We start from the raw sequence: 284,535 nt of genomic DNA on the forward strand, positions 1-284,535 counted from the left end.
AATGTAGAAGGCAGAGGACAGGTCCAGGAGGAGGAGAACAGAGTAATGTAGGAGGCAGAGGACAGGTCTAAGAGGAGGAACACAGAGTAATGTAGAAAACAGTGGACAGGTCTAGGAGGAGCACAGAGTAATGTAGAACACAGAGGATAGGACTAGGAGGAGGAGAAAAGTAATGTAGAACATGGAGGATAGGACTAGGAGGAGGAGCACAGAGTAATGTAGAAGGTAGAGGACAAGTCTAGGAGGAGCACAGAGTAATGTAGATGGTAGAGGACAGGTCTAGGAGGAGGAGTACAGAGTAATGTAGATGGTAGAGGACAGGTCTAGGAGGAGGAGTACAGAGTAATGTAGATGGTAGAGGACAGGTCTAGGAGGAGCAGAGTAATGTAGAACACAGAGGACAGGTCTAGGAGGAGGAGCACACAGTAATGTAGAAGGTAGAGGACAAGTCCAGGAGGAAGAGCACAGAGTAATGTAGAAGGAAGAGGATAGGTCTAGGAGGAGCACAGTGTAATGTAGAAGGCAGAGGATAGGACTAGGAGGAGGAGCACGGAGTAATGTAGAAGGCAGAGGATAGGACTAGGAGGAGGAGCACGGAGTAATGTAGATGGTAGAGGACAGGTCTAGGAGGAGCACAGAGTAATGTAGATGGTAGAGGACAGGTCTAGGAGGAGCACAGAGTAATGTAGATGGTAGAGGACAGGTCTAGGAGGAGGAGCACGGAGTAATGTAGATGGTAGAGGACAGGTCTAGGAGGAGGAGTACAGAGTAATGTAGATGGTAGAGGACAGGTCTAGGAGGAGCACAGAGTAATGTAGAAAGTAGAGGACAGGTCCAGGAGGAGGAGCACAGAGTAATGTAGAAGGCAGAGGACAGGTCCAGGAGGAGGAGAACAGAGTAATGTAGGAGGCAGAGGACAGGTCTAAGAGGAGGAACACAGAGTAATGTAGAAAACAGTGGACAGGTCTAGGAGGAGCACAGAGTAATGTAGAACACAGAGGACAGATCTAGGAGGAGGAGCAGAGTAATGTAGAACATGGAGGATAGGACTAGGAGGAGGAGCACAGAGTAATGTAGAAGGTAGAGGACAAGTCTAGGAGGAGCACAGAGTAATGTAGATGGTAGAGGACAGGTCTAGGAGGAGGAGTACAGAGTAATGTAGATGGTAGAGGACAGGTCTAGGAGGAGGAGTACAGAGTAATGTAGATGGTAGAGGACAGGTCTAGGAGGAGCAGAGTAATGTAGAACACAGAGGACAGGTCTAGGAGGAGGAGCACACAGTAATGTAGAAGGTAGAGGACAGGTCCAGGAAAAAGAGCACAGAGTAATGTAGAAGGAAGAGGATAGGTCTAGGAGGAGCACAGTGTAATGTAGAAGGCAGAGGATAGGACTAGGAGGAGGAGCACGGAGTAATGTAGAAGGCAGAGGATAGGACTAGGAGGAGGAGCACGGAGTAATGTAGATGGTAGAGGACAGGTCTAGGAGGAGCACAGAGTAATGTAGATGGTAGAGGACAGGTCTAGGAGGAGGAGCACGGAGTAATGTAGATGGTAGAGGACAGGTCTAGGAGGAGGAGTACAGAGTAATGTAGATGGTAGAGGACAGGTCTAGGAGGAGGAGCAGAGTAATGTAGAACACAGAGGACAGGTCTAGGAGGAGCACAGAGTAATGTAGATGGTAGAGGACAGGTCTAGGAGGAGCACAGAGTAATGTAGATGGTAGAGGACAGGTCTAGGAGGAGCACAGAGTAATGTAGATGGTAGAGGACAGGTCTAGGAGGAGGAGCACGGAGTAATGTAGATGGTAGAGGACAGGTCTAGGAGGAGGAGCACAGAGTAATGTAGATAGCAGAGGACAGATCTAGGAGGAGGAGGAGCACAGAGTAATGTAGAAGGTAGAGGACAGGTCTAGGAAGAGGAGCACAGAGTAATGTAGAAGGCAGACAACAGGTCTAGGAGGAGCACAGTGTAATGTAAAAATAAAGGACAGGTCTAGGAGGAAGAGCACAGAGTAATGTAGAAGGTAGAGGACAGGTCTAGGAGGAGCACAGATAATGTAAAAATAAAGGACAGGTCTAGGAGGAAGAGCACAGAGTAATGTAGAAGGTAGAGGACAGGTCTAGGAGGAGCACAGATAATGTAAAAATAAAGGACAGGTCTAGGAGGAGAAGCCATCTGCTGTGGCAGATAGCATATCATTATTTACTTTGGTTGTGGAGGTTTCAGTAGAGTTTAGTGGGTTGGAAGCCGGATCGTGGCCAACATAAACGTGAGTTGGATGAGAGATGGGATTGTAGCTGCCATGGAGGACGGCTCTGATGGTTGCATATATAAAGTAAGAAGAGATGATGCCAGAGTTTGGTGATACTTGGAAGGAATAAGGTTATATAAGAGCACATGTGTGCACATATATCTGTATATGATACATTAATGGAGGATGCAATTAAGTAAATGCAGCCGGAGATAATCTGCAATCACGAGGAGACGTAAACAGATTTTTTCTAGTTAAAAGAAAAAAAATCAATGTGTTCTCCAGATAAAGCCGATTAGATCTCGCGCTCCGCTTCCTGCTCTGCGGGTGAAGTGATGATAAACTGGTGGAGGCCACACGACTCACAGCGAAAGCAGAAGATTCCATAAAGTTTATTACAATCTACAGTAAAAAAAGTACAAAGTAAAGAAAGTACAAGGAGACAAAATATGGCGAAAATGGCAATAAGCCCGGCGACAGGCGGGACAGCACCGATTATCTGGAGTGATGGCCGATGAGATGAACGGCCAGATATCGGGATTATGGGGGCCATCTAGCTACGCTCTGACCCCCTGACCCCCGCGCGCGCTCTTAGCTAATGCCGATACTTATTGACAGAACTTGACATCAGGATCTAAATCCTCGGGGGCATTCTGAGTCTCCAAGTGAACAGTCGCTTTTCTTAAAGTTTGGCAGTAATAAGATGGACGAATCTTGTGATTTCGGGAGGGATCGGCTTCAGGATCTTCTGACCCTCGCAGTTTTTTTCTACTTTCAAGTAAAAGCCGATCTGCCGCGCTCCGGACGGTTTCCTATAACTCATAATACCGTCATTCCCAGAACTGGTTTCCTTAAGAATAAACCTGGTTTAGTGCAGGAGACGGGTTTACAGTGATTTTCAGATTACACCATTGATGCAATGTAATTGTGATCAGATCCTGTGCGGCCCGATCCTCCGCTGGCACCGCCTGGTCCTCCGCCGACACCACCGATCCTCCGCCGACACCACCGATCCTCCGACGACACCACCGATCCTCCAATGACACCACCAATCCTGCGCCGACATCGCCCGATCCTCCGCCGGCACCACCGATCCTCCGCCGACACCACCGATCCTCCGCCGGCACCACTGATTCTTCGCCGGCACCACTGATTCTTCGCCGACATCGCCCGATCCTCGCAGGCACCACCCGATCCTCCGCCGACACCACCGATCACTCCTCATCTCACCCCCGGCCCTGCACTGGATCTCTGCTGGGAGGTGACAACTCGCTGATGAATCTGTCGTATGGTGGAGCACAGGTGATGGGAAGTCACTGGTGGCTAGAGCCTATGGATGACAGTGACACAAGGGTTAATGGCGGCATAAACCACAAACATCTCACACCTAGCACGCCAGGCGTCCGCGGATGGTAAAGGAATCCTATTATACCGCCACAGCACTGTGCCCACGTCACAGCTCCATGCTGCTTTATACAACTTGTCAAGTGAATAAAACGTATATGATAAAATGTAGTAGCAGAATTGTGAATGCAGCTCTGGAAGTGACTGATGTGTAATATCTAATGTAGCAGCAGAATTGTGAATGCAGCTCTGGAAGTGACTGATGTGTACGATCTAATGTAACAGCAGGATTGTGAATGCAGCTCTGGAAGTGACTGATGTGTAATATCTAATGTAACAGCAGGATTGTGAATGCAGCTCTGGAAGTGACTGATGTGTACGATCTAATGTAACAGCAGGATTGTGAATGCAGCTCTAGAAGTGACTGATGTGTACGATCTAATGTAACAGCAGGATTGTGAATGCAGCTCTGGAAGTGACTGATGTGTACGATCTAATGTAACAGCAGGATTGTGAATGCAGCTCTGGAAGTGACTGATGTGTATGATCTAATGTAACAGCAGGATTGTGAATGCAGCTCTGGAAGTGACTGATGTGTAATATCTAATGTAACAGCAGGATTGCGAATGCAGCTCTGGAAGTGACTGATGTGTACGATCTAATGTAACAGCAGGATTGTGAATGCAGCTCTAGAAGTGACTGATGTGTATGATCTAATGTAACAGCAGGATTGTGAATGCAGCTCTGGAAGTGACTGATGTGTACGATCTAATGTAACAGCAGGATTGTGAATGCAGCTCTGGAAGTGACTGATGTGTAATATCTAATGTAACAGCAGGATTGTGAATGCAGCTCTGGAAGTGACTGATGTGTAATATCTAATGTAACAGCAGGATTGTGAATGCAGCTCTGGAAGTGACTGATGTGTACGATCTAATGTGACAGAAGGATTGTGAATGCAGCTCTGGAAGTGACTGATGTGTATGATCTAAAGTAACAGCAGAATTGTGAATGCAGCTCTGGAAGTGACTGATGTGTAATATCTAATGTAACAGCAGGATTGTGAATGCAGCTCTGGAAGTGACTGATGTGTACGATCTAATGTAACAGCAAGATTGTGAATGCAGCTCTGGAAGTGACAGATGTGTACGATCTAATGTAACAGCAGAATTGTGAATGCAGCTCTGGAAGTGACTGATGTGCCATATCTAATGTAACAGCAGAATTGTGAATGCAGCTCTGGAAGTGACTGATGTGCCATATCTAATGTAACAGCAGAATTGTGAATGCAGCTCTGGAAGTGACTGATGTGCCATATCTAATGTAACAGTGACAGATGTGTACGATTTAATGTGACTGCAGATTTGTGAATGCAGCTCTGGAAGTGATTTGACACAATACAACTGCAGGATTATAATACAACTATGGAGATGATTTGAGTATAAAAAAAACATACAGTAACAGAACGGTTATGAATGCAGCTCTGGATGTGACTGTAGTATAGCACAAAGTAACCATGTGATTGTAGCTGCAGCTCTGGATGTGACTGGCATCTGAGACCTAATGTAATGGCCGGATTGTGTGATGTGTTTTCCTATGAGCAGTGGAAAAACACTTTGCATGGGTCAGCGGGATGAGCGGAGCCTTCAGAATAATCAGCGGCACAATGATAAATGCGCGGTATTAAGGAGGGGAACGAGTCAGTGTGATCAGAGTAATGAGCCGGAGAGCGCAGGTGGCGGCTTTACCACCGGCCGCTGTCATCTCCTCCGCTGGACATAATGTGTCAGCCACACTGTGACCACAAGCGTTCAGCACAACCAAGCCACCAGGGGGCACTGCTCTAAAATAGTTTATGTGTACTAAGCTTTCAGGCCACCAGGGGGCGCTGCTTCAATGTAATGCTTCACATACAGACATAGGGTACAGGGATGTGCATGATGAAGAATCATGGCCGTATTGTACAGTAACCTGGCGATTCCTGACGGTGGAGTTCGCCCCGGTCACATGACCGCGCAGCGGTATTATTATGACGGATAAGGGGGGCCTGAGTGCCCCCCATACTTACCTGCCCCTCTCTGTGTTTACATGATAAGCTGTGACATAATCCGATGCCCGGACACCATATGCTGCCCGCGGCCATGGAAAGATCGGAGGAGGAGAGCCTGGTAAGTGTTTACTGCAGATGACGAATCTTCCACGAAAATAAGGCGGCTCCTCGTGAGCGCAATATCGGCAGCAGCGGTTTAGAGAACGCTCAGTCCTCCCAAATACAGATCTACCCAACCATGGCACAACCTGCGAGTCTAGGGCGAGGCCAGTAATGGCGCCATGTCATGACTTACTGGTATGCAAATGAGCCCTCTGGTATATACCTAATTTACATAAATCTCCCAGGAAGCATTGCCTGTGAGACACCACACGAGTTGATCCCCCCACCGTCCCCCCGCTGATGGACCTGCTCTGTCACTGGTCCTAAACCCGTCACCTCCATACACCTGATCAGGGCACGTAGGGGCGAGGGCGACCTCAATATCGCCATCACCTGTTCTGTTCAGCAGGTTCTGCCGCGCTCTGACAAAGGCTAAAATATCAGCATCCACCTGGCTGTCGCCTGTGAGAGGGATGGGAGCGTCTGCGCCTCGGGAAGCTCTGGAATGACACGCAATGGAAGAAGGGTTCATTTACACATGGAAAATGTTACACTTACATGTATCTTCTATGGTAATCTCACATTGCAACATGTGAGAGAGCCAGAGCCAAAGCACTACACAGAATAAATAGTTACTTTATGGCAGCTGAAATTCTATTATTCTGACGATTGGTGACTGTATTAATCTGTATGTAGTGAGCTCCCTCTAGTGGTGGCTGTATAAATCTGTAAGTAGTGAGCTCCCTCTAGTGGTGGCTGTATAAATCTGTATGTAGTGAGCTCCCCCTAGTGGTGGCTGTATAAATCTGTATGTAGTGAGCTCCCTCTAGTGGTGGCTGTATAAATCTGTATGTAGTGAGCTCCCTCTAGTGGTGGCTGTATAAATCTGTATGCAGTGAGCTCCTCCTAGTGGTGACTATATAAATCTGTATGTAGTGAGCTCCCCCTAGTGGTGGCTGTATAAATCTGTATGTAGTGAGCTCCCCCTAGTGGTGGCTGTATAAATCTGTATGCAGTGAGCTCCTCCTAGTGGTGACTATATAAATCTGTATGTAGTGAGCTCCTCCTAGTGGTGACTATATAAATCTGTATGTAGTGAGCTCCTCCTAGTGGTGACTATATAAATCTGTATGTAGTGAGCTCCCTCTAGTGGTGACTATATAAATCTGTATGTAGTGAGCTCCTCCTAGTGGTGACTGTATAAATCTGTATGTAGTGAGCTCCTCCTAGTGGTGACTATATAAATCTGTATGTAGTGAGCTCCCCTGTTGTGAATTCCGCTCTTGGGCTCCCTCCGGTGGTTGTAAGTGGCACTTTTGTGAGTTCTGCTCTTGGGCTCCCTCTTGTGGTTTCTAGTGGTATGGCTGCTCCTTGGAGTTAGCTGTATTCAGCTGCCTCCACTTATCTCTTCTGCTCGGCTATTTAGGCCTGGCTGTTCCTTCAGCCAGTGCCACTTGTATATGGTTCCTGGTTGGATTCACATCTCTTTGGATTTCCCTGTTATCCTGACCAGTTCAGCAAAGCTAAGTTTTTGCCTGCGCTTTTCTGTTCACAGATTGTGGACTTATCCGTTCAATGCTTTCTATTTTTGTCCAGCGTTATCAGTATGAATTAATTCTGTCTTGCTGGAAGCTCTGGGAAGCAGATTTACTCTCCACACCTTTAGTCAGGTGTGGAGATTTTTATTTGTAAACTCTGCGTGGATTTTTGTAGTGTTTTATACTGACCGCACAGTATTCCATCCTGTCCTATCTATCAAGCTAGACTGGCCTCCTGTTCTCATCCTGGTTTCATTCTGTGTATGTCTTTTCCCTCTCCACTCACAGTCATTATTTTTGGGGGGCTAATCTATCCTTTGGGGATTTTCTCTGAGGCAAGATAGTTTTCCTGCTTCTGTCTTTAGGGGTAGTTAGCTCTTAGGCTGTGACGAGATGCCTAGGGAGAGTTAGGAGCATTCCACGGCTACTTCTAGTGTGGTGTTGAGCTTAGGGACTGCGGTCAGTACAGTTACCACTTCCCTCAGAGCTCGTTCCATGTTGCTCCTAGACCACCGAATCATAACACTCCCCCTAGTGGTGGCTGTATAAATCTGTATGTAGTGAGCTCCCTCTAGTGGTGGCTGTATAAATCTGTATGTAGTGAGCTCCCCCTAGTGGTGGCTGTATAAATCTGTATGTAGTGAGCTCCCCCTAGTGGTGGCTGTATAAATCTGTATGTAGTGAGCTCCCTCTAGTAATGTCTGTATAAATCTGTATATAGTGAGCTCCCTCTAGTGGTGACTATATAAATCTGTATGCAGTGAGCTCCTCCTAGTGGTGACTATATAAATCTGTACATAGTGAGCTCCCCCTAGTGGTGGCTGTATAAATCTGTATGCAGTGAGCTCCCCCTAGTGGAGGATGCATAAATCTATATGTAGTGAGCTTTCCCTAGTAATGTCTGTATAAATCTGTATGTAGTGAGCTCCCTCTAGTGGTGGCTGTATAAATCTGTATGCAGTGAGCTCCCTCTAGTGGTGGCTGTATAAATCTGTATGCAGTAACATAGTAACATAGTAACATAGTTAGTAAGGCCGAAAAAAGACATTTGTCCATCCAGTTCAGCCTATATTCCATCATAATAAATCCCCAGATCTACGTCCTTCTACAGAACCTAATAATTGTATGATACAATATTGTTCTGCTCCAGGAAGACATCCAGGCCTCTCTTGAACCCCTCGACTGAGTTCGCCATCACCACCTCCTCAGGCAAGCAATTCCAGATTCTCACTGCCCTAACAGTAAAGAATCCTCTTCTATGTTGGTGGAAAAACCTTCTCTCCTCCAGACGCAAAGAATGCCCCCTTGTGCCCGTCACCTTCCTTGGTATAAACAGATCCTCAGCGAGATATTTGTATTGTCCCCTTATATACTTATACATGGTTATTAGATCGCCCCTCAGTCGTCTTTTTTCTAGACTAAATAATCCTAATTTCGCTAATCTATCTGGGTATTGTAGTTCTCCCATCCCCTTTATTAATTTTGTTGCCCTCCTTTGTACTCTCTCTAGTTCCATTATATCCTTCCTGAGCACCGGTGCCCAAAACTGGACACAGTACTCCATGTGCGGTCTAACTAGGGATTTGTACAGAGGCAGTATAATGCTCTCATCATGTGTATCCAGACCTCTTTTAATGCACCCCATGATCCTGTTTGCCTTGGCAGCTGCTGCCTGGCACTGGCTGCTCCAGGTAAGTTTATCATTAACTAGGATCCCCAAGTCCTTCTCCCTGTCAGATTTACCCAGTGGTTTCCCATTCAGTGTGTAATGGTGACATTGATTCCTTCTTCCCATGTGTATAACCTTACATTTATCATTGTTAAACCTCATCTGCCACCTTTCAGCCCAAGTTTCCAACTTATCCAGATCCATCTGTAGCAGAATACTATCTTCTCTTGTATTAACTGCTTTACATAGTTTTGTATCATCTGCAAATATCGATATTTTACTGTGTAAACCTTCTACCAGATCATTAATGAATATGTTGAAGAGAACAGGTCCCAATACTGACCCCTGCGGTACCCCACTGGTCACAGCGACCCAGTTAGAGACTATACCATTTATAACCACCCTCTGCTTTCTATCACTAAGCCAGTTACTAACCCATTTACACACATTTTCCCCCAGACCAAGCATTCTCATTTTCTGTACCAACCTCTTGTGCGGCACGGTATCAAACGCTTTGGAAAAATCGAGATATACCACGTCCAATGACTCACCGTGGTCCAGTCTATAGCTTACCTCTTCATAAAAACTGATTAGATTGGTTTGACAGGAGCGATTTCTCATAAACCCATGCTGATATGGAGTTAAACAGTTCTCATTGAGATAATCCAGTGATTATCTCCCTCTAGTGGTGGCTGTATAAATCTGAATGTAGTGAGCTCCCTCTAGTGGTGACTATAAATCTGTATGCAGTGAGCTCCCCCTAGTGGAGGATGCATAAATCTATATGTAGTGAGCTTTCCCTAGTAATGTCTGTATAAATCTGTATGTAGTGAGCTCCCTCTAGTGGTGGCTGTATAAATCTGTATGCAGTGAGCTCCCTCTAGTGGCGGCTGTATAAATCTGTATGTAGTGAGCTCCCTCTAGTGGTGACTATAAATCTGTATGTAGTGAGCTCCCTCTAGTGGTGACTGTATAAATCTGTATGTAGTGAGCTCCACCTAGTGGTGGCTGTATAAATCTGTATGTAGTGAGCTCCCTCTAGTAATGTCTGTATAAATCTGTATATAGTGAGCTCCCTCTAGTGGTGACTATATAAATCTGTATGCAGTGAGCTCCTCCTAGTGGTGGCTGTATAAATCTGAATGTAGTGAGCTCCCTCTAGTGGTGACTATATAAATCTGTATGCAGTGAGCTCCTCCTAGTGGTGACTATATAAATCTGTACATAGTGAGCTCCCCCTAGTGGTGGCTGTATAAATCTGTATGCAGTGAGCTCCCAATAGTGGAGGATGCATAAATCTATATGTAGTGAGCTTTCCCTAGTAATGTCTGTATAAATCTGTATGTAGTGAGCTCCCTCTAGTGGTGGCTGTATAAATCTGTATGCAGTGAGCTCCCTCTAGTGGCGGCTGTATAAATCTGAATGTAGTGAGCTCCCTCTAGTGGTGACTATAAATCTGTATGTAGTGAGCTCCCTCTAGTGGTGACTGTATAAATCTGTATGTAGTGAGCTCCACCTAGTGGTGGCTGTATAAATCTGTATGTAGTGAGCTCCACCTAGTGGTGGCTGTATAAATCTGTATGTAGTGAGCTCCACCTAGTGGTGGCTGTATAAATCCATAAACCTGCACAGTGACAGAGCCGCAGTGCAGTCTGTTGTTACCTGTGACTGGATGTTGGCCTCTGTAATCCTCTCTGGTGGCTGCTGTCGGCTGGATCTGCGTTATCTGGGAAACTACAGAACAGAATTCAGAGGAGTCGGAGAAGTGTTAAAATCAATGTCTAACCCATGGAAATAATAAGGTGTCACTCTTCACTAGGGCTTCCCCCTAATATACCCAGTGATCATCAATAGACTTCAGTTCAGCAGGACCTGCATTACTGCTGTAATCCACAAGGTGGCAGGGGAGATCCATTCTGGTGTATGGCTGGTTACAGGGCCGGAGGGTTTTCTGTTCTGGAAATGATCATTATTCTTCATTGTTGTATCTCATCTGTCTGCAGATCTAGGATGGGGCAGAGCTGTGGGTCTGGGGATCTTTTACTATATATTTTTACTTAGTTCTGACATTTTATTTTCCAGCAGCTCCAGCTCGTTTAGATCTTACATCAGTGCACTGCAGTGCTCCTCTGCCAAGCTGCTAAATACAAATGTCTGCAAACTTCACCAGGCAGAACTGAGAATGCAGCTCTGGATGTGACTGAAATAAATTATAAAAGCAGCTCTGGATGTGGCTGGAGAATAAGAATTATTATTGCAGTTCTAATTGTGAGGAATATACGACATGATGCAACACAGGATCAGCAATGTAACGGGGTTTACCAAGCTGGGGTACCTCTTTCAGTACCACCCCGTGTTTCAGGAGGTCCACTCTGCTTTGGCTGGAGTCTGAATGAAGGACGCTGGCTGGAATTCCTTGGTTACATGGACGCATATAAAAGATCACTGCTTCTCCACGTATTTCCAGTCTGACAACACTTTACTCACAGGACACAGAATATATCACACAGATACAGAGGGCAGGCCAATAGAAAAGCGGCAGGCCAGACATACATTACAATAGCTGCAGTTGGCCGGAGCCTGCCGATATTTACTGTGGGAATTACAAAGGTGGGGGAGGACAAAAGGGGAATATCGTGTCCCCTCTGCCCAGGGGCGCAGCCTGTGGGCTGATGCATTAGGGACATGCTTCCCACATGGAACCTATTATACATACATATAACTGACAAGGTGTGCTATAAAAAATTGACTTATAATCCCTTGTCTACATTTAGAACACAGTTGCAATTGATCATAGATCGGGCAGCAGAGATGGAGGTGATCACAAAAGAATTGGCTACCGCTTTGGTGGTTAACGAACCTACCATCCCCACCCTCTACCTGGTGCCCAAAGTTCATAAGAACAGCACTGTACCACCCGGACGTCCTATTATCTCTGGACGGGGGAACTTCTTGGAGCATGTCGGTCGATGGATTGATTCTATCTTGCAACCTTGCGTGGAGAGTCTTCCATCATTCATTAAAGATACAGGTGCTTTCCTCAAATTAATTGATGGTATTGAGCTTGACCCTGGGTCCGTCATGGTGGTTGCTGATGTTGAATCACTCTATACCAGCATCAGGCACCATGACGGCCTCAGGGCGACCAAATATTTTCTCAATATGTCCAATTTTTCTATTTCTTTTCAAAATTTTGTTTTGGAGTTACTTGAATTTGCTTTGACTCATAATATTTTTTCCGTTCAAGGGGTGCTTCTTCCTACAGCTCCAAGGAACGGCTATGGGGGCGGCCTTTGCGCCGTCCTATGCCAACTTGTTCCTTGGACTGTGGGAGAGGGACCTCTCCCTGTCAGATCCTGCCTCGTCTGTTGACCGTGTCCTTCTTTGGACGGGGTACATAGACGATGTTTTCATGATCTGGCAGGGTTTTACATTTTCTTTACAGGAGTTTATGAGTTCCCTTAACGACAATTCAATCAATATACGCATTACTTACCATCATGATAGTCACAGTGTCGAATTTCTGGATGTCTTAATTAAGCGTGATAACGCTAATTTATTACAAACTGACATTTATAGGAAATCCACTTCCACCAATTCCCTTCTGCACGCCTCCTCTGCCCATCCAAGACATGTTGTTCAATCCGTACCCACCGGACAGTTCCTCCGCCTTCGGAGGATCTGTTCTGACACCAAGGACTTTGAAAGGCAAGCTGACGATTTCAAAAAGAGATTTTTCCAAAGGGGGTACAGCCATCGTATGGTCAAAAAGGCATATAATCGGGCTAGGTATTCCTCCCGCCATGATTTGATGTATAAATCTAACGCTAAATTATCTGATGGGAAGATTAGATTTGTTACAGATTATCACAATCAATTCCCAGCTGTTCGAGCAGTCCTTACCAAATCATGGCCTATCCTACGTATGGATCCTATCCTGTCTAAATATTTACCAAGTAGACCTGCTATTACTACAAGAAGGTCCAGAAATTTACGTGATCTTTTGGTACATAGCCACTATGCTGGTAATACTAAAACTACTTTTTTGGACCAATATCCACGTAAATTAGGTTGTACCCCGTGCGGACATTGCGTGGCCTGCCCTAATGTGGAGAAATGCAATTCCTTTTTCAGCTCTGAGAGATCTAGGAATTTTGATATCAGGAAATCCATTAATTGCACGTCACGCAACGTCATCTATTTTGCCACATGTCCCTGCGGGCTAATATATATTGGATTGACTACTCGCCCCTTCAAGATCCGGATTAGGGAACATGTTCTGGGGATAACAGCTGCAGTTGGGATCTCGGACCCCTCTGGATTAAAAACCATTCCCTGGCATTTTTTCCTTCATCATAATTGTGATGCTACTCTTTTAAAGATTAGGGGTATCGATACAATAGAAACCAATATCCGCGGTGGTAAAATATCGCAACGTCTTGCTCAGCTCGAGTCCCGCTGGATATGGAGGCTGGGTACTCTACATCCTAAAGGACTTAATGAACAAATTAGTTTTGTCCCATTTTTGTGATACCGTCCTGCTGCATTGTCGGTCTTTTCCATCTGTGCTGTAACAATATGTGTGCTTTTATTTTTATTTTTGTGTATTGTCATGTTTTTAACTTGTTGTTATTTTTCCACTCTTAGTCTGTGGTCCCGCCTTCCCATTTCGTTGCTTGACTCATCATCCGATTCATCCGTTGGAACATTTATCTGAAAATTATTCGATGTCTACATCATCCACTACTGTTCTCAAATATATAATACATGTAACTGCTTTATTCAGCATTGGTTTTGTTATTGTTTATACTGTTCCTTATAGTTTCTCTATATACAATATATGTAATTGTTTCATCTAGTATAGGTATCGGTTCCGTGGTGTGTCTATGGTATATTGACGTATGTGCCACACTTAATGTTTTCTTGAGTCAGGTTTGGCTCACTTACTTTTTTGCTGGGCTGTGTGTGTGCGCATGCTCGCTCTGCCCGCCTCGTTCCTCGGCTTTCTGTGTCTCCATAGTGACGCGGTCCCTGCCGTGCTACCCGCACTGCAGCTCCGCCTCCCTTTGACGTGGACGCCGACGTGCGAGGTTCGGGACTTGAGTGCGCATGCGCCGCCTTGATTACAGCCCGCTCCGCTTATTTCTTATTTCGTCAATACCGTTCATATTAGTCCTTAGGATATCTATTCTATTATTAAGAATTAGTATCATTATATTACGTTTTTATATCCTTCCGGTACTAACACACCGCATCACTTCCGGTTTTGGGTGATTGGTCGAGTTCCCCTTTTTAAACTACACACTTTGTAGCATTACCACGCCCCCTGACGAAGGCTCCGCCGAAACGCGCGTCGGGGTGATGTGGTGATCACTGACTCTCTCCTGCACCCCTTCATAGCCACTCCTGGTGACCGCTCTTTGGTCCAATTTAGGTATGCGTTATTAGGCTACTACTACTCTGCCTGCACCTTTATTTTAGGTATTGTTTGTGGCTGTTATCCATCTTTTCATCATACCATTTGTTGGGGTAATTGAGATAATGTCAATATTGGATTACGTGTATAGAGCATGACTGCTATGTAAAATATATATCATCATTTCAGTTAATATATGTCATGTTCTATATAAATAATATGCATGATTCCTAGCCGCTGATCACTCATCCCATCCATCTTTGTTTACATGCACTTTGGTCTCATCTACCATTCCACTCTTGTTTTTAATAAATAAAAAATATTATGTATTCTAATAAAGTTATATTTTTTATCTAATTGCTGGCCCTTTGATCATCCTTTGTTCTTTTGGGTTTTTGTTTGATAATTGATGATTGGCCATCTACTCGTCCCATTGGTAGTGACAATATGACATATTATTACCTTCTCACTTTCTGATTTACATTATGTCACTCAGATTTTTGTTGGTTATTGCTTATACATATAACTGCGCAACATATTCTGGGTGCTGAGTGGTTCCGTAACACGTAACAAGTAAGTACCAGTGAAGATCAGATGTACAGCTCTGGATGTGAATGTAGTTAATGATTTAAAAATGCAGCTCTGGGTGTGACTGTAGTTCATGATTTATGAATGCAGCTCTGGATGTGACTGTAGTTAATATAAGATTGAATATAAGATTGATGAATGCAGCTCTGGAGGTGACTGGAATATAAGATTGATGAATGCAGCTCTGGAGGTGACTGGAATATAAGATTGATGAATGCAGCTCTGGAGGTGACTGGAATATAAGATTGATGAATGCAGCTCTGGAGGTGACTGGAATATAAGATTGATGAATGCAGCTCTGGAGGTGAGGAGTACATGACATGATGTAACCGAGTGCAGCTCTGCATCCAGCAGCACAGGGGTCAGGCCCAGGAGTCTATTACTGAGGCCGATACAGAGGTCTGCGCACAGCAGATCGGCCGCAGACGGATTATACGGATGAGGCCGCGGCGCGGAGCGAGCAGTAACACGTCCCTGGCTCCGCTGAGGGCCCCACATCTGCTCATCCGCTGCAGTGAGGCTGGAGGTGGAGGCCGCTCTGTGAGAAGCAGCAGATTAGTGAGGCCTGATCCATGTGGGAAGCGCAGGATGCAGCGCGCCAGATCTTGTCCCTGGGCAGGACGAATAAATGACGTCTACGATTCTGTATATACCGGGGAGGATGAATGAAGTGTGAAGATGTTCTGCAGAGTTTACTGTTTTAGGCAACTGCTTATAGAATCCTAGAGTCCTACAATTTTAGAGATGGAAGGGACCTCCAGGGTCATCCTGTCCAACCCTCTGCTCAAGGCAGGAGTCACTAAACCATCTCAGGCAGATGTCTGTCCAGCCTCTGAAGACTTCCATGGAAGGAGAACTCACCACCTCTCGTGGCCGCCTGTTCCTCTCATTGATCACCCTCACTGTCAAAATTTTTTCTAATCTCTAATCTGTATCTTCTCCCTTTCAGTTTCCTCCCATTGCTTCTGGTCTTTCCTTGTGCAAATGAGAATAATGATGATCCTTCTACACTGTGACAGCCCTGCAGATATTTGTAGACAGCTATAAAGTCTCCTCTCAGTCTTCTTTTTTTGCAGCTAAACATTCCCAGATCCTGTAACCGTGCTTCATAGGACATGTTATGCAGACCGATCTCACCATCCTGGTCGCTCTTCTCTGAACTTGCTCCAGTTGATGTCTTATTTAAAATGTGCCCAAAACTGGACACAGTATTCCAGATGAGGTCTGACCAAAGAGGAGTAGAGGGGGATAATGACTTCACGTGATCTAGACTGTATGCTTCTCTTATACATCCTACAACTGTGTTTGCTGTTTTTTTGCTGCTGCATCACACTGTTGACTCCTGTGCTTTCTGTGATCTATTAGTATATCCAAGTCTTTTTCACACGTGCTGTAGCTTAGGTCTATTTGTCCCATTCTGTAGATGAAATTTTAGTTTTTCTTGCATTTCTCCCTATTAAATACCATTCTACTAGTCGCTGCCCATTGTTCAAGCTTATCTGGATTTCTTTCTCTGTCTTGTCTGGTATTAGCTATTTATCTTAGCTTTGCATCTGCAAAATTGATTCAATTACCTTCAGTTCCCTTATCTAGATCATTTATAAAAATGTCGAACAACACTGTGGCCGGGACACAGCCTTGTGGTCCCCACTTGAAATGCTGTGGCCAGGACAGAGCCTTGTGGTCCCCACTTGTAACACTGGGGCCCGGACAGATCCTTGTGGTCCTCACTTGTAACACTGGGGCCAGGACAGAGCCTTGTGGTACCCAATTGGAACACTGGGGCCAGGGCAGAGCCTTGTGGTCCCCACTTGGAACACTGGGGCCAGGACAGAGCCTTGTGGTACCCACTTGTAACACTGAGGCCAGAGCAGAGCCTTGTGGTCCCCACTTGTAACACTGGGGCCAGGACAGAGCCTAGTGGTACCCACTTGGTACACTGGGGCCAGGACAGAGCCTTGTGGTCCCCACTTGTAACACTGGGGCCAGGACAGAGCCTTGTGGTCCCCACCTGTAACACTGGGGCCAGGACAGAGCCTTGTGGTCCCCACCTGTAACACTGGGGCCAGGACAGAGCCTTGTGGTCCCCACTTGTAACACTGGGGCCAGGACAGAGCCTAGTGGTACCCACTTGGAACACTGGGGCCAGGACAGAGCCTTGTGGTCCCCACTTGTAACACTGGGACCAGGACAGAGCCTTGTGGTCCTCACTTGTAACACTGGGGCCAGGACAGAGCCTTGTGGTCCCCACCTGTAACACTGGGGCCAGGACAGAGCCTTATGGTCCCCACTTGTAACACTGGGGTCAAGACAGAGCTTTGTGGTCCCCACTTGTAACACTGGGGCCAGGACAGAGCCTTATGGTCCCCACTTGTAACACTGGGGCCAGGACAGAGCCTTGTGGTCCCCACTTCTAACACTGGGGCCAGGACAGTGCCTTGTGGTCCCCACTTCTAACACTGGGGCCAGGACGGAGCCTTATGGTCCCCACTTGTAATGCTGTGGCTAGGACAGAGCCTTGTGGTCCCCACTTGTAACACTGGGGCCAGGACAGAGCCTTGTGGTCCCCACTTCTAACACTGGGGCCAGGACAGAGCCTTGTGGTCCCCACTTCTAACACTGGGGCCAGGACGGAGCCTTATGGTCCCCACTTGTAATGCTGTGGCTAGGACAGAGCCTTGTGGTCCCCACTTGTAACACTGGGGCCAGGACAGAGCCTTGTGGTCCCCACTTGTAAAACTGGGGCCAGGACAGAGCCTTGTGGTCCCCACTTGTAACACTGGGGCCAGGACAGAGCCTTGTGGTCCACACTTGTAACACTGGGGCCATGACAGAGCCTTGTGGTCCATACTTGTAACACTGGGGCCAGGACAGAGCCTTATGCTCCCCACTTGTAACACTGGGGCCAGGACAGAACCTTATGGTCCCCACTTGGAACACTGGGGCCAGGACAAAGCCTTGTGGTCCACACTTGTAACACTGGGGCCAGGACAGAGCCTTATGCTCCCCACTTGTAACACTGGGGCCAGGACAGAGCCTTGTGGTCCCCACCTGTAACACTGGGGCCAGGACAGAGCCTTGTGGTCCACACTTGTAACACTGGGGCCAGGACAGAGCCTTATGCTCCCCACTTGTAACACTGGGGCCAGGACTGAGCCTTGTGGTCCCCACCTGTAACACTGGGGCCAGGACATAGCCTTATGGTCCCCACTTGTAACACTGGGGCCAGGGCAGAGCCTTATGGTCCCCACTTGTAACACTGGGGCCAGGACAGAGCCTTGTAGTCACCACTTGTAACACTGGGGCCAGGACAGAGCCTTATGGTCCCCACTTGTAACACTGGGGCCAGGGCAGAGCCTTATGGTCTCCACTTGTAACACTCCTCCAAATGGATGAGCAACCAATAATTATCACTCTTTGAGTATGGTCACTGAACCGTACTGAATCCATGTAACCGTAGCTTTAACCGTATTTTTATTGCCCTTCATTCTTAGCTGATTTTTATGTTTTTTTCATTTTCATTATTTGTTGTGATTTGCTGGTTCCAGCTTACTGACAAGTATGTGGTTCTTCCTGGCACTAGTTGGATACATCATAAACATCTTGAATAACAACTTGAACGCCTGCAGAAAAAAGCAGCGTGGATCTATATTATGATAATTTTTGGAATTGCTATTTTCTTTTTCTTACTCACTGGATGCTTGATCATGCTTTGGTATTTCTGTCTGAATTTGTATACAAATCCCTTCATTCCCCATAGGGATCGATGTGCAGTTGCGCACCTCGCCGACGCTATTCTTGCTGCATCTCCGTGGCTTCTGCGCATGTCTGTGAGCCTTGCCAACAGCCACGCTCCCGGGCATGCGTGACTTTGACTTGACCGCCAGGAGACTTTGGTGTGATGTAGGCAAATCGTGCAGGCGCGGCCCCAGATCCCATTGGATGGCCGTGGATCACGTGGTACTCACATGACCATTGCCGTGGACACATAAAGGTCCTATCAGATACCATAAATACTAATTCCCCTTGAGAAAGCTAAGTGAAATACACGCAAAACGCGCGTCGGGGAATTTTCTGCTCCTCTTTGGTAACAATCCTGGTTTTTCTGACCTGTGTGTAAGATGGCCTCTCAGTATTATTGTCTCACTTTCATTGATGACGTGGATATACTTTTATCATTGTGACATCAATGTTCACGGATTCATGATTTGCCCGTAGCCTAAGCTTACATAACTTTTCTATATATAAATCTGTTTCTACAATGTATTTAAATATGACTGTCATTTTCATATTCATAAAACATACAGTACTTTTTAACCATTTAAACTCCAACCATCCTCCTTTTCTAATAATCCTACAGTATAATGTGAAATCTAGTGAGAATATTAAAATAGAGAAATACCTTCACATGAATTCACTTAACACAATAAGAACAAAAACGGTGACTGACGTCCTGCAAGATACACGGGGCTGTACCTGAGCGGCCGCTGCGAGAGCGATGGCGGAGAACCACGCACATCCGACTCTGGGCGATCCTGCAAGAGAAAGGAAACGGGACTTACTGTAGGAAATCACTGAGAATGCCTCCTATCCATCACCAGAGATCAGAGGTGACATCACTGAGAATGCCTCCTATCCATCACCAGAGATCAGCGGTGACATCACTGAGAATGCCTCCTATCCATCACCAGAGATCAGAGGTGACATCACTGAGAATGCCTCCTATCCATCACCAGAGATCAGAGGTGACATCACTGAGAATGCCTCCTATCCATCACCAGAGATCAGAGGTGACATCACTGAGAATGCCTCCTATCCATCACCAGAGATCAGAGGTGACATCACTGAGAATGTCTCCTATCCATCACCAGAGATCAGAGGTGACATCACTGAGAATGTCTCCTATCCATCACCAGAGATCAGAGGTGACATCACTGAGAATGTCTCCTATCCATCACCAGAGATCAGCGGTGACATCACTGAGAATGCCTCCTATCCATCACCAGAGATCAGCGGTGACATCACTGAGAATGCCTCCTATCCATCACCAGAGATCAGCGGTGACATCACTGAGAATGCCTCCTATCCATCACCAGAGATCAGAGGTGACATCACTGAGAATGTCTCCTATCCATCACCAGAGATCAGCGGTGACATCACTGAGAATGCCTCCTATCCATCACCAGAGATCAGAGGTGACATCACTGAGAATGTCTCCTATCCATCACCAGAGATCAGCGGTGACCTCACTGAGAATGCCTCCTATCCATCACCAGAGATCAGCGGTGACCTCACTGAGAATGCCTCCTATCCATCACTAGAGATCAGCGGTGACATCACTGAGAATGCCTCCTATCCATCACCAGAGATCAGAGGTGACATCACTGAGAATGCCTCCTATCCATCACCAGAGATCAGAGGTGACATCACTGAGAATGTCTCCTATCCATCACCAGAGATCAGCGGTGACATCACTGAGAATGCCTCCTATCCATCACCAGAGATCAGCGGTGACATCACTGAGAATGTCTCCTATCCATCACCAGAGATCAGCGGTGACATCACTGAGAATGCCTCCTATCCATCACCAGAGATCAGCGATGACATCACTGAGAATGCCTCCTATCCATCACCAGAGATCAGCGGTGACATCACTGAGAATGTCTCCTATCCATCACTGGAGATCAGCGGTGACATCACTGAGAATGTCTCCTATCCATCACTGGAGATCAGCGGTGACATCACTGAGAATGCCTCCTATCCATCACCAGAGATCAGCGGTGACATCACTGAGAATGTCTCCTATCCATCACCAGAGATCAGAGGTGACATCACTGAGAATGCCTCCTATCCATCACTAGAGATCAGCGGTGACATCAATGAGAATGCCTCCTATCCATCACCAGAGATCAGAGGTGACATCACTGAGAATGCCTCCTATCTATCACCAGAGATCAGCGGTGACATCACTGAGAATGTCTCCTATCCATCACCAGAGATCAGAGGTGACATCACTGAGAATGCCTCCTATCCATTCTCCGAGTTCAGCGGTGACATCACTGAGAATGCCTCCTATCCATCACCAGAGATCCGAGGTGACATCACTGAGAATGCCTCCTATCTATCACCAGAGATCAGCGGTGACATCACTGAGAATGCCTCCTATCCATCACCAGAGATCAGCGGTGACATCACTGAGAATGCCTCCTATCCATCACCAGAGATCAGAGGTGACATCACGGAGAATGCCTCCTATCCATCACCAGAGATCAGAGGTGACATCACTGAGAATGCCTCCTATCCATCACCAGAGATCAGAGGTGACATCACTGAGAATGCCTCCTATCCATCACCAGAGATCAGAGGTGACATCACTGAGAATGCCTCCTATCCATCACCAGAGATCAGCGGTGACATCACTGAGAATGCCTCCTATCCATCACCAGAGATCAGAGGTGACATCACTGAGAATGCCTCCTATCCATCACCAGAGATCAGCGGTGACATCACTGAGAATGCCTCCTATCCATCACCAGAGATCAGAGGTGACATCACTGAGAATGCCTCCTATCCATCACCAGAGATCAGTGGTGACCTCACTGAGAATGCCTCCTATCCATCACCAGAGATCAGAGGTGACATCACTGAGAATGCCTCCTATCCATCACCAGAGATCAGAGGTGACATCACTGAGAATGCCTCCTATACATCACCAGAGATCAGCGGTGACATCACTGAGAATGCCTCCTGTCCATCACCAGAGGTGACATCACTGAGAATGCCTCCTATCCATCACCAGAGATCAGAGGTGACATCACTGAGAATGCCTCCTATCCATCACCAGAGATCAGAGGTGACATCACTGAGAATGCCTCCTATCCATCACCAGAGATCAGAGGTGACATCACTGAGAATGCCTCCTATCCATCACCAGAGATCAGAGGTGACATCACTGAGAATGCCTCCTATCCATCACCAGAGATCAGCGGTGACATCACTGAGAATGCCTCCTATCCATCACCAGAGATCAGAGGTGACATCACTGAGAATGCCTCCTATCCATCACCAGAGATCAGTGGTGACCTCACTGAGAATGCCTCCTATCCATCACCAGAGATCAGAGGTGACATCACTGAGAATGCCTCCTATCCATCACCAGAGATCAGAGGTGACATCACTGAGAATGCCTCCTATACATCACCAGAGATCAGCGGTGACATCACTGAGAATGCCTCCTGTCCATCACCAGAGGTGACATCACTGAGAATGCCTCCTATCCATCACCAGAGATCAGCGGTGACATCACTGAGAATGCCTCCTATCCATCACCAGAGATCAGCGGTGACATCACTGAGAATGTCTCCTATCCATCACTAGAGATCAGCGGTGACATCACTGAGAATGTCTCCTATCCATCACCAGAGATCAGGGGTGACATCACTGAGAATGCCTCCTATCCATCACCAGAGATCAGCGGTGACATCACTGAGAATGCCTCCTATCCATCACCAGAGATCAGCGGTGACATCACTGAGAATGCTTCCTATCCATCACCAGAGATGAGCGGTGACATCACTGAGAATGTCTCCTATCCATCACTAGAGATCAGCGGTGACATCACTGAGAATGGTGATGGATAGGAGGCAGAGATCAGCGGTGACATCACTGAGAATGCCTCCTATCCATCACTAGAGATCAGAGGTGACATCACTGAGAATGCCTCCTATCCATCACTAGAGATCAGCGGTGACATCACTGAGAATGTCTCCTATCCATCACTAGAGATCAGCGGTGACATCACTGAGAATGCCTCCTATCCATCACCAGAGATCAGCGGTGACATCACTGAGAATGCCTCCTATCCATCACCAGAGATCAGCGGTGACATTACTGAGAATGCCTCCTATCCATCACCAGAGATCAGCGGTGACATCACTGAGAATGCCGTGTATCCCCCTGATGGTGCAGGTGAGGTTGTACCTGTAGATCTGCGGTCTCCTGACACCACCAATCCTCGAATTCTTTCTGCAGTCGGACTTTCGCCTTCTCCAGTAGAAGCTGCAGATGTTCGATCTCCGTCTTGAGACTTTTCAGCTGATGGAAGAGCGTCTTATACCTGGATATCATGGAGACATTTAGTATCACAGCTCTGTCAGATCACTGAGCTGTATACAGTGATGATGGGGGTTGTAGTGCTGGGGCAGCAGGCGTATTATGTTTTCCTTGTTCTTATTGGAATGTGCACATTGTAGATTCAGACTGAAGGTAGGAAAACCACGAAGGAAAGAAGAAGTAAATAAACAGGTGCAAAACAACCCAGAGGATATGTTCCTCCTCAGATTACCCCTGGTGCCGGCTTTACACCCCTCCTTTTCTCTACGCAGCTTCATCAGGTGGTCAGCTGGAGGCTTCCAGCAGTCTTGATGGATTTCCCAGTGGTCTGAGCTCTTGTCGCTGCTTTGCCTTCACTCTGTGTTGATCTCATCCCAAACCATCTCCATTGGGTTGAGGTTGGTGATTGTGGCGGGTGGTCCTCTGACGCAGCCTCCACCACCCTTTTTGCTTGGTCACACCATCCTTACATCTCTTGGAGGTTCTGGGTCACCATGCCGTTGTTACACAAATGATGGTCCCACTAATTGCAGACGTGATGGGGCTGGGTTGCTGCAGAACAGTGTGGAGAAGTGCTGGATAATGTGCCAAAAATGTGGACTAAATGACCACCAGTAAAGATTCTCCCACCATCATAGCTTCCTCCCATGCTTCACGGTGGGCACCACTCACGGAGAAACCATCCACACACACCTTCTGCGTCTTACAAAGACATGGTGTTTTGTACCAAAATCAGATCTCCACTGATCTCATGTCTGGTCCTTATGTTCCTCAGTCCATACAAGTCTCTTCTTGTCTGCGGTCCTCAGTAGTTCCATTACTAAGTCCTGCTGATGTCTGTGCACCATTTATGAGGGTTGTAACCCGAGGTGATATCAGTTTCTGATTCCTGAGGCTGGTGACTCTAGTGAACTTATCCTCTGCAGCAGAGGTCATTCTTGGTCTTCCTTTTCAGTTTCACCATAGCGATTATCATGACTGCATATCTTCAAGGTTTCAGCAATTTTCCAGATGACTGACCGTCAGGTCTTACAGACTGGATGGAATTTGGCTTATCTTATTTCAGTGCTTCTTGCCATATTCCAGGTTAGATCAGTTGTGCAATAGCCATGTACAGAGCAGCACCGACACTGCAAAGCACCCCTGATGGTCTCAGACATTTCTGGCCGGTGACAAGGCGACCTGCTCATTAGAAGCCATTGCAGGTGAGTACTGATGAAGCTGCATAGAGAAGATGAGGGGTGTAAAGCCGTCATGGTAGTAACAGGGGGGGTACCAGGAGGAATCTGAGGAGTAACGCGTACTCTGGTTTATGTCACTCGTCTTTCTTTGCTCTTGGTTTTCCTATCTGTTCATTCTTTCTGTGATTTTGCCGCCTTCAGTCTGAATCTACAATGTGCACATTCTAATAAGGAAAACCAGTGCACAATCAGGTGGTCCGAGGATGTGAGCGGTACTGTACATAGAGTAGTTGGCTGTGCATGCTACCCCCATCCCCAGCTCCCATAGGTCCTATATCACTCCCCACTTATTCCGCAGCCAGTGTCTTGTTTTGGCCCCCGTCTCCCCTCTTGCCCTACACCGGCGTACCGCTTCTTTTCTGCTTCCATCTGATCCCGGAGCTCTTCTTCTGCTGGATCCATCTTATCTGCTTCATCGTAGCTGCTGGAAACACCTAGGGGACGTTTAGGAGATGAGAAACGTTTGGCGCGAGAATTTCCATCTTGGCAGAAGGACATAATCTAGTAAGAGTGCGGTGACTGCAGAGGGCAGCCAGAATAAGAGAGCGGCCATGCGAGGGCAGGGGAATGGGCCGTGCGAGAGAGGTGTGGGCCGTGCGAGAGAGGTGTGGGCCGTGCGAGAGAGGTGTGGGCCGTGCGAGAGAGGTGTGGGCCGTGCGAGAGAGGTGTGGGCCGTGCGAGAGAGGTGTGGGCCGTGCGAGAGAGGTGTGGGCCGTGCGAGAGAGGTGTGGGCCGTGCGAGACAGGTGTGGGCCGTGCGAGACAGGTGTGGGCCGTGCGAGACAGGTGTGGGCCGTGCGAGAGAGGTGTGGGCCGTGCGAGAGAGGTGTGGGCCGTGCGAGAGCAGCAGCACATAATGCAGCGGGGTCCTCCCTTGGGTAGAAGGGTCGGACAATATAGAGAACATACACTGTAGACCGACCCTTATACTATGGGGGGCATCGCTCTTTCCACAGACAATGGAATCCAACTTGCTACTTGTGTGTCCTATTATATGGGGGCTCTGTGACTGTGGGGGGAATCTATGGAGACAATGTGACTGACTGCTGTGTGGACACTGTGGCCGTTTCCTTAGGGATCACTGAGCCTTTTCCAGGGGTGGGCACTGTGGCCATTCTTTTGAGGGCACTGTGGCTGCTCTATTAGGGGGCATTATGGCCATTCTATTAGGGGGGGCACTGTGACTGGTCTACTAAGGGGCATTATGGCCATTCTATTAGGGGGCATTATGGCCATTCTATTAGGGGGCACTGTGACTGGTCTACTAGGGGGCATTATGGTCATTCTATTAGGGGGCACTCTGGCCATTCTATTAGGGGGCGTTATGGCCATTCTATTAGGGGGCACTGAGGCTGGTCTATTAGGGGACATTGTGGCCATTCTATTAGGGGGCACTGTGGCTCGTCTATTAGGGGGCTCTGTCCATCGCTATAGATTTTAGGTCAATATTACAGCTGCAGCGGTGGAAACTGTAAACCTCCTCACAACCTACAATGTGATTATTGCGCCTCCTGCAGGTGGAGGAAGGTACTGATTCTCCTGGCTGGCATATGTTGTCTTATCGACAAAGTTCCCTGGGAATAAAAGTATATACATTAACTCTCCTTAAGAAGAAAAACATACCCTGTCTCCCTAGTTGTATGGGTTGGATATTGTCTTTAGGGTATCTGTCTATAGGGGGCACTAGCGAGGCAGTTTCTTCCTTCAGGATGAGCGATAATTTACATGCTGCAGAATAGGCGGCTGCTCATGGCGCGCGCGGTGTCTTGGTTGGCGGCGCTTACCTTGTGCCGCCTGCTGCATCCTCCGCTGCTCCACGGCCGCCTTCAGATGATCTGTCGGGGAGACACAGGTAAGAGATCAGTTTCGGCTGTCAGTGAGACGCCCCCCGGTCTCCACTCACAAGCTGACATGTGGCATTTAGACATTTCTTAGTTCTATGTAATGCTGGAAAGAGGCTGACAACCAGCAGAGCAGACGCACCGGTGCCCCGGGTTGTCATCCACTGCATCATCTAAGTATATAGTGACCACCTCAGAGCAGCGATCACAGTGATTGTCCCCCACTTGTTACAGGAGCCAACACAACAATGTAATGAATAAAAATGCCAGCTTAGTCCCATTCACTCCAATGGAGCGGGGCTGCAGTGCCAGGCACAGCCATGTACACGGGTGGCGCTGTCTTTGCTTGAACTTCTACAACCCTATATATTCCTCTACTATAAAGAGAGATTACAAGGTGGGGCCCGAATGGACATATCCATAAGCCACTGGCAATAATGTGACGGGACAGGAAAGGGCAAAACCCCAGGTGTCAGCTGCAGGTGACGAGGCTTCTGGACAGCAGTGATTGGGTCTTCATCCGAATTAATATTCAGAAAAGTAGAAACGAGAAGCAGCGGCTGCGAGATGAGAGAATACAGGTCTGTAACACCGCAAGAAAGGACCCGGAGAATATAAGTAGAGACTTCTAAGACCTCGGCCTGAAAGTGAAGGGACTGGAAGCGCAGGAGAACAGGATCTACAGGTGAACAACTGGCTACGTCGAGGGTGCCGTGAGCAACGTTTTGGGATTCTTGACCATGGAGTGAATTATCCGTATGATGGACTCCTTGCTAGAGATGGGTTGCATCTTACAAAAAATGGGAAAACAGATTTTGGTAGACGCCTTGCTACACTCATCAGGAGAGCTTTAAACTAGAGCAATATGGGATGGGAAATATATACGGCCAGGAAGACATATGCAGCTAATGAATTCTTTTGAGAACCTGTTATTAGAAGTGGAAACAAAGAACAAAAAAAAAAAATTCTGAATGAAAATAGAGGAGCAAGAGAAGGTGACTACAAACTAAAATGTGTCCATACAAATGCACAGAGCATGGGAAACAAACAAGGAGAATTGCAGCTGCTAACAGGAAGAGATATATGATGTCATAGGCATCACTGAAACTTGGTGGGATGATACACGTGATTGGAATACAAAGCTTGAAGGCTATAACTTATTTATTAGAAACAGGATTAACAAGAAGGGAGGAGGTGTCGCATTGTATATTACGAAAAAGTATATATCCACAGAGATCCAAGCTTCAGAGAATGGTAGCTCTGCAGAAACTGTTTGGGTAAGAAGAACAGAACGGACAATATTGTAGGTGTTTACTATAGGCCACCTGCACAGACTGAAGAAATGGATAACCTCTTTTTACAGCAGATGTCTTTGATATCTTTTGTCCATGATAGTGGGATATTTTAACTATTGAGATATTTGTTGGGAATCTCTTTCAGGCAAAAGTACTGGGTCCAGAAAATTCTTATCTTCGCTTGCTGACAACTTTATTTTTCATAAGTTAGAACAGAGAACAAGAGGATCTGCAATCTTGACATAGAAGCAAAAAATAGAAAAAAATACCAGCTCACCTACAGCAGCATACGCCTTGTTGATGCACGGAACTTGTGTGGTCACACGTGTAATGATGATGAGGAGAAAAAACAGTTGTTCCAGCTTGTGTAAATCCAAAAAATTATTAGAAAAGTTTTAAAACCATGGTAACACCAGATTGACATGGTGAGGAATGCAGTAAGGCGTTTCAAACGCTCAAGGCATTCTTTCCCAAACTAGTTAAAAAGGAAAAAACAAATGTATATCAAATGGAAAGAGGCGGGCATATCTAAAGAAAAATATAATGCTGTCTGCAGGGAATGCAGGGCACGAGTTAGAAGAGCTAAAGCCAGTAATGAAGTGAGGCTTGCAAGAGACTAAATGCAGCAAGAAAAGAATGTGGGGGGTATGTCAAAAACAAAAGAAAAGTCAAAGATGCTATAAGATTTTTACAGGATGAATAGGGTGAAGTGGTCAAAAATGATGTGGAGAAGGCCGAACTCTTACATTCCTATTTTGCATCTATGTTCTCTCAGAAAGCAAATGTAACATCAACTGATCTTCACGGTGTCATCGAAGGAAGAAAAGAATCCACACTATCCATAAACAGAGAGATGGTGAGGGGACACGTAGCTAATTTACATGTGTTTACATCTCCTGGTCCAGATGAATTACATCCTAGGGAACCCACAGAGTTAGCAGAGGAAATTGCTGAACCACTAGCCAGAATCTTTGAAAAATCCTGGAGAACAGAAGTCCCAGAAGACTGAAGAAGGGCAAATGTTGTACCTATCTTCAAAAAAGGAAAAAAGATTGAGCCAGGAAATTACAGGCCAGTGAGCCTTACTTCTATACCAGCAAAGATCTTTCAACAAATTATTAAACAGCATGTATGTAAGTACTTGGATAAGAATACAGTATTTAACCAGATCCAGCATGGGTTTGTAGCAAACAAGTCATGCCAGACTAATTTCCTTCTATGATGGAATCATTGACTGGGTGGATCAGGGAAATGCGGTAGATATAGTGTATCTCGACTTCAGCAAAGCATTTGATAAAGTATCTCATACTATCCTTAATGAAAAAATGACCAAGTATGGGATTGAAAAGGCTACGGTTAGGTGGATTCATAACTGGCTCAGTGATAGTACTCAAAGAGCGGTAATAAATGTTTGCAAATCCAATTGGAAGAGTGTTTCAAGTGGGGTACCACAAGGCTCTGTCCTGGCACCAATGTTGTTCAACATTTTTTATAAATGATCAAGATAAGGGAACTGAAGGTATATTGATCAAATTTGCAGACAATGCAAAGCTAGGAGGGATAGCAAACACTAGAGAAGACAGGGAAAGGATTCAGAAGGATCTAGATAAGCTTGAACAATGGGCAGCGACTAATAGAAAGGTATTTACCAGGGAGAAAAGCAAGATTCTACATCTGGGCAAGAAAAACGCAAATTACATCTACAGAATAGGAGGAATAGAACTAAGCAACAGCACGTGTGAAAAAGACTTGGGTATACTAATACATCACAGACCGCACATGAGTCAACAGTGTGATGCAGCAGCAAAAAAGGCAAACACAGCTTTAGGATGTATTAAGAGAAGCATACAGTCTAGATCACGTGAAGTAATTATCCTCCTCTACTCCTCCTTGGTCAGACCTCATCTGGAATACTGTGTCCAGTTCTGGGCACCACATATTGAAAAACTGGATCAAGTTCAGAGAAGAGCTACGAGCACGGTGAGCGAACTACAAAGTATGTCATACGAGGAAGGTTTAAAGGATCTGGGAATGTTTAGCTTGCAAAAACGAAGGCTAAGAGGAGATTTAATAGCTGTCTATAAATATCTGAAGGGCTGTTACAGTGTAGCGGGATCATCATTATTCTCATTTGCACACGGAAACACGAGAAGCAATGGGATGAAACTGAAAGGGAGAAGATACAGATTATGTAGTGGAAAAAACTTTTTGACAGTGAAGGTGATCAATGAGTGGAACAGGCGGCCACGAGAGGCGGTGAGTTCTCCTCCAATGGAAGTCTTCACACAGAGGCTGGACAGACATCTGTCTGAGATGGTTTAGTGAATCCTGCATTGAGCCGGGGGTTGGACCCGATGACCCCGGAGGTCCCTTCCAACTCTAACATTCTATGAATTATACAGATGCAATAGTGTGGAGACAGCGCGGAGCAATGATGGGGGTGGTAGTGACGTGGTATTCATACAGGATCTGGACAAGAGATGGAGAATCACACACCCAGAGCACGACAGGAACAGGAATCTGCTCATCCAGATCTGCTGATACACAGATTAACCCAAAGTAAGTGATATTAATAGAGGCGCTGCTGGGGGCAAGGTCCCTTCATACACACAGTATCAGCTTTATACGCACAGTATCAGCTTTATACGCACAGTATCAGCTTTATACGCACAGTATCGGCTTTATACACACAGTATCGGCTTTATACACACAGTATCAGCTTTATACGCACAGTATCGGCTTTATACGCACAGTATCGGTTCTATACACAAAGTATCGGCTTTATACGCACAGTATCAGCTTTATACGCACAGTATCGGCTTTATACGCACAGTATCGGCTTTATACGCACAGTATCAGCTTTATACGCACAGTATCAGCTTTATACGCACAGTATCGGTTCTATACGCACAGTATCGGTTCTATACACACAGTATCAGCTTTATACGCACAGTATCGGCTTTATACGCACAGTATCGGCTTTATACGCACAGTATCGGCGTTATACGCACAGTATCGGCGTTATACGCACAGTATCGGCGTTATACGCACAGTATCGGTTCTATACACACAGTATCGGCTTTATACGCACAGTATCGGCTTTATACGCACAGTATCGGCTTTATACGCACAGTATCGGCTTTATACGCACAGTATCGGCGTTATACGCACAGTATCGGCGTTATACGCACAGTATCGGCTTTATACGCACAGTATCGGCTTTATACGCACAGTATCGGCTTTATACGCACAGTATCGGCTTTATACACACAGTATCGGCGTTATACGCACAGTATCGGCTTTATACGCACAGTATCGGCTTTATACGCACAGTATCAGCTTTATACGCACAGTATCGGCTTTATACGCACAGTATCAGCATTATACGCACAGTATCGGCTTTATACACACAGTATTGGCGTTATACGCACAGTATCGGTTCTATACACACAGTATCAGCTTTATACGCACAGTATCGGCTTTATACGCACAGTATCAGCTTTATACGCACAGTATCGGCTTTATACGCACAGTATCGGCTTTATACGCACAGTATCGGTTCTATACGCACAGTATCAGCTTTATACGCACAGTATCGGCTTTATACGCACAGTATCGGCTTTATACGCACAGTATCGGCTTTATACGCACAGTATCGGTTCTATACGCACAGTATCGGCTTTATACGCACAGTATCGGCTTTATACGCACAATATCAGCTTTATACGCACAGTATCAGCTTTATACGCACAGTATCGGCTTTATACGCACAGTATCGGGTTTATACGCACAGTATCGGCTTTATACGCACAGTATCGGCGTTATACGCACAGTATCGGCGTTATACGCACAGTATCGGCGTTATACGCACAGTATCGGCTTTATACGCACAGTATCGGCGTTATACGCACAGTATCGGCTTTATACGCAAAGTATCGGCTTTATACGCACAGTATCGGTTCTATACGCACAGTATCGGCGTTATACGCACAGTATCGGCTTTATACGCAAAGTATCGGCTTTATACGCACAGTATCGGCTTTATACGCACAGTATCGGTTCTATACACACAGTATCGGCTTTATACGCACAGTATCGGCTTTATACGCACAGTATCGGCTTTATACGCACAGTATCAGCTTTATACGCACAGTATCGGCGTTATACGCACAGTATCTGCTTTATACGCACAGTATCGGCGTTATACGCACAGTATCGGTTCTATACACACAGTATCAGCTTTATACGCACAGTATCGGCTTTATACGCACAGTATCAGCTTTATACGCACAGTATCAGCTTTATACGCACAGTATCGGTTCTATACGCACAGTATCAGCTTTATACGCACAGTATCGGCTTTATACGCACAGTATCGGCTTTATACGCACAGTATCGGCTTTATACGCACAGTATCGGCTTTATACGCACAGTATCTGCTTTATACGCACAGTATCGGCGTTATACGCACAGTATCGGTTCTATACGCACAGTATCGGCTTTATACGCACAGTATCGGCTTTATACGCACAGTATCAGCTTTATACGCACAGTATCGGCGTTATACGCACAGTATCGGCTTTATACGCACAGTATCGGCTTTATACGCACAGTATCGGCTTTATACGCACAGTATCGGTTCTATACGCACAGTATCAGCTTTATACGCACAGTATCGGCTTTATACGCACAGTATCGGCGTTATACGCACAGTATCGGCGTTATACGCACAGTATCGGCGTTATACGCACAGTATCGGCTTTATACGCATAGTATCGGCGTTATACGCACAGTATCGGCTTTATACGCACAGTATCGGCTTTATACGCACAGTATCAGCTTTATACGCACAGTATCGGCTTTATACGCACAGTATCGGCTTTATACGCACAGTATCGGTTCTATACGCACAGTATCAGCTTTATACGCACAGTATCGGCTTTATACGCACAGTATCGGCTTTATACGCACAGTATCAGCGTTATACGCACAGTATCGGTTCTATACGCACAGTATCGGCGTTATACGCACAGTATCGGCTTTATACGCACAGTATCGGCGTTATACGCACAGTATCGGCGTTATACGCACAGTATCGGCTTTATACGCACAGTATCGGCGTTATACGCACAGTATCGGCTTTATACGCACAGTATCGGCTTTATACGCACAGTATCGGCTTTATACGCACAGTATCGGCTTTATACGCACAATATCGGCTTTATACGCACAGTATCGGCTTTATACGCACAGTATCGGCTTTATACGCACAGTATCGGTTCTATACGCACAGTATCGGCTTTATACGCACAGTATCGGCTTTATACGCACAGTATCGGCGTTATACGCACAGTATCGGCGTTATACGCACAGTATCGGCGTTATACGCACAGTATCGGCTTTATACGCACAGTATCGGCTTTATACGCACAGTATCGGCGTTATACGCACAGTATCGGCTTTATACGCACAGTATCGGCTTTATACGCACAGTATCGGCTTTATACGCACAGTATCGGCTTTATACGCACAGTATCGGCGTTATACGCACAGTATCGGCGTTATACGCACAGTATCGGCTTTATACGCACAGTATCGGCTTTATACGCACAGTATCGGCTTTATACGCACAGTATCGGCTTTATACGCACAGTATCGGCTTTATACGCACAGTATCGGCTTTATACGCACAGTATCGGCTTTATACGCACAGTATCGGCGTTATACGCACAGTATCGGCTTTATACGCACAGTATGAGTTTTATGCTGCCGTCACACTATCAGTATTTGGTCAGTATTTTACATCAGTATTTGTAGCCAAAACCAGGATTGGGTGATAAATGCAGAAGTGGTGACGAGTTTCTATTAGACTCTGATTGTTCCTCTCCTGGTTTTGGCTTATAAATACGGATGTGAAATACTGACCAAATACTGAATGTGGCCTTATACACATAGTATCAGGTTTTGCACTCTGACCGCCTCTCCCCCTTCTCACTTTTTGCCGTCCTCCTAAATTATTCGCTTTTCTACTTTTAGTAACTTTCGCACTGTAATTTTATAGTAAGATAATATTTTTCCATGATTCTCTGCAGCCGCAGCGCTGAGCGGATGATTGATGGGAGTGTTTGATGAGTGAACCACGGCCAAGTACTGAGTGTGCCAGCAGGTCCTCCTTACACCCGCCGGCCCCGGCGCGCGGCTTCCACAGTCCTCACTTATCATTTGGATCACATCCAAGGCAAAAAATTACTCTACATCTTTAGATGTCCATTATTAATACAATTATACAAACACAAGTGCCCTGGTCAGCTGTAGGCATTAGGACATCTCCCTATAATCCCATCTGTCCTCCTCCTCCAGACCTATCTGTGCTCCTCCTCCAGACTCCTGTCCTTCTCGTCCCTCCAGACTCCTCTGTCCTTCTCCTCTCTCCAGACCCCCTGTCCTCATTGCTCCAGACCTCTATGTGGGTATGTGCACACGTATTCTGGAGGACTGCGGATTTTTCAGCAGCGGATTTTGAAAAACCGCAGTTCAAAACCGCTGTGGTTTTTACTGCGGATTTATCGCGGTTTCTACTGCGGATTCTGCTGCGGTTTTACACCTGCAGTTTTCTATTGGAGCAGGTATAAAACCGCTGCGGAATCCGCAGAAAGAATTGACATGCTGTGGATTGTAAACCGCAGCGTTTCCACGCATTTTTTTCCGCAGCATGTGCACTGCGGATTTCGTTTCCCATAGGTTTCATTATACTGTAAACTCATGGGAAACCGCTGCGGACCCTTAGTTGCGGAAACACTGCGGATCCGCAGCAAAATCCGCAGCGTGTGCACATACCCTGTCTCTCCTCCCTCCACATCCCTCCTACAGACTCTTCTGTCTTCCTCCAAATCCCTCTAACCCTCCTCCAATCTCTCCTCTCCCCTCCAGACCTTGCTATCCCTCCTCTAGACCCCTGTAATTCTCCATCCCCTCTGTCCTTTTCCACCTGTCCTTCTCCCTCCAAAGCCCTCTGTCCTCCATCCTGCAGATTCTTTATCACTCAGGGGTCTGGAGGGAGAAGAAGAGGAGTCTGGAGGGAGAGGGAGAGAGGAGTCTGGAGGGAGAAGGAGAGAGGGTTCTGGTGCGAGCAGACCCCTCTTTCCTTCTCCCTCCAGACCCCTCTCTCCTCCTCCAGACCCTTCTCCTCCTCCAGACCCCTCTCTCCTCCCCCTCCCTCCTGATCCCTCTCTCCTACTCCCCCCTGACCCCTCTCCTCCTCCCACCAGACACCTCTCTCCTCCTCCTCCCTCCAGACCCCTCTCCTCCTCCTTCCAGACCCCTCTCTCCTCCTCCTCTCTCCAGACCCTTCTCTCCTCCTGCCTCCTCTCTCCTCCTCCCTCCAGACCCCTCTCTCCTCCTTCTCCCTCCTACATATTATCCTGGTGGCAGATTTTTTTCCTAAAGAACAAAAGTATTGGCAATGGGAAATCCGACATAGCAGATCCATGTCACGATTCACACCGTGACTGTCACCCCTACGTCACGGATCGGGGTGACCTTAGGCCAACAGACGGCTATCACATGTGCAGGGGGGCTTATCTTAGTTATCCCTCCACTGCTACAATGTGATGAAAACACACACAAGGCTATTGACCTTTTAGTTTACAGCAGGGGCTTATTTTAGTTATCCCACTGCTCTGCAATATAACACGAACTGCAGGAATTTATGTATATCCCGCTTTATAGTTCCACTTGAAAACTTGCAGCTCTCTGGCGCCCCCCTTACCCTCAGGTCAGATTAGGTACTGCACCTAGGGTAATCAGTCGCCAGAAAAGCTTCCTGCTATGTACTGGCTATTGGGCATGCTGCAGCGAGGCGATAAAACTACTCCCACTCAGGCAGGAACAATAATTATCAACGCCGCAGACGCTACAACGACTCCCAAAAGCACAGTACAAGGTATGCTGCCACCAGCTTTGATTAAACGGGTCCGAAGCTAACCCAAAACAGTAGCGTAATTCCCTTCAGAAGAGTTAGGGTACGTTTTAGAGCAGGAGAAAAAATCTAGTATTTTAGATATTTTTCTCGTAAAATTTAAGGCAGTGTTTATAAAAAAGGTATATAAAGATGTTACAAAATGAGACAATTGGAAATATGTACAAAGATAATTATAACATAAGGGTATTAAATGAGAAAAGGTAAAACTCACATGTTTTCAGGTCATTTCAGGCAAAACCATGCTGGCAGGCAGAACCCCAAATGTCCCAGTGCATCAGGAGGTCTGGATAGGAACAGCTCCTCAGGTAAGACTCTAGGCTGGGCTAAGTGCAGAGACTTAAAAACTACAGCCTCGTGACATCACTAAAGGGGTTGAGTTAACATCCCCCTCCTCTTTCCTCAGCTGTACAGTTTTCTCCAACAATTCTTATAATTCTTGTATTTTCGTTCCCAAACATGTCAGAATCATAACACACCCAGCATTCCTCTTATTTTAAAATTGGCTTTCTAATGAGACCTAGTTGTGACACACAGTTCCGGAGAAATCCATACTTTTTACCTGTTTCAATTAGAAGCTCGTGCTTACAGTGGCTGACAGATACGCCGATGGAGATTCGCAACATGGACTTATTATTTTCCTAGCCCAAATCGGTGGCTCAGCATCTCACTATAACAGGACAAAGAACCGCATGTCTTGAGAGGGATATCAGACCAGTTCTAGCTGGAACAACTGTCCACTGCAGCTATAGCGGTCGTAAAAATTCTTCTGGGAGGGGCATGAGGGGTTTGGGATCTACACATACACATCTCCGCAAACAGAAACACACAGAGGAGGGGGCAGGGTTTAGCCCACAGTATGGTGCTAAAAGGCAAAGCTACAAAATCATATTACATTTTGTACATTATCGTGACAAGCCTTATCTCCCAAAGCACTTTCTGTGGACCGGCCATTACTGCAGGGAAACACTCGGCCGTGGACCGGCCATTACTGCAGGGAAACACTCGGCCACGGACCGACCATTACTGCAGGGAAACAATCGACTGGAAATGTTCAGCATTAAAACTAACGATCTGATATAAAAACACCACAAGCTCGTAAAATGCTTGCATCCTGGCCAGGACTTTTCCTGGACTCACTGCAGGAATGCGGAGCGGCCACCGACACTTCCAATCTTCACATGATCACAGGAGCACCGGCCATGAATCTAGAAGCATGGCTCCTTAGTCAGAACACACCGATGTAGCAGAGCCATTACATCGCTGTAACATTACCTGGTGCTACCTGTGATTAACGGCCACAGGGGTTGAACACACCATGTATCCGGCTCTGAAATACTACTACTGCCCTGACAACATACGAGCAGAGTCCAGAAATGGCCACGAGTACCGTCACTGCGTCCAAAACGCCAGATCTACAATACAAGCACAGTGGACGGGTTTATAGAAATGCTGTGCCCATTGTGCTTCTACGTAAACTCCCCACGGTGCCGGTGTACGAGCCGAGCATTATAATATCTGTAGCGGAGACGCTCGTCTCTTGTGCATATTCTCCCCAATACACGGTCATTACATGCGGTAAATCCACAGCGTTCAAAAAGACAAGTGCGTAATGTAGAAAAATGCGCTGCGTCCACAATGCTCCTACCGGGGGGCACGGACCCTTATAGGGGATCTCTGCTGCTCGTAAATGAGGAGTCCACAATGGAAAACCACAAATACATGGAACATGGAATAACAAACATCCGACTTACATACGACCCCTAATAGCTCAGCGATGAGCTCTCCGGACGCTCCACTTTTTCCCATATAACGTGTACGGACATCAAAGAGCGTCACAAGGCCGCACTGTCATCACAACATTATGGTGTGCAATAAGCTCCTGCATGGAGGCGGCCATAAATCCGGACCCATAGTGAGGGGCCGGAGATACAAAAACAAAAAGAAGAGGATCATACAGAGAGGTATTACTATAGCTAACACAAAACAAAAACCTAAAGCTCCCCCTAGTGGTGGCTGCAGGCAGGATGTAATCATGTATCTCTGTATACAGGGAGCTCCCCCTAGTGGTGACTGCAGACAGGATCTTATCATGTATCTCTGTATACAGGGAGCTCCCCCTAGTGGTGACTGCAGACAGGATCTTATCATGTATCTCTGTATACAGGGAGCTCCCCCTAGTGGTGGCTGCAGACAGGATCTTATCATGTATCTCTGTATACAGGGAGCTCCCCCTAGTGGTAACTGCAGACAGGATCTTATCATGTATCTCTGTATACAGGGAGCTCCCCCTAGTGGTGGCTGCAGACAGGATCTTATCATGTATCTCTGTATACAGGGAGCTCCCCCTAGTGGTGGCTGCAGGCAGGATCTTATCATGTATCTCTGTATACAGGGAGCTCCCCCTAGTGGTGGCTGCAGGCAGGATCTTATCATGTATCTCTGTATACAGGGAGCTCCCCCTAGTGGAGGCTGCAGGCAGGATCTTATCATGTATCTCTGTATACAGGGAGCTCCCCCTAGTGGTGGCTGCAGACAGGATCTTATGTATTTCTATATACAGGGAGCTCCCCCTAGTGGTGGCTGCAGACAGGATCTTATCATGTATCTCTATATTCAGGGAGCTCCCCCTAGTGGTGGCTGCAGACAGGATCTTATCATGTATCTCTGTATACAGGGAGCTCCCCCTAGTGGTGGCTGCAGACAGGATCTTATCATGTATCTCTGTATACAGGTGGCTGCAAGTGGTGGCTGCAGACAGAATCTTATCATGTATCTCTGTATATAGGGAGCTCCCCCTAGTGGTGGCTGCAGACAGAATATTATCATGTATCTCTGTATACAGGGAGCTCCCCCTAGTGGAGGCTGCAGGCAGGATCTTATCATGTATCTCTGTATACAGGGAGCTCCCCCTAGTGGTGGCTGCAGACAGGATCTTATGTATTTCTATATACAGGGAGCTCCCCCTAGTGGTGGCTGCAGACAGGATCTTATCATGTATCGCTATATACAGGGAGCTCCCCCTAGTGGTGGCTGCAGACAGGATCTTATCATGTATCTCTATATTCAGGGAGCTCCCCCTAGTGGTGGCTGCAGACAGGATCTTATCATGTATCTCTGTATACAGGGAGCTCCCCCTAGTGGTGGCTGCAGACAGGATCTTATCATGTATCTCTGTATACAGGTGGCTGCAAGTGGTGGCTGCAGACAGAATATTATCATGTATCTCTGTATACAGGGAGCTCCCCCTAGTGGTGGCTGCAGACAGGATCTTATCATGTATCTCTGTATACAGGTGGCTGCAAGTGGTGGCTGCAGACAGAATATTATCATGTATCTCTGTATACAGGGAGCTCCCCCTAGTGGTGGCTGCAGACAGAATCTTATGTATCTCTGTATACAGGGAGCTCCTCCTAGTGGTGGCTGCAGACAGGATCTTATCATGTATCTCTGTATACAGGGTGCTCCCCCTAGTGGTGGCTGCAGACAGAATATTATCATGTATCTCTGTATACAGGGTGCTCCCCCTAGTGGTGGCTGCAGACAGAATATTATCATGTATCTCTGTATACAGGGAGCTCCTCCTAGTGGTGGCTGCAGACAGGATCTTATCATGCATCTCTGTATACAGGGAGCTCCCCCTAGTGGTGGCTGCAGACAGGATCTTATCATGTATCTCTGTATACAGGGAGCTCCCCCTAGTGGTGGCTGCAGACAGGATCTTATGTATCTCTGTATACAGGGAGCTCCTCCTAGTGGTGGCTGCAGACAGAATATTATCATGTATCTCTGTATACAGGGAGCTCCCCCTAGTGGTGGCTGCAGACAGGATCTTATCATGTATCTCTGTATACAGGGAGCTCCCCCTAGTGGTGGCTGCAGACAGAATCTTACGTATCTCTGTATACAGGGAGCTCCCCGTAGTGGTGGCTGCAGACAGGATCTTATCATGTATCTCTGTATACAGGGCGCTCTCCCTAGTGGTGACTGCAGACAGGATCTTATCATGTATCTCTGTATACAGGGAGCTCCCCCTAGTGGTGACTGCAGACAGGATCTTATCATGTATCTCTGTATACAGGGCGCTCCCCCTAGTGGTAGTTGAAGACACGATCTTATCATGCATCTCTGATTTACCCTATATAAATCTAAAATAGATGCTAACACGGATAATGGTCAGAATAATAAAGTTGACGGTGCTCTCAATATGCATGCCTATGGTGTTACATAGGAATGAAGGTGACATCTTTGGTGTTACATAGGACTGCTGGTTACATCTCCATTCTCTGTACGTTATCTGTGTTGGAGGGGTCTGGGGGCCGGGCGAGACACGGCTGTTGTGAATTCTGTGGCAGAGCTCCCTCCTGTGGTCACAAGTGGTACTTCGGCTGGTTCTCTCTGTGAGCTTCCGTTGGTGGAGGAAAGTGGTACTGCGGCCTCTGAGTTTCCTTCCTCAGGTGATGTGGTGAAGTCGTTAGGTGCTGCTCTATTTAACTCCACCTAGTGCTTTGATCCTGGCCTCCAGTCAATGTTCTAGTATTGGACCTGTTTCCTCCTGGATCGTTCCTGTGGCCTGCTGCTCTGCATAGCTAAGTTCCTCTTTGCTATTTGTTTGCTGTTTTTTCCTGTCCAGCTTGTCAATTTGTTTTTTTCTGCTTGCTGGAAGCTCTGGGACGCAGAGGGTGTACCTCCGTGCCGTTAGTTCGGTACGGAGGGTCTTTTTGCCCCCTTTGCGTGGTTTTTGTAGGGTTTTGTGTTGACCGCAAAGTTACCTTTCCTATCCTCGCTCTGTTCAGAAAGTTGGGCCTCACTTTGCTAAATCTATTTCATCTCTACGTTTGTCTTTTCATCTTAACTGACAGTCATTATATGTGGGGGCTGCCTTTTCCTTTGGGGTATTTCTCTGAGTCAAGGTAGGCTTATTTTCTATCTTCAGGCTAGCTAGTTTCTCAGGCCGTGCCGAGTTGCATAGGGAGCGTTAGGCGCAATCCACGGCTGCCTTTAGTGTGGTTGGAGAGGATTAGGGATTGCGGTCAACAGAGTTCCCACGTCTCAGAGCTCGTTCTTGTTTTTTGGGTTATTGCCAGGTCACTGTATGTGCGCTGACCTCTATGTCCATTGTGGTACTGAATTACCTTTCATAACAACGGCGCATCGCTGCCTCCTGACGGATGGTTCTCATCAATACATAGCTATTCCAGGAATGGATTCTCTATGATGAATCGGTTACAATTTCCATTCGTGATTATGATGTGTCTGGCGGGACGAGCGGACGTTGGCCTCCTGATGCGGGCACCGCGTCCAAGTAACTCTGCATGAGATAAATGATTCCAGGTCCCTGGGGAATGAAATCTGCGAGGCGCTATTTCCTAGCGGAACTTCTAGGAGCTCTGGCCTGTAGATGAGCAAGGTACGGACGAGCCTCGGCTGCTGCAGAACCTCGCTGTATCATGTCGTAGTCATGGCTGCCTTTCAGGTCTGTCATGTCTGAGGTTATTGTGGGGTCTTTTTGTCTTTGTACTCCTGGACTGTTCCTAAATAACACCTGATCATCACCTGCTTGTGTGCGGCTTTCTGGCTCTTGTAGTTCGCCACTCTTCATCATTTTCTCCTTTTTTTTGTCTTGTTTTTATGAAAGATTTTTTTTGGTTTGAATAAAATGTAATACTTTATAAATCTGTATGAAGATGCAATTGCTTCCATTTTGGGGGATATCTGACTCATTTGGAGGGGCGTAGACTGGTTGTTTCTGGGTACTTACAATTAAAAAGGAGATCAACGGAGAAGAGCTGCTTAAAGGGATGGTCCAAGATTAGGAAAACATGGCCGCCTTCTGAAACAGCACCATTACGACCACAGGTTGTGCGCGGTATAGCGGCTCCATTCACGTCACCAGCCGCGGTCACGGTAGGAATTACGGCTGAATTATGACTTCAACATTTGGCTTCATAGAAGTGCAGTGATGTGAGACCCGGGGGCAGCAGCAGTGGTGGTGGGCAATAGGGAGAACGAGGCCCTGCCCTCAGCCTAACGTTTAGATACCATGTTCTCTACGTAACCCAGCATCTAAGGGGTTAAGCAGGTGTGATCCGAGCGAGGACGCCGGCAGTATACCACAGTCGGTACTGGCACTATATGGCGGAGCCTGGGCCAGAGCCTCGGCACTAGAGACCTGACGTACCAGGCGGGTGGTGCGAATCTCAGCCTCCATGTGTCGCGGCACTGGTGCCTATGCCTCCTATTCATGCCGCGGCTCCGCATGCGCTCATGCGTGTCATTCCCTGTTATATTCTGTTTTTTTCCGCCTCTCTGCAGCTATTTCGGGCGCAGAACACAGTTATTCCAAAACAAACACATCTGAAATCTATTTTCGACCTCTGATTGCCAAATTAGAGAGCCAAGGAATTAATGGCAGCGGGTGGAAGAATTTCCAGCCATCTTGGAATGAGGAGGCCAGAATTCACGGCGTTGGCCCTTTAAAGCCGCTCTGCGTTATTATAGAGACGCACCAGTGGGTCAGGAGATTGGTCGTCCCCCCGGACTGAGGGCAAGAGGGGCCGCGCACTCACTGCTCATACCAGAGGGTGAGAGGACGGACAGCGGAGCACAGAGAAAGACAAGGCCCCAACTCCTGCGCTCCCACCACACACAGCGCCCCCCGCCAAAACCCAGACCGGGGTCCTGCACCACTGCAGGGGCGGCACAGGTACGAAACAGTCACAACAGGGAAAACGGGCCGGACAGTATCAGGTCTCATACTCCAGTCACACCCAAAGCTTCACTCCTATCCTGGAAAGAAACCACAGCTTTATGGCAATCACCTGCCTTACCCGCAAAGGATTCTGGCAGAATCCAGCTCTGAAGCTGAAAAACGGAGTGCAGCTCTGGAGTATAATACAGGATGTAACTCAGGATCAGTAATGTAATGTATGTACACAGTGACTGCACCAGCAGAATAGTGAGTGCAGCTCTGAAGTATAATACAGAGTAACTCAGGATCAGTAATGTAATGTATGTACACAGTGACTGCACCAGCAGAATAGTGAGTGCAGCTCTGAAGTATAATACAGAGTAACTCAGGATCAGTAATGTAATGTATGTACACAGTGACTGCACCAGCAGAATAGTGAGTGCAGCTCTGGAGTATAATACAGGATGTAACTCAGGATCAGTAATGTAATGTATGTACACAGTGACTGCACCAGCAGAATAGTGAGTGCAGCTCTGATGTATAATACAGAGTAACTCAGGATCAGTAATGTAATGTATGTACACAGTGACTGCACCAGCAGAATAGTGAGTGCAGCTCTGAAGTATAATACAGAGTAACTCAGGATCAGTAATGTAATGTATGTACACAGTGACTGCACCAGCAGAATAGTGAGTGCAGCTCTGAAGTATAATACAGAGTAACTCAGGATCAGTAATGTAATGTATGTACACAGTGACTGCACCAGCAGAATAGTGAGTGCAGCTCTGGAGTATAATACAGGATGTAACTCAGGGTCAGTAATGTAATGTATGTACACAGTGACTGCACCAGCAGAATAGTGAGTGCAGCTCTGGGGTATAATACAGGATGTAACTCAGGATCAGTAATGTAATGTATGTACACAGTGACTGCACCAGCAGAATAGTGAGAGCAGCTCTGGGGTATAATACAGGATGTAACTCAGGATCAGTAATGTAATGTATGTACACAGTGACTGCTCCAGCAGAATAGTGAGTGCAGCTCTGGGGTATAATACAGGACGTAACTCAGGATAAGTAATGTAATGTATGTACACAGTGACTGCACCAGCAGAATAGTGAGAGCAGCTCTGGAGTATAATACAGGATGTAACACAGGATCAGTAATGTAAAGTATGTACACAGTGACTGCACCAGCAGAATAGTGAGTGCAGCTCTGGAGTATAATACAGGATGTAACTCAGGATCAGTAATGTAATGTATGTACACAGTGACTGCACCAGCAGAATAGTGAGTGCAGCTCTGAAGTATAATACAGAGTAACTCAGGATCAGTAATGTAATGTATGTACACAGTGACTGCACCAGCAGAATAGTGAGTGCAGCTCTGGAGTATAATACAGGATGTAACTCAGGGTCAGTAATGTAATGTATGTACACAGTGACTGCACCAGCAGAATAGTGAGTGCAGCTCTGGGGTATAATACAGGAGGTAACTCAGGATCAGTAATATAATGTATGTACACAGTGACTGCACCAGCAGAATAGTGAGTGCAGCTCTGGAGTATAATACAGGATGTAACTCAGGATCAGTAATGTAATGTATGTACACAGTGACTGCACCAGCAGAATAGTGAGTGCAGCTCTGAAGTATAATACAGAGTAACTCAGGATCAGTAATGTAATGTATGTACACAGTGACTGCACCAGCAGAATAGTGAGTGCAGCTCTGGAGTATAATACAGGATGTAACTCAGGGTCAGTAATGTAATGTATGTACACAGTGACTGCACCAGCAGAATAGTGAGTGCAGCTCTGGGGTATAATACAGGAGGTAACTCAGGATCAGTAATATAATGTATGTACACAGTGACTGCACCAGCAGAATAGTGAGTGCAGCTCTGGGGTATAATACAAGATGTAACTCAGGATCAGTAATGTAATGTATGTACACAGTGACTGCACCAGCAGAATAGTGAGTGCAGCTCTGGGGTATAATACAGGATGTAACTCAGGATCAGTAATGTAATGTATGTACACAGTGACTGCACCAGCAGAATAGTGAGAGCAGCTCTGGGGTATAATACAGGATGTAACTCAGGATCAGTAATGTAATGTATGTACACAGTGACTGCTCCAGCAGAATAGTGAGTGCAGCTCTGGGGTATAATACAGGACGTAACTCAGGATAAGTAATGTAATGTATGTACACAGTGACTGCACCAGCAGAATAGTGAGAGCAGCTCTGGAGTATAATACAGGATGTAACACAGGATCAGTAATGTAAAGTATGTACACAGTGACTGCACCAGCAGAATAGTGAGTGCAGCTCTGGAGTATAATACAGGATGTAACTCAGGATCAGTAATGTAATGTATGTACACAGTGACTGCTCCAGCAGAATAGTGAGTGCAGCTCTGGGGTATAATACAGGAGGTAACTCAGGATCAGTAATGTAATGTATGTACACAGTGATTGCACCAGCAGAATAGTGAGTGCAGCTCTGCGGTATAATACAGGATGTAACTCAGGATCAGTAATGTAATGTATGTACACAGTGACTGCACCAGCAGAATAGTGAGTGCAGCTCTGGGGTATAATACAGGATGTAACTCAGGATCAGTAATGTATGTACACAGTGACTGCACCAGCAGAATAGTGAGTGCAGCTCTGGGGTATAATACAGGATGTAACTCAGGATCAGTAATGTAATGTATGTACACAGTGACTGCACCAGCTGAATAGTGAGTGCAGCTCTGGGGTATAATACAGGATGTAACTCAGGATCAGTAATGTAATGTATGTACACAGTGACTGCACCAGCTGAATAGTGAGTGCAGCTCTGGAGGATAATACAGGATGTAACTCAGGATCAGTAATGTAACTAATCGGAAGTGTATTTTCAGCTACATATACAGTATGGACCAAAAGTTTGGACACACCTTCTCATTTAAAGATTTTTCTGTATTTTCATGACTGAAAATTGTACATTCACACTGAAGGCATCAAAACTATGAATTAACACATGTGGAATTATATACTTAACAAAAAAGCGTGAAACAACTGAAAATAGGTCTTATATTCTAGGTTCTTCAAAGTAGCCACCTTTTGCTTTGATGACTGCTTTGCACACTCTTGGCATTCTCTTGATGAGAAATCTAGGGAGACATGAGGCTAATATCAGGACTTCAAAAAATCTGCTTAGTTGCGAGTACAACAACCCCCATCATGGAACGCGGCTCCTCTGCATCCCACCATCATAGTCCTCCGTAAGAGAGCAGATGATGGCGGCGGGACTGGTAGAAGGAGGCATGGAGGGCGAGGGTCCCCTGTAGGGGGCGGACGGTGCCCCCTATCTGCTACAGCACTACAGGGTCAATATGGAAACGCCGACTTGTTAAAGGGAATTTTCTATTATAATATAAGGTTCCTTTTGCTGCCAATGAGTTCTGTCATTGTCATCGCCTCCTTATACTTCTCTGTATCAGTCTTAGTTTGCTACAATGTATCACTCGGATCCATACTCTATCGCACAGGAACGTCCAGACTGGATACATCAGACATACTCAGCTGCTGGAATATATATATTAGAATATGTATCTATAACAAGCAGAGGTCCTGATAAAAAAATAAGGAATTAAAAAACAAAAGGGGGCGAGGAGTAAAATGCAGCAGATCTGCGACACTTTATGGGTTTTAGCCACTTTTCAGTCTCTCCAGAGTTTTCACGAGTCTCAAAGATGGAGCCACCAAAAAGAAGTGTCAGAAGATGCTCCGGGGAGAAGATCTGGGGTCAGGTTCTAAGATTAGGGCACAAAATATTGGTGTAAGGAGGAGTAAAAAGACCGATCTCATCTTCCCCCTGATAGTTATTCCCGAGGTGTAGGAGAAAATACTTTAGAAAGTTTCAGAAGTTTTTCTCATACGATGTGTGATTTATTATAAATCCATAAATGGGGGTGAAATCCTGAAGTTTTACATTGCAAAAAAATCAATCATCCTCGATTGGGACATTTGATGTAACTGAGAAGTAATGTGAAACCAGTGAAAATATTCAGTAATGTTCGTGGGCGGCTTGTGCACTGACACATCACAGAATCCAACCAATGTGTGCGCTTGTTTCATCCTTCTAAAGGGGAAATGTCTGAGAATCCCCTGTACCCCTATAATAACCCCCCAGAGATATGGAGACATGCGCCTGGACCCAGGATGGAAGCAGCTACCCGGAGTGGAGCTTACAGGGATTGTCCCATGAAGATTACTCTATTTATGGGGTCCTATCACAGGGGCCACAACAATCCCTAGAGGGGAGAAGCCCTAAGTTGGTGGAGAGCGCGGGCCGTGATGGGGGGCACTGCATACTCAGCTCTGCTGTTACAAGCTGCCAGTCTACATTCTCTATGGGTCCACAAGCGCAGTTCAGTGCTTCCAAGGTGCCAGTCTGCATTCTCGGCTCCGCTGTTCCAAAGTGTCTGTATACTCTGCTCCGCTGTTCCAAGCTGCCAGTCTGCATACTCTGCTCTTCGGTAACAAGAAGCTGCTGTTCCAAGGTGCCAGCCATCATATTTATCTCTGCTGTTCCAAGGTGCTAGCCATCATATTTATCTCTGCTGTTCCAAGGTGCTAGCCATCATATTTAGCTCTGCTGTTCCAAGGTGCCAGCCATCATATTTATCTCTGCTGTTCCAAGGTGCTAGCCATCATATTTAGCTCTGCTGTTCCAAGGTGCCAGCCATCATATTTATCTCTGCTGTTCCAAGGTGCCAGCCATCATATTTATCTCTGCTGTTCCAAGGTGCTAGCCATCATATTTAGCTCTGCTGTTCCAAGGTGCCAGCCATCATATTTAGCTCTGCTGTTCCAAGGTGCCAGCCATCATATTTAGCTCTGCTGTTACAAGGTGCCAGTCATCATATTTAGCACTGCTGTTACAAGGTGCCAGCCATCATATTTAGCTCTGCTGTTCCAAGGTGCCAGCCATCATATTTAGCACTGCTGTTCCAAGGTGTCAGCCATCATATTTAGCACTGCTGTTACAAGGTGCCAGCCATCATATTTAGCTCTGCTGTTCCAAGGTGTCAGCCATCATATTTAGCACTGCTGTTCCAAGGTGTCAGCCATCATATTTAGCTCTGCTGTTCCAAGGTGTCAGCCATCATATTTAGCACTGCTGTTCCAAGGTGTCAGCCATCATATTTAGCTCTGCTGTTCCAAGGTGCTAGCCATCATATTTAGCTCTGCTGTTCCAAGGTGTCAGCCATCATATTTAGCACTGCTGTTACAAGGTGTCAGCCATCATATTTAGCACTGCTGTTCCAAGGTGTCAGCCATCATATTTATCTCTGCTGTTCCAAGGTGCTAGCCATCATATTTAGCTCTGCTGTTCCAAGGTGTCAGCCATCATATTTAGCACTGCTGTTACAAGGTGTCAGCCATCATATTTAGCACTGCTGTTCCAAGGTGTCAGCCATCATATTTAGCACTGCTGTTACAAGGTGCCAGCCATCATATTTAGCTCTGCTGTTCCAAGGTGTCAGCCATCATATTTAGCACTGCTGTTCCAAGGTGTCAGCCATCATATTTAGCACTGCTGTTACAAGGTGCCAGCCATCATATTTAGCTCTGCTGTTCCAAGGTGTCAGCCATCATATTTAGCACTACTGTTCCAAGGTGTCAGCCATCATATTTAGCACTGCTGTTCCAAGGTGTCAGCCATCATATTTAGCACTGCTGTTCCAAGGTGTCAGCCATCATATTTAGCACTGCTGTTCCAAGGTGCCAGCCATCATATTTAGCACTGCTGTTACAAGGTGTCAGCCATCATATTTAGCTCTGCTGTTCCAAGGTGTCAGCCATCATATTTAGCACTGCTGTTCCAAGGTGTCAGCCATCATATTTAGCACTGCTGTTACAAGGTGTCAGCCATCATATTTAGCACTGCTGTTACAAGGTGTCAGCCATCATATTTAGCTCTGCTGTTCCAAGGTGTCAGCCATCATATTTAGCACTGCTGTTCCAAGGTGCCAGCCATCATATTTAACACTGCTCTTCCAAGAAGCCAGTCCACACACTTAGCTCCGCTGTCCTACGGTGCCAGTCTGAATCCTCAGCTCTGCTGTTCTGTTTTTTATCTTTTCCATTAAGACCTGCATTACTGGATTTGCTTTCAATACTCCACTAACAAAGTTTTCATTATATCCAACCTTCAGGAGGTTCAGGATGAACACTACCACTTCACAAAAAACACTGCGCCCAAAGTGCATATACTGACCGCCTAAGCGTCCACTGAGAAATGACGGCAGGGCTTCTTGGTTGTGGGGGTCTTCCCGGGGTGGGACGTCCTGCTTGGTAACCTCCGGACCACCCTGGATCCCTCCCAGGCTCAGTGATGTGACGTTTGGTGCTGCTGTGCACACAGAGAAAACATCATATATTTCTTTCCTAATGTTTCTCAATACCAGAGCTCTCGTATTTTTCTCTGAAATCATCAGACCAAAAAGAGCAGGAATCCTCCCAAGAGAAACAGCGCAGACACGTCACTGAGAAGAGCCACCGCCTGCGCCTCACAGAACACCGGAACGCGCGGTGATGGCTGCACAAGGTTTATCGCCTGCGTCCACACTGCTGACGAGGGCCGAAGAGAAAAAAAGAGCGAACGCCAAACAAATAATTATCATCACAGAAAATAACGGGAAGCCGGACATTGCTGAGAAGCGTGCGCCATAACTGGAGGAGCAGCGGTGCAGCACGCAGATATCTAATATTAATCCTATACAAATTACAGCAAAGGGAGTATGGTCCAGATAAGGCGGAGAGAAGATGTATAACCAACCGCAGAGATTCTGTACATAGATGAGGAGGACACCAGGAATACAAACCAGGACAGAGAATAAAGCACTGCACCATCCAGACTGTCCGCTACATATCAAGAGAAAGCTACTGGCTCCTGTTATCTGTATTCAGAGATACACAAGAATGTCTGCAGTCACCACTAGGGGGAGCTCCCTGTATACAGAGATACATGATAAGATCCTGTCTGCAGCCACCACTAGGGGGAGCTCCCTGTATACAGAGATACATGATAAGATCCTGTCTGCAGCCACCACTAGGGGGAGCTCCCTGTATACAGAGATACATGATAAGATCCTGTCTGCAGCCACCACTAGGGGGAGCTCCCTGTATACAGAGATACATGATAAGATCCTGTCTGCAGTCACCACTAGGGGGAGCTCCCTGTATACAGAGATACATGATAAGATCCTGTCTGCAGCCACCACTAGGGGGAGCTCCCTGTATACAGAGATACATGATAAGATCCTGTCTGCAGCCACCACTAGGGGGAGCTCCCTGTATACAGAGATACATAATAAGATCATGTCTGCAGTCACCACTAGGGGGAGCTCCCTGTATACAGAGATACATGATAAGATCCTGTCTGCAGCCACCACTAGGGGGAGATCCCTGTATACAGAGATACATGATAAGATCCTGTCTGCAGCCACAACAAGGGGGAGCTCCCTGTATACAGAGATACATAAGATCCTGTCTTCAGCCACCACTAGGGGGAGCTCCCTGTATACAGAGATACATGATAAGATCCTGTCTGCAGTCACCACTAGGGGGAGCTCCCTGTATACAGAGATACATGATAAGATCCTGTCTGCAGTCACCTCTAGGGGGAGCTCCCTGTATACAGAGATACATGATAAGATCCTGTCTGCAGTCACCACTAGGGGGAGCTCCCTGTATACAGAGATACATAAGATCCTGTCTGCAGTCACCACTAGGGGGAGCTCCCTGTATACAGAGATACATGATAAGATCCTGTCTGCAGTCACCACTAGGGGGAGATCCCTGTATACAGAGATACATGATAAGATCCTGTCTGCAGCCACCACTAGGGGGAGCTCCCTGTATACAGAGATACATGATAAGATCCTGTCTGCAGTCACCACTAGGGGGAGCTCCCTGTATACAGAGATACATAAGATCCTGTCTGCAGTCACCACTAGGGGGAGCTCCCTGTATACAGAGATACGTTATAAGATCCTGTCTGCAGTCACCAATAGGGGGAGCTCCCTGTATACAGAGATACATAAGATCCTGTCTTCAGCCACCACTAGGGGGAGCTCCCTGTATACAGAGATACATGATAAGATCCTGTCTGCAGTCACCACTAGGGGGAGCTCCCTGTATACAGAGATACATGATAAGATCCTGTCTGCAGTCACCTCTAGGGGGAGCTCCCTGTATACAGAGATACATGATAAGATCCTGTCTGCAGTCACCACTAGGGGGAGCTCCCTGTATACAGAGATACATAAGATCCTGTCTGCAGTCACCACTAGGGGGAGCTCCCTGTATACAGAGATACGTTATAAGATCCTGTCTGCAGTCACCACTAGGGGGAGCTCCCTGTATACAGAGATACGTTATAAGATCCTGTCTGCAGTCACCACTAGGGGGAGCTCCCTGTAAACAGAGATACATGATAAGATTCTGTCTGCAGCCACCACTAGGGGGAGCTCCCTGTATACAGAGATACATGATAAGATCCTGTCTGCAGCCACCACTAGGGGGAGCTCCCTGTATACAGAGATTCATGATAAGATTCTGTCTGCAGTCACCACTAGGGGGAGCACCCTGTATACAGAGATACATGATAAGATTCTGTCTGCAGCCACCACTAGGGGGAGCTCCCTGTATACAGAGATACATGATAAGATTCTGTCTGCAGCCACCACTAGGGGGAGCTCCCTGTATACAGAGATACATGATAAGATTCTGTCTGCAGTCACCACTAGGGGGAGCTCCCTGTATACAGATATACATGATAAGATTCTGTCTGCAGCCACCACTAGGGGGAGCTCCCTGTATACAGAGATACATGATAAGATTCTGTCTGCAGCCACCACTAGGGGGAGCTCCCTGTATACAGAGATACATGATAAGATTCTGTCTGCAGCCACCACTAGGTGGAGCTCCCTGTATACAGAGATACATGATAAGATTCTGTCTGCAGCCACCACTAGGGGGAGCTCCCTGTATACAGAGATACATGATAAGATCCTGTCTGCAGCCACCACTAGGAGGAGCTCTCTGTGTACAGATACATGATCATATCCTGTCTGCAGTCACCACTAGGGGGAGCTCCCTGTATACAGAGATACATGATAAGATCCTGTCTGCAGCCACCACTAGGGGGAGCTCCCTGTATACAGAGATACATGATAAGATCCTGTCTGCAGCCACCACTAGGGGGAGCTCCCTGTATACAGAGATTCATGATAAGATTCTGTCTACAGTCACCACTAGGGGGAGCACCCTGTATACAGAGATACATGATAAGATTCTGTCTGCAGCCACCACTAGGGGGAGCTCCCTGTATACAGAGATACATGATAAGATCCTGTCTGCAGCCACCACTAGGAGGAGCTCTCTGTGTACAGATACATGATCATATCCTGTCTGCAGTCACCACTAGGGGGAGCTCCCTGTATACAGAGATACATGATAAGATCCTGTCTGCAGCCACCACTAGGGGGAGCTCCCTGTATACAGAGATACATGATAAGATCCTGTCTGCAGCCACCACTAGGAGGAGCTCTCTGTGTACAGATACATGATCATATCCTGTCTGCAGTCACCACTAGGGGGAGCTCCCTGTATACAGAGATACATGATAAGATCCTGTCTGCAGCCACCACTAGGGGGAGCTCCCTGTATACAGAGATACATGATAAGATCCTGTCTGCAGCCACCACTAGGGGGAGCTCCCTGTATACAGAGATACATGATAAGATCCTGTCTGCAGCCACCACTAGGGGGAGCACCCTGTATACAGAGATACATGATAAGATTCTGTCTGCAGCCACCACTAGGGGGAGCTCCCTGTATACAGAGATACATGATAAGATTCTGTCTGCAGCCACCACTAGGGGGAGCTCCCTGTATACAGAGATTCATGATAAGATTCTGTCTACAGTCACCACTAGGGGGAGCACCCTGTATACAGAGATACATGATAAGATCCTGTCTGCAGTCACCACTAGGGGGAGCACCCTGTATACAGAGATACATGATAAGATTCTGTCTGCAGCCACCACTAGGGGGAGCTCCCTGTATACAGAGATACATGATAAGATTCTGTCTGCAGCCACCACTAGGGGGAGCTCCCTGTATACAGAGATACATGATAAGATTCTGTCTGCAGTCACCACTAGGGGGAGCTCCCTGTATACAGAGATACATGATAAGATTCTGTCTGCAGCCACCACTAGGGGGAGCTCCCTGTATACAGAGATACATGATAAGATCCTGTCTGCAGCCACCACTAGGGGGAGCTCCCTGTATACAGAGATACATGATAAGATTCTGTCTGCAGCCACCACTAGGGGGAGCTCCCTGTATACAGAGATACATGATAAGATTCTGTCTGCAGCCACCACTAGGGGGAGCTCCCTGTATACAGAGATACATGATAAGATTCTGTCTGCAGCCACCACTAGGGGGAGCTCCCTGTATATAGAGATACATGATAAGATTCTGTCTGCAATCACCAGTAGGAGGAGCTCCCTGTATACAGAGATACATGATAAGATCCTGTCTGCAGCCACCACTAGGGGGAGCACCCTGTATACAGAGATACATGATAAGATCCTGTCTGCAGCCACCACTAGGGGGAGCTCCCTGTATACAGAGATACATGATAAGATCCTGTCTGCAGTCACCACTAGGGGGAGCTCCCTGTATACAGAGATACATGATAAGATCCTGTCTGCAGCCACCACTAGGAGGAGCTCTCTGTGTACAGATACATGATTATATCCTGTCTGCAGTCACCACTAGGGGGAGCTCCCTGTATACAGAGATACATGATAAGATCCTGTCTGCAGCCACCACTAGGGGGAGCTCCCTGTATACAGAGATACATGATAAGATCCTGTCTGCAGCCACCACTAGAGGGAGCTCCCTGTATACAGAGATACATGATAAGATCCTGTCTGCAGCCACCACTAGGGGGAGCTCCCTGTATACAGAGATACATGATAAGATCCTGTCTGCAGCCACCACTAGGGGGAGCTCTCCGTGTACAGATATAAGGTACTATGCTGTCTACAGCCACCACTAGGGGGAGCTCCCTGTATATGTTTTGATCAGTGAGATCCGGCACAGTCAGGACATTGTAGCAGAATATAAAGCCCCTGGGTTTTGCTGGGAGTCACCGACTTATTGGGAAACAGATCTTTAATGTGGAGGAATGATTTACAGATAAGGAGGGAAATATTAATTAAAGCTGCCGTAATGTTATCAGCGATAATGATGGACGTCCTACGAGGTACGTAGCGGGATAGAAGAGTCCGGAGAAGGATGTGGAGAGGGGTGGCAGAAGAGTCTGGAGGAGGAGGAGATGGAAGAGCGGGACAGTTAAGCCTGGGGACAGAACAATGTTGCTATCATACATAAGTGATACATGAAGTTGATGAGCGCCCCTCCAGCCCCTCAGGGCAGCGCTGCCCAGTATCCCCCCCGACATCTGCACCCACTTTACTTACTCACTGTCTACAAATGATGATGCTGCTCAGAGATCAGGGAATGACCTTACACAAACCCCACATGTCAGAGCGTGCTGAAGCCCCCATGAGAGGATGCAGGGGTGGTCCCTCACTCCATATAATGAGGGCACACCGGGGAGCACCATCCCCTGGATCAGAGCATAGACAAGGCAGATCTGACTGCCTGGACTCTAGGACAGCTGGGTGATCTCCTCTACTGGGCTGGACTGGTGGTCACATCAGGGGTCACCCAGCTTTCCCAGGATCACAGGTAACACGAGGGCAAGTCCTGTGCAGACACCATCCTGCACCGCCAGATACATGTTATCTGCTCCACACACTAAACATCTGCAGAACTGAAGGATTCCAACCAGCTGCCAGCCGAATTGTGGATGCAGCTCCGGCTGTGACTACTGCAGAAGAAGACGACAGTGACCTCTGCCCTAGAAATGAATACAGTTTAAGAATTGTGACTGCAGCTCTGGATGTGACTGGAGTATAAGAATTGTGACTGTAGCTCTGGATGTTACTGGAGCACAAGAATTGTGACTGCAGCTCTGGATGTGACTGGAGTATAAGAATTGTGACTGCAGCTCTGGATGTGACTGGAGTATAACAATTGTGACTGCAGCTCTGGATGTGACTAGAATATATGGCATGACATAGCTCAGATTTAGGACAGGTGCAGATGGCCGTCAATTCTCTTAAGCCGGTGTCACATTTGCGGTTGTGTCCGCAGCGTTTCTGGCGCATACATCCGCATGCGTCTTGATTTCATATCTTTTACATTGTAGACGCAGGTGCATTCGCGGTGTGCTGCAGGGTGCGGGTAATGCACCATGTTAGAATTTTTATAGCGGCAAATTTCCGCCGCCATACGCATCCAGACACTTGCAGAAGGCGTGTGTCAAATAAACGCATTACAGTCTACGGGAACGCATTCGTTCGCTTACGTTTGCACAAGGGTCTATATACAGAAATCCCATGAGACACGGAGATTGGGGGAAATTGTCCTTGAAACATTTTTTCCTATGAAACGCATGCGCATAAAAACCGCGAACGCATGCAAAAACGAGCGCAATCGTTGCGTTTTTTTATCCATCATGCGTAAGTTGATGCAAATAAAAAAATGCAGCGTTATAATGCGATTGCGAATGAGACGCTGCAAACTCAACCGCAAATGTGAACTTAGTCTTATCTAAGAGAATCCGATTGATTATGCAAATGACACACTGATCAGCATCACCATAGATGAGAAGAGGGAGAACTACATTCCTCCGTCTTCTTCATTGTGTTATTTCATGGTTATCAGCCGCACTCAGATGTCATTCGATTGCAGCTGAAGGTTTCCACGCACTCAGTGATTTCCCCGGCCGAATGTGATCTGATAATCTGATCCAACTCAAGTGAGCAGCAGTTTTTGTTCTTTGAATAATCTTGGCCGGAGGAAGAAATGGACGTGTGCGCAGCCCCATAGAATAACAGGTGCGAGTGCGATCTGATGCTTTGTCTGACCCCATTGAGACAGAATATCCGGTGGTTTGAGTGATCCCCGATGCTGAGCGATCCCCGGTACTGAGCGATCCCCGATGCTGAGCGATCCCCGATGTTGAGCGATCCCCCATGCTGAGCGATCCCCGATATTGAGCGATCCCCGATGTGGAGCGATCCCCTATGCTGAGCGATCCCCGATATTGAGCGATCCCCGATGTTGAATGATCTCCGCTGAGCGATCCCCGATGCTGAGCGATCGCCGATGTTGAATGATCCCCGATGTTGAGTGATCCCCGATGTTGAGTGATCCCTGATACTGACCGATCCCCGATATTGAGCGATCCCCGATGTTGAATGATCCCCGATGTTGAGCGATCCCCAATGTTGAACGATCCCGATGTATGTAGAGCGATCCCCGATACTGAGCGAACACCGATGCTGAGCGATCCCCGATGTTGAATGATCCCCGATGTTGAGCGATCCCCGATGTTGAGCGATGCACGATGTTGAGAGATCCCCGATGTTGAGAGATCCCCGATGTTGAATGATCCCCGATGTTGAGCGATCCCCGATGTTGAATGATCCCCAATGTTGAATGATCCCCGATGTTGAGCGATGCCCGATGTTGAGTGTAATGGGGTCTAACAAGCTGGGGTACCTCTTTCAGTACCACCTTGTGTTTCAGGAGGTCCACTCTGCTTTTGCTGGATTCTGAATGAAGGACGCTGGCTGGAATTCCTTGGTTACGTGAGAGCATATAAAAGCTGACTGCTACCCCACGTATTTCCAGTCTAAAAGAACACACTTTACTCACCGCACACAGAATATATAACACAGATACACAGGGCAAGCCAATAGAAAAAACAGGCCAGACATACATTACAATAGCCGCAGGGGGCCGGAGCCTGCTGATATTTACTGGGGGAATTACAAAGGTGGGGGAGGACAGAAGGGGGATATCTTGTCCTCTCTGTCCAGGGGCGCAGCCTGTGGACTGATGCATTTCACAAGTTCTTGGGAACTACCAGCTGTCGTTTTATAGTGGGGCTAGTCCCTGTGTGGTGCTGCTCTGTGATCCGGTAGAGGAGTCCCTGCTTCCATATCAAATGTTCCCCTTCCAGTACCCCTCTCACCTCCTGTGCCTTCCCACGATATCCCTCCAATGAAGGATCCTCAAGTAACTCCCTCTTAAATTCATCTGGGGTGGCCCAAGAAATGTGTCTGGCTATAGGAATACGTGTAGGGCTGTGATGTCTTACCTGGGCCTCCTCTGAGTGTGATTCCGCCTCCGCAGCTCGAGCTGGTCTCCGGGTGGTCATAGGATATGTCTCAGCCAGAGGGGCAACCGAGAAGGCAGACAACATGGGCCCCAAGTCATTTCCCAGCAAAACGTCTGAGCAAATCCTCCATCAAGCCGACCTCAACAAGGCCATCCCCAACTCCACAGTTCAGGTGAATCCTGGCAGTGGGCAGTCGATGTATGGCTCCCCCTGCTACACGGACTGCCACTGTCCGGTCCGTCTTCTCTTGGTCCCGGACGAGATGAGGCTTCACAAGGGTCAAAGTTGCTCCGGAATCTCTTAGTCCCTGCATGCGTTTCCCATTAACCCACACAACCTGTCGATGCTGTTGTCGATTATCTGCCCGGGCTGCCTGCACGGGGTCTACTTCATGCAGCACTTCCTCCATGTCTTCCACCCCTTGGTTAGTTGTAGCCCCCAATGCCGGGTCAGCTTCGCCTTGGTAGCAGTGTACAGCGGCCCGGCGGAAGGTAGCTGTTCCCGCCTTTGGCCACTGGGTATGCTGAGTCCAGTTGGGACATTGTCTTTGCAGGTGGCCCAGCTGACGGCAGTTGTGGCATCGCGCCCCAGGGGAACTGTGGTAGGCCGGGTTTCTAGCTGGTCCCCCTACAATCTTCGGTGGTTTGGGGCCTTCCAGGTCCATGGGCGGACCCCTAGTGACCATCTTTGATCCGGACAACTGAGGCCTCCTGGCGTCATGATGTTCATCGGCCAGACGAGCGGATTCCTCAAGAGTCATTGGCCGCCTGTCCCGAAGCCATTCCTGTGTCTCGGGGTTTAGTCCATTAAAGAATCGTTCTAACAAGGAGAGCTGGAGGATGTCCTCCTTAGTGGTTGCTTGGCTCCCTTGTACCCACTGTAGCAGTGACCGCCGTAATTTACAGGCCCATTCAGCGTGGGTATCGGTTACTCGTTTTATAAGTCCGCGGAACTTTTGGCGGTATGCCTCTGGTGTCAGCGCATACCGGGCCAAGATCACTTCTTTGATCCGCTCATAGTCCATACAGTCCTCATCAGGTACCGTGCGATAGGCGTCCGCTGCCCGGCCTGTCAACTTGCTGGCCGGAATCTGAACCCGTTCCTCCAGCTTCACTTGATGAAGGGCACACTGCCTCTCAAAGTCCTGCAGAAAGCCATCAATGTGTTCCTCTGCCTCCCCCAACTGTCGGAAGGCATTATACTGGATCTTTTTGTGGCTTACTGTTGAAGGTACCTGGGCGGAGGCCAGAGCTCCCCCTGCTCGCTGACTCTCCTCTCTCCGCTCTGCCATCTCCATCTTGGCCAGCTCCACTTTGGTCCGCTCTGCCATCTCCATCTTGGCTAGCTCTATCCTGGTCCGCTCGGCCATCTCTTCCTTCAGATCAGTACGCACATCAGCCATCACCTCTCGTATGATCTCTACTGCATGGTTTGGGCCATAGAATGCCAGTCTGTTCTTTACCTCCCTCTGGAATTCAGTCTCCTCCACGTTCACATTGGGGGGCGCTGCACTGTCGTGTTCCATGATGGCTGCTATCAAATCCGCTTTTGTTTTGTTGCTGGCGATTAACCCTCGGGCTTCCACCAGATCTTTTAATGTAGTCCTCTTTAACTTCTGGTAGTTGTCTTCCATTCATTCCTTTCCTCCTGTAGAAGGGGTATCAGATCCCGCTGTCTGCCTCCAGTGTAACGGGATCTAACAAGCTGGGGTACCTCTTTCAGTACCACCCCGTGTTTCAGGAGGTCCACTCTGCTTTTGCTGGATTCTGAATGAAGGACGCTGACTGGAATTCCTTGGTTACGTGAGAGCATATAAAAGCTGACTGCTACCCCACGTATTTCCAGTCTAGAAGAACACACTTTATTTACAGCACACAGAATATATAACACAGATACACAGGGCAGGCCAATAGAAAAAACAGGCCAGACATACATTACAATAGCCGCAGGGGGCCAGAGCCTGCTGATATTTACTGGGGGAATTACAAAGGTGGGGGAGGACAGAAAGGGGATATCTTGTCTTCTCTGTCCAGGGGCGCAGCCTGTGGACTGATGCATTTCACATGGAACCTATTATACATAATATATACTGCATAACATATTCTTGGTGCTGGTGGGTTCTGTAACATTGAGCGATCCCCGATGTTGAGCGATCCCCGATGTTGAATGATCCCCGATGCTGAGCGATCCCCGATACTGAGCGATCCCCGATGTTGAGCGATCCCCGATGTTGAATGATCTCCGATGTTAAGCGATCCCCGATGTTGAATGATATCTAATGCTGAGTGGTCCCTAATGCGGAGCCAGTAAGCAGAGGGATAGTCCAGGAGGATCGGATAGAGATGCTGGAAACGCACTGTACTAAGGAAACAAAGGATAAGAAGTGCGGTGCCCGATACCAAGTGTCACAATCTGATGAACACGGACTGTCCAGTAAACGTCTGCTTGTTACAATGAACAGCATGTTCCCTGAAGATGGAGGCCTGGAGACAGTGGTGGCCCGGAGACAGCGGATACCTGGAGACAGCGGAGGCCCAGAGGCAACAGAGGCCCAGAGACAGTGGAGGCCCGGCTGTCCGATGATTTACACACACTCATCAAGACTTGTGCTCCACATTACACTGCGGACTCCTGGTGCACTAGTTGTCAGGTTGTCGGTGGATGAGCGGCGCCCGCTGATGTCCTCTGTCTACATTCACATGATGACGTCTCCTGTTTCCCATTAGCAGACGCTCGCAGCCTCAGACATGGAGCTGACACTGATTATCCCACGTGGCTCCTTGTGGTTTGTCCTTATGCGGCATGTTAATGGATAAACTCGCCGGGTTCTCGTCACTCAGGGGAGACGTCCCCGGCTCATTATAACATGTAATACTCACATCGCAGGTCTGCCCCAGTGTAAAACGGTGGAACCTGAGGAATGTGCAACAATGGCCGGACTGCGGCTGATGCCGATGTATGCGGCTCATGGCAGAGATCACAGCGGCTCATGATGAAGGACACGGCTGCTCCTGATGGAGGACATGGCGGCTCATGACGGAGGACACTGTGGTTCATGACGAAGGACACGGTGGCTCCTGACGGAGGACACTGCGGATCATGAAGGAGGTCAAGGCGGCTCATGATGGAGGACACGGCGGCGGTCACGGAGGCTCCTGACGGAGGACACTGCGGATCATGAAGGAGGACACTGCGGCTCCTGACGGAGGACACGGCGGCTCCTGACGGAGGACACGGCGGCTCACGACGGAGGACACGGCGGCTCACGACGGAGGACACGGCGGCTCACGACGGAGGACACGGCGGCTCACGACGGAGGACACGGCGGCGGCTCCTGACTGAGAACAAGGCGGCTCCTGAAGGAGGTCACGGCGGCTCATGATAGAGGTCGCGGCGTCTCATGAAGGAGGACACGACGGCTGCAGAAGGAGGTCATGGCGGCTCATGATGGAGGACACGGAGGCTCCTGACGGAGGACACGGCGGCTCCTGACGGAGGACACGGCGGCTCATGACGGAGGACACGGCGGCTCATGACGGAGGACACTGCGGCTCTTGACGGAGGTTGCGGCGGCTCATGAAGGAGGACACTGCGACTCCTGACGGAGGACACGGCGGCTCATGGCGGAGGTCACGGCGGCTCCTGCTGGAGGTCATGAATGCTGAATATCACACACAACCTGTGGACAGGAGTGGCGCTGGTACAGAAGGTGTCGTGCTCCTCTGATTTCGCGGCCCACCCTGCTGTGATGAGATTGCACTCCCGTGTGCCCGGCTGCGGACCATCCATCCCATGAATGGCAGAAAAACCGTCTGGACTGAATTTACACTGAATAAATCAGCAAAAATGTTAACGAGGAGAAGAATGTGCTGCACATAATCCCGCTCCAACTGTCCTGCTGATTTTCCCAGAATAGATACAGAATTCTCTGCTCGTGTGTAAAGACGTCTGACGGCGCTGACACAAACCGCGGTCACAGCGGACGCCGTGAATCACCCGATCAGATTATGGAGATATGCCCTGAGATGAGGCGGACGCTCGCGGGGGTCATGCATAACACGGGGTCCTGTACAGGAAGAAAGGAGATCACATGTCCGTTAAATCTCTCCCAATAGGAGATCCTGCGCTGTCCTTAAAGGAGACCTGTCATTTTAGGCCACTGCTGAATCCACAGAGGGGGCTGACGGACTCCTCACACAAGGCTGGGGGCGACGATCGCTCTCTGATGAGTTGCTCTATCGGGAGGTCTTACATCTTCACTGCTCAGAATTTTACTGATTTTATGCAAAATCTTAGGCGATCACTTGAGAAACAAGAATGGGTTGTCCTGCACTGGTCAGTAGGGGGCGCTGCTCATATGGAGGCCTGCAGGCACTTGCTAGATCGTGTGATCTGTCCCATTAATTCAGATAAGAAGCTGCTCATCCCAAACATGCAAGTGAACGATACTGAATAAACCCATTAAAACCTGTACAGACGGGGTCCTTGACCGCTGCAAAAGAATAAGCACCAAAAACCTGCACAGACGAGGTCCGGGACCGCTGCAAAGAATAAGCACCAAAAACTGCACAGACGGGGTCTGGGACCGCTGCAGAGAATAAGCACCAAAAACCTACACAGACGGGGTCCGGGACCGCTGCAAAATTATAAGCACCAAAAACCTGCACAGACAGGGTCCGGGACCATTGCAAAAGAATAAGCACCAAAAACCTGTACAGACGGGGTCCAGGACCGCTGCAAAAGAATAAGCACCAAACACCTGCACAGATGGGGTCCGGGACCGCTGCAAAAGAATAAGCACCAAAAACCTGCACAGACGGGGTCCGGGACCACTACAAAGAATAAGCACCAAAAACCTGCACAGACGGGGTCCCGGACCGCTGCAAAGAATAAGCACCAAAAACTGCACAGACGGGGTCTGGGACCGCTGCAGAGAATAAGCACCAAAAACCTACACAGACGGGGTCCGGGACCGCTGCAAAATTATAAGCACCAAAAACCTGCACAGACAGGGTCCGGGACCATTGCAAAAGAATAAGCACCAAAAACCTGTACAGACGGGGTCCAGGACCGCTGCAAAAGAATAAGCACCAAAAACCTGCACAGACGAGGTCCGGGACCGCTGCAAAGAATAAGCACCAAAAACTGCACAGACGGGGTCTGGGACCGCTGCAGAGAATAAGCACCAAAAACCTACACAGACGGGGTCCGGGACCGCTGCAAAATTATAAGCACCAAAAACCTGCACAGACAGGGTCCGGGACCATTGCAAAAGAATAAGCACCAAAAACCTGTACAGACGGGGTCCAGGACCGCTGCAAAAGAATAAGCACCAAACACCTGCACAGATGGGGTCCGGGACCGCTGCAAAAGAATAAGCACCAAAAACCTGCACAGACGGGGTCCAGGACCACTACAAAGAATAAGCACCAAAAACCTGCACAGACGGGGTCCCGGACCGCTGCAAAGAATAAGCACCAAAAACCTGCACAGACGAGGTCCGGGACCGCTGCAAAGAATAAGCACCAAAAACTGCACAGACGGGGTCTGGGACCGCTGCAGAGAATAAGCACCAAAAACCTACACAGACGGGGTCCGGGACCGCTGCAAAATTATAAGCACCAAAAACCTGCACAGACAGGGTCCGGGACCATTGCAAAAGAATAAGCACCAAAAACCTGTACAGACGGGGTCCAGGACCGCTGCAAAAGAATAAGCACCAAACACCTGCACAGATGGGGTCCGGGACCGCTGCAAAAGAATAAGCACCAAAAACCTGCACAGACGGGGTCCGGGACCGCTGCAAATGAATAAGCACCAAAAACCTACACAGACGGGGTCCGGGACCGCTGTAATGGAATAAGCACCAAAAACCTACACAGACGGGGTCTGGGACCACTGCAGCAAAAGAATAAGCACCAAAAACCTGTACAGACGGGGTCCGGGACCGCTGCAAAAGAATTAGCACCAAAAACCTGCACAGACGGGGTCCGGGACCGCTGCAGCAAAAGAATAAGCACCGAAAACCCGTGCAAAAATTCCAATGCCTGTGTTATTTGCCTCTTCTAGTGGGGACTACAGGCAGCCATAATATTATCACACAAATCTACATGCAAAGAGGAGATCAGGAGATCTGGGCAGGAACACTGAGCTCCAATCACTAGAAAAGCAGAGAGAAATTAATCAGCTGAGAGTTTATAGTCTATAAGGAAAAATGGTGTTCAGGAAAAAATATTCACCCCATGGCTCCAATCCACGTGATAAACAAATAAATAAGAAGCCACTGCCAGACCACTCTGTCCCCTCTCTAATCAGGCTTCTCTGCCCTCCTCCTCCTCCACACTCCCCAGTCCCTCCTCCTCCACCACACTCCCCAGTCCCTCCTCCTCCTCCACACTCCCTTGTCCTCCACACTCCCCTGTCCCTCCACCCTCCCCTGTCCCTCCTCTTGCTCAATCACGCTCACTGTGCCTCCTCTTGCTCAAGCACGCTTCCGTTCCTCCTCTTGCACCACCACGCTCCCCTGTCCCTCCTCTTGCACCTCCACTCCCGTCACTCCTCTTGCTCCACCACATTCCCTTGTCCCTCCTCCACGCTCCGCTGTCCCTCCCCTTGCTCCACCAAGCTCCCCATCCCTCCTCTTGCTTCACCACGCTCCTGTCCCTCCTCTTGCCCCATCACCCTTCCCTGTCCCTCCACTTGCCCCACCACACTCCCCTGTCCCTCCTCTTGCTCCACCATGCTCCCTTGTCCCTCCTCCTGCTCCTCCATGCTCCTGTCCCTCCTCCACGCTCCCCTGTCCCTCCTCCTCCACGCTCCGCTGCCCCTCCTCCTGCTCTTCCACGCTCCGCTGTCCCTCCTCCTGCTCTTCCACGCTCCCCTGTCCCTCCTCCTGCTCCTCCACGCTCCCCTGCTCCTCCTCCATGCTCCCCTGTCCCTCCTCCTCCACGCTCCGCTGTCCCTCCTCCTGCTCCTCCACGCTCCCCAGTCCCTACTCCTGTTCCTCCACGCTCCCCTGCTCCTCCTCCACGCTCCGCTGTCCCTCCTCCTGCTCCTCCACGCTCCACTGTCCCTCCTCCTGCTCCTCCACGCTCCCCTGTCCCTCCTCCTGCTCCTCCACACTACCCTGTCCCTCCTCTTGCTCCGTCACGCTCCCCGTCCCTCCTCTTGCTCCACCATGCTCCCCTGTCCCTCCTCTTGCTCCACCACGCTCCCCTGTCCCTCCTCTAGCTCCACCACACTCCCCGGTCCCTCCTCTTGCTCCACCACACTCCCGCCCTGCCTCTTGCTCCACCACACTCCCCTCTCCCTCCTCTTGCTCCACCACACTCCCGCCCTGCCTCTTGCTCCACCACACTCCCCTCTCACTCCTCTTGACCACCACACTCCCCTGCCCCTCCTCTTGCTCCACCACACTCCCCTCTCTGTCCCTCCTCTTGCTCCACCACACTCCCCTCTCTGTCCCTCCTCTTGCTCCACCACACTCCCGTCTGTCCCTCCTCTTGCTCCACCACACCCCCATCCCTCCTTTTGCTTTACCACGCTCCGTCCCTCCTCTTGCTTCACCACGCTCCCCGTCCCTCCTCTTGCTCCACCACGCTCCCCTGTCCCTCCTCCTCCACGCTCCGCTGCCCCTCCTCCTGCTCTTCCACGCTCCCCTGTCCCTCCTCCTGCTCCTCTACGCTCCCCTGCTCCTCCTCCATGCTCCCCTGTCCCTCCTCCACGCTCCGCTGTCCCTCCTCCTGCTCCTCCACGCTCCCCAGTCCCTACTCCTGTTCCTCCACGCTCCCCTGCTCCTCCTCCACGCTCCGCTGTCCCTCCTCCTGCTCCTCCACGCTCCACTGTCCCTCCTCCTGCTCCTCCACGCTCCCCTGTCCCTCCTCCTGCTCCTCCACACTACCCTGTCCCTCCTCTTGCTCCGTCACGCTCCCCGTCCCTCCTCTTGCTCCACCATGCTCCCCTGTCCCTCCTCTTGCTCCACCACGCTCCCCTGTCCCTCCTCTAGCTCCACCACACTCCCCGGTCCCTCCTCTTGCTCCACCACACTCCCGCCCTGCCTCTTGCTCCACCACACTCCCCTCTCCCTCCTCTTGCTCCACCACACTCCCGCCCTGCCTCTTGCTCCACCACACTCCCCTCTCCCTCCTCTTGCTCCACCACACTCCCCTGCCCCTCCTCTTGCTCCACCACACTCCCCTCTCTGTCCCTCTTCTTGCTCCACCACACTCCCGTCTGTCCCTCCTCTTGCTCCACCACACCCCCATCCCTCCTCTTGCTTTACCACGCTCCGTCCCTCCTCTTGCTTCACCACGCTCCCCGTCCCTTCTCTTGCTCCACCACGCTCCCCTGTCCCTCCTCTTGCACCTCCACTCCCGTCACTCCTCTTGCTCCACCACATTCCCTTGTCCCTCCTCCACGCTCCGCTGTCCCTCCCCTTGCTCCACCAAGCTCCCCATCCCTCCTCTTGCTTCACCACGCTCCTGTCCCTCCTCTTGCCCCATCACCCTTCCCTGTCCCTCCACTTGCCCCACCACACTCCCCTGTCCCTCCTCTTGCTCCACCATGCTCCCTTGTCCCTCCTCCTGCTCCTCCATGCTCCTGTCCCTCCTCCACGCTCCCCTGTCCCTCCTCCTCCACGCTCCGCTGCCCCTCCTCCTGCTCTTCCACGCTCCGCTGTCCCTCCTCCTGCTCTTCCACGCTCCCCTGTCCCTCCTCCTGCTCCTCCACGCTCCCCTGCTCCTCCTCCATGCTCCCCTGTCCCTCCTCCTCCACGCTCCGCTGTCCCTCCTCCTGCTCCTCCACGCTCCCCAGTCCCTACTCCTGTTCCTCCACGCTCCCCTGCTCCTCCTCCACGCTCCGCTGTCCCTCCTCCATGCTCCCCTGTCCCTCCTCCTCCACACTCCCCTGCCCCTCCTCTTGCTCCACCACACTCCCCTCTCTGTCCCTCCTCTTGCTCCACCACACCCCCATCCCTCCTCTTGCTTTACCACGCTCCGTCCCTCTTCTTGCTTCACCACGCTCCCCGTCCCTCCTCTTGCTCCACCACGCTCCCCTGTCCCTCCTCTTGCTCCACCACGCTTCCCATCCCTCCTCTTCCTCCACCATGCTCCCCTGTCCCTCCTCTTGCTCCACCACACTCCCCTGTCCCTCCTCTTGCTCCACCATGCTCCCTTGTCCCTCCTCCTGCTCCTCCATGCTCCTGTCCCTCCTCCACGCTCACCTGTCCCTCCTCCTCCACGCTCCGCTGCCCCTCCTCCTGCTCTTCCACGCTCCGCTGTCCCTCCTCCTGCTCTTCCACGCTCCCCTGTCCCTCCTCCTGCTCCTCCACGCTCCCCTGCTCCTCCTCCATGCTCCCCTGTCCCTCCTCCTCCACGCTCCGCTGTCCCTCCTCCTGCTCCTCCACGCTCCCCAGTCCCTACTCCTGTTCCTCCACGCTCCCCTGCTCCTCCTCCACGCTCCGCTGTCCCTCCTCCTGCTCCTCCACGCTCCACTGTCCCTCCTCCTGCTCCTCCACGCTCCCCTGTCCCTCCTCCTGCTCCTCCACACTACCCTGTCCCTCCTCTTGCTCAGTCACGCTCCCCGTCCCTCCTCTTGCTCCACCACGCTCCCCTGTCCCTCCTCTTGCTCCACCACGCTCCCCTGTCCCTCCTCTAGCTCCACCACACTCCTCGGTCCCTCCTCTTGCTCCACCACACTCCCGCCCTGCCTCTTGCTCCACCACACTCCCCTCTCCCTCCTCTTGCTCCACCACACTCCCGCCCTGCCTCTTGCTCCACCACACTCCCCTCTCCCTCCTCTTGCTCCACCACACTCCCCTGCCCCTCCTCTTGCTCCACCACACTCCCCTCTCTGTCCCTCCTCTTGCTCCACCACACTCCCGTCTGTCCCTCCTCTTGCTCCACCACACCCCCATCCCTCCTCTTGCTTTACCACGCTCCGTCCCTCCTCTTGCTTCACCACGCTCCCCGTCCCTTCTCTTGCTCCACCACGCTCCCCTGTCCCTCCTCTTGCACCTCCACTCCCGTCACTCCTCTTGCTCCACCACATTCCCTTGTCCCTCCTCCACGCTCCGCTGTCCCTCCCCTTGCTCCACCAAGCTCCCCATCCCTCCTCTTGCTTCACCACGCTCCTGTCCCTCCTCTTGCCCCATCACCCTTCCCTGTCCCTCCACTTGCCCCACCACACTCCCCTGTCCCTCCTCTTGCTCCACCATGCTCCCTTGTCCCTCCTCCTGCTCCTCCATGCTCCTGTCCCTCCTCCACGCTCCCCTGTCCCTCCTCCTCCACGCTCCGCTGCCCCTCCTCCTGCTCTTCCACGCTCCGCTGTCCCTCCTCCTGCTCTTTCACGCTCCCCTGTCCCTCCTCCTGCTCCTCCACGCTCCCCTGCTCCTCCTCCATGCTCCCCTGTCCCTCCTCCTCCACGCTCCGCTGTCCCTCCTCCTGCTCCTCCACGCTCCCCAGTCCCTACTCCTGTTCCTCCACGCTCCCCTGCTCCTCCTCCACGCTCCGCTGTCCCTCCTCCTGCTCCTCCACGCTCCACTGTCCCTCCTCCTGCTCCTCCACGCTCCCCTGTCCCTCCTCCTGCTCCTCCACACTACCCTGTCCCTCCTCTTGCTTTACCACGCTCCGTCCCTCCTCTTGCTTCACCACGCTCCCCGTCCCTCCTCTTGCTCCACCACGCTCCCCTGTCCCTCCTCTAGCTCCACCACACTCCCCGGTCCCTCCTCTTGCTCCACCACACTCCCGCCCTGCCTCTTGCTCCACCACACTCCCCTCTCCCTCCTCTTGCTCCACCATACTCCCGCCCTGCCTCTTGCTCCACCACACTCCCCTCTCCCTCCTCTTGCTCCACCACACTCCCCTGCCCCTCCTCTTGCTCCACCACACTCCCCTCTCTGTCCCTCCTCTTGCTCCACCACACTCCCGTCTGTCCCTCCTCTTGCTCCACCACACCCCCATCCCTCCTCTTGCTTTACCACGCTCCGTCCCTCCTCTTGCTTCACCACGCTCCCCGTCCCTCCTCTTGCTCCACCACGCTCCCCTGTCCCTCCTCTAGCTCCACCACACTCCCCAGTCCCTCCTCTTGCTCCACCACACTCCCGCCCTGCCTCTTGCTCCACCACACTCCCCTCTCCCTCCTCTTGCTCCACCACACTCCCGCCCTGCCTCTTGCTCCACCACACTCCCCTCTCCCTCCTCTTGCTCCACCACACTCCCCTGCCCCTCCTCTTGCTCCACCACACTCCCCTCTCTGTCCCTCCTCTTGCTCCACCACACTCCCGTCTGTCCCTCCTCTTGCTCCACCACACCCCCATCCCTCCTCTTGCTTTACCACGCTCCGTCCCTCCTCTTGCTTCACCACGCTCCCCGTCCCTCCTCTTGCTCCACCACGCTCCCGTGTCCCTCCTCTTGCTCCACCACGCTTCCCATCCCTCCTCTTCCTCCACCATGCTCCCCTGTCCCTCCTCTTGCTCCACTACACTCCCCTGTCCCTCCTCTTGCTCCACCACGCTCCCTATCCCTCCTCTTCCTCCACCATGCTCCCCTGTCCCTCCTCTTGCTCCACCACACTCCCCTGTCCCTCCTCTTGCTCCACCACGCTCCCCATCCCTCCTCTTGCTCCACCACGCTCCCCTGTCCCTCCTCTTGCTCCACCATGCTCCCTTGTCCCTCCTCCTGCTCCTCCATGCTCCTGTCCCTCCTCCACGCTCCCCTGTCCCTCCTCCTCCACGCTCCGCTGCCCCTCCTCCTGCTCTTCCACGCTCCACTGTCCCTCCTCCTGCTCCTCCACGCTCCCCTGTCCCTCCTCCTGCTCCTCCACGCTCTCCTGTCCCTCCTCTTGCTCCACCACGCTCCCCTGTCCCTCCTCTTGCTCCACCACGCTCCCCGTCCCTCCTCTTGCTCCACCACGCTCCCCATCCCTCCACTTGCTTTACCACGCTCCCCTGTCCCTCCTCTTGCTCCATCCCCCTCTTGTCCCTCCTCTTGCCCCACCACACTCCCCTGTCCCTCCTCTTGCTCCACCACGCTCCCTTGACCCTCCTCCTGCTCCTCCACGCTCCCCTGTCCCTCTTCCTGCTCTTCCACGCTCCCCTGTCCCTCCACGCTCCTGTCCCTCCTCCACGCTCCCTTGTCCCTCCTCCTCCACACTCCGCTGCCCCTCCTCCTGCTCCTCCACGCTTCGCTGTCCCTCCTCCTGCTCCTCCACGCTCCCCTGTCCCTCCTCCTACTCCTCCGTGCTCCCCTGTCCCTCCTCCTGCTCCTGCACGCTCCCCTGTCTTCTCCTGCTCCTCCACGCTCCCCTGTCCCTCCTCCTGCTCCTCCACGCTCCCCTGTCCCTCCTCCTGCTCCTCCACGCTCCCCTGTCCTTCCTCCTGCTCCTCCACGCTCCCCTGTCCCTCCTCCTGCTCCTCCACGCTCCCCTGTCCCTCCTCCTGCTCCTCCACGCTCCCCTGTCCCTCCTCTTGCTCCACCACGCTCCCCGTCCCTCCTCTTGCTCCACCACACTCCCCATCCCTCCTCTTGCTCCACCACGCTAACCCTGTCCCTCCTCTTGCTCCACCACACTCCCCATCCCTCCTCTTGCTCTACCACGCTCCCGTCCCTCCTCTTTCTCCATCACCCTCCCCTGTCCCTCCTCTTGCCCCACCACACTCCCCTGTCCCTCCTCTTGCTCCACCACGCTCCCTTGTCCCTCCTCCTGCTCCTCCACGCTCCCCTGTCCCTCCTCCTCCACACTCCCCAGTCCCTACTCCTGTTCCTCCACGCTCCCCTGCTCCTCCTCCAGGCTCCCCTGTCCCTCCTCCTCCACGCTCCGCTGTCCCTCCTCCTGCTCCTCCACGCTCCGCTGTCCCTCCTCCTGCTCCTCCACGCTACCCTGTCCCTCCTCCTGCTCCTCCACACTCCCGTCGCTCCTCTTGCTCCATCACGCTCCCCGTCCCTCCTGTTGCTCCACCACGCTCCCCTGTCCCTCCTCTTGCTCCACCACGCTCCCCTGTCCCTCCTCTAGCTCCACCACACACTCCCCGGTCCCTCCTCTTGCTCCACCACGCTCCCCTGTTCCTCCTCTTGCTCCACCACACTCCCGCCCTGCCTCTTGCTCCACCACACTCCCCTCTCCCTCCTCTTGCTTCACCACACTCCCCTGCCCCTCCTCTTGCTCCACCACACTCCCCTCTCTGTCCCTCCTCTTGCTCCACCACACTCCCGTCTGTCCCTCCTCTTGCTCCACCACACTCCCGTCTGTCCCTCATCTTGCTCCACCACACCCCATCCCTCCTCTTGCTTTACCACGCTCCGTCCCTCCTCTTGCTTCACCACGCTCCCCGTCCCTCCTCTTGCTCCACCACGCTCCCCTGTCCCTCCTCTTGCTCCACCACGCTCCCCTGTCTCTCCTCTTGCTCCACCACGCTTCCCATCCCTCCTCTTCCTCCACCATGCTCCCCTGTCCCTCCTCTTGCTCCACCACACTCCCCTGTCCCTCCTCTTGCTCCACCACGCTCCCCATCCCTCCTCTTCCTCCACCATGCTCCCCTGTCCCTCCTCTTGCTCCACCACACTCCCCTGTCCCTCCTCTTGCTCCACCACGCTCCCCATCCCTCCTCTTGCTTTACCACGCTCCCCTGTCCCTCCCCTTGCTCCATCACGCTCCCCGGTCCCTCCTCTTGCTCCACCACGCTCCCCTGTCCCTCCTCCACCACGCCCCCCAGTTCCTCCTCCTCCACGCTCACCTGTCCCTCCTCCTGCTCCACAATGCTCCCCTGTCCCTTCTCTTGCTCCACCACGCTCCCCTGTCCCTCCTCTTGCTTCACCACAATCCCCTGTCCCTCCTCTTGCTCCACCACACTCCCCTGTCCCTCCTCTTGCTCCACCACACTCTTGTCCCTCCTCTTGCTCCACCACACTCCTGTCCCTCCTCTTGCTCCACCACACTCCTGTCCCTCCTCTTGCTCCACCACACTCCCCTGTCCCTCCCCTTGCTCTACCACGCTCCTCATCCCTCCTCTTGCTTTACCACTCTCCCCTGTCCCTCCTCCTGCTCCTCCACACTCCCATCCCGCCTCCTCCTTCACACACCCCTGTCCTCCTCTGCCACATTGCCTTCCCCCTCTTCCACATTCCCCTGTCCCCCCACCTCCACACATCCGTCTCCCCTCCTCCATTCATTTGTTGCTCCTCTTCCTGCAGAATCCTGTCGCTCCTCCTCCACACTCCCCTGTTGCAGCTCCTCCACTCTCCACTGTCTCTTCTCCTCCACACTCCCGTTGATTATCCTCCTCCAGACCCCTCACTCCTCCTCCTCCACGCTCCCACCGCTCCTCCTCCTCCAGACTCCTCTGTCCCCCTCCTCCAGACTCCTCTGTCCCTCCTCCTCCAGGCTCCTCTGTCCTCCTCCTCCAGACTCCTCTGTTCCCGCCATCCCCCTCCTCAGACTCCTGTCCTCCTCTGTCACTCCTCCTCCTTCTCCAGGCTCCTCTGTCCCCCTTCTGCAGACTCCTCTGTCCCTCCTCCTCCAGGCTCCTCTGTCCCCCGCCATCCTCCTTCTCCAGGCTCCTCTGTCCTCCTCCTCCAGGCTCCTCTGTCCCCCTTCTCCAGACTCCTCTGTCCCTCCTCCAGGCTCCTCTGTCCCTCCTCCAGGATCCTCCTCAAGGATCCTCTGTCCTCCTCCTCCAGGCTCCTCTGTTCGCCACCATCCCCTTCATCAGACTCCTTTCCCCCTCTGTCACTCCTCCTCGAGAAGTTGGCGACTTCCTGCCTCTTTGATGGCGCACTGGACTACACGTCTCATCATCCCGTCTTTATAACACTCTGAAGCCCAGTAACCTTACAGGCTAAATATGAAGTTAAGGACTGAGTGGAGGGGAAGGGCTGAGCGGAGGTGAAGGGCTGTTCTTGATCTGTGGAGCTTCTGTGTTACTGGATGACGCCAATATGGCAGAACACATGTGGCAGAACAAGGCCCCTCATATGACAAGCCCTTCAATTATCGCCCATTTTTGTTTTCTACTGGTGTCATGAAACGAAGCTCCAGACATAGCAGCGAATCCTAGCAATGTGGGAAGTAATCCGGGGACGAGCGCTGCCTCCAGGCCCTGACAATGGCGCTCTTGGATGGAGATCTGTCACCGCTCAGTCTTACACAGGGTCCATATATCACAGTGTATCAGACAGGGGCGAGCTCCGAGCGGCCATCTCCGAACACAAAGTCTAATTTATTGGGATGTAACTGGATAAACAAGGTTTGCACACAATCGCTGGCACCGGGCGTGGTGACTAATGCACAGGGACGCCAGCTGGCCGCACCAAGGAACATTCTTCCTTTCATCACACGAGAACTCCCAGATTCAGCACAATCGTCTCCATTTTTATAAGGAAGGAGGAAAATTTTGCACTTTAAATACGTTTTTCCCCTTTGAGAGCTAAATGAATTAATCCTGTCCTACATCTGTACGTCTATAGAAAGGAGGACAACTCCCAGCAGGCACCACAAAAACAGCCCAGAAGTCAGCCATGAAGGCCACAAGCCAATGGTCCGGAATATGGAACCTGCTGTATGTCGCGTTTTATCAGAAGCTGCTTCTCTGCCCCCCATGCTTTACACTGCAGCGTGTTCACACTCACTGCAGATTAATTCACAATGTTATTACACATGCACAGATTATTATAGTCGGGGTGAAAACATCCACTCCCTGCAGCTATGGTCCACGGCTTCTATGGCACTGGGCACTTTTCTCTCCGATCCCTTACAGCCCCTATACCATCACCCCATCCTCCCTATTAACTAGACTATCTCCAGGTGTGGTCTCTGTGCTACGTGCATCATCAGAAAACCAAAACCCATGGGACTGGCCAACAAGAGCCGCTCCTCGCCCTCCCTGGCAGCCGCTCATCTCACCCCTTCTGGCAGCAGCTCTTCTCCCACCCTCTGACAGCCGCTCTTCTCCCACCCTCCTGCAGCCACTCTTCACTCCCCCTCTGGCAGCCGCTCTTCTCTCCCCCTCTGGCAGCTGCTTTTCTCTCCCCCTTCTGGCAGCCGCTCTTCTCTCCCCCTTCTGGCAGCCCCTCTTCTCTCCCCCTTCTGGCAGCCGCTCTTCTCTCCCCCTTGTGGCAGCCGCTCTTCTCTCCCCCTTCTGGCAGCCGCTTTTTTCCCACCCTCCGACAGCCACTCTTCTCCTTCCTTCCAGCAGCCACTCTTCTCCCACCCTCTGACAGCCGCTCTTGTCCCACCCTCCGGCAGCCGCTCTTCTCTCTCCCCTAGCAGCAGCTCTTCTCTCCCCCTTCTGGCAGCCGCTCTTCTCCCTCCTTCCAGCAGCCGCTTTTCTCCCACCTTCCGGCAGCAGCTTTTCTCTCACCCTCCGACAGCCACTCTTATCCCTCCTTCCGGCAGCCGCTCTTCTCCCACCTTCCGGCAGCCGCTCTTCTCCCACCTTCCAGCAGCCACTCTTCTCCCACCCTCCGACAGCCGCTCTTCTCCCACCCTCCGACAGCAGCTCTTCTCCCACCTCCCAGCAGCCGCTCTTCTCCCACCCTCCAGCAGCCAATCTTCTCCCACCTTCCGGCTGCCGCTATTCTCCCTCCTTCCGGCAGCCGCTCTTTTCCCACCCTCCGGCAGCCGTTCTTCTCCCACCCTCCGGCAGCCAATCTTCTCCCTCCGTCCAGCAGCAGCTCTTCTCCCACCCTCCGGCAGCCGCTCTTCTCCCACCCTCCGGCAGCCGCTCTTCTCCCACCCACCGGCAGCCGCTCTTCTCCCACCCTCTGACAGCCGCTCTTCTCCCACCCTCTGACAGCCGCTCTTCTCCCACCCTCCGGCAGCCGCTCTTCTCCCACCCACCGGCAGCCGCTCTTCTCCCACCCTCTGACAGCCGCTCTTCTCCCACCCTCTGACAGCCGCTCTTCTCCCACCCTCCGACAGCAGCTCTTCTCCCACCCTCCGGCAGCAGCTCTTCTCCCACCCTCCGACAGCCGCTCTTCCTCCCACTGACAGCCCCTGCACAGACTGAGCCTACACTATCACACAGAGCTGTGGAAATGGACGTACTTTGCCTTTTCCCTATGGAGCAGGTAAGTGGCGGCCTCTACATCCACCAGGAGGTTCAGGATGATCACATCTATAGGTATTGGAGCAAGTTGTCCATAAAGGAAGTTACAGACATTCGCACACGCTGAATGGATCTGCCCCATGTGACACTGGTCAGATATCGGGGTACGGTGTACTCCACCCCCCATGTACTCACTGATGCGCTGTCTCACGTCATTCATGTCTTTTCCCAGAGATTTGGCTTCAGCGAATCTACAAAGAGAGAAGGAGAATGAAGGGTCAAAATGTGCAAGATCGGGAGGCAGAGGGTCTGCAAGAATTTAGCAAATTGTGCTCATTTGTAACATTTAAGGGTTCAGAAAATCCCTTAAATTAGGCTACTTTCACACTAGCGTCGGATTCGGCCTGTCGCATTGCGTCGGGCTGAGATTCCGACGCTAGTGTTTGATGCGCCACACAACGGGTGCAGCGGATGCATTTCTCCGGCGCATCCGCTGCCCCATTGTGAGGTGCGGGGAGGTGGGGGCGGGCGTGGTCGGAAAAAGCGGTCCGTCGGCAGCAAAAAACGTTACATTTAACGTTTTTTGCTCCCGGCGGTCCGCCACAATACGGCGCAACCGTCGCACGATGGTTGCGACGTGTGTCAATACGTCGTAATGCGTCGGTAATGTTACTCTATGGGGCAAAAACGCATCCTGCAAACAACTTTGCAGGATGCGTTTTTCCCCTAAACGACGCATTGCGACGTATTAAAAAAAACGCCAGTGTGAAAGTAGCCTTACAATTAAATTGTGATGGAGGAGCAACTGCACCCAATCACTGGCAGGACATCAGCGCCCCCCGCAGGCTGCCATCCAGCTCTACAAGAACCCTGCACGGCTGTCTCCTGGCAAGAGAGACACATTTCTTTCCCACTCCATCATCACAGGAGTGACAGACGCTGGTGATGCCAGACAGACACTCGCTGGAGCACAGGCCGGAGAGACGTCCTCTATATGGTGATGTCAGACAGACGCTCGCTGGGGCACAGGCCGGAGAGACGTCCGCTATATGATGTCAGACAGACGCTGGAGCACAGGCCGGAGAGACGTCCGCTATATGGTGATGTCAGACAGACGCTCGCTGGAGCACAGGCCGGAGAGACGTCCGCTATATGATGTCATACAGACGCTCGCTGGAGCACAGGCCGGAGAGACGTCCTCTATACGGTGATGTCAGACAGACGCTCGCTGGGGCACAGGCCGGAGAGACGTCCGCTATATGGTGATGTCAGACAGACGCTCGCTGGGGCACAGGCCGGAGAGACGTCCGCTATATGGTGATGTCAGACAGACGCTCGCTGGAGCACAGGCCGGAGAGACATCCGCTATATGGTGATGTCAGACAGACGCTCGCTGGAGCACAGGCCGGAGAGACATCCGCTATATGGTGATGTCAGACAGACGCTGGGGCACAGGCCGGAGAGACGTCCTCTATATGGTGATGTCAGACAGACGCTCGCTGGAGCACAGGCCGGAGAGACGTCCTCTATATGGTGATGTCAGACAGACGCTCGCGGGAGCACAGGCCGGAGAGACGTCCGCTATATGGTGATGTCAGATAGACGCTCGCGGGAGCACAGGCCGGAGAGACGTCCGCTATATGGTGATGTCAGACAGACGCTCGCTGGGGCACAGGCCGGAGAGACGTCCGCTATATGATGTCAGACAGACGCTCGCTGGGGCACAGGCCGGAGAGACGTCCGCTATATGATGTCAGACAGACGCTGGAGCACAGGCCGGAGAGACGTCCGCTATATGGTGATGTCAGACAGACGCTCGCTGGAGCACAGGCCGGAGAGACGTCCGCTATATGGTGATATCAGACAGACGCTCGCTGGGGCACAGGCCGGAGAGACGTCCGCTATATGGTGATGTCAGACAGACGCTCGCTGGAGCACAGGCCGGAGAGACATCCTCTATATGGTGATGCCAGACAGACGCTGGAGCACAGGCCGGAGAGACGTCCGCTATATGGTGATGTCAGACAGACGCTCGCTGGAGCACAGGCCGGAGAGACGTCCTCTATATGGTGATGCCAGACAGACGCTGGAGCACAGGCCGGAGAGACGTCCGCTATATGGTGATGTCAGACAGACGCTCGCTGGAGCACAGGCCGGAGAGACGTCCTCTATATGGTGATGCCAGACAGACGCTGGAGCACAGGCCGGAGAGACGTCCTCTATATGGTGATGTCAGACAGACGCTTGCTGGGGCACAGGCAGGAGAGACGTCCTCTATATGGTGATGTCAGACAGACGCTCGCTGGAGCACAGGCCGGAGAGACGTCCGCTATATGGTGATATCAGACAGACGCTTGCTGGGGCACAGGCCGGAGAGACGTCCGCTATATGGTGATGCCAGACAGACGCTCGCTGGGGCACAGGCCGGAGAGACGTCCTCTATATGGTGATGTCAGACAGACACTCGCTGGAGCACAGGCCGGAGAGACGTCCGCTATATGGTGATGTCAGACAGACGCTCGCTGGAGCACAGGCCGGAGAGACGTCCGCTATATGATGTCAGACAGACGCTCGCTGTAGCACAGGCCGGAGAGACGTCCGCTATATGGTGATGTCAGACAGACGCTCGCTGGGGCACAGGCCGGAGAGACGTCCGCTATATGGTGATGTCAGACAGACGCTCGCTGGAGCACAGGCCGGAGAGACGTCCGCTATATGATGTCAGACAGACACTCGCTGGAGCACAGGCCGGAGAGACGTCTGCTATATGGTGATGTCAGACAGACGCTCGCTGGAGCACAGGCCGGAGAGACGTCCGCTATATAATGATGTCAGACAGACGCTCGCTGGAGCACAGGCCGGAGAGACGTCCGCTATATGATGATGTCAGACAGACGCTCGCTGGAGCACAGGCCGGAGAGACGTCCGCTATATGATGCCAGACAGACGCTCGCTGGAGCACAGGCCGGAGAAACGTCCGCTATATGGTGATGTCAGACAGACGCTCGCTGGGGCACAGGCCGGAGAGACGTCCTCTATACGGTGATGTCAGACAGACGCTCGCTGGAGCACAGGCCGGAGAGATGTCCGCTATACGGTGATGTCAGACAGACGCTCGCTGGAGCACAGGCCGGAGAGACGTCCTCTATACGGTGATGTCAGACAGACGCTCGCTGGGGCACAGGCCGGAGAGACGTCCTCTTTATGATGATGTCAGACAGACGCTCGCTGGGGCACAGGCCGGAGAGACGTCCGCTATATGGTGATGTCAGACAGACGCTCGCTGGGGCACAGGGAGAATAGACGTCCGCTATATGGTGATGTCAGACAGACGCTCGCTGGGGCACAGGCCGGAGAGACGTCCGCTATATGATGATGTCAGACAGACGCTCGCTGGGGCACAGGCCGGAGAGACGTCCGCTATATGGTGATGTCAGACAGATGCTCGCTGGGGCACAGGCCGGAGAGACGTCCGCTATATGGTGATGTCAGACAGACGCTGGGGCACAGGCCGGAGAGACGTCCGCTATATGGTGATGTCAGACAGACACTCGCTGGGGCACAGGCCGGAGAGACGTCCGCTATATGGTGATGCCAGACAGACGCTCGCTGGAGCACAGGGAGAAGAGACGTCCTCTATATGATGTCAGACAGACGCTCGCTGGGGCACAGGCCGGAGAGACGTCCGCTATATGGTGATGTCAGACAGACGCTCGTTGGGGCACAGGGAGAATAGACGTCCGCTATATGGTGATGTCAGACAGACACTCGCTGGGGCACAGGCCGGAGAGACGTCCGCTATATGATGATGTCAGACAGACGCTCGCTGGGGCACAGGCCGGAGAGACGTCCGCTATATGGTGATGTCAGACAGACGCTCGCTGGGGCACAGGCCGGAGAGACGTCCGCTATATGGTGATGTCAGACAGACGCTCGCTGGGGCACAGGCCGGAGAGACGTCCGCTATATGGTGATGTCAGACAGACGCTGGGGCACAGGCCGGAGAGACGTCCGCTATATGGTGATGTCAGACAGACGCTCGCTGGGGCACAGGCCGGAGAGACGTCCGCTATATGGTGATGCCAGACAGACGCTCGCTGGAGCACAGGGAGAAGAGACGTCCTCTATATGATGTCAGACAGACGCTCGCTGGGGCACAGGCCGGAGAGACGTCCGCTATATGGTGATGTCAGACAGACGCTCGTTGGGGCACAGGGAGAATAGACGTCCGCTATATGGTGATGTCAGACAGACGCTCGCTGGGGCACAGGCCGGAGAGACGTCCGCTATATGATGATGTCAGACAGACGCTCGCTGGGGCACAGGCCGGAGAGACGTCCGCTATATGGTGATGTCAGACAGACGCTCGCTGGGGCACAGGCCGGAGAGACGTCCGCTATATGGTGATGTCAGACAGACGCTGGGGCACAGGCCGGAGAGACGTCCGCTATATGGTGATGTCAGACAGACGCTCGCTGGAGCACAGGCCGGAGAGACGTCCGCTATATGGTGATGTCAGACAGACGCTCGCTGGGGCACAGGCCGGAGAGATGTCCGCTATACGGTGATGTCAGACAGACGCTCGCTGGAGCACAGGCCGGAGAGACGTCCTCTATACGGTGATGTCAGACAGACGCTCGCTGGAGCACAGGCCGGAGAGACGTCCGCTATACGGTGATGTCAGACGCTCGCTGGGGCACAGGCCGGAGAGACGTCCTCTATATGATGATGTCAGACAGACGCTCGCTGGGGCACAGGCCGGAGAGACGTCCTCTATATGATGATGTCAGACAGACGCTCTCTGGAGCACAGGCCGGAGAGACATCCGCTATATGGTGATGCCAGACAGACGCTCGCTGGAGCACAGGCCGGAGAGACGTCCGCTATATGATGATGTCAGACAGACGCTCGCTGGGGCACAGGCCGGAGAGACGTCCGCTATATGGTGATGTCAGACAGACGCTCGCTGGGGCACAGGCCGGAGAGACGTCCGCTATATGGTGATGTCAGACAGACGCTCGCTGGGGCACAGGCCGGAGAGACGTCCGCTATATGGTGATATCAGACAGACGCTCGCTGGGGCACAGGCCGGAGAGACATCCGCTATATGGTGATGTCAGACAGACGCTCGCTGGAGCACAGGCCGGAGAGACGTCCGCTATATGGTGATGTCAGACAGACGCTCGCTGGGGCACAGGCCGGAGAGACGTCCGCTATATGGTGATATCAGACAGACGCTCGCTGGGGCACAGGCCGGAGAGACGTCCGCTATATGGTGATGTCAGACAGACGCTCGCTGGAGCACAGGCCGGAGAGACGTCCTCTATATGGTGATGTCAGACAGACGATGGAGCACAGGCCGGAGAGACGTCCGCTATATGGTGATGTCAGACAGACGCTCGCTGGGGCACAGGCCGGAGAGACGTCCGCTATATGGTGATATCAGACAGACGCTCGCTGGGGCACAGGCCGGAGAGACGTCCGCTATACGGTGATGTCAGACAGACGCTCGCTGGAGCACAGGCCGGAGAGACGTCCTCTATATGGTGATGTCAGACAGACGATGGAGCACAGGCCGGAGAGACGTCCGCTATATGGTGATGTCAGACGCTCGCTGGAGCACAGGACGGAGAGACGTCCGCTATATGGTGATGTCAGACAGACGCTCGCTGGAGCACAGGCCGGAGAGACGTCCGCTATATGGTGATGTCAGACAGACGCTCGCTGGAGCACAGGCCGGAGAGACGTCCGCTATATGGTGATGTCAGACAGACGCTCGCTGGGGCACAGGCCGGAGAGACGTCCTCTATATGGTGATGTCAGACAGACGCTCGCTGGGGCACAGGCCGGAGAGACGTCTTCTATACGGTGATGTCAGACAGACGCTCGCTGGAGCACAGTCCGGAGAGACGTCCGCTATATGGTGATGTCAGACAGACGCTCGCTGGAGCACAGGCCGGAGAGACGTCCGCTATATGGTGATGTCAGACAGATGCTCGCTGGGGCACAGGCCGGAGAGACGTCCGCTATATGGTGATGTCAGACAGACGCTCGCTGGAGCACAGGCCGGAGAGACGTCCGCTATATGATGCCAGACAGACGCTCGCTGGAGCACAGGGAGAAGAGACGTCCTCTATATGATGTCAGACAGACGCTCGCTGGGGCACAGACGGAGAGACGTCCGCTATATGGTGATGTCAGACAGACGCTCGCTGGGGCACAGGGAGAATAGACGTCCACTATATGGTGATGTCAGACAGACGCTCGCTGGGGCACAGGCCGGAGAGACGTCCGCTATATGATGATGTCAGACAGACGCTCGCTGGGGCACAGGCCGGAGAGACGTCTGCTATATGGTGATGTCAGACAGACGCTCGCTGGGGCACAGGCCGGAGAGACGTCCGCTATATGGTGATGTCAGACAGACGCTGGGGCACAGGCCGGAGAGACGTCCGCTATATGGTGATGTCAGACAGACGCTCGCTGGAGCACAGGCCGGAGAGACGTCCGCTATATGGTGATGTCAGACAGACGCTCGCTGGGGCACAGGCCGGAGAGATGTCCGCTATACGGTGATGTCAGACAGACGCTCGCTGGAGCACAGGCCGGAGAGACGTCCTCTATACGGTGATGTCAGACAGACGCTCGCTGGGGCACAGGCCGGAGAGACGTCCTCTATATGATGATGTCAGACAGACGCTCGCTGGGGCACAGGCCGGAGAGACGTCCGCTATATGGTGATGTCAGACAGACACTCGCTGGAGCACAGGCCGGAGAGACATCCGCTATATGGTGATGCCAGACAGACGCTCGCTGGAGCACAGGCCGGAGAGACGTCCGCTATATGATGATGTCAGACAGACGCTCGCTGGGGCACAGGCCGGAGAGACGTCCGCTATATGGTGATGTCAGACAGACGCTCGCTGGGGCACAGGCCGGAGAGACGTCCGCTATATGGTGATGTCAGACAGACGCTCGCTGGGGCACAGGCCGGAGAGACGTCCGCTATATGGTGATATCAGACAGACGCTCTCTGGGGCACAGGCCGGAGAGACATCCGCTATATGGTGATGTCAGACAGACGCTCGCTGGAGCACAGGCCGGAGAGACGTCCGCTATATGGTGATATCAGACAGACGCTCGCTGGGGCACAGGCCGGAGAGACGTCCGCTATATGGTGATGTCAGACAGACGCTCGCTGGAGCACAGGCCGGAGAGACGTCCGCTATATGGTGATGTCAGACAGACGCTCGCTGGGGCACAGGCCGGAGAGACGTCCGCTATATGATGCCAGACAGACGCTCGCTGGGGCACAGGCCGGAGAGACGTCCGCTATATGGTGATGTCAGACAGACGCTCGCTGGAGCACAGGCCGGAGAGACGTCCGCTATATGATGCCAGACAGACGCTCGCTGGGGCACAGGCCGGAGAGACGTCCGCTATATGGTGATGTCAGACAGACGCTCGCTGGGGCACAGGCCGGAGAGACGTCCGCTATATGGTGATGTCAGACAGACGCTCGCTGGAGCACAGGCCGGAGAGACGTCCGCTATATGGTGATGTCAGACAGACGCTCGCTGGGGCACAGGCCGGAGAGACGTCCGCTATATGGTGATGTCAGACAGATGCTCGCTGGGGCACAGGGAGAATAGACGTCCGCTATATGGTGATGTCAGACAGACGCTCGCTGGGGCACAGGCCGGAGAGACGTCCGCTATATGGTGATGTCAGACAGACGCTCGCTGGAGCACAGGCCGGAGAGACGTCCTCTATATGATGATGTCAGACAGACGCTCGCTGGAGCACAGGCCGGAGAGACGTCCTCTATACGGTGATGTCAGACAGACGCTCGCTGGGGCACAGGCCGGAGAGACGTCCGCTATATGATGTCAGACAGACGCTCGCTGAGCACAGGCCGGAGAGACGTCCGCTATATGGTGATATCAGACAGACGCTCGCTGGGGCACAGGCCGGAGAGACGTCCGCTATATGATGTCAGACAGACGCTCGCTGGAGCACAGGCCGGAGAGACGTCCGCTATATGGTGATGTCAGACAGACGCTGAGGCACAGGCCGGAGAGACGTCCGCTATATGGTGATGTCAGACAGACGCTCGCTGGAGCACAGGCCGGAGAGACGTCCTCTATATGGTAATTTCAGACAGACGCTCACTGGAGCACAGGCCGGAGAGACGTCCGCTATATGATGCCAGACAGACGCTCGCTGGGGCACAGGCCGGAGAGACGTCCTCTATGTGGTGATGTCAGACAGACGCTCGCTGGAGCACAGGCCGGAGAGACGCCCGCTATATGGTGATGTCAGACAGATGCGCGCTGGGGCACAGGGAGAAGAGACGTCCGCTATATGGTGATGCCAGACAGACGCTCGCTGGAGCACAGGCCGGAGAGACGCCCGCTATATGGTGATGTCAGACAGACGCTCGCTGGGGCACAGGCCGGAGAGACATCCGCTATATGGTGATGTCAGACAGACGCTCGCTGGAGCACAGGCCGGAGAGACGTCCGCTATATGGTGATGTCAGACAGATGCGCGCTGGAGCACAGGCCGGAGAGACGTCCGCTATATGGTGATGTCAGACAGACGCTCGCTGGGGCACAGGGAGAAGAGACGTCCTCTATATGGTGATGTCAGACAGACGCTCGCTGGGGCACAGGCCGGAGAGACGTCCGCTATATGGTGATGTCAGACAGACGCTCGCTGGGGCACAGGGAAAAGAGACGTCCGCTATATGGTGATGTCAGACAGACGCCCGCTGGAGCACAGGCCGGAGAGACGTCCGCTATATGATGTCAGACAGACGCTCGCTGGAGCACAGGCCGGAGAGACGTCCGCTATATGGTGATGTCAGACAGACGCTCGCTGGGGCACAGGCCGGAGAGACGTCCGCTATATGGTGATGTCAGACAGACGCTCGCTGGAGCACAGGCCGGAGAGACGTCCGCTATATGATGCCAGACAGACGCTCGCTGGAGCACAGGGAGAAGAGACGTCCTCTATATGATGTCAGACAGACGCTCGCTGGGGCACAGGCCGGAGAGACGTCCGCTATATGGTGATGTCAGACAGACGCTCGCTGGGGCACAGGGAGAATAGACGTCCGCTATATGGTGATGTCAGACAGACGCTCGCTGGGGCACAGGCCGGAGAGACGTCCGCTATATGATGATGTCAGACAGACGCTCGCTGGGGCACAGGCCGGAGAGACGTCTGCTATATGGTGATGTCAGACAGACGCTCGCTGGGGCACAGGCCGGAGAGACGTCCGCTATATGGTGATGTCAGACAGACGCTGGGGCACAGGCCGGAGAGACGTCCGCTATATGGTGATGTCAGACAGACGCTCGCTGGAGCACAGGCCGGAGAGACGTCCTCTATATGGTGATGCCAGACAGACGCTCGCTGGGGCACAGGCCGGAGAGATGTCCGCTATACGGTGATGTCAGACAGACGCTCGCTGGAGCACAGGCCGGAGAGACGTCCTCTATACGGTGATGTCAGACAGACGCTCGCTGGGGCACAGGCCGGAGAGACGTCCTCTATACGGTGATGTCAGACAGACGCTCGCTGAGGCACAGGCCGGAGAGACGTCCTCTATATGATGATGTCAGACAGACGCTCGCTGGGGCACAGGCCGGAGAGACGTCCGCTATATGGTGATGTCAGACAGACGCTCGCTGGAGCACAGGCCGGAGAGACGTCCTCTATACGGTGATGTCAGACAGACGCTCGCTGGGGCACAGGCCGGAGAGACGTCCTCTATATGATGATGTCAGACAGACGCTCGCTGGGGCACAGGCCGGAGAGACGTCCGCTATATGGTGATGTCAGACAGACACTCGCTGGAGCACAGGCCGGAGAGACATCCGCTATATGGTGATGCCAGACAGACGCTCGCTGGAGCACAGGCCGGAGAGACGTCCGCTATATGATGATGTCAGACAGACGCTCGCTGGGGCACAGGCCGGAGAGACGTCCGCTATATGGTGATGTCAGACAGACGCTCGCTGGGGCACAGGCCGGAGAGACGTCCGCTATATGGTGATGTCAGACAGACGCTCGCTGGGGCACAGGCCGGAGAGACGTCCGCTATATGGTGATATCAGACAGACGCTCGCTGGGGCACAGGCCGGAGAGACATCCGCTATATGGTGATGTCAGACAGACGCTCGCTGGAGCACAGGCCGGAGAGACGTCCGCTATATGGTGATGTCAGACAGACGCTCGCTGGGGCACAGGCCGGAGAGACGTCCGCTATATGGTGATATCAGACAGACGCTCGCTGGGGCACAGGCCGGAGAGACGTCCGCTATATGGTGATGTCAGACAGACGCTCGCTGGAGCACAGGCCGGAGAGACGTCCTCTATATGGTGATGTCAGACAGACGATGGAGCACAGGCCGGAGAGACGTCCGCTATATGGTGATGTCAGACGCTCGCTGGAGCACAGGCCGGAGAGACGTCCGCTATATGGTGATGTCAGACAGACGCTCGCTGGAGCACAGGCCAGAGAGACGTCCGCTATATGGTGATGTCAGACAGACGCTCGCTGGAGCACAGGCCGGAGAGACGTCCGCTATATGGTGATGTCAGACAGACGCTCGCTGGGGCACAGGCCGGAGAGACGTCCTCTATATGGTGATGTCAGACAGACGCTCGCTGGGGCACAGGCCGGAGAGACGTCTTCTATACGGTGATGTCAGACAGACGCTCGCTGGAGCACAGGCCGGAGAGACGTCCGCTATATGGTGATGTCAGACAGACGCTCGCTGGAGCACAGGCCGGAGAGACGTCCGCTATATGATGTCAGACAGACGCTCGCTGGAGCACAGGCCGGAGAGACGTCCGCTATATGGTGATGTCAGACAGACGCTCGCTGGGGCACAGGCCGGAGAGACGTCCGCTATATGATGCCAGACAGACGCTCGCTGGGGCACAGGCCGGAGAGACGTCCGCTATATGGTGATATCAGACAGACGCTCGCTGGGGCACAGGCCGGAGAGACGTCCGCTATATGGTGATGTCAGACAGACGCTCGCTGGGGCACAGGCCGGAGAGACGTCCGCTATATGGTGATGTCAGACAGATGCTCGCTGGGGCACAGGGAGAATAGACGTCCGCTATATGGTGATGTCAGACAGACGCTCGCTGGGGCACAGGCCGGAGAGACGTCCGCTATATGGTAATGTCAGACAGACGCTCGCTGGGGCACAGGCCGGAGAGACGTCCGCTATATGGTGATGTCAGACAGACGCTCGCTGGGGCACAGGCCGGAGAGACGTCCGCTATATGGTGATGTCAGACAGACGCCCGCTGGGGCACAGGCCGGAGAGACGTCCTCTATATGATGATGTCAGACAGACGCTCGCTGGAGCACAGGCCGGAGAGACGTCCTCTATACGGTGATGTCAGACAGACGCTCGCTGGGGCACAGGCCGGAGAGACGTCCGCTATATGATGTCAGACAGATGCTCGCTGGGGCACAGGCCGGAGAGACGTCCGATATATGGTGATGTCAGACAGACGCTCGCTGGAGCACAGGCCGGAGAGACGCCCGCTATATGGTGATGTCAGACAGATGCGCGCTGGAGCACAGGCCGGAGAGACGTCCGCTATATGGTGATGTCAGACAGACGCTCGCTGGGGCACAGGGAGAAGAGACGTCCTCTATATGGTGATGTCAGACAGACGCTCGCTGGGGCACAGGCCGGAGAGACGTCCGCTATATGGTGATGTCAGACAGACGCTCGCTGGGGCACAGGGAGAAGAGACGTCCTCTATATGGTGATGTCAGACAGACGCTCGCTGGGGCACAGGCCGGAGAGACGTCCGCTATATGGTGATGTCAGACAGACGCTCGCTGGGGCACAGGGAGAAGAGACGTCCGCTATATGGTGATGTCAGACAGACGCCCGCTGGAGCACAGGCCGGAGAGACGTCCGCTATATGATGTCAGACAGACGCTCGCTGGAGCACAGGCCGGAGAGATGTCCTCTATATGGTGATGTCAGACAGTCGCTCGCTGGAGCACAGGCCAGAGAGACGTCCTCTATATGGTGATGTCAGACAGACGCTCGCTGGAGCACAGGCCAGAGAGACGTCCTCTATATGGTGATGTCAGACAGACGCTCGCTGGGGCACAGGCCGGAGAGACGTCCGCTATACGGTGATGTCAGACAGATGCTCGCTGGAGCACAGGCCGGAGAGACGTCCTCTATATGGTAATTTCAGACAGACGCTCACTGGAGCACAGGCCGGAGAGACGTCCGCTATATGATGCCAGACAGACGCTCGCTGGGGCACAGGCCGGAGAGACGTCCGCTATATGGTGATGTCAGACAGACGCTCGCTGAGGCACAGGCCGGAGAGACGTCCGCTATATGGTGATGTCAGACAGACGCTCGCTGGAGCACAGGCCGGAGAGACGTCCGCTATATGATGTCAGACAGACGCTCGCTGGAGCACAGGCCGGAGAGACGTCCGCTATATGGTGATGTCAGACAGACGCTCGCTGGGGCACAGGCCGGAGAGACGTCCGCTATATGGTGATGTCAGACAGACGCTCGCTGGGGCACAGGGAGAAGAGACGTCCGCTATATGGTGATGTCAGACAGACGCTCGCTGGAGCACAGGCCGGAGAGACGTCCGCTATATGGTGATGTCAGACAGACGCTTGCTGGAGCACAGGCCGGAGAGACGTCCGCTATATGATGCCAGACAGACGCTCGCTGAAGCACAGGCCGGAGAGACGTCCGCTATATGGTGATGTCAGACAGACGCTCGCTGGGGCACAGGGAGAAGAGACGTCCGCTAAATGGTGATGCCAGACAGACGCTCGCTGGAGCACAGGCCGGAGAGACGTCCGCTATATGGTGATGTCAGACAGACGCTCGCTGGGGCACAGGCCGGAGAGACGTCCTCTATGTGGTGATGTCAGACAGACACTCGCTGGGGCACAGGCCGGAGAGACGTCCGCTATATGGTGATGTCAGACAGACGCTCGCTGGGGCACAAGGAGAAGAGACGTCCGCTATATGGTGATGCCAGACAGACGCTCGCTGGAGCACAGGCCGGAGAGACGTCCGCTATATGGTGATGTCAGACAGACACTCGCTGGGGCAGAGGCCAGAGAGACGTCCGCTATATGGTGATGTCAGACAGACACTCGCTGGGGCAGAGGCCGGAGAGACGTCCACTATATGGTGATGTCAGACAGACGATGGAGCACAGGCCGGAGAGACGTCTGATATATGATGATGTCAGACAGACGCTCGCTGGGGCACAGGCCGGAGAGACGTCCGCTATATGGTGATGTCAGACAGACGCTCGCTGGGGCACAGGCCGGAGAGACGTCCGCTATATGGTGATGTCAGACAGACGCTCGCTGGAGCACAGGCCGGAGAGACGTCCGCTATATGGTGATGTCAGATAGACGCTCGCTGGGGCACAGGCCGGAGAGACGTCCACTATATGGTGATGTCAGACAGACACTCGCTGGGGCAGAGGCCGGAGAGACGTCCGCTATATGGTGATGTCAGACAGACGCTCGCTGGGGCAGAGGCCGGAGAGACGTCCGCTATATGGTGATGTCAGACAGACACTCGCTGGGGCAGAGGCCGGAGAGACGTCCGCTATATGGTGATGTCAGACAGACGCTCGCTGGGGCACAGGGAGAATAGACGTCCGCTATATGGTGATGTCAGACAGACGCTCGCTGGAGTACAGGGAGAAGAGACGTCCGCTATATGGTGATGTCAGACAGACGCTCGCTGGAGCACAGGCCGGAGAGACGTCCGCTATATGGTGATGTCAGACAGACGCTCGCTGGAGCACAGGGAGAAGAGACGTCCGCTATATGGTGATGTCAGACAGACGCTCGCTGGAGCACAGGCCGGAGAGACGTCCGCTATATGGTGATGTCAGACAGACGCTCGCTGGGGCACAGGCCGGAGAGACGTCCTCTATATGGTGATGTCAGACAGACGCTCGCTGGGGCACAGGCCGGAGAGACGTCCTCTATGTGGTGATGTCAGACAGACGCTCGCTGGGACACAGGCCGGAGAGACGTCCGCTATATGGTGATGTCAGACAGACGCTCGCTGGAGCACAGGCCGGAGAGACGTCCGCTATATGGTGATGTCAGACAGACGCTCGCTGGGGCACAGGGAGAAGAGACGTCCGCTATATGGTGATGTCAGACAGACGCTCGCTGGAGCACAGGCCGGAGAGACATCCGCTATATGGTGATGTCAGACAGACGCTGGAGCGCAGGCCGGAGAGACGTCCGCTATATGGTGATGTCAGACAGACGCTCGCTGGAGCACAGGCCGGAGAGACGTCCGCTATATGGTGATGTCAGACAGACGCTCGCTGGAGCACAGGCCGGAGAGACGTCCGCTATATGGTGATGTCAGACAAACGCTCGCTGGGGCACAGGGAGAATAGACGTCCGCTATATGGTGATGTCAGACAGACGCTCGCTGGGGCACAGGCCGGAGAGACGTCCGCTATATGGTGATGTCAGACAGACGCTCGCTTGGGCACAGGGAGAAGAGACGTCCGCTATATGGTGATGTCAGAAAGACGCTCGCTGGAGCACAGGCCGGAGAGACGTCCGCTATATGGTGATGTCAGACAGACGCTCGCTGGGGCACAGGGAGAAGAGACGTCCGCTATATGGTGATGTCAGACAGACGCTCGCTGGGGCACAGGCCGGAGAGACGTCCGCTATATGGTGATGTCAGACAGACGCTCGCTGGGGCACAGGCCGGAGAGACGTCCTCAATGTGGTGATGTCAGACAGACGCTCGCTGGGACACAGGCCGGAGAGACGTCCGCTATATGGTGATGTCAGACAGACGCTCGCTGGAGCACAGGCCGGAGAGACGTCCGCTATATGGTGATGTCAGACAGACGCTCGCTGGAGCACAGGCCGGAGAGACGTCCTCTATATGGTGATGTCAGACAGACGCTCGCTGGGGCACAGGGAGAAGAGACGTCCGCTATATGGTGATGTCAGACAGACGCTCGCTGGGGCACAGGCCGGAGAGACGTCCTCTATATGGTGATGTCAGACAGACGCTCGCTGGAGCACAGGGAGAATAGACGTCCGCTATATGGTGATGTCAGACAGACGCTCGCTGGGGCACAGGCCGGAGAGACGTCCTCTATATGGTGATGTCAGACAGACGCTGGGGCACAGGCCGGAGAGACGTCCGCTATATGGTGATGTCAGACAAACGCTCGCTGGAGCACAGGGAGAATAGACGTCCGCTATATGGTGATGTCAGACAAACGCTCGCTGGGGCACAGGGAGAATAGACGTCCGCTATATGGTGATGTCAGACAGACGCTCGCTGGGGCACAGGCCGGAGAGACGTCCGCTATATGGTGATGTCAGACAGACGCTCGCTGGAGCACAGGAAGAATAGACGTCCGCTATATGGTGATGTCAGACAAACGCTCGCTGGGGCACAGGGAGAATAGACGTCCGCTATATGGTGATGTCAGACAGACGCTCGCTGGGGCACAGGCCGGAGAGACGTCCGCTATATGGTGATGTCAGACAGACGCTCGCTTGGGCACAGGGAGAAGAGACGTCCGCTATATGGTGATGTCAGAAAGACGCTCGCTGGAGCACAGGCCGGAGAGACGTCCTCTATATGGTGATGCCAGACAGACGCTCGCTGGGGCAGAGGCCGGAGAGACGTCCTCTATATGGTGATGCCAGACAGACGCTCGCTGGGGCAGAGGCCGGAGAGACGTCCGCTATATGGTGATGTCAGAAAGACGCTCGCTGGAGCACAGGCCGGAGAGACGTCCGCTATATGGTGATGCCAGACAGACGCTCGCTGGGGCAGAGGCCGGAGAGACGTCCGCTATATGGTGATGTCAGACAGACGCTCGCTGGGGCACAGGGAGAAGAGACGTCCGCTATATGGTGATGTCAGACAGACGCTCGCTGGGGCACAGGCCGGAGAGACGTCCGCTATATGGTGATGTCAGACAGACGCTCGCTGGGGCACAGGCCGGAGAGACGTCCTCAATGTGGTGATGTCAGACAGACGCTCGCTGGGACACAGGCCGGAGAGACGTCCGCTATATGGTGATGTCAGACAGACGCTCGCTGGAGCACAGGCCGGAGAGACGTCCGCTATATGGTGATGTCAGACAGACGCTCGCTGGAGCACAGGCCGGAGAGACGTCCTCTATATGGTGATGTCAGACAGACGCTCGCTGGGGCACAGGGAGAAGAGACGTCCGCTATATGGTGATGTCAGACAGACGCTCGCTGGGGCACAGGCCGGAGAGACGTCCTCTATATGGTGATGTCAGACAGACGCTCGCTGGAGCACAGGCCGGAGAGACGTCCTCTATATGGTGATGTCAGACAAACGCTCGCTGGAGCACAGGGAGAATAGACGTCCGCTATATGGTGATGTCAGACAGACGCTCGCTGGGGCACAGGCCGGAGAGACGTCCTCTATATGGTGATGTCAGACAGACGCTCGCTGGAGCACAGGCCGGAGAGACGTCCGCTATATGGTGATGTCAGACAAACGCTCGCTGGAGCACAGGGAGAATAGACGTCCGCTATATGGTGATGTCAGACAAACGCTCGCTGGGGCACAGGGAGAATAGACGTCCGCTATATGGTGATGTCAGACAGACGCTCGCTGGGGCACAGGCCGGAGAGACGTCCGCTATATGGTGATGTCAGACAGACGCTCGCTTGGGCACAGGGAGAAGAGACGTCCGCTATATGGTGATGTCAGAAAGACGCTCGCTGGAGCACAGGCCGGAGAGACGTCCGCTATATGGTGATGTCAGACAGACGCTCGCTGGGGCACAGGGAGAAGAGACGTCCTCTATATGGTGATGTCAGACAGACGCTCGCTGGAGCACAGGGAGAAGAGACGTCCGCTATATGGTGATGTCAGACAGACGCTCGCTGGGGCACAGGCCGGAGAGACGTCCGCTATATGGTGATGTCAGACAGACGCTCGCTGGGGCACAGGCCGGAGAGACGTCCTCTATGTGGTGATGTCAGACAGACGCTCGCTGGGACACAGGCCGGAGAGACGTCCGCTATATGGTGATGTCAGACAGACGCTCGCTGGAGCACAGGCCGGAGAGACGTCCGCTATATGGTGATGTCAGACAGACGCTCGCTGGAGCACAGGCCGGAGAGACGTCCTCTATATGGTGATGTCAGACAGACGCTCGCTGGGGCACAGGGAGAAGAGACGTCCGCTATATGGTGATGTCAGACAGACGCTCGCTGGGGCACAGGCCGGAGAGACGTCCGCTATATGGTGATGTCAGACAGACGCTCGCTGGGGCACAGGCCGGAGAGACGTCCTCTATGTGGTGATGTCAGACAGACGCTCGCTGGGACACAGGCCGGAGAGACGTCCGCTATATGGTGATGTCAGACAGACGCTCGCTGGAGCACAGGCCGGAGAGACGTCCGCTATATGGTGATGTCAGACAGACGCTCGCTGGGGCACAGGGAGAAGAGACGTCCGCTATATGGTGATGCCAGACAGACGCTCGCTGGAGCACAGGCCGGAGAGACGTCCTCTATATGGTGATGTCAGACAGACGCTCGCTGGAGCACAGGCCGGAGAGACGTCCGCTATATGGTGATGTCAGACAGACGCTCGCTGGAGCATAGGCCGGAGAGACGTCCGCTATATGGTGATGTCAGACAGACACTCGCTGGGGCACAGGCCGGAGAGACGTCCGCTATATGGTGATGTCAGACAGACGCTCGCTGGGGCACAGGGAGAAGAGACGTCCGCTATATGGTGATGCCAGACAGACGCTCGCTGGAGCACAGGCCGGAGAGACGTCCGCTATACGGTGATGTCAGACAGACGCTCGCTGGGGCACAGGCCGGAGAGACGTCCGCTATATGGTGATGTCAGACAGACGATGGAGCACAGGCCGGAGAGACGTCTGCTATATGATGATGTCAGACAGACGCTCGCTGGGGCACAGGCCGGAGAGACGTCCGCTATATGGTGATGTCAGACAGACGCTCGCTGGGGCACAGGCCGGAGAGACGTCCGCTATATGGTGATGTAGACAGACGCCCGCTGGGGCACAGGCCGGAGAGACGTCCGCTATATGGTGATGTCAGACAGACGCTCGCTGGGGCACAGGCCGGAGAGACGTCCGCTATATGGTGATGTCAGACAGACGCTCGCTGGGGCACAGGCCGGAGAGACGTCCGCTATATGGTGATGTCAGACAGACGCTCGCTTGGGCACAGGGAGAAGAGACGTCCGCTATATGGTGATGTCAGAAAGACGCTCGCTGGAGCACAGGCCGGAGAGACGTCCGCTATATGGTGATGTCAGACAGACGCTCGCTGGGGCACAGGGAGAAGAGACGTCCGCTATATGGTGATGTCAGACAGACGCTCGCTGGGGCACAGGCCGGAGAGACGTCCGCTATATGGTGATGTCAGACAGACGCTCGCTGGGGCACAGGCCGGAGAGACGTCCTCAATGTGGTGATGTCAGACAGACGCTCGCTGGGACACAGGCCGGAGAGACGTCCGCTATATGGTGATGTCAGACAGACGCTCGCTGGAGCACAGGCCGGAGAGACGTCCGCTATATGGTGATGTCAGACAGACGCTCGCTGGAGCACAGGCCGGAGAGACGTCCTCTATATGGTGATGTCAGACAGACGCTCGCTGGGGCACAGGGAGAAGAGACGTCCGCTATATGGTGATGTCAGACAGACGCTCGCTGGGGCACAGGCCGGAGAGACGTCCTCTATATGATGTCAGACAGACGCTGGAGCACAGGCCGGAGAGACGTCCTCTATATGGTGATGTCAGACAGACGCTCGCTGGGGCACAGGGAGAAGAGACGTCCGCTATATGGTGATGTCAGACAGACGCTCGCTGGGGCACAGGCCGGAGAGACGTCCTCTATATGGTGATGTCAGACAGACGCTCGCTGGAGCACAGGCCGGAGAGACGTCCTCTATATGGTGATGTCAGACAAACGCTCGCTGGAGCACAGGGAGAATAGACGTCCGCTATATGGTGATGTCAGACAGACGCTCGCTGGGGCACAGGCCGGAGAGACGTCCTCTATATGGTGATGTCAGACAGACGCTCGCTGGAGCACAGGCCGGAGAGACGTCCGCTATATGGTGATGTCAGACAAACGCTCGCTGGAGCACAGGGAGAATAGACGTCCGCTATATGGTGATGTCAGACAAACGCTCGCTGGGGCACAGGGAGAATAGACGTCCGCTATATGGTGATGTCAGACAGACGCTCGCTGGGGCACAGGCCGGAGAGACGTCCGCTATATGGTGATGTCAGACAGACGCTCGCTTGGGCACAGGGAGAAGAGACGTCCGCTATATGGTGATGTCAGAAAGACGCTCGCTGGAGCACAGGCCGGAGAGACGTCCGCTATATGGTGATGTCAGACAGACGCTCGCTGGGGCACAGGGAGAAGAGACGTCCTCTATATGGTGATGTCAGACAGACGCTCGCTGGAGCACAGGGAGAAGAGACGTCCGCTATATGGTGATGTCAGACAGACGCTCGCTGGGGCACAGGCCGGAGAGACGTCCGCTATATGGTGATGTCAGACAGACGCTCGCTGGGGCACAGGCCGGAGAGACGTCCTCTATGTGGTGATGTCAGACAGACGCTCGCTGGGACACAGGCCGGAGAGACGTCCGCTATATGGTGATGTCAGACAGACGCTCGCTGGAGCACAGGCCGGAGAGACGTCCGCTATATGGTGATGTCAGACAGACGCTCGCTGGGACACAGGCCGGAGAGACGTCCGCTATATGGTGATGTCAGACAGACGCTCGCTGGAGCACAGGCCGGAGAGACGTCCTCTATATGGTGATGTCAGACAGACGCTCGCTGGGGCACAGGGAGAAGAGACGTCCGCTATATGGTGATGTCAGACAGACGCTCGCTGGGGCACAGGCCGGAGAGACGTCCGCTATATGGTGATGTCAGACAGACGCTCGCTGGGGCACAGGCCGGAGAGACGTCCTCTATGTGGTGATGTCAGACAGACGCTCGCTGGGACACAGGCCGGAGAGACGTCCGCTATATGGTGATGTCAGACAGACGCTCGCTGGAGCACAGGCCGGAGAGACGTCCGCTATATGGTGATGTCAGACAGACGCTCGCTGGGGCACAGGGAGAAGAGACGTCCGCTATATGGTGATGCCAGACAGACGCTCGCTGGAGCACAGGCCGGAGAGACGTCCTCTATATGGTGATGTCAGACAGACGCTCGCTGGAGCACAGGCCGGAGAGACGTCCGCTATATGGTGATGTCAGACAGACGCTCGCTGGAGCATAGGCCGGAGAGACGTCCGCTATATGGTGATGTCAGACAGACACTCGCTGGGGCACAGGCCGGAGAGACGTCCGCTATATGGTGATGTCAGACAGACGCTCGCTGGGGCACAGGGAGAAGAGACGTCCGCTATATGGTGATCCCAGACAGACGCTCGCTGGAGCACAGGCCGGAGAGACGTCCGCTATACGGTGATGTCAGACAGACGCTCGCTGGGGCACAGGCCGGAGAGACGTCCGCTATATGGTGATGTCAGACAGACGATGGAGCACAGGCCGGAGAGACGTCTGCTATATGATGATGTCAGACAGACGCTCGCTGGGGCACAGGCCGGAGAGACGTCCGCTATATGGTGATGTAGACAGACGCCCGCTGGGGCACAGGCCGGAGAGACGTCCGCTATATGGTGATGTCAGACAGACGCTCGCTGGGGCACAGGCCGGAGAGACGTCCGCTATATGGTGATGTAGACAGACGCCCGCTGGGGCACAGGCCGGAGAGACGTCCGCTATATGGTGATGTCAGATAGACGCTCGCTGGGGCACAGGCCGGAGAGACGTCCACTATATGGTGATGTCAGACAGACACTCGCTGGGGCAGAGGCCGGAGAGACGTCCGCTATATGGTGATGTCAGACAGACACTCGCTGGGGCAGAGGCCGGAGAGACGTCCGCTATATGGTGATGTCAGACAGACGCTCGCTGGGGCACAGGGAGAATAGACGTCCGCTATATGGTGATGTCAGACAGACGCTCGCTGGGGCACAGGGAGAAGAGACGTCCGCTATATGGTGATGTCAGACAGACGCTCGCTGGAGCACAGGCCGGAGAGACGTCCGCTATATGGTGATGTCAGACAGACGCTCGCTGGGGCACAGGCCGGAGAGACGTCCTCTATACGGTGATGTCAGACAGACGCTCGCTGGGGCACAGGCCAGAGAGACGTCCGCTATATGGTGATGTCAGACAGACGCTCGCTGGGGCACAGGCCAGAGAGACGTCCTCTATATGGTGATGTCAGACAGACGCTCGCTGGGACACAGGCCGGAGAGACGTCCTCTATGTGGTGATGTCAGACAGACGCTCGCTGGAGCACAGGCCGGAGAGACGTCCTCTATGTGGTGATGTCAGACAGACGCTCGCTGGGACACAGGCCGGAGAGACGTCCTCTATATGGTGATGTCAGACAGACGCTCGCTGGGGCACAGGGAGAAGAGACGTCCGCTATATGGTGATGTCAGACAGACGCTCGCTGGAGCACAGGCCGGAGAGACATCCGCTATATGGTGATGTCAGACAGACGCTGGAGCGCAGGCCGGAGAGACGTCCGCTATATGGTGATGTCAGACAGACGCTCGCTGGAGCACAGGCCGGAGAGACGTCCTCTATGTGGTGATGTCAGACAGACGCTCGCTGGGACACAGGCCGGAGAGACGTCCGCTATATGGTGATGTCAGACAGACGCTCGCTGGAGCACAGGCCGGAGAGACGTCCGCTATATGGTGATGTCAGACAGACGCTCGCTGGGGCACAGGGAGAAGAGACGTCCGCTATATGGTGATGCCAGACAGACGCTCGCTGGAGCACAGGCCGGAGAGACGTCCTCTATATGGTGATGTCAGACAGACGCTCGCTGGAGCACAGGCCGGAGAGACGTCCGCTATATGGTGATGTCAGACAGACGCTCGCTGGAGCATAGGCCGGAGAGACGTCCGCTATATGGTGATGTCAGACAGACACTCGCTGGGGCACAGGCCGGAGAGACGTCCGCTATATGGTGATGTCAGACAGACGCTCGCTGGGGCACAGGGAGAAGAGACGTCCGCTATATGGTGATGCCAGACAGACGCTCGCTGGAGCACAGGCCGGAGAGACGTCCGCTATACGGTGATGTCAGACAGACGCTCGCTGGGGCACAGGCCGGAGAGACGTCCGCTATATGGTGATGTCAGACAGACGATGGAGCACAGGCCGGAGAGACGTCTGCTATATGATGATGTCAGACAGACGCTCGCTGGGGCACAGGCCGGAGAGACGTCCGCTATATGGTGATGTCAGACAGACGCTCGCTGGGGCACAGGCCGGAGAGACGTCCGCTATATGGTGATGTAGACAGACGCCCGCTGGGGCACAGGCCGGAGAGACGTCCGCTATATGGTGATGTCAGATAGACGCTCGCTGGGGCACAGGCCGGAGAGACGTCCGCTATATGGTGATGTCAGACAGACACTCGCTGGGGCAGAGGCCGGAGAGACGTCCGCTATATGGTGATGTCAGACAGACGCTCGCTGGGGCACAGGGAGAATAGACGTCCGCTATATGGTGATGTCAGACAGACGCTCGCTGGGGCACAGGGAGAAGAGACGTCCGCTATATGGTGATGTCAGACAGACGCTCGCTGGAGCACAGGCCGGAGAGACGTCCGCTATATGGTGATGTCAGACAGACGCTCGCTGGGGCACAGGCCGGAGAGACGTCCTCTATATGGTGATATTAGACAGACGCTCGCTGGAGCACAGGCCGGAGAGACGTCCGCTATATGGTGATGTCAGACAGACGCTCGCTGGGGCACAGGCCGGAGAGACGTCCTCTATACGGTGATGTCAGACAGACGCTCGCTGGGGCACAGGCCAGAGAGACGTCCGCTATATGGTGATGTCAGACAGACGCTCGCTGGGGCACAGGCCAGAGAGACGTCCTCTATATGGTGATGTCAGACAGACGCTCGCTGGGACACAGGCCGGAGAGACGTCCTCTATGTGGTGATGTCAGACAGACGCTCGCTGGAGCACAGGCCGGAGAGACGTCCTCTATGTGGTGATGTCAGACAGACGCTCGCTGGGACACAGGCCGGAGAGACGTCCGCTATATGGTGATGTCAGACAGACGCTCGCTGGAGCACAGGCCGGAGAGACGTCCGCTATATGGTGATGTCAGACAGACGCTCGCTGGGGCACAGGGAGAAGAGACGTCCGCTATATGGTGATGTCAGACAGACGCTCGCTGGAGCACAGGCCGGAGAGACATCCGCTATATGGTGATGTCAGACAGACGCTGGAGCGCAGGCCGGAGAGACGTCCGCTATATGGTGATGTCAGACAGACGCTCGCTGGAGCACAGGCCGGAGAGACGTCCTCTATGTGGTGATGTCAGACAGACGCTCGCTGGGACACAGGCCGGAGAGACGTCCGCTATATGGTGATGTCAGACAGACGCTCGCTGGGGCACAGGGAGAAGAGACGTCCGCTATATGGTGATGTCAGACAGACGCTCGCTGGAGCACAGGCCGGAGAGACATCCGCTATATGGTGATGTCAGACAGACGCTGGAGCACAGGCCGGAGAGACGTCCGCTATATGGTGATGTCAGACAGACGCTCGCTGGAGCACAGGCCGGAGAGACGTCCGCTATATGGTGATGTCAGACAGACGCTCGCTGGGGCACAGGGAGAAGAGACGTCCGCTATATGGTGATGTCAGACAGACGCTCGCTGGGGCACAGGCCGGAGAGACGTCCGCTATATGGTGATGTCAGACAGACGCTCGCTGGAGCACAGGCCGGAGAGACGTCCTCTATGTGGTGATGTCAGACAGACGCTCGCTGGGGCACAGGCCGGAGAGACGTCCGCTATATGGTGATGTCAGACAGACGCTCGCTGGGGCACAGGGAGAAGAGACGTCCGCTATATGGTGATGTCAGACAGACGCTCGCTGGGGCACAGGCCGGAGAGACGTCCGCTATATGGTGATGTCAGACAGACGCTCGCTGGGGCACAGGGAGAAGAGACGTCCGCTATATGGTGATGTCAGACAGACGCTCGCTGGGGCACAGGCCGGAGAGACGTCCGCTATATGGTGATGTCAGACAGACGCTCGCTGGGGCACAGGCCGGAGAGACGTCCGCTATATGGTGATGTCAGACAGACGCTCGCTGGGGCACAGGCCGGAGAGACGTCCTCTATGTGGTGATGTCAGACAGACGCTCGCTGGGACACAGGCCGGAGAGACGTCCGCTATATGGTGATGTCAGACAGACGCTCGCTGGAGCACAGGCCGGAGAGACGTCCGCTATATGGTGATGTCAGACAGACGCTCGCTGGAGCACAGGCCGGAGAGACGTCCGCTATATGGTGATGTCAGACAGACGCTCGCTGGGGCACAGGGAGAAGAGACGTCCGCTATATGGTGATGTCAGACAGACGCTCGCTGGAGCACAGGCCGGAGAGACATCCGCTATATGGTGATGTCAGACAGACGCTGGAGCACAGGCCGGAGAGACGTCCGCTATATGGTGATGTCAGACAGACGCTCGCTGGAGCACAGGCCGGAGAGACGTCCGCTATATGGTGATGTCAGACAGACGCTCGCTGGAGCACAGGCCGGAGGGACGTCCGCTATATGGTGATGTCAGACAGACGCTCGCTGGAGCACAGGCCGGAGAGACGTCCGCTATATGGTGATGTCAGACAGACGCTCGCTGGAGCACAGGCCGGAGAGACGTCCGCTATATGGTGATGTCAGACAGACGCTCGCTGGAGCACAGGCCGGAGAGACGTCCGCTATATGGTGATGTCAGACAGACGCTCGCTGGAGCACAGGCCGGAGAGACGTCCGCTACATGGTGATGTCAGACAGACGCTCGCTGGAGCACAGGCCGGAGAGACGTCCGCTATATGGTGATGTCAGACAGACGCTGGAGCACAGGCCGTTGAGACGTCCTCTATATGGTGATGTCAGACAGACGCTCGCTGGAGCACAGGCCGGAGAGACGTCCGCTATATGGTGATGTCAGACAGACGCTCGCTGGGGCACAGGCCGGAGAGACGTCCTCTATATGGTGATGTCAGACAGACGCTCGCTGGAGCACAGGCCGGAGAGACGTCCGCTATATGGTGATGTCAGACAGACGCTCGCTGGGGCACAGGCCGGAGAGACGTCCTCTATGTGGTGATGTCAGACAGACGCTCGCTGGGACACAGGCCGGAGAGACGTCCGCTATATGGTGATGTCAGACAGACACTCGCTGGAGCACAGGCCGGAGAGACACATTCGCCAGAAGACTCGCTACACTCATCAGGAGGGCGTTAAACTAGAAGAAGAGGGGACGGGAAGAAAAACATTAGACTCGAACAAAGACGACCCAGGAAAACATACTCAGAAGGGAGGTAAGAACATTTCTAAAACAATCCACAGTGAGGAGATTGGAACAAAACAAAATCCTCTAAACTGCATGCTCGCAAACGCCAGAAGCCTGACAAACAAGATGGAAGAACTAGAAGCAGAAATATCTACAGGTAACTTTGACATAGTGGGAATAACCGAGACATGGTTAGATGAAAGCTATGACTGGGCAGTTAACTTACAGGGTTACAGTCTGTTTAGAAAGGATCGTAAAAATCGGAGAGGAGGAGGGGTTTGTCTCTATGTAAAGTCTTGTCAAAAGTCCACTTTAAGGGAGGATATTAGCGAAGGGAATGAGGATGTCGAGTCCATATGGGTTGAAATTCATGGAGGGAAAAATGGTAACAAAATTCTCATTGGGGTCTGTTACAAACCCCCAAATATAACAGAAACCATGTAAAGTCTACTTCTAAAGCAGATAGATGAAGCTGCAACCCATAATGAGGTCCTGGTTATGGGGGACTTTAACTACCCGGATATTAACTGGGAAAGTGAAACCTGTGAAACCCATAAAGGCAACAGGTTTCTGCTAATAACCAAGAAAAATTATCTTTCACAATTGGTGCAGAATCCAACCAGAGGAGCAGCACTTTTAGACCTAATACTATCTAATAGACCTGACAGAATAACAAATCTGCAGGTGGTTGGGCATTTAGGAAATAGCGACCACAATATTGTGCAGTTTCACCTGTCTTTCACTAGGGGGACTTGTCAGGGAGTCACAAAAACATTGAACTTTAGGAAGGCAAAGTTTGAACAGCTTAGAGATGCCCTTAATCTGGTAGACTGGGACAATATCCTCAGAAATGAGAATACAGATAATAAATGGGAAATGTTTAAGAACATCCTAAATAGGCAGTGTAAGCGGTTTATACCTTGTGGGAATAAAAGGACTAGAAATAGGAAAAACCCAATGTGGCTAAACAAAGAAGTAAGACAGGCAATTAACAGTAAAAAGAAAGCATTTGCACTACTAAAGCAGGATGGCACCATTGAAGCTCTAAAAAACTATAGGGAGAAAAATACTTTATCTAAAAAACTAATTAAAGCTGCCAAAAAGGAAACAGAGAAGCACATTGCTAAGGAGAGTAAAACTAATCCCAAACTGTTCTTCAACTATATCAATAGTAAAAGAATAAAAACTGAAAATGTAGGCCCCTTAAAAAATAGTGAGGAAAGAATGGTTGTAGATGACGAGGAAAAAGCTAACATATTAAACACCTTCTTCTCCACGGTATTCACGGTGGAAAATGAAATGCTAGGTGAAATCCCAAGAAACAATGAAAACCCTATATTAAGGGTCACCAATCTAACCCAAGAAGAGGTGCGAAACCGGCTAAATAAGATTAAAATAGATAAATCTCCGGGTCCGGATGGCATACACCCACGAGTACTAAGAGAACTAAGTAATGTAATAGATAAACCATTATTTCTTATTTTTAGTGACTCTATAGCGACAGGGTCTGTTCCGCAGGACTGGCGCATAGCAAATGTGGTGCCAATATTCAAAAAGGGCTCTAAAAGTGACCCTGGAAATTATAGGCCAGTAAGTCTAACCTCTATTGTTGGTAAAATATTTGAAGGGTTTCTGAGGGATGTTATTCTGGATTATCTCAATGAGAATAACTGTTTAACTCCATATCAGCATGGGTTTATGAGAAATCGCTCCTGTCAAACCAATCTAATCAGTTTTTATGAAGAGGTAAGCTATAGGCTGGACCACGGTGAGTCATTGGACGTGGTATATCTCGATTTTTCCAAAGCGTTTGATACCGTGCCGCACAAGAGGTTGGTACACAAAATGAGAATGCTTGGTCTGGGGGAAAATGTGTGTAAATGGGTTAGTAACTGGCTTAGTGATAGAAAGCAGAGGGTGGTTACAAATGGTATAGTCTCTAACTGGGTCGCTGTGACCAGTGGGGTACCGCAGGGGTCAGTATTGGGACCTGTTCTCTTCAACATATTCATTAATGATCTGGTAGAAGGTTTACACAGTAAAATATCGATATTTGCAGATGATACAAAACTATGTAAAGCAGTTAATACAAGAGAAGATGGTATTCTGCTACAGATGGATCTGGATAAGTTGGAAACTTGGGCTGAAAGGTGGCAGATGAGGTTTAACAATGATAAATGTAAGGTTATACACATGGGACGAGGGAATCAATATCACCATTACACACTGAACGGGAAACCACTGGGTAAATCTGACAGGGAGAAGGACTTGGGGATCCTAGTTAATGATAAACTTACCTGGAGCAGCCAGTGCCAGGCAGCAGCTGCCAAGGCAAACAGGATCATGGGGTGCATTAAGAGAGGTCTGGATACACATGATGAGAGCATTATACTGCCTCTGTACAAATCCCTAGTTAGACCGCACATGGAGTACTGTGTCCAGTTTTGGGCACCGGTGCTCAGGAAGGATATAATGGAACTAGAGAGAGTACAAAGGAGGGCAACAAAATTAATAAAGGGGATGGGAGAACTACAATACCCAGATAGATTAGCGAAATTAGGATTATTTAGTCTAGAAAAAAGACGACTGAGGGGCGATCTAATAACCATGTATAAGTATATAAGGGGACAATACAAATATCTCGCTGAGGATCTGTTTATACCAAGGAAGGTGACGGGCACAAGGGGGCATTCTTTGCGTCTGGAGGAGAGAAGGTTTTTCCACCAACATAGAAGAGGATTCTTTACTGTTAGGGCAGTGAGAATCTGGAATTGCTTGCCTGAGGAGGTGGTGATGGCGAACTCAGTCGAGGGGTTCAAGAGAGGCCTGGATGTCTTCCTGGAGCAGAACAATATTGTATCATACAATTATTAGGTTCTGTAGAAGGACGTAGATCTGGGTATTTATTATAATGGAATATAGGCTGAACTGGATGGACAAATGTCTTTTTTCGGCCTTACTAACTATGTTACTATGTTACTATGTCCGCTATATGGTGATGTCAGACAGACGCTCGCTGGGGCACAGGCCGGAGAGACGTCCTCTATATGATGTCAGACAGACGCTCGCTGGAGCACAGGCCGGAGAGACATCCGCTATATGGTGATGTCAGACAGACGCTGGAGCACAGGCCGGAGAGACGTCCGCTATATGGTGATGTCAGACAGACGCTCGCTGGAGCACAGGCCGGAGAGACGTCCGCTATATGGTGATGTCAGACAGACGCTCGCTGGAGCACAGGCCGGAGAGACGTCCGCTATATGGTGATGTCAGACAGACGCTCGCTGGAGCACAGGCCGGAGAGACGTCCGCTATATGGTGATGTCAGACAGACGCTGGAGCACAGGCCGGAGAGACGTCCTCTATATGGTGATGTCAGACAGACGCTCGCTGGAGCACAGGCCGGAGAGACGTCCGCTATATGGTGATATCAGAAAGACACTCACTGGAGCACAGGCCGGAGAGACGTCCTCTATATGGTGATGTCAGACAGACGCTCGCTGGAGCACAGGCCGGAGAGACGTCCGCTATATGGTGATGTCAGACAGACACTCGCTGGGGCACAGGCCATAGAGACGTCCGCTGTATGGCGACAATACATTCGGCACGCCCAGTTCAGATGCAGGAAAAATAGAAATAATTTTATTGGTATAGGTACATTAACCGTTTGATGTTTCGGCCAACGCTAGACCTTCATCAGAAATGATCTTCAGCTTTTGAGAATGAAAAGATCAGATACACCTGAGCAGAAAAAGTCAGAGTAACCGAATAGAGCGCTGAGACATGCTCTGCTGTGCCGAGGGTACGGCGCCTTACTGTCACAGCACATGAGAGCCTCGGCGGCTTGTTAGGTAACCGCTATAGCTTGACCTGATCCAATTTGCTCATCTCTAGTTATGAAATGGTTCAGGGGCTTTTCCAGTTCCCTGTCCTCTGGGGGCTTCGCCTGCTTTTTGGCTTCATCTGGGCCGGGTCGATGCTTCTGAGCAAAGATCAGTTTACATTTTGTGCCTAAAAGACGGACCCTTTGGTATAGACTGGAAGGTGGGCGCAGCTCAGAGGGTCCGCCAGGTTCTCAGTGACGTGAACCGGCATTGTGCTGGGATTAAGCAGTAATTCTGAGCTTCTCCGTTTTTGCTGATGGACTTTATGCGCCTTTTTGATGAATTTGTAGGAATTCATACTTTTTTGATTTTGAGATAAAAACTCTGCAAAAAAAAAAAGAAGCACAAAAACGACAAGAAATGAATAATCGCGCAGAAGACGTAGATGTTAGGAGCCGTCAGACATTGGAGAAAGTTTCTGATTCTATTGCAAAGCACCAGATCCTCCCGGCAGATCCCACCGCACTTGTCCAGTCCACAACTGCTTTCTTGAGTCTGAGGCAAAGGCCCTAAAAGTGGGGTCCAATGTCGCGGGGTGGGCCTGGTACGTGGCCAGAGCCAGTCCTCCGGATGATGAGTGTAGTAGTCATGAGTCAGCATCGGACCCCCGCAGCACCCTCGACGCCTCCGGGGCTTTTCCTCCTGGAATCGGTGCAGTGGTCATGAGTCAGCAGCACGCCAGAAACGTCATGAGTCATCACCGGATCTGCAGCTTCCTCTAATCACTTCCATCCAGGCGGCCATAGCTGCGGCCTCAGTCACGTAGCCGGCAGCACCACAGCCGGACGGGGGCAGAAGAGCTGCACTCTGCCCAATACTGCAAAAGGGGAAGTGCCATCACTTCATTGATGCTCCAATCACATCCAAAGCTGCAACTACACTGCTTTCCTTGGATGATGTTTTATACGCAGTCAGATTAACGACCTAATGCAAGACGACTTCGGAAATGAGCAGGAAGGTAACGTCAGGTGTGACTGGTGCGGACACAGCAAGTCCGACAGAAACCAGAGAGTGAGCCGGGAGCACAACATGTATCACACTGCACAGTGCTCCGCAGACCAGCAGAGGGCAGCACAGTGCTCCGTCCACCAGTAGAGGGCAGCACAGCGCTCCGGAGACCAGCAGAGGGCAGCACAGTGCTCCGGAGACCAGCAGAGGGCAGCACAGTGCTCCGGCCACCAGCAGAGGGCAGCACAGCGCTCCAGAGACCAGCAGAGGGCAGCACAGTGCTCTGGCCACCAGCAGAGGGCAGCACAGCGCTCCGGAGACCAGCAGAGGGCAGCATAGGGTTCCGTAGAGCAGCAGAGGGCAGCACAGCGCTCCGGAGACCAGCAGAGGGCAGCATAGGGTTCCGGAGAGCAGCAGAGGGCAGCACAGTGCTCCGGAGACCAGCAGAGGGCAGCACAGCACTCCGGCGAGCAGCAGAGGGCAGCACAGCGCTCCGGAGACCAGCAGAGGGCAGCACAGCGCTACGGAGACCAGCAGAGGGCAGCACAGCGCTCCGGAGACCAGCAGAGGGCAGCACAGCGCTCCGGAGAGCAGCAGAGGGCAGCACAGCGATCCGGAGAGCAGCAGAGGGCAGCACAGCGCTCCGGAGAGCAGCAGAGGGCAGCACAGCGCTCCGGAGACCCGCAGAGGGCAGCACAGCGCTCCGGAGACCAGCAGAGGGCAACACAGCGCTCCGAAGACCAGCAGAGGGCAACACAGCGCTCTGGCCACCAGCAGAGGGCAGCACAGTGCTCCGGCCTTCAGCAGAGGGCAGCACAGCGCTACGGAGACCAGCAGAGGGCAGCACAGTGCTCTGGCCACCAGCAGAGGGCAGCACAGAGCTCCAGAGACCAGCAGAGGGCAGCACAGCGCTCCGGAGAGCAGCAGAGGGCAGCACAGCACTCCGGAGAGCAGCAGAGGGCAGCACAGCGCTTCGGAGAGCAGCAGAGGGCAGCACAGCACTCCGGAGACCAGCAAAGGGCAGCACAGCGCTACGGAGAGCATCAGAGGGAAACACAGCGCTACGGAGAGCATCAGAGGGCAGCACAGTGCTCCGGAGACTAGCAGAGGGCAGCACAGTGCTCCAGCGAGCAGCAGAGGGCAGCACAGCGCTCCGGAGACCAGCAGAGGGCAGCACAGCGCTCCGGAGACCAGCAGAGGGCAGCACAGCACTCCGGAGAGCAGCAGAGGGCAGCACAGCGCTTCGGAGACTAGCAGAGGGCAGCACAGCGCTCCAGCCACCAGCAGAGGGCAGCACAGCGCTCCAGCCACCAGCAGAAAACAGCACAGTGCTTCGGCCACCAGCAGAGGGCAGCACAGTGCTCCGGCCACCAGCAGAGGGCAGCACAGTGCTCCGGAGACCAGCAGAGGGCAGCACAGCGCTCCGGAGAGCAGCAGAGGACAGCACAGCGCTCCAGCCACCAGCAGAGGGCAGCACAGCGCTCCGGCCACCAGCAGAGGGCAGCACAGTGCTCCGGCCACCAGCAGACGGCAGCACAGTGCTCCGGCCTCCAGCAGAGGGCAGCACAGCGCTCCGGAGACCAGCAGAGGGCAGCACAGCGCTCTGGCCACCAGCAGAGGGCAGCACAGCGCTCCGGAGACCAGCAGAGGGCAGCACAGCGCTCCGGAGAGCAGCAGAGGGCAGCACAGCATTCCGGAGAACAGCAGAGGGCAGCACAGCACTCCGGAGACCAGCAGAGGGCAGCACAGCGCTACGGAGAGCATCAGAGGGCAACACAGCGCTACGGAGAGCATCAGAGGGCAGCACAGCGCTCCGGCCACCAGCAGAGGGAAGCACACTATTCCGACCACCACCAGAGGGCAGCAGAGAGAGGACACAGGCAGCACAGCGCTCCGGAGAGCAGCAGAGGGCAGCACAGCGCTTCGGAGACCAACAGAGGGCAGCACAGCGCTCTGGAGACCAGCAGAGGGCAGCACAGCGCTCCGGAGACCAGCAGAGGGCAACTCAGCGCTCTGGAGTCCAACAGAGGGCAGCAGAGAGAGGACACAGGCAGCACTGTGAGTGCAGTTCTGAATGTGATTAGAGACTGACGCTCCTGTGCACTGTAGATACTCGATATCACACTGGATCCGCTCGGCTCGCACTCACTTAATAGGTTAGATAAAGGGTCTCAGTACTTGGACCCTGAAAAATGAAAAGTGAGTAAAAGCTTAGTAACCCTTTCGGGACTGCTCCGGTGAGTAATCGTGCAGTCATTCTCCCGCTGTGCTTGTTCTGCAGCACACTGCCCCAAAACTGCTGGACATTACTGAGGCTTTCATGAAAGTCTACAGGGTTCTAAGCACTGATAAGACGGCACAGCGGTGCGAGTTCTCAGGAATCAGATCCACTCTGCATGAACGATGGAAAAGTTGCAGTGTTTGTGCCAAGTGTGAACATGTCCAGAATATGTGCACATGTCCCCCCAGACACAGACGGGCCGGCCCCCCAGATCCTGCACCCACCTCTGCTTCAGCAGCGCCTTGTTGTCTTCGATGCCGATCCTGTCCGGATAATCCCGCTTGAAAATTTCAAAAGCTTCTTGGCGACCGAGCGACATCTGCTCTCCTGCGGAGGAAAAGAGGACGATGAGGACGTCTGCACATTACCGGACTACAAATCTCCCTGCACCGAAACACTGCACCGACGAAACACTGCAACAAACCTCAGCTCCGAATCATTGCTCATACTAACTGACAAAAAACGGATACTATACACAAAGGAGGGAACAGATCAGCCGCTCTGCCCCATCTCTGCAGGGTGAAAACAGCACACGGAACCAAAACAGCACAGTCTGGCATAACTCAGATCTGCACATAAACATTCAACATTTTACCCCTCTAGACACCGATGTACAAGGAGTAAGATGCCGGCGAGGGTCCGGCGTCTCCATATTACTGATCACCGAAAGGACAAGAACTATGGAGCAAATCTATGACAGATTCATGACCACCGGGATTAGATGTGAAGAGCAAAATCTCCGCAAAGTGTATAAGAAAGGACCAGAACGTCTCCCGAAAGGGCCGGCTGTATCTCCAGATAGTGAGAAGGTACAGCGGGATCCTCAGGGGACCCAGGAGAAGCCTCCAAGAAAAGCACAGATCTCCCCCATCAGACGGAGCGATGGTAGAGGCAGGGCTGTGGAGTCGGTAAGCCACAGTTGCGACTCCGACTCCTGGATTTTATCAGGTTCCGACTCCGACTCCGACTCCTTCATAAATGGCCAATTAGGAACAATAAATTTACTGTTGTCAAATATTAACATCGTGCTTATTCAGTTTCTCACCATCATATAAGTAATCAGACCACTTAGAGCAAAAACTATATTTATTAGAATACAATTAGAATATAGCAAATAACTTTTCTAAACTTTTCTAAACTCTTGTAAGTAAATATGCAATAAACACTGTTATGCAGTTAATAAGAAGAAATCTATAAATTTGTCCTCAGAAAAAGGCTTGCCTGTGTCAGATCCTCCTTCATGGATGCCGTCAAATCTGATGTAATTATTTTGAGAGCACAGAACGACCTCTCTACACTAACTTGGGTTGGTGGCAAAGCAGTGACCACTCGGGCAACATCTCTGACACTGTCAGGATACAGAGGAATCGCTTGTTGCGCTGTTATTTTTGATGAACGGTCAAATTTCTCAATATCTATTAGTGCACATGAAAGATTCTGCTGAAACGTCCTGGCTGTGTTCTTTGATGGGGATGACTCTTCTATGCGGGAACGCTTTGCACGGTCCTTGTGATCCTAATATTTTTCTAAATTAAATTCATCAGTTGATGAGGGTGAAGATGTGGCAGGACGACCAAATTCTTCTTGTTCCTCCTGACTGTTCTGCAACCCTTTCATCCTTACTGCTATTCTTTTCCTTTAGTTAGCTGTTGATCATCTAGAAGAATCCGATGCATTGGGTCTACATAAACAGCTGCCAAAAGAATGTTATTCTGTAATAGTAGCTCCTCTCTCCGTTTCATTGATGTAGCAATGCCACTTGCAATTAACCCTCCTCTTTGGGACAGGCGAAACATCAGGTTCTTCCAGGTTCTTTTCCTTTAAGAATATACCTGGAGTTAAGTCCTCTGCTTGTCATTTTTTAGTCACTGTAAATGGGTGCTCTAGCAATTTTTCCAGCTCAGTCACCTGATTCCACTGACTTTCTTATAGCATCAGTTGAGGGTTGGCCATGTCTACAAGAAAGGTTTTCAGTTCAACCAAGCACTGAATCATTAAGTAAGTACTGCCCCATCGTGTGGCTTGATCAATAATTGCCCCTTTTCCAGCACGTCTCTTCAAAATTGAGTCAGCTTTAGGGGTTCTGGCAACAATAGCCAATTTTCTCACCTTGCCAATCAGTGCAGCAGCATGTCCTCCTTGCAGACTGTCTCTTATAGCCGGCTGTAGCGTATGCACAACACAGCGCATGTGATGAATGAAAGAACGTATTGACAGTTTCAACAAGATCATCTAAACTATCATGTTGCCGTTCATCTGAAGCAGCTTCAGTTTGCTCCTCAGTTACAATACTGTGTCCTCTAATTTCAAACATTTCTGTGTCTGTGTTCTTCTAGCTGCTGGCCACCATCATTACTCTCATTCATTAGCTTAATAGTACTTATCATATTTGAAGCATTGTCAGTTACGGCAGAAAGAACTTGCTCTTTTTTAAGTTCAGTCTTGCAGAACCTTTTCCACCAAGACCTGGAGAAACTCACTGGTGTGATGAGCTTTGGTGTCTTTTACTGCCAATGTCTTGGTAACTATTTCATTTTTGTCACAAACAAATTGGACATTGATGGCAAAATAGTTCACTCTGTGACGTGTGCAGGCATCCATTTTAAGAAACAGAAAGCGTCCCTTGAGAGTTTTTTTTAAGTTCTTCCTTTTGTTTAAAAGCTTTTTCGATTACTAATTTTCTAATACTCTCTCTCTCCAGAGGAACACCAAGCTTGCGGGCCATTTCCCCATTCAGACACATAACAGCTGGTCGTCAAAATAATGAAATAGGCACACTATCCTTTACAACAAGCTCTATAATCTGTTTTTTAAATGTATCTACTGTCATTGTCACAGTAACTTTGTCACTGACAAATTATCTTGCAACTGATGGCTACAAAGTTCTCTGCTCCTTTGTTTGGCTGGAAGAGCTGGGCACTGGTTCATTGGTTTGGATACAGTCTTTCTCATCCACTGCTTTCAGTACTTCTGGATGAAAGCGCTGTAAATGTCTCTTTAGATTAGAAGCTCTGGTAGGAGCATTTTTATCTTTGCCTGAATCTGCACTGATCTTGGCTTCACAGCATTTGTTTTCGTCTGGATCATTTGTCATACACTGACAGACATAATGTTTTCTACCTTGAGTGATGGTGAAATGTTCAAATACAGCTGATTTAATGTGACACTTCTTTGACATTCTCAGGTTTATTAATTCTGCATTCACAATCCAAATGACAATTCTTTTTCCTAAAAACAATTGTACAAAATTATTGCCAGGTCGTACAACTGATATAGTGGTCAGTAATACTGTTATTCCTCATGTACTCACAGTTAACTGATGCAAAGTTTGTTGAAAGGATAATACTTCTTACAGTCTTCCTCTCCTCAACAGCAGCTGTGAGATGCTTGGAAGAGGCACACCAAACATCTAGTCTAGAGGAGGAGCTTTACTACTAAGAATTTGCAACACATTTTCACTTTCAGTTTCATACATTGTAAGTAGGGGGGTTGGGGCAGCATGAGGTTAACCAAGTATAAGATTAGATAAGGTCAGTGGAGAACAGTGACACACAAGAAGTAAATGTTAGAAATGTCTCTATCTCCAGCAGAACTGCTTATCACTGTTGTTCATAGTTTGAAAGAACATATATATTTGAGTAACATTTATAAAATTCACATGAAAGTTCAATTAAGAAATATTAATACATTTTTTTTTTTTAAAGCTGGAGTCGGAGTCGGTACATTTCTACCGACTCCGACTCCAACCAAAACTAACTCCGACTCCACGACTCTGACTTCAACTCCAACTCCACAGCCCTGGGTAGAGGGACACGAACAACGGCCGGCAGTCACCGAAATCACGGAGCTTCACAGCCGAGTGTAGGGTGTCTGCTGGAAAGGCTGCTAATACCGCCACATGCAGGATCATCCGCCACAACAAGCTACAAAAAAGCGCAGGGACAGACCACGCCAAGCGGGAGAAGCTGCCACTCCAGAGCAACTCCCCAAACACTGCATCTTATAAGAAATACGGTCACCATGTCCTCACAATAATGAGAAGAATATATCTATTATAATACTGCCCTCTATGTACAATAATATAACTACTATAATACTGCCTCCTATGTACAAGTATATAACTACTATAATACTGCCTCCTATGTACAAGTATATAACTACTATAATACTGCTCCTATGTACAGGAATATAACTACTATAATACTGCTCTTATGTACAAGAATATAACTACTATAATACTGCTCTTATGTACAAGAATATAACTACTATAATACTGCCTCCTATGTACAAGTATATAACTACTATAATACTGCCCCTATGTACAAGAATATAACTACTATAATACTGCTCTTATGTACAAGAATATAACTACTATAATACTGCCCCTATGTACAAGAATATAAATAATATAATACTGCTCCTATGTACAAGAATATAACTACTATAATACTGCTCCTTATATACAAGAATATAACTACTATAATACTGCTCCTATGTACAGGAATATAACTACTATAATACTGCCCCTATACACAAGAAAATAACTACTATAATACTGCCTCATATGTACAAGAATATAACTACTATAATACTGCCCGTATACACAAGAATATAACTACTATAATACTGCCCCTATGTGCAAGAATATAACTACTATAATACTGCCCCTATATACAAGAATATTACTACTATAATACTGCCCCTATGTACAAGAATATAACTACTATAATACTGCTCCCCTATGTACAAGAATATTACTACTATAATACTGCTACTATGTATGTACAAGAATATAACTACTGTAATACTGCTCCCCTGTGTACAAGAATATAACTGAATATAACTACTACAATACTGCCTCATATGTAAAAGAATATAACTACTATAATACTGCTCCCTATGTACAAGAATATAACTACTATAATACTGCTCCCTATGTACAAGAATATAACTGCTATAATACTGCTCCCTATGTACAAGAATATAACTACTATAATACTGTCCCCTATGTACAAGAATATAACTACTATAATACTGTCCTATGTACAAGAATATAACTACTATAATACTGCTCCTATGAACAAGAATATAACTACTATACTATAATACTGCCCCTATGTACAAGAATATAACTACTATAATACTGCTCCTATGTACAAGAATATAACTACTATAATACTGCTCCCCTATGTCCAAGAATATTACTACTATAATACTGCTACTACGTATGTACAAGAATATAACTACTGTAATACTGCTCCCCTGTGTACAAGAATATAACTGAATATAACTACTATAATACTGCCTCATATGTAAAAGAATATAACTACTATAATACTGCTCCCTATGTACAAGAATATAACTACTATAATACTGCTCCCTATGTACAAGAATATAACTGCTATAATACTGCTCCCTATGTACAAGAATATAACTACTATAATACTGTCCCCTATGTACAAGAATATAACTACTATAATACTGTCCTATGTACAAGAATATAACTACTATAATACTGCTCCTATGAACAAGAATATAACTACTATACTATAATACTGCCCCTATGTACAAGAATATAACTACTATAATACTGCTCCTATGTACAAGAATATAACTACTATAATACTGCTCCCCTATGTACAAGAATATTACTACTATAATACTGCTACTACGTATGTACAAGAATATAACTACTGTAATACTGCTCCCCTGTGTACAAGAATATAACTGAATATAACTACTATAATACTGCCTCATATGTAAAAGAATATAACTACTATAATACTGCTCCCTATGTACAAGAATATAACTACTATAATACTGCTCCCTATGTACAAGAATATAACTGCTATAATACTGCTCCCTATGTACAAGAATATAACTACTATAATACTGTCCCCTATGTACAAGAATATAACTACTATAATACTGTCCTATGTACAAGAATATAACTACTATAATACTGCTCCTATGAACAAGAATATAACTACTATACTATAATACTGCCCCTATGTACAAGAATATAACTACTATAATACTGCTCCTATGTACAAGAATATAACTACTATAATACTGCCCCTATGTACAAGAATATTACTACTATAATACTGCTACTACGTATGTACAAGAATATAACTACTGTAATACTGCTCCCCTGTGTACAAGAATATAACTGAATATAACTACTATAATACTGCCTCATATGTAAAAGAATATAACTACTATAATACTGCTCCCTATGTACAAGAATATAACTACTATAATACTGCTCCCTATGTACAAGAATATAACTGCTATAATACTGCTCCCTATGTACAAGAATATAACTACTATAATACTGTCCCCTATGTACAAGAATATAACTACTATAATACTGTCCTATGTACAAGAATATAACTACTATAATACTGCTCCTATGTACAAGAATATAACTACTATAATACTGCTCCCCTATGTACAAGATTATAACTGAATATAACTACTATAATACTGCTCCCCTATGTACAAGAATATAACTGAATATAACTACTATAATACTGCCCTCTATGTACAAGAATATAACTACTATAATACTGCCTCATATGTAAAAGAATATAACTACTATAATACTGCCCCTATGTACAAGAATATAACTACTATAATACTGCCCCTATGTACAAGAATATAACTACTATAATACTGCTCCTATGTACAAGAATATAACTACTATAATACTGCCCCTATGTACAAGAATATAACTACTATAATACTGCTCCTATGTACAAGAATATAACTACTATAATACTGCTCCTATGTACAGGAATATAACTACTATAATACTGCTCCTATGTACAAGAATATAACTACTATAATACTGCCTCCTATGTACAAGAATATAACTACTATAATACTGCTCCTATGTACAGGAATATAACTACTATAATACTGCTCCTATGTACAAGAATATAGCTACTATAATACTGCTCCTATGTGCAAGAATATAACTACTATAATACTGCTCCTATGTACAAGAATATAACTACTATAATACTGCTCCTATGTACAAGAATATAACTACTATAATACTGCCCCTATGTACAAGAATATTACTACTATAATACTGCTACTACGTATGTACAAGAATATAACTACTGTAATACTGCTCCCCTGTGTACAAGAATATAACTGAATATAACTACTATAATACTGCCTCATATGTAAAAGAATATAACTACTATAATACTGCTCCCTATGTACAAGAATATAACTACTATAATACTGCTCCCTATGTACAAGAATATAACTGCTATAATACTGCTCCCTATGTACAAGAATATAACTACTATAATACTGTCCCCTATGTACAAGAATATAACTACTATAATACTGTCCTATGTACAAGAATATAACTACTATAATACTGCTCCTATGTACAAGAATATAACTACTATAATACTGCTCCCCTATGTACAAGATTATAACTGAATATAACTACTATAATACTGCTCCCCTATGTACAAGAATATAACTGAATATAACTACTATAATACTGCCCTCTATGTACAAGAATATAACTACTATAATACTGCCTCATATGTAAAAGAATATAACTACTATAATACTGCCCCTATGTACAAGAATATAACTACTATAATACTGCCCCTATGTACAAGAATATAACTACTATAATACTGCTCCTATGTACAAGAATATAACTACTATAATACTGCTCCTATGTACAAGAATATAACTACTATAATACTGCCCCTATGTACAAGAATATAACTACTATAATACTGCCCCCTATGTACAAGAATATAACTACTATAATACTGCCCCCTATGTACAAGAATATAACTACTATAATACTGCTCCTCTGTACAAGAATATAACTACTATAATACTGCCCCTATGTACAAGAATATAACTACTATAATACTGCTCCTATGTACAAGAATATAACTACTATAATACTGCTCCTCTGTACAAGAATATAACTACTATAATACTGCTCCTATATACAAGAATATAACTACTATAATACTGCCCCTATGTACAAGAATATAACTACTGTACTGTGGATGTGATCTATACAGGGCATGGTCTCTAGGACTTGTTAGGAGACACTTGCAGCTTGTTCCATCTGTCGGTATTTCGTCTCTGGATACTTGCACAGTATTTCCGTCTGAGCTGGAGCAATGCTGTAATGAGGGGGTAGACTCAGACGCACGGGGCACAGTGTCAGCCTGGTAAGCTTGGCAGAGGCTGGATGTGATGGATACAAGTCAAAGCCGCAGAAGCTTTTACCAGACCCACCCAGCTCAGCCACCACACCTAAACAAATATGAGAGGCGCGCTGCTTGCGGTGCCAGAGATCACACGTTCTGCTCACTGTATCTGCGGACAAACAGGACGTACATCACAGACCGCATTACCCCGCGTGCTCTTGGGATGGCCGCGGTGGAGGTCACGTGGCTCGCGCACAGCCCCAGATGAGTGGGGAGAGGTGCAAGTAAAAGAGAATAGGAACAGAATAACAATCAGCTCCCCAGAATCCCAGAGACGGCGTCCACCGCTCCACTGACCGGGATCTGCCGGAACAGGACGCAGGATGCGCAGTAAAGACGGAGACTGGAAATAAACAGATACAAACAAAAATACATTTCTATTTGCTAAGGATGAGACCAAAAATGTTAGTGAAACATTGAAGAGATCTTGGCCTCCTGTAATGTGGGGGCCCCACCATCGCCGTGCGGCAGAACCCCGACAATGTCCTGGCATCACATGGAACCACAGTCGTTACGCCATAAACCACCATAGTACGTGTGCCCTGACAGCGGAGCGGAGGACCAGAAGAGGGATGAGCCGAAATATGAAGGGGATAAAATATCACTAAAATAACAATAATCTTCTCTCCGTCGTGTGCAGAACCTGCAATATCCCATGTAATAGGGAGGGAACGGAAAGGGGAAAGGATACAATGTAAGAGGACACATCCACAGACATCCGAAAACTGGCGCCCAGGTCCACGGTGTCATCTCTTCCCCTGTGCACAGGTCCACGGTGTCATCTCTTCTCCTGTGCACAGGTCCATGGTGTCATCTCTTCCCCTGTGCACAGGTCCACGGTGTCATCTCTTCCCCTGTGCACAGGTCCACGGTGTCATCTCTTCTCCTGTGCACAGGTCCATGGTGTCATCTCTTCCCCTGTGCACAGGTCCACGGTGTCATCTCTTCTCCTGTGCACAGGTCCACGGTGTCATCTCTTCTCCTGTGCACAGGTCCATGGTGTCATCTCTTCCCCTGTGCACAGGTCCACGGTGTCATCTCTTCTCCTGTGCACAGGTCCACGGTGTCATCTCTTCTCCTGTGCACAGGTCCACGGTGTCATCTCTTCCCCTGTGCACAGGTCCACGGTGTCATCTCTTCCCCTGTGCACAGGTCCACGGTGTCATCTCTTCCCCTGTGCACAGGTCCATGGTGTCATCTCTTCCCCTGTGCACAGGTCCACGGTGTCATCTCTTCCCCTGTGCACAGGTCCACGGTGTCATCTCTTCTCCTGTGCACAGGTCCATGGTGTCATCTCTTCTCCTGTACACAGGTCCATGGTGTCATCTCTTCTCCTGTACACAGGTCCATGGTGTCATCTCTTCTCCTGTGCACAGGTCCATGGTGTCATCTCTTCCCCTGTGCACAGGTCCATGGTGTCATCTCTTCCCCTGTGCACAGTTCCACGGTGTCATCTCTTCCCCTGTGCACAGGTCCATGGTGTCATCTCTTCTCCTGTGCACAGGTCCACGGTGTCATCTCTTCTCCTGTACACAGGTCCATGGTGTCATCTCTTCCCCTGTGCACAGGTCCATGGTGTCATCTCTTCTCCTGTGCACAGGTCCACGGTGTCATCTCTTCCCCTGTGCACAGGTCCACGGTGTCATCTCTTCTCCTGTACACAGGTCCATGGTGTCATCTCTTCTCCTGTGCACAGGTCCATGGTGTCATCTCTTCCCCTGTGCACAGGTCCATGGTGTCATCTCTTCTCCTGTGCACAGGTCCATGGTGTCATCTCTTCCCCTGTGCACAGGTCCACGGTGTCATCTCTTCTCCTGTACACAGGTCCACGGTGTCATCTCTTCTCCTGTGCACAGGTCCATGGTGTCATCTGTTCTTCTGTGCACAGGTCCACGGTGTCATCTCTTCTCCCGTGCACAGGTCCATGGTGTCATCTGTTCTTCTGTGCACAGGTCCACGGTGTCATCTCTTCTCCTGTACACAGGTCCACGGTGTCATCTCTTCTCCTGTGCACAGGTCCACGGTGTCATCTCTTCTCCTGTGCACAGGTCCATGGTGTCATCTGTTCTTCTGTGCACAGGTCCACGGTGTCATCTCTTCTCCTGTACACAGGTCCACGGTGTCATCTCTTCTCCTGTGCACAGGTCCATGGTGTCATCTCTTCCCCTGTGCACAGGTCCACGGTGTCATCTCTTCTCCTGTACACAGGTCCATGGTGTCATCTCTTCTCCTGTGCACAGGTCCATGGTGTCATCTCTTCCCCTGTGCACAGGTCCATGGTGTCATCTCTTCCCCTGTGCACAGTTCCACGGTGTCATCTCTTCCCCTGTGCACAGGTCCATGGTGTCATCTCTTCTCCTGTACACAGGTCCACGGTGTCATCTCTTCTCCTGTACACAGGTCCATGGTGTCATCTCTTCCCCTGTGCACAGGTCCATGGTGTCATCTCTTCTCCTGTGCACAGGTCCATGGTGTCATCTCTTCCCCTGTGCACAGGTCCACGGTGTCATCTCTTCCCCTGTGCACAGGTCCATGGTGTCATCTCTTCTCCCGTGCACAGGTCCATGGTGTCATCTGATCTGCACACAGATAATAATCTTTATTTTAATAATAATCCGTATTTTTATATAGCTCTAACATTCCGCAGCACTTTACAGTTTTGCACACATTATTGGATCGCCCCCAAGGGCTGTGGGGTACTCGGAGCCGGGTCCTTCGGTTCTCAGCACTCAGTGGGGATGTCACGGTGGCTGACCCGGTCCGTGGCCCTAGGGGAACGTCCGTAGTAAATTAGGGAAAGGTCTTTAAAGGGATAATGTTTGTGATGCCACCTGTGGTATTCGGTCAGGGTGACCGACGCTGCTTAGGGGTCCGCTGGGATGATGTTATGGCAGCTAGATGGTATACCTTCCCACAGGTGAAGTGTATCCCCAGGGCTTCCCGGTGTGTAGATGATGGATGGTGCAAGGCGCAGTGAATAACGAGGACACAGGGGTTGCAGTCTCTTAACCTTTTACTGAAGGTTCGGCATCCACAGTCCAGAGTAGGGACCACAGGGCAGGCAGAGTCCGGACGGTCTAAAGGCAAATCCGGAGTCCCCTTATCCAGGAGGAATTCAATAGCCTTCCCCTTGCGCACAGTAACGTAGTAGGTCCTTACTTGCATAAGCTACCATAAGGTCCTCACTGTTGTTACTTCTCTCTCTCTGTCCCCCAGATGGTACGGATAGGACAAAACCCGTATGACTGATGGCCTGGGGCTTGTTTATAGAGACCCTAGAGACGCCCCGACCCCCACAAGTTGCCACTGTGTCTTCTTAGGTATAAAGGTCGGACAGCCAACTTGGAATCAACTGCCCTGCCAGTCTCTGAAGTAACGGCATAGAGCTCTTTACTCCCTCGGTATTCTGGCCACCGGATCTGCGCTTCAGATGGAGGCAGCCTGCTTCTAGCTGGTCTCCCACTGATGTTTCACTCCTGTTGCTATGACTTCTTTTCTCACTCACTACAGCACAATTCCCTTCGTGTCCTTTCTTAGGATGCTGCTGCATGGGTTGCAGGCGCAGCTCCGTGTCCTACTTTCTCTCAGACTTCAGTCTGGATCTGACCAGGGATCACCCCAGCCAGCTCGACCGGGAGACCTTTCCTCGTCGGTCCCCAGCCAGGAACTCTCCTCTCCTGATACTGACTTCTGACTAACTTCCTAACCAACCCTCCAGTTTTACCCTATGTGAGGAGTGGCCTAATAGATAGAACCCCTTCAGACGTAACATCACTCCCCCTGGTGGAAGAACAACATTACTGCAAGGAACCAGGACTCTGGCGCGCTGCACAATCATCGCTGTCCCCGATGGGGCTCACAATCTAAATTCCCTATCAGTATATCTTTGGAATGTGGGAGGAAACCGGAGAACCTGGAGGAAACCCACGCAAACACGGGGAGAACATGCAAACTCCTAGCAGATGTTATCCTTGGTGGGGTTTGAACCAGAACCCCAGCACTGCAAGGCTGCAGTACTATCCACTGAGCCCTGGTGTCATTTCTTCTGTGCACAGGTCCATGGTGTCATATGTTCTTCTTTGCACAAGTCCATGGTGTCATCTGTTCTTCTGTGCACAGGTCCATGGTGTCATCTGTTCTTCTGTGCACAGGTCCATGGTGTCATCTGTTCTTCTGTGCACAGGTCCATGGTGTCATCTGTCCTTCTGTGCACAGGTCTATGGTGTCATCTGATCTTCTGTGCACAGGTCCACTGCTTCATTGGCTTTTGACCTTCCCATTACAAATGAATTACTCAGAAGTAAAGCACAGTCCTTTCAGCTGCATGGAGGTTTCTCTGCAGGGGTCTGAAAAGGTTAAAAAGAATCTCTATTTTTTGGCCAAATGTGGATTTCTGTTTTTATTTTCAGCATTTGGAATAGGCTTTGCTACAATTTTAGACTGAAGTTTTAGGCTTGGTTTCCTTCCTGCTTGCCAATTTTACATTATCATCACCCATTGGCAACATGAACCAGTTCATCCTCCTCTTTGGACTCCATGTTAGCGCCTCGATTGAATCTATAACACTCCGATCACACCCAAGCAGCAATCAGCAGACGTGTAAAGGCAGCTCTGGTTGTGACTGGAGTACAGAGCATAAAGAATGGCTTCCCTAGTGGTAAGTCTCGATATATTCCACTCCTTAGAGGTTACTTCTTGTTATCCAGTCTGCACGGCACATCTGCGCTCTGTCTTCTGCGAGGATTGACGAGTACCGCAGCTTTCGAGCATCCAGTGCATCTGCTTTCTGAATGAGCCTCATCGCTCCGGCAGGGTCTTGTGGGACAGTTTAGTGGATTCTGGATTGAGGTCATTTGCTTGGACGCTCATCTCGTGAATCGGCCTTACTGACTGGGATATAAAAATATCAATGGGATCGGTACTCGAGGCGTGCCGGGCGGTGACGTAATGACGAGCCCGTGTCCAAGACAATTCCCTGCACCTGCTCATTTTGGAATGAGCCGAATGGAGAGGATCTGTCCAGGCCAAAACCAACCCGAGTCCAGGACCGCAAGCACTCCAATATCTGAATGCACAAGAGGAATCTGGACGGGAAGACAAGAATCTCACCCTGAGAGTTTCATGATGGGACGACTCTGCGATGCATATCTGAACAGGTAATTGGGTGTGAAGAGACGCCTCCTGGACAAGTATTCAGGATCCTCCATTTAGCATTTACTTTCCACTGCCATTTGGCTGCGGATGTGGCTGGTGGTCATGTTAGGACAGAATCACACAAAATATTTGGGACATGCAACAATCTGACAAGTTCTAGCCAGCTCTTCCCTCTCCTAGTGTATCCTCACCCACCCCCTGCAGACTGTGAGCCCTCGCGGGCAGGGTCCTCCCTCCTTATGTACTCGTGTGCCTTGTTATCTGCTCATGTTTAATGTATTTGTCTATATTTGCCCCGTATTCACATGTAAAGCGCCATGGAATAAATGGCGCTATAAAAATGTATAATAATAATAATAATAAATGAAGGGTCCTCATTTCAGCAAACCTTCCAGCTTTGTTTTATTTTTAAAGCCAGTTTTTTCTTTCCTGAAGCTTTTTTTGCCACACGGTTTTGTAGCTTTTTGACTTGACAGTGTCAAGTTTGCAGAGGATTCCACAAAAGAATAGGCCTCAAAGAAGTGATCTATTGGTTGTTTTGTTCCAGTGGTAAAGGCCTTCGAACAAGAAGAGGTGCCAGGGATTCTGGCAGGTGAAAGACGGTCCGCAGAGCTCCACTCAGACTACTAACATGGCTGTTCGATCAGGTTCCTGTAAATCTTTTAGCTCACCTCCAGTTACTACCCATTGAGGCTCCTGTTCATTGCGATTCTCTGCTCTCGTTTTGATTCCCGACATTGATTCTAGACTGTGCCCAGATTTCTTGCCTGGTAATTGTTCCTACTCCCAGTTCGGACCCCTGGCCAACTTCTGACTACTGTCCTGCCTTCTTCATGCCATGAAGAAGAAGACATTTATTGACTATTCTGGGGACCATGACCTGGGAATGTCACCTAGACAATCCTTACCTCCTTGAAGGGACTAAAGGTGAAAAATGAGACGATTCTTCAGACTCTGAACCTTAGTAAGAACCAAAATAATGGAGGCTTATGAAAATTATTCCATTCCAAAGTAACAGAAAATTCTAACCGCTCAAGTTTTGAAAGCCCAGCTTCTACTCTAGAAGAGCAGATGACCTGCAGAATGGAGCCATCAGACTCTGGACCACTGGACCCCAAGGATCATTTACCGAGGTTTTCAGGCACAGGAATTACCATGGGGAAAGCTGAGTCTTCTCCGTCCACAGTCAAAGCCGTAAATCTTATTATATATAGTGTGAAGCATCTTTATGAGTTTCATCTCTGGTGCCAAATGCGGAGACTTGCGTTATCAGAACTGAGACAAAGAGGGAAAAAGTTCAAACATCTCAGATCTGGCAGAGGCCCTCAATGTTGCACCATCTCTGTATCTCTGCTCCCAGAGTTGTGTTTAACACATTATTACTGGAAGGCGAGACATTAAAGTGATGGGGCTCCCAGGGAAAACGGACATCAGGTGGTGGAATCATCTGACGGATAAACGATGCAATTGTAACTCACAACGCTCAAATGATGTCAGACAAGAGTTTATACAGGACGAGTATTGTGAATGTGTGAATAATGATCATTACATCGGGGACCGCGCCCTGTGGTCACATATTTACAACTTTAATTTGCACTACCCCTTTTTTGCCGGTCTAATCATTGAAGAAGCAAACAACTCCTAGTTCCATGACAATCTTCTAAAGATGAAGGGGATTTACGCTCACCTACACGATTTAATGATGAACAGACGTTTATGGACACGTTGTTCAGCCGCTCATCCCATTCACAACACACAATTATCGTGCATGATGGGCTATTACTGTTGAATCTGATTATCGGAGGGTGACAATGTCCCTTAAAAAGATGTGTCTAAGAAAAGTCCTAAAACTCCAAATTTTACATACACGCACACGTCCATCTACATGATGTGCAGGAAGCATCAGACAAGGCAGATTATTCTATTAACGCTCCCCACATATAAATAAGCCTTGTAGATAAACCTGTCAATGATACTCAGATTGGCCACATTTACTAATCTCTGTATACGGGACACCTCTCAAGACCCACCATATACCTGGAACTCCCGACAAGGCATGACACATACTAGGAACATCCCAAAAGACCTGCCATACACCAGGGCCAGCTGACAAGACCCGCCGTATAATGGGAACAGCTAACAAGTCCTGCCGTATACCGTCAACTCCTCAGAAGACCTGCCGAATATAGTCAACACCCGAGAAGACCAACTGTATACCAGGAACACCTCACAAGACATGCAGTATACCAAAAACAGCTGACAACACCCATGGTTTTCCGGCAAAAACCCACAAGTCCTGTTAGGAACACCCAACAATAACCAACGTACACCGGGAACACCCCACAACACCTGCCGTATACCGGGAACAGCTAAGAAAACCTGCCTTACAATGTCAACAAACCACAAGACCCAGTGTATACCGAGAACACTTAACAACACCTGCTGTATACCTGGAACAGCCAACAAGACCAACAGTATACAGGGAACTCCCCACAAGACCAGCCACATACCGGGAACTCCCCACAAGACCAAAAGTATACCGGGAACTCCCCACAAGACCAGCCGTTTATCGGGAACAGGCATCAACACCCACATTATAAAGAGAAAACCCCTCAAGTCCTGTCATATATAAGGAACACCCCAGAAGACCTAACTTATAGCGGTAACACCCAAAAAGACATGACATACCAGGAACACCTCACGAGAACCGCAGTATACCGGATCACCACACAAGAGAAACCGTATACCAAGAACGGTACACCAGGGACACCCAACAAGAAATGACACATACCAGGAACACTCCACAAGACCTGTTATATACTGGGAACAGACGACAAACCCATTGTGCATCGGGAAGACCTGTCGTATACCGGGAACACCCCAGAAGACCTACCTTATATCATGAACACCCAACAAGACATGACACATACCAGGAACACCCCACAAAAACGCTGTACACAGGGAACACCCCAAAAGACCTGCCGTATACCGGGACCAGCAAACACTCACGGTACACCAGGGACACCCAACAAAACATGACACATAACAGGAAAACCCCACAAGACCTCTTGTATTCCAGGAACAGCCAAGAAGACCCATCATATACTGGGAATACTCATGACCTGCAGTTGTGGAGATGACCAAGTCATACTGACATCATAATCTGGCCCTTAAAGAAGCTGCTCTGACTCTTACATTTGCCCATTTTCTGGCATCTAACACAAAGATCCATCTTTTCCATCCTTCACAGACACAAAAATATTCATAGCAAAAAGTCTTAGGTTTTATTGACGAATTTCTGATTGATCTTTGTGAGACCAGGAGTAGGCAATGATGGCGGTTCACAAGAAACAGCGCTACGTCATTCAACCATTACCCTGACACCACAGAGCGGCTGATTGTGGACGGTGGGATGACACACTCAGTCACAGAGGATTTCAGCATCGCTTAATGCTTCCAGCGGAAGATTCGGAGCAGCGCTCGGCCACTGCTGCAACGTTAAGGAGGACAATATGGCCGGTTCGAGGGGTTTCAATGTGGAACAAGCAGACTGTTTCATTATTAGAATAAAATGCAACCAGACATTGGAGAGAGGGTCCAGGGGCCGGGGCGTGGGGAGCGCTGGCCTGTAGTACTACTTCAACCCCCTGGAGAGCTATGAATGCAGCTTCACATCGTATTAGAGAAGAGGAGTGCGGACGACAAGACAGCGCCAAAATCAAGTGTAAAAAACAGGTGCAGATGAAGGCGACGTGGAAAGGAAAGAACACATTGCAGAAAATAGCTTGAAAAAAAAGAAGTTTAAGAATGTTTCCTTGTGATATACTGTAACACCCTCAGCTCTTAAAGGGATCCATGCCAAAGAGGAAAGAGACTTTAGTAAAAAAAAAAAAAACAACAGGTAATTGAGCTTAGTCTTGCTAGAGGAAGAGTCGCTGGAGGAGGGCAAAGTATAGATCCATGTCCAAGGCCCTCTAGACACGAAATGCATGAGGACAGGGCACACAGTGATAAACCAGCCGGACATGGGGCAGGTTGGCTCCGATTCATCACCGCATTCCCAGCAGTTCGTTTGGAGAGAATACCTCTCGATTAGTGACCTTATCATCTGCGACAAACGTATCAATTGATCTGCGCTCTTTCCAAGTTATCTTGCGGTTGAGTTTTCTGAATTCTAAAAAAGTTACAAAAATTTGGTGCAATTCTCCTCCAGTCTCCCTTGTAGTTAAACATTTAAATTTTTAAGACATTTGCGCCATTTTGATAAGATTGGAGCAAAAAACATCAGAGAAAACGGCAAATCAAGTAAAGAAAAATGACTTAAAAACAAAACGTGAATGATAAATCTGGTCCATTGTCATCTCTCTGAGCTCTTCTAATGGGGCCGCTGTACAGGAGCACCGCTAGCATCACCAGGCATGCGCTAGAAACCTCCGGACTATCAGACGAGAAGTACAGCTAGTAGTAATGGAGACGGTAGATTTAGTGTGGAATTAGATAGACTTCAGTCACAGCTCAGCAACCCCAGAAAAGAAAGTCCATTCATGCATCTGTGGCCGGGATCTATGATGGGTACTGTACTGTTCATGAAGCAGAGAGATTAGGATGATCAAAGCTGTCACGATAATGTATAAAATGGAGTAGGATTTTTCATTTTTCCTGTTAGCACACATGCTGTGGGCTCTGATCCCCCTTCTCTCTGTGCTACTGTTGCTGTGTGTGTGTGAATTCTAAACCTCTCATTCCCTCTCCCCACAAGAATTTTTATGACCTCTGTAGCTGCAGTAGACAATCCTCCTATCTAGTACCAGCTAGAACTGGTATAGTCTCTCTCATAAGACATGAGGTTCTTTGTTCTATTATAGTGAGATATTGGGCCACCGATTTGGGCTAGAAAAATAAGAAGTCCATATTGCAAATTTCCATCGGTAGATCTGTCAACCACTGTAAGCGCTAGCAGCTAAACACAACGTGTACAAAGTGCGGATTTCTCCAGAACTGTGTGGAACAACTAGTAAGAACTTGGTACCAATAGAAAGCTAATTTTAATATAAGATGAATGATGGGTGTGCTGTGACTCTGGCCTGTTCTGAAGCCAAGATATGGGAATTATAAGTATTGCTGGTACAATCTGTAACTTTGAGAGGGGAGGGGGCAGGCAAACCAGCCCTTTTAGTGATGTCACAAGCCTGCAGGTATAAGTTACTGCACTCAGCCCAGCCTTCAGTCTTGCCTGAGGAGCTGTTACTGCAGGTCTTGTCTGATGAACTGGGACATTTGGCTCCGCCTACCAGCTTGGTTAGCCTGAAATGACTTAAGCAAAATGTGAGTTTTATCTTTCTTTAATCCCTGTTTATTTTATAATTGCTGTACATACTTTAAATTGTCTCATGTTATAAAATCTTTATATACCTTTTATAAACACTGCCTACCTTTTCGGAGTAAAATATAAAATTTACTAGTTATGACTTCTCCATGCTCTGTGCGAATTTTCAAGTACCTGAAGTAATTACGCTACTAATTTGGGTTGGCTGGAACCCCTCTCTGTGAGAAATATGAGCTGGTGGCAGCGAAGTGTGTTCTGGGCTAAGAAAGTGAGCTGGCAGTGATGGAACGGGGTTTTATAAGCTATTGTCTGGCTGCAGCCTGAACATTTATAACTCCATCACTGCAGCGTACCTGCTAGCCAGTCCTCAGTGAAGCGGCCCGTCCGACGACTAATTATCCCAGGTGTAGTTCCCTGACTGACCTGAGGGTAAGGGGGGCGGCGGAGAGCTGCAAGTTCCAAAGCGGAACTGGAAAGCGGGATATCCATAAATCCCTGCAGTTCGTGATATTGTAGCAGCAGTGGGATAACTAAAATAAGCCTCTGCGGTAAATTGATAGGTCAATAGCCTTGTTTGTGTTTTCCTCACATTGTAGCAGTGGAGGGATAACTAAGATAAGCCCCCTGCACCTGTGATAGCCGTGTGCTGGCCAAAGGTCACCCACGATCCGTGACCTATTGGTGTCAGCACGGTGGGAATCGTGGCAAAAGACATGAACGTTCTCCAGAAAAATTAGAATAATAAAAACGAAGAAATCACAGCTGATTTATACTGACAATGTCGGCACGACTTCAATACTCCACTCACATTCAGAGCTGCATTGGGCTGGCCACTAGATTAATGCCCCCATAGAGATGGAGATAAATGGCTACAAAACATATAAAACTATAAATGCAGAAGTAAAATAAAACAATTATATATCTATACATTACAGAACGGCTCATTGTAATTGGTGCATTAACCCTGATCATGTTAAGAAATGAAGTGACGGCATCATCAGAAAATTCTACACTGAATCCGCGGTAAACCATCTAAGCCATGAAACGCACCAGAAATAAAACCGCAGCGTCACTATTGTGTCCGAATCTGGACATCACTTGTCATAAACCCTGCACAAGAATAAGAAAAAATTCCATCCATCACTACTATAATACTGCCCCCTATGTACAAGAATATAACTACTGTAATACTGTCCCCTATGTACAAGAATATAACTACTATAATACTGCCCCTATGTACAAGAATATAACTACTATAATACTGCCCCTATATACAAGAATATAACTACTATAATACTGCCCCTATGTACAAGAATATAACTACTATAATACTGCCCCTATATACAAGAATAGAACTACTATAATACTGCTCCTATGTACAAGAATATAACTACTATAATACTGCCCCCTATGTACAAGAATATAACTACTATAATACTGTCCCCTATGTACAAGAATATAACTACTATAATACTGCTCCTATGTACAAGAATATAACTACTATACTGCTCCTATGTACAAGAATATAACTACTATAATACTGCTCCCTATGTACAAGAATATAACTACTATAATACTGCCCCTATGTACAAGAATATAACTACTATAATACTGCCCCTATATACAAGAATAGAACTACTATAATACTGCTCCTATGTACAAGAATATAACTACTATAATACTGCCCCCTATGTACAAGAATATAACTACTGTAATACTGTCCCCTATGTACAAGAATATAACTACTATAATACTGCTCCTATGTACAAGAATATAACTACTATACTGCTCCTATGTACAAGAATATAACTACTATAATACTGCTCCCTATGTACAAGAATATAACTACTATAATACTGCTCCTATGTACAAGAATATAACTACTATAATACTGCCCCTATGTACAAGAATATAACTACTATAATACTGCCCCTATGTACAAGAATATAACTACTATAATACTGCTCCTATATACAAGAATATAACTACTATTATACTGCTCCTATGTACAGGAATATAACTACTATAATACTGATCCTGTATACAAGAATATAACTACTATAATACTGCTCCCTATGTTCAAGAATATAACTACTATAATACTGCTCCCTATGTTCAAGAATATAACTACTATAATACTGCTCCTATGTACAGGAATATAACTACTATAATACTGCTCCTATATACAAGAATATAACTACTATAATACTGCTCCCTATGTTCAAGAATATAACTACTATTATACTGCTCCTATGTACAGGAATATAACTACTATAATACTGCTCCTATATACAAGAATATAACTACTATAATACTGCTCCCTATGTTCAAGAATATAACTACTATAATACTGCTCCTATATGCAAGAATATAACTACTATAATACTGCTCCCTATGTTCAAGAATATAACTACTATAATACTGCTCCCTATATACAAGAATATAACTACTATACAATACTGCTCCCTATGTACAAGAATATAACTACTATAATACTGCTCCTATGTACAAGAATATACCTACTATAATACTGCCCCTATATACAAGAATATAACTACTATAATACTGCTCCCTATGTTCAAGAATATAACTACTATAATACTGCCCCTATGTACAAGAATATAACTACTATAATACTGCTCCTATGTACAAGAATATACCTACTATAATACTGCCCCTATATACAAGAATATAACTACTAGAATACTGCTCCCTATGTACAAGAATATAACTACTATAATACTGCCTCTATGTACAAGAATATAACTACTATAATACTGCCTCTTAATGTCGGATCTTTATAGATCACTTCTAAATAATATGCAAGAACAATTTACATCTTGATATATATCATGCACCTGTCTTCCTGAGGAGGGCCTTGTTCCAGGTATCTGGAGGTGATGTGGGGGCTCCTGAGGACTGCAGAACCCTCTTTGCAGAGCTTTCTTCCACATTGGGTCTTGTGTTGGACATTATATATGAAGTGTCTCGATTCCTCATCTTCTCCTTCTTTAGCATACTGACCAGAATATCTGGAGATTAATAATAGGAAGAGAGAAACAGAGAATGGGGCAGATCGACGCACAGATCGGTGAATTCATTTCACACTAAAAATAAGGATCATTTGAAACATAATTGTGAGTGCGGCTGATTATCTACAGAGAATGAAGCGAGACAGTGACCCGGGAAAGTGACATAAAACGTCATTTATCGTCCAAATACTGCGCACAGGAAATTGCTCCCCTCCGGATCGCAGCTGGGAATACGGAAATAATGTCCAGTGTCGCTGGCACTTGAACCCCCGTAAGTTTCCTGGGAGCTGTCGTGGTTGCCCACGTCGCTGGTTCTGGTCTGTGTTAGCTTCACAAAGTCAGGCCACAGCTCATTCAACATGGTGAAGGCAAAAATCCAAACACAAAACTGACAAACTCAAACCTTAACTGCAGGTTTAAATGAGAACCACGGCCATGGGCCACTCGTACGTCCATGAGTGGAGGGAGGGATCCGTCCCACTACCTTCCTACAGATCTCTCCAAAAATAAAAGCTCATGTCCGGTTTTCCTAAACTGGAACCAGTCCACACTCCCTTTTATTCTACATGGTAATTACAACTGTGGCTGTAATTACAACAGGAACCCGATGATGTGACAGTCGTCCGGAAACAGCAAACACTCCTGGTACATGGCACAAGACCGAAATGAGACCGTTCATCCCAAGAAGAGGCGACCGTCATATTGGCACGGCTCAAGGCAGTCACAGATGTCCGAAGGATTCCCGCGTGAAATCTCACGTTTTGGTATATCTCAGCCAGAAGGTCAGTGAATACCCCAACCAGAAGATGAAGACCCCAAAACGCCTCAAACTGGAGGAAGCCAACAGTAATGTTGGTGAGGTGGGCACATATGGCCCAGCACATTCATCTGGAGACCACCATTGTGAGGAGAGAGGGAGCACGAATAGTGGAGGAAAGGAACTGGGAGAAAGGAAAAAAGTGCAAAAAAAGGATAAACAGGTAGAATGAAGGGAAAGTGCAAATGTGCTAAAAATCATATATGAGCGTCACTACAAAAAAAAAAAAAGATAAATGAGTGAAAAAATATGGCGAAAAGCGTAAATGTGGAGTTCCAGCGGGATTTAAGGCATCCGGGGAATCTCACCGTCCTAATGATGCAGGATAATCATCAATGGGGGAACGCTGGTCTCAGGAGGGATTGGAAAATCAGCATCAGGGATCTGAGCCGGGGTCCTCTGCTCTAGATCACTGATAAGTATGAAAAAGAGAAAAAGATCATCCACAAGGAAAAACCGCTCCTTCACCCTCAACAAGATGGATAAGGCAGAAGGATAAAGTGGAAGCACATGGGAAGCAGGCGGGCATCGCCTCTAAGGACATCACTACTGAGCATCCGGCCGCTTACTCCGGGGGTCAGAGACCAAGGGATTTTTTAAGAGAAACAAGTGACTCGGGCAATGAAGACATACACCCAAAAAAAAAGGGGGACTCAACCCTTGGGGCATGTTTCACAACAGTTGCCCCAAGCAAGAACCACAGATTATCAACCTGTCGACACTGCCGGTCATCTGTCCTGGCTCCAGAGCCGGTCTGCTCATCTCCTCTCCAGCACATCAATGCCTCCAGTGTGTGCTGCTCACCTCGACCTAGTGCTCCAACTGACCAAGTGACCTATACAAGACACACATGACTGAGAACGACAGGATGGTCTTGCAGAGGCGGCTTACCTCACCAGCCATGAAAACTCTCCAGAAGTTTAGTTTGATAAAGAATTTGTCATTTTCTGTGTAGAAGACGGACTTTCCAGCGTCTTCACTCCTGGGACCTATGTTCCTACAAGACCATGCAGCAGAAGACGGGAACCACAAGTATCAAGATTTTCTAAACTTAATTACAGAAAACTGGCTGCATTTTCCAGCGCACCTTGTCACATAAGTCTTCATGATTTACAATGTTTCGGGTTTTGTTTTGTTGCAGTTGTTAAAAGGGACATTAGATTGTGAGCCCTATCGGGGACAGCGATGATAAAGGTCTGTAAAGTGCTGAGGAATACGTTGACGCTATATAGATTATTATTTATTATTATTGAAACTGGTTATGGCGGGTGCAAATAATTTGAATACAGTGCAACAACTGAAGAATTACAGAAATTCCCCCAAGTCTCCTCTGCTGTACCGGAGTGTTACCCGCACATCCAGCTCCGCTTCTTTGCCCTTTTGTCTCTGCTGATTTGCGCTACTGTGCGCTGGCTGAAGCATGATACCTGCCAGCCAACTCAACTCTGCAAATATTGTGGTCTGCCCGCACACTGGGCTCTGCTGCATCCTGCACTTCCAGCTGTCCTATATGTCTACTTTTCCTGAGAGATGCAGGCCTCCTCCGGTTAGTCCGGCTCCTCCGGTTAGTCCAGCACCTCTGGTCCCTGCTGCTCGCTCTGACTTATGGCCGAGTGAATCCTCCCCACCAGGTGATGAGACGTCTCGGCCATTATACATTGCTATTCCGTTTCCATTATCCTGAGTATTTCGTCCTCACTTCTCAGTTTTCTCCCCATCCGCTGGGTTTTCCTTCATTCATACATTGTACCCCCCGGTTTAGTATCACATGCAGACACACCTACTTGTCATTAAAATATTCCTGCACGTCATTATTTTACTTCTCGCTTTTGTTATTCACATGATGTAAACAGACACTCACTTTTCACTATTCACCATCTAGTCACAATGACCCTTATTTTGCAGTTTTTCAGCTTCTTTCCGGTGATGGATGAGGTTCAGCACGTTTCCGCTCCAGTTCTGTAGATGTTTGTATATTTGGACGTCCGCTCCACGGCTTTCACTGCACTTGTTTCATTGCACAGTCGGTCTCTTCTCTTTTTTTCTGTTTTCCGTGGTACCGATCTCTTCCCATTTCGTTCTGCAGGAGACTGCAGGGAGGCGCTGCCGATTTTGCTTTCAGCTCAGTCAGCGACCACGTGGAAAATGAGGGTTTTTAGCTCCTTTCCATTGATGTTGGTGATGTGTGGGGTGGCGTGACCTGGAGCCTTGGGGCTGTAGGCACCGGGTCACTCGTCCTGCTGGGGTGGTCCTACTGCAATGGTGGGTGCTGCACCTCTAAGCTCAGATTTTCGGCGTGACGCGGTTTCATACACTCTGATCAGAAGGTTACAACAAGAACCTCGTTTTCACTTTAGTACATTTTTGCTTAGCCGCAATCGATCAGTGTGTGATTTTTTTGACGTGTGCTCCAGGGTTTTCCCTACGGTTATCTTATATTACAATCGGCTTCGAGGAGTTTGATTAGGGGTCTTCATCCCGTTGGTTGGGGGTAGTCACCAACCTTCTGGCTGACATATACCAAGATGCCAGATGGAAGAGTCTCGAATGTTGTCCAGGTGGCGACTTTCGGCCATCTAGGATTGCCGATATAATCAGACACTCACCTTTTTCTCCTTTCGGGCTTGTGCCCTGTATCAGGACCTTTACTCATGCCAGACTATCACGTCTACTAGTTGTCCTTGGAGCTGATCTTTTATATATTCATATAGTTGCTCTTTTTTAATAATCTGTATTCGGAGCATCACCAAGCACAGCGGGTATCAATGTCCTGTGGGCCATAAATGTCCGACCCAACTCTATGTTCTGGGCACATGGGACATCATGACGGTTCTCCATCTTTCCCACCATTTAGGAAAAGTGTAGCTGCATAATACAACTTGCTTTATGTGACTCGAGTTCTCTCTTCACTCTTACCTTGTTCTCATTTTAGTGACTCCTGAGCTTCTTCCTCCCTTTTTCCGGTAATTCTTCACAGTAAAGTCTACTAACCCCTTCCCGACATGTTCCTCACTTGCCGAGAACGAGGTATAAGGAGAGAACGTGTTATCAAGGCACAGCAATTTAGTGCAGATAGTGGCGTTAAAGGCTTTAGATCCCGACAAGCCGAAGGCTAGGGTCACGCTGCTCCAGGACCCCATTACCTCAAATGTGGGCTGCAATAGGAGCCTGTGACCTGATGAAAGCTCCCATGGCTGCCATGTTGATAATCATGTGAAGGCCATCTTGGAACACGTGATGACAAAATTATAGCTTCAGGCCCCCAAGAGAACTGAAGAATAAAGTAAAAATATGTTGTTGTTTTTTTTTAAATAAATAAAGGTTAAAAATATGTTAAAATTAAATCCACCACACCATTCCCAATTAAAAACATAACCGGTGTAAGAGGGTCACTGGTAATGTGCTGGAGAGGAGATATGTTTCACAGAGGTTATTAGCTTCAGTGATATGAACCTGGAGATTTGTTCCAGCATACTAAGTGCAGAGAGGGGTTGATCGGCCAGGACTGGGCCAGGTTTATTGTGAACAGCTAAAGAGTTGGGCAGGACGCTGTTCACCATATCTCCACCTTAGGCAGTGGGTCCAAGAGGTAAAAGTGAAACCTTTCGACTTACTGATTGTTCTGTGTGCTCTGAAGGAAAGTTGACCTAAAGAGCTGGGCTCTTGCTTAAAAGAGCTAAACCGATTTCTGAGCGGGGGATCAGTTATATGGACAGTAATGAGCGCTGTTTGTTTATGCCAACAAGTCTGAATACGGCTACTTTTCTGCGGAACTGATTTATGATGCAAGTCTTAATAAACCAGTTGAAGTTTTAAATGAAAAGCATTCCTCGAAGTGCATCGTTAAGCAGCCAAGGGAGCCGATTTACCACAATTGATGGAGAATGAGGGAAAGATCCCCAGGACATAAATGTGAGGACTGCGGACAAACTGCATGTCCTGGGTGAAAGCCACTATAAGGATAGATAAGCAGTTGGACAAAATGGAAGAGCTGATCAAGTACCTGGTCCAAATCCAGAAACAGCTAGCACTACAGGAAACGGATAAACTATTGGTGCAGCAGCAGAAACAGGTGGTGCTTATCAAGCAGATGGAACTCCTCGCAGACGCAGTCCATGGTAGGGTGACCACCCCACCCCCAAGACTAGATGATCAACCCCACATCAGGAAGGCGGCAAGACGTGCCATGCAAAAGATAACTCAGGGGAACAATGTTGAGGCATTTTTGGCAGTATTTGAAAGGATTGCACAGTGGGAGAAGTTGCAGCAGGATCAGTGGGCAGAGGTGCTTGCCCGCTAACTGGTGAGCCCCAAAAGGCTTATTATGACCTTGCCTTACAGGACACGAAGGAATATGATAAAGACAGAAATATTGGCACGCTTTGGAGTGATTTTGTCTCTCACCAGTTGATCCCTGTAAGGATTGTAGGCGTCCGCTGTATTCACGGGGACGCTAAGGACTAATCTGCCGCTTGAGTGTCCAAAGCATAGTAACTTTGGCACTGAGTCCCATGAGGTCAGAGTGGTCAAGGACCTGATACATCCGGTTATGATAGGGCAGTACTTTACCTTATTCTGCAACTCATGGCGAAAAGGCAAGGTTCCCAGTGACTCAGTTAAGAGCAGGTTCACCCTTAACAAAAAACCATTGCGGTCGGATGTGGAGAACTGGTCTATATCTTTTCCTGGACAGGTTTGCCAAAGGCACTCCTGACAGACCAAGGAACTCCATTCATGTCTGTGGAGACACGGGGAGTCAGTGGGTACCCTGGTCCGTTAGCCGAAACCACATGGACAAGGGATCATCCCACCCGAACGCTTGCTCTCCTTTCACCGTGGGCTTAATACCACTCAGACAACACAGGGTGAGGCTAAAGCAGTGTGGCAATACTTTATTGAACAACAAAACAGGCAAATAACACATAGAAGGAGTCCCAGCAAAATACCCAGGATGGTGTAAATTCCAACCCTTCCTCTGACTCGCCGGGGTAAAAGCAGCTGTGACTTCTGAGCTTCCAGGGCCAACTACACCACCGAGAGGAGGTAACCACATGCTTAGGAAGATGACAGTCCATTGAGGTACAAGGCCAAGTGACTGGAGGGACACAACCTGGCTTCTCCGAACATCTCCATGGAGCCAAGTGACCGGTGGGTCCCAATCCTGGCCCCCCCAACTTTTGAATTTATGCATTTTTTCTTCAATTAGTCAAGAGTCTGAACTGTTGACTATTCTTTCATGCAGGATCATGGAACATATAGATGTCATGATCCAGGCTGGGTTTTGAGTCCTGTCTTCTCCTTTCCGGGTCTGGTCATGTCAGGAGTTAACTTTGCTCTGCCTCATTTTGGGTTCAGGTTTGCCATTTATCTCCGCTGTATCCTGCAGGCGGTGTCCGTTATCGTTTCTGCCTACGGCGTGAGTAACTGACCCCGTTTAAACCTTGATTTGTCCTGCTGCCTTTGCTGACTGTGCCCATGTCTGTTTACTCCACTCTTCCCGTCCCGATACTGTGTTTCCCCTTCATAGTAACATAGTAACATAGTTAGTAAGGCCGAAAAAAGACATTTGTCCATCCAGTTCAGCCTATATTCCATCATAATAAATACCCAGATCTACGTCCTTCTACAGAACCTAATAATTGTATGATACAATATTGTTCTGCTCCAGGAAGACATCCAGGCCTCTCTTGAACCCCTCGACTGAGTTCGCCATCACCACCTCCTCAGGCAAGCAATTCCAGATTCTCACTGCCCTAACAGTAAAGAATCCTCTTCTATGTTGGTGGAAAAACCTTCTCTCCTCCAGACGCAAAGAATGCCCCCTTGTGCCCGTCACCTTCCTTGGTATAAACAGATCCTCAGCGAGATATTTGTATTGTCCCCTTATATACTTATACATGGTTATTAGATCGCCCCTCAGTCGTCTTTTTTCTAGACTAAATAATCCTAATTTCGCTAATCTATCTGGGTATTGTAGTTCTCCCATCCCCTTTATTAATTTTGTTGCCCTCCTTTGTACTCCATTATATCCTTCCTGAGCACCGGTGCCCAAAACTGGACACAGTACTCCATGTGCGGTCTAACTAGGGATTTGTACAGAGGCAGTATAATGCTCTCATCATGTGTATCCAGACCTCTTTTAATGCACCCCATGATCCTGTTTGCCTTGGCAGCTGCTGCCTGGCACTGGCTGCTCCAGGTAAGTTTATCATTAACTAGGATCCCCAAGTCCTTCTCCCTGTCAGATTTACCTAGTGGTTTCCCGTTCAGTGTGTAATGGTGATATTGATTCCCTCTTCCCATGTGTATAACCTTACATTTATCATTGTTAAACCTGATGTGTGGACTCTCAAGTATTTGACTCAGCTTGGACCCTGAGCTGCTTTTGTCTCTGGTCTTTGGTATTTCTGCTCCTGACCGGTATTGACCTTTTTGGCTTGTCTCTGACTCTGTGCTTGTTTATTCCTTTGGTACTGCGCTATGGACTAATATCGACCCGGCTGGTTGGACTATCCTGCTTCCACCTGGTGGTAGCCTCGCTGCTGCACTGCAGGTTTGCTCTGGCACTCTATTGCCATCTAGTGAAGCTTGCATCTCCCTGCATAGCAGCAGCATGACAATAGATAACAGCGTATTCCTCCTGGCTTTCTGAAAATAGACGTCTGGTTAATCAAGATAAAATGCTGTGTGGTTACAATGTCCAAAGTGATGAGAGAGTTGTGTCTGGCCCTCCAGATTACGTCACTTATTTCATTGGTATACCATCCACAAACGATGGCCTGGTGGAGAGGTTTAATAAAACTCTAAAGGCCATGGAAGGTCGTGGAGAAGGATGGTCAAGACTGGGACTGCCTACTCCGATATCTGCTGTTTTCAATCAGGGAAGTTACTCAGGCCTCCATGCGGCACTCTCCATTTGATCTATTGTATGGCCGGCACCCTCAGGGACTCCTGGATGTTGCAAAGGAGACCTGGGAAGCAGAAATTACACCCCACAGAAGCATCGTCGAGAATGTGGCCCAGATGCAGGAGAGAATTGTAGAGGTAACACCGATTGTGTAAGAGAGCTTCCTCCAGGAACAAGAGGCTCAGTCAAGGGTCTACAACTGGTCGCAAAGCTAAGACAGTTTAGCTCAGGACATCGACTCCTAGTGCGGATTCCCATGGTGAGAAGTAAATTTCTTGCTAAGTGGCAAAGCCAATACAAAGTGGTCAAAATACTGAGAGAAGTTAACTACAAGGTTACAAGTCAGGGAGAAGAAAACACTATCAGGTCTACCATGTCAACTTGCTCAAGCCATGGTATGATAGGTAACTGGAGGAAGCTCCATGCCTGGAGGCTAATCCCGGAGCCAATGTCAAGGTGGCATAGATACTATCACCAGCCCAGAAACAACAGTGCAAAGAACTCCTCCAGCGAAACCAAGATCTGTTTTCAGAGTTGCTCGCATGTACTCAGACCGTGGAGCAGGAACTTGATAGAAATAAACCTTAAGCCATGACGAATCACTGAAGCCATGCGTGACATGGAGGTGAGAAGAATGTTGGGCCAAGGTGTCCCATTGTCCTTGTCCTGAAGTGAAATAGAGAATGGTGGTTTTGTAATGATTATTGTAAGCTGAAGTGTCCAAGTTTGATGCGTATCTAATGCCCCAGGTCAATGAGCTCATTGAGAGGTTGGGGTCAGCAAGATACATTACCACCCTTAACTTAACGGAAAGGTACTGGCAAATCCAGTAAAAGAAATAAGTGTTCGCCAGCTCACCAGTAACCACCGCAGGTGCTCGGAACTCCGCTGCAGGTAGACGTAATGTTCATCAGAAGAAAAAAAGGGGGTTGAGTTCCAGCTCCTTAAAATAAAGCGTTTATTCATATAATTGTAAAAACCAATTGTACAAGGTGTACAAGCTCCCTAAGGTATATGCCCATAGATAACAGAGGCTGTAAGGCAACGCGTTTCGATCTAGATGATCTTTGTCGAAGCCATACCTTGATCTGACTGTTCACCTCTATAAAGGGAAAACCATCCAACCAGATTGCGACTATAAATCACATGACATATTGAAAGGTCCTAACATAAAACCTATACTGAGCATATAAATAATGCATACAACAATTCATCTCATAATCAACAATAATGCAGCATTACTTCATTTCGTTTATTTAATCCCATTGGGAATCGAGTATTTAAATGAAAAATCCAATGTGCTTCTCGGGTGAGGAGACATCGTCTGACGTCTCCACCGCGAGGTAATGCGTTTACACGTTCTATTCCCTGGACCTGGAAGTATGTTGTGCTGCGGGCATGGTGCGTAATAAAGTGTCTGGACGCTGCCGATACATTTCTGTCCACATTGTGAGTGTTACCTATATCGTATAGATGTTCTCTAATTCGTGTTTTTAGTTTTCTGGATGTGCATCCCACGTAAGACTAGTCACATTCTTTGCAGTCAGTTTTATATACTATATTGGTAGAGTTACAGTTGATATACTGTTTCATGTCAAATTTAACCGTTTCCTCCGCATTGTGAAAAGTTTTAGCAACAACTGCATGTTTGCAAGTACTACAATTATTTGTACCACATCTGTAAAACCCCGTGTAATTTAACCAGGTTTTAGTTAATTTTTTCTTATCTGAGGAAAACATGCTGGGAGCTATTTTGTTTCCGATTGTTGGTGCTCTTCTCGAAACCACATTAATACCTAAGTTTAATATGTCATATAGTTGTTGGTCCTCATATAGGATGGGCAGATACTTATAAATAATACCTTTGATTTTAGTAAACTGTGGACTATGTTGAAAACATATGTATGTTTTTTTTTTTCATATCTGAGTTAGTATTTTTTTGGGGACATTACCAATTCTTTACGATCTTTTTTATCCACAGTCCTTTTTGCCCTATTAATTGTCCATTGAGGATATTTGCGAAGTTTTAATTTATTTGACACTTGTTCGAATTCTCCCATCAGGTCCCCCTCCAAGCTACAATTTCGTTTAATCCTGGTGAGCTCACCCACTGGGATAGATTTAATAGTATGTTTACAGTGGCTGCTCTTGGCATGTAGGATGGTGGTACCCCTGAGTGGCTTATGGTGTGTCCTAGTTATAATCCTCTTATCAACATGTCCCCTGAGTTCCAGGTCCAGAAAAGAAATATTTGTCACATCACGTTTATAAGTAAATTTAATGTTGTACTCGTTATGACTTAGATAATCAATGAAGTGTGGTATGGCAGACACATCACCCCCCATATAATGAGGATGTCGTCTATGTATCTGCCATACCACACCACATACTCCAAATACGGATTGGTCACAGAAAAAACAAATTCCATCTCCCAGAAAGCCATCACCAAATTTGCAAGGGAGGGTGAGAATTTAGCACCCATGGCAACTCCCGCCCTTTGCATATAAAATTCTCCATCAAATGAAAAAAAATTATTTGTCAGTAGGGTTGAGCGACTTTTCCTTTTTTGAGGTCGAGTCGGGTTTCGCAAAACCCGACTTTCTCAAAAGTCGAGTCGAGTGAAATCGGCCGATTATCTTGAAAAGTCGGGGTCGGGGGATCGGCCGAAACATGAAACCCAATGCAAGTCAATGGGAAATCTCCATATATTTATATTTACTTCAGCGCGATATAGCAGAAAAGCCGGTAATTCAATTGCCGGCTTTTCATTTCCCTTGCCTAAACCCGACATATGAGACATGGTTACATACAGTAAACCATGTCATATCACCATTTTTTTTTGCATATTCCACACTACTGTTAGTAATGTGTATGTGCAAAATTTCGGCGCTGTAGCTATTAAATTTAAGGGTTAAATCGCGGAAAAAATTGGCGTGGGCTCCCGTGCAATTTTCTCTGCCAGAGTGGTAAAGCTAGTGACTGAGGGCAGATATTAATAGCCTGGAGAGGGTCCACGGTTATTGGCCCCCCCCTGGCTAAAAACATCTGCCCCCAGCCACCCCAGAAAAGGCACATCTGGAAGATGCGCCTATTTTGGCACTTGGCCACTCTCTTCCCATTCCCGTGTAGCGGTGGGATATGGGGTAATGAAGAGTTAATGTCACCTTGCTATTGTAAGGTGACATTAAGCCAGATTAATAATGGAGAGGCGTCAATTATGACACTGTCACGATATGGTATGAAATATCATAAGTAGTTCTCTAGCCTGTGTGGGCTAAGCCCCCTTCTTGGAGAACAGTTTGTAGCTGCAAATTCCTGGCTTTCCTTCTCTGAGAGTATGGGGGAAGAGAGGTTTTATTGCCGAACGGAATTTACGACTAGCATTTCCTGTGTAAGCTCTTGTCCAGCTAGAACAGGAAAAATGGCTCCAAAAATTCATGAAAGATTCTTTGTTTAGTTTTTGTTAGCTATTAGGCAAACGATTTAAGCTAGAAATACGAAAATATATATTCGTAGTCTCACTCGGTGTAGCTACACATCTCATGACACTCGGGTTTCTAACTCCATCTGGTAAAGAAGTAGGGTTTTCTCTGTAAATATGTATCCCAGATAGGACATATTTGATCTCATTAGAATGCTCACGTTAATCCGAGATGAATTATGGGTTTGGTATGACTCTGTCATGTTTTGTAGTGAAGTTATAGAAATTAGAAGAGAATAGTTTAAAGTTTAGGCAGAATGTAGAGAGAGGAGGGTCTGGATAAGCCAGCCTTTCTGTGATGTCACAGCCTTAATGTTTTAAGTGTCTGGCAGGCTCTGAGGAGTCACTTTTTGCTGATTTCTCCTTCTGGACTGCTTTGTCCTATTGTCCTGGAAGAGCTGGTACATCCCATGGACTGGGATGTATGGAAACTGCACTAGCCTGGTTGCTTGTCATGCTTTAAACATGTAAGTGTTGCTTTTCTCATTTATTCCCTTTATGTTATAATTACCCATGTACATATTTGCAATTGTCTCATTTATAACCTCTTTATAAACTATTTTTGATAAAGCATTGCCTAATTATTTTTAATGGGATATACTATTATATATTAGTTCGTTCTCCTGCTCTAAACCGTACCCTAAGTCTCTTGAAGGGAAAATACGCTACTGTTACTGTTGTGTTGGGTTAGCTTCGGACCCGTTTAATCGAAGCTGGTGGCAGCGAAAGTGTGCTGACGGTTGGATTCTGCTGAAGCAACTGCGGGTTTGATAATTATTGTTCCTGCCTGTGTGGGAGTAGTTATCGCGTCGCTGCAGCGTGCCCAATAGCCAGTACATAGCAGGCAGCCTTTCTGGCGACTAATTACCCAGGGTGCAGTACCTAATCTGACCTGAGACTAAGGGGGCGCCAGAGAGCTGCAAGTGTTAAGTGGAACTGTAAGCGGGATATACATAAATCCCTGCAGTTCGTGGTATATAGAAAAGCAGTGGGATACCTGGAATAAGCCCCTGCTGTAAACTAAGAGGTCAATAGCCTTGTGTGTGGTTTTTCATCACATTGTTAGCAGTGGAGGGATAACTAAGATAAGCCCCCCTGCACATGTGATAGCCGTCTGTTGGCCTAAAGTCACCCTGATCCGTGACGTAGGGGTGACGGTCACGGTGTGAATCCTGACCCAGTGGTGACAGCGGTCAGGGGAATCGTGACAATTATCTTAGTTATCCCTCCACTGCTAACAATGTGATGAAAAACCACACACAAGGCTATTGACCTCTTAGTTTACAGCAGGGGCTTATTCCAGGTATCCCACTGCTTTTCTATATACCACGAACTGCAGGGATTTATGTATATTCCGCTTACAGTTCCACTTAACACTTGCAGCTCTCTGGCGCCCCCTTAGTCTCAGGTCAGATTAGGTACTGCACCCTGGGTAATTAGTCGCCAGAAAGGCTGCCTGCTATGTACTGGCTATTGGGCACGCTGCAGCGACGCGATAACTACTCCCACACAGGCAGGAACAATAATTATCAAACCCGCAGTTGCTTCAGCAGAATCCAACCGTCAGCACACTTTCGCTGCCACCAGCTTCGATTAAACGGGTCCGAAGCTAACCCAACACAACAGTAACAGTAGCGTATTTTCCCTTCAAGAGACTTAGGGTACGGTTTAGAGCAGGAGAACGAACTAATATATAATAGTATATCCCATTAAAAATAATTAGGCAATGCTTTATCAAAAATAGTTTATAAAGAGGTTATAAATGAGACAATTGCAAATATGTACATGGGTAATTATAACATAAAGGGAATAAATGAGAAAAGCAACACTTACATGTTTAAAGCATGACAAGCAACCAGGCTAGTGCAGTTTCCATACATCCCAGTCCATGGGATGTACCAGCTCTTCCAGGACAATAGGACAAAGCAGTCCAGAAGGAGAAATCAGCAAAAAGTCACTCCTCAGAGCCTGCCAGACACTTAAAACATTAAGGCTGTGACATCACAGAAAGGCTGGCTTATCCAGACCCTCCTCTCTCTACATTCTGCCTAAACTTTAAACTATTCTCTTCTAATTTCTATAACTTCACTACAAAACATGACAGAGTCATACCAAACCCATAATTCATCTCGGATTAACGTGAGCATTCTAATGAGATCAAATATGTCCTATCTGGGATACATATTTACAGAGAAAACCCTACTTCTTTACCAGATGGAGTTAGAAACCCGAGTGTCATGAGATGTGTAGCTACACCGAGTGAGACTACGAATATATATTTTCGTATTTCTAGCTTAAATCGTTTGCCTAATATCTAACAAAAACTAAACAAAGAATCTTTCATGAATTTTTGGAGCCATTTTTCCTGTTCTAGCTGGACAAGAGCTTACACAGGAAATGCTAGTCGTAAATTCCGTTCGGCAATAAAACCTCTCTTCCCCCATACTCTCAGAGAAGGAAAGCCAGGAATTTGCAGCTACAAACTGTTCTCCAAGAAGGGGGCTTAGCCCACACAGGCTAGAGAACTACTTATGATATTTCATACCATATCGTGACAGACACCTATCCATTACTCCAATAGAATGAAATGGTTAAAAAAACACACAAACATTATTACAAAGTATTTTAATGAAATAAACACACAAGCTGTTGTAATATTTTATTGCACTCTCAATCCACCTGAAGACCCTCGACCTGTAACAAATTAAAAATAAACCAACAATATCTCATACCTTCCGTCGTTCTGTCACATCCCACGATGTAAATCCATCTGAAGGGATTAAATTATTTTACAGGCAGGAGCTCTGCTATAATGCAGCTGTGCTCCTGCCTGTAAAACCCCAGCGAATGAATGGAAAGTAGGTCAATGACCTGTAGTTACCTTCATTCGCGGTGATGCGCCCTCTGCTGGATGTCCTCATATGACCTCGAGCCTGGGAACTATTCTGAATATTTTCCCACGCTCGAGATCATATGAGGACATCCAGCAGAGGGCGCATCACCGCGAACAAAGGTAACTACAGGTCATTGACATACTTTCCATTCATTCACTGGGGTTTTACAGCCATGAGCACAGCTGCATTAGCAGAGCTCCTGGGTGTAAAATTATTTAACCCCTTCAGATGGATTTACAGCGTGGGATGTGACAAATCATCGGAAGGTATGGGATATTGTTGGTTTATTATTTTTAATTTGTTACAGGTCGAGGGGCTTCAGGTGGATTAAGAGTCTAATAAAATATTACAACAACCTGTGTATTTATTTCATTAAAAGACTTTGTAATAATGTGTGTGTGTGTTTTTTAACCATTTCATACAATTTGATTAATAATGGATAGGTGTCATAATTGACGCCTCTCCTTTATTAATCTGGCTTAATGTCACCTTACAATAGCAAGGTGACGGTAACCCTTCATTTCCCCATATCCCACTACTACACGGGAATGGGAAGAGTGTGGCCAAGTGCCAGAATAGGCGCATCTTCCAGATGTGCCTTTTCTGGGGTGGCTGGGGGCAGATGTTTTTAGCCGGGGGGGGGGGGGGGCAATAACCGTCGACCCTCTCTAGGCTATTAATATCTGCCCTCAGTCACTGGCTTTACCACTCTGGCGGAGAAAATTGCACGGGAGCCCATGCCAATTTTTTCCGCGATTTAACCCTTAAATTTAATAGCTACAGTGCCCAAATTTTGCACATACACACTACCAACATTAGTAGTGTGGAATATGCAAAAAGAACGGAGATATGACATGGTTTACTGTATGTAACCATGTCTCATATCATGTCGGGTTTAGGCAGGAGAAATGAAAAGCCGGCAATTGAATTACCGTCTTTTCTGCTATATCGCGCTGAAGTAAATTTAAATATATGTGTCTCAATGACATATATATATATGTATATATAAAAAACGAAACCCGACTTTGGAGCGAAGATCGCCGACCCCATCCCACAGTGGGATCGGGTCGGGTTTCACGAAACCCGACTTTGCCAAAAGTCGGCGACTTTTGAAATTGGCTGATCCGTTTCGCTCAACCCTATTTGTCAGTAAAAAACGTATCACCACCAATAGATAATCAGATCTGCGGAATAGTTGCTAAATTTTGTAAGATGAAAATGTATCGCTCGTATTGCCAAATCATGTGGAATGCACGTATACAAGGATATGACTTCACAACATAACCATGAATGATTGGCCAACCACGTTCTATCAACAAGAATGTGCAAGACTTCTTTAGAGTCTCTAATGTATCCTGGGGTGCGTTTGACAAGGGGCTGTAGTAGTGAATCTTCTATTCTATTTGTTTTTTGGTTAGTACCCCCAAGCTTTGCCCCTCTTTTATAATCAGATCTCTTTCCTTTATAATTTCATATGTTGGATTTTGCTTTAATTTTTTATATGTACCGTATTTTCCAGACTATAAGACGCACCGGACTATAAGACGCACCCAGGTTTTAGAGGTTGAAAATAGGGAAAAAATATTTGAAGCAATAAAGGTGGTAAAATATTTAATAACATAAACATACTATTATATGCGTTGTTATTATATATAATAGTATGTTATTATGTTGGAAGCTGCTGGTAGAAGATGGTGCTGCGGGACCAGTGTGGTGTCTGTAATGTACTGTATGAAGATGCTGGAGGTTGAGTATAAGAATGGGGGCACAGGGCTTATATTTAAAGCTCCACTCCAGCACTGAAAAATAACACTGGAGTGCTGCTTTGAGATCCCATTGGGAGAACTATAACTCCCAGCATGTCCTGCAGATGCTATGGCATGCTGGGAGTTATAGTTCACCACAGAAGTGGCAGAGTGCTTTATTGTGTGTTGTAGTGACTAACCTTTTAATTGAGGCAGCCAGCCACACTGTGGTGAGGTAAAATGCTGGAGCATCCCATCCCATGACACCACAGAGCACTCCCTCTTGTTGCTTCTCCACAGCACAGGAGTAAGCTTGCAGATCTGTGGCGTCTGCAGGACCTGTGATGACATCAGAAGAGGGAGGGCTCTGTGATGCTCCAGCCCGCCCACTCCTGACATCACACAGGTCCTTGTGCTGGAGCACTCAGAACCCAGCACAGCCCTGGCAGGCAGGTATGCAGCGATCTTGTCTCCTCTGGCCCCTGCTGCTGCCTCCTCCACCAGACACACAGGTCTCCCCAGCTGCTGCAGGAATCCAGTGCTGGGGAAACCATGTGTGTCCCTGTGAAGGAGTATTCATGTGCTGCTCCCAGCTCACTGCTCAGCTGACAGTTGGGCGGGGAAGCAGATAATGAACATTCACTGCACTTTAATGATCGGGACCATGTGGTTTCCCCAGTGCTGATTCCTGATGCCAGGCAGGGACATTTTTCTGCCTCCCAGTGCAATCCCACTCGCTGCTGCCCCTCCCCACGTTACATCCCTACCATAAGACGCACCCACACTTTCATCCCAAATTTGGAGGAAAAAAATTGCGTCTTATGGTCAGAAAAATATGGTATTTTGGTCGGATAATAGCTCTAGCATTTTTTATGATAGTCCACTGTGTTTAACACTACAACCACCCCCCCTTTATCAGACATTTTGATAGTCAAATCTGACATTTCTTTAAGTCCTTTTATTGCATGCTGATGTCGTATACATATATTTCTATGACTTTTTTCTCTTTTAGTTTTCACATCATTATAAAGCCGTCTGAAAACGATCCACACATTGTAACCTGGACTGGACAGGATAGAAGTATGGATTCTTGGTGATAAAACCCTGAGAAAAATTAACCCGTTCGTGATCTGACAATAGTTCAGAGCTCAGATCTTGTAATGCAACCAGCGCTACTTGTTCCTTAAAATCCATTTGAGCAAATTCATTGTCCCGTCTTTCCGGAGTTACTGTCTCTTCCTGATTATCATCCTCTTCTTGATTTTCACCATGGAGGAAATGCTTCTTGATGGTTAGGTTCCGTATAAATTTATTAGTGTCCATTATAGTTGTAAATAAGTCAAAGTCCTGATCAGGAACAAAATTTAAACCCAAAGATAAAACTTGGATTTGATCAGAAGACAGAGTTCTGGAAGACAAATTTAACACATTGGTATATTCATTCATTTGTTGTGATATCTCTTGTTCCGCGTAGTCATTCCCCCGTCGTCTGCAGTGCTTTCTTCCCCCCCGCCTCGTCCGTTTTTTGCCAGGCGGTAATCATTTTTGGGGGCACATGCCCTGCTCTCATTAAGGGAAACATCTGAGGCACTACATTGATTATCCGACGAATCTGGGTCTAATGAGGTGAAATATACATGCGGTTTGGTTACTTTTTTCTTGAAGAATTTACGTTTTTGGTGAGGCTGGCTCTGCTTTAATATGGATCTAGGAGTTCTGTTCACATTGGTCCAGTTACCCCAGTCATATACCTTATTAGTAGAAAAGTCATTGGAATCTCTGGTAAATTTCCTCTTTTTGGGGTCCATAATCTGTTCTTCCAGGGCTGTAACTCTAATTTATTTGTGCAATTGATACATCAAACTGCATTTGTTTTATGCTCAATTAGCAAGGAATTAACCTCATCCAATTCCTGCTGTATTGTTTTTAGTTTATTTTCCTCGTATTTAAGGGTTGACATACCCATATCATATATGCAGCAGAGTTCCGAGCACCTGCGGTGGTTACTGGTGAGCTGGCGAACACTTATTTCTTTTACTGATGTTGCTGGATTGCCGTGCTCCTAGTTTGCTCCCTGGACAATAGTTGACATACCCATATCACCGTCCTGCTGATTGGAAAACACCTGTGCAGCTTTCCGCAATCTGTCTCTCGACAGGTCCATAGCCATGTTGATATATGAGATGAATAAAAGAGTCTCTGAGCCTACAGGCAATTGTACCAATATATGCAAACAAAATTATGCTCAACTATTGTCCAGGGACCAAACTAGGAGCACGGCAATCCAGCAACATCAGTAAAAGAAATAAAGGTTCGCCAGCTCACCAGTAACCACCGCAGGTGCTCGGAACTCTGCTGCATATATGATATGGGTATGTCAACCCTTAAATACGAGGAAAATAAACTAAAAACAATACAGCAGGAATTGGATGAGGTTAATTCCTTGCTAATTGAGCATAAAACAAATGCAGTTTGATGTATCAATTGCACAAATAAATGAAAGAGTTACAGCCCTGGAAGAACAGATTATGGACCCCAAAAAGAGGAAATTTACCAGAGATTCCAATGACTATTCTACTAATAAGGTATATGACTGGGGTAACTGGACCAATGTGAACAGAACTCCTAGATCCATATTAAAGCAGAGCCAGCCTCACCAAAAACGTAAATTCTTCAAGAAAAAAGTAACCAAACCGCATGAATATTTCACCTCATCAGACCCAGATTCGTCGGATAATCAATGTAGTGCCTCAGATGTTTCCCTTAATGAGAGCAGGGCATGTGCCCCCAAAAATGATTACCACCTGGCAAAAAACGGACGAGGCGGGGGGGAAGAAAGCACTGCAGACGACGGGGGAATGACTACGCGGAACAAGAGATATCACAACAAATGAATGAATATACCAATGTGTTAAATTTGTCTTCCAGAACTCTGTCTTCTGATCAAATCCAAGTTTTATCTTTGGGTTTAAATTTTGTTCCTGATCAGGACTTTGACTTATTTACAACTATAATGGACACTAATAAATTTATACGGAACCTAACCATCAAGAAGCATTTCCTCCATGGTGAAAATCAAGAAGAGGATGATAATCAGGAAGAGACAGTAACTTCTCCCCTATGCCTCCAAACTACTGGAACAACACTTCTACCTTGAACTGTCCTCCCATCTCTCTTCTTGCTCCCTCTTTGACCGCCTACAATCTGGCTTCCGGTCACACCATTCCACCGAAACTGCCCTAACTAAAGTCACCAATGACCTCTTAACCGCCAAGAGCAAGCGACACTACTCTGTCCTCCTCCTCCTCAACCTGTCGGCTGCCTTTGACACAGTGGACCATTCCCTATTCTTACAAACCTTCTCATCCCTTGGCATCACAGACTTGGCCCTGTCCTGGATCTCATCATACCTAACAGACCGGACTTTCAGTGTCTCCCACTCACACACCACCTCCTCACCTCGCCCCCTATCTGTCGGAGTCCCGCAAGGTTCAGTCCTTGGGCCCTTGCTCTTCTCCATTTACACTTTTGGCCTGGGACAGCTCATAGAATCTCATGGCTTTCAGTATCACCTCTATGCTGACGACACACAGATCTACATCTCTGGACCAGATATCACCTCCCTTCTAACCAGAATCCCTCAATGTCAGTCCACTATTTCATCCTTCTTCTCCACTAGATTTCTGAAACTTAACATGGACAAAACAGAACTCATCATCTTTCCCCCATCCCACGCGACCCCCCCAACGAACCTATCCATTACAGTAAATGGCTGCCCACTCTCCCCAGTCCCACAAGCTCGCTGCCTCGGGGTAATCCTTGATGCTGATCTCTCCTTCAAACCACATATCCAAGCCCTTTCCACTTCCTGCCGACTTCAACTCAAAAATATTTCACGAATCCGTTCATTCCTCAACCATGAATCTGCAAAAACCCTAGTCCATGCCCTCATCATCTCTCGCCTTGACTACTGCAACCTCCTGCTCTGTGGCCTCCCCTCTAACACTCTCACACCCCTCCAATCTATTCTAAACTCTGCTGCCCGACTAATCCACTTGTCCCCCCGCTATTCCCCGGCCTCTCCCCTCTGTTAATCCCTTCACTGGCTCCCCATTGCCCAGAGACTCCACTACAAAACCCTAACCATGACGTACAAAGCCATCCACAACCTGTCTCCTCCATACATCTGTGACCTCGTCTCCGGGTACTTACCTACCCGCAACCTCCGATCCTCACAAGATCTCCTTCTCTACTCCCCTCTTATCTCCTCTTCCCACAATCGTATACAAGATTTCTCTCGCGTATCACCCCTACTCTGGAACCCTCTACCACAACACATCAGACTCTCACCTACCATCGAAACCTTCAAAAAGAACCTGAAGACCCACCTCTTCCGACAAGCCTACAACCTGCAGTAACCACCGATCAACCAAACCGCTGCCTGACCATCTCTACCCTCACCTGCTGTATTCTCACCCATCCCTTGTAGATTGTGAGCCCTCACGGGCAGGGTCCTCTCTCCTCCTGTAAAAGTTATGACTTGTATTGTTTAAGATTATTGTACTTGTTTTTATGTACACCCCTCCTCACATGTAAAGCGCCATGGAATAAATGGCGCTATAACAATAAATAATAATACAAAATAATAATAATAACTCCGGAAAGACGGGACAATGAATTTGCTCAAATGGATTTTAAGGAACAAGTAGCGCTGGTTGCATTACAAGATCTAAGCTCTGAACTATTGTCAGATCACGAACGGGTTAATTTTAATTTTTCTCAGGGTTTTATCACCAAGAATCTATACTTCTATCCTGTCCAGTCCAGGTTAGAATGTATGGATCATTTTCAGACAGCTTTATAATGATGTGAAAACTAAAAGAGAAAAAAGTCATAGAAATATATGTATACGACATCAGCATGCAATAAAAGAACTTAAAGAAATGTCAGATTTGACTATCAAAATGTCTGATAAAGGGGGAGGTGTGGTGGTTGTAGTGTTAAATACAGTGGACCATCATAAAAAAATGCTAGAGCTATTATCCGACCAAAATACATATAAAAAATTAAAGCAAAATCCAACATATGAAATTATAAAGGAAAGAGATCTGATTATAAAAGAGGGGCAAAGCTTGGGGGGAATAACCAAAAAACAAATAGATTAGAATATTCACTACTACAGCCCCTTGTCGAACGCACCCCAGGATACATTAGAGACTCTAAAGAAGTCTTGCGCATTCTTGGTGATAGAACGTGGTTGGCCAATCATTCGTGGTTATGCTGTGACGTCATATCCTTGTATACGTGCATTCCACATGATTTGGCAATACGAGCGATACATTTTCATCTTACAAAATTTAGAAACTATTCCGCAGATCTGATTGAGTATCTATTGGTGGTGATACGTTTTTTACTGACAAATAATTGTTTTTCATTTGATGGAGAATTTTATATGCAAAGGGAGGGAGTTGCCATGGGTGCTAAATTCTCACCCTCCCTTGCAAATTTGGTGATGGCTTTCTGGGAGATGGAATTTGTTTTTTCAGTGACCAATCCGTATTTGGAGTATGTGGTGTGGTATGGCAGATACATAGACGACACCCTCATTATATGGGGGGGGGGGGGTGATGTGTCTGCCATACCACACTTCATTGATTATCTAAGTCATAACGAGTACAACATTAAATTTACTTATAAACGTGATGTGACAAATATTTCTTTTCTGGACCTGGAACTCAGGGGACATGTTGATAAGAGGATTATAACTAGGACACACCATAAGCCACTCAGGGGTACCACCATCCTACATGCCAAGAGCAGCCACTGTAAACATACTATTAAATCTATCCCAGTGGGTGAGCTCACCAGGATTAAACGAAATTGTAGCTTGGAGGGGGACCTGATGGGAAAATTCGAACAAGTGTCAAATAAATTAAAACTTCGCAAATATCCTCAATGGACAATTAATCGGGCAAAAAGGATTGTGGACAAAAAAGATCGTAAAGAATTGGTAATGTCCCCAAAAAAATACTAACTCAGATATGGAAAAAAAAACATACATATGTTTTCAACATAGTCCACAGTTTACTAAAATCAAAGGTATTATTTATAAGTATCTGCCATCCTATATGAAGTCCAACAACTATATGACATATTAAACTCAGGTATTAATGTGGTTTCGAGAAGAGCACCAAAAATCGGAAACAAAATAGCTCCCAGCAGGTTTTGCTCAGATAAGAAAAAATTAACTAAAACCTGGTTAAATTACACAGGGTTTTACAGATGTGGTACAAATAATTGTAGTACTTGCAAACATGCAGTTGTTGCTAAAACTTTTCACAATGCGGAGGAAACGGTTAAATTTGACATAAAACAGTATATCAACTGTAACTCTACCAATATAGTATATAAAACTGACTGCAAAGAATGTGACTTGTCTTACGTGGGATGCTGTTATGAAAGGCAATTCAGAATCACAATGGACATGGAGGTCAGAGCAGATACAGTGAACTGACAATAACCCAAAATAATAGAACGAGCTCTGAGACGTGGGAACTCTGCAGACCGCAATTCCTAAGCCTATCAAACCACACTAAAGGTAGCCGTGGAGCGCTCCTGACCAGAACCTAGGCGCCTCGTCACAGCCTGAGAAACTAGCTAATCCTGAAGATAGAAAAATAAGCCTACCTTGCCTCAGAGAAATTCCCCAAAGGAAAAGGCAGCCCCCCACATATAATGACTGTGAGTAAGATGAAAACACAAACATAGAGATGAAACAGATTTAGCAAAGTGAGGCCCGACTAGCTGAACAGAACGAGGATAGGGAAGATAACTTTGCGGTCAGCACAAAAACCTATAAAAAAAACCACGCAGAGGGGACAAAAAGACCCTCCGCACCGACTAACGGTACGGAGGTGGTCCCTCTGCGTCTCAGAGCTTCCAGCAGGCGAGAAAAACCAATAAAGCAAGCTGGACAGAAAAATAGCAACAAAATAACATAAGCAAAACTTAGCTTTGCAGAGCAGCAGGCCACAGGAATGATCCAGGGAAAAAACAAGTCCCACACTGAAACATTGACAGGAAGCATGGATCAAGGCATCAGGTGGAGTTAAGTAGAGAAGAAGCCAACGAGCTCACCAGATCACCTGAGGGAGGAAACTCAGAAGCTGCAGTACCACTTTCCTCCACAAACGGAAGATCCCAGAGAGAATCAGCCGAAGTACCACTTGTGACCACAGGAGTGAACTCTGCCACAGAATTCACAACAGTACCCCCCCCTTGAGGAGGGGTCACCGAACCCTCACCAGAGCCCCCAGGACGACCAGGATGAGCCACATGAAAGGCACGAACAAGATCGGGAGCATGGACATCAGAGGCAAAAACCCAGGAATTATCCTCCTGAGCATAACCCTTCCATTTAACCAGATACTGGAGTTTCCGTCTTGAAACACGAGAATCCAAAATCTTCTCCACAATATACTCCAATTCCCCCTCCACCAAAACCGGGGCAGGAGGCTCAACAGATGGAACCATAGGTGCCACGTATCTCCGCAACAATGACCTATGGAATACGTTATGTATGGAAAAAGAATCTGGAAGGGTCAGACGAAAAGACACAGGATTAAGAACCTCAGAAATCCTATACTGACCAATAAAACGAGGTTTAAACTTAGGAGAGGAAACCTTCATAGGAATATGACGAGAAGATAACCAAACCAGATCCCCAACACGAAGTCGGGGACCCACACGGCGTCTGCGATTAGCGAAAAGTTGAGCCTTCTCCTGGGACAAGGTCAAATTGTCCACTACCTGAGTCCAAATCTGCTGCAACCTGTCCACCACAGTATCCACACCAGGACAGTCCGAAGACTCAACCTGTCCTGAAGAGAAACGAGGATGGAACCCAGAATTGCAGAAAAACGGTGAAACCAAGGTAGCCGAGCTGGCCCGATTATTAAGGGCGAACTCAGCCAAAGGCAAAAAGGACACCCAGTCATCCTGATCAGCAGAAACAAAGCACCTCAGATATGTTTCCAAGGTCTGATTGGTTCGCTCGGTCTGGCCATTAGTCTGAGGATGGAAAGCCGAGGAAAAAGACAAGTCAATGCCCATCCTACCACAAAAGGCTCGCCAAAACCTCGAAACAAACTGGGAACCTCTGTCAGAAACAATATTCTCTGGAATGCCATGCAAACGAACCACATGCTGGAAGAACAAAGGCACCAAATCAGAGGAGGAAGGCAATTTAGACAAGGGTACCAGATGGACCATCTTAGAAAAGCGATCACAGACCACCCAAATGACTGACATCTTTTGAGAAACGGGAAGGTCAGAAATAAAATCCATAGAGATATGTGTCCAAGGCCTCTTCGGGACCGGCAAGGGCAAAAGCAACCCACTGGCACGAGAACAGCAGGGCTTAGCCCGAGCACAAATCCCACAGGACTGCACAAAAGCACGCACATCCCGCGACAGAGAGGGCCACCAAAAGGATCTAGCCACTAACTCTCTGGCACCAAAGATTCCAGGATGACCAGCCAACACCGAACAATGAAGTTCAGAGATAACTCTATTCGTCCACCTATCAGGGACAAACAGTTTCTCCGCTGGGCAACGATCAGGTTTATTAGCCTGAAATTTTTGCAGCACCCGCCGCAAATCAGGGGAGATGGCAGACACAATTACTCCTTCCTTGAGGATACCCGCCGGCTCAGATAAACCTGGAGAGTCGGGTACAAAACTCCTAGACAGAGCATCCGCCTTCACATTTTTAGAGCCCGGAAGGTACGAAATCACAAAGTCAAAACGGGCAAAAAATAACGACCAACGAGCTTGTCTAGGATTCAAGCGCTTGGCAGACTCGAGATAAGTCAAGTTCTTATGATCAGTCAATACCACCACGCGATGCTTAGCTCCTTCAAGCCAATGACGCCACTCCTCGAATGCCCACTTCATGGCCAGCAACTCTCGGTTGCCCACATCATAATTACGCTCAGCAGGCGAAAACTTCCTGGAAAAGAAAGCGCATGGTTTCATCACTGAGCAACCAGAACCTCTCTGCGACAAAACAGCCCCTGCTCCAATCTCAGAAGCATCAACCTCGACCTGGAACGGAAGAGAAACATCTGGTTGACACAACACAGGGGCAGAAGAAAAACGACGCTTCAACTCTTGAAAAGCTTCCACCGCAGCAGAAGACCAATTGACCACATCAGCACCCTTCTTGGTCAAATCGGTCAATGGTTTAGCAATACTAGAAAAATTGCAGATGAAGCGACGATAAAAATTAGCAAAGCCCAGGAACTTTTGCAGACTTTTCAGAGATGTCGGCTGAGTCCAATTATGGATGGCTTGGACCTTAACAGGGTCCATCTCGATAGTAGAAGGGGAAAAGATGAACCCCAAAAATGAAACCTTCTGCACACCAAAGAGACACTTTGATCCCTTCACAAACAAAGAATTAGCGCGCAGGACCTGAAAAACCGTTCTGACCTGCTTCACATGAGACTCCCAATCATCCGAGAAGATCAAAATGTCATCCAAGTACACAATCAGGAATTTATCCAGGTACTCTCGGAAGATGTCATGCATAAAGGACTGAAACACTGATGGAGCATTGGCAAGTCCGAACGGCATCACGAGATACTCAAAATGACCCTCGGGCGTATTAAATGCAGTTTTCCATTCATCACCTTGCTTAATTCGCACCAGATTATACGCACCACGAAGATCTATCTTTGTGAACCAACTAGCCCCCTTAATCCGAGCAAACAGATCAGATAACAATGGCAAGGGGTACTGAAATTTAACCGTGATCTTATTAAGAAGGCGGTAATCTATACAAGGTCTCAGCGAACCATCCTTCTTGGCTACAAAAAAGAACCCTGCTCCTAATGGCGACGATGACGGGCGAATATGCCCCTTCTCCAGGGATTCCTTCACATAACTGCGCATAGCGGTGTGCTCAGGCACGGACAAATTAAACAATCGACCTTTTGGGAATTTACTACCAGGAATCAAATTGATAGCACAATCACAATCCCTATGCGGAGGTAGGGTATTGGACTTGGGCTCATCAAATACATCCCGGTAATCAGACAAGAACTCTGGGACCTCAGAAGGAGTGGATGACGAAATTGACAGAAATGGAACATCACCATGTACCCCCTGACAACCCCAGCTGGACACCGACATGGATTTCCAATCTAATACTGGATTATGGGCTTGTAGCCATGGCAACCCCAACACGACCACATCATGCAGATTATGCAACACCAGAAAGCGAATAACCTCCTGATGTGCAGGAGCCATGCCCATGGTCAGCTGGGTCCAGTATTGAGGCTTATTCTTGGCCAAAGGCGTAGCATCAATTCCTCTCAATGGAATAGGACACTGCAAGGGCTCCAAGAAAAACCCACAACGCTTAGCATATTCCAAGTCCATCAAATTCAGGGCAGTGCCTGAATCCACAAATGCCATGACAGAATACGATGACAAAGAGCATATCAAGGTAACGGACAGAAGAAATTTTGACTGTACAGTACCAATGGTGGCAGACCTAGCGAACCGCTTAGTGCGCTTAGGACAATCAGAGATAGCATGAGTGGAATCACCACAGTAGAAACACAGACCATTCAAACGTCTATGTTCTTGCCGTTCAACTCTGGTCAAGGTCCTATCACACTGCATAGGCTCAGGTTTAAGCTCAGGTAATACCGCCAAATGGTGCACAGGTTTACGCTCACGCAAGCGTCGACCGATCTGAATGGCCAAAGACATAGACTCATTCAAACCAGCAGGCATAGGAAATCCCACCATGACATCCTTAAGGGCTTCAGAGAGACCCCTTCTGAATATTGATGCCAGCGCAGATTCATTCCAGTGAGTGAGCACTGACCACTTTCTAAATTTCTGACAATATACCTCTATCTCATCCTGAGCCTGACAAAGAACCAGCAAATTTTTTTCTGTCTGATCCACTGAATTAGGCTCATCGTACAGCAACCCAAGCGCCAGGAAAAACGCATCGATATTACTCAATGCAGGATCTCCTGACGCAAGAGAAAACGCCCAGTCCTGAGGGTCGCCGCGCAAAAAAGAAATGACGATCCTAACCTGTTGAATTGGGTCACCAGAAGAGCGAGGTTTCAAAGCCAGAAATAGTTTACAATTATTTTTGAAACTCAGAAATTTAGTTCTATCTCCAAAAAACAAATCTGGAATAGGAATTCTCGGTTCAAGTAAAGAATTCTGGACCACAAAATCTTGAATATTTTGAACTCTTGCCGTGAGCTGATCCACACATGAAGACGGACCTTTAATGTCCATTGCTACACCTGTGTCCTGAACCACCCAAATATCTAGGGGAAAAAAAAGACAAAACACAGTGCAAAGAAAAAAAAATGGTCTCAGAACTTCTTTTTTCCCTCTATTGAGAATCATTAGCACTTTTGGCTTCCTGTACTGTTATGAAAGGCAATTCAGAATCACAATGGACATGGAGGTCAGAGCACATACAGTGAACTGACAATAACCCAAAATAATAGAACGAGCTCTGAGACGTGGGAACTCTGCAGACCGCAATTGCTAAGCCTATCAAACCACACTAAAGGTAGCCGTGGAGCGCTCCTGACCAGAACCTAGGCGCCTCGTCACAGCCTGAGAAACTAGCTAATCCTGAAGATAGAAAAATAAGCCTACCTTGCCTCAGAGAAATTCCCCAAAGGAAAAGGCAGCCCCCCACATATAATGACTGTGAGTAAGATGAAAACACAAACATAGAGATGAAACAGATTTAGCAAAGTGAGGCCCGACTAGCTGAACAGAACGAGGATAGGGAAGATAACTTTGCGGTCAGCACAAAAACCTATAAAAAACCACGCAGAGGGGACAAAAAGACCCTCCGCACCGACTAACGGTACGGAGGTGGTCCCTCTGCGTCTCAGAGCTTCCAGCAGGCGAGAAAAACCAATAAAGCAAGCTGGACAGAAAAATAGCAACAAAATAACATAAGCAAAACTTAGCTTTGCAGAGCAGCAGGCCACAGGAATGATCCAGGGAAAAAACAAGTCCCACACTGAAACATTGACAGGAAGCATGGATCAAGGCATCAGGTGGAGTTAAGTAGAGAAGAAGCTAACGAGCTCACCAGATCACCTGAGGGAGGAAACTCAGAAGCTGCAGTACCACTTTCCTCCACAAACGGAAGATCCCAGTGAGAATCAGCCGAAGTACCACTTGTGACCACAAGAGTGAACTCTGTCACAGAATTCACAACAGGATGCACATCCAGAAAACTAAAAACACGAATTAGAGAACATCTATACGATATAGGTAACACTCACAATGTGGACAGAAATGTATCAGCAGCGTCCAGACACTTTATTACGCACCATGCCCGCAGCACAACATACTTCCAGGTCCAGGGAATAGAACGTGTAAACGCATTACCTCGCGGTGGAGACGTCAGACGATGTCTCCTCACGCGAGAAGCACATTGGATTTTTCATTTAAATACTCGATTCCCAATGGGATTAAATAAACAAAATGAAGTAATGCTGCATTATTGTTGATTATGAGATGAATTTTTTATGCATTATTTATATGCTCAGTATAGGTTTTATGTTAGGACCTTTCAATATGTCATGTGTTGTGAATTCTGCTCTTGGGCTCCCTCCGGTGGTTGTTGATGGTAATGCAGTTATTCCTGAGCAGCAGTCTTGGACAGGTGTTTCTGCTAATTGCAATTCGGACTGGGGTATTTAGCTGTGCAGGACTCATTAGTCCTTGCCAGTAGTCAATGTTCCTTTGGAAGTGTTGGTCCTCTGCCTGGCTCCTCCTGCTTGCTGCCAATTCAGCTAAGATAAGTGTTTTTTTCATTTTTTTAGACACACTGCTGTGTGTTTATTTTCTGTGCTTATCTTGTTTCTATTTTGTTCCTGCTAGACTGTGCCTGATGTTTTTCTCAGTCTAGTTGGACTCGCTGGAGTCGCAGATATACTCTCCACATCTTTAGTTAGGTGGTGGAGTTTTTGTATTTTTCTGCTGTGGACATTTTGTAGTGTTTTATGCTGACCGCATAGTATCCTGTACTATCCTTTCCTATCTAGGTAGAAGTGGCCTCCTTTGCTTATCCCGGTTTTCTGTCTGCGTGTGTCTTTTCCTCTCCTACTCACAGTCATTATTTGTGGGGGGCTACCTATCCTTTGGGGGTCTACTCTGAGGCAAGAGAGTTTTCCTATTTCCATCTTTAGGGATATTTAGTCCTTAGGCTGTGTCGAGGTGTCTAGGTCTGGTTAGGCACACCCCACGGCAACTTCTAGTTGCGGTGATAGGATCAGGGATTGCGGTCAGTAAAGTTACCACTGCTCCAGCGAAGGTCATTTCATGCTGCTCCAAGGCCACCTGATCATAACAGTCATGTGATTTATAGTCGCAATCTGGTTGGATGGTTTTCCCTTTATAGAGGTGAACAGCCAGATCATGGTATGGCTTTGACAAAGATCATCTAGATCGAAACGCGTTGCCTTACAGCCTCTTATCTATGGGCATATACCTTAGGGAGCTTGTACACCTTGTACAATTGGTTTTTACAATTATATGAATAAACGCTTTATTTTAAGGAGCTGGAACTCAGCCCCCTTTTTTTCTACTGGCAAATCCCCATGTCCCAAACGTCCAAAGAGAAGAAGGCCTTCTCTACACCCGATGTTTCCAATACGCCAGGATGCTTTTTGGTCTGCAAGGAGCCCCAGCCACATTCCAGAGGGCCATGGACAGGGGTCCTAACTCTTCACAAGAAATCTGCGGCAACTTACCTAAACAATGTCGTGATTTTCAGATCGGATTGGGAAAGTCATCGGTAGAAGGTCCAGGCGGTACTGAATGCACTGAGGATGGTGAGGTTTACTATAAGCCCGAATAAGTGCGCCATGGGGAAGGTGGCCAAATACCTAAGCTATATCATCGGTATGGGCGAAATCAAGACACAGGAGAACAAGGTGGAGGTGATCTAAAATTGGTCACAACCAATCTCAAAGAAACAGGCTCAGTCGTCTCTGGGAATTGTGGGATACTATCAGCGGTTCATCTGGAATTTTGCCATGAGAGCAGCACGCTGCTATTTTAGAATTGCATTTTTGTCACCATTTCACCAAACTTGGACTTTTTTCCTAGCAGATTAGGAGTAGTGTCGATCACAATGAGAACACGTCCTACGGGGCTTAATATCCAGAAGGGGCCTGGTCCGCAGCGGCACAGCTGGCCTTACGTGGCATTACCCGGATGTATGCGGCTCGCTCTATGATCGGTGATTTCTGCCCTCGTTCACACTTGCTGACACATCGGTGGCTCTCCCTGCACTTTATTGTTTAGCTTTGGATCCCTACATCAGACGCAGCAGACGCAGCAGGCGCAGCGCCTCCACGCCCGCTGGGATCTTGGCGCCGTCTCAGTGGCGCGCTCTGAGCTGGTAAGGATACTGATCTCGCTGTCTCGTTGCTGCAGAAGATCTCGGAGCTTCTTCACCTCGTCAGGAAGAGCAGAGGACGTGGCGGGTCTTTCCGTGGATTCTTCTAGCGAGCGCGCTGTGCCCTCTGATGGTTTCTTTCCATGCAGAACTCTCTGCCGAAACAATAAAATACAACAGATGATCATTAGCTGACGTGACTAATGGCGCCACATTATCGGTCGCACACCGCTGCCGCAGAACAGGCGCGATCCGCTCATCCCATCATTGCTGCTGAGGCCGAGGGACCAACGTGTCACAGGGGCTCGAATCTGCCCCCCCTGTGTATAACCTCTGCCCCCCCCTGTGTATAACCTCTGCCCCCCCTGTGTATAACCTCTGCCCCCCCTGTGTATAACCTCTGCCCCCCCTGTGTATAACCTCTGGCCTCCATGTATAGCCTCTGGCCCCCCGTGTATAGCCTCTGGCCCCCCGTGCATAACCTCTGCCCCCCTCGTGTATAACCTCTGCCACCCCCCATGTATAACCTCTGCCCCCCCCTCGTGTATAACCTCTGCCCCCCCGTGTATAACCTCTGCCCCCCCCCCTGTGTATAACCTCTGCCCCCCCTGTGTATAACCTCTGCCCCCCCGTGTATAACCTCTGCCCCCCCTGTGTATAACCTCTGCCCCCCCTGTGTATAACCTCTGCCCCCCCTGTGTATAACCTCTGCCCCCCCTGTGTATAACCTCTGGCCCCCCGTGTATAGCCTCTGGCCCCCCGTGCATAACCTCTGCCCCCCTCGTGTATAACCTCTGCCCCCCCCTCGTGTATAACCTCTGCCCCCCCCTGTGTATAACCTCTGCCCCCCCCTCGTGTATAACCTCTGCCCTGCCGTGTATAATCTCTGGCCTCACCGTGTATAACCTCTGGCCTCACCGTGTATAACCTCTGGCCCCCCCGTGTATAACCTCTGCCCCCCCCACCCCCGTGTATAACCTCTGCCCCCCCCCCGTGTATAACCTCTGGCCTCCCGTGTACAACCTCTGGCCCCCCCGTGTACAACCTCTGGCCCCCCGTGTACAACCTCTGGCCCCCCGTGTACAACCTCTGCCTCCCCCCCATGTATAACCTATGCCCCCCCGTGAATAACCTCTGCCTCCCGTGTATGACCTCTGCCCCCGTGTATAACCTCTAGCTCCCCCCCCCCCCCGTGTATAACCTCTGGCCCCCCGTGTATAACCTCTGCCTCCCCCCATGTATATCCTATGCCCCCCCGTGAATAACCTCTGCCTCCCGTGTATGACCTCTGCCCCCGTGTATAACCTCTAGCTCCCCCCCCCCCCCCCGTGTATAACCTCTGGCCCCCCGTGTATAACCCCTGCCCCCCCTCCCAGTGTATAACCTCTGCCCCCCCCCCCCGTGTATAACCTCTGCCCCCCCCCCGTGTATAACCTCTGCCCCCCTCCCCCCCGTGTATAACCTCTGCCCCCCCGTGTATAACCTCTGCCCCCCCATGTATAACCTCTGCCCCCCCCATGTATAACCTCTGCCCCCCCGTGTATAACCTCTGGCCCCCCGTGTATAACCTCTGGCCCCCCGTGTATAATCTCTGTCCCCCCCCCCCCCCCCCCGGTGTATAACCTCTGCACCCCCGTGTATAACCTCTGCCCCCACCCCGTGTATAACCTCTGCCCCCACCCCGTGTATAACCTCTGCCCCCTCCCGTGTATAACCTCTGCCCCCGCCCCGTGTATAACCTCTGCCCCCTCCCCCCCCCGTGTATAACATCTGCCCCCCGTGTATAACCTCTGCCCCCCCGTGTATAACCTCTGCCTCCCGTGTATAACCTCTGGCCCCCCCGTGTATAACCTCTGGCCCCCCGTGTATAACCTCTGCCTCCCCATGTATAGCCTCTGCGTCCCCGTGTATAACCTCTGCCTCCCGTGTATAACCTCTGGCCCCCCGTGTAAAACCTCTGCCTCCCCACGTATAGCCTCTGCGTCCCCGTGTATAACCTCTGCCCCCCGTGTATAACCTCTGGCCTCCCACCATGCTATCTGCCATTACTACCATGTGAGAGAGCGGCCGGTGGTGCAGAGCTCCTGATACCAGCACAGTCCTGTAATAGGAAACACTGGGGTAACAAGACCGTCCCTGATATTTCACCCGACTGAATCCTCACCTGAGAGTGATATTACTGAGAAGTGGCAGGAATCGCAGCAAGTCAGCCACAAAGTGCAGACCCCGAAACGTTACAGAGCGAGGGGCCGAGTGCTGAGGAGCAGAAAAGTCACCACCGCTCTGCTGACTCCAAAACTGCAGAGTCCAAACCTCCTCTGGTATCAGCGCAAACACTGTGCCCCCCACCAGGAGCTTTGTGGCCGAGCAGCTGCATGCAGCCGTACATCACCAAGCACAATGCCGAGCGTCAGATGGAGTGGTGTAAAGCCGCCACCACTGGACTCTGGAGGAGACGGGTTCTGTGCAGTGACGGATCGCACTCCTCTATCTGCATCTGATGAAGGATTCGGGGTTTGTTGATTCCAGGAGGACGTTACCCCCTGATTGCATTGTGCCCCCTGTACAGATGGTGGAGGAGGATAATGCTGTCGGCAGTCATCAGGGGGGCGGCCGGAGACCCTCAGCTCCAGTGATGGGAAATATTAATATTAATCTTCAGCTCTAGATATTGTGGACAATTGCAGCTTCAACTTTGTGGGAACAGTTTGGGGAAAACCCTTATTTGTCCCCATAACTGTGCCCAGTGCACAAGGTCCATAGGGACATGGGGGGGAACATAAACGGCCGCACAGAGCCCCATACAGACATGGAGAAGAGAACATGAGCGGCCGCACAGAGCCCCATACAGACATGGAGGGGAGAACATAAGCGGCCGCACAGAGCCCCATACAGACATGGAGGAGAGAACATGAGCGGCCGCACAGAGCCCCATACAGACATGGAGGAGAGAACATGAGCGGCCGCACAGAGCCCCATACAGACATGGAGGAGAGAACATGAGCGGCCGCACAGAGCCCCATACAGACATGGAGGAGAGAACATGAGCGGCCGCACAGAGCCTCATACAGACATGGAGGAGAACATGAGCGGCCGCACAGAGCCCCATACAGACATGGAGGAGAGAACAAGAGCGGCCGCACAGAGCCCCATACAGACATGGAGGGGAGAACATGAGCGGCCGCACAGAGCCCCATACAGACATGGAGGAGAGAACATGAGCGGCCGCACAGAGCCTCATACAGACATGGAGGAGAACATGAGCGGCCGCACAGAGCCCCATACAGACATGGAGGAGAGAACAAGAGCGGCCGCACAGAGCCCCATACAGACATGGAGGGGAGAACATGAGCGGCCGCACAGAGCCCCATACAGACATGGAGGAGAGAACAAGAGCGGCCGCACAGAGCCCCATACAGACATGGAGGGGAGAACATGAGCGGCCGCACAGAGCCCCATACAGACATGGAGGAGAACATGAGCGGCCGCACAGAGCCCCATACAGACATGGAGGAGAGAACATGAGCGGCCACACAGAGCCCCATACAGACATGGAGGAGAGAACATGAGCGGCCGTACAGAGCCCCATACAGACATGGAGGGGAGAACATGAGCGGCCGCACAGAGCCCCATACAGACATGGAGGAGAGAACATGAGCGGCCGCACAGAGCCCCATACAGACATGGAGGAGAGAACATGAGCGGCCGTACAGAGCCCCATACAGACATGGAGGGGAGAACATGAGCGGCCGCACAGAGCCCCATACAGACATGGAGGAGAGAACATGAGCGGCCGCACAGAGCCCCATACAGACATGGAGGAGAGAACATGAGCGGCCGCACAGAGCCCCATACAGACATGGAGGAGGGAACATGAGCGGCCGCACAGAGCCCCATACAGACATGGAGGAGAGAACATGAGCGGCCGCACAGAACCCCATACAGACATGGAGGAGAGAACATGAGCGGCCGCACAGAACCCCATACAGACATGGAGGAGAGAACATGAGCGGCCGCACAGAGCCCCATACAGACATGGAGGAGAGAACATGAGCGGCCGCACAGAGCCCCATACAGACATGGAGGAGAGAACATGAGCGGCCGCACAGAGCCCCATACAGACATGGAGGAGAGAACATGAGCGGCCGCACAGAGCCCCATACAGACATGGAGGAGGGAACATGAGCGGCCGCACAGCCTCATACAGATATGGAGGAGAACATGAGCGGCCGCACAGAGCCCCATAAAGACATGGAGGGGAGAACATGATCGGCCGCACAGAGCCCCATACAGACATGGAGGAGAGAACATGAGCGGCCGCACAGAGCTCCATACAGACATGGAGGAGAGAACATGAGAGGCCACACAGAGCCCCATACAGACATGGAGGAGAGAACATGAGCGGCTGCACAGAGCCCCATACAGACATGGAGGGGAGAACATGAGCGGCTGCACAGAGCCCCATACAGACATGGAGGGGAGAACATGAGCGGCCGCACAGAGCCCCATACAGACATGGAGGAGAGAACATGAGCGGCCGCACAGAGCCCCATACAGACATGAAGGAGGGAGAACATGAGCGGCCGCACAGAGCCCCATACAGACATGGAGAAAAGAACATAAGCGGCCGCACAGAGCCCCATACAGACATGGAGGAGAGAGGACATGAGCGGCCGCACAGAGCCCAATACAGACATGGAGGGGAGAACATGAGCGACCGCACAGAGCCCCATACAGACATGGAGGAGAGAACATGAGCGGCCGCACAGAGCCCCATACAGACATGGAGGAGAGAACATGAGCGACCGCACAGAGCCCCATACAGACATGGAGGAGAGAACATGAGCGGCCGCACAGAGCCTCATACAGACATGGAGAAGAGAACATGAGCGGCCGCACAGAGCCTCATACAGACATGGAGGAGAGAACATGAGCGGCCGCACAGAGCCCCATACAGACATGGAGGGAGAACATGAGCGGCCGCACAGAGCCACATACAGACATGGAGGAGAGAACATGAGCGGTCGCACAGAGCCCCATACAGACATGAAGGAGAGAGAACATGAGCGGCCGCACAGAGCCCCATACAGACATGGAGAGGAGAACATAAGCGGCCGCACAGAGCCCCATACAGACATGGAGGAGAGAACATGAGCGACCGCACAGAGCCCCATACAGACATGGAGGGGAGAACATGAGCGGCCGCACAGAGCCCCATACAGACATGGAGGAGAGAACATGAGCGGTCGCACAGAGCCCCATACAGACATGAAGGAGAGAGAACATGAGCGGCCGCACAGAGCCCCATACAGACATGGAGAGGAGAACATAAGCGGCCGCACAGAGCCCCATACAGACATGGAGGAGAGAACATGAGCGACCGCACAGAGCCCCATACAGACATGGAGGGGAGAACATGATCGGCCGCACAGAGCCCCATACAGACATGGAGGAGAGAGGACATGAGCGACCGCACAGAGCCCCATACAGACATGGAGGAGAGAACATGAGCGGCCGCACAGAGCCCCATACAGACATGGAGGAGAGAACATGAGCGGCCGCACAGAGCCCCATACAGACATGGAGGAGAGAACATGAGCGGCCGCACAGAGCCTCATACAGACATGGAGGAGAGAACATGAGCGGCCGCACAGAGCCTCATACAGACATGGAGGAGAGAACATGAGCGGCCGCACAGAGCCCCATACAGACATGGAGGGAGAACATGAGCGGCCGCACAGAGCCCCATACAGACATGGAGGAGAGAACATGAGCGGCCGCACAGAGCCCCATACAGACATGAAGGAGAGAGAACATGAGCGGCCGCACAGAGACCCATACAGACATGGAGAGGAGAACATAAGCGGCCGCACAGAGCCCCATACAGACATGGAGGAGAGAACATGAGCGGCCGTACAGAGCCCCATACAGACATGGAGGGGAGAACATGAGCGGCCGCACAGAGCCCCATACAGACATGGAGGAGAGAACATGAGCGGCCGCACAGAGCCCCATACAGACATGGAGGAGAGAACATGAGCGGCCGCACAGAGCCCCATACAGACATGGAGGAGGGAACATGAGCGGCCGCACAGAGCCCCATACAGACATGGAGGAGAGAACATGAGCGGCCGCACAGAACCCCATACAGACATGGAGGAGAGAACATGAGCGGCCGCACAGAACCCCATACAGACATGGAGGAGAGAACATGAGCGGCCGCACAGAGCCCCATACAGACATGGAGGAGAGAACATGAGCGGCCGCACAGAGCCCCATACAGACATGGAGGAGAGAACATGAGCGGCCGCACAGAGCCCCATACAGACATGGAGGAGAGAACATGAGCGGCCGCACAGAGCCCCATACAGACATGGAGGAGGGAACATGAGCGGCCGCACAGCCTCATACAGATATGGAGGAGAACATGAGCGGCCGCACAGAGCCCCATAAAGACATGGAGGGGAGAACATGATCGGCCGCACAGAGCCCCATACAGACATGGAGGAGAGAACATGAGCGGCCGCACAGAGCTCCATACAGACATGGAGGAGAGAACATGAGAGGCCACACAGAGCCCCATACAGACATGGAGGAGAGAACATGAGCGGCTGCACAGAGCCCCATACAGACATGGAGGGGAGAACATGAGCGGCCGCACAGAGCCCCATACAGACATGGAGGGGAGAACATGAGCGGCCGCACAGAGCCCCATACAGACATGGAGGAGAGAACATGAGCGGCCGCACAGAGCCCCATACAGACATGAAGGAGGGAGAACATGAGCGGCCGCACAGAGCCCCATACAGACATGGAGAGGAGAACATAAGCGGCCGCACAGAGCCCCATACAGACATGGAGGAGAGAACATGAGCGACCGCACAGAGCCCCATACAGACATGGAGGGGAGAACATGATCGGCCGCACAGAGCCCCATACAGACATGGAGGAGAGAGGACATGAGCGGCCGCACAGAGCCCAATACAGACATGGAGGGGAGAACATGAGCGACCGCACAGAGCCCCATACAGACATGGAGGAGAGAACATGAGCGGCCGCACAGAGCCCCATACAGACATGGAGGAGAGAACATGAGCGACCGCACAGAGCCCCATACAGACATGGAGGAGAGAACATGAGCGGCCGCACAGAGCCTCATACAGACATGGAGAAGAGAACATGAGCGGCCGCACAGAGCCTCATACAGACATGGAGGAGAGAACATGAGCGGCCGCACAGAGCCCCATACAGACATGGAGGGAGAACATGAGCGGCCGCACAGAGCCACATACAGACATGGAGGAGAGAACATGAGCGGTCGCACAGAGCCCCATACAGACATGAAGGAGAGAGAACATGAGCGGCCGCACAGAGCCCCATACAGACATGGAGAGGAGAACATAAGCGGCCGCACAGAGCCCCATACAGACATGGAGGAGAGAACATGAGCGACCGCACAGAGCCCCATACAGACATGGAGGGGAGAACATGAGCGGCCGCACAGAGCCCCATACAGACATGGAGGAGAGAACATGAGCGGCCGCACAGAGCCCCATACAGACATGAAGGAGAGAGAACATGAGCGGCCGCACAGAGCCCCATACAGACATGGAGAGGAGAACATAAGCGGCCGCACAGAGCCCCATACAGACATGGAGGAGAGAACATGAGCGACCGCACAGAGCCCCATACAGACATGGAGGGGAGAACATGATCGGCCGCACAGAGCCCCATACAGACATGGAGGAGAGAGGACATGAGCGACCGCACAGAGCCCCATACAGACATGGAGGAGAGAACATGAGCGGCCGCACAGAGCCCCATACAGACATGGAGGAGAGAACATGAGCGGCCGCACAGAGCCCCATACAGACATGGAGGAGAGAACATGAGCGGCCGCACAGAGCCTCATACAGACATGGAGGAGAGAACATGAGCGGCCGCACAGAGCCTCATACAGACATGGAGGAGAGAACATGAGCGGCCGCACAGAGCCCCATACAGACATGGAGGGAGAACATGAGCGGCCGCACAGAGCCCCATACAGACATGGAGGAGAGAACATGAGCGGCCGCACAGAGCCCCATACAGACATGAAGGAGAGAGAACATGAGCGGCCGCACAGAGACCCATACAGACATGGAGAGGAGAACATAAGCGGCCGCACAGAGCCCCATACAGACATGGAGGAGAGAACATGAGCGACCGCACAGAGCCCCATACAGACATGGAGGGGAGAACATGATCGGCCGCACAGAGCCCCATACAGACATGGAGGAGAGAGGACATGAGCGGCCGCACAGAGCCCAATACAGACATGGAGGGGAGAACATGAGCGACCGCACAAAGCCCCATACAGACATGGAGGAGAGAACATGAGAGGCCGCACAGAGCCCCATACAGACATGGAGGAGAGAACATGAGCGGCCGCACAGAGCCCCATACAGACATGGAGGGAGAACATGAGCGGCCGCACAGAGCCCCATACAGACATGGAGGGAGAACATGAGCGGCCGCACAGAGCCTCATACAGACATGGAGGAGAGAACATGAGCGGCCGCACAGAGCCCCATACAGACATGGAGGAGAACATGAGCGGCCGCACAGAGCCCCATACAGACATGGAGGAGAGAACATGAGCGGCCACACAGAGCCTCATACAGACATGGAGGAGAGAACATGAGCGGCCGCACAGAGCCCCATACAGACATGGAGGAGAGAACATGAGCGGCCGTACAGAGCCCCATACAGACATGGAGGGGAGAACATGAGCAGCCGCACAGAGCCCCATACAGACATGGAGGAGGGAACATGAGCGGCCGCACAGAGCCCCATACAGACATGGAGGAGAGAACATGAGCGGCCGCACAGAACCCCATACAGACATGGAGGAGAGAACATGAGCGGCCGCACAGAGCCCCATACAGACATGGAGGAGAGAACATGAGCGGCCGCACAGAGCCCCATACAGACATGGAGGAGAGAACATGAGCGGCCGCACAGAACCCCATACAGACATGGAGGAGAGAACATGAGCGGCCGCACAGAACCCCATACAGACATGGAGGAGAGAACATGAGCGGCCGCACAGAGCCCCATACAGACATGAAGGAGAGAGAACATGAGCGACCGCACAGAGCCCCATACAGACATGGAGGGGAACATGAGCGGCCGCACAGAGCCCCATACAGACATGGAGGAGAGAACATGAGCGGCCACACAGAGCCCCATACAGACATGGAGGAGAGAACATGAGCGGCCGCACAGAGCCCCATACAGACATGGAGGAGAGAACATGAGCGGCCGTACAGAGCCCCATACAGACATGGAGGGGAGAACATGAGCAGCCGCACAGAGCCCCATACAGACATGGAGGAGGGAACATGAGCGGCCGCACAGAGCCCCATACAGACATGGAGGAGAGAACATGAGCGGCCGCACAGAACCCCATACAGACATGGAGGAGAGAACATGAGCGGCCGCACAGAACCCCATACAGACATGGAGGAGAGAACATGAGCGGCCGCACAGAGCCCCATACAGACATGAAGGAGAGAGAACATGAGCGGCCGCACAGAGCCCCATACAGACATGAAGGAGAGAGAACATAAGCGGCCGCACAGAGCCCCATACAGACATGGAGGAGAGAACATGAGCGGCCGCACAGAGCCCCATACAGACATGGAGGAGAGAACATGAGCGGCCGCACAGAGCTCCATACAGACATGAAGGAGAGAGAACATGAGCAGCCGCACAGAGCCCCATACAGACATGAAGGAGAGAGAACATGAGCAGCCGCACAGAGCCCCATACAGACATGAAGGAGAGAGAACATGAGCAGCCGCACAGAGCCCCATACAGACATGAAGGAGAGAGAACATGAGCGGCCGCACAGAGCTCCATACAGACATGAAGGAGAGAGAACATGAGCGGCCGCACAGAACCCCATACAGACATGGAGGAGAGAACATGAGCGGCCGCACAGAGCCCCATACAGACATGAAGGAGAGAGAACATGAGCGACCGCACAGAGCCCCATACAGACATGGAGGGGAGAACATAAGCGGCCGCACAGAGCCCCATACAGACATGGAGGAGAGAACATGAGCGGCCGCACAGAGCCCCATACAGACATGGAGGAGAGAACATGAGCGGCCGCACAGAGCCCCATACAGACATGGAGGAGAGAACATGAGCGGCCGCACAGAGCCCCATACAGACATGGAGGAGAGAACATGAGCGGCCGCACAGAGCCCCATACAGACATGGAGGGGAGAACATAAGCGGCCGCACAGAGCCCCATACAGACATGGAGGGGAGAACATAAGCGGCCGCACAGAGCCCCATACAGACATGGAGGAGAGAACATGAGAGGCCGCACAGAGCCCCATACAGACATGGAGGGAGAACATGAGCGGCCGCACAGAGCCCCATACAGACATGAAGGAGGGAGAACATGAGCGGCCGCACAGAGCCCCATACAGACATGGAGAGGAGAACATAAGCGGCCGCACAGAGCCCCATACAGACATGGAGGAGAGAACATGAGCGACCGCACAGAGCCCCATACAGACATGGAGGGGAGAACATGATCGGCCGCACAGAGCCCCATACAGACATGGAGGAGAGAGGACATGAGCGGCCGCACAGAGCCCAATACAGACATGGAGGGGAGAACATGAGCGACCGCACAGAGCCCCATACAGACATGGAGGAGAGAACATGAGCGGCCGCACAGAGCCCCATACAGACATGGAGGAGAGAACATGAGCGACCGCACAGAGCCCCATACAGACATGGAGGAGAGAACATGAGCGGCCGCACAGAGCCTCATACAGACATGGAGAAGAGAACATGAGCGGCCGCACAGAGCCTCATACAGACATGGAGGAGAGAACATGAGCGGCCGCACAGAGCCCCATACAGACATGGAGGGAGAACATGAGCGGCCGCACAGAGCCACATACAGACATGGAGGAGAGAACATGAGCGGTCGCACAGAGCCCCATACAGACATGAAGGAGAGAGAACATGAGCGGCCGCACAGAGCCCCATACAGACATGGAGAGGAGAACATAAGCGGCCGCACAGAGCCCCATACAGACATGGAGGAGAGAACATGAGCGACCGCACAGAGCCCCATACAGACATGGAGGGGAGAACATGAGCGGCCGCACAGAGCCCCATACAGACATGGAGGAGAGAACATGAGCGGTCGCACAGAGCCCCATACAGACATGAAGGAGAGAGAACATGAGCGGCCGCACAGAGCCCCATACAGACATGGAGAGGAGAACATAAGCGGCCGCACAGAGCCCCATACAGACATGGAGGAGAGAACATGAGCGACCGCACAGAGCCCCATACAGACATGGAGGGGAGAACATGATCGGCCGCACAGAGCCCCATACAGACATGGAGGAGAGAGGACATGAGCGACCGCACAGAGCCCCATACAGACATGGAGGAGAGAACATGAGCGGCCGCACAGAGCCCCATACAGACATGGAGGAGAGAACATGAGCGGCCGCACAGAGCCCCATACAGACATGGAGGAGAGAACATGAGCGGCCGCACAGAGCCTCATACAGACATGGAGGAGAGAACATGAGCGGCCGCACAGAGCCTCATACAGACATGGAGGAGAGAACATGAGCGGCCGCACAGAGCCCCATACAGACATGGAGGGAGAACATGAGCGGCCGCACAGAGCCCCATACAGACATGAAGGAGAGAGAACATGAGCGGCCGCACAGAGACCCATACAGACATGGAGAGGAGAACATAAGCGGCCGCACAGAGCCCCATACAGACATGGAGGAGAGAACATGAGCGACCGCACAGAGCCCCATACAGACATGGAGGGGAGAACATGATCGGCCGCACAGAGCCCCATACAGACATGGAGGAGAGAGGACATGAGCGGCCGCACAGAGCCCAATACAGACATGGAGGGGAGAACATGAGCGACCGCACAAAGCCCCATACAGACATGGAGGAGAGAACATGAGAGGCCGCACAGAGCCCCATACAGACATGGAGGAGAGAACATGAGCGGCCGCACAGAGCCCCATACAGACATGGAGGGAGAACATGAGCGGCCGCACAGAGCCCCATACAGACATGGAGGGAGAACATGAGCGGCCGCACAGAGCCTCATACAGACATGGAGGAGAGAACATGAGCGGCCGCACAGAGCCCCATACAGACATGGAGGAGAACATGAGCGGCCGCACAGAGCCCCATACAGACATGGAGGAGAGAACATGAGCGGCCACACAGAGCCTCATACAGACATGGAGGAGAGAACATGAGCGGCCGCACAGAGCCCCATACAGACATGGAGGAGAGAACATGAGCGGCCGTACAGAGCCCCATACAGACATGGAGGGGAGAACATGAGCAGCCGCACAGAGCCCCATACAGACATGGAGGAGGGAACATGAGCGGCCGCACAGAGCCCCATACAGACATGGAGGAGAGAACATGAGCGGCCGCACAGAACCCCATACAGACATGGAGGAGAGAACATGAGCGGCCGCACAGAGCCCCATACAGACATGGAGGAGAGAACATGAGCGGCCGCACAGAGCCCCATACAGACATGGAGGAGAGAACATGAGCGGCCGCACAGAACCCCATACAGACATGGAGGAGAGAACATGAGCGGCCGCACAGAACCCCATACAGACATGGAGGAGAGAACATGAGCGGCCGCACAGAGCCCCATACAGACATGAAGGAGAGAGAACATGAGCGACCGCACAGAGCCCCATACAGACATGGAGGGGAACATGAGCGGCCGCACAGAGCCCCATACAGACATGGAGGAGAGAACATGAGCGGCCACACAGAGCCCCATACAGACATGGAGGAGAGAACATGAGCGGCCGCACAGAGCCCCATACAGACATGGAGGAGAGAACATGAGCGGCCGTACAGAGCCCCATACAGACATGGAGGGGAGAACATGAGCAGCCGCACAGAGCCCCATACAGACATGGAGGAGGTAACATGAGCGGCCGCACAGAGCCCCATACAGACATGGAGGAGAGAACATGAGCGGCCGCACAGAACCCCATACAGACATGGAGGAGAGAACATGAGCGGCCGCACAGAACCCCATACAGACATGGAGGAGAGAACATGAGCGGCCGCACAGAGCCCCATACAGACATGAAGGAGAGAGAACATGAGCGGCCGCACAGAGCCCCATACAGACATGAAGGAGAGAGAACATAAGCGGCCGCACAGAGCCCCATACAGACATGGAGGAGAGAACATGAGCGGCCGCACAGAGCCCCATACAGACATGGAGGAGAGAACATGAGCGGCCGCACAGAGCTCCATACAGACATGAAGGAGAGAGAACATGAGCAGCCGCACAGAGCCCCATACAGACATGAAGGAGAGAGAACATGAGCAGCCGCACAGAGCCCCATACAGACATGAAGGAGAGAGAACATGAGCAGCCGCACAGAGCCCCATACAGACATGAAGGAGAGAGAACATGAGCGGCCGCACAGAGCTCCATACAGACATGAAGGAGAGAGAACATGAGCGGCCGCACAGAACCCCATACAGACATGGAGGAGAGAACATGAGCGGCCGCACAGAGCCCCATACAGACATGAAGGAGAGAGAACATGAGCGACCGCACAGAGCCCCATACAGACATGGAGGGGAGAACATAAGCGGCCGCACAGAGCCCCATACAGACATGGAGGAGAGAACATGAGCGGCCGCACAGAGCCCCATACAGACATGGAGGAGAGAACATGAGCGGCCGCACAGAGCCCCATACAGACATGGAGGAGAGAACATGAGCGGCCGCACAGAGCCCCATACAGACATGGAGGAGAGAACATGAGCGGCCGCACAGAGCCCCATACAGACATGGAGGGGAGAACATAAGCGGCCGCACAGAGCCCCATACAGACATGGAGGGGAGAACATAAGCGGCCGCACAGAGCCCCATACAGACATGGAGGAGAGAACATGAGAGGCCGCACAGAGCCCCATACAGACATGGAGGGAGAACATGAGCGGCCGCACAGAGCCCCATACAGACATGGAGGAGAGAACAAGAGCGGCCGCACAGAGCCTCATACAGACATGGAGGAGAGAACATGAGCGGCCGCACAGAGCCCCATACAGACATGGAGGAGAACATGAGCGGACGCACAGAGCCCCATACAGACATGGAGGAGAGAACATGAGCGGCCACACAGAGCCCCATACAGACATGGAGGAGAGAACATGAGCGGCCGCACAGAGCCCCATACAGACATGGAGGAGAGAACATGAGCGGCCGCACAGAGCCCCATACAGACATGGAGGGGAGAACATGAGCGGCCGCACAGAGCCCCATACAGACATGGAGGAGAGAACATGAGCGGCCGCACAGAGCCCCATACAGACATGGAGGAGAGAACATGAGCGGCCGCACAGAACCCCATACAGACATGGAGGGGAGAACATAAGCGGCCGCACAGAGCCCCATACAGACATGGAGGAGAGAACATGAGCGGCCGCACAGAACCCCATACAGACATGGAGGAGAGAACATGAGCGGCCGCACAGAACCCCATACAGACATGGAGGAGAGAACATGAGCGGCCGCACAGAGCCCCATACAGACATGGAGGAGAGAACATGAGCGGCCGCACAGAGCCCCATACAGACATGGAGGAGAGAACATGAGCGGCCGCACAGAGCCCCATACAGACATGGAGGAGAGAACATGAGCGGCCGCACAGAGCCCCATACAGACATGGAGGAGGGAACATGAGCGGCCGCACAGCCTCATACAGATATGGAGGAGAACATGAGCGGCCGCACAGAGCCCCATAAAGACATGGAGGGGAGAACATGATCGGCCGCACAGAGCCCCATACAGACATGGAGGAGAGAACATGAGCGGCCGCACAGGGCCCCATACAGACATGGAGGGGAGAAGATGAGCGGCCGCACAGAGCCCCATACAGACATGGAGGGGAGAACATGAGCGGCCGCACAGAGCCCCATACAGACATGGAGGAGAGAGGACATGAGCGGCCGCACAGAGCCCCATACAGACATGGAGGAGAGAACATGAGCGGCCGCACAGAGCCCCATACAGACATGGAGGGGAGAACATGAGCGACCGCACAGAGCCCCATACAGACATGGAGGAGAGAACATGAGCGGCCGCACAGAGCCCCATACAGACATGGAGGAGAGAACATGAGCGGCCGCACAGAGCTCCATACAGACATGGAGGAGAGAACATGAGCGGCCGCACAGAGCCCCATACAGACATGAAGGGGAGAACATGAGCGACCGCACAGAGCCCCATACAGACATGAGGAGAGAACATGAGCGGCCGCACAGAGCCCCATACAGACATGGAGGAGAGAACATGAGCGGCCGCACAGAGCCCCATACAGACATGGAGGAGAGAACATGAGCGGCCGCACAGAGCCCCATACAGACATGGAGGAGAGAACATGAGCGGCCGCACAGAGCCCCATACAGACATGGAGGAGAGAACATGAGCGGCCGCACAGAGCTCCATACAGACATGGAGGAGAGAACATGAGCGGCTGCACAGAGCCCCATACAGACATGGAGGGGAGAACATGAGCGGCTGCACAGAGCCCCATACAGACATGGAGGAGAGAACATGAGCGGCCGCACAGAGCCCCATACAGACATGGAGGAGAGAACATGAGCGGCCGCACAGAGCCCCATACAGACATGGAGGAGAGAACATGAGCGGCCGCACAGAGCTCCATACAGACATGGAGGAGAGAACATGAGCGGCTGCACAGAGCCCCATACAGACATGGAGGGGAGAACATGAGCGGCTGCACAGAGCCCCATACAGACATGGAGGAGAGAACATGAGCGGCCGCACAGAACCCCATACAGACATGGAGGAGAGAACATGAGAGGCCACACAGAGCCCCATACAGACATGGAGGAGAGAACATGAGCGGCCACACAGAGCCTCATACAGACATGGAGGAGAGAACATGAGCGGCCACACAGAGCCTCATACAGACATGGAGGAGAGAACATGAGCGGCCGCACAGAGCCCCATACAGACATGGAGGGGAGAACATAAGCGGCCGCACAGAGCCCCATACAGACATGGAGGGGAGAACATAAGCGGCCGCACAGAGCCACATACAGACATGGAGGAGAGAACATGAGAGGCCGCACAGAGCCCCATACAGACATGGAGGGAGAACATGAGCGGCCGCACAGAGCCCCATACAGACATGGAGGAGAGAACATGAGCGGCCGTACAGAGCCCCATACAGACATGGAGGGGAGAACATGAGCAGCCGCACAGAGCCCCATACAGACATGGAGGAGGGAACATGAGCGGCCGCACAGAGCCCCATACAGACATGGAGGAGAGAACATGAGCGGCCGCACAGAGCCCCATACAGACATGGAGGAGAGAACATGAGCGGCCGCACAGAGCCCCATACAGACATGGAGGGAGAACATGAGCGGCCGCACAGAGCCCCATACAGACATGGAGGAGAGAACATGAGCGGCCGCACAAAGCCCCATACAGACATGGAGGGGAGAACATGAGCGGCCGCACAGAGCCTCATACAGACATGGAGGAGAGAACATGAGCGGCCGCACAGAGCCCCATACAGACATGGAGGAGAGAACATGAGCGGCCGCACAGAGCCCCATACAGACATGGAGGAGGGAACATGAGCGGCCGCACAGCCTCATACAGATATGGAGGAGAACATGAGCGGCCGCACAGAGCCCCATAAAGACATGGAGGGGAGAACATGATCGGCCGCACAGAGCCCCATTCAGACATGGAAGAGAGAACATGAGCGGCCGCACAGAGCCCCATACAGACATGGAGGAGAACATGAGCGGCCGCACAGAGCCCCATACAGACATGGAGGAGAGAGGACATGAGCGGCCGCACAGAGCCCAATACAGACATGGAGGGGAGAACATGAGCGACCGCACAGAGCCCCATACAGACATGGAGGAGAGAACATGAGCGGCCGCACAGAGCCCCATACAGACATAGAGGAGAGAACATGAGCGGCCGCACAGAGCCTCATACAGACATGGAGGAGAGAGGACATGAGCGGCCGCACAGAGCCCAATACAGACATGGAGGGGAGAACATGAGCGACCGCACAGAGCCCCATACAGACATGGAGGAGAGAACATGAGCGGCCGCACAGAGCCCCATACAGACATGGAGGAGAGAACATGAGCGGCCGCACAGAGCTCCATACAGACATGGAGGAGAGAACATGAGAGGCCGCACAGAGCCCCATACAGACATGGAGGGGAGAACATGAGCGGCCGCACAGAGCCCCATACAGACATGGAGGAGAGAACATGAGAGGCCGCACAGAGCCCCATACAGACATGGAGGGGAGAACATGAGCGGCCGCACAGAGCCCCATACAGATATGGAGGAGAGAACATGAGCGGCCGCACAGAGCCCCATACAGACATGGAGGAGAGAACATGAGCGGCTGCACAGAGCCCCATACAGACATGGAGGAGAGAACATGAGCGGCCGCACAGAGCCCCATACAGACATGGAGGGGAGAACATGAGCGGCCGCACAGAGCCCCATACAGACATGGAGGGAGAACATGAGCGGCCGCACAGAGCCCCATACAGACATGGAGGAGAGAGGACATAAGCGGCCGCACAGAGCCCAATACAGACATGGAGGGGAGAACATGAGCGACCGCACAGAGCCCCATACAGACATGGAGGAGAGAACATGAGAGGCCACACAGAGCCCCATACAGACATGGAGGAGAGAACATGAGCGGCTGCACAGAGCCCCATACAGACATGGAGGGGAGAACATGAGCGGCTGCACAGAGCCCCATACAGACATGGAGGGGAGAACATGAGCGGCCGCACAGAGCCCCATACAGACATGGAGGAGAGAACATGAGCGGCCGCACAGAGCCCCATACAGACATGAAGGAGAGAGAACATGAGCGGCCGCACAGAGCCCCATACAGACATGGAGGAGAGAACATGAGCGACCGCACAGAGCCCCATACAGACATGGAGGGGAGAACATGATCGGCCGCACAGAGCCCCATACAGACATGGAGGAGAGAGGACATGAGCGGCCGCACAGAGCCCAATACAGACATGGAGGGGAGAACATGAGCGACCGCACAGAGCCCCATACAGACATGGAGGAGAGAACATGAGCGGCCACACAGAGCCCCATACAGACATGGAGGAGAGAACATGAGCGGCCGCACAGAGCCTCATACAGACATGGAGGAGAGAACATGAGCGGCCGCACAGAGCCCCATACAGACATGGAGGGGAGAACATAAGCGGCCGCACAGAGCCCCATACAGACATGGAGGGGAGAACATAAGCGGCCGCACAGAGCCCCATACAGACATGGAGGAGAGAACATGAGAGGCCGCACAGAGCCCCATACAGACATGGAGGGAGAACATGAGCGGCCGCACAGAGCCCCATACAGACATGGAGGAGAGAACAAGAGCGGCCGCACAGAGCCTCATACAGACATGGAGGAGAGAACATGAGCGGCCGCACAGAGCCCCATAAAGACATGGAGGGGAGAACATGATCGGCCGCACAGAGCCCCATACAGACATGGAGGAGAGAACATGAGCGGCCGCACAGGGCCCCATACAGACATGGAGGGGAGAACATGAGCGGCCGCACAGAGCCCCATACAGACATGGAGGGGAGAACATGAGCGGCCGCACAGAGCCCCATACAGACATGGAGGAGAGAGGACATGAGCGGCCGCACAGAGCCCCATACAGACATGGAGGAGAGAACATGAGCGGCCGCACAGAGCCCCATACAGACATGGAGGGGAGAACATGAGCGACCGCACAGAGCCCCATACAGACATGGAGGAGAGAACATGAGCGGCCGCACAGAGCCCCATACAGACATGGAGGAGAGAACATGAGCGGCCGCACAGAGCTCCATACAGACATGGAGGAGAGAACATGAGCGGCCGCACAGAGCCCCATACAGACATGGAGGGGAGAACATGAGCGACCGCACAGAGCCCCATACAGACATGGAGGAGAGAACATGAGCGGCCGCACAGAGCCCCATACAGACATGGAGGAGAGAACATGAGCGGCCGCACAGAGCCCCATACAGACATGGAGGAGAGAACATGAGCGGCCGCACAGAGCCCCATACAGACATGGAGGAGAGAACATGAGCGGCCGCACAGAGCCCCATACAGACATGGAGGAGAGAACATGAGCGGCCGCACAGAGCTCCATACAGACATGGAGGAGAGAACATGAGCGGCTGCACAGAGCCCCATACAGACATGGAGGGGAGAACATGAGCGGCTGCACAGAGCCCCATACAGACATGGAGGAGAGAACATGAGCGGCCGCACAGAACCCCATACAGACATGGAGGAGAGAACATGAGAGGCCACACAGAGCCCCATACAGACATGGAGGAGAGAACATGAGCGGCCACACAGAGCCTCATACAGACATGGAGGAGAGAACATGAGCGGCCACACAGAGCCTCATACAGACATGGAGGAGAGAACATGAGCGGCCGCACAGAGCCCCATACAGACATGGAGGGGAGAACATAAGCGGCCGCACAGAGCCCCATACAGACATGGAGGGGAGAACATAAGCGGCCGCACAGAGCCACATACAGACATGGAGGAGAGAACATGAGAGGCCGCACAGAGCCCCATACAGACATGGAGGGAGAACATGAGCGGCCGCACAGAGCCCCATACAGACATGGAGGAGAGAACATGAGCGGCCGTACAGAGCCCCATACAGACATGGAGGGGAGAACATGAGCAGCCGCACAGAGCCCCATACAGACATGGAGGAGGGAACATGAGCGGCCGCACAGAGCCCCATACAGACATGGAGGAGAGAACATGAGCGGCCGCACAGAGCCCCATACAGACATGGAGGAGAGAACATGAGCGGCCGCACAGAGCCCCATACAGACATGGAGGGAGAACATGAGCGGCCGCACAGAGCCCCATACAGACATGGAGGAGAGAACATGAGCGGCCGCACAGAGCCCCATACAGACATGGAGGGGAGAACATGAGCGGCCGCACAGAGCCTCATACAGACATGGAGGAGAGAACATGAGCGGCCGCACAGAGCCCCATACAGACATGGAGGAGAGAACATGAGCGGCCGCACAGAGCCCCATACAGACATGGAGGAGGGAACATGAGCGGCCGCACAGCCTCATACAGATATGGAGGAGAACATGAGCGGCCGCACAGAGCCCCATAAAGACATGGAGGGGAGAACATGATCGGCCGCACAGAGCCCCATTCAGACATGGAAGAGAGAACATGAGCGGCCGCACAGAGCCCCATACAGACATGGAGGAGAACATGAGCGGCCGCACAGAGCCCCATACAGACATGGAGGAGAGAGGACATGAGCGGCCGCACAGAGCCCAATACAGACATGGAGGGGAGAACATGAGCGACCGCACAGAGCCCCATACAGACATGGAGGAGAGAACATGAGCGGCCGCACAGAGCCCCATACAGACATGGAGGAGAGAACATGAGCGGCCGCACAGAGCTCCATACAGACATGGAGGAGAGAACATGAGAGGCCGCACAGAGCCCCATACAGACATGGAGGGGAGAACATGAGCGGCCGCACAGAGCCCCATACAGACATGGAGGAGAGAACATGAGAGGCCGCACAGAGCCCCATACAGACATGGAGGGGAGAACATGAGCGGCCGCACAGAGCCCCATACAGATATGGAGGAGAGAACATGAGCGGCCGCACAGAGCCCCATACAGACATGGAGGAGAGAACATGAGCGGCTGCACAGAGCCCCATACAGACATGGAGGAGAGAACATGAGCGGCCGCACAGAGCCCCATACAGACATGGAGGGGAGAACATGAGCGGCCGCACAGAGCCCCATACAGACATGGAGGGAGAACATGAGCGGCCGCACAGAGCCCCATACAGACATGGAGGAGAGAGGACATGAGCGGCCGCACAGAGCCCAATACAGACATGGAGGGGAGAACATGAGCGACCGCACAGAGCCCCATACAGACATGGAGGAGAGAACATGAGAGGCCACACAGAGCCCCATACAGACATGGAGGAGAGAACATGAGCGGCTGCACAGAGCCCCATACAGACATGGAGGGGAGAACATGAGCGGCTGCACAGAGCCCCATACAGACATGGAGGGGAGAACATGAGCGGCCGCACAGAGCCCCATACAGACATGGAGGAGAGAACATGAGCGGCCGCACAGAGCCCCATACAGACATGAAGGAGAGAGAACATGAGCGGCCGCACAGAGCCTCATACAGACATGGAGGAGAGAACATGAGCGGCCGCACAGAGCCCCATACAGACATGAAGGAGAGAGAACATGAGCGGCCGCACAGAGCCCCATACAGACATGGAGGGGAGAACATAAGCGGCCGCACAGAGCCCCATACAGACATGGAGGAGAGAACATGAGCGACCGCACAGAGCCCCATACAGACATGGAGGGGAGAACATGATCGGCCGCACAGAGCCCCATACAGACATGGAGGAGAGAGGACATGAGCGGCCGCACAGAGCCCAATACAGACATGGAGGGGAGAACATGAGCGACCGCACAGAGCCCCATACAGACATGGAGGAGAGAACATGAGCGGCCACACAGAGCCCCATACAGACATGGAGGAGAGAACATGAGCGGCCGCACAGAGCCTCATACAGACATGGAGGAGAGAACATGAGCGGCCGCACAGAGCCCCATACAGACATGGAGGGGAGAACATAAGCGGCCGCACAGAGCCCCATACAGACATGGAGGGGAGAACATAAGCGGCCGCACAGAGCCCCATACAGACATGGAGGAGAGAACATGAGAGGCTGCACAGAGCCCCATACAGACATGGAGGGAGAACATGAGCGGCCGCACAGAGCCCCATACAGACATGGAGGAGAGAACAAGAGCGGCCGCACAGAGCCTCATACAGACATGGAGGAGAGAACATGAGCGGCCGCACAGAGCCCCATACAGACATGGAGGAGAACATGAGCGGCCACACAGAGCCCCATACAGACATGGAGGAGAGAACATGAGCGGCCGCACAGAGCCCCATACAGACATGGAGGAGAGAACATGAGCGGCCGTACAGAGCCCCATACAGACATGGAGGGGAGAACATGAGCGGCCGCACAGAGCCCCATACAGACATGGAGGAGAGAACATGAGCGGCCGCACAGAGCCCCATACAGACATGGAGGAGAGAACATGAGCGGCCGCACAGAACCCCATACAGACATGGAGGGGAGAACATAAGCGGCCGCACAGAGCCCCATACAGACATGGAGGAGAGAACATGAGCGGCCGCACAGAACCCCATACAGACATGGAGGAGAGAACATGAGCGGCCGCACAGAACCCCATACAGACATGGAGGAGAGAACATGAGCGGCCGCACAGAGCCCCATACAGACATGGAGGAGAGAACATGAGCGGCCGCACAGAGCCCCATACAGACATGGAGGAGAGAACATGAGCGGCCGCACAGAGCCCCATACAGACATGGAGGAGAGAACATGAGCGGCCGCACAGAGCCCCATACAGACATGGAGGAGGGAACATGAGCGGCCGCACAGCCTCATACAGATATGGAGGAGAACATGAGCGGCCGCACAGAGCCCCATAAAGACATGGAGGGGAGAACATGATCGGCCGCACAGAGCCCCATACAGACATGGAGGAGAGAACATGAGCGGCCGCACAGGGCCCCATACAGACATGGAGGGGAGAACATGAGCGGCCGCACAGAGCCCCATACAGACATGGAGGGGAGAACATGAGCGGCCGCACAGAGCCCCATACAGACATGGAGGAGAGAGGACATGAGCGGCCGCACAGAGCCCCATACAGACATGGAGGAGAGAACATGAGCGGCCGCACAGAGCCCCATACAGACATGGAGGAGAGAACATGAGAGGCCACACAGAGCCCCATACAGACATGGAGGAGAGAACATGAGCGGCCACACAGAGCCTCATACAGACATGGAGGAGAGAACATGAGCGGCCACACAGAGCCTCATACAGACATGGAGGAGAGAACATGAGCGGCCGCACAGAGCCCCATACAGACATGGAGGGGAGAACATAAGCGGCCGCACAGAGCCCCATACAGACATGGAGGGGAGAACATAAGCGGCCGCACAGAGCCACATACAGACATGGAGGAGAGAACATGAGAGGCCGCACAGAGCCCCATACAGACATGGAGGGAGAACATGAGCGGCCGCACAGAGCCCCATACAGACATGGAGGAGAGAACATGAGCGGCCGTACAGAGCCCCATACAGACATGGAGGGGAGAACATGAGCAGCCGCACAGAGCCCCATACAGACATGGAGGAGGGAACATGAGCGGCCGCACAGAGCCCCATACAGACATGGAGGAGAGAACATGAGCGGCCGCACAGAGCCCCATACAGACATGGAGGAGAGAACATGAGCGGCCGCACAGAGCCCCATACAGACATGGAGGGAGAACATGAGCGGCCGCACAGAGCCCCATACAGACATGGAGGAGAGAACATGAGCGGCCGCACAGAGCCCCATACAGACATGGAGGGGAGAACATGAGCGGCCGCACAGAGCCTCATACAGACATGGAGGAGAGAACATGAGCGGCCGCACAGAGCCCCATACAGACATGGAGGAGAGAACATGAGCGGCCGCACAGAGCCCCATACAGACATGGAGGAGGGAACATGAGCGGCCGCACAGCCTCATACAGATATGGAGGAGAACATGAGCGGCCGCACAGAGCCCCATAAAGACATGGAGGGGAGAACATGATCGGCCGCACAGAGCCCCATTCAGACATGGAAGAGAGAACATGAGCGGCCGCACAGAGCCCCATACAGACATGGAGGAGAACATGAGCGGCCGCACAGAGCCCCATACAGACATGGAGGAGAGAGGACATGAGCGGCCGCACAGAGCCCAATACAGACATGGAGGGGAGAACATGAGCGACCGCACAGAGCCCCATACAGACATGGAGGAGAGAACATGAGCGGCCGCACAGAGCCCCATACAGACATGGAGGAGAGAACATGAGCGGCCGCACAGAGCTCCATACAGACATGGAGGAGAGAACATGAGAGGCCGCACAGAGCCCCATACAGACATGGAGGGGAGAACATGAGCGGCCGCACAGAGCCCCATACAGACATGGAGGAGAGAACATGAGAGGCCGCACAGAGCCCCATACAGACATGGAGGGGAGAACATGAGCGGCCGCACAGAGCCCCATACAGATATGGAGGAGAGAACATGAGCGGCCGCACAGAGCCCCATACAGACATGGAGGAGAGAACATGAGCGGCTGCACAGAGCCCCATACAGACATGGAGGAGAGAACATGAGCGGCCGCACAGAGCCCCATACAGACATGGAGGGGAGAACATGAGCGGCCGCACAGAGCCCCATACAGACATGGAGGGAGAACATGAGCGGCCGCACAGAGCCCCATACAGACATGGAGGAGAGAGGACATGAGCGGCCGCACAGAGCCCAATACAGACATGGAGGGGAGAACATGAGCGACCGCACAGAGCCCCATACAGACATGGAGGAGAGAACATGAGCGGCTGCACAGAGCCCCATACAGACATGGAGGGGAGAACATGAGCGGCTGCACAGAGCCCCATACAGACATGGAGGGGAGAACATGAGCGGCCGCACAGAGCCCCATACAGACATGGAGGAGAGAACATGAGCGGCCGCACAGAGCCCCATACAGACATGAAGGAGAGAGAACATGAGCGGCCGCACAGAGCCTCATACAGACATGGAGGAGAGAACATGAGCGGCCGCACAGAGCCCCATACAGACATGAAGGAGAGAGAACATGAGCGGCCGCACAGAGCCCCATACAGACATGGAGGGGAGAACATAAGCGGCCGCACAGAGCCCCATACAGACATGGAGGAGAGAACATGAGCGACCACACAGAGCCCCATACAGACATGGAGGGGAGAACATGATCGGCCGCACAGAGCCCCATACAGACATGGAGGAGAGAGGACATGAGCGGCCGCACAGAGCCCAATACAGACATGGAGGGGAGAACATGAGCGACCGCACAGAGCCCCATACAGACATGGAGGAGAGAACATGAGCGGCCGCACAGAGCCCCATACAGACATGGAGGAGAGAACATGAGCGACCGCACAGAGCCCCATACAGACATGGAGGAGAGAACATGAGCGGCCGCACAGAGCCTCATACAGACATGGAGGAGAGAACATGAGCGGCCGCACAGAGCCTCATACAGACATGAAGGAGAGAGAACATGAGCGGCCGCACAGAGCCCCATACAGACATGGAGGAGAGAACATGAGCGGCCGCACAGAGCCTCATACAGACATGGAGGAGAGAACATGAGCGGCCGCACAGAGCCTCATACAGACATGGAGGAGAGAACATGAGCGACCGCACAGAGCCCCATACAGACATGGAGGAGAGAACATGAGCGGCCGCACAGAGCCTCATACAGACATGGAGGAGAGAACATGAGCGGCCGCACAGAGCCTCATACAGACATGGAGGAGAGAACATGAGCGGCCGCACAGAGCCCCATACAGACATGGAGGAAAGAACATGAGCGGCCACACAGAGCCTCATACAGACATGGAGGAGAGAACATGAGCGGCCACACAGAGCCCCATACAGACATGGAGGAGAGAACATGAGCGGCCGCACAGAGCCCCATACAGACATGGAGGAGAGAACATGAGCGGCCGCACAGAGCCCCATACAGACATGGAGGAGAGAACATGAGCAGCCGCACAGAGCCCCATACAGACATGGAGGAGAGAACATGAGCGGCCGCACAGAGCCCCATACAGACATGGAGGAGAGAACATGAGCGGCCGCACAGAGCCCCATACAGACATGGAGGGGAGAACATGAGCGGCCGCACAGAGCCCCATACAGACATGGAGGAGAGAACATGAGCGGCCGCACAGAGCCCCATACAGACATGGAGGAGAGAACATGAGCGGCCGCACAGAGCCCCATACAGACATGGAGGGGAGAACATGAGCGGCCGCACAGAGCCCCATACAGACATGGAGGGGAGAACATGAGCGGCCGCACAGAGCCTCATACAGACATGGAGGAGAGAACATGAGCGGCCACACACAGCCCCATACAGACATAGAGGGGAGAACATGAGCGGCCACACAGAGCCCCATACAGACATGGAGGAGAACATGAGCGGCTGCACAGAACCCCATACAGACATGGAGGAGAGAACATGAGCGGCCGCACAGAGCCCCATACAGACATGGAGGAGAGAACATGAGCGGCCGCACAGAGCCCCATACAGACATGGAGGAGAGAACATGAGCGGCCGCACAGAGCCCCATACAGACATGGAGAGGAGAACATGAGCGGCCGCACAGAGCCCCATACAGACATGGAGGAGAGAACATGAGCGACCGCACAGAGCCCCATACAGACATGGAGGAGAGAACATGAGCGGCCGCACAGAGCCCCATACAGACATGGAGGAGAGAACATGAGCGGCCGCACAGAGCCCCATACAGACATGGAGGAGAGAACATGAGCGGCCGCACAGAGCCCCATACAGACATGGAGGAGAGAACATGAGCGGCCGCACAGAGCCCCATACAGACATGGAGGAGAGAACATGAGCGGCCGCACAGAGCCCCATACAGACATGGAGGAGAGAACATGAGCGGCCGCACAGAGCCCCATACAGACATGGAGGGGAGAACATGAGCGGCCGCACAGAGCCCCATACAGACATGGAGGGGAGAACATGAGCGGCCGCACAGAGCCTCATACAGACATGGAGGAGAGAACATGAGCGGCCGCACAGAGCCCCATACAGACATGGAGGGGAGAACATGAGCGGCCGCACAGAGCCCCATACAGACATGGAGGGGAGAACATGAGCGGCCGCACAGAGCCCCATACAGACATGGAGGGGAGAACATGAGCGGCCGCACAGAGCCCCATACAGACATGGAGGAGAGAGGACATGAGCGGCCGCACAGAGCCTCATACAGACATGGAGGGGAGAACATGAGCGGCTGCATAGAGCTCAGACCACAGCCGCATTCAACAACAATAATGGAGATTGATAATATTATGTATCGGGGTCTGTACACCAGTGTGCACATGAGAGTCGAGACCCTCTGCACGGAGCTGTTGTGTTGTGTGCGGCCCCCTCTCCCCCCTGCACAGCTCACCGTGCTACACTGTGGTACCTTAAAAAAAGCAAAACTATACTGGATCCTCCGCATGTCGGCCCCCACGTCCAGACTACTTTCAGGGTTCTTGTCACCCAAGAAATCGTAGAGCTGCTCCTCCAGCCTGGAAGAAAAAAAAATGGTGCGCTGATAAATATCAAAAGACGGTCAAAATCCAGATCAACAGATGCTTTAACATTCTAGAATAATTATTGCACACAGGAGAAACACAGGGCTCCATGTACAACCTCCCTGTGCCGCCATACAGGCTCCATGTACAACCTCCGTGTGCCGCCATACAGGCTCCATGTACAACCTCCGTGTGCCGCCATACAGGCTCCATGTACAACCTCCGTGTGCCGCCATACAGGTTCCATGTACAACCTCCGTGTGCCGCCATACAGGCTCCATGTACAACCTCTGTGTGCCGGCATGCCGCCATAGAGGCTCCATGTCCAACCTGCGTGTGCCGCCACACAGGCTTCATGTACAACCTCCGTGTGCCGCCATACAGGCTCCATGTCCAACCTCCGTGTGCCGCCATACAGGCTCCATGTACAACCTCCGTGTGCCGCCATGCAGGCTCCATGTCCAACCTGCGTGTGCCGCCACACAGGCTTCATATACAACCTCCGTATGCCGCCATACAGGCTCCATGTACAACCTCCGTGTGCCGCCATACAGGCTCCATGTCCAACCTCCGTGTGCCGCCATACAGGCTCCATGTACAACCTCCGTGTGCCGCCATACAGGCTCCATGTACAACCTCCGTGTGCCGCCATGCAGGCTCCATGTCCAACCTGCGTGTGCCGCCACACAGGCTTCATATACAACCTCCGTATGCCGCCATACAGGCTCCATGTACAACCTCCGTGTGCCGCCATAAAGGCTCCATGTACAACCTCCGTGTGCCGCCATACAGGCTCCATGTCCAAACTCCGTGTGCCGCCATACAGGCTCCATGTCCAACCTGCGTGTGCCGCCACACAGGCTTCATGTACAACCTCCGTATGCCGCCATACAGGCTCCGTGTACAACCTCCGTGTGCCGCCATACAGGCTCCATGTCCAATCTCCGTGAGCCGCCATACAGGCTCCATGTCCAACCTGCATGTGCCGCCACACAGGCTTCATGTTCAACCTCCATGTGCCGCCATACAGGCTCCATGTACAACCTCCGTGTGCCGCCATACAGGCTCCATGTCCAACCTGCGTGTGCCGCCACACAGGCTTCATGTACAACCTCCGTATGCCGCCATACAGGCTCCATGTACAACCTCCGTGTGCCGCCATACAGGCTCCATGTACAACCTCCGTGTGCCGCCATACAGGCTCCATGTACAACCTCCCTGTGCCGCCATACAGGCTCCATGTACAACCTCCGTGTGCCGCCATACAGGCTCCATGTACAACCTCCGTGTGCCGCCATACAGGCTCCATGTCCAACCTGCGTGTGCCGCCACACAGGCTTCATGTTCAACCTCCATGTGCCGCCATACAGGCTCCATGTACAACCTCCGTGTGCCGCCATACAGGCTCCATGTACAACCTCCGTGTGCCGCCACACAGGCTCCATGTCCAACCTGCGTGTGCCGCCACACAGGCTCCATGTACAACCTCCGTGTGCCGCCATACAGGCTCCATGTACAACCTCCGTGTACAACAAGCTCAGCAGTCATTATGACACAGGAGAGGATTAGATACACAGCTCAGCAGACAGTATCACACAGGAGAGGATTAGATACACGGCTCAGCAGACAGTATCACACAGGATTGGATTAGATACACAGCCCAGCAGACAGTATCACACAGGGTAGGATTAGATACACAGCTCAGCAGACAGTATCACACAGGATAGGATTAGATACACGGCTCAGCAGACAGTATCACACAGGATAACATTAGATACACAGCTCAGCAGACGGTATCACACAGGAGAGGATTAGATGCCCAGCTCAGCAGACAGTATCACACAGGATAGGATTAGATACACAGCTCAGCAGACGGTATCACACAGGATAGGATTAGATACACAGCTCAGCAGACAGTATCACACAGGATAGGATTAGATACACAGCTCAGCAGACAGTATCACACAGGATAGGATTAGATACACGGCTCAGCAGACAGTATCACACAGGATAACATTAAATACACAGCTCAGCAGACAGTATCACAGGATAGGATTAGATACACAGCTCAGCAGACGGTATCACACAGGATAGGATTAGATACACAGCTCAGCAGACAGTATCACACAGGATAGGATTAGATACACGGCTCAGCAGTCAGTATCACACAGGAGGATTAGATACACAGCTCAGCAGACAGTATCACACAGGATAGGATTAGATACACGGCTCCGCAGACAGTATCACACAGGAGAGGATCAGATACACGGCTCAGCAGACCGTATCACACAGGAGAGGATTAGATACACGGCTCAGCAGACAGTATCACACAGGTGAGGATCAGATGCAGCTCAGCAGACAGTATCACACAGGACAGGATTAGATACATGGCTCAGCAGACGGTATCACACAGGATAGGATTAGATACACAGCTCAGCAGACAGCATTACACAGGATAGGATTAGATACACGGCTCAGCAGACAGTATCACACAGGATAGGATTAGATACAGCTCAGCAGACAGTATCACACAGGAGAGGATTAGATACATGTGGGGTGCGGTACCTCTGCAGCTCGTCGGGGGTGAGCTCTGTCGTCCTCTCTTCTCCAGTGATCAGGGCGATCTCATCTTTAAATAACTGAATTTGCTTCTTCAGACGCACGATTATCTGAGAAACATCAAGAAGAAACAAACAATCTGTGTGGGAAGTAACGTACTCTCCCCATGTGCACGACTACAGCAGCAGAGCTATCAAGCATGTGCTTTCCCCGCAGCACAGAGGATTTCAGCTCAGTAGCATGCAGGCGGGAATATTCTTACCAGCTGCGGGTCGATCTCCTCGTTGAGCACGGCTTCATTCTTGATCAGAGAGACTCTTTGTGCAAAGCGACAGGTGGAGATGGATTCCTGCGGCAGATCACAGACATTAGATGAACGGACGAGATTCTTACAGGATTTTATTACAATCTCATCCTCCTTCCGGAGACAATGTCTGTAACTCATCTCCTACCAGCTACATGATACAGCGGCACTGTGGGGCCCGGAGCCGCCCGGATCAGCCACTGGGGGCCACACGCCGCCTGCACAGAATGGTGCCGATATACAGGAATGATGGCGACCGGACGGAGACCGAGCCGCACTCCGCTCAAACACTTACATCAATGTTACTCTTGTCTAAGGACAGGGTGGCGATCATGGTGGTCATACAGTTCCCCCCGAGGCTGTCCCGCAGCACCGAGGTCATCATGGAGTTTCTGTACGGTATATGGGAGCGATTCTTCTCAGCCAGCGCAATAATCACCTGGAAAAGCGACAGCAGTTATATACTGATCATACATACACACTGACCGTATACTACATGTGTACAGTATATAACGTGTGTACAGGGGCAGTCACTGGGCATACATTACTGATCCTGTATTATACCCCAGAGCTGCACTCACTATTCTGCTGGTGCAGTCACTGTGCACATACATTACATTACTGATCCTGAGTTACAGCCTGTATTATACTCCAGAGCTGCACTCACTATTCTGCTGGTGCAGTCACTGTGTACATACATTACATTACTGATCCTGAGTTACATCCTGTATTATACTCCAGAGCTGCACTCACTATTCTGCTGGCACAGTCACTGTGTACATACATTACATTACTGATCCTGAGTTACATCCTGTATTATACTTCAGAGCTGCACTCACTATTCTGCTGGTGCAGTCACTGTGCACATACATTACATTACTGATCCTGAGTTACATCCTGTATTATACTCCAGAGCTGCACTCACTATTCTGCTGGTGCAGTCACTGTGCACATACATTACATTACTGATCCTGAGTTACATCCTGTATTATACTCCAGAGCTGCACTCACTATTCTGCTGGTGCAGTCACTGTGCACATACATTACATTACTGATCCTGAGTTACATCCTGTATTATACTCCAGAGCTGCACTCACTATTCTGCTGGTGTAGTCACTGTGTACATACATTACATTACTGATCCTGAGTTACATAATGTATTATACTCCAGAGCTGCACTCACTATTCTGCTGGTGCAGTCACTGTGTACATACATTACATTACTGATCCTGAGTTACATAATGTATTATACCCCAGAGCTGCACTCACTATTCTGCTGGTGCAGTCACTGTGTACATACATTACTGATCCTGAGTTACATCCTGTATTATACTCCAGAGCTGCACTCACTATTCTGCTGGTGCAGTCACTGTGCACATACATTACATTACTGATCCTGAGATACCTCCTGTATTATACCCCAGATCTGCACTCACTATTCTGCTGGTGCAGTCACTGTGTACATACATTACATTACTGATCCTGAGATACCTCCTGTATTATACCCCAGAGCTGCACTCACTATTCTGCTGGTGCAGTCACTGTGTACATACATTACATTACTGATCCTGAGTTACCTCCTGTATTATACTCCAGAGCTGCACTCACTATTCTGCTGGTGCAGTCACTGTGTACATACATTACATTACTGATCCTGAGTTACATCCTGTATTATACTCCAGAGCTGCACTCGCTATTCTGCTGGTGCAGTCACTGTGTACATACATTACATTACTGATCCTGAGTCACATCCTGTATTATACTCCAGAGCTGCACTCACTATTCTGCTGGTGCAGTCACTGTGTACATACATTACATTACTGATCCTGAGTTACATCCTGTATTATACTCCAGAGCTGCACTCGCTATTCTGCTGGTGCAGTCACTGTGTACATACATTACATTACTGATCCTGAGTTACATCCTGTATTATACTCCAGAGCTGCACTCACTATTCTGCTGGTGCAGTCACTGTGTACATACATTACATTACTGATCCTGAGTTACATCCTGTATTATACTCCAGAGCTGCACTCACTATTCTGCTGGTGCAGTCACTGTGTACATACATTACATTACTGATCCTGAGTTACATCCTGTATTATACCCCAGAGCTGCACTCACTATTCTGCTGGTGCAGTCACTGTGTACATACATTACATTACTGATCCTGAGTTACATCCTGTATTATACCCCAGAGCTGCACTCACTATTCTGCTGGTGCAGTCACTGTGTACATACATTACATTACTGATCCTGAGTTACATCCTGTATTATACTCCAGAGCTGCACTCACTATTCTGCTGGTGCAGTCACTGTGTACATACATTACATTACTGATCCTGAGTTACATCCTGTATTATACCCCAGAGCTGCACTCACTATTCTGCTGGTGCAGTCACTGTGTACATACATTACATTACTGATCCTGAGTTACATCCTGTATTATACTCCAGAGCTGCACTCGCTATTCTGCTGGTGCAGTCACTGTGTACATACATTACATTACTGATCCTGAGTTACATCCTGTATTATACCCCAGAGCTGCACTCACTATTCTGCTGGTGCAGTCACTGTGTACATACATTACATTACTGATCCTGAGTTACATCCTGTATTATACTCCAGAGCTGCACTCGCTATTCTGCTGGTGCAGTCACTGTGTACATACATTACATTACTGATCCTGAGTTACATCCTGTATTATACCCCAGAGCTGCACTCACTATTCTGCTGGTGCAGTCACTGTGTACATACATTACTGATCCTGAGTTACCTCCTGTATTATACTCCAGAGCTGCACTCACTATTCTGCTGGTGCAGTCCCTGTGTACACACATTACAGATCCTGTGTGGATTCTGCAGGGACGCCCTTGTGTAGATGTATTTTGGGGTCTCAGCGCCCCCCTGAGGCCATGTGAAGGGTGCGGCAGCCTCTGGTGAGTTCTGGTTTTCCATGTTGCCCTGGTTTGTGTCTGCGCTGTGACGGATCATCCAGAGCAGAGTTCGGGGGTCCGATATGACCCCGTGATACACAGAGAAGCCTTTCCGGCCTCACCCTGAGCGCCGTGTCCTCGTCTTCTGCTCTTTTAATGGCTCCGCTCATAGAGCCGCCATTGTTCCCAGACACGTGGGTGTTCCGCTCATCCAGAGATCTCAGCCGGTCAGGCTCTGTTCACACATGTGTCAGTATCGGTGAGATTTCTGATATCTCGCGCCCCCGCTTTCCTTTTCCCTGTCGCTGGTGTGCAGCTCTGTAGTGTTTCCTGAACACAGCGGGTGAATGGTGGCAGCGTTTTTTTAGGCCAATTAATTCCTAAAAATCATAACAAAAAAAACGCAACCAAAATTGCACAAAATCCCCTGTGATCTGCGCGATTCCAGCCAACACTGTAGGTATGGCGGAGAAAAATCTACAGAAAAAAGGAGCGCAATTCCGAATCGAGCCCCCCGTGTTGGGGGAGTCAGGAGAGAGGTCGTCAGCCAAACTATGGCTCATCCGTCAGGTATCTAATGTGAACAAGGGCTTAACTCCTACAAGGTATTGTCTTGTGTTAGAAGCGTCAAGGCTTGTAAAGTGTGGTTTAAAGGGACGGTTCAGCACTTAAGTGATCAGTCCCAGGTTGGTGGGGCCGATATCCGTCACCCCGCTGACCAGCAGATCCTGCCCCCGCCAGCAGTGCAGAGGTGGAGCAGCACAGCGCCATACACCATGCAGTGGTCACTTCCGGGTACTGCAGCTTCACATTCACTTCAATACATGGTATCCGGAGCTGTGCTGCACCAGGTACCACTGCCGGGGCGGTGCTGGGAGGTCAGATATCCTAAGGTGAGCTCATCAATGCATTACTCCTGATCAACCTAATAAATGCAATGTATGAGGAGATCTCCGTTCTGAAGACTGGAGACAGTGGTGGGGGGCATTACTGTAGGATACAATCCACAGCTACTTCAGAACCACTTTGATAGAAGGCTGCAGACATTTCTGGCTGTCACTTATTATAATATTCCTGTTGCAGTCGCTGGGACTATTAGCGCCCCATTCTGGCCTGGAACGTCAGTGTCAGTGCGGCTGCCCCATGACCCGGTTGTGGGTTGATGCGGTGCCCGCTCACCTGCTCCAGGTAGTGCAGGGACAGGTTGATGTACTTGGCCTCGGTCAGCAGCTGCCCCCCGATTCCGCTCTTGGCCACGCGCTCAGATCCCGCCAGGTCCACAAGGTGCAGCTTGGAGCGGCGGACGGTGGCGGAGCCGGGCTCTTTGCTGGAGATGTGGATGGTGAAAATACAGTGCGAGCGGGTGGACGCCTGGTTCATCGGAGTCTAGAAAGGCAGAAAGGAGAATCAGTGTAAAAAAACATCAGCAACTAACTGACAAGATCTCTGCTTGCTGTCATTTACTGGGGACTTTCTTATTTCCCTCCTGAGCCTGAAATTCTCAAACTTATTCTATTAACTGGACATACATTGCGACAAACCAGGACGGATGTCACTCACTGAGCATTACCAGGATACATTGTGATAAACCAGGACGGATGTCAGTCACCGAGCATTGCCTGGATACATTGTGATAAACCAGGACGGATGTCACTCACTGAGCATTGCCGGGATACATTGTGACAAACCAGGACGGATGTCACTCACTGAGCATTGCCGGGATACATTGCGACAAACCAGGACGGATGTCACTCACCGAGCATTGCCAGGATACATTGTGACAAACCAGGACGGATGTCACTCACCGAGCATTGCCGGAATACATTGTGACAAACCAGAACGGATGTCAGTCACTGATAATTGCCTGGATACATTGTGACAAACCAGGACAGATGTCACTCACCGAGCATTGCCGGGATACATTGTGATAAACCAGGACGGATGTCACTCACCGAGCATTGCCCGAATAAATTGTGACAAACCAAAACGGATGTCAGTCACTGAGCATTGACTGGATACATTGTGATAAACCAGGACGGATGTCACTCATCGAGCACTGCCTGGATACACTGAGACTGACCAGGACGGATGTCAGTCACCGAGCATTGCCTGGATACATTGTGATAAACCAGGATGGATGTCAGTCACCGAGCATTGCCTGGATACATTGTGATAAACCAGGACGGATGTCAGTCACTGAGCATTGCCTGGATACATTGTGACATGAGGACGGATGTCAGATACTGAGCATTGCCTGGATACATTGTGATAAACCAGGACGGATGTCACTCATCGAGCACTGCCTGGATACACTGAGACTGACCAGGACGGATGTCAGTCACCGAGCATTGCCTGGATACATTGTGATAAACCAGGATGGATGTCAGTCACCGAGCATAGCCTGAATACATTGTGATAAACCAGGACGGATGTCAGTCACTGAGCATTGCCTGGATACATTGTGACACGAGGACGGATGTCACTCACTGAGCATTGCCTGGATACATTGTGACATGAGGACGGATGTCAGATACTGAGCATTGGCTGGATACATTGTGACAAACCAGGACGGATGTCACTCACCGAGCATTGCCTGGATACATTGTGACACGAGGACGGATGTCAGTCACTGAGCATTGCCTGGATACATTGTGACATGAGGACGGATGTCAGATACTGAGCATTGCCTGAATACATTGTGACAAACCAGGACGGATGTCACTCACCGAGCATTGCCTGGATACATTGTGACACCTGGACAGATGTCAGTCACCAAGAACTGCCTGGATACATTGTGATACCAGGATGGATGTCACTCACCGAGCATTGTCTGGATACATTGTGACTAACCAGGACAGATGTCACTCACCGAGCATTGCCTGGATACATTAAGACAAACCAGGACGGATGTCACTCACCGAGCATTGCCTGGATACATTGTGACACCTGGACAGATGTCAGTCACCAAGAACTGCCTGGATACATTGTGATACCAGGATGGATGTCATTCACCGAGCATTGCCTGGATACATTGTGAATAACCAGGACGGATGTCACTCACCAAGCATTGCCTGGATACATTGTGACAAACCAGGACGGATGTCAGTCACTGAGCATTGCCAGGATACATTGTGATACCAGGATAGATGTCACTCACCGAGCATTGCCTGGATACATTGTGATACCAGAATGGATGTCACTCACTAAACATTGCCTGGGTACACTGTGACAAACCAGGACGGATGTCAGTCACCGAGCATTGCCTGGATACATTGTGACAAACCAGGACGGATGTCAGTCACTGAGCATTGCCAGGATACATTGTGATACCAGGATAGATGTCACTCACTGAGCATTGCCTGGATACATTGTGATACCAGGATAGATGTCACTCACCGAGTATTGCCTGGATACACTGTGACACCAGGACGGATGTCAGTCACTGAGCTTTGCCTGGATACATTGTGACACGAGGACGGATGTCAATCACCGAGCATTGCCTGGATACATTGTGACACGAGGATGGATGTCAGATACCGAGCATTGCCTGGATACATTGTGACACGAGGACGGATGTCAGTCACTGAGCATTGCCTGGATACATTGTGACAAACCAAGACGGATGTCAGTCTCTGAGCATTGCCTGGATACATTGTGACTAACCAGGACGGATGTCAGTCACTGAGCATTGCCTGGATACATTGTGACAAACCAGGACGGATGTCAGTCACTGAGCATTGCCTGGATACATTGTGACTAACCAGGACGGATGTCAGTCACTGAGCATTGCCTGGATACACTGTGACAAACCAGGACGGATGTCAGTCAACGAGCATTGCCTGGATACATTGTGACAAACCAAGACGGATGTCAGTCTCTGAGCATTGCCTGGATACATTCTGACACGAGGACGGATGTCAGATACTGAGCATTGCCTGGATACATTGTGACAAACCAGGACGGATGTCAGTCACCGAGCATTGCCTGGATACATTGTGACAAACCAAGACGGATGTCAGTCTCTGAGCATTGCCTGGATACATTCTGACACGAGGACGGATGTCAGTCACTGAGCATTGCCTGGATACATTGTGACAAACCAGGATGGATGTCACTTACCGAGCATTGCCTGGATACATTGTGACACGAGGACGGATGTCAATCACCGAGCATTGCCTGGATACATTGTGACACCAGGATGGATGTCAGTCACTGAGCATTGCCTGGATACATTGTGAAACCAGGATGGATGTCAGTCACTGAGCATTGCCTGGATACATTGTGACACGAGGACGGATGTCAGTCACTGAGCATTGCCAGGATACATTGTGACACCAGGACGGATGTCAGTCACTGAGCATTGCCTGGATACATTGTGACACGAGGACGGATGTCAGATACCGAGCATTGCCTGGATACATTGTGACAAACAAGGACGGATGTCAGTCACCGAGCATTGCCTGGATACATTGTGACAAACCAGGATGGATGTCACTTACCGAGCATTGCCTGGATACACTGTGACACGAGGACGGATGTCAGTCACTGAGCATTGCCTGGATACACTGTGACACCAGGATGGATGTCAGTTTCTGAGCATTGCCTGGATACATTGTAACAAGCCCCCCAGCTGTGCAGTACGGAAACCCTTGTTTTCACTGACAGCAAGCGGTGATCCTCCAAAAGCAGAAATGATGAGGCGTCACTCGCAGGCCCGTGTTAGGCTGTACAGGCAGGAGGGGACGTATAGACGCGGTGGAGGACAGCGCAGATTTATAGGCGGAGGTCGGGGGTTTGGTAAATGTTTCTGCCAGTAAAGCGGAACGTGGTAAATATTTAGAGACAGAAGGGTCTTCTTCATAAACATTTACGCTCAGGGGGAGTACGGACGTCAGGCTTTATGGACACGGTCCAGGCCGAGCGTCAGGAACATCAGGGGAAGTTCGCTCCCCGGTGACATAACAACAATGGCACAAGCGCTGTCAATCAAGACCGCAGTGACCATCGGAGGAGACATGGCGCCCCCCAGAGAAGAAGATTTATTATCAACATCCCTGATGTCATCATTACACAAAATGGAAAAAGAAGCGATGTGTTAGGAGCAGCGCAGAGTGTTTCAGGAGTGCAGTGTGTTGACCTTGTGTAGGGCAGTGACCGTCCACTTGTGATATTAGTGCGGCAATCGCTGTGTAAGGAGGACGGAGGAGGCCACGGACTGAGAACGACAAAGTAGAAGAGGAGCCTTCAGCAGCACAGAGTATTTCAGGACAGGGATGTGCTGATCAGTCCAGCAGGGCCATGGTGGAGATCCTGGAAGCATCAGGGTCACCCCGCAGCACAGAGGCTTTCAGGAGAGGCGTATTCTGCGCCGGTTAAGCAGCTGTAAGACATTTTGATTACACGACTTATAAAGGACATAAATCTGAGCAGCTGAGACCGTGTCCGGGGTCTGCGTGTGCCGCCCTCCAGCCCAGCAGGACTGTGGCCAGCAGAGGTTATTACAATGACGACCTCCGCTCCAGAAATCAAGATGTGTTTCATTACTGCATAATCCGAGGAAATGATGAGAGGAGGATGATATCCTGCGGAGTTATTGGCCGGGGTCTCCTCCGCAGCGCGGTTCACTCCTAGTACGTGGGAACGGACTGCCACTTGGGGGCTTCACATTTGGTAGACATTACGCTGGCGATGGGCGACGCTTGTCCGGTAACGCTGTGGCGAGAAGCCTGCTGTGGCCGACAACACGGCGTCCTCCGCAGCCAGGGAAAATCCATCAAGCAGAAGATCCTTGATGATCATCCCAGGGTTCTGAGCTTGGAAAAAGGGAACAGTCAGCGGAGCAGACGGCATGTGAGTTACGAGGCCGCGGCGGCGGTGCCAGCAGTAACGGCACATGTTCACCATTAAACAGCAGAAGAGAAAACCACTTCAAATGGTGATGAGTCCGCCGGCGGGAAGACAATGCTATGATCTCTTACACAAGCCTCGATGCGCTCCCCATACATTGTGCTGGCGAGAAGACAATGCTCTGATCTCTTACACAAGCCTCGATGTGTTCCCCATACATTGTGCTGGCAGGAAGACAATGCTCTGATCTCTTACACGAGCCTCGATGTGCTCCCCATACGGTGTGCTGGCGAGAAGACAATGCTCTGATCTCTTACACGAGCCTCGATGTGCTCCCCATACGGTGTGCTGGCGAGAAGACAATGCTCTGATCTCTTACACGAGCCTTGATGTGTTCCCCATACATTGTGTCGGCGGGAAGACAATGCTCTGATCTCTTACACGAGCCTCGATGTGCTCCCCATACATTGTGCTGGCGAGAAGGACAATGCTCTGATCTCTTACACAAGCCTTGATGTACTCCCCATACAGTGTGCTGGCGAGAAGACAATGCTCTGATCTCTTACACGAGCCTCGATGTGCTCCCCATACGGTGTGCTGGCGAGAAGACAATGCTCTGATCTCTTACACGAGCCTCGATGTGCTCCCCATACGGTGTGCTGGCGAGAAGACAATGCTCTGATCTCTTACACGAGCCTCGATGTGATCCCCATACAGTGTGCCGGCGGGAAGACAATGCTCTGATCTCTACATACTTGGGGGCTTCACATTTGGTAGACATTACGCTGGCGATGGGCGACGCTTGTCCGGTAACGCTGTGGCGAGAAGTCTGCTGTGGCCGACAACAGGGCGTCCTCCGCAGCCAGGGAAAATCGATCAAGCAGAAGATCCTTGATGATCATCCCAGGGTTCTGAGCTTGGAAAAAGGGAACAGTCAGCCGAGCAGACGGCATGTGAGTTACGAGGCCGCGGCGGCGGTGCCAGCAGTGTCGGCACATGTTCACTATTAAACAGCAGAAGAGAAAACCACTTCAAATGGTGATGAGTCTGCCGGCGGGAAGACAATGCTCTGATCTCTTACACGAGCCTTGATGTGTTCCCCATACATTGTGTCGGCGGGAAGACAATGCTCTGATCTCTTACACGAGCCTCGATGTGCTCCCCATACATTGTGCTGGCGAGAAGGACAATGCTCTGATCTCTTACACAAGCCTTGATGTACTCCCCATACAGTGTGCCGACGGGAAGACAATGCTCTGATCTCTTACATGAGCCTCGATGTGATCCCCATACAGTGTGTCGGCGAGAAGGGCAATGCTCTGATCTCTTACACAAGCCTCGATGTGCTCCCCATACATTGTGCCGGCGAGAAGGACAATGCTCTGATCTTATACACAAGCCTCGATGTGATCCCCATACATTGTGCTGGCGAGAAGGACAATGCTCTGATCTCTTACACAATCCTCGATGTACTCCCCATACAGTCTGCCGACGGGAAGACAATGCTCTGATCTCTTACACGAGCCTCGATGTGATCCCCATACAGTGTGTCGGCGAGAAGGGCAATGCTCTGATCTCTTACACAAGCCTTGATGTGCTCCCCATACAGTATGCCGGTGAGAAGAACAATGCTCTGATCTCTTACACGAGCCTCGATGTGCTCCCCATACAGTATGCCGGTGAGAAGAACAATGCTCTGATCTCTTACACGAGCCTCGATGTGCTCCCCATACATTGTGCTGGCGGGAAGACAATGCTCTGGTCTCTTACACAAGCCTCGATGTGCTCCCCATACAGTGTGCCGGCGAGAAGGACAATGCTCTGATCTCTTACACGAGCCTCGATGTGCTCCCCATACATTGTGCTGGCGGGAAGACAATGCTCTGGTCTCTTACACAAGCCTCGATGTGCTCCCCATACAGTGTGCCGGCGAGAAGGACAATGCTCTGATCTCTTACACAAGCCTTGATGTGCTCCCCATACATTGTGCTGGCGGGAAGACAATGCTCTGATCTCTTACACAAGCCTTGATGTGCTCCCCATACAGTGTGCTGGCGGGAAGACAATGCTCTGATCTCTTACACAAGCCTCGATGTGCTCCCCATACAGTGTGCTGCTGAGTAGGGCAATGCTCTGATCTCTTACACGAGCCTCGATGTGCTCCCCATACATTGTGCTGGCGAGAAGGACAATGCTCTGATCTCTTACACAAGCCTCGATGTGCTCCCCATACAGTGTGCTGCTGAGTAGGGCAATGCTCTGATCTCTTACACAAGCCTCGATGTGCTCCCCATACAGTGTGCCGGCGAGAAGGGCAATGCTCTGATCTCTTACACAAGCCTCGATGTGCTCCCCATACATTGTGCTGCTGAGTAGGGCAATGCTCTGATCTCTTACAAGAGCCTCGATGTGCTCCCCATACAGTGTGCCGGCGAGAAGGACAATGCTCTGATCTCTTACACAAGCCTCGATGTGCTCCCCATACAGTGTGCCGGAGAGAAGACAATGCTCTGATCTCTTACCTAAGTTTTTAGCGCAAATACTGCAATGGTCACAATGTGTCACTTTCCTATTATAAACTGATGGATGTGTGGGGCCGCGGGTTGCATTTTGGCGCACGTTGTAAAAATACAGCGAATTCTATCATTACGTGAGGCCGTCGTCCGTGCAGACCGGTGACGCTCCCTGCAGTTTGCGAGGCCTAGTAAGTATTCACACATTAACACGAGAAACAAGAAGAGGAACCCTGCAGACCCCGAATGACCTCATGGGTTACACTCTAGTAACACCCAAAGCTGCGCTCACAGCATAAAGCCTCCTGTTTGGGTGGAGATACAATGAAACAATGTCCTGAGGATGAATGCAGTGTGTGAGGAATACGATGAGGCAGGCAGTACAGGGTGAAATCACGATTAGCGCCCCCCATGGACTCCAGCGGGATGAGGTCAATGTACCTCTCACTTTTACACCAAACCTTCCAAACCCCCCCACGTGTTAATGATCAGGGGAGGCCGGTTGACGGGAAACGTCTCTGCTCTTAGTAGGGTTGGGCTATAAGTAATGATGATGGGTGAACCACACAATGAAGCCATGACGGTCAGCGGCCGCGGACCCGAATGTATTATTATCAGGGGGCTCCCAGATGTGATAACAGCCCCACCTGCCCGTACAGCACCCGGCGCCTTTTATTCTTTCCTTCTCGGCCATAAACACTGGTGAAACGCAGGAGGATCCAACCCTGATCTGATGCCGCACATGCCGGATTCAGCCCCCTGGACAATACCAGGAGGAAGGTGCCATTTTCCTCACCTCCCGCCATCCTCCTGTTCCTCTTCCCTGTCTGCATCGTCTTTTTTAATGTTCACAGACCTTTTCGGCAGGGAGGAGGGGGATGCAGCTGCAGGTTTTCTCTTTGTGTCAGAGGCAGAGAGCGGCCACAGAAGTGAGGAGATGGAGGCTCGGCTCGGGGGAAGCAGCACACCTGAGCGTGCGGGATCTGTTCTCATCTGATAGTTACAGATCCGATATTTAAAATATAACTGGATCACAAACAGATACAAAATGGAAACTAAAGTTTCTGTATTTGAACTGATCGGTCTTTAAAAAATGACCATCTACGTTTCCGTTTTTCCGAGAAGAGTCTCTGAACATCTCTTGTGTTCTGGGCATGTGCAGCGCTAACATACCAGGTGCCCATCCGCTATGAGCCGCTCCCATAGACTTCAATGTGAAACATGTCATGGATTCCATTACTCTCCGTTTTTTTCTGGAAGGACAGAAAAAAACCGGCGCATAGAAAGAAGGAAGGCAAACGGAAGACATTTTATGCCACTTCCAGGCCCTATCTAATGAATGGATCCTGTACTAGATTATTTTTTGCGATCCCAAAAATGAATCTAAAAATAGGACTATATCTGCTGTAGAAGGGTACAGGATGCGAGACCCCAAATCTGTATGTCCCCCGGCAGAATTAGACGCCCGGCTCACCTCGGCTATCATGCGGTTGGTGTCCCCCAGGAAGAGCAGGTTGAGGGCTTCCTCTTCGGTGGTGGCCTGCTGCATGGACAGGTTCTTCAGATGAATGTTTTGGTCTGGATCCTCCATGATGGTCACCTTCCTGGACACAAATCAGAAGATATGAGTATTTTGTAAGCGGATCTTCATGTATTTCTATGTTACACTGGGATATTTGGTGGGTATATTCAGGGGTATCCCCCTTAGGCCCCCTATGGCATAGCCACAGACTAAGCCACAATAGTCTGATCGAGGCGCGTCCCACCCATGTGGCGAATTTCCCAGAAATGGATGTAAAGCCGCCATCATCAGAGCTATGAGAGGGGGAATTAAAGGGGCACGGCCTTTAGGCGTTTCCAACCTGGCTGCTCCAGTCTCCCCCTACAGATCACAACACACCGTCCGTCCGAGGAAATAGCTGCAGACGAGGAATATAAATATCGGCGGCCGCACCATCTGTTTTGTGGCACGGTGGTGGAGATTGGCATCACATTTCTAAGTAAACAGTTACAGGCCCAACTGTGGAGGGCGGCAGTCATTTCCTACACAGACAAACCTATTTTTGTTTTGCTCGTGGTCGGGGCGGTGAGAGCGGTAATCAGTGGATCTGGCGGTCGCACTTAGCGGCAGGTGGTTGGTTTCCAAATATTTTTCGCATGTGAGAAGTCCTGACTGTCTCTATGCCTATAGGAGCAGAACAAATATGTCTGACATACTCTGTGCTGCTGGGGGCCCTGCTCCCGGGGGTCTCCATGCTCCTGCACTAGTTATATGCAGCCCTGTCCTCAACAACCACTACCGGCAGCAGCTGGAATTGTGCGCTGCAATCAGACGTCCCCGATCCTTCTCTCCCCAATATCATTGCTCCAAGCTGAACAGAGCAGTTAGGAGCCCACAGAATACGCAGGGGTGTGCGGGGCGGGGAGAGGTGCGCGGGGCGGGGAGAGGTGCGCGGGCCGGGGAGAGGTGCGCGGGGCGGGGAGAGGTGCGCTGACCGGGGGAGTGGTGCGCTGCCCGGGGGAGCGGTGCGCTGGCCGGGGAGAGGTGCACTGACCGGGGAAGGGTGCTCTGACAGGGGGAGGGGTGCGCTGGCCGGCGAGAGGTGCGCTGAGCAGGGGAGGGGTGCGCTGACGGGGGGAGGGGTGCGCTGAGCGGGGGAGGGGTGTGCGGGCCGGGGAGAGGTGCGCTGACTGGGGGAGGGGTGCGCTGACGGCGGGAGGGGTGCGCTGGCCAGTGAGAGGTGCGCTGAGCGGGGGAGGGGTAGTAGGATAGAAAAGGTGTATGCATAGAGGAAATGGGATCATCACATCAATACACCATGCATATGAGGATGGGCATTTTATAGAAATAACAGCATGTATATATTATGAAATACTTGGCTACTATTATCTTGCCATGGTGATATAGATTGTATTGTAATTGGCTTGCAGTGTTTTTTGCGGTATTTACCCCATATTTGAGTGGACCCGTAACCTCTACTCATGTTGTTGGGTTTTTAACTGTTTTTAATGTCTTTTTGTGTTATTTCCCAATAAAAATTGCTATTTTTTGCACTTTATGATTGATGTGGTGATCCCATTTCCTCTATGCATACACTTTTTCCATTCTAATAGTTCTCAATGAGATATGCAGTAGGTGATCCCCTTTGTTTATTGCAAATTGATGGTGCCCGCTCAAAACTATGGTAGAGCGGGGGAGGGGTGCGCGGGCCGGAAAGCGGTCCGCTGGCGGGTGACTTGTGGGAAGTGAGCGATCACGATGTAACCCATATATGCTATACAGCTCCAACCACAGATCGTCCTGAGAATATTCTGAGCTCATTCATTATGGACTAGTTACAATCGGATAAAAATTATCAACCTGGACTTCTTTTTACGTGAACGATGTCTTGTGAGCAGAGAACAATCATCTTGGTTGAAATTGTTCAATTTGATCATATTAATGGATGAGCCCGATCTGACATTACTGGTAAAAGAGTAAACACATCTTAGAAAAGTCACTACAGAGAAGACCTTGTCCTGTAATAATAATAATAATCTTTATTTTTATATAGCGCTAACATATTCTGCAGCGCTTTACAGTTTACACACATTATCATCGCTGTCCCCAATGGGGCTCACAATCTAAATTCCCTATCAGTATGTCTTTGGAATGTGGGAGGAAACCGGAGTGCCCAGAGGAAACCCACGCAAACATGGAGAGAACATAAACTCTTTGCAGATGTTGTCCATGGTGGGATTTGAACCCAGGACTCCAGTGCTGCAAGGCTGCAGTGCTAACCACTGCGCCACCGATACAGGACCTCCTTCTACAGTCAGACAGGAGAGGACCCCAACTTGTAGACAGTGAGGAGAGGATTTCATCCTATAGTCAAAATTTAAACGACCTCTTCTTACAGTCAGACAGGACCCCCTCCTACAGTCAGACAAGACCCCTCCTGTAGTTAATGAGGAGAGGACCCCTTCATGCAGTCAGACAGGAGAAGATCCCTTCATACAGACAGAGAGGAGAGGACCCCTTCCTACAGTCAGACAGGAGAGGACCCCTTCCTACAGTCACACAGGAGAGCACCCCTTCCTACAGTCACACAGGAGAGGACCCCTTCCTACAGTCAGACAGGAGAGGACCCCTTCCTACAGTCAGACAGGAGAGGACCCCTTCCTACAGTCACACAGGAGAGGACCCCTTCCTACAGTCACACAGGAGAGGACCCCTTCCTACAGTCAGACAGGAGAGGACCCCTTGCTACAGTCAGACAGGAGAGGACCCCTTCCTACAGTCAGACAGGAGAGGACCCCTTCCTACAGTCACACAGGAGAGGACTCCTTCCTAAAGTCAGACAGGAGAGGACCCCTTGCTACAGTCAGACAGGAGAGGACCCCTTCCTACAGTCAGACAGGAGAGGACCCCTTCCTACAGTCACACAGGAGAGGACTCCTTCCTAAAGTCAGACAGGAGAGGACCCCTTGCTACAGTCAGACAGGAGAGGACCCCTTCCTACAGTCAGACAGGAGAGGATCCCTTCCTACAGTCAGACAGGAGAGGACACCTTGCTACAGTCAGACAGGAGAGGACCTCTTCATACAGACAGGGGACCCCTTCATACAGTCAGACAGGAGAGGACCCCTTCATACAGTCAGACAGGAGAGGACCCCTTCCTACAGTCAGACAGGAGAGGACCCCTTCCTACAGTCAGACAGGAGAGGACCCCTTCCTACAGTCAGACAGGAGAGGATCCCTTCCTACAGTCAGACAGGAGAGGACACCTTGCTACAGTCAGACAGGAGAGGACCCCTTCCTACAGTCAGACAGGAGAGGATCCCTTCCTACAGTCAGACAGGAGAGGACACCTTGCTACAGTCAGACAGGAGAGGACCTCTTCATACAGACAGGGGACCCCTTCATACAGTCAGACAGGAGAGGACCCCTTCATACAGTCAGACAGGAGAGGACACCTTGCTACAGTCAGATAGGAGAGGACCCCTTCCTACATACAGGGGACCCCTTCATACAGTCAGTCAGGAGAGGATCCCTACCTACAATCAGACAGGAGAGGAAACCTTGCTACAGTCACACAGGAGAGGACCGCTTCATACAGACAGGGGACCCCTTTATACAGTCAGACAGAAGAGGATCCCTTCCTACAATCAGATAGGAGAGGACACCTTGCAACAGTCACACAGGAGAGGAACCCTTCCTACAGTCACACAGGAGACGACCCCTTCCTACAGTCGCACAGGAGAGGACCCCTTCCTACAGTCAGACAAGAGAGGATCCCTTCATACAGTCAGACAGGAGAGGACACCTTGCTACAGTCAGACAGGAGAGGACCCCGTCCTACAGTCAGACAGGAGAGGATTCCTTCATACAGGAGAGGTCCCCTTCATACAGACAGGGTACCCCTTCATACAGTCAGACAGAAGAGGATCCCTTCCTACAATCAGACAGGAGAGGACACCTTGCTACAGTTAGACAGGAGAGGATCCCTTCCTAGAGTCAGACAGGAGAGGATCCCTTCATACAGTCAGACAGGAGAGGATCCCTTCATACAGTCAGACAGGAGAGGATCCCTTCATACAGGAGAGGACCCCTTCATACAGACAGGGGACCCCTTCATACAGTCAGACAGGAGAGGACCCCTTCATACAGTCACACAGGAGAGGATCCCTTCATACAGTCAGACAGAAGAGGATCCCTTCCTACAATCAGACAGGAGAGGACACCTTGCTACAGTCAGACAGGAGAGGACCCCTTCCTACAGTCACACAGGAGAGGATGCCTTCCTACGGTCAGACAGAAGCGGACTCCTTCCTACAGTCAGACAGGAGAGGATCCCATCCTACAATCAGACAGGAGAGGACCCCTTCCTACAGTCAGACAGGAGAGGACACCTTGCTACAGTCAGACAGGAGAGGATCCCGTCCTACAATCAGACAGGAGAGGACTCCTTCCTACAGTCAGACAGGAGAGGATCCCTTCATACAGTCAGACAGGAGAGGATCCCTTCATACAGTCAGACAGGAGAGGACACCTTGCTACAGTCAGACAGGAGAGGATCCCTTCATACAGTCAGACAGGAGAGGACACCTTGCTACAGTCAGACAGGAGAGGATCCCGTCCTACAATCAGACAGGAGAGGACACCTTGCTACAGTCAGACAGGAGAGGACTCCTTCCTACAGTCAGACAGGAGAGGACACCTTGCTACAGTCAGACAGGAGAGGATCCCTTCATACAGTCAGACAGGAGAGGACCCCTTCATACAGTCAGACAGGAGAGGATGCCTTCCTACGGTCAGACAGAAGCGGACTCCTTCCTACAGTCAGACAGGAGATGATCCCGTACTACAGTCAGACAGGAGAGGATCCCTTCATACAGTCAGACAGGAGAGGACACCTTGCTACAGTCAGACAGGAGAGGATCCCGTCCTACAATCAGACAGGAGAGGACACCTTGCTACAGTCAGACAGGAGAGGATCCCGTCCTACAATCAGACAGGAGAGGACTCCTTCCTACAGTCAGACAGGAGAGGACACCTTGCTACAGTCAGACAGGAGAGGATCCCTTCATACAGTCAGACAGGAGAGGACTCCTTCCTACAGTCAGACAGGAGAGGATCCCGTACTACAATCAGACAGGAGAGGACCCCTTCATACAGCCAGACAGGAGAGGATGCCTTCCTACGGTCAGACAGAAGCGGACTCCTTCCTACAGCCAGACAGGAGAGGATCCCTTCCTACAGTCACACAGGAGAGGACTCCTTCCTACAGTCAGACAGGAGAGGATCTCTTCCTACAGTCAGACAGGAGAGGATGCCTTCCTACGGTCAGACAGAAGAGGACCTTTTGAAGTGTTTCTTTTGTCAGAACCCTGAATACCTGGCAATGACGACACGAGACCTGTGACAAGTAAATAAATACATACGATTCGGATCCATTCATTTACATAATGTGACGATTAAAGACTTTACAGGAATAGATGTTTTTCCCCTAAATAGCGATGTTCTAACCAGCAGAAAAGCTTTTAAAGCCAAGCATTGATAAATATAGGACGGCTGTCTGTAATTTACCGGTAACAGGATACTGCGTGAAGGCAGAAATCAGCGAGAGCTTCAGGATATTCTGAAAGTCATCCGTGCTTTTTAAAGATCATACTCCAGCCCATTCCCATTAGTTATGGTGATAGTGTGCTGGGAACACTGGTTGTCATGAACATTGTACAGAACGGCCTAGGACAGGTGTGGGGTCAGCTCAGGAGTACTGCAGACCCTAAAGGGTTTATTCAGATTTTGTGATCTGGTCGTGATTTTAGTCGCAGTTTTTCTTAACTTAGCAAAAACACTGCAATATGAAATCATGGCAAAAACCTGCGACGTATAAACGGTGAGGGTGATATAATGGGCGTCCGTTCTAGCCTAGAGGACCTATCACAGCGATCAATCATCCGGCAGAGGACCCGTCTCAGTGATCAATCATCCGGCAGGGGACCAGTCTCAGTGATCAATCATCCGGCAGGGGACCAGTCTCAGTGATCAATCATCCGGCAGAGGACCCGTCTCAGTGACCAATCATCCGGCAGAGGACCCGTCTCAGTGACCAATCATCCGGCAGAGGACCCGTCTCAGTGATCAATCATCCGGCAGGGGACCCGTCTCAGTGATCAATCATCCGGCAGAGGACCCGTCTCAGTGATCAATCATCCGGCAGGGGACCCGTCTCAGTGATCAATCATCCGGCAGAGGACCCGTCTCAGTGATCAATCATCTGGCATAGGACCCGTCTCAGTGACCAATCATCCGGCAGAGGACCCGTCTCAGTGACCAATCATCCTGCAGAGGACCCGTCTCAGTGATCAATCATCCGGCAGAGGACCCGTCTCAGTGACCAATCATCTGGCAGAGGACCCGTCTCAGTGACAAATCATCCGGCAGAGGACCCGTCTCAGTGACCAATCATCTGGCAGAGGACCCGTCCCAGAGACCAATCATCAGCCAGAGGACCCGAATCAGCGACCAATCATTTGGCAGAGGACTCGTCTCAGTGATCAATCATTCAGCAGAGGCCCCTTCTCAGTGACCAATCAGCTGGCAGATGGCCCGTCCCAGCGACCCAACTTCCGGCAGAGGCCTGTCCCAGGGAACAATCATTCGTCAGAGGACCCATTCCAGGGACCAATCATCTGGCAGAGGACCCGTCCCAGCGACCAATCATCCCGCAGAGGACCCGTCTCAGTGACCAATCATCCGGCAGCGGACCCATCCCAGCTACCAATCACCCAAAAGTGGACCCGTCCCAGTGACCAATCATCCAACAGTGGACCTGTCGCAGCGACCAATCATCCAGCAGAGATCTGTAACTATTGTTCATTTTTTTAAATGGCCATTGCTACCGAGTGGCTGAGTCTGTAAGGGGCTGCGTCTTTGGGGGGATGAGTCTAAGGGGCTGTGTCTGTGGGGAGCTGCATGTGTAAGGGGATGAGTCTGTAAGGGGCTACTTCTGGTGGGGGGGCAGCATCTGTAAGGGGCTACATCTGTGGGGTACTATTTGGCACCTGGGTGTCGTTCCCTGTGCAATGTTGTGCCAGCGGTGGTCACCACCCAGTAGTACTCTTAATAGAGTAGGGACCACTACAGAGGTCGCTGTGACGTGGCAGTGGGCTTATGCACTTTGGTCAATATGATAATTAAGAAGGCCGTGTTCAGTTTTGAGACATTCTGCTTCTCCACAGTGGCTCAATGTATAATCCTTGTTGTGCTCCATGACTTTTTCTACAGTTATGGTTTCCGCCTCATCTTCGCCCTGTAAACTGATACAACTGCATAAAACCAAGATGTTATCACCAGATTACTAGTCGGCTCTGACTTACGGGAGGTCTTCCAGCTTGGAGGCCTCATGTTTTTGGTCCAGCAAATCGTAGCCGCACTCGTTGTATATCTCCAGGTAGGAGATGTGCACCGTGTAGACTTTACTGCCATCCTGGAGAAAATATAAAACTAGATGAAATACACCTGTCCGGACACCACAGTAGGGTTACTGGAGACCATATCCCACCTTCTGCAGCGCCTCGAATATGTAGGACAAGGTCCTGGGGATGACCCCTCGGTCGCTGTAACGCTCGGCTCCTCCAGTGATGGTGAAGGTCTTACCACTGCCGGTTTGTCCATAAGCGAATATGGTGCCATTATAGCCGGTGAGAACGCTGTCAGGGGAGAGCAAGCGGCACATGTACCCCAAATCATATTACTAGAGGCTCGGTCTCCATCGCCAATAACATGTTAGGAGACCACATGTGGTATACGCTGGGAAAAGCTCCCAGTGCACACACCAAACCTATCCATAGGGTCCCAGCAAAATGTTTTAACCTATTTGGTTGCAGTATATAATAGAATACCGGTCAAAGGTTTGGACACCCCTGTCTATTCAATGGATTTCCTTGCGCTTACTGGAATGTGCACATTGTAGATTCAGACTGAAGGCGATAAAACCACAAAGGATACAAACATATGGACACTTGTGAACAAACCAGAAATTGTAGCTTTTTTCTTGTACCCCGTTTCTCAGACGACAGCGTTACACCCCATCTGTAGCTTCATCAGGTGTCACCCGCAATGGCTTCCCGCAGTCATGAAGGATTTCCTGGAGGCGCTGAGAGTTTTGTCAGCTGCTTTGCCTTCACTCTGCATCCAACTCATCCCAAACCATCTCCATCGGGTTAAGGTCAGTGATTACGGCAGCCATGTCCTCTTGACGCAGCCTCCATCCCTCTCTTGCTCAGTCACATCGCCCTTATATTGCCTGGAGGTCATTGTTCTGTTAGAACACAGATGATGGTCCAACCGAGCACAAACCAGATGGGACGGTGGTGGCTGCAGAACACTGTGGGGCGTGCTGGGTAATGTGCCTTGTATTTGGAGCAAATCACCACCAGTGTCCCCAGCAGATCCCCCCCCCCCCCCCCAACACCATCACCGCTCTCCCTCATACAGATGTCCACCGATCTAATGTCCTGTCTGTGTTATTCAGCCTAAACAAGTGCCTTCTTGTTTGCAGTCCTCAGTAGAGGCTTCGTTGCAGTAATTCGACTACAAAGTTCTTGTTTCTTGAAGTCTCATATGGAAGCTGCTGTGGACTTATCTGCTACTTGATGTCTGTGCACCATTTATTAGGGCTGTTATCTAAGGTGCTGTCAATTTGTGGTTTCTGAGGATGGCAACTCTGATGAACTTATCCTCTGCAGCAAAGGTAATGCTTAGTCTTTCTGGGGCGGTCCTCATGACAGCCAATTTCATTATAGCAATTGGTTGTTTTCATAACTGCACTTAAGGATCTTCAATGTTCTAGCAATTTTCCAGATTTGCTGACCTTCATGTCTTCTGGCAATAATGGGCTGTGGCTTCTCTGTACTTAGTGACGCGCTCATTGCCATATTCTGGGCAAAGGACAGTTGTGGAATAGGCTCAGCACTGTATGGAGCTGCACACTGACAGTGCCGCTGCAAAAAAAAAAAACCCTGATGGTCACAGACATTTGCTGAAGGTCTGCGATTCCACAAATGTACTGCTAATGAGGTGACCTGACAATTGGAGCCATTATAGATAAAGACGCGTTGAAGCTGTGAGAACGAGGAATATAAGGCAGAAAATATATTCTGGTTTGTTTCTAACAACTTTCTTTCCATATGCGCGTATCCTGTATGGTTCTGCTGCCTTCAGTCTGAATTTACAATGGGCACATTCCAACGAAAACAAGAAATAGAGATAGATATATATATATATATATATATATATATATATATATATATATATATAGAAACCATAAAAATTGGAACAGCACAATGCTCACCGGTGGGTGCCTGGCCTCCTGGGCAAGATGGTCCACTCATCTGCCCACATGTATACAAAAATAAGCAAATTAAGGCAGCACTCCAACTCCTCTTGAAGGTGAAAAAATGTGACTTTATTGAACCCACATCTCTGTGCGACGTTTCGGCTCACACTGAGCCTTTCTCAGGCTTGAGATATACACAGTATATATATACACATACATTTATTACATGATGCAGAATCAGAACAAGTGTATGTAATGTATATAACATTTCAGATGCAGACGGCAGGAGACTTCATCCTCTCCTCTCTGCAGAGCCCACCCAGGTGTGACGGGATATATGCAGAAATGTGACTAAATGCAACGTGTCGTCAGCCCACATGTAATATACAAATTATACACTAGGAATGACAGAAGTGGCTCCGGGGTCACCGGGTCCATCCCAGTGGGAACATAGCAGAGCAGACATAAGGATGGGAAGATACAGATTCCTCCCCCCATGGACATCAGCAAAGTGCGTCACTGACGGAAAAGGTGGATTATATGTACAAGTGCTTCTCACAAAATTATAATATCATCAAAAAGTGAATTTATTTCAGTTCAAAACAAAAAGTGAATCTCATATTAGATGGATCACTCTGTTTGTAATGATTCTATTTCACGTGTTCATTCTGTTAATGTCGATGATTATGGCTTACAGCCAATGAAAACCCAAAAGTCATTATCTCAGTAAATTAGAATACTTTATAACACCAGTTTGAAAAATGATTGAAAAATCCGAAATGTTGTCCTACTGAAATGTATGTTCAGTAATTGCACTCAGTACTTGGTCGCGGCTCCTTTTGCATCAATTACTGCATCAATGCGGCGTGGCACGGAGGCGATCAGCCTGTGGCACTGCTGAGGGGTTATGGAAGCCCAGGTTGCTTTGATAGCAGCCTTCAGCTCGTCTGCATTGTTGGGTCTGGTGCCTCATCTTCCTCTTGACAACAATCCATAGATTCTCTATGGGGTTAAGGTCAGGCGAGTTTGCTGCCAATCAAGCCCAGTGATACTGTTGTTTTTACACCAGGTATTGGTACTTTTGGCAGTGTGGACAGGGGCCAAGTCCTGCTGGAGAATGACATTTCCATCTCCAAAAAGCTTGTCGGCAGAGGGAAGCATGAAGTGCTCTACAATGTCCTGGTAGACGGCTGCGCTGACTTTGGTCTTGATAAAACACAGTGGACCTACACCAGCAGATGACATGGCTCCCGAAACCATCACTGATTGTGGAGACTTCACACTAGACCTCCAGCAGCTCGGATTGTGGCCTCCACTCTTCCTCCAGACTCTGGGACCTGGATTTCCAAATGAAATGCAGAATTTACTTTCATCTGAACACAACACCTTGGACCGCTGACAACAGTCCGGTTCTTGTTCTCCTTGGCCCAGGTAAGAGGCTTCTGGCGTTGTGTATTGGTCATGAGCGGCCGGACACAAGGAATGTGACACTTGTAGCCCATGTCCTGGACACGTCTGTGTGTGGTGAAGCAATGACTCCAGCAGCAGTCCAGTCCTTGTGAATCTCCCCCACATTATTGAATGGCCTTTTCTTACCAATCCTTTCCAGGCTGCGGTTATCCCGGTTGCTTGTGCACCTTTTTCTACCAGACTTTTTCCTTCCACTCCACTTTCCATTAATATACTTGGATACAGCACTGTGTGAACAGCCAGCTTCTTTACCAATGACCTTGTGTGGCTTCCCCTCCTTGTGGAGTGTATCAGTGACGCCTTCTGGACATCTGTCAGGTCAGCAGTCTTTCCCATGATTGTGGAGCTACCGAAACAGACTAAGGACCTTTATAAACACTTAGGAGCCTTTAAGGTGTTTTTGTTAATTGTTCTAATTTACTGAGATAATGACTTTTGGGTTTTCATTGGCTGTAAGCCATAATCATCAACATTAACATAAATAAACACATGAAATAGATCACTCTGTGTGTAATGACTCTATAGCATATAGGAGATTCACTTTTTTTATTGAACAACTCAAATTCACTTTTTGATGATATTCTAATTTAGTGAGAAGACCTTGTATGTATGTACAGTGAAGGAAATAAGTATTTGATCCCTTTCTGATTTTGTAAGTTTGGCCACTGACAAAGACATGAACAGTCTATATTATTAAGGGTAGGTTAATTTTAACATTGAGAGATACAATATCAAAAATAAAATCCAGAGAATCACATTGTATCAATTATAGACATTTATTTGCATTTTGCAGTGAGAAATAAGTATTTGATCCCTCCAGCAAACAAGACTTAATACTTGGTAGCAAAACCCTTGTTGACGAGCACAGCAGTCAGATGTTTTTTTGTAGTGGATGATGAGGTTTGCGCACATGTCAGGAGGAATTTTGCTCCACTCCTCTTTGCAGATCATCTCTGAATCATTAAGATTTTGAAGCTGTCGCTTGGCAACTCGGAGCTTCAACTCCCTCCATACGTTTTCTATGGGATTAAGGTCTAAAGACTGGCTAGGCCACTCCATGACCTTAATGTGCTTCTTTTTGAGCCACTCCATTGTTGCTTTGGCTGTTTTGGGTCATTGTCTTGCTGGAAGACCCAGCCATGACCCATTTTTAATGTCCTGGTGGAGGGAAGGAGGTTGTCACTCAGGATTTTACGGTACTTGGCTCCATCCATTCTCCCATTGATGCGGTGAAGTAGTCATGTGCCCTTAGCAGAGAAACACCCCTAAAACATGTTTCTACCTCCATGCTTGACAGTGGGGATGGTGTTCTTTGGGTCATAGGCAGCATTTCTCTTCTTCCAAACATGGCAAGCTGAGTTAATGCCAAATACCTCAATTTTTGTCTCATTTGACCACATCACCTTCTCCCAATCAGTCACAGAATCATCCAGGTGTTCATTGGCAAACTTCAGACGGGCCTGCACATGTGCCTCCTTGAGCAGGGGACCTTGCGGGCACTGCAAGATTTTATATCTTTACTCCATAATGTGTTACCAATGGTTTTCTTGGTGACTGTGGTCCCAGCTGCCGTGAGATCATTAACAAGTTCCCCCCATGTAGTTTTAGCCTGATCTTTCATCTTCCTCATGATCAAGGATACCCCACGAGGTTTGCATGGTGCCCCAGATCGATGTCGACTGACATTCATTTTGTATTTCTTCCATTTTCTTACTATTGCACCAACAGTTGTCTCCTTCTCACCCAGCGTCTTACTTATGGTTTTGTAGCCCATTCCAGGTTTATGCAGGTCTATCATCTTGTCCCTGACATCCTTATAAAGCTCTTTGGTCTTGCCCATGTTGTAGAGGTTAGAATCTGACTGATTAATGGAGTCTGTGGACAGGAGTCTTGTATAAAGGTGACTATGTAAGACAACTGTCTGTAATGCAGGTAACGAGTTGATTAGAGTCTAACTGGTCTGTAGGAGCCAGAACTCTTAATGGTTGGTAGGGGATAAAATACTTATTTCTCACTGCAAAAAATGCAAATAAATGTATATAAATTTATAAAACGTAATTTTCTGGATTTTATTTTTGATACTCTATCTCTCAATGTTAAAATTAACCTATCCTTAAAATTATAGACTGTTCATGTCTTTGTCAGTGGGCAAACGTACAAAATCAGCAAGGGATCAAATACTTATTTTCCCCACTGTATGTATAAACAGACACATTATATACAGTATTTATCACAAGGCTGAAATCAGCAGCAGACAGCAGCTCGGCTACAATATAAGGGAAGAGACAGCAGCTCCGATGAGGCACTGACCAGAGGGTCCGGAGGCACCCAGCGCCCAGTCAGTGCCGCCGCGGCCCCCCAGCGCCCAGTCAGTGCCGCCGCGGCCCCCCAGCGCCCAGTCAGTGCCGCCGCGGCCCCCCAGCGCCCAGTCAGTGCCGCCGCGGCCCCCCAGCACCTGTCTATCCTGCTAATGAGACTCAACTACGTGTTCTGAAAGTAGATGAATGGGTAAAGACCTCAACTTTGGCTAGAAAAAAAAAAAGGATTCAGACTTGAGATGCTGCGTTACTGAATAAACCTTGACATCTTGAACCCGCAAATTATTATCTGAAAATTCCTTGTGAAAAACATGAATGAAAACAAGTAAATCGCAAGTGAAAATGGCGTTAAAGATTAAACACACCAAGGAAAGACAGAAGAAAAGTCAGGCATCAGACACAGAAGGCCGCAGTTGTAGAGGTGCTCACAATCCAGAATGGAAATTTCCAGCAATTTATTCCCATATAAGTGAGTAAATGGGGGGGTCTTTCAAATCTCATGTACGTATAAAGGAAAAATCTGCTTGAAAGGCTGTGGAGGTCTCTGTGGATTTACCGATCTGTAGCATCACGGTGTGCACTGCATCATACACAACGCAGAAGATGGAATCAGGGCAAAATCTGCACCATAAATGTTCTGCCACATCTGAATGTAGCGTAAGACCCCTTTAGACATTAGATGTAAGGCAGACAAATGTGCCGATTAACGAGGGGCCAATCAACCATCGGACATGTATGGGGGTCTTCAGACTTTCCTTGACAGAGGATGACATGGTGGGAGTTTCACGGACTGTGGATGTACGCTTCTTCCAGGGGTCTCCAACAGCGACTCTGAGAAAAAGGTGAGACACGGGGGTCTGCTAGCAGAATACGCATGGACCATGTGCCGTGGCACCGAATGCCCGCTCTCCTTTTAAAAGTGGGCAAAGCTCTACTCCGACCACACAGGGTGAAGGTAAACAGTGTGACAAGGCTTCATTGAACCACAAAACAGGCAGATAACACAGAACAGTCCCAGAACAGTACCCAAGATGGGGCACATTACAGAGTCTCGCCCTTCTGCTGACCCCGCCTGGATAATGGAAGATGTTACTTTATAGCTCCCAGGGTCGACTACCCCACCTGTGGCAAGCACCTAGAGAGGAGGTTACGACAAGCGTAGGAAGCTGACAGTCCATTCAGGTACAAGGCCTGTTGACCCAAGGGTCACAAGCTGGCTTCTCCGAACATTTCCATGGACCCAGGTGACCAGTGGGTCCCATTTCTGGCTTTCTCAAAACATATCCATGGATTTGCTTTGGTCAATGAAGCAGAATTGTAGTCTTCCGGCCGGGGCCAAGGTCCCCCAAGCTGCCATCCTGTAGAATGATAAATCTGTGTCCCTCGTGATGGAGCCATGATGAATTGGCTGCTGTCCTGTAAAGACTCTCTTGATGTCTGTCTCTCTTTTACAGAGCCATATAACCTCTTTTTATGGTTAACAAGTGCCCTTAATTCAGTATTTACAGGTAATAAGACAAACTCAAACTGGTCGATTATGTAATCTATTTGCATAGATTTTCCTCCTCTGTTTTGAATGCCAAAAAACTGGCTGGCCTGAACAATGTGTAATTGACGTATCAGCAAACATCACTAGTCATCATCAAGGATAAGAGCACAGTATGTTACATCAAATGTCAACTTACAAGTCAATATTCCAGGCTTACACAAGCAAAAGTCTGTTTTCTTGACCAACCAGAAAGAAATGCTTAAATTCAAAAGTCAACATATAGATAACAGTCTATTCTTCCTGGCTTGCAAAAAAATAGACATCTGGTTAATTAAGATACAATGCCGTGTCCTCACAATTTTCTACTATGGGGGCAATCTTCAGGTTTAGGCAGACACAGCCCCCTGTATCAGGATGCAAGTGATCTTGTCTACACCCACTGAGACATGTCCACTGTCGGGGAGAGTTGGGCACCAGGTGTGATTAGCAGGTGTCGAAAACCCATCCTACTCATTAGAACAGGACATATGGACGATAACTACCAATTACGTCCTGGCCGGTGGGTGAAGACGCGACATCCTGGGACCGCTCACTTTCCAATGCGGTGTCGGACCACCCGTTTAAGGCTCCTGATCTCAGGTGACTAAAATGTAGTTTCCCATATTGATTTACACCCAATGACAGCCGCTCCGGAGTGTAAGGGATCAGCTATACCGGGACGATACTACATCCCCGAGGCTGCACAGCAGAGCTAGTCGTGCACAGAATCCCGGCCAGTGATGGAAATATGGGATCTGAAGTCAGAGGTAACAGGAAACCAGCAGAATTACGAGAAAAAGAAGATGTGAGGAAAGCAGGCGGTTTTCTGAGAGCGATGGTCCCGTCTTCCCTCCGCTCACGAGACAACGAGGAACAGTAATGCAGCCAGCCGGGGAACCACCTGGTCTGAATTTAGGGCTGTGCTGCGATGCATTACCGTCCTGGACCCTTATATTCCAACATAAAAAATAATTGCGCCTTTTGTGTGGAGACGCTCCTCGAATTTGGTCCAAGACACCGGCGTCTGAGAAGCTGCTGTGACAATGGCTGAACGCGCGCAGCTTGTTTGGATCACGGAAACTTTCCATCTGCGATCGCCAGAGCCGAGATCCAAAAGCCGGGAGTCGTGCAAAGTCTCCCCCCATTACCCGACATCATTAGACAGGACAAATATGCCGGACCCCGGCTAATAAAAAAGAAGAAAAGGAAGGCGAGAAAACACTGACAGATCTGTGGCAGCCGACAACGCAGGGCAGCGCACCAAAGAATCCGCGCACGCGGGCCAGCGCTCCGCAAATGAAGCGCGGCACATTCACAGATATTAATTGGAAAAGCTCCGAAGACGTCCGGTTTCCGAGATTTAGTGGGGGCGTGCGGGGGGATTTGTAACACGGAGGCTGTATAAATAGGGCCGCGTCACAAGTGGAAATTCTCCGGCATTATTTATACAGAGGCGCTGTGGATATAATGAATCATCCCGCTGTAGCGTCCACGTTACCACGGGCCGTGCTGACCCGATTAACCCATTACTGCCACGGCCCAGGCAGAAGGATGACCCAGGGATCAGTGGTAACCATTTAGGTGCTGGGCCAGTATCATCGCTCTCCGGATGATTGACACTGCCGAACTGAAAGGTCTAAAACATCTCTCCTTGCTGTCACTGAATGGAAACATTAATTACATCCAGAGGATGAAAAGTGATCGGATACTTCTGACAGCTGAGGGTTTGTTACATTGACATGTAATTTTAGGAGCTGAGCACATCCGCAGCACAAATCTCTCTATGGTCAGAGACAGGTTCATCCCCAACGGTTCCTGCCTGGATCATTGACAATATGATTGACAGCTAAAGGCTCCTGCCCCGTCGTTCACCACTTTGGGCCCAGGAGAGGTATCTAGTGGGGGCCAAGGGCAATGACCGTCAACACGCCAGCCTGGGCCACCAGCAGATGGATCTAATGGGGGCCAAGGGCAATGACCATCAACACGCCAGTCTGGGCCGCAAGCAGACAGATATAGTGGGGGCCAAGGGCAATGACCATAAACACGCCAGCCTGGGCCACCAGCACACGGATCTAATGGGGGCCAAGGGCAATGACCATAAACACGCCAGCCTGGGCCACCAGCACACGGATCTAATGGGGGCCAAGGGCAATGACCATAAACACGCCAGCCTGGGCCACCAGCACACGGATCAAATGGGGGCCAAGGGCAATGACCATAAACACGCCAGCCTGGGCCACCAGCAGACGGATCTAATGGGGGCCAAGGGCAACGACCATCAACACACCAGCCTGGGCTGCAAGCAGACAGATCTAGTGGGGGCCAAGGGCAATGACCATAAACACGCCAGCCTGGGCTGCAAGCAGACAGATCTAGTGGGGGCCAAGGGCAATGACCATAAACACGCCAGCCTGGGCCACCAGCAGACGGATCTAATGGGGGCCAAGGGCAATGACCATAAACACGCCAGCCTGGGCCACCAGCACACGGATCAAATGGGGGCCAAGGGCAATGACCATCAACACGCCAGCCTGGGCCGCAAGCAGACAGATCTAGTGGGGGCCAAGGGCAATGACCGTCAACACGCCAGCCTGGGCCACCAGCAGATGGATCTAATGGGGGCCAAGGGCAATGACCATCAACACGCCAGTCTGGGCCGCAAGCAGACAGATATAGTGGGGGCCAAGGGCAATGACCATAAACACGCCAGCCTGGGCCACCAGCACACGGATCTAATGGGGGCCAAGGGCAATGACCATAAACACGCCAGCCTGGGCCACCAGCACACGGATCTAATGGGGGCCAAGGGCAATGACCATAAACACGCCAGCCTGGGCTGCAAGCAGACAGATCTAGTGGGGGCCAAGGGCAATGACCATAAACACGCCAGCCTGGGCCACCAGCAGACGGATCTAATGGGGGCCAAGGGCAATGACCATAAACACGCCAGCCTGGGCCACCAGCACACGGATCAAATGGGGGCCAAGGGCAATGACCATCAACACGCCAGCCTGGGCCGCAAGCAGACAGATCTAGTGGGGGCCAAGGGCAATGACCATAAACATGCCAGCCTGGGCCACCAGCACACGGATCTAATGGGAGCCAAGGGCAATGACCATAAACACGCCAGCCTGGGCCACCAGCAGACGGATCTAATGGGGGCCAAGGGCAACGACCACCAACACGCCAGCCTGGGCCGCCCGCAGATGGATCTTTGGGCCGCTCTCTGTACGGCGATATTATTTTGGGGGAAAAACAGCAAGAGGAAAATATCGGGGCGCCAGGATGGGGAACCTTACGCAATTAGGTTAGAAGGACGGTGGGACAAAAAACAGAATCTAAACTTTCTAGACAGCAGTGACCGTGACTGGAGGAAGTGTCCTGGCGGTCTGGGCTGGATGGAGAAGATAAAGAAAGAGAACCAACATGTCATTGCAGAGCGACCTGCTGATGATCGGAGATGGATACTCTCACAGGTACAATCTGTGCAGGGGGGGGGCGGGATCTTAAACACAATCCTACCCCCCTACAGGAGCGAATCTTTGCCAATTAGATGTCAAGACCCTCTCATAACAGTAGACGTCCTCCTCTGGAAGGCTCCCTACCCCTTCTCCATATTATGCGTACGCCTTTAAGAGCAGATTTTCTGCTTCCATTTTTAGCATTAAGTGACCTAAAAACAATAAGACTTCTTCATCCCCGCGCCTCTGCAATGCAGCCAGTGAGGATAAGAGGCCAAAGACATTGTGTCCTGGTGAGCGGCTGGTTACACGGCAGCTGGGGTGAATCATGACACAGCTGTGTGCACAGCGCACAAGGAAGGACCAGAGCGCCGTACGGATGTCAGCACAGGCCGGGAACCAGGGACTTCCACAGTGTGGGCTGATGGGACACAGATCACCATGCGGGGGTGACGGGACACAGAGATCACCATGCGGGGGTGACGGGACACGGAGATCACCATGAAAGGGTGACGGGACACGGAGATCACCATGAAAGGGTGACGGGACACGGAGATCACCATGAAAGGGTAACGGGACACGGAGATCACCATGCGGGGGTGACGGGACACGGAAATCACCATGAAAGGGTGACGGGACATGGAGCTCACCATGAAAGGGTGACTGGACACGGAGATCACCATGCGGGGGTGACGGGACATGGAGTTCACCATGATTGGGTGATAGGACGCGGGGATTGCCATGCGGGGGTGAGGAGACACGTAGATCATGTGGGAGTGACGGGACACAGGGATCGCCACTGTTGTGAATTCTGTGGCCGAGTTCACTTCTGTGGTCACAAGTGGTATTGCAGTCTCTGGGCTTCCTCCCTCAGGTGTTTTGGTGAGCTCGTTGGCTGCCTTGCTATTTAGCTCCACCTGAGTCTGTCTTCCTTGCTCCTTGTCAATGTTCCAGTGTTGGATCTGAGCTACTGCATCTTTCCTTGGGCCTGCTGCTCTGCTAGATAAGTGCTTCTAGTTTGTTTTCTGTTTTTTCTGTCCAGCTTGCTATTAACTTTTGCTGGAAGCTCTGAGAAGCAAAGGAGTGCACCGCCGTGCTGTTAGTTCGGCACGGTGGGTCTTTTTGCCCCTTTGCGTGGTTTTCGTTTTAGGGTTTTTTGTAGACTGCATAGTTCTCTTTGCTATCCTCGCTCTGTCTAGAATATCGGGCCTCACTTTGCTGAATCTATTTCATTCCTACGTTTGTCTTTTCATCTTGCTAACAGTCATTATATGTGGGGGGCTGCCTATTCCTTTGGGGTATTTCTCTGAGGTAAGTCAGGCTTGTATTTCTATCTTCAGGCTAGTCAGCTCCTCAGGCAGTGCCGAGTTGCATAGGTAGTGATAGGCGCAATCCACTGCTGCTTATAGTTGTGTGAGGATAGATCAGGTACTGCAGTCTACAGAGATTCCACGTCTCAGAGCTCGTCCTATTGTTTTTGGTTATTGCCAGATCTCTGTATGTGCGCTGATTACTGCACGCTGTGTTGCCTGATTGCCAGCCATAACACGCCACGTGGGGAATCACACTAAGGGCAGAAGCTGCTGCACCAGGGACGCCGTGCCCCACATGGTGTGGTTGCAACAACTCCATGTTCAGAGGTTTAAAGATGGCAGCAACAATGAGGCAGCTTATCGAAAGGCCCAAGAGCGGCGTTGCAATGTCATATCTACAAAAACAGACAAAGCCTCTGTGCGCCATCATCTCCATGTTGTCGCTGGGACGGACTGTAGACACAAATCTGCGGCCAGATCCGCAGGTGTCACTAGGGGTCCACCATACGTCACATATACATTGGCAGCTTCCAGTGAGGTGCGACATTACACATCGTCTGCCCGTAGAGAATGAAGAGCTGCACCCCGAGGATGAGGAGCGCGGTAAGCCGGACATGATGGCCGACACCCTGCACCACAATCTTCAGGAATACAACGCTCCATGCTTCCATAAATCCTCAGTTTCAGGACACCGACAATTCACATTTCACAAATGCTCGATTCTGGCCGCTCAGCGCAGGATCTGATCCAAAAATCGGGGTAACAGAACAGAAAACAAGGTTGTTATGGAAAACAGTAACTCCGCTCCTTGCACAAGACTTGAATCCCATCCTGGACGGATAAGAGCAGCTAACCGCCCTGAACCAAACACCAGGGGGGCCGCCGCTGGAGATGACCTGCAGCCCCCCAGTAATTCCAGCTGGGGGCACTCTCACACCGGACCCATTACTGAGCTGATAGTTCATTCCCTTCATCAGAGCAGATGGCTGAGGTCAGGGGTCGGCAGCCCTTGGTACTCCAGCCAGGGTGGAACTACAACTCCCAAGATGCTTGGAGCTGTAGTTTCACGATAGCTGAAGTGCTGCAGGTTCTGATCTGAGTTTGATCTCTGACTCCTGAGTGGAGGGGGAAGTGTCCAGGTGACGGGGTCTCTAGACCCACCTGGAGCATTCGACTACTGATGAGTCAAACACGCACCGACTGTGACATGATGCAAGGACGGTTGCGGCTCTCCGGCACAAGACGGCTGCCGCTCTCCGGTAGGGAACGGCTGCAGCTCTCCGGCACAAGGACGGCTGCCGCTCTCCGGCACAAGGACGGCTGCCGCTCTCCGGCACAAGGACGGCTGCCGCTCTCTCCGGCTCCTTCATTCCTGCAGCCTGGAGTCGATCGTCATCACTGCGGTCGTCTGGCACTGGGAAGGTGAGAACGACGCAGCTGTTGGCAGGTAAGCCCCATATGCCCGCCTGGGCGCTCGTCAGGCCTTTCATGTGGCGTACTCTCACTTTAATTGCACTTTGATAATTTTCCGCCTTTTGTTTGTCTATGGAGTACGATCCAGATGCCCCATTAAAACGTCTCCGGGCTGGTTTGCACGTGAGATTTGGCTACTCCTCACTGGCCGCGTGCTTTACATCATGTTCTTTACGTTATCTAGGACACAGTTGTGATGGGAGGCGGACGTCGGTGCGGAAACTCGCCTCGTGCCGCAGCGGCTTGTATTACTTCTAACATGACGTGTTTGTTCTGGGTTTATAGGAACGGCAGAGCGTCCGAGTAACGCCAGGATAATAGAAGGTCTGCGAGATCCGCGCTGAAGGACATTCTGCAGCAAAGGGCTCAATCCTGCTCCCCAAAGAACAGAGCGGAAGCAGAGGTGTCCGACCCTGGGTCAATTAGGACTTCTGAGGAATTATCGGCCAATGTAGGGAACCAATTATTGAGGACTTTTATGTTCATGAAATGGATCCGACAGGAGGGTGTACCAGCAGGGAACAGGAGGAACAAAATAAAGGAGCCCTCCCTTCCCTCCAGGTAATAACAGATGACACCGAAGAATGAGCACAAAATACCCAGAGCCCAAAACCTAAACAGCAGAACCAGAACGGTAAAAAGCATCGAGCCCGACACAGGAATAATGACCGATATAATGCTATAATCCTTATAGCATTGAGAAAATCATGATTGAAGAAAGTCACCAGAGGAGCCAGGAAGCCCCCGGACAATCCTGATCCGCACAGCGCTGGATGCTTGGGGCCGATGCTGGATTCTGTACGGGGCCCCGCTATTTCCTGCACAGTCCGCGGCGCAGTCATCAGAGGATCCAGGAAGCCCCCGGACAATCCTGATCCGCACAGCACTGGATGCTTGGGGCCGATGCTGGATTCTGCACAGGGCCCCGTTATTTCCAGCATAGTCCGCGGCGCAGTCATCAGAGGAGCCAGGAAGCCCCCGGACAATCCTGATCCGCACAGCGCTGGATGCTTGGGGCCGATGCTGGATTCTGTACGGGGCCCCGTTATTTCCTGCACAGTCTGCGGCACAGTCACCAGAGGAGCCAGGAAGCCCCCGGACAATCCTGATCCGCACAGCGCTGGATGCCTGGGGCCGATGCTGGATTCTGTACGGGGCCCCATTATTTCCAGTCTGCGGAGCAGTCACCAGAGGAGCCAGGAAGCCCCCGGACAATCCTGATCCGCACAGCGCTGGATGCTTGGGGCCGATGCTGGATTCTGTACGGGGCCCCGTTATTTCCTGCACAGTCTGCGGCACAGTCACCAGAGGAGCCAGGAAGCCCCCGGACAATCCTGATCCGCACAGCGCTGGATGCTTGGGGCCGATGCTGGATTCTGTACGGGGCCCCGTTATTTCCTGCACAGTCTGCGGCACAGTCACCAGAGGAGCCAGGAAGCCCCCGGACAATCCTGATCCGCACAGCGCTGGATGCTTGGGGCCGATGCTGGATTCTGTACGGGGCCCCGTTATTTCCAGTCTGCGGAGCAGTCACCAGAGGAGCCAGGAAGCCCCCGGACAATCCTGATCCGCACAGCGCTGGATGCTTGGGGCCGATGCTGGATTCTGTACGGGGCCCCGTTATTTCCAGTCTGTGGAGCAGTCATCAGAGGAGCCAGGAAGCCCCGGACAATCCTGATCCGCACAGCGCTGGATGCTTGGGGCCGATGCTGGATTCTGTACGGGGCCCCGCTATTTCCTGCACAGTCCGCGGCGCAGTCACCAGAGGAGCCAGGAAGCCCCGGACAATCCTGATCCGCACAGGGCTGGATGCTTGGGGCCGATGCTGGATTCTGTACAGGGCCCCGCTATTTCCAGTCTGCGGAGCAGTCACCAGAGGAGCCAGGAAGCCCCCGGACAATCCTGATCCGCACAGCGCTGAATGCTTGGGGCCGATGCTGGATTCTGTACGGGGCCCCGCTATTTCCTGCACAGTCCGCGGCGCAGTCACCAGAGGAGCCAGGAAGCCCCGGACAATCCTGATCCGCACAGCGCTGGATGCTTGGGGCCGATGCTGGATTCTGTACAGGGCCCCGCTATTTCCAGCACAGTCTGCGGAGCAGTCACCAGAGGAGCCAGGAAGCCCCGGACAATCCTGATCCGCACAGCGCTGGATGCTTGGGGCCGATGCTGGATTCTGTACGGGGCCCCGTTATTTCCAGTCTGCGGAGCAGTCATCAGAGGAGCCAGGAAGCCCCGGACAATCCTGATCCGCACAGCACTGGATGCCTGGGGCCGATGCTGGATTCTGCACAGGGCCCCGTTATTTCCTGCACAGTCTGCGGAGCAGTCACCAGAGGAGCCAGGAAGCCCCGGACAATTCTGATCCGCACAGCGCTGGATGCTTGGGGCCGATGCTGGATTCTGTACGGGGCCCCGTTATTTCCAGCATAGTCCGCGGAGCAGTCACCAGAGGAGCCAGGAAGCCCCGGACAATCCTGATCCGCACAGCGCTGGATGCCTGGGGCCGATGCTGGATTCTGTACGGGGCCCCATTATTTCCAGTCTGCGGAGCAGTCACCAGAGGAGCCAGGAAGCCCCGGACAATCCTGATCCGCACAGCGCTGGATGCCTGGGGCCGATGCTGGATTCTGTACGGGGCCCCGCTATTTCCTGCACAGTCCGCGGAGCAGTCATCAGAGGAGCCAGGAATCCCCGGACAATCCTGATCCGCACAGCGCTGGATGCCTGGGGCCGATGCTGGATTCTGCACAGGGCCCCGTTATTTCCAGCATAGTCCGCGGCGCAGTCATCAGAGGAGCCAGGAAGCCCCGGACAATCCTGATCCGCACAGCGCTGGATGCTTGGGGCCGATGCTGGATTCTGTACGGGGCCCCGCTATTTCCAGTCTGCGGAGCAGTCACCAGAGGAGCCAGGAAGCCCCCGGACAATCCTGATCCGCACAGCGCTGGATGCTTGGGGCCGATGCTGGATTCTGTACGGGGCCCCGTTATTTCCTGCACAGTCTGCGGAGCAGTCATCAGAGGAGCCAGGAAGCCCCCGGACAATCCTGATCCGCACAGCGCTGGATGCTTGGGGCCGATGCTGGATTCTGTACAGGGCCCCGCTATTTCCAGTCTGTGGAGCAGTCACCAGAGGAGCCAGGAAGCCCCCGGACAATCCTGATCCGCACAGCGCTGGATGCTTGGGGCCGATGCTGGATTCTGTACGGGGCCCCGTTATTTCCTGCACAGTCTGCGGAGCAGTCATCAGAGGAGCCAGGAAGCCCCGGACAATCCTGATCCGCACAGCGCTGGATGCTTGGGGCCGATGCTGGATTCTGTACGGGGCCCCGTTATTTCCAGTCTGCGGAGCAGTCACCAGAGGAGCCAGGAAGCCCCCGGACAATCCTGATCCGCACAGCGCTGGATGCTTGGGGCCGATGCTGGATTCTGTACGGGGCCCCGTTAGTTCCAGTCTGCGGAGCAGTCACCAGAGGAGCCAGGAAGCCCCCGGACAATCCTGATCCGCACAGCGCTGAATGCTTGGGGCCGATGCTGGATTCTGTACGGGGCCCCGTTATTTCCAGTCTGCGGAGCAGTCACCAGAGGAGCCAGGAAGCCCCCGGACAATCCTGATCCGCACAGCGCTAGATGCTTGGGGCCGATGCTGGATTCTGTACGGGGCCCCGTTATTTCCTGCACAGTCTGCGGAGCAGTCATCAGAGGAGCCAGGAAGCCCCCGGACAATCCTGATCCGCACAGCGCTGGATGCTTGGGTCCGATGCTGGATTCTGTACAGGGCCCCGCTATTTCCAGTCTGCGGAGCAGTCACCAGAGGAGCCAGGAAGCCCCGGACAATCCTGATCCGCACAGCGCTGAATGCTTGGGGCCGATGCTGGATTCTGTACGGGGCCCCGCTATTTCCAGCACAGTCCGCGGCGCAGTCATCAGAGGAGCCAGGAAGCCCCCGGACAATCCTGATCCGCACAGCGCTGGATGCTTGGGGCCGATGCTGGATTCTGTACGGGGCCCCGTTATTTCCTGCACAGTCTGCAGAGCAGTCACCAGAGGAGCCAGGAAGCCCCCGGACAATCCTGATCCGCACAGCGCTGAATGCTTGGGGCCGATGCTGGATTCTGTACGGGGCCCCGTTATTTCCAGCACAGTCCGCGGCGCAGTCATCAGAGGAGCCAGGAAGCCCCGGACAATCCTGATCCACACAGGGCTGGATGCTTGGGGCCGATGCTGGATTCTGTACGGGGCCCCGTTATTTCCAGCACAGTCCACGGCGCAGTCATCTTACCTTTCTGCTACTGGTTTCGCGATACGTTCAAATATGGCTTCCTGCTTTGTTTCTTGGTCAAAAGTCTCTTGAAACCTGCAAAATATCCAAAAATTAGGATCTTTTAGCACCTCTGAGTGTGGAACAGAGCTCGATTCATAACCCCAATGTTTCTATAGAGAACCCCACAGCTCATAAACCATGCACAGAATGAAACAAAGCCCCCCAGTGTTCTGCCGCAGCGCCGGCTTGTGCTATTGTCAGTAAATTGATGGCTGAGATTAGTTCTGGGTAGTAAAAATCCACTGAAAATTAATGTGGCATTGATGTTGTTGGAGGGCCGAGCCGCGCTGAGCCAGGTGCCCCTACTGCAAGGTGTATACAGCGTCTGACGGAGCAGGCCGAGGAAATGAAACACATGGCCGGGGGGTAGAGTCCGACCACGTGCCGGAATATAAGAGGAGGGGGCGCCAGCTCCGGACATCACAAAGTCATCTAAGTGGAAAGTTCACAGCTCCGAGCACAAGAACTGGAGGACAGTAGGGAGGCCAAGGGGAACCGCGGAGGCCGAAGCCGCCCAAGGCAATGCTCGCAAGTCCAAGAAGGTCAAGGGTGGTGAATGAACTCATGGATAGAGGCCTGGTGGTCTAGGTGGGGTGGGGGTTGAAGGCATTTATAGAGAAACCTGGTGGCCTACGGAGGTGTATGGACTCATGGAGATATTCATGATAGTCTGGGGAAGCAAAAATATATTCATACGGACATATCCCTGGTGGTCTAGGGTGGTGCACAGACTCATGGAGATATCCCTGGTGGTGCAGGGTGGTGCACAGACTCATGGAGATATCCCTGGTGGTGCAGGGTGGTGCACAGACTCATGGAGATATCCCTGGTGGTCTAGGGTGGCGAACAGACTCATGGCGATATCCCTGGTGGTCTAGGGTGGCGCACAGACTCATGAAGATATCCCTGGTGGTCTAGGGTGGCGCACAGACTCATGAAGATATCCCTGGTGGTCTAGGGTGGCGCACAGACTCATGAAGATATCCCTGGTGGTCTAGGGTGGCGCACAGACTCATGAAGATATCCCTGGTGGTCTAGGGTGGCGCACAGACTCATGAAGATATCCCTGGTGCTCTAGGGTGGCGCACAGACTCATGAAGATATCCCTGGTGGTCTAGGGTGGCGCACAGACTCATGAAGATATCCCTGGTGGTCTAGGGTGGCGCACAGACTCATGAAGATATCCCTGGTGGTCTAGGGTGGCGCACAGACTCATGGAGATATCCCTGGTGGTCTAGGGTGGCGCACAGACTCATGGCGATATCCCTGGTGGTCTAGGGTGGCGCACAGACTCATGAAGATATCCCTGGTGGTCTAGGGTGGCGCACAGACTCATGAAGATATCCCTGGTGGTCTAGGGTGGTGCACAGACTCATGGCGATATCCCTGGTGGTCTAGGGTGGTGCACAGACTCATGGAGATATCCCTGGTGGTCTAGTGTGGTGAACAGACTCATGGAGATATCCCTGGTGGTCTAGGGTGGTGCATAGACTTAGGAAGATATCCCTGGCGGTCTAGTATGGTGAACACTACAAAGGAGGTACCGTGCGCACAACTACATAGAAGGGTGCCTGGGTAGGTTCCCACACCGTAAGTATATATTAAATAAACCCAACACTCATCTTATGTGATCAAACAGAATTTAATCTGGTTCTCCGCCCCCTATGGATCTGTTGTGTTACCACGCCTTACCCCTGCTTTGGAACGCAGCAAACCTTACTATGGAATGCACGGCCATCTTCTTCCGGCGTATCTCGGACCTTTCACCTGATTGGCAGCCTTTACCTCTTTAGTCGGCCTCTTCCCTTCTTTTACCGGCATGCCGCCCTCCTCCCCATTGGACTAGCGGCTGACACCGCGTCCATGAGCGCCACAGCGGCGTGCTGCACGTTCCTCTGCACAGAGGCTAATAAGTAACCAAACAATCTACTCCACGCGCTTTCTATTCCTGGACTACATGGGAAACCAGTATATCCATATATTTACTTTTATATTATTTCACAGACTTTACCGCGCCACTCCACTCTGTTCCTGATAGCAGTTTCAGTATGCATGCTCTTATTATTATTATTATTAGTTTTTTTTCCACCACATCACTCCATATTTTTGATCACACCGTTTTCTCTTCTCACAATAGAGGTAGCTATATTATTGTGATCGCCTGACTCCCACAAGCGAGTCTGCACTCTTATACACTGGTATGTGCAATTTCATTCTACTTTTAGCTATTTTGCTATCCTGACCCTGCCCATCGGGCAGTGTCTCTCCGTGTCATAGGCACGTATTCTAGGTCTCAGCTTTTCCATTCCATTATATGTATGGTTTATTATATATTAATGACCTCCTACATGTGGATACCTTTGGATATACCTTATTTTTTTATTTTTGTTTTGTCTTTTCACTGTTTTACCATATTTGTTAATATTATTTTGTAGTAACTGATGAAGGTCTGAGGTCAAGACTGAAACGTTTGCACTACAGCGAATCACATTAAATTCTGTTTGATCACATAAGATGAGTGCTGGGTTTATTTAATATATAGGGTGGTGAACAGACACATGGAGATATCCCTGGTGGTCTAGTGTGGTGCATATAATCATGGAGATATCCCTGGTGGTCTAGTGTGGTGAACAGACTCATGGAGATATCTATGGTGAACAGGCTCATGGAGATATCCCTGGTGGTCTAGGGTGGTGCACAGACTCATGAAGATATCCCTGGTGGTCTAGGGTGGTGCATAGAATCATGGAGATATCCCTGGTGGTCTAGTGTGGTGAACAGGCTCATGGAGATATCCCTGGTGAACAGGCTCATGAAGATATCCCTGGTGGTCTAGGGTGGCGCACAGACACATGGAGATATCCCTGGTGGTCTAGTGTGGTGCATAGAATCATGGAGATATCCCTGGTGGTCTAGTGTGGTGAACAGGCTCATGGAGATATCCCTGGTGAACAGGCTCATGGAGATATCCCTGGTGGTCTAGGGTGGTGCACAGACTCATGAAGATATCCCTGGTGGTCTAGGGTGGTGCATAGAATCATGGAGATATCCCTGGCTCTCTAGTGTGGTGAACAGACTCATGGAGATATCCCTGGCGGTCTACAGTGGTGAACAGACTCATGGAGATATTCCTGGTGGTCTACAGTGGTGAACAGACTCATGGAGATATTCCTGGTGGTCTAGTGTGGTGAACAGTCTCATGGAGATATCCCTGGTGAACAGGCTCATGAAGATATCCCTGGTGGTCTAGAGTGGTGAATAGACTCATGGAGATATTCCTGGTGGTCTAGTGTGGTGAACAGACTCATGAAGATATCCCTGGTGAACAGACTAATGGAGATATCCCTGGTGGTCTAGTGTGGTGCATATAATCATGGAGATATCCCTGGTGGTCTAGTGTGGTGCATAGAATCATGAAGATATCCCTGGTGGTCTAGGATGATGAACACAATCATGGGGATATAGCCATAATGACCTGGGAAGGTGCACAGACTTCTGGAGAGTATCCTGGTGGTCTTGGTTGGAAAATCTCCATATCCCTATGTATTGCGTCTCTTTATTATAACAGGACATTAATTATTTAAACAATGTAAACAAATCTTACCGGAACTTGTAACTCTCCCGCTTATTATTGACAATTCCGTCTGCCAGATCCCGGGGGACGATGATCTCCAGGGAAGAAGCTGCCGAGTCTTCATTATTGACGGAATAGATCTATACAGAGACCAATACAGAGAGGAGGTCAGCAGAGACCAATACAGAGAGGAGGTCGGCAGAGACCAATACAGAGAGGAGGTCAGCAGAGAGCAATACAGAGAGGAGGTCGGCAGAGGCCAATACAGAGAGGAGGTCGGCAGAGAGCAATACAGAGAGGAGGTCGGCAGATGCCAATACAGAGAGGAGGTCGGCAGAGAGCAATACAGAGAGGAGGTCGGCAGAGAGCAATACAGAGAGGAGGTCGGCAGAGGCCAATACAGAGAGGAGGTCGGCAGAGACCAATACAGAGAGGAGGTCGGCAGAGGCCAATACAGAGAGGAGGTCGGCAGAGAGCAATACAGAGAGGAGGTCGGCAGAGAGCAATACAGAGAGGAGGTCGGCAGAGGCCAATACAGAGAGGAGGTCGGCAGAGGCCAATACAGAGAGGAGGTCGGCAGAGAGCAATAAAGAGAGGAGGTCGGCAGAGGCCAATACAGAGAGGAGGTCGGCAGAGGCCAATACAGAGAGGAGGTCGGCAGAGGCCAATACAGAGAGGAGGTCGGCAGATGCCAATACAGAGAGGAGGTCGGCAGAGAGCAATACAGAGAGGAGGTCGGCAGATGCCAATACAGAGAGGAGGTCGGCAGAGAGCAATACAGAGAGGAGGTCGGCAGAGGCCAATACAGAGAGGAGGTCGGCAGAGAGCAATACAGAGAGGAGGTCGGCAGAGGCCAATACAGAGAGGAGGTCGGCAGAGACCAATACAGAGAGGAGGTCGGCAGATGCCAATACAGAGAGGAGGTCGGCAGAGAGCAATACAGAGAGGAGGTCGGCAGAGGCCAATACAGAGAGGAGGTCGGCAGAGACCAATACAGAGAGGAGGTCGGCAGATGCCAATACAGAGAGGAGGTCGGCAGAGGCCAATACAGAGAGGAGGTCGGCAGAGACTAATACAGAGAGGAGGTCGGAAGAGACCAATACAGAGAGGAGGTCGGCAGATGCCAATACAGAGAGGAGGTCGGCAGAGGCCAATACAGAGAGGAGGTCGGCAGAGAGCAATACAGAGAGGAGGTCGGCAGAGACCAATACAGAGAGGAGGTCGGCAGAGGCCAATACAGAGAGGAGGTCGGCAGAGAGCAATACAGAGAGGAGGTCGGCAGAGAGCAATACAGAGAGGAGGTTGGCAGAGGCCAATACAGAGAGGAGGTCGGCAGAGGCCAATACAGAGAGGAGGTCGGCAGAGGCCAATACAGAGAGGAGGTCGGCAGAGAGCAATAAAGAGAGGAGGTCGGCAGAGGCCAATACAGAGAGGAGGTCGGCAGAGGCCAATACAGAGAGGAGGTCGGCAGAGACCAATACAGAGAGGAGGTCGGCAGAGGCCAATACAGAGAGGAGGTCGGCAGACAATAGAATGTTTATGTGCTATGATAACTCTCAGACTCCGGCATCGGCGATCACTATGCTGGGTGGGCTCCAGGGCTGCAGGGTCGGTAAGCTAAACTTCTGACCCCGACTCCAATTTTGACTCCCAGCACTGGTCACATGACGTGCGGCACAGATTCATCTCAAATATAACATTGGCCAATACAGACTTCTAAAATAGATAATACATTGGGTTCAGTAGTTCGCGCAGCATGTGCTGTGATTGTTTTCAGAATAATTTAGGAAAGTTATGAAATGTCCTATAAATGTCTGTCCTGGTCCTGATCTCAGGATCTCGGCTTTTAATCTTTGCTGCACTTTATGTCCATGCTCAGTAGTGACCGGGGCTGTGGAGTCGGAGTCATTGAGCCGGGAGTCAGGAAATTGAGGAGTCAGAGTCGGTGGTTTGGCTTGCCACCTCAACAGTCCCGCACACACTTCCTCATCCTGATCTATGGTTCCTCCCATTAATCGTCACACCCCTGACCACGATATATGCAACCCCATCTATGGTAACACCCCCTCTCCAGATCAAAGGCCCCCCATAAATGGTCATACACCCCCTCCCCCAGATCTATGGCCACACACACCCACCTGATCTATGGCCCCCCCCATCTATGGTCAAACCCTCCGCCTGAACTATGCCCCTCCTCCCCCCACCTATGGTCACACCCGCTCCCCATGATCTATAGTCGCACATCCCCATCTATGGTTACAACCGCTCCCTCTGATGTATGCCCTCCCATCTGTGGTCACACCCCCTCCATCCTATAGATCTATGGTCCCATCCTACCCCAACCCTCGACTATGGCCCCTTCCTCTAAAACTCCCCCCCCCCCCCCAACTGTGGTCCCTTCCTCTCCTCCTACCCCCATCTATGGTTCCTTCTTCACCCCACCCCCCTGACTATGGTTCCGTCCTCTCCTCCCACCCCCGTCTATGGTCCCTCCTCTCCCCCCCACCCCCCGAATATGGTCCCTTCCTCTCCCCCCACCCCCCGACTATGGTCCCTTCCTCTCCTCCCACCCCCGACTATGGTCCCTTCCTCTCCCCCCGACTATGGTCGCTTCCTCTCCCTCCACCCCCATCTATGGTTCCTTCTTCACCCCACCCCCCTGACTATGGTTCCGTCCTCTCCTCCCCCCTATGGTCGCTTCCTCTCCCTCCACCCCCGACTATGGTCCCTTCCTCTCCCCCCCACACCCAGACTATGGTCCCTTCCACTCCCCCCAATTATGGTCTCTTCCTCTCCCCCCACCCCCCAGACTATGGTCCCTTCCTCTCCTCCCACGCCCCGTCTATGGTCCCTTCCTCTTCCCCCACTATGGTCCCTTCCTCTAACCCCCACCCCCGACTATGGTCCCTTCCTCTCCCCCCACGCAAAAGCTATGGTCCCTTCCTCTCCCCACACCCCGTCTATGGTCCCTTCCTCTCCCCCCAGGTCTCGACTATGGTCCCTTCCTCTCCCCCCGACTATGGTCGCTTCCTCTCCCTCCACCCCCGACTATGGTCCCTTCCTCTCCCCCCCACACCCAGACTATGGTCCCTTCCACTCCCCCCAATTATGGTCTCTTCCTCTCCCCCCACCCCCCAGACTATGGTCCCTTCCTCTCCTCCCACGCCCCGTCTATGGTCCCTTCCTCTTCCCCCACTATGGTCCCTTCCTCTAACCCCCACCCCCGACTATGGTCCCTTCCTCTCCCCCCACGCAAAAGCTATGGTCCCTTCCTCTCCCCACACCCCGTCTATGGTCCCTTCCTCTCCCCCCAGGTCTCGACTATGGTCCCTTCCTCTCCCTCCACCCCATCTATGGTCCCTTCCTCTAACCCCACCCCCGACTATGGTCCCTTCCCCTCCCCCCCCCCCCCCGACTATGGTCCCTACCTCTCCCCCCACGCAAAAACTATGGTCCCTTCCTCTCCCCACACCCCGTCTATGGTCCCTTCCTCTCCCCCCCCCCCCCCACGCCCCATCTATGGTCTTTTCCTCTCCCCCCACGTCCCGACTATGGTCCCTACCTCTCCCCCCACACCCAGACTATGGTCCCTTCCTCTCCCCCCAATTATGGTCCCTTCCTCTCCCCCCACTATGGTCCCTTCCTCTCCTCCCACGTCCCGTCTATGGTTCCTTCCTCTCCCCCACCCACGTCTATGGTCCCTTCCACTCCCCCACCCCCGTATATGGTCCCTTCCTCTCCCCCACTATGGTCCCTTCCTCTAACCCCCACCCCGACTATGGTCCCTTCCTCTCCCCCCACGCAAAAGCTATGGTCCCTTCCTCTCCCTCCACCCCATCTATGGTCCCTTCCTCTAACCCCACTATGGTCCCTTCCTCTAACCCCCACCCCCGACTATGGTCCCTTCCTCTCCCCCACCACCCCGACTATGGTCCCTACCTCTCCCCCCACCCACGTCTATGGTCCCTACCTCTCCCCCCACCCACGTCTATGGTCCCTTCCACTCCCCCACCCCTGTCTATGGTCCCTTCCTATCCCCCACCCCGACTATGGTCCATTCCTCTGCCCCCACGCCCCGTCTATGGTCCCTACCTCTCCCTCCACGCTCAGACTATGGTCCCTTCCTCTCCCCGCACCCTGTCTATGGTCCCTTCCTCCCCCCACTATGGTCCCTACCTCTCCTCCCACGCCCCGTCTATGGTCCCTTCCTCTCCCCCCATGTCTCGACTATGGTCCCTTCCTCTCCCCCAAAACCGACTATGGTCCCTACCTCTCGCCCCACGCAAAATCTATGGTCCCTTCCTCTAAACCCACTATGGTCCCTACCTCTCCCCCCACGCAAAAACTATGGTCCCTTCCTCTCCCCACACCCCGTCTATGGTCCCTTCCTCTCCCCCCCCCCCACGCCCCATCTATGGTCTTTTCCTCTCCCCCCACGTCCCGACTATGGTCCCTACCTCTCCCCCCACACCCAGACTATGGTCCCTTCCTCTCCCCCCAATTATGGTCCCTTCCTCTCCCCCCACGCCCCCCCGACTATGGTCCCTTCCTCTCCTCCCACGTCCCGTCTATGGTCCCTTCCTCTCCCCCACCCACGTCTATGGTCCCTTCCACTCCCCCACTATGGTCCCTTCCTCTAACCCCCACCCCGACTATGGTCCCTTCCTCTCCCCCCACGCAAAAGCTATGGTCCCTTCCTCTCCCTCCACCCCATCTATGGTCCCTTCCTCTAACCCCACTATGGTCCCTTCCTCTAACCCCCACCCCCGACTATGGTCCCTTCCTCTCCCCCACCACCCCGACTATGGTCCCTACCTCTCCCCCCACCCACGTCTATGGTCCCTACCTCTCCCCCCACCCACGTCTATGGTCCCTTCCACTCCCCCACCCCTGTCTATGGTCCCTTCCTATCCCCCACCCCGACTATGGTCCATTCCTCTGCCCCCACGCCCCGTCTATGTTCCCTACCTCTCCCTCCACGCTCAGACTATGGTCCCTTCCTCTCCCCGCACCCTGTCTATGGTCCCTTCCTCCCCCCACTATGGTCCCTACCTCTCCTCCCACGCCCCGTCTATGGTCCCTTCCTCTCCCCCCATATCTCGACTATGGTCCCTTCCTCTCCCCCAAAACCGACTATGGTCCCTACCTCTCGCCCCACGCAAAATCTATGGTCCCTTCCTCTAAACCCACTATGGTCCCTTCCTCTCCCCCCACGCCCCGTCTATGGTCCCTACCTCTCCCTCCATGCTCAGACTATGGTCCCTTCCTCTCCCCGCATCCCGTCTATGGTCCCTTCCTCCCCCCACGCCCAGACTATGGTCCCCCCCCCCAATTATGGTCCCTTCCTCTCCACTCACTCCCCCCCCCCCCCCCCGACTATGGTCCCTTCCTCTCCTCCCACGCCCCGTCTATGGTCCCTTCCTCTCCCCCCACGCCCCGTCTATGGTCCCTACCTCTCCCTCCATGCTCAGACTATGGTCCCTTCCTCTCCCCGCACCCGTCTATGGTCCCTTCGTCCCCCCCACGCCCAGACTATGGTCCCTTCCTCTCCCCCCACCCCGACTACGGTCCCTTCCTCTCCTCCCACGCTCCGTCTATGGTCCCTTCCTCTCCCCCCACGCCCCGTCTATGGTCCCTACCTCTCCCTCCATGCTCAGACTATGGTCCCTTCCTCTCCCCGCACCCCGTCTATGGTCCCTTCCTCCCCCCCCCACGCCCAGACTATGGTCCATTCCTCTCCCCCCACCCCGTCTATGGTCCCTTCCTCTCCCCCCACCCCCGACTATGGTCCCTTCCTCTTCCCCCCACGCCCACTCTATGGTCCTTTCCTCTCCTCCCACACCCGTCTTTGCTTCCTTGCTCTCCCCCAACTTGTCATAAAAATAAAAAAGGAGTCGGTGATAACAGCCATCGGCGCCTCCCGAGCCCTCCGCTCTCACCCCGGCCTCGGACCCTCCGCTCTCACCCCGGCCTCGGACCCTCCGCTCTCACCCCGGCCCCTCCGCTCTCACCCCGGCCTCGGACCCTCCGCTCTCATCCTGGACCCTCCGCTCTCACCCCGGCCTCAGACCCTCCGCTCTCACCCCGGCCCCTCCGCTCTCACCCCGGCCTCGGACCCTCCGCTCTCATCCCGGACCCTCCGCTCTCACCCCGGCCTCGGACCCTCCGCTCTCACCCCGGTCCTTACACTCTCATCCCGGCCTCAGACCCTCCACTCTCACCCCGGCCCCTCCGTTCTCACCCCGGCCTCGGACCCTCCGCTCTCACCTCGGCCCCTCCGCTCTCACCCCGGCCTCCGACCCTCCGCTCTCACCTCGGACCCCCGCTCTCGACCCGACCTCGGCCCCTCCGCTCTCACCCCAGCCCCGCTCACTCCGCTCTCACCCCGGCCCCTCCACTCTCACCCCGGCCTCGGACCCTCCGCTCTCATCCCGGACCCTCCGCTCTCACCCCGGCCTCGGACCCTCCGCTATCACCCCGGCCTCGGACCCTCCGCTATCACCCCGGCCCCTCCGCTCTCACCCCGGCCTCGGACCCTCCGCTCTCACCCCGGCCTCGGACCCTCCGCTCTCGCCCCGGCCCCTCCGCTCTCACCCCGGCCTCGGACCCTCCGCTCTCGCCCCGGACCCGGCCCCTCCGCTCTCGCCCCGGCCCCTCCGCTCTCACCCCGGCCCCTCCGCTCTCGCCCCGGACCCTGCGCTCTCACCCCGGCCCCTCCGCTCTCGCCCCAGACCCGGCCCCTCCGCTCTCACCCCGGCCCCTCCGCTCTCACCCCAGACCCGGACCCTCCGCTCTCACCCCGGCCCCCCCGCTCTCGCCCCGGACCCTCCGCTCTCGCCCCGGCCTCGGACCCTCCGCTCTCACCCCGGCCTCGGACCCTCCGCTCTCACCCCGGCCTCGGACCCTCCGCTCTCGCCCCGGCCCCCCAGCTCTCGCCCCGACCCCTCCGCTCTCGCCCCGACCCCTCCGCTCTCGCCCCGACCCCTCCGCTCTCGCCCCGGGCCCTCCGCTCTCGCCCCGGGCCCTCCGCTCTCGCCCCGGACCCTCCGCTCTCGCCCCGGGCCCTCCGCTCTCACCCCGGCCTCGGACCCTCCGCTCTCGCCCCGGCCCCTCCGCTCTCACCCCGGCCTCGGACCCTCCACTCTCGCCCCGGCCCCGGACCCTCCGCTCTCGCCCCGGACCCTCCGCTCTCGCCCCGGACCCTCCGCTCTCACCCCGGCCTCGGACCCTCCGCTCTCGCCCCGGCCCCTCCGCTCTCACCCCAGACCCGGCCCCTCCGCTCTCACCCCGGCCCCTCCGCTCTCACCCCGGACCCTGCGCTCTCACCCCGGACCCGGCCCCTCCGCTCTCACCCCGGCCCCTCCGCTCTCACCCCAGACCCGGACCCTCCGCTCTCACCCCGGCCCCTCCGCTCTCGCCCCGGCCCCCCCGCTCTCGCCCCGGACCCTCCGCTCTCGCCCCGGACCCTCCGCTCTCGCCCCGGACCCTCCGCTCTCGCCCCGGACCCTCCGCTCTCGCCCCGGCCTCGGACCCTCCGCTCTCACCCCGGCCTCGGACCCTCCGCTCTCACCCCGGCCTCGGACCCTCCGCTCTCACCCCGGCCTCGGACCCTCCGCTCTCACCCCGGACCCTCCGCTCTCACCCCGGCCTCGGACCCTCCGCTCTCACCCCAGACCCTCCGCTCTCACCCCGGCCTCGGACCCTCCGCTCTCGCCCCGGCCTCGGACCCTCCGCTCTCGCCCCGGCCCCTCCGCTCTCACCCCGGCCTCGGACCCTCCGCTCTCACCCCAGACCCGGCCCCTCCGCTCTCACCCCAGACCCGGCCCCTCCGCTCTCACCCCAGACCCGGCCCCTCCGCTCTCGCCCCGGACCCTGCGCTCTCACCCCGGCCCCTCCGCTCTCACCCCAGACCCGGCCCCTCCGCTCTCACCCCAGACCCGGACCCTCCGCTCTCGCCCCGGACCCTCCGCTCTCGCCCCGGACCTTCCGCTCTCGCCCCGGACCCTCCGCTCTCACCCCGGACCCTCCGCTCTCACCCCGGCCCCCCCGCTCTCACCCCGGACCCTCCGCTCTCGCCCCGGACCTTCCGCTCTCGCCCCGGACCCTCCGCTCTCACCCCGGCCCCCCCGCTCTCGCCCCGGACCCTCCGCTCTCGCCCCGGACCCTCCGCTCTCGCCCCGGACCTTCCGCTCTCGCCCCGGACCCTCCGCTCTCACCCCGGACCCTCCGCTCTCACCCCGGCCCCCCCGCTCTCGCCCCGGACCCTCCGCTCTCGCCCCGGACCCTCCGCTCTCGCCCCGGACCCTCCGCTCTCGCCCCGGACCCTCCGCTCTCGCCCCGGACCCTCCGCTCTCGCCCCGGACCCTCCGCTCTCCCCCCGGACCCTCCGCTCTCACCCCGGCCTCGGCCCCTCCGCTCTCGCCCCGGACCCTCCGCTCTCACCCCGGCCTCGGCCCCTCTGCTCTCACCCCGGCCCCTCCGCTCTCGCCCCGGCCCCTCCGCTCTCCCTCGGCCCCTCCGCTCTCGCCCCGGCCCCTCCGCTCTCGCCCCGGCTCCTCCGCTCTCCCTCGGCCCCTCCGCTCTCCCTCGGCCCCTCCGCTCTCGCCCCGGCCCCTCCGCTCTCGCCCCGGCCCCTCCGCTCTCCCTCGGCCCCTCCGCTCTCGCCCCGGCCCCTCCGCTCTCCCTCGGCCCCTCCGCTCTCGCCCCGGCCCCTCCGCTCTCGCCCCGGCCCCTCCGCTCTCGCCCCGGCCCCTCCGCTCTCACCCCGGCCTCGGCCCCTCCGCTCTCGCCCCGGCCCCTCCGCTCTCGCCCCGGCCCCTCCGCTCTCGCCCCGGCCCCTGCGCTCTCGCCCCGGCCCCTGCGCTCTCGCCCCGGCCCCTCCGCTCTCGCCCCGGCCCCTCCGCTCTCGCCCCGGCCCCTCCGCTCTCACCCCGGACCCTCCGCTCTCACCCCGGCCTCGGCCCCTCCGCTCTCGCCCCGGCCCCTCCGCTCTCGCCCCGGCCCCTCCGCTCTCGCCTCGGCCGCTCCGCTCTCACCCCGGCCTCGGCCCCTCCGCTCTCGCCTCGGCCCCTCCGCTCTCGCCCCGGCCCCTCCGCTCTCACCCCGGCCCCTCCGCTATCACCCCGGCCCCTCCGCTCTCGCCCCGGCCCCTCCGCTCTCGCCCCGGCCCCTCCGCTCTCACCCCGGCCGGCCTCCTGCTCGGCTTCACTCGCGCGTAGATCTGGATCGTCTGCTTCACCATGTTCCCGGCTCCTCACAGACAGGTGCGGGCACCCTAGCAACCGTTACTAGGAACACTATCCAGGATGCTTCGCGGTCCAACCCGGATTCTCATTGGCTGCATTGTGAGGAAGGCGGGATTTACAGAAGCCCTGCAGTCACATGACCCTGTGAGAACCGCTCAGTCACGTGACCGCGCTCCCTGCGGCCGTTGGAGTTATTTATAGTTCCTGTCGCTATTATTAGTAACGTTCTATTTACAGTGATGTGATACATTGTTACAGTGACGTCACCGCGGAGACCACTGTCCGCACACCTGACAGCAGCGTTATTATAAGGAATGGCCTCATTATAATTGCTCAGCTCATTAATATAACTCATCCCTTATCGTAATTAAAATCTTAGTTTTATTGATGGGATTATGATTGCCAGTAATGACGTATTATATTATTATCCAGATGATGGCGGCTCTGCTCTGGGGGTCACTTATTTCCCCTTCTCTTCCTATGAGCCGCCCTTATTGGTGCCCAGGACTTGCGCTCTCAGTATTTACAGCCGAGCAGCCATTTATTGACCCTTTTTTATATGTCACTTTTACAGGATCAGTCATAATTGGGTGCTGTGGTCTTCGTACTTTGTATTTTCATAGCTCAGGGTTTGTTTCAATGGAATATTGTACAAACAATCATCAAACCCTTCAGGAAAACAACAAAACCAAATAACTATGTTGGCGCATAATTTGGTACACGTTCAATGTGTGGGAATAAGTGTCCACGTTCCGGATTCAGGATTGTATCAGGATTTTATGCAGGTAAAATCCTGACCAAATCTGCACCTGAGGTCACTGACAGGTCACCTGCGCTGTCCTTGTGTTTTTTTCTGCAATGTAAGGACATTCTGCGTTCAGACGCGCCGCATGTGCGTTTTCGCGGGTCTGCCGCATGCGTCTTTTAATGCATAGTGGAGACGGGATTTCATGAAATCCCCTCCACTACGCTGTAACATCTGGACGCTGCGGCTCAACACAGGGTCAAAAATGCAGCGTTTCCTGAACGTGGAAACAAACCCTAAGAGGCTAGAGCACATTCACACTGCGGCCACTTCACAGACAGAACCAAAGAAAAAAATGTGCAAATAGCCCATGGTAAGTAAGTAAATAATTGCCCCGCACATGTGCTCCTTCCCTCACTGCAGACAGTTTTCATACACATGCTTTTCTGAAGAAAGACTTTGGATTTTACTGGACTGGTGGGTGCCACTATTTTTTTCTTCTCATATACAAAAGTAAGTAAATAGTAATAATGCATGTAAATAACAAGAGGGACATTGTTTACACAGTTTTGGTCACAAATCTTAAGTACCAAATTGGCTCTGTCACTAAGGGGTTAAGTCACATGCTGTCCATTTCCTAGTGATGCTCCTTGAGATGGTTCTACTCCTTCATTGGAGTCCAGCTGTGTGTAATTAATCTGATAGATAAGGCAGCACACTGCAGCGCCAAAACATGCAAACATGAAACACGAAAATTGAACTGCATTACTGCACTAGAAATATGAAAAATGAGAGCGTTTAGCGCATAAAAATGGCCAATTTTATGTGTACCTGGTAGCCACTTTACGGCATCTCTCTTATACCGTAAAATGGCTACTAGGTACACATAAAATTGGCCATTTTTATGCGCTAAACGCTCTCATTTTTCATATTTCTAGTGCAGTAATGCAGTTCAATTTTGCGTGTTTCATGTTTGCATGTTTTAGCGCTGCAGTGTGCTGCTTTATTTATTTGACTATATATGAGTTGGCGACTCTAGGTTCAGCACCTGTTCACACTTAGTCTATGTTTGGATGTGACGGTCAGTCTTTTGTAATTAATCTGATAGGACTTGATTTGGAAAGGCGCACACCTGTCTATATAAGACTTCACAGCTCACAGTGCATGTCAGACCAAATGGGAATCATGAGGCCAAAGGAACTGGCCAAAGAGCTCAGAGACAGAATTGTGGCGGTGGCCATAACTCGTATCAGCCAAACCTGGTGATAGGTTCATAATAATGTTTTCTAGGCCACAGTTATCCCGGTGGCTTGTGCACCTTTTTCTACCACACTTTTTCCTTCCACTTCCCATTAATATTCTTGGATACAGCACTGTGTGAACAGCCGGCTTCTTTACCAATGACCTTTTGTGGCTTCCCCTCCTTGTGGACTGTGTCAGTGACGCCTTCTGGACATCTGTCAGGTCAGAGTCTTCCCCATGATTGTGGAGCTACTGAAACAGACTAAGGACCTTTATAAACGCTTAGGAGCCTTTACAGGTGCTTTTTGTTAATTATTCTAATTTACTGAGATAATGACTTTTGGGTTTTCATTGGCTGTAAGTCGTAATCATCAACATTAACACAAATAAATACGTGAAATAGATCACTCTGTGTGTAATGACTCTATAGAATGTAGGAGATTCACTTTTTGTATTTTTAGAACTGAAATAAATTCACTTTTTGATGATATTCTAATTAAGGGAGAAGCACTTGTAGAATGCTTATCATTTGGAATAAGAAAAAAAGAGTTTGGGAGTTGCTTGTGCCAAATTTATTTTAAAAAAGCCTCTTAATAAATAAGCAGTTTTGTACTTTCCTAAAATTATTAGCCGCGCTCCGTCCTGGTTAACCAAGTCCACTTTTTGAGCGATTTGGGGGACATAACAAATTGTGAATGCTAGAAAGTTTCAGAACTCGGCAGTGTACCGATCTCCAGTCTTGATGGATTGTTGCAATGTATCACATTAAAGGGACAGGTCACCTGAATTTGGAGGGAACAATCTTCAGCCATGGAGGCGGGGTTTTTGGGTGTTTGATTCACCCTTTCCTTACCCGCTGGCTGCATGCTGGCTGCAATATTGGATTGAAGTTCATTCTCCGTCCTCCGTAGTACAGGCAATCTTACCTTGTGCAGGCGTGTACTATGAAGGACAGAGAATGAACTTCAATCCAATATTGCAGCCAGCATGCAGCCAGCGGGTAAGGAAAGGGTGAATCAAACACCCAAAAACCCCGCCTCCATGGCTGAAGATTGTTCCCTCCAAATTCAGGTGACAGTGTCCCTTTAAGGGCTCGTTCACACGTACAAGAAAAACACCAATTATTCTGATCACACTTTGATCACAGTTTGTTCAGTGCGGTCTCAGTGTCATCAGATTTTGTCATGTGAATATCATTCAAGTGCAGTCCGATTTTTTTCACGGACCGATTGACTTGCCTTGCCTATTTTGATAAGATCTTGTGATCAAAATCAGATATATCTCCACAATTTTCCATTGACTAAAAAAATCACCGATGAGTGGTATCAGGGAAAAGCATGGATAACATTCGATCGTATAAATCAGACTTTGGAACGAGGCGTTACTGTGCCATTTACACCAGGTGTTGGCATAAACCGCCTCATTTAGAAGATTCAACAACTTTACACTGCATTTTCTGACATTTAGGCTATGTGCACACGTAGGAAAAGAGGTGCAGAATTTTCTGCACAAAATCCGCATCTCCTGGCAGAATCCGCAGCCGTGGATTTACTGCGGTTTTAATGCGGATTTTGTGCGGTTTTTATGCGGAATTGATGCGGATTTTGTGCGGATTTTTTGCGGTTTTTGCCACTGCGGATTTTTAACATGGAGGGGTGCAGAAACGCTGCAGACATGTGGAGCACCCCCAGACACAGGGCCACGAGTTCTCGGTACCGGGCCTCTCTGGTTCGGTTCTGAGGCTGTTACGGTGGCTAGACCCGGTCCGCGACCCTGCTAAGGGGCGTCCAATAAAAGGGGAAACGAGTCTGTCAAGGTTTTGTGACGCCACCTGTGGTATTCGGTCAGGGTGACCGACGCTGCTGTGGGGTCCGCTGGGGTGATGGAAAGGCAGCTGGATGGTATACCTTCCCACAGGTGAAGTATGTCCCCAGAACTTCCCAGTAAGGTGGATGGTGATGGTGTGAGGTGCAGTCAATAACGAGGACAGAGGGTTGCAGTCTCTTTACTTCTTTACTGAAGATTTCAGGATCCTCAATCCAGAGCACTTTTAACAGGGCTATCAGAGACCGGCTGGTCCGATGGGCACATCCAGAGTTCCCTTTACAGGTGGAAATCGTTGCCTACCACTAGCACCTGTGTGTTGTATTCCTACCCTGCTGAGCATTCGTAATAGTTCTCACAACTTCTGTTCTCGTTCGTTCGTTCTTTCTAATTCGTTCCAGATGTTTCTAGTTCAACGTCCCCCAGGTATGTTATGGCTAGGACGCACCCGTATGACGGGAAGGCCTGGAGGTCTTCCGGGACCCTAGAGACGCCCCTCTCCCACAGTTGCCCCCTATGTCTTCGTAGGTGTTTAGGTGAGACAGCCAACCTATAATTAACTGTCCTGCAGAGTTTGAAGTAAAGCGTAGAGTCAGTTACTCCCTTGGTGTTCCAGCCACCGGCTACGCGCCTCAGTAGGATGTTGCCTCGGTCTCACGGCACGACTCCTACTAGTTCTCCTTTGTGCTTGATCTCGTTTCTCACTGTTCCACAATATCCTTCGCTTTGTGTCTCTTTCTTAGGATACCGCCGCGGGGTGTGCAGGCGCGGTTCCGTAACGTTCTATTCTGGTCGCTAGGTGCCTGCCAGGTTCCCACGCCTGACAGGGACCCCCCTGTGTCTTCTCCCTGCAACACCCCCTGCCACGGGATGTTGCCTAAATCCAACCCAGTCAGCTTCTGACTAACTTCCTATCCAGCCCCTAGTTTTACCAATGTGAGGAGTGGCCCAATAAATAAAGCCTTTTGCTCCCCCTAGTGGCCGGAGTGTGAAGTGTAATGTGTGCTGGTGATACCTGGTCAGTAGAATTCCTTCAGTGACATCAGACGTACCATCACTCCCCTTAGTGGCAGAGCATCATACTGCAACGACCAGGTCTCTGGGGCGCTGCACATGCACGTCTTTGAAATCCGCAGCAATTCCGCACTGATTTTTCCGTACCATCTGCACAGCTATTTTTAACCCCATTGATTTACATTGTACTGTACATCACAGTGCGGCTCCGCAGCAAATCCGCATCGTGTGCACATAGCCTTAGACAGTTTTTAGATGCACCAAATTTCTAACAAGGAGTGTTACTGTTATTACGTTTGGAGCAAATATTTCAACTCTCGTTTCCCAGACTCGGTAACCGTGGGCCAAAATCAGAAAGACCCAGGACAGTTCTGCGCAGTTGCACGGCCCTGTAAATCTGCGGATCATCAGACATTGCTGTATCTTCCACTGTTACAAAGAATTGTCTGTAGATAATGAGCCCCGGATGGAGGAACAGGCTGAGCGGGGAAACAGCAGACGCCGAGAAGTCAAACTGGACTCATCACAAATAAACAGGAAGCAACTTTACTAAAAATAGCTGCAGCCAATTGGTAGAAAAATAACAGCGACAGCGGCAACATTGATCCATCCAGGACTGTCACCAGCAGATGTCACTGACAGCAAAACACCAGGGCCGGGAAATCAGGGAACATGTCGCATGATACACCAGGATGCGAGCCGAAGATATACAGAACATGATGCAAAGAATGCGACAATCCGGGACACAAGAGAGAGAGTACGTCATAGCTGTACAGATACTGGGCCCGGATCATACAGCGTTATCTGAAAACCATTATTTATTATAATGAGGCCGGACCAGACAAGACGGCGTGTTCTACATAGTGTGCTTAGAGCAGGACCCTCACTCCTCTTCTAACTGGTGAACTATCAGTTATTGGGTAATGTGTTCATTGTCTGTATATTTCTCCACTGATTGTAAAGAGCTGCTGAAAATGATGGTGAAATAGTAATAACATTATATAATCTGTGATGTCACCGCCGATCTCTGCTGATGTCACCGCTGATCTCTAGTGATGGATAGGAGGCATTCTCAGTGATGTCACCGCTGATCTCTGGTGATGGATAGGAGGCATTCTCAGTGATGTCACCGCTGATCTCTAGTGATGGATAGGAGGCATTCTCAGTGATGTCACCGCTGATCTCTAGTGATGGACAGGAGACATTCTCAGTGATGTCACCGCTGATCTCTGGTGATGGATAGGAGACATTCTCAGTGATGTCACCTCTGATCTCTAGTGATGGATAGGAGACATTCTCAGTGATGTCACCGCTGATCTCTGGTGATGGATAGGAGGCATTCTCAGTGGTGTCACCGCTGATCTCTGGTGATGGATAGGAGGCATTCTCAGTGATGTCACCTCTGATCTCTGGTGATGGATAGGAGACATTCTCAGTGATGTCACCTCTGATCTCTGGTGATGGATAGGAGACATTCTCAGTGATGTCACCTCTGATCTCTGGTGATGGATAGGAGGCATTCTCAGTGATGTCACCTCTGATCTCTGGTGATGGATAGGAGACATTCTCAGTGATGTCACCTCTGATCTCTGGTGATGGATAGGAGACATTCTCAGTGATTTCACCTCTGATCTCTGGTGATGGATAGGAGACATTCTCAGTGATGTCACCTCTGATCTCTGGTGATGGATAGGAGGCATTCTCAGTGATGTCACCACTGATCTCTAGTGATGGATAGGAGACATTCTCAGTGATGTCACCGCTGATCTCTGGTGATGGATAGGAGGCATTCTCAGTGAGGTCACCGCTGATCTCTGGTGATGGATAGGAGGCATTCTCAGTGATGTCACCTCTGATCTCTAGTGATGGATATGAGACATTCTCAGTAATGTCACCGCTGATCTCTGGTGATGGATAGGAGGCATTCTCAGTGATGTCACCACTGATCTCTAGTGATGGATAGGAGGCATTCTCAGTGATGTCACCACTGATCTCTAGTGATGGATAGGAGGCATTCTCAGTGATGTCACCACTGATCTCTAGTGATGGATAGGAGGCATTCTCAGTGATGTCACCACTGATCTCTAGTGATGGATAGGAGGCATTCTCAGTGATGTCACCACTGATCTCTAGTGATGGATAGGAGGCATTCTCAGTGATGTCACCGCTGATCTCTAGTGATGGATAGGAGACATTCTCAGTGATGTCACCGCTGATCTCTGGTGATGGATAGGAGGCATTCTCAGTGATGTCACCACTGATCTCTAGTGATGGATAGGAGACATTCTCAGTGATGTCACCTCTGATCTCTGGTGATGGATAGGAGGCATTCTCAGTGATGTCACCTCTGATCTCTGGTGATGGATAGGAGACATTCTCAGTGATGTCACCTCTGATCTCTGGTGATGGATAGGAGACATTCTCAGTGATGTCACCTCTGATCTCTGGTGATGGATAGGAGACATTCTCAGTGATGTCACCTCTGATCTCTAGTGATGGATAGGAGACATTCTCAGTTATGTCACCTCTGATCTCTGGTGATGGATAGGAGGCATTCTCAGTGATGTCACCACTGATCTCTAGTGATGGATAGGAGACATTCTCAGTGATATCACCTCTGATCTCTGGTGATGGATAGGAGGCATTCTCAGTGATGTCACCTCTGATCTCTGGTGATGGATAGGAGACATTCTCAGTGATGTCACCGCTGATCTCTGGTGATGGATAGGAGGCATTCTCAGTGATATCACCTCTGATCTCTAGTGATGGATAGGAGGCATTCTCAGTTATGTCACCACTGATCTCTGGTGATGGATAGGAGACATTCTCAGTGATGTCACCTCTGATCTCTGGTGATGGATAGGAGACATTCTCAGTGATGTCACCTCTGATCTCTGGTGATAGATAGGAGGCATTCTCAGTCATGTCACCTCTGATCTTTGGTGATGGATAGGAGGCATTCTCAGTGATGTCACCTCTGATCTCTGGTGATAGATAGGAGGCATTCTCAGTGATGTCACCTCTGATCTCTGGTGATGGATAGGAGGCATTCTCAGTGATGTCACCTCTGATCTCTGGTGATGGATAGGAGACATTCTCAGTGATGTCACCGCTGATCTCTGGTGATGGATAGGAGGCATTCTCAGTGATGTCACCGCTGATCTCTGGTGATGGATAGGAGGCATTCTCAGTGATGTCACCGCTGATCTATGGTGATGGATAGGAGGAATTCTCAGTGATGTCACCGCCAATCTCTGGTGATGGATAGGAGACATTCTCAGTGATGTCACCGCTGACCTCTGGTGATGGATAGGAGGCATTCTCAGTGATGTCACCGCTGATCTCTGGTGATGGATAGGAGGCATTCTCAGTGAGGTCACTGCTGATCTCTAGTGATGGATAGGAGGCATTCTCAGTGATGTTACCTCTGATCTCTGGTGATGGATAGGAGGCATTCTCAGTGATGTCACCGCTGATCTCTGGTGATGGATAGGAGGCATTCTCAGTGAGGTCACCGCTGATCTCTGGTGATGGATAGGAGGCATTCTCAGTGATGTCACCGCTGATCTCTGGTGATGGATAGGAGGCATTCTCAGTGAGGTCACCTCTGATCTCTGGTGATGGATAGGAGGCATTCTCAGTGAAGTCACCTCTGATCTCTGGTGATGGATAGGAGGCATTCTCAGTGATGTCACCTCTGATCTCTGGTGATGGATAGGAGACATTCTCAGTGATGTCACCTCTGATCTCTAGTGATGGATAGGAGGCATTCTCAGTGATGTCACCGCTGATCTCTGGTGATGGATAGGAGGCATTCTCAGTTATGTCACCGCTGATCTCTGGTGATGGATAGGAGGCATTCTCAGTGATGTCACCTCTGATCTCTGGTGATGGATAGGAGGCATTCTCAGTGATGTCACCTCGGATCTCTGGTGATGGATAGGAGACATTCTCAGTGATGTCACCTCTGATCTCTGGTGATGGATAGGAGACATTCTCAGTGATGTCACCTCTGATCTCTGGTGATGGATAGGTGACATTCTCAGTGATGTCACCGCTGACCTCTGGTGATGGATAGGAGGCATTCTCAGTGATGTCACCGCTGATCTCTGGTGATGGATAGGAGGCATTCTCAGTGAGGTCACTGCTGATCTCTAGTGATGGATAGGAGGCATTCTCAGTGATGTCACCTCTGATCTCTGGTGATGGATAGGAGGCATTCTCAGTGATGTCACCGCTGATCTCTGGTGATGGATAGGAGGCATTCTCAGTGAGGTCACTGCTGATCTCTAGTGATGGATAGGAGGCATTCTCAGTGATGTCACCTCTGATCTCTGGTGATGGATAGGCGGCATTCTCAGTGAGGTCACTGCTGATCTCTAGTGATGGATAGGAGGCATTCTCAGTGATGTCACCTCTGATCTCTGGTGATGGATAGGAGACATTCTCAGTGATGTCACCGCTGATCTCTGGTGATGGATAGGAGGCATTCTCAGTAATGTCACCGCTGATCTCTGGTGATGGATAGGAGGCATTCTCAGTGATGTCACCTCTGATCTCTGGTGATGGATAGGAGACATTCTCAGTGATGTCACCTCTGATCTCTGGTGATGGATAGGAGGCATTCTCAGTGATGTCACCTCTGATCTCTGGTGATGGATAGGAGGCATTCTCAGTGATGTCACCTCTGATCTCTGGTGATGGATAGGAGACATTCTCAGTAATGTCACCGCTGATCTCTGGTGATGGATAGGAGGCATTCTCAGTAATGTCACCGCTGATCTCTGGTGATGGATAGGAGGCATTCTCAGTGATGTCACCTCTGATCTCTGGTGATGGATAGGAGACATTCTCAGTGATGTCACCTCTGATCTCTGGTGATGGCTAGGAGGCATTCTCAGTGATGTCACCTCTGATCTCTGGTGATGGATAGGAGGCATTCTCAGTGATGTCACCTCTGATCTCTGGTGATGGATAGGAGACATTCTCAGTGATGTCACCTCTGATCTCTAGTGATGGATAGGAGGCATTCTCAGTGATGTCACCGCTGATCTCTGGTGATGGATAGGAGGCATTCTCAGTGATGTCACCTCTGATCTCTGGTGATGGATAGGAGGCATTCTCAGTGATGTCACCTCTGATCTCTGGTGATGGATAGGAGGCATTCTCAGTGATGTCACCTCTGATCTCTGGTGATGGATAGGAGACATTCTCAGTGATGTCACCTCTGATCTCTGGCGATGGATAGGAGACATTCTCAGTGATGTCACCTCTGATCTCTGGTGATGGATAGGTGACATTCTCAGTGATGTCACCGCTGATCTCTGGTGATGGATAGGAGGCATTCTCAGTGATGTCACCTCTGATCTCTGGTGATGGATAGGAGGCATTCTCAGTGATGTCACCGCTGATCTCTGGTGATGGATAGGAGGCATTCTCAGTGATGTCACCTCTGATCTCTGGTGATGGATAGGAGACATTCTCAGTGATGTCACCTCTGATCTCTGGTGATGGATAGGAGACATTCTCAGTGATGTCACCTCTGATCTCTGGTGATGGATAGGAGGCATTCTCAGTGATGTCACCGCTGATCTCTTGTGATGGATAGGAGGCATTCTCAGTGATGTCACCTCTGATCTCTGGTGATGGATAGGAGACATTCTCAGTGATGTCACCGCTGATCTCTGGTGATGGATAGGAGACATTCTCAGTGATGTCACCCCTGATCTCTGGTGATGGATAGGAGGCATTCTCAGTAATGTCACCGCTGATCTCTGGTGATGGATAGGAGGCATTCTCAGTGATGTCACCGCTGATCTCTGGTGATGGATAGGAGGCATTCTCAGTGATGTCACCCCTGATCTCTGGTGATGGATAGGAGGCATTCTCAGTGATGTCACCTCTGATCTCTGGTGATGGATAGGAGACATTCTCAGTGATGTCACCGCTGATCTCTGGTGATGGATAGGAGACATTCTCAGTGATGTCACCCCTGATCTCTGGTGATGGATAGGAGGCATTCTCAGTGATGTCACCGCTGATCTCTGGTGATGGATAGGAGGCATTCTCAGTGATGTCACCGCTGATCTCTGGTGATGGATAGGAGGCATTCTCAGTGATGTCACCCCTGATCTCTGGTGATGGATAGGAGGCATTCTCAGTGATGTCACCTCTGATCTCTGGTGATGGATAGGAGGCATTCTCAGTGATGTCACCCCTGATCTCTGGTGATGGATAGGAGACATTCTCAGTGATGTCACCCCTGATCTCTGGTGATGGATAGGAGACATTCTCAGTGATGTCACCGCTGGTCTCTAGTGATGGATAGGAGGCATTCTCAGTGATGTCACCTCTGATCTCTGGTGATGGATAGGAGGCATTCTCAGTGATGTCACCTCTGATCTCTGGTGATGGATAGGAGACATTCTCAGTGATGTCACCCCTGATCTCTGGTGATGGATAGGAGGCATTCTCAGTGATGTCACCTCTGATCTCTGGTGATGGATAGGAGGCATTCTCAGTGATGTCACCGCTGATCTCTGGTGATGGATAGGAGACATTCTCAGTGATGTCACCTCTGATCTCTGGTGATGGATAGGAGACATTCTCAGTGATGTCACCTCTGATCTCTGGTGATGGATAGGAGACATTCTCCGTGATGTCACCTCTGATCTCTGGTGATGGATAGGAGACATTCTCAGTGATGTCACCTCTGATCTCTGGTGATGGATAGGAGACATTCTCAGTGATGTCACCTCTGATCTCTGGTGATGGATAGGAGACATTCTCAGTGATGTCACCTCTGATCTCTGGTGATGGATAGGAGGCATTCTCAGTGATGTCACCTCTGATCTCTGGTGATGGATAGGAGGCATTCTCAGTGATGTCACCTCTGATCTTTGGTGATGGATAGGAGGCATTCTCAGTGATGTCACCGCTGATCTCTAGTGATGGATAGGAGGCATTCTCAGTGATGTCACCGCTGATCTCTGGCGATGGATAGGAATACATTCTCAGTGATGTCACTGCTGATCTCTAGTGATGGATAGGAGGCATTCTCAGTGATGTCACCACTGATCTCTGGTGATGGATAGGAGGCATTCTCAGTGATGTCACCACTGATCTCTGGTGATGGATAGGAGACATTCTCAGTGATGTCACCGCTGATCTCTTGTGATGGATAGGAGACATTCTCAGTGATGTCACCGCTGATCTCTTGTGATGGATAGGAGGCATTCTCAGAGAGGTCACCGCTGATCTCTGGTGATGGATAGGAGGCATTCTCAGTGATGTCACCGCTGATCTCTGGTGATGGATAGGAGGCATTCTCTGTGATGTCACCTCTGATCTCTAGTGATGGATAGGAGACATTCTCAGTGATGTCACCTCTGATCTCTGGTGATGGATAGGAGGCATTCTCAGTGATGTCACCGCTGATCTCTTGTGATGGATAGGAGGCATTCTCAGTGATGTCACCGCTGATCTCTAGTGATGGATAAGAGGCATTCTCAGTGATGTCACCTCTGATCTCTAGTGATGGATAGGAGGCATTCTCAGTGATGTCACCGCTGATCTCTGGTGATGGATAGGAGACATTCTCAGTGATGTCACCTCTGATCTCTATTGATGGATAGGAGACATTCTCAGTGATGTCACCGCTGATCTCTTGTGATGGATAGGAGGCATTCTCAGTGATGTCACCGCTGATCTCTAGTGATGGATAGGAGGCATTCTCAGTGATGTCACCTCTGATCTCTAGTGATGGATAGGAGGCATTCTCAGTGATGTCACCACTGATCTCTGGTGATGGATAGGAGACATTCTCAGTGATGTCACCACTGATCTCTGGTGATGGATAGGAGACATTCTCAGTGATGTCACCGCTGATCTCTGGTGATGGATAGGAGACATTCTCAGTGATGTCACCGCTGATCTCTGGTGATGGATAGGAGGCATTCTCAGTGATGTCATCGCTGATCTCTTGTGATGGATAGGAGACATTCTCAGTGATGTCACCCCTGATCTCTGGTGATGGATAGGAGGCATTCTCAGTGAGGTCACCGCTGTTCTCTGGTGATGGATAGGAGGCATTCTCAGTGATGTCACCGCTGATCTCTGGTGATGGATAGGAGGCATTCTCAGTGATGTCACCTCTGATCTCTAGTGATGGATAGGAGACATTCTCAGTGATGTCACCTCTGATCTCTGGTGATGGATAGGAGGCATTCTCAGTGATGTCACCGCTGATCTCTAGTGATGGATAGGAGGCATTCTCAGTGATGTCACCGTTGATCTCTGGTGATGAATAGGAGGCATTCTCAGTGATGTCACCTCTGATCTCTGGTGATGGATAGGAGGCATTCTCAGTGAGGTCACCGCTGATCTCTGGCGATGGATAGGAGACATTCTCAGTGATGTCACCGCTGATCTCTTGTGATGTATAGGAGACATTCTCATTGATGTCACCTCTGATCTCTGGTGATGGATAGGAGGCATTCTCAGTGATGTCACCTCTGATCTCTGGTGATGGATAGGAGGCATTCTCAGTGATGTCACCTCTGATCTTTGGTGATGGATAGGAGGCATTCTCAGTGATGTCACCGCTGATCTCTAGTGATGGATAGGAGGCATTCTCAGTGATGTCACCGCTGATCTCTGGTGATGGATAGGAGGCATTCTCAGTGATGTCACCGCTGATCTCTGGTGATGGATAGGAGACATTCTCAGTGATGTCACCTCTGATCTCTGGTGATGGATAGGAGACATTCTCAGTGATGTCACCTCTGATCTCTGGCGATGGATAGGAGACATTCTCAGTGATGTCACCGCTGATCTCTGGCGATGGATAGGAGACATTCTCAGTGATGTCACCGCTGATCTCTTGTGATGGATAGGAGACATTCTCAGTGATGTCACCTCTGATCTCTTGTGATGGATAGGAGGCATTCTCAGTGATGTCACTGCTGATCTCTAGTGATGGATAGGAGGCATTCTCAGTGATGTCACCACTGATCTCTGGTGATGGATAGGAGGCATTCTCAGTGATGTCACCACTGATCTCTGGTGATGGATAGGAGACATTCTCAGTGATGTCACCGCTGATCTCTTGTGATGGATAGGAGACATTCTCAGTGATGTCACCGCTGATCTCTTGTGATGGATAGGAGACATTCTCAGTGATGTCACCTCTGATCTCTGGTGATGGATAGGAGGCATTCTCAGTGAGGTCACCGCTGATCTCTGGTGATGGATAGGAGGCATTCTCAGTGATGTCACCGCTGATCTCTGGTGATGGATAGGAGGCATTCTCTGTGATGTCACCTCTGATCTCTAGTGATGGATAGTAGACATTCTCAGTGATGTCACCTCTGATCTCTGGTGATGGATAGGAGGCATTCTCAGTGATATCACCGCTGATCTCTTGTGATGGATAGGAGGCATTCTCAGTGATGTCACCGCTGATCTCTAGTGATGGATAGGAGGCATTCTCAGTGATGTCACCTCTGATCTCTAGTGATGGATAGGAGGCATTCTCAGTGATGTCACCGCTGATCTCTGGTGATGGATAGGAGACATTCTCAGTGATGTCACCTCTGATCTCTATTGATGGATAGGAGACATTCTCAGTGATGTCACCGCTGATCTCTTGTGATGGATAGGAGGCATTCTCAGTGATGTCACCGCTGATCTCTAGTGATGGATAGGAGGCATTCTCAGTGATGTCACCTCTGATCTCTAGTGATGGATAGGAGGCATTCTCAGTGATGTCACCACTGATCTCTGGTGATGGATAGGAGACATTCTCAGTGATGTCACCACTGATCTCTGGTGATGGATAGGAGACATTCTCAGTGATGTCACCGCTGATCTCTGGTGATGGATAGGAGACATTCTCAGTGATGTCACCGCTGATCTCTGGTGATGGATAGGAGGCATTCTCAGTGATGTCATCGCTGATCTCTTGTGATGGATAGGAGACATTCTCAGTGATGTCACCTCTGATCTCTGGTGATGGATAGGAGGCATTCTCAGTGAGGTCACCGCTGTTCTCTGGTGATGGATAGGAGGCATTCTCAGTGATGTCACCGCTGATCTCTGGTGATGGATAGTAGGCATTCTCAGTGATGTCACCTCTGATCTCTAGTGATGGATAGGAGACATTCTCAGTGATGTCACCTCTGATCTCTGGTGATGGATAGGAGGCATTCTCAGTGATGTCACCGCTGATCTCTAGTGATGGATAGGAGACATTCTCAGTGATGTCACCGCTGATCTCTTGTGATGTATAGGAGACATTCTCAGTGATGTCACCTCTGATCTCTTGTGATGGATAGGAGGCATTCTCAGTGATGTCACCGCTGATCTCTAGAGATGGATAGGAGGCATTCTCAGTGATGTCACCGCTGATCTCTGGTGATGGATAGGAGGCATTCTCTGTGATGTCACCTCTGATCTCTAGTGATGGATAGGAGACATTCTCAGTGATGTCACCTCTGATCTCTGGTGATGGATAGGAGGCATTCTCAGTGATGTCACCGCTGATCTCTTGTGATGGATAGGAGGCATTCTCAGTGATGTCACCGCTGATCTCTAGTGATGGATAGGAGGCATTCTCAGTGATGTCACCTCTGATCTCTAGTGATGGATAGGAGGCATTCTCAGTGATGTCACCGCTGATTTCTGGTGATGGATAGGAGGCATTCTCAGTGATGTCACCGCTGATCTCTTGTGATGGATAGGAGGCATTCTCAGTGATGTCACCTCTGATCTCTAGTGATGGATAGGAGGCATTCTCAGTGATGTCACCGCTGATCTCTGGTGATGGATAGGAGGCATTCTCAGTGATGTCACCGCTGATCTCTTGTGATGGATAGGAGGCATTCTCAGTGATGTCACCTCTGATCTCTAGTGATGGATAGGAGGCATTCTCAGTGATGTCACCGCTGATCTCTGGTGATGGATAGGAGACATTCTCAGTGATGTCACCATTGATCTCTAGTGATGGATAGGAGACATTCTCAGTGATATCACCGCTGATCTCTTGTGATGGATAGGAGGCATTCTCAGTGATGTCACCGCTGATCTCTAGTGATGGATAGGAGGCATTCTCAGTGATGTCACCTCTGATCTCTAGTGATGGATAGGAGGCATTCTCAGTGATGTCACCACTGATCTCTGGTGATGGATAGGAGACATTCTCAGTGATGTCACCACTGATCTCTGGTGATGGATAGGAGACATTCTCAGGGATGTCACCGCTGATCTCTGGTGATGGATAGGAGACATTCTCAGTGATGTCACCGCTGATCTCTGGTGATGGATAGGAGACATTCTCAGTGATGTCACCGCTGATCTCTGGTGATGGATAGGAGGCATTCTCAGTGATGTCACCGCTGATCTCTTGTGATGGATAGGAGACATTCTCAGTGATTCACCTCTGATCTCTGGTGATGGATAGGAGGCATTCTCAGTGAGGTCACCGCTGTTCTCTGGTGATGGATAGGAGGCATTCTCAGTGATGTCACCGCTGATCTCTGGTGATGGATAGGAGGCATTCTCAGTGATGTCACCTCTGATCTCTAGTGATGGATAGGAGACATTCTCAGTGATGTCACCTCTGATCTCTGGTGATGGATAGGAGGCATTCTCAGTGATGTCACCGCTGATCTCTAGTGATGGATAGGAGGCATTCTCAGTGATGTAACCGTTGATCTCTGGTGATGGATAGGAGGCATTCTCAGTGATGTCACCTCTGATCTCTGGTGATGGATAGGAGGCATTCTCAGTGATGTCACCGCTGATCTCTAGTGATGGATAGGAGGCATTCTCAGTAATGTCACCTCTGATCTCTGGTGATGGATAGGAATCATTCTCAGTGATGTCACCACTGATCTCTGGTGATGGATAGGAGACATTCTCAGTGATGTCACCACTGATCTCTGGTGATGGATAGGAGGCATTCTCAGTGATGTCACCTCTGATCTCTAGTGATGGATAGGAGACATTCTCAGTGATGTCACCGCTGATCTCTTGTGATGGATAGGAGACATTCTCAGTGATGTCACCGCTGATCTCTTGTGATGGATAGGAGACATTCTCAGTGATGTCACCTCTGATCTCTGGTGATGGATAGGAGGCATTCTCAGTGAGGTCACTGTTGTTCTCTGGTGATGGATAGGAGGCATTCTCAGTGATGTCACCGCTGATCTCTGGTGATGGATAGGAGGCATTCTCAGTGATGTCACCTCTGATCTCTAGTGATGGATAGGAGACATTCTCAGTGATGTCACCTCTGATCTCTGGTGATGGATAGGAGGCATTCTCAGTGATGTCACCGCTGATCTCTAGTGATGGATAGGAGGCATTCTCAGTGATGTCACTGTTGATCTCTGGTGATGGATAGGAGGCATTCTCAGTGATGTCACCTCTGATCTCTGGTGATGGATAGGAGGCATTCTCAGTGATGTCACCTCTGATCTCTAGTGATGGATAGGAGGCATTCTCAGTGATGTCACCGCTGATCTCTGGTGATGGATAGGAGACATTCTCAGTGATGTCACCACTGATCTCTAGTGATGGATAGGAGACATTCTCAGTGATGTCACCGCTGATCTCTTGTGATGGATAGGAGGCATTCTCAGTGATGTCACCGCTGATCTCTAGTGATGGATAGGAGGCATTCTCAGTGATGTCACCTCTGATCTCTAGTGATGGATAGGAGGCATTCTCAGTGATGTCACCACTGATCTCTGGTGATGGATAGGAGACATTCTCAGTGATGTCACCTCTGATCTCTTGTGATGGATAGGAGACATTCTCAGTGATGTCACCTCTGATCTCTGGTGATGGATAGGAGACATTCTCAGTGATATCACCTCTGATCTCTAGTGATGGATAGGAGACATTCTCAGTGATGTCACCACTGATCTCTGGTGATGGATAGGAGACATTCTCAGTGATGTCACCACTGATCTCTGGTGATGGATAGGAGACATTCTCAGTGATGTCACCGCTGATCTCTGGTGATGGATAGGAGGCATTCTCAGTGATGTCACCGCTGATCTCTTGTGATGGATAGGAGACATTCTCATTGATGTCACCTCTGATCTCTGGTGATGGATAGGAGGCATTCTCAGTGAGGTCACCGCTGTTCTCTGGTGATGGATAGGAGGCATTCTCAGTGATGTCACCGCTGATCTCTGGTGATGGATAGGAGGCATTCTCAGTGATGTCACCTCTGATCTCTAGTGATGGATAGGAGACATTCTCAGTGATGTCACCTCTGATCTCTGGTGATGGATAGGAGGCATTCTCAGTGATGTCACCGCTGATCTCTGGTGATGGATAGGAGGCATTCTCAGTGATGTCACCGTTGATCTCTGGTGATGGATAGGAGGCATTCTCAGTGATGTCACCTCTGATCTCTGGTGATGGATAGGAGGCATTCTCAGTGAGGTCACCGCTGATCTCTAGTGATGGATAGGAGGCATTCTCAGTAATGTCACCTCTGATCTCTGGTGATGGATAGGAGGCATTCTCAGTGATGTCACCACTGATCTCTGGTGATGGATAGGAGACATTCTCAGTGATGTCACCACTGATCTCTGGTGATGGATAGGAGGCATTCTCAGTGATGTCACCTCTGATCTCTAGTGATGGATAGGAGGCATTCTCAGTGATGTCACTGTTGATCTCTGGTGATGGATAGGAGGCATTCTCAGTGATGTCACCTCTGATCTCTGGTGATGGATAGGAGGCATTCTCAGTGAGGTCACCGCTGTTCTATGGTGATGGATAGGAGACATTCTCAGTGATGTCACCTCTGACCTCTGGTGATAGATAGGAGGCATTCTCAGTGATGTCACCTCTGATCTCTGGTGATGGATAGGAGGCATTCTCAGTGATGTCACCTCTGATCTTTGGTGATGGATAGGAGGCATTCTCAGTGATGTCACCGCTGATCTCTAGTGATGGATAGGAGGCATTCTCAGTGATGTCACCGCTGATCTCTGGTGATGGATAGGAGGCATTCTCAGTGATGTCGCCGCTGATCTCTGGTGATGGATAGGAGACATTCTCAGTGATGTCACCTCTGATCTCTGGTGATGGATAGGATACATTCTCAGTGATGTCACCTCTGATCTCTGGTGATGGATAGGAGACATTCTCCGTGATGTCACCGCTGATCTCTGGCGATGGATAGGAGACATTCTCAGTGATGTCACCGCTGATCTCTTGCGATGGATAGGAGACATTCTCAGTGATGTCACCTCTGATCTCTTGTGATGGATAGGAGGCATTCTCAGTGATGTCACCGCTGATCTCTAGTGATGGATAGGAGGCATTCTCAGTGATGTCACCACTGATCTCTGGTGATGGATAGGAGGCATTCTCAGTGATGTCACCACTGATCTCTGGTGATGGATAGGAGACATTCTCAGTGATGTCACCGCTGATCTCTTGTGATGGATAGGAGACATTCTCAGTGATGTCACCGCTGATCTCTTGTGATGGATAGGAGACATTCTCAGTGATGTCACCTCTGATCTCTGGTGATGGATAGGAGGCATTCTCAGTGAGGTCACTGCTGATCTCTGGTGATGGATAGGAGGCATTCTCAGTGATGTCACCGCTGATCTCTGGTGATGGATAGGAGGCATTCTCAGTGATGTCACCTCTGCTCTCTAGTGATGGATAGGAGACATTCTCAGTGATGTCACCTCTGATCTCTGGTGATGGATAGGAGGCATTCTCAGTGATGTCACCGCTGATCTCTTGTGATGGATAGGAGGCATTCTCAGTGATGTCACCTCTGATCTCTAGTGATGGATAGGAGGCATTCTCAGTGATGACACCTCTGATCTCTAGTGATGGATAGGAGGCATTCTCAGTGATGTCACCGCTGATCTCTTGTGATGGATAGGAGACATTCTCAGTGATGTCACCTCTGATCTCTGGTGATCGATAGGAGGCATTCTCAGTGAGGTCACCGCTGTTCTCTGGTGATGGATAGGAGGCATTCTCAGTGATGTCACCGCTGATCTCTGGTGATGGATAGGAGGCATTCTCAGTGATGTCACCTCTGATCTCTAGTGATGGATAGGAGACATTCTCAGTGATGTCACCTCTGATCTCTGGTGATGGATAGGAGGCATTCTCAGTGATGTCACCGCTGATCTCTAGTGATGGATAGGAGGCATTCTCAGTGATGTCACTGTTGATCTCTGGTGATGGATAGGAGGCATTCTCAGTGATGTCACCTCTGATCTCTGGTGATAGATAGGAGGCATTCTCAGTGAGGTCACCGCTGATCTCTAGTGATGGATAGGAGGCATTCTCAGTAATGTCACCTCTGATCTCTGGTGATGGATAGGAGGCATTCTCAGTGATGTCACCACTGATCTCTGGTGATGGATAGGAGACATTCTCAGTGATGTCACCACTGATCTCTGGTGATGGATAGGAGACATTCTCAGTGATGTCACCGCTGATCTCTCGTGATGGATAGGAGGCATTCTCAGTGATGTCACCTCTGATCTCTAGTGATGGATAGGAGACATTCTCAGTGATGTCACCGCTGATCTCTTGTGATGGATAGGAGACATTCTCAGTGATGTCACCTCTGATCTCTGGTGATGGATAGGAGGCATTCTCAGTGAGGTCACCGTTGTTCTCTGGTGATGGATAGGAGGCATTCTCAGTGATGTCACCGCTGATCTCTGGTGATGGATAGGAGGCATTCTCAGTGATGTCACCTCTGATCTCTAGTGATGGATAGGAGACATTCTCAGTGATGTCACCTCTGATCTCTGGTGATGGATAGGAGGCATTCTCAGTGATGTCACCGCTGATCTCTAGTGATGGATAGGAGGCATTCTCAGTGATGTCACTGTTGATCTCTGGTGATGGATAGGAGACATTCTCAGTGATATCACCGCTGATCTCTGGTGATGGATAGGAGACATTCTCAGTGATGTCACCTCTGATCTCTGGTGATGGATAGGAGGCATTCTCAGTGATGTCACCGCTGATCTCTTGTGATGGATAGGAGACATTCTCAGTGATGTCACCTCTGATCTCTGGTGATGGATAGGAGGCATTCTCAGTGATGTCACCACTGATCTGTGGTGATGGATAGGAGGCATTCTCAGTGATGTCACCACTGATCTCTGGTGATGGATAGGAGACATTCTCAGTGATGTCACCTCTGATCTCTAGTGATGGATAGGAGGCATTATCAGTGATGTCACCTCTGATCTCTGGTGATGGATGTGATGGATAGGAGGCATTCTCAGTGATGTCACCTCTGATCTCTGGTGATGGATAGGAGGCATTCTCAGCGATGTCACCTCTGATCTCTGGTGATGGATAGGAGGCATTCTCAGTGATGTCACCGTTGTTCTCTGGTGATGGATAGGAGGCATTCTCAGTGATGTCACCGCTGATCTCTGGTGATGGATAGGAGGCATTCTCAGTGATGTCACCGCTGATCTCTAGTGATGGATAGGAGGCATTCTCAGTCATGTCACCTCTGATCTCTGGTGATGGATAGGAGGCATTCTCAGTGATGTCACCGCTGATCTCTGGTGATGGATAGGAGGCATTCCCAGTGATGTCACCGCTAATCTCTGGTGATGGATAGGAGGCATTCTCAGTGATGTCACCGCTGATCTCTAGTGATGGATAGGAGGCATTCTCAGTGATGTCACCGCTGATCTCTGGTGATGGATAGGAGGAATTCTCAGTGATGTCACCTCTGATCTCTGGTGATGGATAGGAGACATTCTCAGTGATGTCACCGCTGATCTCTGGTGATGGATAGGAGGCATTCTCAGTGATGTCACCTCTGATCTCTGGTGATGGATAGGAGGCATTCTCAGTGATGTCACCGCTGATCTGTGGTGATGGATAGGAGGCATTCTCAGTGATGTCACCACTGATCTCTGGTGATGGATAGGAGACATTCTCAGTGATGTCACCTCTGATCTCTAGTGATGGATAGGAGGCATTCTCAGTGATGTCACCTCTGATCTCTGGTGATGGATGTGATGGATAGGAGGCATTCTCAGTGATGTCACCTCTGATCTCTGGTGATGGATAGGAGGCATTCTCAGCGATGTCACCTCTGATCTCTGGTGATGGATAGGAGGCATTCTCAGTGATGTCACCTCTGATCTTTGGTGATGGATAGGAGGCATTCTCAGTGATGTCACCGCTGATCTCTAGTGATGGATAGGAGGCATTCTCAGTGATGTCACCTCTGATCTCTGGTGATGGATAGGAGACATTCTCAGTGATGTCAGCTCTGATCTCTGGTGATGGATAGGAGACATTCTCAGTGATGTCACCGCTGATCTCTTGTGATGGATAGGAGACATTCTCAGTGATGTCACCTCTGATCTCTGGTGATGGATAGGAGGCATTCTCAGTGAGGTCACCGCTGATCTCTGGTGATGAATAGGAGGCATTCTCAGTGATGTCACCGCTGATCTCTGGTGATGGATAGGAGGCATTCTCAGTGATGTCACCTCTGATCTCTAGTGATGGATAGAAGACATTCTCAGTGATGTCACCTCTGATCTCTGGTGATGGATAGGAGGCATTCTCAGTGATGTCACCGCTGATCTCTTGTGATGGATAGGAGGCATTCTCAGTGATGTCACCGCTGATCTCTAGTGATGGATAGGAGGCATTCTCAGTGATGTCACCTCTGATCTCTAGTGATGGATAGGAGGCATTCTCAGTGATGTCACCGCTGATCTCTGGTGATGGATAGGAGACATTCTCAGTGATGTCACCTCTGATCTCTAGTGATGGATAGGAGACATTCTCAGTGATGTCACCGCTGATCTCTTGTGATGGATAGGAGGCATTCTCAGTGATGTCACCGCTGATCTCTAGTGATGGATAGGAGGCATTCTCAGTGATGTCACCTCTGATCTCTAGTGATGGATAGGAGGCATTCTCAGTGATGTCACCACTGATCTCTGGTGATGGATAGGAGACATTCTCAGTGATGTCACCACTGATCTCTGGTGATGGATAGGAGACATTCTCAGTGATGTCACCGCTGATCTCTGGTGATGGATAGGAGACATTCTCAGTGATGTCACCGCTGATCTCTGGTGATGGATAGGAGGCATTCTCAGTGATGTCACCGCTGATCTCTTGTGATGGATAGGAGACATTCTCAGTGATGTCACCTCTGATCTCTGGTGATGGATAGGAGGCATTCTCAGTGAGGTCACCGCTGTTCTCTGGTGATGGATAGGAGGCATTCTCAGTGATGTCACCGCTGATCTCTGGTGATGGATAGGAGGCATTCTCAGTGATGTCACCTCTGATCTCTAGTGATGGATAGGAGACATTCTCAGTGATGTCACCTCTGATCTCTGGTGATGGATAGGAGGCATTCTCAGTGATGTCACCGCTGATCTCTAGTGATGGATAGGAGGCATTCTCAGTGATGTCACCGTTGATCTCTGGTGATGGATAGGAGGCATTCTCAGTGATGTCACCTCTGATCTCTGGTGATGGATAGGAGGCATTCTCAGTGAGGTCACCGCTGATCTCTAGTGATGGATCGGAGGCATTCTCAGTAATGTCACCTCTGATCTCTGGTGATGGATAGGAGGCATTCTCAGTGATGTCACCACTGATCTCTGGTGATGGATAGGAGACATTCTCAGTGATGTCACCACTGATCTCTGGTGATGGATAGGAGACATTCTCAGTGATGTCACCGCTGATCTCTCGTGATGGATAGGAGGCATTCTCAGTGATGTCACCTCTGATCTCTAGTGATGGATAGGAGACATTCTCAGTGATGTCACCGCTGATCTCTTGTGATGGATAGGAGACATTCTCAGTGATGTCACCTCTGATCTCTGGTGATGGATAGGAGGCATTCTCAGTGAGGTCACCGTTGTTCTCTGGTGATGGATAGGAGGCATTCTCAGTGATGTCACCGCTGATCTCTGGTGATGGATAGGAGGCATTCTCAGTGATGTCACCTCTGATCTCTAGTGATGGATAGGAGACATTCTCAGTGATGTCACCTCTGATCTCTGGTGATGGATAGGAGGCATTCTCAGTGATGTCACCGCTGATCTCTAGTGATGGATAGGAGGCATTCTCAGTGATGTCACTGTTGATCTCTGGTGATGGATAGGAGGCATTCTCAGTGATGTCACCTCTGATCTCTGGTGATGGATAGGAGGCATTCTCAGTGATGTCACCGCTGATCTATAGTGATGGATAGGAGGCATTCTCAGTGATGTCACTGTTGATCTCTGGTGATGGATAGGAGGCATTCTCAGTGATGTCACCTCTGATCTCTGGTGATGGGTAGGAGGCATTCTCAGTGAGGTCACCGCTGTTCTCTGGTGATGGATAGGAGGCATTCTCAGTGATGTCACCTCTGATCTCTGGTGATGGATAGGAGGCATTCTCAGTGAGGTCACCGCTGATCTCTAGTGATGGATAGGAGGCATTCTCAGTCATGTCACCTCTGATCTCTGGTGATGGATAGGAGGCATTCTCAGTGATGTCACCGCTGATCTCTGGTGATGGATAGGAGGCATTCCCAGTGATGTCACCGCTAATCTCTGGTGATGGATAGGAGGCATTCTCAGTGATGTCACCGCTGATCTCTAGTGATGGATAGGAGGCATTCTCAGTGATGTCACCTCTGATCTCTGGTGATGGATAGGAGGTATTCTCAGTGATGTCACCGCTGATCTCTTGTGATGGATAGGAGGCATTCTCAGTGATGTCACCTCTGATCTCTAGTGATGGATGGGAGTCATTCTCAGTGATGACACCTCTGATCTCTAGTGATGGATAGGAGGCATTCTCAGTGATGTCACCGCTGATCTCTTGTGATGGATAGGAGACATTCTCAGTGATGTCACCTCTGATCTCTGGTGATCGATAGGAGGCATTCTCAGTGAGGTCACCGCTGTTCTCTGGTGATGGATAGGAGGCATTCTCAGTGATGTCACCGCTGATCTCTGGTGATGGATAGGAGGCATTCTCAGTGATGTCACCTCTGATCTCTAGTGATGGATAGGAGACATTCTCAGTGATGTCACCTCTGATCTCTGGTGATGGATAGGAGGCATTCTCAGTGATGTCACCGCTGATCTCTAGTGATGGATAGGAGGCATTCTCAGTGATGTCACTGTTGATCTCTGGTGATGGATAGGAGGCATTCTCAGTGATGTCACCTCTGATCTCTGGTGATAGATAGGAGGCATTCTCAGTGAGGTCACCGCTGATCTCTAGTGATGGATAGGAGGCATTCTCAGTAATGTCACCGCTGATCTCTGGTGATGGATAGGAAGCATTCTCAGTGATGTCACCACTGATCTCTGGTGATGGATAGGAGACATTCTCAGTGATGTCACCACTGATCTCTGGTGATGGATAGGAGACATTCTCAGTGATGTCACCGCTGATCTCTCGTGATGGATAGGAGGCATTCTCAGTGATGTCACCTCTGATCTCTAGTGATGGATAGGAGACATTCTCAGTGATGTCACCGCTGATCTCTTGTGATGGATAGGAGACATTCTCAGTGATGTCACCTCTGATCTCTGGTGATGGATAGGAGGCATTCTCAGTGAGGTCACCGTTGTTCTCTGGTGATGGATAGGAGGCATTCTCAGTGATGTCACCGCTGATCTCTGGTGATGGATAGGAGGCATTCTCAGTGATGTCACCTCTGATCTCTAGTGATGGATAGGAGACATTCTCAGTGATGTCACCTCTGATCTCTGGTGATGGATAGGAGGCATTCTCAGTGATGTCACCGCTGATCTCTAGTGATGGATAGGAGGCATTCTCAGTGATGTCACTGTTGATCTCTGGTGATGGATAGGAGACATTCTCAGTGATGTCACTACTGATCTGTGGTGATGGATAGGAGGCATTCTCAGTGATGTCACCACTGATCTCTGGTGATGGATAGGAGACATTCTCAGTGATGTCACCTCTGATCTCTAGTGATGGATAGGAGGCATTATCAGTGATGTCACCTCTGATCTCTAGTGATGGATAGGAGACATTCTCAGTGATGTCACCTCTGATCTCTGGTGATGGATAGGAGGCATTCTCAGTGATGTCACCGCTGATCTCTAGTGATGGATAGGAGGCATTCTCAGTGATGTCACTGTTGATCTCTGGTGATGGATAGGAGACATTCTCAGTGATATCACCGCTGATCTCTGGTGATGGATAGGAGACATTCTCAGTGATGTCACCTCTGATCTCTGGTGATGGATAGGAGGCATTCTCAGTGATGTCACCGCTGATCTCTTGTGATGGATAGGAGACATTCTCAGTGATGTCACCTCTGATCTCTGGTGATGGATAGGAGGCATTCTCAGTGATGTCACCACTGATCTGTGGTGATGGATAGGAGGCATTCTCAGTGATGTCACCACTGATCTCTGGTGATGGATAGGAGACATTCTCAGTGATGTCACCTCTGATCTCTAGTGATGGATAGGAGGCATTATCAGTGATGTCACCTCTGATCTCTGGTGATGGATGTGATGGATAGGAGGCATTCTCAGTGATGTCACCTCTGATCTCTGGTGATGGATAGGAGGCATTCTCCGCGATGTCACCTCTGATCTCTGGTGATGGATAGGAGGCATTCTCAGTGATGTCACCGTTGTTCTCTGGTGATGGATAGGAGGCATTCTCAGTGATGTCACCGCTGATCTCTGGTGATGGATAGGAGGCATTCTCAGTGATGTCACCGCTGATCTCTAGTGATGGATAGGAGGCATTCTCAGTCATGTCACCTCTGATCTCTGGTGATGGATAGGAGGCATTCTCAGTGATGTCACCGCTGATCTCTGGTGATGGATAGGAGGCATTCACAGTGATGTCACCGCTAATCTCTGGTGATGGATAGGAGGCATTCTCAGTGATGTCACCGCTGATCTCTAGTGATGGATAGGAGGCATTCTCAGTGATGTCACCGCTGATCTCTGGTGATGGATAGGAGGAATTCTCAGTGATGTCACCTCTGATCTCTGGTGATGGATAGGAGACATTCTCAGTGATGTCACCGCTGATCTCTGGTGATGGATAGGAGGCATTCTCAGTGATGTCACCTCTGATCTCTGGTGATGGATAGGAGGCATTCTCAGTGATGTCACCGCTGATCTGTGGTGATGGATAGGAGGCATTCTCAGTGATGTCACCACTGATCTCTGGTGATGGATAGGAGACATTCTCAGTGATGTCACCTCTGATCTCTAGTGATGGATAGGAGGCATTCTCAGTGATGTCACCTCTGATCTCTGGTGATGGATGTGATGGATAGGAGGCATTCTCAGTGATGTCACCTCTGATCTCTGGTGATGGATAGGAGGCATTCTCAGCGATGTCACCTCTGATCTCTGGTGATGGATAGGAGGCATTCTCAGTGATGTCACCTCTGATCTTTGGTGATGGATAGGAGGCATTCTCAGTGATGTCACCGCTGATCTCTAGTGATGGATAGGAGGCATTCTCAGTGATGTCACCTCTGATCTCTGGTGATGGATAGGAGACATTCTCAGTGATGTCAGCTCTGATCTCTGGTGATGGATAGGAGACATTCTCAGTGATGTCACCGCTGATCTCTTGTGATGGATAGGAGACATTCTCAGTGATGTCACCTCTGATCTCTGGTGATGGATAGGAGGCATTCTCAGTGAGGTCACCGCTGATCTCTGGTGATGAATAGGAGGCATTCTCAGTGATGTCACCGCTGATCTCTGGTGATGGATAGGAGGCATTCTCAGTGATGTCACCTCTGATCTCTAGTGATGGATAGAAGACATTCTCAGTGATGTCACCTCTGATCTCTGGTGATGGATAGGAGGCATTCTCAGTGATGTCACCGCTGATCTCTTGTGATGGATAGGAGGCATTCTCAGTGATGTCACCGCTGATCTCTAGTGATGGATAGGAGGCATTCTCAGTGATGTCACCACTGATCTCTAGTGATGGATAGGAGGCATTCTCAGTGATGTCACCGCTGATCTCTGGTGATGGATAGGAGACATTCTCAGTGATGTCACCTCTGATCTCTAGTGATGGATAGAAGACATTCTCAGTGATGTCACCTCTGATCTCTGGTGATGGATAGGAGGCATTCTCAGTGATGTCACCGCTGATCTCTTGTGATGGATAGGAGGCATTCTCAGTGATGTCACCGCTGATCTCTAGTGATGGATAGGAGGCATTCTCAGTGATGTCACCTCTGATCTCTAGTGATGGATAGGAGGCATTCTCAGTGATGTCACCGCTGATCTCTGGTGATGGATAGGAGACATTCTCAGTGATGTCACCTCTGATCTCTAGTGATGGATAGGAGACATTCTCAGTGATGTCACCGCTGATCTCTTGTGATGGATAGGAGGCATTCTCAGTCATGTCACCGCTGATCTCTAGTGATGGATAGGAGGCATTCTCAGTGATGTCACCTCTGATCTCTAGTGATGGATAGGAGGCATTCTCAGTGATGTCACCACTGATCTCTGGTGATGGATAGGAGACATTCTCAGTGATGTCACCACTGATCTCTGGTGATGGATAGGAGACATTCTCAGTGATGTCACCGCTGATCTCTGGTGATGGATAGGAGACATTCTCAGTGATGTCACCGCTGATCTCTGGTGATGGATAGGAGGCATTCTCAGTGATGTCACCGCTGATCTCTTGTGATGGATAGGAGACATTCTCAGTGATGTCACCTCTGATCTCTGGTGATGGATAGGAGACATTCTCAGTGATGTCACCTCTGATCTCTAGTGATGGATAGGAGGCATTCTCAGTGATGTCACCTCTGATCTCTGGTGATGGATGTGATGGATAGGAGGCATTCTCAGTGATGTCACCTCTGATCTCTGGTGATGGATAGGAGGCATTCTCAGCGATGTCACCTCTGATCTCTGGTGATGGATAGGAGGCATTCTCAGTGATGTCACCTCTGATCTTTGGTGATGGATAGGAGGCATTCTCAGTGATGTCACCGCTGATCTCTAGTGATGGATAGGAGGCATTCTCAGTGATGTCACCGCTGATCTCTTGTGATGGATAGGAGACATTCTCAGTGATGTCACCTCTGATCTCTGGTGATGGATAGGAGGCATTCTCAGTGAGGTCACCGCTGATCTCTGGTGATGAATAGGAGGCATTCTCAGTGATGTCACCGCTGATCTCTGGTGATGGATAGGAGGCATTCTCAGTGATGTCACCTCTGATCTCTAGTGATGGATAGAAGACATTCTCAGTGATGTCACCTCTGATCTCTGGTGATGGATAGGAGGCATTCTCAGTGATGTCACCGCTGATCTCTTGTGATGGATAGGAGGCATTCTCAGTGATGTCACCGCTGATCTCTAGTGATGGATAGGAGGCATTCTCAGTGATGTCACCTCTGATCTCTAGTGATGGATAGGAGGCATTCTCAGTGATGTCACCGCTGATCTCTGGTGATGGATAGGAGGCATTCTCAGTGAGGTCACCGCTGATCTCTGGTGATGAATAGGAGGCATTCTCAGTGATGTCACCGCTGATCTCTGGTGATGGATAGGAGGCATTCTCAGTGATGTCACCACTGATCTCTGGTGATGGATAGGAGACATTCTCAGTGATGTCACCACTGATCTCTGGTGATGGATAGGAGACATTCTCAGTGATGTCACCTCTGATCTCTGGTGATGGATAGGAGGCATTCTCAGTGAGGTCACCGCTGATCTCTGGTGATGAATAGGAGGCATTCTCAGTGATGTCACCGCTGATCTCTGGTGATGGATAGGAGGCATTCTCAGTGATGTCACCTCTGATCTCTAGTGATGGATAGAAGACATTCTCAGTGATGTCACCTCTGATCTCTGGTGATGGATAGGAGGCATTCTCAGTGATGTCACCGCTGATCTCTTGTGATGGATAGGAGGCATTCTCAGTGATGTCACCGCTGATCTCTAGTGATGGATAGGAGGCATTCTCAGTGATGTCACCTCTGATCTCTAGTGATGGATAGGAGGCATTCTCAGTGATGTCACCGCTGATCTCTGGTGATGGATAGGAGACATTCTCAGTGATGTCACCTCTGATCTCTAGTGATGGATAGGAGACATTCTCAGTGATGTCACCGCTGATCTCTTGTGATGGATAGGAGGCATTCTCAGTGATGTCACCGCTGATCTCTAGTGATGGATAGGAGGCATTCTCAGTGATGTCACCTCTGATCTCTAGTGATGGATAGGAGGCATTCTCAGTGATGTCACCACTGATCTCTGGTGATGGATAGGAGACATTCTCAGTGATGTCACCACTGATCTCTGGTGATGGATAGGAGACATTCTCAGTGATGTCACCGCTGATCTCTGGTGATGGATAGGAGACATTCTCAGTGATGTCACCGCTGATCTCTGGTGATGGATAGGAGGCATTCTCAGTGATGTCACCGCTGATCTCTTGTGATGGATAGGAGACATTCTCAGTGATGTCACCTCTGATCTCTGGTGATGGATAGGAGGCATTCTCAGTGAGGTCACCGCTGTTCTCTGGTGATGGATAGGAGGCATTCTCAGTGATGTCACCGCTGATCTCTGGTGATGGATAGGAGGCATTCTCAGTGATGTCACCTCTGATCTCTAGTGATGGATAGGAGACATTCTCAGTGATGTCACCTCTGATCTCTGGTGATGGATAGGAGGCATTCTCAGTGATGTCACCGCTGATCTCTAGTGATGGATAGGAGGCATTCTCAGTGATGTCACCGTTGATCTCTGGTGATGGATAGGAGGCATTCTCAGTGATGTCACCTCTGATCTCTGGTGATGGATAGGAGGCATTCTCAGTGAGGTCACCGCTGATCTCTAGTGATGGATCGGAGGCATTCTCAGTAATGTCACCTCTGATCTCTGGTGATGGATAGGAGGCATTCTCAGTGATGTCACCACTGATCTCTGGTGATGGATAGGAGACATTCTCAGTGATGTCACCACTGATCTCTGGTGATGGATAGGAGACATTCTCAGTGATGTCACCGCTGATCTCTCGTGATGGATAGGAGGCATTCTCAGTGATGTCACCTCTGATCTCTAGTGATGGATAGGAGACATTCTCAGTGATGTCACCGCTGATCTCTTGTGATGGATAGGAGACATTCTCAGTGATGTCACCTCTGATCTCTGGTGATGGATAGGAGGCATTCTCAGTGAGGTCACCGTTGTTCTCTGGTGATGGATAGGAGGCATTCTCAGTTATGTCACCGCTGATCTCTGGTGATGGATAGGAGGCATTCTCAGTGATGTCACCTCTGATCTCTAGTGATGGATAGGAGACATTCTCAGTGATGTCACCTCTGATCTCTGGTGATGGATAGGAGGCATTCTCAGTGATGTCACCGCTGATCTCTAGTGATGGATAGGAGGCATTCTCAGTGATGTCACTGTTGATCTCTGGTGATGGATAGGAGGCATTCTCAGTGATGTCACCTCTGATCTCTGGTGATGGATAGGAGGCATTCTCAGTGATGTCACCGCTGATCTATAGTGATGGATAGGAGGCATTCTCAGTGATGTCACTGTTGATCTCTGGTGATGGATAGGAGGCATTCTCAGTGATGTCACCTCTGATCTCTGGTGATGGGTAGGAGGCATTCTCAGTGAGGTCACCGCTGTTCTCTGGTGATGGATAGGAGGCATTCTCAGTGATGTCACCTCTGATCTCTGGTGATGGATAGGAGGCATTCTCAGTGAGGTCACCGCTGATCTCTAGTGATGGATAGGAGGCATTCTCAGTCATGTCACCTCTGATCTCTGGTGATGGATAGGAGGCATTCTCAGTGATGTCACCGCTGATCTCTGGTGATGGATAGGAGGCATTCCCAGTGATGTCACCGCTAATCTCTGGTGATGGATAGGAGGCATTCTCAGTGATGTCACCGCTGATCTCTAGTGATGGATAGGAGGCATTCTCAGTGATGTCACCTCTGATCTCTGGTGATGGATAGGAGGCATTCTCAGTGATGTCACCGCTGATCTCTTGTGATGGATAGGAGGCATTCTCAGTGATGTCACCTCTGATCTCTAGTGATGGATAGGAGGCATTCTCAGTGATGACACCTCTGATCTCTAGTGATGGATAGGAGGCATTCTCAGTGATGTCACCGCTGATCTCTTGTGATGGATAGGAGACATTCTCAGTGATGTCACCTCTGATCTCTGGTGATGGATAGGAGGCATTCTCAGTGATGTCACCGCTGATCTCTGGTGATGGATAGGAGGCATTCTCAGTGATGTCACCTCTGATCTCTAGTGATGGATAGGAGACATTCTCAGTGATGTCACCTCTGATCTCTGGTGATGGATAGGAGGCATTCTCAGTGATGTCACCGCTGATCTCTAGTGATGGATAGGAGGCATTCTCAGTGATGTCACTGTTGATCTCTGGTGATGGATAGGAGGCATTCTCAGTGATGTCACCTCTGATCTCTGGTGATAGATAGGAGGCATTCTCAGTGAGGTCACCGCTGATCTCTAGTGATGGATAGGAGGCATTCTCAGTAATGTCACCGCTGATCTCTGGTGATGGATAGGAGGCATTCTCAGTGATGTCACCACTGATCTCTGGTGATGGATAGGAGACATTCTCAGTGATGTCACCACTGATCTCTGGTGATGGATAGGAGACATTCTCAGTGATGTCACCGCTGATCTCTCGTGATGGATAGGAGGCATTCTCAGTGATGTCACCTCTGATCTCTAGTGATGGATAGGAGACATTCTCAGTGATGTCACCGCTGATCTCTTGTGATGGATAGGAGACATTCTCAGTGATGTCACCTCTGATCTCTGGTGATGGATAGGAGGCATTCTCAGTGAGGTCACCGTTGTTCTCTGGTGATGGATAGGAGGCATTCTCAGTGATGTCACCGCTGATCTCTGGTGATGGATAGGAGGCATTCTCAGTGATGTCACCTCTGATGTCTAGTGATGGATAGGAGACATTCTCAGTGATGTCACCTCTGATCTCTGGTGATGGATAGGAGGCATTCTCAGTGATGTCACCGCTGATCTCTAGTGATGGATAGGAGGCATTCTCAGTGATGTCACTGTTGATCTCTGGTGATGGATAGGAGACATTCTCAGTGATATCACCGCTGATCTCTGGTGATGGATAGGAGACATTCTCAGTGATGTCACCGCTGATCTCTGGTGATGGATAGGAGGCATTCTCAGTGATGTCACCGCTGATCTCTTGTGATGGATAGGAGACATTCTCAGTGATGTCACCTCTGATCTCTGGTGATGGATAGGAGGCATTCTCAGTGATGTCACCGCTGATCTGTGGTGATGGATAGGAGGCATTCTCAGTGATGTCACCACTGATCTCTGGTGATGGATAGGAGACATTCTCAGTGATGTCACCTCTGATCTCTAGTGATGGATAGGAGGCATTATCAGTGATGTCACCTCTGATCTCTGGTGATGGATGTGATGGATAGGAGGCATTCTCAGTGATGTCACCTCTGATCTCTGGTGATGGATAGGAGGCATTCTCAGCGATGTCACCTCTGATCTCTGGTGATGGATAGGAGGCATTCTCAGTGATGTCACCGTTGTTCTCTGGTGATGGATAGGAGGCATTCTCAGTGATGTCACCGCTGATCTCTGGTGATGGATAGGAGGCATTCTCAGTGATGTCACCGCTGATCTCTAGTGATGGATAGGAGGCATTCTCAGTCATGTCACCTCTGATCTCTGGTGATGGATAGGAGGCATTCTCAGTGATGTCACCGCTGATCTCTGGTGATGGATAGGAGGCATTCCCAGTGATGTCACCGCTAATCTCTGGTGATGGATAGGAGGCATTCTCAGTGATGTCACCGCTGATCTCTAGTGATGGATAGGAGGCATTCTCAGTGATGTCACCGCTGATCTCTGGTGATGGATAGGAGGAATTCTCAGTGATGTCACCTCTGATCTCTGGTGATGGATAGGAGACATTCTCAGTGATGTCACCGCTGATCTCTGGTGATGGATAGGAGGCATTCTCAGTGATGTCACCTCTGATCTCTGGTGATGGATAGGAGGCATTCTCAGTGATGTCACCGCTGATCTGTGGTGATGGATAGGAGGCATTCTCAGTGATGTCACCACTGATCTCTGGTGATGGATAGGAGACATTCTCAGTGATGTCACCTCTGATCTCTAGTGATGGACAGGAGGCATTCTCAGTGATGTCACCTCTGATCTCTGGTGATGGATGTGATGGATAGGAGGCATTCTCAGTGATGTCACCTCTGATCTCTGGTGATGGATAGGAGGCATTCTCAGCGATGTCACCTCTGATCTCTGGTGATGGATAGGAGGCATTCTCAGTGATGTCACCTCTGATCTTTGGTGATGGATAGGAGGCATTCTCAGTGATGTCACCGCTGATCTCTAGTGATGGATAGGAGGCATTCTCAGTGATGTCACCTCTGATCTCTGGTGATGGATAGGAGACATTCTCAGTGATGTCAGCTCTGATCTCTGGTGATGGATAGGAGACATTCTCAGTGATGTCACCGCTGATCTCTTGTGATGGATAGGAGACATTCTCAGTGATGTCACCTCTGATCTCTGGTGATGGATAGGAGGCATTCTCAGTGAGGTCACCGCTGATCTCTGGTGATGAATAGGAGGCATTCTCAGTGATGTCACCGCTGATCTCTGGTGATGGATAGGAGGCATTCTCAGTGATGTCACCTCTGATCTCTAGTGATGGATAGAAGACATTCTCAGTGATGTCACCTCTGATCTCTGGTGATGGATAGGAGGCATTCTCAGTGATGTCACCGCTGATCTCTAGTGATGGATAGGAGGCATTCTCAGTGATGTCACCTCTGATCTCTAGTGATGGATAGGAGGCATTCTCAGTGATGTCACCGCTGATCTCTGGTGATGGATAGGAGACATTCTCAGTGATGTCACCTCTGATCTCTAGTGATGGATAGGAGACATTCTCAGTGATGTCACCGCTGATCTCTTGTGATGGATAGGAGGCATTCTCAGTGATGTCACCGCTGATCTCTAGTGATGGATAGGAGGCATTCTCAGTGATGTCACCTCTGATCTCTAGTGATGGATAGGAGGCATTCTCAGTGATGTCACCACTGATCTCTGGTGATGGATAGGAGACATTCTCAGTGATGTCACCACTGATCTCTGGTGATGGATAGGAGACATTCTCAGTGATGTCACCGCTGATCTCTGGTGATGGATAGGAGACATTCTCAGTGATGTCACCGCTGATCTCTGGTGATGGATAGGAGGCATTCTCAGTGATGTCACCGCTGATCTCTTGTGATGGATAGGAGACATTCTCAGTGATGTCACCTCTGATCTCTGGTGATGGATAGGAGGCATTCTCAGTGAGGTCACCGCTGTTCTCTGGTGATGGATAGGAGGCATTCTCAGTGATGTCACCGCTGATCTCTGGTGATGGATAGGAGGCATTCTCAGTGATGTCACCTCTGATCTCTGGTGATGGATAGGAGGCATTCTCAGTGATGTCACCGCTGATCTCTAGTGATGGATAGGAGGCATTCTCAGTGATGTCACCGTTGATCTCTGGTGATGGATAGGAGGCATTCTCAGTGATGTCACCTCTGATCTCTGGTGATGGATAGGAGGCATTCTCAGTGAGGTCACCGCTGATCTCTAGTGATGGATCGGAGGCATTCTCAGTAATGTCACCTCTGATCTCTGGTGATGGATAGGAGGCATTCTCAGTGATGTCACCACTGATCTCTGGTGATGGATAGGAGACATTCTCAGTGATGTCACCACTGATCTCTGGTGATGGATAGGAGACATTCTCAGTGATGTCACCGCTGATCTCTCGTGATGGATAGGAGGCATTCTCAGTGATGTCACCTCTGATCTCTAGTGATGGATAGGAGACATTCTCAGTGATGTCACCGCTGATCTCTGGTGATGGATAGGAGGCATTCTCAGTGAGGTCACCGTTGTTCTCTGGTGATGGATAGGAGGCATTCTCAGTGATGTCACCGCTGATCTCTGGTGATGGATAGGAGGCATTCTCAGTGATGTCACCTCTGATCTCTAGTGATGGATAGGAGACATTCTCAGTGATGTCACCTCTGATCTCTGGTGATGGATAGGAGGCATTCTCAGTGATGTCACCGCTGATCTCTAGTGATGGATAGGAGGCATTCTCAGTGATGTCACTGTTGATCTCTGGTGATGGATAGGAGGCATTCTCAGTGATGTCACCTCTGATCTCTGGTGATGGATAGGAGGCATTCTCAGTGATGTCACCGCTGATCTATAGTGATGGATAGGAGGCATTCTCAGTGATGTCACTGTTGATCTCTGGTGATGGATAGGAGGCATTCTCAGTGATGTCACCTCTGATCTCTGGTGATGGGTAGGAGGCATTCTCAGTGAGGTCACCGCTGTTCTCTGGTGATGGATAGGAGGCATTCTCAGTGATGTCACCTCTGATCTCTGGTGATGGATAGGAGGCATTCTCAGTGAGGTCACCGCTGATCTCTAGTGATGGATAGGAGGCATTCTCAGTCATGTCACCTCTGATCTCTGGTGATGGATAGGAGGCATTCTCAGTGATGTCACCGCTGATCTCTGGTGATGGATAGGAGGCATTCCCAGTGATGTCACCGCTAATCTCTGGTGATGGATAGGAGGCATTCTCAGTGATGTCACCGCTGATCTCTATTGATGGATAGGAGGCATTCTCAGTGATGTCACCGCTGATCTCTGGTGATGGATAGGAGGAATTCTCAGTGATGTCACCTCTGATCTCTGGTGATGGATAGGAGACATTCTCAGTGATGTCACCGCTGATCTCTGGTGATGGATAGGAGGCATTCTCAGTGATGTCACCTCTGATCTCTGGTGATGGATAGGAGGCATTCTCAGTGATGTCACCGCTGATCTGTGGTGATGGATAGGAGGCATTCTCAGTGATGTCACCACTGATCTCTGGTGATGGATAGGAGACATTCTCAGTGATGTCACCTCTGATCTCTAGTGATGGATAGGAGGCATTCTCAGTGATGTCACCTCTGATCTCTGGTGATGGATGTGATGGATAGGAGGCATTCTCAGTGATGTCACCTCTGATCTCTGGTGATGGATAGGAGGCATTCTCAGTGATGTCACCTCTGATCTCTGGTGATGGATAGGAGGCATTCTCAGTGATGTCACCTCTGATCTTTGGTGATGGATAGGAGGCATTCTCAGTGATGTCACCGCTGATCTCTAGTGATGGATAGGAGGCATTCTCAGTGATGTCACCTCTGATCTCTGGTGATGGATAGGAGACATTCTCAGTGATGTCAGCTCTGATCTCTGGTGATGGATAGGAGACATTCTCAGTGATGTCACCGCTGATCTCTGGCGATGGATAGGAGACATTCTCAGTGATATCACCGCTGATCTCTGGTGATGGATAGGAGGCATTCTCAGTGATGTCACCGCTGATCTCTAGTGATGTATAGGAGGCATTCTCAGTGATGTCACCTCTGATCTCTGGTGATGGATAGGAGGCATTCTCAGTGATGTCACCACTGATCTCTGGTGATGGATAGGAGACATTCTCAGTGATGTTACCGCTGATCTCTGGTGATGGATAGGAGACATTCTCAGTGAGGTCACCGCTGATCTCTGGTGATGGATAGGATGCATTCTCAGTGAGGTCACCGCTGATCTCTGGTGATGGATAGGAGGCATTCTCAGTGATGTCACCACTGATCTCTGGTGATGGATAGGAGGCATTCTCAGTGATGTCACCGCTGATCTCTAGTGATGGATAGGAGACATTCTCAGTGATGTCACCACTGATCTCTGGTGATGGATAGGAGACATTCTCAGTGATGTCACCTCTGATCTCTGGTGATGGATAGGAGGCATTCTCAGTGATGTCACCTCTGATCTCTGGTGATGGATGTGATGGATAGGAGGCATTCTCAGTGATGTCACCTCTGATCTCTGGTGATGGATAGGAGGCATTCTCAGTGATGTCACCTCTGATCTCTGGTGATGGATAGGAGGCATTCTCAGTGATGTCACCTCTGATCTTTGGTGATGGATAGGAGGCATTCTCAGTGATGTCACCGCTGATCTCTAGTAATGGATAGGAGGCATTCTCAGTGATGTCACCTCTGATCTCTGGTGATGGATAGGAGACATTCTCAGTGATGTCACCTCTGATCTCTGGCGATGGATAGGAGACATTCTCAGTGATGTCACCGCTGATCTCTGGCGATGGATAGGAGACATTCTCAGTGATGTCACCGCTGATCTCTGGTGATGGATAGGAGGCATTCTCAGTGATGTCACCGCTGATCTCTAGTGATGGATAGGAGGCATTCTCAGTGATGTCACCTCTGATCTCTGGTGATGGATAGGAGGCATTCTCAGTGATGTCACCTCTGATCTCTGGTGATGGATAGGAGACATTCTCAGTGATGTCACCGCTGATCTCTGGTGATGGATAGGAGGCATTCTCAGTGATGTCACCTCTGATCTCTGGTGATGGATAGGAGGCATTCTCAGTGATGTCACCGCTGATCTGTGGTGATGGATAGGAGGCATTCTCAGTGATGTCACCACTGATCTCTGGTGATGGATAGGAGACATTCTCAGTGATGTCACCTCTGATCTCTAGTGATGGATAGGAGGCATTCTCAGTGATGTCACCTCTGATCTCTGGTGATGGATGTGATGGATAGGAGGCATTCTCAGTGATGTCACCTCTGATCTCTGGTGATGGATAGGAGGCATTCTCAGTGATGTCACCTCTGATCTCTGGTGATGGATAGGAGGCATTCTCAGTGATGTCACCTCTGATCTTTGGTGATGGATAGGAGGCATTCTCAGTGATGTCACCGCTGATCTCTAGTGATGGATAGGAGGCATTCTCAGTGATGTCACCTCTGATCTCTGGTGATGGATAGGAGACATTCTCAGTGATGTCAGCTCTGATCTCTGGTGATGGATAGGAGACATTCTCAGTGATGTCACCGCTGATCTCTGGCGATGGATAGGAGACATTCTCAGTGATATCACCGCTGATCTCTGGTGATGGATAGGAGGCATTCTCAGTGATGTCACCGCTGATCTCTAGTGATGTATAGGAGGCATTCTCAGTGATGTCACCTCTGATCTCTGGTGATGGATAGGAGGCATTCTCAGTGATGTCACCACTGATCTCTGGTGATGGATAGGAGACATTCTCAGTGATGTTACCGCTGATCTCTGGTGATGGATAGGAGACATTCTCAGTGAGGTCACCGCTGATCTCTGGTGATGGATAGGATGCATTCTCAGTGAGGTCACCGCTGATCTCTGGTGATGGATAGGAGGCATTCTCAGTGATGTCACCACTGATCTCTGGTGATGGATAGGAGGCATTCTCAGTGATGTCACCGCTGATCTCTAGTGATGGATAGGAGACATTCTCAGTGATGTCACCACTGATCTCTGGTGATGGATAGGAGACATTCTCAGTGATGTCACCTCTGATCTCTGGTGATGGATAGGAGGCATTCTCAGTGATGTCACCTCTGATCTCTGGTGATGGATGTGATGGATAGGAGGCATTCTCAGTGATGTCACCTCTGATCTCTGGTGATGGATAGGAGGCATTCTCAGTGATGTCACCTCTGATCTCTGGTGATGGATAGGAGGCATTCTCAGTGATGTCACCTCTGATCTTTGGTGATGGATAGGAGGCATTCTCAGTGATGTCACCGCTGATCTCTAGTAATGGATAGGAGGCATTCTCAGTGATGTCACCTCTGATCTCTGGTGATGGATAGGAGACATTCTCAGTGATGTCACCTCTGATCTCTGGCGATGGATAGGAGACATTCTCAGTGATGTCACCGCTGATCTCTGGCGATGGATAGGAGACATTCTCAGTGATGTCACCGCTGATCTCTGGTGATGGATAGGAGGCATTCTCAGTGATGTCACCGCTGATCTCTAGTGATGGATAGGAGGCATTCTCAGTGATGTCACCTCTGATCTCTGGTGATGGATAGGAGGCATTCTCAGTGATGTCACCACTGATCTCTGGTGATGGATAGGAGACATTCTCAGTGATGTCACCGCTGATCGCTGGTGATGGATAGGAGACATTCTCAGTGATGTCACCGCTGATCTCTTGTGATGGATAGGAGACATTCTCAGTGATGTCACCTCTGATCTCTGGTGATGGATAGGAGGCATTCTCAGTGAGGTCACCGCTGATCTCTGGTGATGGATAGGAGGCATTCTCAGTGATGTCACCGCTGATCTCTGGTGATGGATAGGAGGCATTCTCAGTGATGTCACCTCTGATCTCTGGTGATGGATAGGAGACATTCTCAGTGATGTCACCGCTGATCTCTGGTGATGGATAGGAGGCATTCTCAGTGACGTCACCTCTGATCTCTGGTGATGGATAGGAGGCATTCTCAGTAATGTCCCTGCTGATCTCTGGTGATGGATAGGAGACATTCTCAGTGATGTCACCGCTGATCTCTGGTGATGGATAGGAGGCATTCTCAATGATGTCACCTCTGATCTCTGGTGATGGATAGGAGGCATTCTCAGTGATGTCACCGCTGATCTCTAGTGATGGATAGGAGACATTCTCAGTGATGTCACCTCTGATCTCTGGTGATGGATAGGAGGCATTCTCAGTGAGGTCACCGTTGTTCTCTGGTGATGGATAGGAGGCATTCTCAGTGATGTCACCGCTGATCTCTGGTGATGGATAGGAGGCATTCTCAGTGATGTCACCTCTGATCTCTAGTGATGGATAGGAGACATTCTCAGTGATGTCACCTCTGATCTCTGGTGATGGATAGGAGGCATTCTCAGTGATGTCACCGCTGATCTCTAGTGATGGATAGGAGGCATTCTCAGTGATGTCACTGTTGATCTCTGGTGATGGATAGGAGGCATTCTCAGTGATGTCACCTCTGATCTCTGGTGATGGATAGGAGGCATTCTCAGTGATGTCACCGCTGATCTATAGTGATGGATAGGAGGCATTCTCAGTGATGTCACTGTTGATCTCTGGTGATGGATAGGAGGCATTCTCAGTGATGTCACCTCTGATCTCTGGTGATGGGTAGGAGGCATTCTCAGTGAGGTCACCGCTGTTCTCTGGTGATGGATAGGAGGCATTCTCAGTGATGTCACCTCTGATCTCTGGTGATGGATAGGAGGCATTCTCAGTGAGGTCACCGCTGATCTCTAGTGATGGATAGGAGGCATTCTCAGTCATGTCACCTCTGATCTCTGGTGATGGATAGGAGGCATTCTCAGTGATGTCACCGCTGATCTCTGGTGATGGATAGGAGGCATTCCCAGTGATGTCACCGCTAATCTCTGGTGATGGATAGGAGGCATTCTCAGTGATGTCACCGCTGATCTCTATTGATGGATAGGAGGCATTCTCAGTGATGTCACCGCTGATCTCTGGTGATGGATAGGAGGAATTCTCAGTGATGTCACCTCTGATCTCTGGTGATGGATAGGAGACATTCTCAGTGATGTCACCGCTGATCTCTGGTGATGGATAGGAGGCATTCTCAGTGATGTCACCTCTGATCTCTGGTGATGGATAGGAGGCATTCTCAGTGATGTCACCGCTGATCTGTGGTGATGGATAGGAGGCATTCTCAGTGATGTCACCACTGATCTCTGGTGATGGATAGGAGACATTCTCAGTGATGTCACCTCTGATCTCTAGTGATGGATAGGAGGCATTCTCAGTGATGTCACCTCTGATCTCTGGTGATGGATGTGATGGATAGGAGGCATTCTCAGTGATGTCACCTCTGATCTCTGGTGATGGATAGGAGGCATTCTCAGTGATGTCACCTCTGATCTCTGGTGATGGATAGGAGGCATTCTCAGTGATGTCACCTCTGATCTTTGGTGATGGATAGGAGGCATTCTCAGTGATGTCACCGCTGATCTCTAGTGATGGATAGGAGGCATTCTCAGTGATGTCACCTCTGATCTCTGGTGATGGATAGGAGACATTCTCAGTGATGTCAGCTCTGATCTCTGGTGATGGATAGGAGACATTCTCAGTGATGTCACCGCTGATCTCTGGCGATGGATAGGAGACATTCTCAGTGATATCACCGCTGATCTCTGGTGATGGATAGGAGGCATTCTCAGTGATGTCACCGCTGATCTCTAGTGATGTATAGGAGGCATTCTCAGTGATGTCACCTCTGATCTCTGGTGATGGATAGGAGGCATTCTCAGTGATGTCACCACTGATCTCTGGTGATGGATAGGAGACATTCTCAGTGATGTTACCGCTGATCTCTGGTGATGGATAGGAGACATTCTCAGTGAGGTCACCGCTGATCTCTGGTGATGGATAGGATGCATTCTCAGTGAGGTCACCGCTGATCTCTGGTGATGGATAGGAGGCATTCTCAGTGATGTCACCACTGATCTCTGGTGATGGATAGGAGGCATTCTCAGTGATGTCACCGCTGATCTCTAGTGATGGATAGGAGACATTCTCAGTGATGTCACCACTGATCTCTGGTGATGGATAGGAGACATTCTCAGTGATGTCACCTCTGATCTCTGGTGATGGATAGGAGGCATTCTCAGTGATGTCACCTCTGATCTCTGGTGATGGATGTGATGGATAGGAGGCATTCTCAGTGATGTCACCTCTGATCTCTGGTGATGGATAGGAGGCATTCTCAGTGATGTCACCTCTGATCTCTGGTGATGGATAGGAGGCATTCTCAGTGATGTCACCTCTGATCTTTGGTGATGGATAGGAGGCATTCTCAGTGATGTCACCGCTGATCTCTAGTAATGGATAGGAGGCATTCTCAGTGATGTCACCTCTGATCTCTGGTGATGGATAGGAGACATTCTCAGTGATGTCACCTCTGATCTCTGGCGATGGATAGGAGACATTCTCAGTGATGTCACCGCTGATCTCTGGCGATGGATAGGAGACATTCTCAGTGATGTCACCGCTGATCTCTGGTGATGGATAGGAGGCATTCTCAGTGATGTCACCGCTGATCTCTAGTGATGGATAGGAGGCATTCTCAGTGATGTCACCTCTGATCTCTGGTGATGGATAGGAGGCATTCTCAGTGATGTCACCTCTGATCTCTGGTGATGGATAGGAGACATTCTCAGTGATGTCACCGCTGATCTCTGGTGATGGATAGGAGGCATTCTCAGTGATGTCACCTCTGATCTCTGGTGATGGATAGGAGGCATTCTCAGTGATGTCACCGCTGATCTGTGGTGATGGATAGGAGGCATTCTCAGTGATGTCACCACTGATCTCTGGTGATGGATAGGAGACATTCTCAGTGATGTCACCTCTGATCTCTAGTGATGGATAGGAGGCATTCTCAGTGATGTCACCTCTGATCTCTGGTGATGGATGTGATGGATAGGAGGCATTCTCAGTGATGTCACCTCTGATCTCTGGTGATGGATAGGAGGCATTCTCAGTGATGTCACCTCTGATCTCTGGTGATGGATAGGAGGCATTCTCAGTGATGTCACCTCTGATCTTTGGTGATGGATAGGAGGCATTCTCAGTGATGTCACCGCTGATCTCTAGTGATGGATAGGAGGCATTCTCAGTGATGTCACCTCTGATCTCTGGTGATGGATAGGAGACATTCTCAGTGATGTCAGCTCTGATCTCTGGTGATGGATAGGAGACATTCTCAGTGATGTCACCGCTGATCTCTGGCGATGGATAGGAGACATTCTCAGTGATATCACCGCTGATCTCTGGTGATGGATAGGAGGCATTCTCAGTGATGTCACCGCTGATCTCTAGTGATGTATAGGAGGCATTCTCAGTGATGTCACCTCTGATCTCTGGTGATGGATAGGAGGCATTCTCAGTGATGTCACCACTGATCTCTGGTGATGGATAGGAGACATTCTCAGTGATGTTACCGCTGATCTCTGGTGATGGATAGGAGACATTCTCAGTGAGGTCACCGCTGATCTCTGGTGATGGATAGGATGCATTCTCAGTGAGGTCACCGCTGATCTCTGGTGATGGATAGGAGGCATTCTCAGTGATGTCACCACTGATCTCTGGTGATGGATAGGAGGCATTCTCAGTGATGTCACCGCTGATCTCTAGTGATGGATAGGAGACATTCTCAGTGATGTCACCACTGATCTCTGGTGATGGATAGGAGACATTCTCAGTGATGTCACCTCTGATCTCTGGTGATGGATAGGAGGCATTCTCAGTGATGTCACCTCTGATCTCTGGTGATGGATGTGATGGATAGGAGGCATTCTCAGTGATGTCACCTCTGATCTCTGGTGATGGATAGGAGGCATTCTCAGTGATGTCACCTCTGATCTCTGGTGATGGATAGGAGGCATTCTCAGTGATGTCACCTCTGATCTTTGGTGATGGATAGGAGGCATTCTCAGTGATGTCACCGCTGATCTCTAGTAATGGATAGGAGGCATTCTCAGTGATGTCACCTCTGATCTCTGGTGATGGATAGGAGACATTCTCAGTGATGTCACCTCTGATCTCTGGCGATGGATAGGAGACATTCTCAGTGATGTCACCGCTGATCTCTGGCGATGGATAGGAGACATTCTCAGTGATGTCACCGCTGATCTCTGGTGATGGATAGGAGGCATTCTCAGTGATGTCACCGCTGATCTCTAGTGATGGATAGGAGGCATTCTCAGTGATGTCACCTCTGATCTCTGGTGATGGATAGGAGGCATTCTCAGTGATGTCACCACTGATCTCTGGTGATGGATAGGAGACATTCTCAGTGATGTCACCGCTGATCGCTGGTGATGGATAGGAGACATTCTCAGTGATGTCACCGCTGATCTCTTGTGATGGATAGGAGACATTCTCAGTGATGTCACCTCTGATCTCTGGTGATGGATAGGAGGCATTCTCAGTGAGGTCACCGCTGATCTCTGGTGATGGATAGGAGGCATTCTCAGTGATGTCACCGCTGATCTCTGGTGATGGATAGGAGGCATTCTCAGTGATGTCACCTCTGATCTCTGGTGATGGATAGGAGACATTCTCAGTGATGTCACCGCTGATCTCTGGTGATGGATAGGAGGCATTCTCAGTGACGTCACCTCTGATCTCTGGTGATGGATAGGAGGCATTCTCAGTAATGTCCCTGCTGATCTCTGGTGATGGATAGGAGACATTCTCAGTGATGTCACCGCTGATCTCTGGTGATGGATAGGAGGCATTCTCAATGATGTCACCTCTGATCTCTGGTGATGGATAGGAGGCATTCTCAGTGATGTCACCGCTGA

General features: G+C 50.7%; 1 protein-coding gene across 1 annotated transcript; it reads right to left on the reverse strand.

Moving 5' to 3' along the window:
• Positions 1-2,626: 2,626 nt before the first annotated feature.
• On the reverse strand, positions 2,627-239,401 carry KIF6 (kinesin family member 6). Its single transcript, XM_069768316.1, has 22 exons — positions 239,271-239,401; positions 230,120-230,229; positions 226,474-226,548; positions 208,848-208,995; positions 208,663-208,772; positions 201,272-201,401; positions 192,617-192,823; positions 188,797-188,940; positions 188,460-188,546; positions 188,204-188,307; positions 185,527-185,632; positions 158,206-158,347; positions 127,708-127,881; positions 106,327-106,429; positions 73,675-73,730; positions 26,094-26,144; positions 24,660-24,744; positions 22,938-23,073; positions 19,434-19,492; positions 10,616-10,687; positions 6,140-6,246; positions 2,627-3,580 (listed from the first exon to the last, which is right to left on the reverse strand). Exons 1-22 carry the CDS (start codon positions 239,328-239,330, stop codon positions 3,564-3,566), a joined length of 2,283 nt encoding a protein of 760 aa, XP_069624417.1. The 5' UTR covers positions 239,331-239,401; the 3' UTR covers positions 2,627-3,563.
• Positions 239,402-284,535: the final 45,134 nt, after the last annotated feature.

Source organism: Ranitomeya imitator, chromosome 5 (genome assembly GCF_032444005.1).
Source record: "Ranitomeya imitator isolate aRanImi1 chromosome 5, aRanImi1.pri, whole genome shotgun sequence".
Lineage (NCBI taxonomy): Eukaryota > Metazoa > Chordata > Amphibia > Anura > Dendrobatidae > Ranitomeya > Ranitomeya imitator.

Coding starts and splice junctions, on each gene's coding strand:
- KIF6 (XM_069768316.1), bottom strand. CDS start 239,330: ATGGTGAAGCAGACGATCCAGATCTACGCGCGAGTGAAGCCGAGCAGG. Junction 188,308..188,459: donor AGGAGATCGACCCGCAGCTG/GTAAGAATATTC, acceptor GATGTTTCTCAG/ATAATCGTGCGTCTGAAGAA. Junction 106,430..127,707: donor GGCCCTCCTCAGGAAGACAG/GTGCATGATATA, acceptor TTTCCTCCGCAG/GAGAGCAGATGTCGCTCGGT.